Source organism: Salvelinus alpinus, chromosome 5 (genome assembly GCF_045679555.1).
Source record: "Salvelinus alpinus chromosome 5, SLU_Salpinus.1, whole genome shotgun sequence".
Lineage (NCBI taxonomy): Eukaryota > Metazoa > Chordata > Actinopteri > Salmoniformes > Salmonidae > Salvelinus > Salvelinus alpinus.
In genome coordinates, this window is record NC_092090.1 from 29,876,305 (window position 1) to 30,164,662 (window position 288,358).

Below are 288,358 nucleotides of genomic sequence, written 5' to 3' on the forward strand. Positions count from 1 at the left end.
GTCATAGACTGATCTCTCTGCTACCGCACGGCAAGCGGTAACACCTAGGTCCAAGAGGCTTCTAAACAGCTTCTACCCCCAAGCCATTAGACAGCTAATCAAATGGCTACCCAAACTATTTGCATTGCCCCCCCACCCTCTTTTACGCTGCTGCTACTCTCTGTTAAAAAAATATATATATTTTTTTAATTCACCTTTATTTAACCAGGTAAGCTAGTTGAGAACAAGTTCTCATTTACAACTGCGACCTGGCCAAGATAAAGCAAAGCAGTGCGACACAAACAACAACACAGAGTTGCACATGGAATAAACAAGCGTACAGTCAATAACACAATATTTAAAAAGTTAACATCTATATACAGTGTGTTTAAATGGCGTGAGGAGGTAAGGCAATAAATAGGCCATTGTAGCGAAGTAATTACAGTTTAGCAAATTAACACTGGAGTGATAGATGAGCAGATGATGATGTGCAAGTAGAAATACTGGTGTGCAAAAGAGCAGAAAAGTTAATAAAAACAATATGGGGAGGAGGTAGGTAGATTGTGTGGGCTATTTACAGATGGGCTTTGTACAGCTGCAACGATCGGTTAGCTGCTCAGATAGCTGATGTTTAAAGTTAGTGAGGGAAATATAAGTCTCCAGCTTCAGCGATTTTTGCAATTCGTTCCAGTCATTGGCAGCAGAAAACTGGAAGGAAAGACGGCCAAAGCAGGTGTTGGCTTTGGGGATGACCAGTGAGATATACCTGCTGAAGGGCGTGCTACGGGTGGGTGTTGTTATCGTGACCAGTGAGCTGAGATAAGGCGGAGATTTACGTAACATAGACTTATAGATGACCTGGAGCCAGCGTGTCTGGCGACGAATATGTAGCGAGGGCCAGCCGACTAGAGCATACAGGTCGCAGTGGTGGGTGGTATAAGGGGCTTTGGTGACAAAACGGATGGCACTGTGATAGACTGCATCCAGTTTGCTGAGTAGAGTACTGGAAGCTATTTTGTAAATGACATCGCCAAAGTCAAGGATTGGTAGGATAGTCAGTTTTACAAGGGTATGTTTGGCGGCGTGAATGAAGGAGGCTTTGTTGCGAAATAGGAAGCCGATTCTAGATTTAATTTTGGATTGGAGATGTTTAATATGAGTCTGGAAGGAGAGTTTACAGCCTAGCCAGACACCTAGGTCTTTGTAGTTGTCCACATATTCTAAGTCAGAACCGTCCAGAGTAGTGATGCTAGTCGGGCGGGCGGGTGCAGGTAGCGAACGGTTGAAAAGCAGGCATTTAGTTTTACTAGCATTTAAGAGCAGTTGGAGGTCATGGAAGGAGTGTTGTATGGCATTGAAGATCGTTTGGAGGTTAGTTAACACAGTGTCCAAAGAAGGGCCAGATGTATACAGAATGGTGTCGTCAGCGTAGAGGTGGATCAGGGTATCACCCGCAGCAAGAGCGACATCGTTGATATATACAGAGAAAAGACCCGGCCCGAGAATTGAACCCTGTGGCACCCCCATAGAGACTGCCAGAGGTCCGGACAACAGGCCCTCCGATTTGACACACTGAACTCTGTCTAAGTAGTTTGTGAACCAGGCGAGGCAGTCATTTGAGAAACCAATGCTGTTGAGTCTGCCGATAAGAATACGGTGATTGACAGAGTCGAAAGCCTTGGCCAGGTCGATGAAGACGGCTGCACAGTACTGTCTTTTATCGATGGCGGTTCTGATATCGTTTAGTACCTTGAGCGTGGCTGAGGTGCATCCGTGACCAGCTCAGAAACCGGATTGCACAGCGGAGAAGGTACGGTGAGATTCGAAATGGTCAGTGATCTGTTTATTAACTTGGTTTTCGAAGACTTTAGAAAGGCAGGGCAGGATGGATATAGATCTATAACAGTTTGGGTCCAGAGTGTCACCCGCTTTGAAGAGGGGGATGACCGCGGCAGCTTTCCAATCTTTAGGGATCTCGGACAATACGAGAGTGAGGTTGAACAGACTGGTAATAGGGGTTGCAACAATGGCGGTGGATAATTTTAGGTGGGTGAAGGAGAAGCTGGGGAGGCTTGGGCAAATAGCTGCGGGGTGTGCGGAGCTGTTGGCAGGGGTTGGGGTAGCCAGGAGGAAAGCATGGCCAGCCGTAGAAAAATGCTTATTGAAATTCTCGATTATCGTGGATTTATTGGTGGTGACAGTGTTACCTAGCCTCAGTGCAGTGGGCAGCTGGGAGGAGGTGCTCTTATTCTCCATGGACTTTACATGTACATATTACCTCAATTACCTCGACTAACCGGTGCCCCCGCACATTGACTCTGTGCCAGTACCCCCTGTATTTAGCTATTGTTATTTTACTGCTGCTCTTTAATTTTTTGTTATTTTTATTTATTCGTTTTTCTTTCTTCTTAAAATTGCATTGTTGGTTAAGGGCCTGTAAGTAAGCATTTCACTGTAAGGTACAACAATACCTGTTGTATTCGGTGCATGTAACAAATACAATGTGACTTGATTTGATCTGACATGTCTGAAAATAAACATATTACAAAGAGGAATAAAAAATGTCCATTACATTGTCTGGAGAGAGAGTGAATGCTTGGTGTGTGGGGGCATTGGCTCTGTGTGTGACAGAGTGAGTGAGTGAGTGAGTGAGTGAGTGAGTGAGTGAGTGAGTGAGTGAGTGAGTGAGTGAGTGTGGTGAGTGAGTGAGTGAGTGAATGTGGTGAAAGGTACATGTAAGGGTTGCTGGGGCCTCTCTGCCCCAGGGCCCTATGGCCCCACACACACACACAGCTGCAAGGTTTACCAACACACCTCTATGCTCGGCCCCCCTTCCCACATTCATACCCACCCCTCTTCTTTATAATCCTTTAAACATGCTTCATGCAGCTTTCCTGGAAATGTAATTATGTTTACAAGGTGACAAGACTTTCCAAAGTTGTACGATTACCTGGGTTGCACATGCTGCCTACTCAGCCAAACTCACGCAACAGACCAAAGGCTAGGATTGCACCACCGTCCTCTTTGGCTGAGAGAGTCTGGTCTTTCTATCATGACTGCCACTTATCACCACCTTCACATCAAGTACGATTCGGGGCAAAGAACATAGTCTTTAAAGAGACTTTTCATTTCATGACTCAAATACAAAAGCTGTTAATATTTGGGGGGAGTTGAAGGGGGGCGGCTGTTTACCCCCCACCTACACAATGCATCTAAATCCCAAAGAGCACTTGAGGAAAACAGGTCAATACAAGCTCCAACACACATTTTTAGAGAGAGTTGACATGGCTGTAGGTTTAATTTGCGAGGCTCGTCTCCCCTCAAAAGATCTTGGATGCTTACAAACCTCTCACAAACTCATGACGCCAAACTATGTTGACAGGCAGCTTTTCATTTATGTTTTTTTGCCGTCAGTGAAACTTAAAAGCTAATTATAAAGTAATTTCACTTTGAAGCAGATGTGCCTTTCATTTCTAAAAAGACCTGCACACAATATGCATATCTCACTGTTTATATACCCCTAGGTATACAACTAAGAGTCCTCTCATAACACCCCCAGGTATACAACTAAGAGCCCTCTCATAACACCCTCAGAATAGGCATCAGTTACATTGTTGAAAGAGTACAAAGACAGTGAGGAGCCTGTCATTTAGGCACAACCAGAATAAGAGTCAGGCCTAGCCAAACAACACCTACACTTTACAGTTCAAAGTTTATAACACAGTATGTCCAGCAGCTCTCTACAGGCTCAATTTATTCATATTCAGCTATTATTCTGGTGGCAAGTAGCTACAATGAAATCCAAATGAGATCTCGGTAGCACTGACATACTTTTAGCTAGCAGGTACAGGATGCCTCCTGTATGATTAATTAATTGCGGCAGCCTGCCATCTGTGTTTTAACTGATTAAATAGCTCACAAAGTGGGATGCACCTTTTGATGTGAACCTTCGGGGAACAGGCTCACTCTTTGTATTTCTACCTTGATGAACCACAACACTCCTGCACTTCCCGCAGCCCTCCATTTCAAAGTCTCTTTAATTTGGGAGGAAAGGACACAATGGCATTTGGGGTGCTTTATAATCCTGCCCATCTCCAGCAGCAGTCTGGGGGCTCTCACTCTCTCTCCTCTTTTTTCATCAAGTGAATGTTTCACACGGGGCCGAGCACAGCGCAGTGAGCAAGCATCCAGCCTTCGGATAAAAATTGATTCCAGTAAATTCTCACCTGAGATCCATCACGGAGAAAGGCTTTAAAAGGTCACACATGTAATAAGTTCCTATGGTCTCAGTCACTCCAATAATGGTCCTTTAGTCTGCCGTGGAAGACTGGTATATAGAAATAATTGAGTAATCTGTGGACCATTCAATTCAATAGTGGGACTGGGTGACAGTGCAGGGGCTGGTGGGGTGCTGAGAGGTTGAACTGGGGAGTCTCTGTACCGAGAGGGAAACAGTTTGTCCCTGTAAGCCATGTACCTCTATTCCATCTCAGCACCGCCACTGTGGATCACTGACATTTAAAGGCTCTCTCAAACGCCTTAAATGCACTGAATGGTGTCAGTATTTCAGATAAGAATAAATATTACAACTATTCTCAATACCATTTAGCATTTTAATTAGATATAGAAGTGATATATATAAAAATGTGATAAACATAAGGGATGGAGACATAAAACCTACATAAACAGATACAACTACTGTAACTATACAGATATCAATTGTTTAAGGAGCTAACACAAGTAAATGCATATAAACTCCCAAGTGTAATTTGAAATGTAAAATAATAAACAGATGATAATAAAGCAATACAAGTCCCCAGTGAGTTCAGAATCATACAGAATGGCATTTGAATAATAATGTCATAATGCTGCGGCCCAATATGAGCCCATGTGCTCTTAAACTAAGGCCCCTGCGTGAACCATATCACTCAGCACCCCATCTCTACAGCAATTTCTACAGATTACAGTCCTGAGATAGCTAACTGGCTGAGGACAAGCCACAGTCCCCCAGAATTATGGAATTTAATATAGTGTGTGGAAAACATTGGAAATGTATAATTTATGTTTGATGCATTCCACAGGCAGCAGCCTGTATCCTCTCTAGCTTCTATTATTACCATCCTCAGATGAGCCAGACACTCTGTGGCCTTCTGATTCTGGGAACACGAGGGACAAGCCTGCTAATTTGCCAAGCCAATCCAAATGCTTATCATTCAAACGAGCTGGAGCATTCCAACGATTGTTACTGTTTCAAGTAGAGCTAAAAGTAGAAACCTCAGTATTGAATACAGGAATGCTGATTTGTCTGACTGTCCTTATCCTTTTATATCAGTTTGTTCAAATGTTATTCAACGTATTGTAAAAAAAAAAACTGTTCCATTTAAGTAGCCTCTGTCTAGTAGCTGAATACTAACACCACTCAGTTATATAGACAACTGCAATCAGTCCACTGTTTGATGCCTTACTGCTTGTTCATTCCACATCCATTAGCATACCAATATAGAGCATACCACAACATGATGCGACAGCTCATACCACCATTTTGTTTTCAGCCAAACTCTCCTCTACCCCATCAAATAAGTTCTCTCCACACACAAAACATGATGTATTTGGAAATATGACTTAAACCAGAACAGATGGCCTAAAAAGTACAACACAGTAACTCAATCTGGATAATGGAAGGCTAACCACAAACTGCTCCGTTCTCATTTCTCTGACTGAGAAACTCTCAGCTGAATTGCCATTTGGACTTTGATGCTCAACCCCTCCATCATAGTGTGTTTCTATGTTCCTCATGCATATTATAAGATGTTTAAAAGGAAAATAGTGTATATTTACTAGACAGGCCTCATAACCTGCCCATAGAGGAGCCATTAGGGCCCAGACAAAAAAAGGAAATGTATTGTAATTGATTGTTATCAAAGATTTCCCCTTCTCAAGAAAGCATCTAGCCATTTCAGAATCACATTTGATGGCTAAAAGCACTGTGCAAAATAAAGAAGCTCTTTCAGCATCACACATTCATGCTGACATGCAGCTTACAAAACAATTACCGCACTTTGTTGCTTTGTCTCAAAACCTGACTAGCCGAGTTCCTGCTTTGGATCTTTCTTCATAAGTGTGAGCACAGTCGTTTCCCTGCCATGCAAGTCCTGTGGCAATTATATGGCTGAATCGATTGACGCTTCCTTCAAGGGATCTCCCATCAACAGCAGATGCATTGCACGTTCCCTAAAGATATACGACAAACTGTCAAGACGAGAGCAGCTTGCTACATGAAAATGAAGCAATTAAAATAATTCTGCATTATGTTTCTGTCGAAGAGTGGCATCTGTTTGTATGAGATCAGATCTCACCATCATTCACTTAAAACAATGAGCCTAGAAATGATTGAGGTTGAAGTCATTGTTTAATACATCATTTAGATGTGCTATATTCAAAAACTTGATGTGACACTGTACCATGCAGTGACTATACAGCATGCGTTGAGTGAGGCCACTGGAGACATGCTGAACAAGCAAGTCACAGTAAGGTTTTGCAGGAAGCCAAGGAGGTTGAGTGAACCATATACAGTTGAAGTTGGAAGTTTACATACACCTTAGCCAAATACATTTAAACTCAGTTTTTAACAATTCCTGACATTTAATCCAAGTAAAGATTCCCTGTCTTAGGTCAGTTAGGATCACCACTTTATTGTAAGAATGTCAAATGTCAGAATAATAGTAGAGAGAATGATTTATTTCAGCTTTTATTTCTTTCATCACATTCCCAGTGGGTCATAAGTTTACATACACTCAATTAGTGTTTGGTAGCATTGCCATTAAATTGTTTAACTTGGGTCAAACGTTTTGGGTAGCCTTCCACAAACTTCCCACCATAAGTTGGGTGAATTTTGGCCCATTCCTCCTGACAGAGCTGATGTAACTGAGTCAGGTTTGTAGGCCTCCTTGCTCGCACACACATTTTCAGTTCTGCCCACAAATGTTCTATAGGTTTGAGGTCAGGGCTTGTGATGGCCACTCCAATACCTTGACTTTGTTGTCCTTAAGCCATTTTGCCACAACTTTGGAAGTATGCTTGGGGTCATTGTCCATTTGGAAGACCCATTTGCGACCAAGCTTTAACTTCCTGACTGATGTCTTGAGATGTTGCTTCAATATATCCACATAATTTTCCTCCCTCATGATGCCATCTATTTTGTGAAGTGCACCAGTCCCCCCTGCAGCAAAGCACCCCCACAACATGATGCTGCCACCCCCGTGCTTCACGGTTGGGATGGTGTTCTTCGGCTTGCAAGCCTCCCCCTTTTTCCTCCAAACATAACGATGGTCATTATGGCCAAACAGTTATATTTTTGCTTCATCAGACCAGAGGACATTTCTCCAAAAAGTACGATATTTGTCCCCATGTGCAGTTGCAAACCGTAGTCTGGCTTTTTTATGGCGGTTTTGGAGCAGTGGCTTCTTCCTTGCTGAGCGGCCTTTCAGGTTATGTCGATATAGGACTCGTTTTACTGTGGATATAGATACTTTTGTACCTGTTTCCTCCAGCATCTTCACAGGGTCCTTTGCTGTTGTTCTGGGATTGATTTGCACTTTTCGCACCAAAGTACGCTCATTTCTAGGAGACAGAACGCATCTCCTTCCTGAGCGGTATGACGGCTGCGTGGTCCCATGGTGTTTATACTTGTGTACTATTTTTTACAGATGAACTTGGTACCTTCAGGCATTTGGAAATTGCTCCCAAGGATGAACCAGACTTGTAGAGGTCTACAATTCTTTTTCTGAGGTCTTGTCGGATTTCTTTTGATTTTCCCATGATGTCAAGCAAAGAGGCACTGAGTTTGAAGGTAGGCCTTGAAATACATCCACAGGTACACCTCCAATTGACTAAAATGATGTCAATTAGCCTATCAGAAGCTTCTAAAGCCATGACATAATTTTCTGGAATTTTCCAAGCTGTTTAAAGGCAAAGTCAACTTAGTGTATGTAAACTTCTGACCCACTGGAATTTTGATACAGATAAAAGTGAATAATCTGTCTTTAAACATATTACTTGTGTCATGCACAAAGTAGATGTACTAACCGACTTGCCAAAACTATAGTTTGTTAACAAGAAATTTGTGGAGTGGTTGAAAAACGAGTTTTAATGACTCCAACTTAAGTGTTTGTAAACTTTCGACTTCAACTGTACATCTCGTAATGACAGAACATTGCAGGGCCTGTATTGGATTATGTTTCTGTAAATTTATGAAAAGTTATCCAGTAACAGCCAGACTATTCTTTTATGAGGTCTCCCTAATTATCCACCGAATCGGAATATAGTATTCAACTCCATAAACAGAAAGATTCCACAGTCAATAAAGAACCTCCAGCAGACTGAAATAGTTGATTTGAAGGGAAAGGCATCTGTGTCCATTTAAGGATAGTGTGGTAGTGTGTCTAAATAGGCGAAACACAGAATCTTGAAAATCCCCAACTAGCAGAAAATTGGTTTCTCTGTGGCTGCAATATAGCTGAGGCATTAATATTCAGCCCTTTGGAGGAAATATATTAACCTGGTGGGCCACGTGCTGAAACTCTCTAACCTTTTTGTTGACAGGTTTTATGAACCTAATGCACTTTGTGATGTATAGCATAATAACAGTTTATGACTGTAGGGCCTTGCTCTTAATATCGGCTGGCTGGTGTATCAGGCAAAATTATTGTAATGAGACCAAATTTCCATACAACAGCAAAATGAGTTCATTACTCTAAGTTATATTGGTGAAGTAACCAAAAGAAATTGATGCTTTTATTTGGCCGGAATTGGATTTCAGACATAAATAGAATTAGGTAAACTTGCAGATAGCAAAATGTAAGAATTACATTCCAGTTATCGAAAAGGATATCGCAATGCCCCCCCACCACTCTTTAATCACTGCTTTCAAACAGAGGTGCACTTTCTGCACTGGGATAATTCCAATTTCCTTGGCCTAAACATGCTGATTGAAATTCAGTGGCATGTCCAAATTGACAGTTGGACATTACACTGTCTGAAAACACTACAGGAATGCACTGTTTCCAATCATGTTAAACTTGGCCGTTTTCTTACAGGCTTCCTTCTCAGTCAGATAGTCTTGCATATTTACGATTCAAAGACTAAGTTCGCACTGTACATTGACAAGTTCCCCCTCTAAAATGCCTCAGATTACTGCATGGCTGATGAGGAGTAAGTACATTACCAGGAGACTAGTCTAGCATGGCTCTGAACTTGATGTTTGGGAATATTTTGGCTCCTGTCAAGGCTACAGCACAGATATGATGTACACTACAGCAAGTTATCCCAAATACATATTCCTTATGCAATTTATTCATTGCTTGCTTCACTGGCAAGGTGGGAGGCTTGTTCCGAGTGTAAAACTGAGCTACAGTTGGATTGGCAGGCGGTCTCTTAGGGCCCAATAGTTCTTGACTCCGTGCTTTAATACAGTGAGCAGTAAAGGTACACGACAAGGATGTCCCAGCTACCATATATCAAAGTGTGTCTTAACACCATCACCACATTAATATCCCAATGCAATGATCATATACTGTGGAATAAATAGAATACCACTTTAAACTGCAGTACAGTATGTAGAGAGTTGTTGGCACAATTAATGTGAATGTGCTTACTAATGCAATGATAGTCAATAATTATAGGCCTGTGTAGGTATTGTATTATATAACAAGGTGCACTGTAGTTACACTGTGCCTGCCTATATAGCCAAGTGATCATGTAATACAACAACAATTCAGAAACACTTAGCCTAAAGCTGAACTGAAAGCTGCATTCCCTTGTTTATCCTATAGATTTATCAAACCCATTATAAATTGCATTCAGTCCTTTCAAGGTTACCTTAACATCCTCATCTATCACAGTAGCCTAGCTGCACTATTCAGTGGTCTGTCCATTCAGTGTGTATCCTCTTCATCAGCTGATTATACTATCTATCAGCCCCAGCTGTCACTGGCCATTTAAACCTTTGTCAAGTCCTCCATGTAATGCAACCACCTGGAACCCAGTTGATTGCTGTTTTGTAACCAACACCTGCAACATGCCTCACCCTTTCTCCCCCAAAAATATACATGATTTTTAATAAAACCTAAAATCTAAAAATACATGCTGTATAGGAACGCTTTAAAATGAAACATTTGGGTTCAGCTCTGTTGATAAAGGAGGGGGGAAATCATATTAACAAACAAATTGCCATAAAAAAAAACATTGTTTAGTTTTTCTCTGTTTACAAAGTTGAAATGAAAGGAGAAAAAAACATGCCAAATGCTTTTCCTCGTTGCCAAGGCACGCACAGGATGCTGGCAGCTACAAAGATTCAATTATACAAAGTGCAGAAAATAATTAGAAAAAATAATAGCACTTGAAAAAAATTGCCCCTCCAGAAATTGCGTAGAACAATAAATCTGTTAATTAGCTCATTAATATTCAATTGGGGTCAGTGGACTTAATGGAACCTTTTTCATGGGCCAAAGAAATGTTTAACACTCAGTTTTCCCTCTGCCGGTTCTTATTATCAACTATGCACAGCCAGGCCTTATCAGTCCTCCAGATGGCGAGGAACAATGCAGCGCCATTATCGTCTTACAGCAGCGTGTGTGCCTTGTAACCGGTGTGTGTCTGGGACAGTGAAGTATAGATACTGAGGCGTTTAGTGTAATTGATATGTGGTATATATCGTATTGTTTAGGCATGTTTGTTTGCTCTGCTGGTATTCAAGGCGAAAGGAGAGGCGAAGATTGATTTTCACCGCAGTCGTTCCTGCTCTCTCTACAGGTCACAGATAAGTTGTCAACGAAGGGCTAGGTCCGGTGTAAAATGCATCAAGGCTAAACTCTCGGCCATCCCGGAAGAGAGCGGGTTTCATCTCGACAAACAGCAGCACAGTGCCTGCCATTTCCTTCTGCTATGAGTCCAATGTTTTTTTTATTCAACATGTTCAGGGGGCTGAGAAGGGAGCTGTCCAGCCATAGAGAGCAGAACAGTCTTTAGCTTCTTGGTTTTGTTATGCTCCTTTTCAAACAATTCATAGCCAAATGAACAGGACACTTTTCAGCCTGTCACATTCCATTCCAATAGAAGGTTATTATTCTTTATGCTTTATGTAGGGATAAAACTTGAAATCAAATATTCAAACTGAGTCAAACCAGGCATAGGCTACAGCTGCTTAGAACTCATAGATACAGTACACAAACCAATTCAATTCAATTTATAGACTCTGACTCAGTTTGGGCAGCAGTTTGTACACATACTGTGCTGCATTACACCTACTGTACAAAATACCCTTAATGATCTACCATTGTTCTTCTTGTGAAGTCAATAGGTATGCAATTCATCTCATTATCCAGGAAGTAGCCTTGTAGTTTTGTAGGCTTTTTGAATGGTCTTCAGCGCAAAAACTTCTGCATCAAGCAGAAGTAAATTAATCCAAAAACCAAAATCTAATTTTATATATCTGTGTTTTCACTAATGTTATAATATAATCGTCAAGCCCATTCAAAATATTAGGGGACATGATACAGAAGTAAATCCGTTCTGTAGCCTAACAAACACATGTGCTTTACTACATTGGCTCTTTCCCAGGTATGGCATCCTGTTCCTATATATATCCACACAGTGGCGAACTACACATGATGAGTACATGAAAGCCAGCTCCCCCAAAAGTCCCTGCAGTACAGCCGGTGTATATTTCATCAGTGTATCTTATATAACCATTTCTTTTTTGATACTCCTTGCATATTGAGTAAAACGAGGAGAGATCCTCCATGCTGGAGCAAGAAAAAGTAATCTTTATGATCCTATCTCCAACTTCAAAAAAAGGGGCTCAATCATGGAATCTTCAGTCACGCCACCAAAAACTGGAGGCGGGTAACCAATCTTTGATTAAGCTTCTCTTAGTGTCACAGAGGTTCTGTGAACTTGCCAGGACCCTGGCTTTGCTCTCACTTATTAAGCTCCTCAAAGATTCAGATTACTTCAAGCCATTTTCACTGGCATACGGCTTCAGCCAGCGTCTCATCAGAGAGCAGATTGAGACCAAATCACTCATGCATACACACTTGGCTAGGAAATGGTAAGGTCAAAGACTATGGTAAAGCCAAGTATAATTAATGCAGACATATAGATTAAAAGCCAGGTTGTCACTGTGGGGACATTATTAAGGCCATGATATATACAGTACATAGCTTTTGGTAGGATATCTCTCTCACAGAGAGGAAAACAAGCCACTGAGGGTTTTCAGGATCTCACATTTTTAGAGGAATAAAATCAGCTCAAGCAATCTTATTTTACTGACAGTCAAAGGGGAAGTGGTGTTTCTTGCTCAGTATTTCTTTTTTATCAATATTTTCCACAACACTGTGGATTAACATAGCTTGATTCAAAATATGAACCATGACGGTGTCATTTTCCATTAGCTTATTCCATCTCCTGTATTCATCATTACGTCTACAACTGTTAAATGTCAACCTTTGAAAGTCATCCTCTCCAATCCCATGCAGGGTCTTGCCTCACTGAAAAAAAAGGCGCAACATAAAAACGAATGGAATGTGTTTCTTTCTCTGGTTGAGGTAAAGACTTGATGGATTTTTGCTGAGATTAAAGCTGCCACGTTTGTTCTAGACATGTCTGTTTACTGACACCATTCTGAGAGAACAGGGAGATTATCTCAAATCGCATTATCTTTTAGTCGGTGGTAAAAATGTTGCTTTAGCTTCATCAGCACATGAAAGATGTCTGACTGTTGGGCTGGCCATGGGGGACTTACAGGAGATTTCCCTTCACAGTCTTGCCCAGGCAACTTAAAACAGAATGATATGAAACAGTATGAGGAATCAACATTGGCGTTGGAGACCAATGATAGAGCCTCTCAACAGATATCTAACAGTAGAATACAAAGCAATTGCCTTTGAAGCTGTGGAAGTCAACAGACCACAGTACTGAATGTGCAACAGCAGGCCTATGGATCTCAGCAACCAGAGGTTATCCTAGATCATGTGTTTAAAGGTTGAAAGCTTGAGAGCCTAGGTGTCATGGATAATACCTACTCAGATATCTTTAGGAGCCTCTTCTATCTCTCCCCTTCTCTCTGTCCTGGCTTAACTTCACCTCTGTCTGACAGTGGAGCTGCCATGCTATCGATCCTCCCACACCCCCACCTCAGGGCAGACGGCAGGCACAAGGGCAGCCACTAAACCTGTGGGCAAAGAGAAAGAGGACCCCCCTGCTGAATGCAATTGGGATTTGAGAAAGTTAAACACTTCTCAAGCACAAAATTCCAGCCTGGGCAGCAGAGAGGGGATTCTCTCTCCAGGCCCTGTGGATGCTCCCGATCAGGAGGTCAGTTCTATCATCACAGTCCCTCTCACCAGCCTCCCCTCCCCAGCATCCTCACCTCTGTGGAGGGGCTCAGCTCTCTCATTTACCTCAAACGCTGCTGTCAACACTTTTGCTGCTGCCCTTGACTCGATGCGACTCGGGGTTTGTATCCCGAGAACGCCAGTTTGAGTTGAGGAAGGACGAAAGTGCAAAATGGAAGAAGGGGGATATTGGACAAGGTGTTGCAGAGAACACGCTATTGGCTGCACTAGAGGGGGAGGGAGCCTACCTTGAGATCTTGTATTATACCCTGCCGGTGGGGACCTCAATGAAACTGATAAATACAAAGTAGAAAACATTCCATTGATACCAATGACCATGAAACATTACCTTGACAGAACAAAGTTAGTCATGATAGTCATAGCTTCATCTCCTGGTCTTGTCCATCTGTACGTTACAGAATCCATAGAAATGGAGCATACAGAGCTGAAAGCATGGCTTTTGAAAGCATAAATGGACCTCTGCTCTGTGAAAACCTATCAATACACATATTGAATATGGAGGTTAAAGGATACTCTGTTGAAGGTCACCTGGAACTGAGTGTGAAAAGATAGGAAAGCCCTTTATTCATACGTTGACATGAATAGCTTAACTGTCCATACTTTCACAGTCAGTCCCAGCCAAGGTTCTAAGGAGAAGGAGTGGGATGGAGAATGGTGAAAAGACCTGCATGAAATGACCGTCAAATGATAGTGGTTTCATGGATCATCTACTGCTAGCTGTTACAGTTGTCACTCCTGTACATCCTCCCCAGTGGACAGCTTATTGCCATCCTCACTAGTAAACCTACCAAACATGATTATAAACAAAAAATACAAACAGTTGGGACAGCCTGTCAAACCCCTTTCACTCACCATTAAATACCACACTCAACATACCATAGATGTCCTATTCCCTCTCCAGAAGAATGGAGTATGGATCCACAGACACATGACCAGGAAGCTGACTGAACTACACACAGGTCTCAGGGCTTAAAGGGGGACCAAACAAGCTAAATGCATCCATTATGTGGCTTGTCAGAAACATTACTTTACCTTCAGTTTAGCTTTGCCTCACACCATATTCAATGCTAAGATTAACTGAACTTACTCTGCACAGCCTAATATAAAGCTACACTACTGCGCCATCGACCTAGCTACAACCCAGCACCTCCTCTGTTGTTCATGAGAGGTTAAGTGCTTTCCTTTCACATCATAGGTTCAATATATGTCCCAGTTTTAATCACAGATATGAATCAAATGCTGCCTTCTCATCTAAATACCTGACATTAGACTGGTCAAAGCCCTGCTTGGTGGATATATAACCTCTAAACGTCAGAACCATGTTTGTACAGAGAGAGGGCTGAACAACAGAGCAGAACAGAGGAGAGGCTTTGGACTGAGGGAGTGCATCAGACACAGGCCAAGCCCAGAGATAAAAGCCTGGTACATCCATTCAAATGTACTCTCACAGAGTTCAGGTTGTTCAAGAGACAGGTCTTAGTGGTCATTTAGAAAAGCCTCCGTTCATGACGCAACAGGCATAGTGATGGGGCCAGGCAGTTCAACAGCGAGCCCCACAGATATTTACTAATGGAAGACAAGTGGTGTGTTGGGTACTACTACACGGCCATCAACCAGCTGCTAAAGGGCTTCCATTGGACTGCTTTATTGAGTCATCTTGACAAGTATTACCGTTACTTTGCACTGCCCTGTGAGAACTCCTGCATGGCCTTTATCTGTACAGACCTGTGAGTCTCATTAAACAAAAACCTGAAGCAGGGAAGGTGGATGTAGGTTGTATCACCACAACAAAAGAACCGTGTTTACAAGTCCAAGACAAGCATATTACATAGACACAATGCAGCGCTAGGCTCCAGTCCTGCAGTGCTCTCCCCCTCAACACCCCACCCCCTGGGGGTGAGAAGACCTTCCTTCATGTTCAAAGACTATCAGTTAATCCAAAATGTGCAGGAGCATGAGACGACGGGAAAGGGACCAATATAAGAGGGGGGATGGAGGGAGCTTCAGCTTTTTATTTGTTTGTTGGCTTTCATATTAATCCATTGGAACACAACACATTTTTTCCTCTTTTTTGGGCATGTGTAAATGATGTTTTAGAGCCATTAAATAGGAGATGAAATTTTCAATGGATAGCATGCGAAAGTATTAATCGTAAAGGCCATTATTTGGTGTCCATGAGGCTGAATCAGCTTAGCCACTCCATTCCGCCATTTGCATACAAAATGCTTTATTTTGGCAATCAATGAAAGTGTTCCACTGTATGTGTAGCTTATCACATGCTTGCAGGAAATGGATTCCTTAGCCATCTCGTTAAATTCTGTTGATGCAGAACAATTTGAAACATGGCACAGGCTGCAATGACATTTAAAGATGCCTCGGCTTAATTATATTTTGCAAAAATTTAGGGTGTTTGTCCTCAGGGATAAAGTGCCTCCACTACAAAGTTAACTTGTTAAGAATTCAAAAATAATCTCTCTTTTTCGCAGAGCACTAATCATTATCTCCTATTAGTAGTGGTTAAGGGCATTCAAGGTGCCATGCACACACAGGGGAGACATTCTGCTGTTTATCCGCCTAGCGACTACTTTAAATGGAGTATTCAGATGGACCAGAAGTGCGACGAACTGTTTCCTAATTTTCTGTGGTAAAATGCTTGCCATGCAGACAATACAAACCATGTAAACATTTGAACCCCACAGTCAGGGAGAGAGAGAGTGGTTAAAAAATAGGAGGCACCGGAACACTCACCAAAATGCCAGCTTCCATTCTGCAGGTCCTTGTAGTGCATGGTATAAATGTTCTCTATTATCTGATATAAAGAGATAAAAACATCTATTAGGAAACGACAAAACATGCTCTGTAATGTTTGGACCTGTTTGTCATATTTCAACAGTGGTATCTTATCTGAGACTAACACAAACACTCAAAGTGTTTGATTACACATACAATACAGTATATCAATGTACCCAACATACTATTCAGCCGATTTGCCATATTTCCATACTGATAAGACAAAACTAGCATATTGTTGACTGGAAATGAAACATCATGAGTTCTTTAAGCTCCAACAGAAAGATGCTTTCGTAATCCCAATAATAAACATAGCTGAATATACAGTGAATCAGAATACACACAGTATGTGATTCATGTAATTACCAGAGAGAATGTATGTTGTCTCTTATTCTTTGTTTTAGTTTCTATGTTGATGCCAGACAGAAAGTATTTTAATGTAAATGGCATCAACATCGTCTTCTTCATGAATGCGACAGCAAAGAATGCATATCATTTACCAAGTGGCATCACAACAGAAAATGACCAGCAGAGCTACAGTATATTATATGAGCCTACTGTATAACAGAAAGTCTAAGCTTTGAGACACTGTATTCCTTTGAGTCGGCCTATTTCAGCTGGTTGAGACGCTTTAAGGGCCACATATAGTATAACAGTATATAGGTGATAAATGAGAGCAGTCTGTGGTCATCCATAACAAAGACTCTCCTCTCCTCACTATGTCCAGCAGGCTCCTAGCCCAGCAGCTGCACAGCTTCAGCACTCACCATGTCACCAACATGGCAGAGGGAGTCCTGGAATCAGACAGACAGAGAGGATGAGTGAACATATAGACAAAGACTGTATATTACCTGTGCTGCATTAGCCCTGAGGCCTTCCAGTACTGATAGAGGTACCTGCAGGCATGTTTCTCCAGCCAAAGGGTGGGCACACTGAGCTGTGGGCAAAACCCTGATGGAACAGATCCAAGGTGGGTTCAATGATCTGTGTGTTTGTGTTTAGTGTGTGTGTGTGTTTAGTGTGTGTGTGTGTGTGTGTGTGTGTGTGTGTGTGTGTGTGTGTGTGTGTGTGTGTGTGTGTGTGTGTGTGTGTGTGTGTGTGTGTGTGTGTGTGTGTGTGTGTGTGTGTGTGTGTGTGTGTGTGTGTGTGTGTGTGTGTGTGTGTGTGTGTGTGTGTGTGTGTGTGTGTGTGTGTGTGCACTTGCGAGAAAGGGCACACATCCAGCATAGCGCAAATAAACCTGCAATTTCACTGTGTACCTCACACAGCGCAATGCCACGGAGATGCTGAGACACCTTAAATAAAATCATCTCCACCCCCGCTGGTGAAGATCAAAGTTGTATCAGGTGAACTTCAGCGGCGGCTCCACCCTGGTGGCGCGCCCCTCTGGAGCCCAGCACAGGGCTAACACAATCAAAGGGGAAGACACAGATACAGTTCACAGCTGAGTAGCTCTATATGTCAAACAAAGCTAATCAATTGTTCATTCCCTCTGTGAAAAGACGATCAGCCATGGCTTACCTTTAAAACGATAGGCCAAGCGGTTGTAATTATCCTCTCTCTCTCTCTGTGGAACAAACAGAACAGAATAAAACACAGCTTGTTTTAGTTCCCCAGGATTTCAGTCATGGAAATGCAAAAATACTAAATTACTATTTTTGTCACAGCAGATGTTACAATTGCAGCATCCAGATGTAGCCTAACAAAAAATGTTTTTAGAATGTGATATGTGGATTTGTTTTTTGTTTCTGACCTGGTTTCTTTCCCAATAATGAACGTTTATCTGAATGTGTTGATGAATAAGAAGCTAGCCTTCCCTTTGTCTTTAAAGTCTGGGTGGAGATGCTGTATAGTAGACTCTCATCCAGTGAGTTGGGTCTCACCACTTGTACAACTCTGCTGCAGGTCTGATTACGGTGTAAACAACTCTTGAAAGCTAACCAGCAGACACATATGCAAGCTCTGAAACAGCACAAAAGGCCTACTTCATCATCATCATCACCACACTTGCTGTCATAGCTGGCAATGGCCACTAATGCCCATCCATAGATAACAGTTGTTCTATCTCTATGTGTCCACCAATATTTGATGTGTATTGATGTTCTCTTTCACAGGGCTCATCTGTGAAAGAGAACTTCCTGTTAAAATAAAGGTTAAATAAAATAAATGACTTCTGTATGTTTTGGGTGAGGATAATAATAAAGGTAGCACACATTTAAATTTGATCCCATGATCATTTGTTACCAGTGGATTATTCAAAGCATTGTGGCAACTGTCCTTCTTGTGATGCTAATAAATAAAGTCTGACAACAGCAGCACAAGAGCCACTCAAGGACTGTCCTAGCTGTACAGCACAGCATCCTCCTTCGACTCCATTAATCCACCTCATTCACATTTCACAACTGTCTTTGTTCTATGAATATAAAGGCCTGGGATTTGTAACCGTGTGTCCTTCATGACACTCAAAGCCAGGTTCATCCCCATCAATATCAAATAAAAAATTAAACCTTCTCCTTATATAGGAGTGCATTGATTTAATATTTCGCCACCACTGAAAAAACCCTTGCTCCTACACTCAACTTGCAATTTGGAAATAAATTGACTGATTTAGACAGAGGCAGAGAGAGGGGGAGGGAAAAGAACTTGACGTGAACCTGGGCCCGCTATGCGCTACCACTGAGTAAGGTGACATTGCACACCAAATCACTTGCATGAATATAGAGAAAGAAAACAATTTCCATTTCTGAAAGCAATTTTGTTTGGTGAAGGTGTGTTGATTGCCATGTGAATCTATTGCTCACAAGACGTAGAGGAGCATGAACATTTCATAAGAGTCAGTGTTACATTTTGCTGTTAATATAACAATAAGAGAACCCAGGACTTTCATCTAAGGAATATGAAAAACTCATTTTTCCAAGTACATATAGAAGGGCAAGCATGGCAGCCTCCCTCTGTTGTGCTTTGTACTGTACACTGCTGAGAGGGAGCAGCAATTGCCAGATTTTTGCTGCAGCGAGTCTATTGTATTTTAATTGAGCCTAATGAAGAATAATTAAGTAATTAAAGACTTGATAAGAGAGAGGTGCAGTAAACAGATAAAGGCAGAGTGCCTAGTATTACCAATGTGCCACACTGCAGTGTGAATTGGCCATACTCTCACACATACCTCCTGCATGGCATCGTCCAAACTAGAGGCAAATTACCAAAGACACTGTCCAAAATGTACCCACAGACCTTAGTATTTCATTCCTCATGATGGCTTCTCCATGTGTCTGTGAGCATGCATGTGGTCGAATTCAAAATGTAATACTTCCCAGTTGGATTTTGGAAATGAGAGTACACTGTGATATTTTCACCACTCTGACATTAGCAGGTTTTATTTTTTTGAGTAATTGCACAGCGTGATGTGTACTTATGCGTTTCCATGAGAACCATCAAAGTTTTATTTTAACAACACTACAATTATGGGAAATATGGAAATACATTTTGAGCCAATTCACAGTTGAGTTGACTCGAATAATAGGAAAATAAAAGTGAAATGGGGGGAGGGTGACAGTGGTAAAATTAAACTCTCTTTTCTTCAAAATACCCACAATTTAATGCCAAGAATCACAATGAACGAAATCCCTAATACCCAGATATTGTTAAATGCTATGTGCTATAGCACATCCACAGTACTTTGAAGTAAGTGTGTGGTGCCAAAAACTCTCAGCATATCGTTCGCTATCTGCCGTATTAACCATCTGTAATCTCTGTTCAAATCATATGCTGGTTGGCACTGATAATCTACACATAATCCATTCCTCCAAGAGACGGTACACAAATGCATATTTGTTTCCCAGGATTAAAAGATTATGGTGGGTGCATGGCAAATAATGTACACTGGTGGCAGTTTTCACTTAATTTCATTTCAACACGAATATTGGTAAGACCTATAAGATCTATAAAGGTTTGACTTTAACGGCACATTGTAAAATTATAATATCTTGAATAAAGGTAAGCAAAAGATGCTTGTGAGAGCTCCTGTACATTGATTCCATGCTGGCCATGCAGTTCACACTAACGGGGGCTTGATCTGAGTGTTTTATGTTTATAATCTAAGTGTGAAGTTCAAGGATTACTTTGTGTTCCCAAACCACATTGGAGGAGGTATTTTGATGCGGCCTGCCTGAGATCAATGACAGACTGCTGTGAGAGACAGGGTGGCAACCTTCAGAGTGATATTACTGCAACAGCCACATTGTTTTCTTTCTTTGCATGCCTTCTCAAAATGTCACCTTTCAGGGAAAATGTAATTGCTTTAATAAATCTATGTACAGACCTCATGTGGCTAAACTATACATTCACACTCATAAAACAAAGTGAGTGGGCCCTAACCAAGGTATATTGGACACTAGCCTTAGTGGACTAAACTCTGCTAGCTTCACCTACGCAGGCTACAAAACTATCACATAAAATAAATCATCCTGGGAAATTATAATTGCACAATGAACACAATTACTGTAGGCTAACTTTGGTAATGAGATTAGACTAACATTGTCTCAGGGAGACCTTTGTCAATATTCCTGAAGGACTGATACTGTAGGCCTATGTGAAATATCAACCATATGGAACTATATCTGTAAAGTTTAGAGTAGGGTAAGTATTTTGTTGGGTGACTTGTCATAAATGTTTACAATCTGGCCTACTGCTCTGAATTCAAAATATAATAGGACGCTCGACCATCCTCCCTGTACCGCCTAGCCTATGCCATGGTAAATGGAATTTACAGACCTAACAGAAACCGCCATCTTTCTACTCAGGGTAACTGACCTCGCTCTTGATTACAATTGCCAATAGCTGAGACGGTCAGTGCTATCTGGGATCCGTGTGACGTCCTTGCCCTAAACCCTAACCCGGCAGGCCTGGGTAATTCCAGTCCTCGGGGGCCTGATTGGTGTCACACTTTTCCCCCATCTCTAGCAAACAGACCTGATTTAAACTAATTGCATTTTTAACTGAAGATCATGATTAGTTGATTATTGGAATCGGGTGTGTTAGCTGGGGTTGGGGCAAAAGTGTGACACCAATCAGGCCCCCGAGGACTGGAGTTGCCCAGGCCTGGCCGGCCTAACCATTTCAAATGTACATTTCAATGGGGTAGGGACGTCCCAAGGATTCCTTATAGCATGGACCCACCACCACAAGCAAGGGCTGTGGTCAAAACTGCAAAAGTTTCGACATACAGGTTGTTTTATCATACTGAAGTGATTCAAAAAGTATTACACTAAAGGGCAAGGGGCAAAATTGCATTGCCTGATTGAGTCTAAAAACAGCCATTATAATGAGCCTGTCCTCCTATTGCTCATCCCACATTGATCAGCCTACATTATAATTAGATTACAGATCAAGAAAATGAAGGATGCTTTTATACATTTCAAATTGCCTCCTGTGGGTTCATGGACCAATCACGTTTCGAATACAAATCAAAACATCATGTGAATGGTAAATGAGTTGCATAAATCTGACCAATTGTATTTGCTCCTCAATTCGTGACGCATCTTGGATGGAGAGCGAGGTAGCGGCAGCGGTCCTTTCCAATAGCTAAACCTGCACTGCCATCTGATGGATATCTTGAGAATTACACGGTAGGGCCTACTTTGTTGGACCGCGGATGATGACTCGTGGATGAGACTGCAAGCAGGTCTTGCTAGATAGAATCCAGTATTTGTCAAATGAACGTCAAAAGTATATATTATTAGCATTTTAACTAACCCTTTTCCTAATCTTAACCTGCTGCGTAAATTTTCCTAACCTGCTACGAAATGTAAAATCTGACGTTAATTTGACAAAAGATGGATGCCTTCTAGGCATGACTACTGTAAACTGCATTAAAATACACCAATCAAAAAGCCAAAACAAAAACAGGTCACTTCCGTCGAGCTGTAAAATCAGGAAGGATGCAGGAGGTTTGGTGTTTCCACTAGTTACCACAGCCACAGAGTCAAAATGGACTATATCGTAAAAATTCGCTTTTTGGGCTACATTTACGGTGAGGCGTAAGGTTAGCAATGTAGTTAAGGTTAGGTTTAAAATCAGATTTTAAGAAGAACATTTTTAGAAATGGGCGGGGTGTAGCCATAATTATGACTTTGTGGTTGTGGTAACTAGTGACGACCAGAGGCTTAATGTACAGCCAGAGATACTACTTTCTCTAATATCTCTGGGACAGTTGATCTGTGACAAAATGTCGATGACTACTCTGCAGAAGGTTACTCTGATTTCCTGCTCTGTCCTTTGTGTTTCGTTATTCCTTCCCAAAATGCTTTTACCGAGAGGGAAGACGGATGTAGGGCAGCCCGAGGGTAAGGCAGCTTATCACTGATCCGTTCTGATGTTGATGTGCGGCTCGGCTTTGATGCTTGGAAGATAATTCCATATTTTGCGTATCGTTCTAGCCATCTGCAAACCTGCCAGCAAAGCTAGATAATGTATAATACGTAACTGCATGTAACTATCGAATACAGCATTTCATATGTCTATGCTTTTTACCAATAGCCTACAACTGCAAGTTATTATAGCCTACAATTTTGTTATCATCATCAGGGTGTATGCATATATTTAGTCTAGAAGGTTATCCTCTGTGTTCTACTCCTCATTACCCTTGCCAGTTTTATGAACTCCCACACCACTCAAATAAAGTCATTGTAATTTGTCATGTCTTGTTGTTTTTCCTGTTCTTCATTGTGACCATCTCTCCATAATATATTATACTGTATCTTTCACCCCTATTATATCTGTCAGAGGTGTACTGGGTTCAGTGTTGTGTTCAGTAAATTGATTAATCCATCATTCATATCAAACATCTATACTGAGCAATATTCCACTTGCATACCATTGAACGCTGCAGGCTTCTTCCTAGTGTGTTGATCAGTGCTCTCTGCTCTCATTCCTAGTTGGTCCTGGGTATTATCCTCCCATGATACATCGCCTACAGATGCCAGAGGAGGGCCTCGGACAGTGGATGGAGGGGAGTCATGACTCTGGGCCCCACAGCCCTGAGGTCCTGGCTAAAGTCAAAGGCATGGGCACACTTCAGATCCGAGGAGCCACTAAATCCAATCTGATCAGCCAGGCCATTCCCATCTACGGATTTGGAATCCTACTCTACATCCTCTTCATCATATTCAAGGTAAGCTGCACAATGTCCACGCTCAGTCAAATGGATAGACAAACTATTTAGAAGGGGTGTTATCATACATGCAGGCAGGGATGTAGACTGTATTACAGTTTTTAACAGCATCCATGTAATACCTATACTAGCTAGGAGTCCAGTGCATCCAGTACATTACAAGGTGTGCATACCATAAATGCATTGCTGTATTCACAGATGACAACTAGGCCTAAAGGAAAAAGTACTAAACTGGTATGCCGATTTCCTACAATCTCATCTGAAGCTTGGCAGAAGAAGAGGAGTAAGTAGACCGCATCACATCATTAATAGCCATTGTGAATGACACGATGATGTATATGATGTGCCTTTTATCTCATAGTGCAGTTGATAAGAGTCCTGACCTCCCTAACACACACACCATTTAGGTTCTACAGTCTGTGATGATTCACCCTGATGAAAGACTAATGCAGGATATAGCACACCCTGCGAGGAGAAATGTGTCATCTGACAAATGAGCTCCTCTCTAACAGTCACCTCTTTCATGACTTTGAGGGCTTATTTTCAATCAACTTCCTCATTGTTTTGATCGTTCCATTTGTCAGGGCCCCTGCAGAATGTATCAGTAGCTCCAATTTAAGCAACTCTGGGATAAGGTAGATTAGGATCCTGTCCAATTCACAGGGAGCTTTGTTCCCTGCCTTTGTTAGACCTGGATTAGCAATGAGAAGTAATGTTGTTTCAGCCCAGCAGTGTCTAATACCAATTAACTGCATGTATTTTGGATCAGCACTAAGAGGTTTAGCTCCATTCATCAAATGAATGCCAAGGGGGTAGGGGTGGGGGACAATGTGACAGGGACAGCATAGAAATCTATTCATGTCCTTCTATGTGTCAATGCCACTCTCACCTTCCATAATTAAGAAACATTGAGTCACAATGGTTGATTCAAATGAATACTGAGTATTGGATGTGTAGTACCGAACGGGCAGAGTGAATGTTGAATCTCAAGGCTTTCTGCAACATTGGAAAGCAACTCTAGATACGGTGTGTGCGCGTGCATGCATGAGTTTGCTCTTTACATCCCTGACTGCCATGTTTCCCTCCCAGCAGATGATGAACTGACCCAGCTTCAGGAGAAGCTGCTGGAGACAGAGAGGGTGATGGAGAGGATCGTCTCCAGAAGGAGCAGCACTCCTGACAGGTAAACGGCCCATAGTTCCATTTACACACCACTTCTCACAGCCCAGATCTAAGAAAAGCCAAAGAAATTACTCAATTTCAGGGATAAATCAGGGTGGACGCCACATAAAAATGAAAGGGCATATTCTTTGATTAACTCTCCCATATTCAGGTATTCCTTTGCTCATGTGCCATTTCATTTTTTTTGTCCGGATCCAACCGTTAAAACATGACAATCTTTATTGGTTCGCATCCTTACCCACCATGCAAGTGTATATTTTGTACTTCATGAAGATTGTACTTCATTGTAGATTTGATGCAACTTGAAGGAAAGCATGTACATTTAAAAGCCTCCTGTTTAACACAGAGATTGGGGCCACCATCCATGGAAGGTGAATTTTCGATCTCCAATAACAGATAACAATATTCACTCTGATCTTTCTTAATAAAGGGGTATATTAGATCAATAACATGCAATTAGTGTCTCTCTTCATTTTCATCCAATACTGGAGTAGATTTCCAATACTTTGAGACATATCTCCTTTCAGGACAAATCTCAGCTATTAACTTCTCTCTATTACTAATTTCTGCATGCCATTTTTCACCTCTTCACAATAACTTTTTAATATTGCTCATCCTAGAGGCAGTGTTTAGCTATTCCATTAAAATGTGTTTGACATACCATTTGTAATCTGTGAAAGTGTTGCAGGAAGGCATAAAATGTTATCATGAGCAAAGTGGAAATGAATAATCTCCAGGCTATAGATAACGATTGATCAGAATGAAAGCACTGTGGTATGAATGGGAGAAGGACCGCATTGGTATTAATTGAGGCCCCTTTTCTTTCCCCTCTCTGCTGCTCTCTGGTGGCGTGCAGCAGGACTAGCAGCAAGGTTAGAAGAGCATCCAAGCAGGAGGAGAAGTTACTGCGGAAGCTGAGTAAGATCAGCCGGGTGATGCAGGAGGTACGACTGATGGAGGGGGCCACACCTGAGATGGAGGCTGAGATGGTGCCCTACACAGCTGACTGGGAGGGTAGGTTAACAACACAGCAGGTAGGCTACTCTCGGTCACTCACCACACAGAAAATAATATTCACATGAGGCTTTGAGTATTATTTACTGTACTTCTGTAGAACTATGACATAGGTTAAGTGGAAAAGGTAAGTAAGACTGTCTGAGACAGTTGATATTATGATTGTCCCCTCTGGTAGAGTGTCCCTGTCATTCCATGTTTGTCTCTCTCGCCAGGCTACCCTGAGGAGACCTACCCCCAGTATGAGGAGCCCGGTGGCAGACGCAGCGGCAGTTATGACCCCATCAGCATCCTGGAGGAGCCTGCTGCTGACTCAGAGATACCCACTGCTGAGGCCCTGGCTGAGGAGGTGGTGGATGAGGAGGAGGATGACGTAGAAGATGATGCGAAGGAAGAGGAGCTGCAGCTCTGCCTGCCCCCACCTCCTGAAGGTTGGAAGGAAGAAAAGGGTAGTAGTCCCAGCAGAGTAAAAAAGCAAATCAGATTCAGCGACCACAAAGATGTGTTTCACTACCCTAAGCAGGATACGGTCTACGAATATAGGTATGAAGAGGTGAAAGAGGAGAGGGAAGAAGAGGATGAGGAGGAAGAGGAGGAGGAAGTTGAAGAAGAGGAGGAGGAAGTTGAAGAAGAGAAGGAAGAAGAGGAGCAAGTGGATGAGACAGAGGAAGAAGTAGCTGATGAAGAAGACCCACTGATGGAGGCCGAGGCTCTCAGTTTTAGTTGTGACGTCTGTAGCAATCCAGAGGCAGAAGCAGAAGAAGAGATGGAAGAAGAAGAGTACATTCTACTGTCTCAGTCTGAAGAGACAGACAGCTTCACCCCACCAGATATGGCTGGTGAGCTGGGGATTGGGAGTTTTCTCAGGATGAGGAACAGGAGAGAGACATAGTGGTCAGAGTCAATAAGGAAACTAGCTCATCCTAAACTAGCCTCCCTAGCCCTTTGACCTTACTGAATGTTTTGAATATTCCCAAGAATGTACCTCTCCTTATGCAAATCCCCGTTTTCTATCCTGTCTCCTTGCGTCCCAAGACAAGATGCTGCTCACTGGGTGAATTGTGTGATCCTATCTAGACTACCTAATACCCTAATATTCATGCTGCTTTAAAGAAAACCATTTACCTACAATTCACCATGTCCTTTGATGACAGACATCAAACTATCTGACTCCAACCTTATTCCAATATGGCAGTCAAGCATTGTAGAGACCCTGGTATCCTCTGGGATAGATTGTAAACAGAGAGAGCAGGGACCCACATGAATAATCTACCTCTGTTTACTAATTTAAAGTCCAGCTTTTGTATCTCAAATTTATTAAAAGTGGACATTCTATTAAAAGGTAATATAAAAATTCAAACCAGCAACTATTAAGCCCAGAATGTATCCGTAATAAAAAATGAATTGTCCATGAGTTGGATCTGAGTCTCCTGTTTTCCTGTTGAATACACTGTACTACCATACCACTGTCCTCGGACACTGTCCTTCTATGACCATATCATCACTTCATACACATCTCAGGGGTTCAGTCAGAGTGCTGTGGGTGCATGTGACTTGTTTGACTAATGACAGGTTTGACTCATTGGAGTTTTATTTTTTTCATAATCAGAACTGTGTTTACAAACACTGTATATTGAACAATGTACACATTTTACATTACATTGAACCAATACTATACACACTCATAGAATGAAAGGGCCTTGTTTCTTGGACACAAAGAAACTTGATATGAAAAGCACAGTATTTTTGTCTGCAAGGATCTCAGCAGTTTGCCTAATAATTCATAAGAGTTAGAACACATTACTAAGAAACAGGAATATCATGGTTGATTAAAGTAGACCCTTTTTCATAACTTGCATTGAGCTGCCTCATCAGAGATTGTTGTTTGCCTTCATTTTACACTTAATATCCATAAAATATAAAATAGTTTCATATATTTTGTGAAAGCGTTTTGCCTCTCAAGAAATGTAGACAGTGGCCAGGTGGTTATGCCGTAGCCTCAAGCACATTTCTACATTATCAGCATAGGTTTGAATCCAGCCTACTGCCCTTTGACACAACCTCTCTATCTTTCCCCACTGTCATCCTCTCTTTCTATCTGTTCAATAAAGTCAGAGGTTTTATTTTTAAGAAGTGACTAAAGATAATTATTGAATAACTAAAAATATGGAGAATAAAAATCCTCTGGAATGCCAGATTCATAGAGAATGATATCAATATAGGATAACATGAGAGATTAGTATGTGTGATAATACACGTAGGCCTGCTACTATCCTTGCCATATCTGAGGGGTTTGGTTTCTGATAACGTATGAACTGATAACCTTCATCTGATAATGTCAGATGAAGATATGAGTGCATCTGCAAACCAAAATCCCCATGGTCTTGTGCCAATACAAGATTCTGTACATTATATTTCTGAATATAATTTGTTAAGATTCCTGGGGACAAATTAGTAAATTATATTTTATTCAGGGAGTTGAGAATTTACAGTAGGGGCATATAAAAAAACCTGACTTTAGTGACTTCATAATCTGAAAATTACATAATCAGATATAACCAAATAGAAAAGGGACCAAATCCCGTCACCTCAATAAGTGTTTTTCTAGTAGAGGGTGGGAGATGAAGCAGGCAGAACAAAGAAGGCGCAGACAGGTCAGGTGCATTACAAAGTCCCGTCTCAGAGAGAGAAGAACATCTGATAAAGCATAAAATGTGATTTTTTTTCTCCAAAGGCACAATATGTACAGCTATTTCACATACACTGTAAACATCGTTAAAGTGCACCATCCTATACATTCTCATACTTGATCGTGTGATATGATGTTTTACAAGATGCACAGGCTGTGTGTCATGCCCTTGACTTGACCTGGTCTGTTCATGTCCAATTGATTAACTATCTGTTTTTATCCTCTGTGTAGGTATGACAGATATTCCCTTCAATCAAGTTGTGTGCTTCAGGCTCAAAAACAAAGATTCAATGAGTGTAAACTAAGGATATTGACACACTTAAGAACAACATACAGGTAACTGCCAGAATAAAGAAAACACTTGAGTATATTAGGGATACAAAGTATATTGAAATCAGGTGCTTCCACACAGGTTTGGTTCCTCAGTTAATTAAGCAATTAACATACCATCATTCTTAGGGTCATGTATAAAATGCCCAGTTACCCATTATTTTGGCTACCATGGCTAGAAGAAGAGATCTCAGTTTATCTGAAAGAGGGGTCTCAAAGGAGCATAGTGGGTTTAAAAGGGTGTATGTCTCAGTCAACCAGATCTCAACCCAATTGAACACTTATGGGAGATTCTGGAGAACGCGCCTGAGACAGAGAGCGTTTTCTACCACCATAAACAAAACATAAAATTATGGAATGTCTCGTGGAAGAATGGTGTCGCATCCCTCCAATATAGTTCCAGATACTTGTAGAATCTATATCAAGGTGGTTTGAAGCTGTTCTGGCAGCTCGTGGTGATCCAACCCCTTATTAAGACGCTTTATGTTGGTGTTTCCTTTATTTTGGCAGTTACCTGTGTCATGGATATGTATAAATACATAAATAACAATATAAACACATACATGGATGTGAATTATGTTATGTGATGTTCAAATGAGTAATATTAGTGACAGTTATGAAGTTAAAGTGTTATTTGTTAGAAGCTTTATCTTTTGAATTACGTTTTCAATCTTGAATGGGTTCTAATTTGTAACCCAATGGTTTCCAGTCCAATATTGAATAAGTTAAAGGTGGCATGTTAATTACTACGATGAAACTCCTTCAACATGAAGATGAACAGTTGTTCGTTTTTTTGTTGTTGAAATAAATGTTATTCATTGAAAAGTAATTAATGATTAAATAAATGTTAGAATTCCACAACGGATACATAAAGTAACAGGATTCATTGTTACATATTTAATTTAAAACATGATCTATTAAAATGAGCCTTAAGATGCAAGAGTGGATTAGTCTTTGTGCTTGTCCTGTCCACTGATTGACATATCCTTATCCAGAATAGAGACTGGAAAGGTTCCTAAGGAGCACCAGAACACATACACACACTCACAGACACACTTGCAGACAGTTTGTGCCGCCACACCATCCTCGGCTTAAGCAAATTCCAGGGGGGATTCTTGGACAGTGTTGGGTCCCCATGGTGACCCGGGATTAACTGTAGCCCTTGGTGAGGGGACTGATGGACTAATGGAGGCCCATGAGTAGGCCTTCAGTTAGGGGCAGGTAGCTTCTCAGGAGGGAAAGGAGAGAGGATGGCTGCTACTCACAGGCCAGCTTGCTGTCAAAGCTGGAGAGAGCAATGGCGAAGGCTTGGAGGGCACACATAGGGTAGTTATAGTCCATGGTGAATACATCCTCCGCAACCCGCCCAAACTGCATCACAATGTAGTCCGCTAAAGGGGTTAGGAAGAAACAGAAAACAAAGAAGTGAGAACTTGATAAATGTGGGTTTTTAGTTACATAAAACAATATAAACTATCATTACTCAAACAAAAGTTTATTTGATTTATTTGACGTACACAGATTAGCAGATGTTAAAGCAGGTGCAGACCTTAAAACTATCACTTTAAAAGAAGGGAGTGAAAAGATATTTCTTGAATAAGTAAAAATATGGAGAATAAAAACCCTCCGGTATGCCAGATTCAGAGAATGACATAAATATAGGATAACATGAGAGATTAGTATGTGTGTTAATACACACAGGCCTGCTGCTATCCTTGCACTGTGCTCTGTACTTTGTCTGCATACCAAATGGCACCCTATTCCCTATATCAGGGATGGACAACTTCGATGGTGGTGGGGGCCACAAAATAGATCCTTTTTACTCTACACATTGCCATTGACTGTAGAAAAAGACTGATCAGAGGGCCTTCAAAAGGGGGGCCACGCCGCCGGTTGCCCATCCCTGCCCTATATAGTGCACCACTTTTTCATCTGATTAGGGAATAGGATGCACAAAGTATTTGACATGGAGGCAGTAAGAATCTGGAGAGCTCACGGTCATTGTCGTGGATGATCTGGAAATTCTTGACTGAGGCCTGAGTGACTCTGCCGTGGAAGTTGAGAACGTAGGACTGTGTGTCGTCGTTCCACACAGGGGTCTTGTTGTGAAGCTCGATCACGCTTTCTGTGCTCTTGTTCTGCCACCGCGCCAACAAAGACTCATGGTCCTGAGGTGAAAGGATAAGTCACAGACAGGTGAACCATTACTCAAGGCAACCAACTGAAACCACACCACCAGTCCCTAACATAATCTTCCTACATTGAGGAATATTTTTGTTGACTTACATTCCGTGGGCAGATGGCAACTCTCTCATGGTCCATGTTCATTCCAGGAATGATGACACTCATTTTCCGAGGTCCTTTGAACCCTAAAACATTGGTTTCCTGAAAAACAAGTATAATGGACTTATATTATGGTCCAGTCTGTCAACCACAGTATGAGTCCTCGTTGATAATGTATCAGTTCAAAACCGTTGCCATTTAAATGTGAGCACTAGGTGTCCCCATGTTCCAACACTAATGCTCTGTGCCTTTGCCTACTAACCCCATGATATTGTATGAATTCATCCAGGTTTGCCTCTTATCTTTTATTTGCTATTATTTGTGTCTGACACACCGATGTCTCCCCAGATGAAGGCACTGTTATTAAGGGGCTACGGGGGCTGGTCCTAATGCCTGAGAGTAGTGCTCTGTGTGCGGTCTCTGGATGGATTTGACCTTGCTTGCCTCTCCTCTCTTATTTGTGTCTAACACGTCCATGTCTTCCCCAGACTAAGGCAACGTTAATTATCTATGGGCCTGAGAGTAGCTCAATGTTTGCCTGTTTGTATCTGGGTAATAGACAACAGGAGGACTCACATAGCAGACAGCTGCCAGCTCCTGCCGCAGGATAGTAGCCTCTAGGCTGGAGGTTGTCTTCCCAGGGTTCTGTCCACTGTCATACACTGTAAACTTGGTCCCCATGAGGTTGGACCTGTAGAGAAGAGAAAACAAACTGAGGATTACGGAGGGACTGGGAGAGTATGCCATACTAAAGGGACAAGGAGCCATTGAGACAGATGAAGGCAGTGGCCATTATCCCTAATCAGCCACCTCCTGGAGCCTATCCTACCATCAGACTCAATGAGCAGGAAAAAGGCTCTGCTAATCAACCTTAAGAAAACAATACATTTGTATCCAGGCCATGATGCGCAATCAATGTAAATGGTTTACATCATCATCATTGTCTTTAATGACTCAGCCGTTTACCAGTCATTCAAAAGTCACCATCTCATTATTTCAAATTACAATTAGTATTTATCATATCTTACAGTACATGCTATCATGGTATTTATACTATTGCCATTGAATTTATGACTTAAAACAGCATTATTTAGTTATTAGCTGTCAAAATAAATAATTGTATGGCTATAAACAGTTGGAGAGGGTTAGATGAGATGTCTGCACAGCTAGGTTGAATAATGGCTCATATCTCTGTTAATCCCTTTACCTCAATCACAACTGGAGCCCCTAATGGCGGATTGGACGGCTCTTAAAGGTCAATTGAAAAGTCAGGAGCTCATTTGTGCGGCTTGTCCATGACTCTCACAAGTGGCAGGTGAAAGGTCAGCTGCTCATCTCAATCCAGCTCTCCATCAGTCAAGTGTTACTGTGATGATAGAGGCGTGAGGAGCGAGAGGGACAAGAGGCGTGGAGGGGAGCGTAGCCTATCGACCAGCAGAAGCAGCCAGTACACCAGATTAATGAAGAGCGTGGCCAGGCCATGTTTGATTAGACTACCTGGGGGGCTCTCTCTGTGGAGCCACTGTGCTGTGGCAGAGCTGATGCTATCTCTAAGGAGCGCTGATGTCACTGCCTGCCTGGAAATCAAAGCCTGGAGCCCCGGCACTATTCTATACTAACGCAGACAGTGAGCAGGCCCAGACAATATGTGACTGGTTACAGGATCGGGGGCATTTGAGGCTAGTTCCTACTTCACAGCAGGGCCGTTTTAAAACATTTGTTGAGTTTTTGTGTACAAATGCCTTCTTGAACATGTGAACTTTCATGTGCCTTAATCACAAACTTGTACAGGATCCGTAAATATGAATAAAAATGTTTGATTATGGAGAAAGCCCTGAGCTATATTGAATTTGTTCTTAACTGACTTGCCTAGTTAAATAAAGGTTAAATAAAAAAATAAGAATGACAGGATCCGTCCTTGCTAGTCATGATTGGTTGAGATAATGGAGGGTCAACCATGCTGACGGTTGCTGGCCATGAGTTTACATGTGAATTCTGTGAAAAGAGATGGGTGGGGCTAATTCTTAAGAGCGTGTGAACGATCCTGAATGGGCATAAAAAGAGCTCATTAGAAAAAAAATCTGTTAAATTTGACATAAGCCCCCACAGTGAAATCTGGTCACAGAAAGTACGTATTCATACCCCTTTACTTACTCCATATTTTGTTGTGTTTTTTTTTTCTTTCTCACCCATCTACACACAATACCCCATGATGTCAAAGTAAAAATGTTTTCAGATTTCTTTGCAAATGTTTTGAAAATAAAATACAGAAATATCTAATTTACACAAATATTCACACCCCTGAGTCAATACCTGTTAGAAGCACCTGTTAGACTGTTAGAGTGTTCAGAAAAAAATAAGCAATCACGTTTGGTGTTCGCCAAAAGGCATGTGGGAGATTCCCCAAACATATGGAAGTAGGTACTCTGGTCAGATGAGACTAAAATTGAGTCAGATGAGACAAAAATTTTGGCCATCAAGGAAAATGCTGTCTGGTGCAAACCCAACACCTCCCATCACCCCAAGAACACTATCCCCACAGTGAAGCATGGTGGTGGCAGCATCATGCTGGGGGAATGTTTTTCATCGGCAGGGACTGGGAAACTGGTCAGAATTGACGGAATGATGGATGGCGCTAAATACAGGGAAATTCTTGAGGGAAACCTGTTTCAGTCTTCCAGAGATTTGAGACTGGAACGGAGGTTCACCTTCCAGCAGGACAATGACCCTAAGCATACTGCTAAAGCAACACTCGAGTGGTTTAAGGGGAAACATTTAAATGTCTTGGAATGGCCTAGTCAAAGCCCAGACCTCAATCCAATTGAGAATATGTGGTATGACTTAAAGATTGTGGACACCAGCAGGAACCCATCCAACTTGAAGGAGCTGGAGCAGTTTTGCCTTGAAGAATGGGCAAAGAACCCAGTGGCTAGATGTGCCAAGCTTATAGAGACATACCCCAAGAGACTTGGCAGCTGTAATTGCTGCAAAGGTGGCTCTACAAAGTATTCACTTTGGGGGGGTGAATAGTTATGCACGCTCAAGTTTTCTGTTTTTTTGGTCTTATTTCTTGTTTGTCTTACAATAAAACATATTTTGCATCTTCAAAGTGGTAGGCATGTTGTGTAAATCAAATGATACAAACCCTCCCCAAATCCATTTTCATTCCAGGTTGTAAGGCAGCAAAATAGGAAAAGTGCCAAGGGGGGTGAAAACTTTCACAAACCACTGTAGACATACTGTAGTCAGTGCAGACCCACCCACATATCCTTATAGGAAGTGTCTGCCAGGGTGTGTAGGCTGCAGCAGTGCCCCTCTCCCCTCTCCAGTGTGCCCACAGGGTCTCTCTGTCCTTGTTTTAATCGACCCTGGCCCCCTGGCTGCCAACACGCAGGTGTTGCTTCCTCATCCCAACAATGAGCGCTCAAACGGAAGTAATGAATCCAATTACTTTGTCTTCTCCAAGAGAGCAGCCAGGTGTGGGCCTGCATAGCCCCCAATTCATTACAGCATATATCAAACAGCACATTCATTCAGCTACTCCAAAAAGGCAAACGTCCTTCATGCATAATATATTTAAGGTTAGAGAATCCCATGGAATTGACAAATAAGTATGAGCATGCACTCAGTAGCTTGCTCTACTCTACATTGTTGTAATACCTCTGCCCATAGGCCTACAGTCTGAAAGAGAAACAACCATCTTCCACAGTTTCTTGGAAGGTAATCTGGATTTCCCATAACGATGGGCTCTTTATTGTGAAAATGGTAGCTGCAGCCACGTGGTCAGAAGAAACAGCAGCAGACTCACTCACCTCAGCTTCCCGATGAAACTCTCCCCCCCTCGAGACAGATCAGTGGGATCGATGGAGATGAGGTAATTAGATGTTTTGCTCTTCTTTCTCTTCCGTCCAGCTAACAGGAACACCTATGGCAAGAACAAATCCAATTAGCAAAGCAACTTCATCAGAAACAACACCATCATCAATAAGCCCTGGGACATGAGCCTGCAACATCTAAATTAGCCTCATCTAACCAGCTCCACTAAACAATCAAAGCATGGACTCCTTTCACAGCCTGTCACGGATGATTGGTCGTGCTAATTCATAGTGTAGTTTTTGTAGTTTTTGTTCATAGGCAGAGGGCCATGTACTGTCAGGATGGATGGTGGCCCTAAAGCAGTGCTGTTCAATTCTGGTCCTGGAGGGCAGAAACACTTCTGGTTTTTGTTTTGCACTCACCTGGTGTCCTAGGTCTATAATCAGTCCCTTATTAGAAGGAGAGGATGAAAATCAGTCGTTTTTTGGCCATCCAGGACCGACATTGAACAGCCCTGCCCTAAAGGGTCACACTTTGCGTTCTGTCAGTGTGATAAGTATTTATCCTTCTGCTCCACACTCACCTTCTTCCCATCCTCCCTCTCCAGGTGGAGGTAGTAGGTAGGGTACATGCCTCGGTCCATGCCCTTCTTGTCTCTGGTGATCCTGCACTTCACTGTGATCCCCTGAGGGGCTGGTCTCAGGGTGAACTCCTCCAGGTCGTCCACGTCGATGGCAGGCTCACTGACGGGAGGGGTGGACGCTGAGGCTGCCTCCTGATGGACAGAGATAGACGGCCCATCAGCCCACACCCCGTTCAAAACATCAGATTACCGGACCTTCGGCTGTTCTGCTTCCCTTCCATTATAAAACGGTAATGGTTATTATAAAACATCCATTGGGGACTGAAACTACATTAGCACGTTGTGTTTAAAACCATGAGGCTGTGTAGACACCATCTGGGTTTCAACAGGGGGTTAGATCCACATGGAAGGACCAGGCAGCGAGGAGACATGATTAACAACCAAACTTGTAGTAACAGACAGACTGTGTCTCAGCAGCTTGGTGACATGGTCAGGTGCTCAGGGTAGCTTCTAATGTCACTCCTGATGTCAGGTGCCTCTCTAAAGCCCACAGTACACTAAGGAGTCACTTCCCCTCAACCTCCTCGAACCACAGGAGACTACACAGCCCACCGCCTCCTCTGACTAGCTCTACCTCTGAGTCAGATGGCAGGAGAGGAAACAGCAAAGAAAAATAGCATGTTCTCACACCACATTTCCTGCAGGTTTAAAATATTCATACAAATAATAAATCAGCAGTTATTTCGGCATATGACAGATGATGACAAGTCAGAAATACCAGAGCTAACCTAAGACTTAGTGGACTGTCATTTGTCTTTTCAGGGGGGTATATTAAATAGCATTTCAAAACTGCCAGGGGGCCAAAGGGCCAGGGTATGTCATCTGCATGATTGAAAGCCATGCCAACCGGAATATTATATTCAGCTACCAAAGAGTTCAGCAAGGACATGATTCAGAGAGGCAGTTTGATATACAAAAGTTCCAATTTCCCCTCTCAGATGGATTCATGAGACTGCTTAGGTTCTGAGATCCAGGGAAAAAACTCCCATTTCCATTGGGTAAAACTATTCACATCAGAAGATGTCTGGGCTGCTTCCATGTATCAACAAACTACAGTGCAAATGACAATAATAAAGATACACAAGAGGAATAGGTTGATCATAATGTAGCCCAAAACACAAAACTGCTCCATCGTCATTCCCCAAATGGACTAATGGCTGAGCCCCGCTGAGCAGAGGAACAAAGCAAATAGAGGGTGCATTAGTGCACACTGTGTGTAAAGTAAAAGCTCCATCCAAGAGTCAGGAATCAATAGATGACCACAGAGCATCAGATGGTGTACCTTGCAGGACTTCTTGCTGGTAGCAGAGCCTGGCCGTGTGTTACTGTTGAGCTGAGAGGAACTGGAACTGACTTCATCCTCGTCATCCTCCTCTTCGTCAAAGTTCATACTACTAGAAATACCTTCAAACAGAAAATACATAATGTAATGGCATTGTCGTTCTCCTAGTAACGCTGTTTGAATAAGAACTGTAAATGCATGCTGCACCATACACCAAGCACTGTACACAAAGACACAACACACAGGAACATAGACACATACGCCTGTTCTGAAACATCAGTTCATGGAGAGGTTTGGATACACTACTGTCTAAAGGCAGGGTAGTGTTCTGGGTAGAGTCTGAACTGTATGAGGCTCTCTCTCCAACAGGGAAAGAACCATGAAAAGCTGCCAATACACACCTGTAGCGTGCTCACTAAAAGCATTACAACATAAGCCTCAGGTCATAGTATACCTGCTGCTTCCTGAATTGGTTGGTTGCCCATGACAATTTTTAAGAAAAATGTATCTGTCACTGTACAGTATGTTTTCAGCTATCAAAAGGTGGTGGAAACTGGAAACCTATTTACCAGGAGGGACAAAACAAGTGGAGTACTGTTGATGTTTTAAGTAAGGTGTTATTCATGATGTAATAAGCATGATGTTACTGTTTAGTTGGCTTAGATGTTATTGTTCAGTTGGCAAAGATCTCAGGGGAAAGAAGAGCTGTATTTGACAGGTCTTACTGTATAATACATCCAAGGTCCCCACAATCTCATAATCTCAGACCAATCACTGCATGATTGGAGAGGACAAGTGCCAATCACTCTCTGACCTGTGTTTCAGACCAATCGAAGCCACAGAGGGACTGTACATGTACACAGATCAGGCTGGAGGCCAGGGATAGGCCTATATGTATTGATACCTTTCTTAAGCATGGTGACCCTCAGGTCCTGCTTGCCCTGTGGCTGAGCACTGATCACAGCATCTCCCTCACTCCCCTCCTCCACGGCCCAGTGACCCACCGTCATGATCTGGATCTGGCCCTCTTCCTGGAAGGACGCCGGCCCATCGAGTCCTGCCACACCACCACACCCAACCAGCCCCATCAGAGTCAGACCTCCATAGTCATACAGTAACAGTAGTAACACACATGCATTAGATCATGCACAAACATACTGTTATGTGTCAACACTCACACATAACATGCCTACATGCATGCAAACATGACATGGAGAATGAATGGAAATCTGTTGGAAAAAACTCAAACTACAGTATAAGTAAATGGAGTCTAGTAGATGACATTTGCCTGGGTAATACGGGTCATGCAGTAAAATTCAGCTTTGAATGCCTTTGTGGGTTGATGTGGTATATTTTCGGCATGACTCTTAAAACTTCCGCTGCTTCTTTGCCATTCAATTAGCCTGCGTAACAGGGCAGAACATGATGTCCCTGCTGCTACAGTCAGGGGCAAATGTTTGGAGTGTATGCACGGTTTAAACTAACACTATTCAAAGGCCACACTGAATCTGAGAATCATTTGTATATCACTGGTTAGAAGAGAATTTGCTGTAGACAGTCATCTAAATTCTAGAATGTCGGATGGAAGTTGTGAGGATGCCGAAACAGGGAAGGAAACAAATCAATTGCTTTGTTATTTAACTTCAACAAATCACGACCCGCCATAGGATATCAACAGTAACAAGGGTTAGCTGTTATTTGAGTGATAAATCCATGTATTGGTGTGAGGCCAGTGACTTTTATACAGAGAGCATTTAAAATGTTGTCTGCCATTTGAGTTTGAAAATGATAGTAGAATTCGAAGTCTCAAGACCCCCGGTCTTGGGGTAAAAAGGATGTGTAATCTGAGGTAAAAAGGATGTGTAATTACCCTCAATTCGATGTGGTCGAAACGTGATGTTGTTTTAATGTAGTAACAGATACGGTTTTAGTACAGGAAATTAGCACAAATAATCTAAAATTATATCACAATTCCAGTGGGTCAGAAGTTTACATACACTAAGTTGACTGTGCCTTTAAACAGCTTGGAAAATTCCAGAAAATTATGTCATGGCTTTAGAAGCTTCTGATGGGCTAATTGACATAATTTGAGTCAATTGGAGGTGTACCTGTGGATGTATTTCAAGGCCTACCTTCAAACTCAGTGCCTCTTTGCTTGACATAATGGGAAAATCAAAAGAAATCAGCCAAGACCTCAGAAAAAAAACTGTAGACCTCCACAAGTCTGGTCCATCATGGTGAGCAATTTCCAAACGCCTGAAGGTACCACGTTCATCTGCACAAACAATAGTACGCAAGTATAAACACCATGGGACCACGCAGCGGTCATACCGCTCAGGAAGGAGGCGCGTTCTGTCTCCTAGAGATGAACGTACTTTGGTGCGAAAAGTACAAATCAATCCCAGAACAACAGTAAAGGACCCTGTGAAGATGCTGGAGGAAACAGGTACAAAATGATCTATATCCACAGTAAAACAAGTCCTATATCAACATAACCTGAAAGGTCGCTCAGCAAGGAAGAAGCCACTGCTCCAATATATGTGGATATATTGAAGCAACATCTCAAGACATCAGTCAGGAAGTTAAAGCTTGGTCACAAATGGGTCTTCCAAATGGACAATGACCCCAAGCATACTTCCAAAGTTGTGGCAAAATGGCTTAAGGAAAACAAAGTCAAGGTATTGGAGTGGCCATCACAAAGCCCTGACCTCAATCCTATAGAAAGTGTGTGCGAGCAAGGAGGCCTACAAACCTGACTCAGTTACACCATCTCTGTCAGGATGAATGGGCCAAAATACACCCAACTTATTGTGGGAAGCTTGTGGAAGGCTACCCGAAACGTTTGACCCAAATTAAACAATTTAAAGGCAATGCTACCAAATACTAATTGAGGGTATGTAAACTTCTGACCCACTGGGATAGTGATGAAAGAAATAAAAGCTGAAATAAATAATTCCCTCTACTATTATTCGGACATTTCACATTCTTAAAATAAAGTGGAATTTTTACTAGGATTAAATGTCAGGAATTGTGAAAAACTGAGTTTAAATGTATTTGGCTAAGGTGTATGTAAACTTCTGACTTCAACTGTATGTTAAACTGCAATCAAGATTAAAGAATAGTAAACTGAGGAGAGGAACATTTTCTCTCCAGTGTCTCTCCGGAGCACAATGTCCATCTCCTTGCCTACCCACACCAGTGATAAACACACCACCACAATATGGGAGTGGTCCAATCCTATCAGATTTTGGAACCATTCCTATTGGACTCCTATGGGATTCTATCTTATAGGATCCTACAGGATGGAACCCCCCCCAAAAACTATCATATTTTAGAACCCGTCCTATCGGATAAAAACCTCTAGGATAGGACCTGTAGAATAGAATCCTATAGGATAGGTTCCAAAATGATGTTCTATTGGATTATAATAGTTTTTTAAAAATTGGATTTGGGGGATTTTTTGACTAGGATAGCCTTTTCAGAAATGATGGACAGATATTTAGTGTCAAATTTACATAACGGTTATAAATGAGGCCCCCTGGTCATTACTGCTTCAAAGCCACTGATATACTGTTTTTCCTCATTCTCTTCTGTCTCACCACCATAGCAGTGCAACAAGCGATTAAATGAGATGAGCCAGATGAAATCACGGGCGCTAAAACGCACATTTTGAAAGAGTGTTTTATTGCTCCCAACTGAATTAGTGACTGTCTTTTTAACACTGATTACACAAGAATGACTGCTGCTTTCAGAGGGAGATTGCAGCCTTTTGTTAGTGTGGCGTTAGCGACGCAGCCAACCCTCGTTTCAGAGAGCAGCGGAGTGTGTGTATGTGTGTGTGTGCGACGAGGTAAGCCATCATTCCGTAAGAAGAAAGGGGCTATATCGGTGTTGAATGACATTGTGACTCTGGTCTGAATAATCACTAGCCCTAAATGAATCACATTGGAGGACAAAACAATAACATTGAACAGATGAGTAAGGATTACAAAAGCATCCTGAGATGACAAACAGCCATGTTACCTACACTACCATTCAAAAGATTGGGGTCACTTAGAAATGTCCTTGTTTTTGAAAGAAAAGCACATGTGTTCTTTTTTAAATAACGTCAAATTGATCAGAAATACAGTGTAGACATTGTTAATGTTGTAAATGACTATTGTAGCTGGAAACGGCTGATTTTTTATGGAATATCTACATAGGCGTACAGAGGCCCATTATCAGCAACCATCACTCCTGTGTTCCAATGGCACGTTGTGTTAGCTAATCGAAGTTTATCATTTTAAAAAGGCTAATTGATCATTAGAAAACCCTTTTGCAATTATGTTCGCACAGCTGAAAACTGTTGTACTGATTAAAGAAGCAGACTAGTTGTCCATCCAGTCTCAGCTGTCCATCCAGTCTCCCTGTTGCGCTGTCTTAGGCGTCTCACAGTACGGACGTTGCAATGTATTGCCCTGGCCACATCTGCAGTCCTCATGCCTCCTTGCAGCATGCCTAAGGCATGTTCACGCAGATGAGCAGGGACCCTGGGCATCTTTCTTTTGGTGTTTTTCAGAGTCCGTAGAAAGGCCTCTTTAGTGTCCTAAGTTTTCATAACTGTGACCTTAAATTGCCTACCGTCTGTAAGCTGTTATTGTCTTGACGACCATCCACAGGTGCATGTCCATTAATTGTTTATGGTTCATTGAACAAGCATGGGAAACAGTGTTTAAACCCTTTACCATGAAGATCTGTGAAGTTATTTGGATTTTTACGAATTATCTTTGAAAGACAGAGTCCTGAAAAAGGGACATTTCTTTTTTTGCTGAGTTTAGCCCCATTATTGTGTATACTTATTCATCTTGTGTTACTATTTTTTATTTTTTTATAATTTTTTAAAATATGTATTGTTGGGAAGGGCTCGTAAACAAGCATTTCAGACAGCCACTGGCAATTTATGTTATTTTTAAAATAATTTTTTCATTTAACTTGGCAAGTCAGTTAAGAACAAATTCTTATTTACAATGACGGCCTACACCGGTCAAACCCGGACAACGCTGGGCCAATTGTGTGCCAATTGTGCACTGCACTATGTTGTGCGCTGCACAATCACGGACGGTTCTGATACAGCCTGGAATCGAACCAGGGTGTCTGTAGTGACGCCACAAGCACTGAGATGCAGTGTCTTAGACCGCTGCGCCACTCGGGAGCCCCGAAATAAATACAGTATACTAATTTGATTATTGAAACTCAGAAGTTGAGAGAGACATCAAAGTGAGACAGGGAGCACAATTTCACACTTCCATTTCAATTCATACGGCTTACATATGAAGTCTGTATCAAGGCCAAGGAGCGTTTCAGCAGCCACTAAGGTGTTTACTTGGCAGGCAGAGAGGACCGACTTCTCTAACATCATTACTCAGATTAGATTTTGGACAGACTTAGCATCTGAGTGCATGCTTCACTTCTCTGTAAGGGCAGCTTGATTAGCTTTAGAATGCCACTATGTGCCACCAGAGATGGAGACATGAACAGAACTGAGTCCAATCCAGCTTGAGGATGTTTGAAAGGATGAGTGTGTGAATGAGAGAGACGCATACAGCCAGGTACCTGATGGAGCATGGGGAAGAGGCATCTTAACATGGACTTTTTAGAGCTCAACTCATTAAGACAATACAGCAATATAATACAGCTATCAAAGGAGATCAATTGGGAGACAAATACGTAGTCTGGTGGCCATGCAACTAATTTCATGCAATCTATTTTACTCTACATGATACAAAAGTGGTATCTCTTGCTCTGCACAACACTCTCACATGGTGAATTTAATTCTGGCACAAAATATGAAACTTCCTCCTCATTGAAAACCTGAGGATTTCAATTGGATCGTTTCATTTCCATCACGGTAGGAGACAGAGCTGAGCCAGACGGAGACGTGCTGTACAGTTGACCAACAGACAGAGAGAGAGGACCATGCATGCTGCTGTAGCCTGTCTGTCTCTCGGTCTGTCTGGAGGCAGCAGCAGCAAGCCTGACCTTTGTGCTTCCCCTTCCTCTCCTTCTTGCCGCTGGCTGTCTGCGGGGTGGAGCTGGTCGATGCCTTGCCCTTTTTGGCTGAGCGAGGAGCCTGGTTGTCCGCTACCACCTTCACCTCCTCGTGTTCAGCTTCTTGCACTACACACGGCACGGCAGGAACCAGCGGACAGAAGGAATTAGCAGGCAGGTTGGGGGAAATGATGAAGATAAAATGAAGTAAGGGACTAAACAGAAGGGTACTGTCAGTTAAGGTTAGCCTATAGGGAAAGAGAAAGAACAGGTAAAGACAAAGTTAGCAGAGGACACTATACAAGGTTATAGGAAGCAGACACACAGCAGAGGCGTTTTTCTTGCCTGGGAGAGAACACTGTTTATCGCCTCATGTCAAACAGGTCATGGATGTGCTAGCTCTGTGAAAATTGCAAATGCACAGCGCACGCTCCTTCCAGCAACAACATGTTCCAGGATTAGATAATAACAAATGCATACTGTAGCTACAGTCCCTTGAAATTGGCACTTTGATTCTAACATGTTTATCTTAAATCTATCAACTGCTTGGTTGCCTTAGTATTTCCCCTACAACCTCCTCTGTTTTGCAGAGTGTCAGTGAATATCCAGTGGTGTGTCTCTATTCTCGTAAAAATTCGGAGCCTAGACCCGTCACCGCGGAGACATTCACAGTCTCATTGTGGGAACCCATTTCTCTTCGAATTATTCCAAACAGCTTCAAGGGGAATAATAGAGCAAATGCTTCAAAAGCTCCGAGCAGAGAGGGATGGAGAGACCTGTATTCTTGACCTAAAGTTACTGTTAGCATATATGGAAACTAACAACTGGTAGGCCTACATACTCTGTTTCAGATAAGCATGAAGTCAGTTTCTGAACTAGGTTAAATTAAATCAGTTTAGTCCACCTAAAATATTCTGTTAACAATGTCACTCTATATTTGCGGCGGTCAATAATATGCAAATATTTTCCAGGTTTTTCGCTTTATGATTTATCTACTGGATGCTAATCTTATTTATAGCAAAAGAAACATGCTATTTACAGTGGCAAGATAAAGTATGTGAACCATTTGGAATTACCTGGATTTCTGCATAAATTTGTCATAAAATGTTATCTGAGCTTCATCTAAGCCACAACAATAGACAAACACAGCCTTCTTAAACTAATAACACACAAACAATTATACGTTTTCATGTCTTTATTGAACACCCCACGTAAACATCCACAGTGCAGGATGGGAAAAGTATGTGAACCCTTGGATTTAATAACTGGTTGACCCTCCTTTTTGCAGCAATAACCTCAACCAAACATTTTCTGTAGTTGTGGATCAGACCTGCACAACGGTCAGGAGGAATTTTGGACCATTCCTCTTTACAAAACTATATCAGTTCGGCAATATTTTTGGGATGTCTGGTGTGAACCGCTCTCTCGAGGTCATGCCACAGCATCTCAAATCAGTGGTTGAGGTCAGGACTCTGACTGGGCCACTCCAGAAGGCGTATTTTCTTCTGTTGAAGCCATTCTGTTGTTGATTTACTTCTGTGTTTTTTGTCGTTGTCCTGTTGCATCACCCAACTTCGGTTGAGCTTCAATTGGCGGACAGATAGCCTTACATTCTCCTGCAAAATGTCTTGATACAACTTGGGAGTTCATTTTTCTGACGATGATAGCAAGTTGTCCAGGCAGAAAAGCAGCCACAAACCATGATGCTCCCTCCACCATACTTTACAGTGGGGATGAGGTTTTGATGTTGGTGTGCTGTGCTGTGCCTTTCTTTCTCCACACATAGTGTTGTGTGTTCCTTCCAAACAACTAAACTTGAGTTTAATCTGTCCACAGAATATTTTGCCAGTAGCGCTGTGGAACAGCCTTTTGTGAACCCCAGATGTGCAGTAATGTTTTTTTTGGACAGCAGTGGCTTCTTCTGTGGTGTCCTCCCATGAACATCATTCTTGTTTAGTGTTTAACGTATCATAGACACGTCAACAGAGATGTTAGCATGTTCCAGAGATTTCTGCAAGTCTTTAGCTGACACTAGGATTCTTCTTAACCTCATTGAGCATTCTGCGCTGTCATCTTTGCAGGACGGCCACTCCTAGGGAGAGTAGCAACAGTGCTGAACTTTCTCCAGTGGACTGATGAACGTCAAGGTTTTTAGAGATACTTTTGTAACTATTTCCAGCTTTATACAAGTCAACAATTCTTAATCTTAGGTCTATTGAGATCTCTTTAGTTCAAGGCATGGTTCACATCAGGGAATGCTTGTTGTGAATAGCAAACTCAAATGTTGTGTTTTTTATAGGGCAGGGCAGCTCTAACCAACATCTCCAATCTCGTCTCATTGATTGGACTCAAGGTTAGCTGACTCCTGACTCCAATTAGCTTTTGGAGAAGTCATTAGCCTAGGGGTTCACATACTTTTTCCAACCTACACTGTGAAAGTTGAAATGATGTATTCAATATAGACAAGAAAAATACAATAATTTGTGTGTTATTATTTTTTTTATTTAACTAGGCAAGTCAGTTAAAACAAATTTAATTTAATTTTCAATCACGGCCTAGGAACAGTGGGTTAACTGCCTGTTCAGTTGTCAGCTCGGGGATTTGAACTCGCAACCTTTCAGTTACTAGTCCAACGCTCTAACCACTAGGCTACCCTGCCGCCCCAGTTTAAGCACACTGTTTGTCTATGGTTGTGAGATCAGATCAAATTTTATTACCAATTTATCATGACATCCATGTAATTACAAAGGGATCACATACTTTGTCTTGCCACTGTACATGGTATACTTTGAAATGACATACTACAGTACTTCTTTGAAAAATACAGAAAATAACACTTATAATATAAGTGCAATATGATTTTTCAATGAATCCAGATAGGGTACGTAAATAAAAGCTGGAATAAGAACTTATGAAACAGCATTTCCACTTAATACTGAACTTATCCTTTCATGGATATTATCTGAAGGATATACTGTAGATGTGGAAATGCATACAGTTTAAGGTTAATCAGATGGAAATACGAAAGGTACAGAGAACACGTAATCCCTCTTAGTGAGTGCTGAATTGATTCTTAAAATAGAGCCAAGAAAATGTGAGTTCTACAGAGAGAAAAACAGGGGTTAATCTAAGGATGGTGAAAAATAAGGACAGGAGAGAGAGAGGGAGATTCTATTTTTATCAAGACCAAACAGTGTGTATGCTTCCTTCACTAACAGCATAGTGCCATCTGTGTGTTGTTAAGCATAAGGTATGAATCAAGGGACTCTCTCCATATGTTTGCTGCTGTACTAAATGAGCTCCAAGGCATCTTTTTTGACATCTTTGGAAGGATGGGGCTGAGATTGCAACGGGAAATATTCTGAGCAGTTCAAAGCTTCTGTGTCTTCTGTGTATAGCAGGGGCTGTTTGACTAGTGTCGGAGGGGAATATTTTCATCAGGATGTACACTCACTGAAGGAAGATGAAACATATACTTTGTATTGACGTCACTCCACTCATATGCACTGAGCTGTTTCTGAAGCTTTCATATACAGTCATCTCCAAAATGATTGGCACCCTTTATAATCATGCGGAAAAAAGACTGTATGAAATAAATACAAATACTGAGCTTTATTATATGCTAAATAAGTTATTTAATAATAATCCAATTGCTCAGAGAAAAATATTTTGTTTAACCAAGCAATAAAAAAATCTTTAAAAGATAGGGGTCGAAATTATTGGCACCACCTGTTTTCAATACTTTGCGAGGATAATGCCACTGAGCTTTCTTCTTTAATGTTTTATGAGATTGGAGAACACATTGGGAGGGATCTTAGACCATTCCTCCATACAGAATATTTTCAGAACCTTGATATCCTTCAGTCTGTGCTTATGGACTGCCCTTCAATTCAAACCACAGGTTTTCAATGGGGTTCAAGTCACAGCCCCATAACATCAAAGATCCACTACCATATTTACAATAAGTATGAGGTTATTTTCTGCATACCTCTAGTGTGTGTGGCCAAAGAGCTCCATCTTCGTCTCATCTGACCATAGCACCTGGTTCCAATCCAAGTGGCAATGCCTTTAGCAAACTCAAGACATTTACATGTGTTGGTTGCTCTCAATAAAGGCATTTTTATGGCAACCTTTCCAAATGGCCTATTGGCATGGAGGTGGCATCTAATTGTAGATTTGGAGACCCCAATATGCGACCAAGTTCTGTAATTGTCCAACTGTGACCCTTGGACTTTTCTGCCTACCGAACCATCTTCCTCACTGTGCGTGGGGACAAGCTACAAATTTCCTCTACCAGGCAAGTTTACCACAGTTCCAATGGTTTTAAACTTCTTAATTGTTGCCCTAATAGTGGTTAATGGTATATTTGGATTTTCAGTAATTTTTTTGTACCCATTGCCTGATTTATGTTGTGCTGGGCATTGTCTTCCTCTCCAGCAGCCAGCCATCCAGGCTGTGCTGTGTGGATGCAAGGTCTGGAGCCCAGACTCAGTCACTCTGAGTTGGGGATTAAGACTGCAGCTAAAGTCCCTCTGTGGAGATCAGTGGCCCAATCGCCACAGCACTAACACCATCTCTGTTCTATCTGGAAGGACTACTGCAGAGCTCTGACCACTAGAGTTTTATAGTTGAAAAGGCATGTACTGGTAAATCCTGGAGTCTCTCTCTCATACAAAGACACAAAGTTATTTCATGAATAAAGTATTACATGTTTATTTTGCCAACCTTGACATGGTATTGATAGATATCTCAGTATTGCACCTATGCAGAGTAGAAAGTAACACTAAAAAAGTCACTACAGTAGAAAAGTTTTCCTTTGGCCCAGGAGCTAAGAATCAATAGACGAACTTGATCAAACAGTGAGCGGCGCATAAGGACAAGAACATGGATACAGTAATTCAATCAGCCATCTTTCGCAAGCACTCTATGTGAGTAACCTGGATCAATACCATCCTGTCATGGCTGTGAATAGCCCTTGAAAGGGCCCCACGCCAGACCGTTACTGGACATCTCTGTAATTGCCCGGCACCAATGTAGCAGCTTCCTCAGAGATGAGAGGAAGCGGGTTCCTATGGTAAACAGCTGTTGATAGGGTCCTGGGTTTCCAAAATGGCATCCTATTCCCTATATAGTGCACTATTTTTGGACAGAGCATAAATAGTAGTAGTATACAGAGCCTAGCCAAAAGTAGTGCACTATATAGGGAATAGGGTGCCATTTGAGACATATCCCTGGTAATAGGGTCCTGGTGGTGAAAGGATCCTGGCTGTCTCTCTTACCGTGGTAGATGGTGCTCCTGTTGCTGCTGAGGTAAGACTCTACCAGGGGAGCCTGCTCCTCACACTGCTTGGTCCTGCGGGCACGAGACCGCCCGTCCACGTTGGACTGCACCATCAGAGGCTCCTGCCGCTTCTTCTTCTGCTTCTGCTCTAGGAGAGCTCGCTGAAACACACACACCACACAGATTCTTCAATGGTGTTCAATTAGTTTGGTATTATTGACACATGCACACACATATCTTCTAATATTGTGTCATATATAATACATTAACATGGATAGATATTTTCAAATTTTTTACCTTCACACACACACACTTTTTTTCAACTAACCTTGTGGGGACACAAAATTCCATCCCATTCAAAATCAATTTTTCCCTAACCCCTAACCCTAACCTTATCCCTAAGCCTACCCCTAGCTCCTAACCCTAAATCCCCTAGAAATAGATTTTTACCTTGTGGGGAATAACAAAATGTCCCCAGATGGTCAAATCGTTGCTTGTTTACTATTCTTGTGGGGACTTCTGGTCCCTACAAGTGTAGTTAAACTCATCCACACACACACACACACACACACACACACACACACACACACACACACACACACACACACACACACACACACACACACACACACACACACACACACACACACATACACACACACACACACACACACACACACACACATGTACAGTGCACCCTCACTGTAACAAGACACAAGACTGTGTCCTTGAGAGAACAAATATGTCTGTGTGCTCTGGCCCTCCAATCACCTGAGCTACAGTAGATTAAAGATTGATTGCTGGACAAACATGTGCATCTGCCCAGCCTGCAATCATACCACAGTCCAACTTAAATGACATTTCTGCTTGTCTTCATACGATGAGCTACAGAACACCCTATCAAAGACAAGATCATCGGGACATGAGTTTGACCTCTGCCTGACTGTGTCTGCCTCAATTCGTTCACCTGTAGGTGGGTGATTGCCTTCATTTTTTTTGTTTTACCATTTCCCGAAGAGGAACCAGACTAGTTGACAGACGTGTCTTATAACAGTTCTATTTAAACGTTTACATGCTTTGCAAGAATAAATGATTTCCCTAATAATCTTGTTTACCTGATGGGATTTTGATAAACACACAACATCCTTTAATCACATGACTGACCAAAGATAAGCCTGAACCTTCAGCTGCAGAAGTGACCAGTATATGAACTCTAACATCATTCACACACTGACACATACAAACCAAAAATTCATATCACACCTCTTCTTTTCCCACACAAATCCTTTATCCTTATCCGGTAGCTCAGTAGAATCTGTGTCATTGCACAGATTCATTATCCTACTTTCACACAAAATAATTACTTTCCTTTTCCCACATGAGCCAATTCAATTTATGTCATAATCCTAGTTTTGAGCAGTCACAAACTTTTTATCTTCCTGTAAAATTCAGCTCTCCTGAGGGCACAGAGTGTTAGAGCTCCACACCCTCAGTTCAAAAATATAGAAAGCTTGAGCAAGAAGAGTTGCTTCAAACCTCCGCATAGCACCATCTCAGGAACACCTCCTCAGAGCCAGAAAAATGGAATGTCTTCTGCTTCTGTAATTAATGTTTCAGGACCACTGCCCCAATCCGTTTCTCCTCAGCTCTATCCCCCCTCTCTGGCAATGTGGAAATCTACATTAAGTATTACTACAGCTTGGGTATCCCTTCCATCCTGCTGCAGTCAGCAGTCATCTATGATTATGCAAGCTAACGAACAGAGGGAGATCCCAAGGCTGGAAGCTCATCAAATATTGAGAGAATCCCAGATGAAGCAGGAACACCACTAGACTGTACTCTGCTGTACTGTTGTCTGCTGTACCAGTACAGAGTGCCCTTAATCTAAACCCATGGCTGTGTCCCAGTTGTCCACCCCTTTCCCTAAGTGGGCACTTGCACACTTTCTATAATGAATCGAAAAGTATTTGATTGGTGTTATCGTTGGCTAGAGGGAGTTTCCATGATAGGAAGTGTGCAAGTGCACACTTTGGGAAAAGGGTGGAGAATTGGGATTGCGTCATTTAGCCCATCACTTCAGCCATGACCAGAACACAACGTCTCAGCACACTCTAGCAGTGAGTGTGGAGGAGGAGGAAGCCTGAACTAAGTTAACCAGGTGGAGCCATGGAGGAGCTCTATGGCTGTCCAAAACACCACCAGTCAGTGTACAGTGAAATAACCAACTAATAAGTTATCTCCTCTTCCTACTCTGCCTCCTCTCTCTCCACTAACAAGATGTTGTCCTTCTCTCATGCACAATGCCTGACAGTGCATGTACAGCCAGGAGGTTACCATGAAATTCACAATTTGAAAAGCATGTGAGGTGAATAACCAACATCGCATGTGCCACCTTTTGGACCTAAAACAAAATGGTTACAGCATCAGGACTGGTTATGCAACTTGCTACAGTAACTCCTGACATTTCGATGAACAGACTTTTCAGGATTGAAGCTGGATGTGAATGCTGCTTAAGGAACACTGTTGCTTGGGTACCTGTCTCAGTAATGCAGTATGAATATCCATACCCACTTTGATATTCAAATAATGGCTTGTTCAGCAGGGACACCACACTAGGTGAAGAAAAAAAGGGAAAGTGTCTATCTTTCTTTTGCATAGAATATCTTTATGATTTGTTTTTGTATGTTCCTCGGTCTTTTGTGGAAAAACAGTACATTTAATATGTTCTTTAACAAACAATTCCTTTAAAACAGATCTACTCTGAGAATAAAATGCAAAAGTGGTGTGGTTACAGCAGATGGACGGTTGGTTTCCTTCAGTCTTCAGTGTTTGCCTAATTGATGCAATCACAGGCTCCTTAAGTACTATAGCAAGAACACATGATGGAGGTCATACTGTACATGTCATGCTGAACAACCTTACAATGCATTTCCACATAACACATTAGGGCCGATGAAACAACAGAGCCCCATTCATTTTCAATGGAGGGAAGGGAAGTGGACGAGGGGAACGTTGGGCGATGCGAGCATGGGCGAGGGAGCATGAACAGGGCGGGACCAAAGTTGGGGAAAGCTGAACTTTATGCAAATACTCTGTGATATCGCGACACTATGAACCAATCAAAGCTCACTATAGCTTCCAGCCCCTACTGGATTGGCTGTTGATACCTAGCACTACCTAGCCTGCTTGCTAGGACCCACATGAGGGAAAAGCTATAGTGGATATCCAAATTATTGTGTATGTGGAAATCCCCTCTTAGCCTCAGATCCTTCTGTCTTCATATGCAAAGCAGCTGAGCAATAATGGTAATTCTGTCCTCAGCTATTGAGTGACCAAGCCATGGGAGTTTCATGGATAATAGACTCACAGTAAAGACAACCACATAACCAAAACCTCAAACTCAAGGCTCAAACCAATGCAACCAAAATCTATTTGACCAGTATGTCTCATTACTGTAACATGACAAATGGTTTTGTAAGAGGGACCTGGTCAATTCTGCAGAAAATCTACAGAGATACACAGACAAGCAGAACCGTCTGCAGCACACCATACCCCTGGTTCAGACTATAATACTGTCTCCTCTGTCACTAAAATCACACTGTGTGAACCCAACAGGAACTCCCTGAGTGAATACCAGCAGGCCACTGCAGCGCTGCAGTGATCAGGATGGTTCTTACAAAGCTACAAATGCCCGGCCGTCCCGTCTTCAGTCAGCTGTTCATTCCACCCCAAAAAATAGAATACCATTTTTTAAACGTTTTTTTTATTTTCATGATGGTCTTCATCCATAACTGTCAGTCACACAGTTTTACAGTAATTATGCCAGCCCTAAGCACAATACGGTATGAAAGTGATGCGTCGTTTTCCAGGAAGTTGTTTTTGAACGGTGTTCAATGGGTAAAAACGTAGCACAATGGTCTTCAGCGCAAAAACATCATAAAAGGCCTCTTGCAGAAGTGAATTAATCCACAAACAGAAATATAACTTGATATACATTGAGCTCCAAAAGCATTGGTAGTGACAATTTTGTTGTTGTTTGGCTCAGTACTCCATCACTTTGGATTTGAAATGATACATTGACTATGAGGTTAAAGTGCAGACTGTCAGCTTTAATTTGAGGGTATTTGCATCCATACCGTCATCCATACCGTTTAGAAATTACATACATTTTTGTACATAGTCCCCCCATTTTAGGGGACCCAAAGTATTGAGACCTGAATGAATCGTGAATAATGATGAGTGAGAAAGTTAGACGCACAATTTGCGCATCTGTAATTACCTCACTCATCATTATTCACGATTCATTCAGGATTATCCACAATCATGGTAGCATCCACATTAATGTAGAAGTGTTTAGAAACATATTCTATTCTTACTTACAAAAAAGTGACTCCAAAATGACACAATACATTATTTACCATTAATTTCTATTGAGCACAAAATAATCTGCAACAAAACCAAAACAAACAGCAAATGCATCCAACAAATTTGTTACGTCACAAGTTTGATGTAGTCATTGTGGGCTATGAAAATGGGACCAAATACTAAACGTTCTACTACTTTAATACACATAAGTGAATTTGTCCCAATAATGTACAAAAAGTGCTGTAATTTATAAACGGTTCACATGATATGGATGAACATACCCTCAAATGAATGCTGACAGTCTGCAGTTTCACCTCATAGTCATTGTATCATTTCAAATCCAAAGTGCTAGAGTAGAGTACAAAAAATGTGTCATTTTCACTCTATATCTGTTTTCACGAATTTGATGACATAATCATCAAACCCATTCAAGGATTAGAGGATAAGACCCGGAAGAATGACGTAGGATGACATCACTTGCACATCATATAGGTGAGAGAGTTTTGCAATGTTCATTAAAACCACTCCCATGTTTATCAGATCACTTAACAATTAGCATCTCCAACCATTTCCTGACTTTTAATCCTCTGAAAGAATTGGAGATTGATTTGTGTAAGCAGTGTGGAGTAGTGTTATCTTAAATGCTTGAAAGTCTCTCTGCTGATTTGGTTTATGTTAATGTAGTACCGTAAACTCTAATCCTCTGTCTATCCCTTTAATCCACTACGATTAGCCTCAGATCATCATTTGGAAAATAATCTCCTGCAATTTGTTCCTACATTTCAGGAAATGCAATAAATGTAACGTGTAGGGAGCGGTTGCTGATGTAACCCAGGGAGAGGTTGCTGATGTAACCCAGGGAGAGGTTACTGATGTAACCCGGGGAGAGATTACTGATGTAACCCGTGGAGAGGTTACTGATGTAACCCAGGGAGAGGTTACTGATGTAACCCGGGGAGAGGTTACTGATGTAAACCGGGGAGAGGTTGCTGATGTAACCCGGGGAGAGGTTGCTGATGTAACCCAGGGAGAGGTTACTTATGTAACCCAGGGAGAGGTAACTTATGTAACCCAGGGAGAGGTTGCTGATGTAACCCAGGGAGAGGTTGCTGATGTAACCCAGTATCTTGATGGAATTACACAGGGCTGATGAAAATATGTTAATCAATGAGTCTCTTGAGTGTGTCACTGCTGTTTTCTACACTGGTCAGGTCTGAGACATCACTTTGCTAAACATCTTTATCATGCATCATGGACAGCAAAACAGCACAGAAGTGACAAAGGCTGATTGGCATAATACACTTCTGATAGCGCATTATTACACATTATAAACTGGGTGGTTTGAGCCCTGAATGCTGATTGGCTGAAAGCCGTAGTATATCAGACCCTATACCGCGGATATGATTTATTTTATTTTTTTACTGTTCTAATTACGTTGGTAACCAGTTTATAATAGCAATAAGGCACCTCGGGGGTTTGTAGTATATGGCCAATATACCACAGCTAATAGCTGTAAACCACACCTCCTCTGGCCTTATTGCTTAAGTATAACACTGATCTCCTTAAAAAACAATTAGCCAGATTAGCTGGCTTTGATCCCTGCCTAATGTTTAAAAAAATATATTTCACCTTTATTTAACCAGGTAGGCCAGTTGAGAACAAGTTCTCATTTACAACTGCGACCTGGCCAAGATAAAGCAAAGCAGTGCGACAAAAACAACAACACAGAGTTACACATAAACAAACGTACAGTCAATAATACAATAGAAAAATCTATGTACTGTGTGTGCAACTGTAGAAGAGTAGGGAGGTAAGGCAATAAATAGGCCATGGAGGCGAAATAATTACAATTTAGCATTAACACTGGAGTGATAGATGTGCAGATGATGATGTGCAAGTAGAGATACTGGGGTGCAAAAGAGCAAGAGGGTAAGTAACAATATGGGGATGAGGTAGTTGGGTGTGCTATTTACAGATTGGCTGTGTACAGGTACAGTGATCGGTAAGCTGCTCTGACAGCTGATGCTTAAAGTTAGAGAGGGAGATATAAGACTCCAGCTTCAGTGATTTTTGCAATTCGTTCCAGTCATTGGCAGCAGAGAACTGGAAGGAAAGGAATAATCAGAGAGAGATGTAATTATTTTCTACCATGAAAACCAGGTGTGTGAACTTTCTAGTTCACAAAAATTGAGCAATTATTGTGCAACCCTGCTGTAGAGTATATTCTTCCTCTCTTTTCCTCACACTACAGTCTCCTCTACCAGCCAAGGAACAACAGAGGAGGTTCATATCAGTAAATGGCTGAGCTGCTCTGCTACAATACAGGGACATGGGAGACCTACCTGTCTGTCTAGCTTCTGTTGGCGGAGGTTGCTGCCCTCATCGTCCAAGGTACTGCAAAGAGCAAGAGAGAGAAACAAAGAGAGAGAGAGAGATGGTTAAAACAAAAGCTCTTTCCATTTCTTTGACATTCTACAGAACAGACACACACTCCAGATGAGTTTCCTCTCCTGTTTGTTAAACTGCGAGAACCACTTGGAAATTATGGGAAAAGGGGATACATTAATCTCTCTCATGAAGCTTTCCTGTGAAGCAGGTGATCTCTTGAAAATGCAGTGTCTGTCACTGGAGGAGACGCAGTAGTCATTGGGAGTGACATGTCATGTAGCCTAGGGAGCGACACATAACTCTTACGATTACATTACAAAACGTGTAGAATGACATCATACAGAAATCTGTCAAAACAACATGTATATGAAGTACTAGGGAAAATTCAAATCATAATCACAATTGGACGTTGATCTAACATCTTTATCCTGTGTGATCGGACTAAAAGGCAATGGTAACGCTCTGTCTCAGCCAGTTGCCATCGTTCCCATCCCTCCCATCCCTCCCACCCCCAAACACACGCAACCTCTAAATCAGCAATGACACACTCCCTGATTGCCCATTCAATCTGTGCTGCTTGGCATTGCCCAGACCGTTTAGACAAAAGGGTTCTTAATTAAAGACAATAAGAGGCTGAAGGTCAGGGGAAGGGGAACAGTGCTTCGGTAGATGGAGCAGAACCAGGGAGGTTCAACAATATGTGTATTTGTGGTTAGTGTGTGTGTGTGTGTGTGTGTGTGTGTGTGTGTGTGTGTGTGTGTGTGTGTGTGTGTGTGCCACATACACACAGAAAAACACTCACTAGCGACAGTCAGCAATCAAGTGTGTGAATGTGTTTCAGACAGGTAGATAATGACATAAACAGAGCTGCTAAAATGAGGGTCAACTACCGCATTACAATAGAGAAGATATATTAATTGATCTGCATCAGTGGTAAGCTAGAATGTGCATTAGACACCTCCACTCTTCTTGCCCCCACCCACCCTCATTGATGTCAATAACAACGTAGTCTGAACAGTACCCATTGACCCCCCAACAGTCATGCATTAATGCTGTCCCTATTGGGAACACAGCGCTGGTGAAGTTCCTAGTAAGTGTTTTATATGTTTTACCTGCAGTGCAGAGGGATGTCTTAGCAGATATTCTATTTTGATGTTCCCTCCACAGAATAGTTAGAATGTTGTGCTGTCTACCAGCATCACATGAATAATCAATGAGGGTTGTCGTCGTAAAGAAAACAATTAGCTCAAATGCCTTACATTACGTTTTACATAATAAAACAGAGACATATTGTTCACTGATACACTCTTGTCTAATACACTCAATATGATACAGGTTTTCAATTGCATTTCTCTGAAATCATGCCAATTCCACAATTTCTGTTGCCAAGTCCTTGATGCAATTTATGCTTTTAAAAAAAAAGTTTTTTCCTTGGTTTAAATATCGAACATTTTCATAGGAATTGGTGATGTATGATTGTTGTGCAAGCACTTGCACTATATTCAAGAAGCCTGTGTGTGTACAGTATGCGTATACGTCTCTTAGTATGCACAATACAGTACGTGGCCCACATTTAAAGATTGTGTACTTTAAAGTGTTAGGCACTTTTTACAGTAGGTAGATATGTAATTGTTAGCTTCTGTGTACAGTAGGAACAGTATAGGTAGCCTGGCATCCCTCCCTGGCAGTGCTGTGTGTAGTGCTGTGTGTGTTTGGCTGTGACCTGCCGGAGTCAGAGTGAGTCTGATAGTCTGGGCTGGCTCAGAGCTGGCTCACATGGGATTAATGAGAGGCCACAGAGGTGCAGCTGAGTCCCCGGGTCACCTCCCCTCGTCTCGCCCGGCTCGCCACCAGGCCCCATACATACATTTTTCATGGAAGGCACCAGGCAGGCTCCATCTGATGGGAGGAACTGCTTATCGCTCTGAGAAACCATCCATGAAGGGCTGGCCAGGCCTCCAAGTTGAGAGGAACACCCGCTCTCTGCCTGTTCCCCCCTACCCTCTTCTCACCCCTCAGCTCCCCTCCCATATCAACCTCCCACAGGTAAGCAATGTGACTCTGTGGCAGTGCCTGAGCATGTCAGTGTAGTGTGTTGTTTAAGGGCTCTTGTCCCTGAGGACAGTTATTGAAGAGGACACTGCGTCACCTAATACGTCATCCTGTCTATTACCTTTAACACCTAGGCCTACAACATCAATATCACCGTTATTATCTACATTACTAATGTCACTAACTACTGCTATATCACTCTTATCATCGTAATCTCATCTTAATATAGAAAATATATAAGAAACATTTTTTGATGAGTTCTCTTCACAAAGTAATTTGTCATAGAGCACTTAACGATGAACACGCTTAACAAGAAACTATACAGCAAAAAGTTAAAATACAAAAGCTAATTTAATTTAATTTTCAATTATTATTTTCTATGAGGAGATTTGATTTAATGAAAGGAACTTATTAGTTCCCTAGATTGACTGAAATGATAACAGATATTTTGAACTACTGTTCCTGGTAGGCTCATATTGAACCAATCCCTGTGGTTGCTCTTCCTCTCAGATAAATACATCCTCTAATAATTGGGTTTAAGAACCCTAGACCCTGCCAAATACAAATCCAGGACACTCAAGCGTGTGTGTTTAATGTTGGTGTGTGTGTGTGTGTGTCTGTGTGTGCGCGCATTCTTAGAAGCAGCAACATGAGTACGTGTACGTACACACAGATCTATCACTACCTTTATTGCTCCATTATAGGAGGCCAGCTCTCCTGACGCAATCTCTCAATGAGATTCATGTCAAGACAGCTCCGTAACTTATAGCAACGAGGAGCCAATAGGAGCAGAGGAAGCCATGCAACCATGGCAATGGCGCTTCTCTTGGAGGAAACAGCAGCAGCAGTAGCAACAGCAGCAGTAGTAATGCCATCGAGAGCAGACATAAGTCTTTATTTCACCCAAAAAGAAGCTAACTGATAAATAACACTGACATTATTAACAATTCCTATAATCAGCAGAATGCATTACCAATGTATGGGGAGAGACATGCAGGGGTCACACAGAGCAAAACAATGGCTGCTGCTTCCCAAGGTGGTAGTAGTGGAGAAAATACACTTTGGGGGAAATGAGCAGAGCTTTTTATGGATTCTACTACACCAGATTCTGCATGAGAAAATCCCCATGTAATTGGATTACAGTAAAACGGTGCCATATATTCCCCAAATAGACTTTCATATGAGCAGAAGACAGCTAAACTTTACAGTTAAACTTTACGACTCACCAATAATACAGTAACCTACACAACATTGGAATTGGATGTGTACTTCAGTTTAAGGATATAAAAAAAGTGGGTCAATAAGTACACGATAAAGACAGGTCCAAAATATTTTCACATGAATAACCAGTCATAACTACTACAGTTATTATAAAGCACTAAGAGATACAGTGAGGCTGTCATCATTATTGAAAGACAAAACCAAAGAAACATCAATTAGATCCTACCACACACCAATGACCACAACAGACCCTTCGCTAAGCCCTGCCCCCCTTGGTTACTGTTGCAACCTCAGACAACATTTTCCAAGGAAGCCCAATTCCCCCTTCTAACCACTGGTGAAATCCCCTAACAATGATCTCAAACTGTGTTTTTAATACACAATGAAATGAAACACAGACTACTACCCTTTGCTAACCAGGAAACTCTGGTATGTTGTGGTAGATTGTCATTACAATTGCTTCATGGGAACCTGATAAAATTATGTTAATAACGTGGCTAGCCACTGAATGGCTCTGAATTACAGAGATTCTCCAGTACACCAGTATATTTTTAGCCAGTAGTTCACAAGTAGTGGCGGCACCTTCACCCCAAAAAAGATTTTTTTTTATTACTAAACTCAGCTGATCGTCCTTGCAGTGGCAGACCACGTGTAACAACACCTGCACAGGATCAGTACATCCGAACATCACACCTGCGGGACAGGAACAGGATGGCAACAACAACTGCCCGAGTTATGCAAGGAACGCACAATCCCTCCATCAGTGATCAGACTGTCCGCAATAGGCTGAGAGAGGCTGGACTGAGGGCTTGTAGGCCTGATGTAAGGCAGGTCCTCACCAGACATCACCGGCAACAACGTCGCCTATGGGCACAAACCCACCGTCGCTGGAGCAGACAGGACTGGCAAAAAGGGCTCTTCACTGACGAGTCGCGGTTTTGTCTTACCAGGGGTGATGGTCGGATTTGAGTTTATCGTCGATGGAATGAGCGTTACACCGAGGCCTGTACTCTGGAGCGGGATCGATTTGGAGGTGGAGGGTCCGTCATGGTCTATGGCGGTGTGTCACAGCATCATCGGACTGAGCTTGTTGTCATTGCAGGCAATCTCAACGCTGTGCGTTACAGGGAAGACATCCTCCTCCCTCATGTGGTACCCTTCCTGCAGGCTCATCCTGACATTACCCTCCAGCATGACAATGCCACCAGCCATACTGCTCGTTCTGTGCGTGATTTCCTGCAAGACAGGAATGTCAGTGTTTTGCCATGGCAAGCGAAGAGCCCGGATCTCAATCCCATTGAGCACGTCTGGGACCTGTTGGATCGGAGGGTGAGGGCTAAATACAGAATTACTATCTCCACCTAAGATCATTTTGATATCCTGAAATACACCTATAACTTTATTAATCTCTTCAAATTCTTGAAATAATATCCTGTTGTTTTGTTTGTTGTTGGATGCATAAATATTCCCTAATAAAAAACATTTCACTGTTGAAATTCACTGTTAAAATTAACCAATGTCCAGAGTGGTGAGTCTTACTACTGATGCACCTCTTAAAACTGCTACAGCTACAGACTGGTTGTTGCCATATGATAACCAGATATTGTTACCCCATTGATTTTTCCAAAAAGCTAAATCGGAAGAACAAGCATGAGTCTCTTGTAGAAAGAACCGTTTGCAATACAGGAAAATAGCCGTACATTTGAGTAAATTACGAATACCCCTAACATTATTTGAACAAAGAGATAGACAAACTTCAACCAACAACCTTGTTATGCTAATATAAGCTTTTCCTAAGGATATGTAACTCAAAAGGATTTCCATCCCATTATTAACCTCTCCAACAAAAAACAAACAAATACTGGTCAAAGTTACCAAAGTATTCTTACTCCCACAAGGGGGAGACATTGCATAAACTTTACAATAAGCACTTACTCACCCATAGTTAGTCTTTAGTTTACCAGTTCTCAAGTTAGCCTTTTCTCATTCAAGTGTTTGTGTAAATTTTTTATAATAAAAGGCTGCTTTTCACCTGGAAATTAGGCAGTTTTTAGGCCCACCAGTTCTGTCCGAATTAGACTCTGGCTCTCTCTCAAATGTTCTGAAATTACGTTCTCTCTGCCTTTCGAGCTGCAGCCACCATCGGCCACACTTTCTCTCCTGTCACTTTGTCCATTGAGGTCAGATCCTCCGTGAACCTCAATTTTTGCTCGATGAGGAACTCACAATTCTTCGCTCGCCTCCAGAGATCCCGTGTACCGGATGATGGTTGTCCTTGGTCTCTTGTCTTGATCCTTGAGTCTTCCCAAACGATGAACGATGTCCACATTTTCCTGAAGTTTGGCTTTTGATTTGGGAATGACAGCTCCACAGATGTCAACAACTCTGCATTTGATGTCCTCATCCGCCTGCTCTGGAATTCCATGGAGCCTCAAGTTCCACCTGCGCTGGTATCTCTCCGCCTCATTCACCCTTTGCTCGAGTTCAGCCACCTTCTTTTCATTTTCCTGGCAGATAACATTCACTTTCTTCATGTCACTTGAGGGTTTTCACTTCTCCAACGATAAAGTCAGATTTTTTTCTTGGCCTCAATTTTCATCGTATTCTCCCTTTCATCTATCTTTGCTGTCAAAAGCATTAGAATATTGTTTTGCATCTCAAGAAGTGACATACCCTCTTGGCCTCTCATCTTTTTCCACTGGGGCTTGACTGAAGTGCCGGGGTCGTAAGGTAACGTCCTGAGCTGGGGACTGGAAGCAAGTTGTGACCATTGTTGTCTGTGTTCACCAAATGTTCATCACCCATAGCAGTATTTCCCCCCACAGTTACATTCTGAAGGGGAGTACCTGAAACCATACCATCGTTTGCTGTTAATTGTCCATCTGATGATTTCTCCATTTCTTCTGGAAGTTTCCATGTAACGTTAGACAAGCTAGTTTTTGAGCTAGATAGCTGATCTGGGTATCTAGTGTTGTCGCTAACTTAATTGTTTCAGAGGTGAATAACTTGCAGAAAGTAATCAATTACTTTGGTAAACAAACTAAACCATATTCATAAGGGGTTTTATGACCTTAGAAATGACCAAATAGTCATATTTGGGTAAGGAAATCCTATTAATTCCTTCAGCTACCAAATGGATATGCACTGACCGCGCGCGCCCCCCCACACATACATACATACATACAGTTGAAGTCGGAAGTTTACATACACTCAGGTTGGAGTCATTAAAACCCCCCACATTCCACTGAAAAGGCAGCGCGCGAAATTTTATATTTCACTTTCACACATTAACAAGTCCAATACAGCAAATGAAAGATAAACATCTTGTGAATCCAGCCAACATGTCCGATTTTTTAAATGTTTTACAGCGAAAACACCACGTATATTTATGTTAGCTCACCACCAAATACAAAAAAGCACAGACATTTCTTTCACAGCACAGGTAGCTTGCACAAAACCGAACAAATAGAGATAGAATTAGTCACTAACCAAGAAACAACTTCATCAGATGACAGTCTTATAACATGTTATACAATAAATCTATGTTTTGTTCGAAAAATGTGCATATTTCAGGTATAAATCATAGTTTTACATTGCAGCTACAATCACAAATAGCACCCGAAGCAGCTAGAACAATTACAGAGACCAACGTGAAATACCTAAATACTCATCATAAAACATTTATGAAAAATACATGGTGTACAGCAAATGAAAGACAAACATCTTGTGAATCCAGCCAATATTTCAGATTTTTTAAGTGTTTTACAGCAAAAACACAATATAGCATTATATTAGCTTACTACAATAGCCAACCACACAACCGCATTCATTCAACGCAAAGGTAGCGATAGCGAAAAAAACAGCAAAAGATATAAATTTATTCACTAACCTTCACTAACCTTCACTAACCACTAACAATTTTCATCAGATGACAGTACTATAACATCATATTACACAATACATATATGGTTTGTTCGAAAATGTGCATATTTAGAGCTGAAATCCGTGGTTATACATTGTGAAAACGTAGCAACTTTTTCCCAGAATGTCCGGATATATTTCTGACACTCACCTAATCTGACCAAATAACTTATCATAAACTTTACTAAAAAATACATGTTGGACAGCAAATGAAAGATACACTAGTTCTTAATGCAACCGCTGTGTTGGATTCTTAAAAATAACTTTAGTACGACATACAGCTTACGTTATAGCGAGACAGCGCCCAAAATCAGGGCGGAAAATATTACTAAACATTTTCAACAGAAATACGAAATAACATCATAAATGGTTCCTACTTTTGCTGAGCTTCCATCAGAATCTTGTACAAGGGGTCCTTTGTCCAGAACAATCGTTGTTTGGTTTTAGAATGTCCTTGTCTCTTGTCGAATAAGCAACCAAAGCTAGCCAAGTGGCACGAAGCTGTCCATCATCACCAAACGCAGAGAACGGAAAAAGCCAAAACTCCCGATAAACTTTCAATAATCTGATAAAACTATATTGAAAAAACATACTTTACGATGATATTATCACATTTATCAAATAAAATCAAAGCCGGAGATATTAGCCGTCTATAACGAAAGCTTTTCAGAACGCAATCCAGGGTTCCTTCCCGCGCCTTGCTGAACAAAGGAAAAAGTGGTCACGTCATTCCAAGAACTCTTGTTCGGCCTCAGATCAAGCTAGACACCCCATTCCACCTCTCACTGCCTCTTGACATCTAGTGGAAGGCGTATGAAGTGCATGAATATCCATAGATTTCAAGCAAATGAATAGGAAGGCCCTGGAACAGAGCCTCGATTTCAGATTTTTCACTTCCTCACAGGAAGTTTGCTGCAAAATGAGTTCTGTTTTACTCACAGATATAATTCAAACGGGTTTAGAAACTTGAGAGTGTTTTCTATCCAATAGTAATAATAATATGCATATTGTACGAGCAAGAATTGAGTACGAGGCAGTTTAATTTGGGAACGATTTTTTACAAAGTGAAAACAGCGCCCCCCTATCCCAAAGAAGTTTTAACAAATTATAGTTTTAGCAAGTTGGTTAGGACATCTACTTTGTGCATGACACAAGTCATTTTTCCAGCAACTGTTTACAGACAGATTATTTCACTTATAATTCACTGTAATACAATTCCAGTGGGTCAGAAGTTTACATACACTAAGTTGACTGTGCCTTTAAACAACTTGGAAAATTCCAGGAAATTATGTCATGGCTTTAGAAGCCTCTGCTAGGCTAATTGACATAATTTCAGTCAATTGGAGGTGTACCTGTGGATGTATTTCAAGGCCTACCTTCAAACTCAGTGCCTCTTTGCTTGACATCATGGGAAAATCAAAAGAAGTCAGACAAGACCTCAGAAAATAAATTGTCGACCTCCACAAGTCTGGTTCATCCTTGGGAGCAATGTCCAAATGCCCGAAGGTACCACGTTCATCTGTACAAACAATAGTACGCAAGTATAAACACCACGGGACCACGCAGCCGTCATACCGCTCAGGAAGGAGACGCGTTCTGTCTCCTAGAGATGAACGTACTTTGGTGCAAAAAGTTCAAATCAATCCCAGAACAACAGCAAAGGACCTTGTGAAGATGCTGGAGGAAACAGGTACAAAAGTATCTATATCCACAGTAAAAACGAGTCCTATATCGACATAACCTGAAAGGCCGCTCAGCAAGGAAGAAGCCACTGCTCCAAAACTGCCATAAAAAAGCCAGACTACGGTTTGCAACTGCATATGGGGACAAAGATCGTACTTTTTGGAGAAATTTCCTCTGGTCTGATGAAACAAAAATAGAACCGTTTGGCCATAATGACCATCGTTATCTTTGGAGGAAAAAGGGGGAGACTTGCAAGCCGAAGAACACCATCCCAACCGTGAAGCACAGGGGTGGCAGCCTCATGTTGTGGGGATGCTTTGCTGCAGGAGGGACTGGTGCACTTCACAAAGTAGATGGCATCATGAGGATGGAAAATTAGGTGGATATATTGAAGCAACATCTCAAGACATCAGTCAGGAAGTTAAAGCTTGGTCATAAATGGGTCTTCCAAATGGATAATGACCCCAAGCATACTTCCAACGTTGTGGCAAAATGGCTTAAGGACAACAAAGTTAAGGTGTTGGAGTGGCCATCACAAAGCCCTGACCTCAATTCTATAAAACATGTGTGGGCAGAACTGAAAAAGCGTGTGCGTGCAAGGAGGCCTACAAACCTGACTCAGTTACACCAGCTCTGTCAGAGGGAATAGGCCAAAATTCACCCAACTTGTTGTGGGAAGCTTGTGGAAGGCTACCCAAAACGTTTAAATTGTTTGAGGCATTGCTACCAAATACTAATTGAGTGTATGTAAACGTCTGACCCACTGGGAATGCGATGAAAGAAATAAAAGCTGAAATAAATAATTCTCTCTACTATTATACTGACATTTCACATTCTTAAAATAAAGTGGTGATCCTAACTGACCTAAGACAGGGAACCTTTACTAGGATTAAATGGCAGGAATTGTGAAAAACTGAGTTTAAATGTATTTGGCTAAGGTGTATATAAACTTCCGACTTCACCTGTACATACATACGTACATACCAGTGGAGGCTGCTGAGGGAAGGACGGCTCATAATAATGGCAGGAATGGGGTGTAATGTAGTGAATCGAAAACCATTTGTTTAATACCATTCCATGCACTCCATTACGGTAGGAAAGCCATCCCCCCCTCAGCAGCCTCCACTGATTCAAACACACTCTACATTTAGACTCATCATTTGCTGCTGCTAAACTGTTCTTTATTGTACTCTTATTATCTATCCTGATGCCTAGTCACTTTACCCTGCCTTCATGTACATAGTGCCTTGTGAAAGTATTCACGCCTATTGGCATTTTTCCTATTTTGTTGCCTTACTACCTGAAATTAAAATAGATTTTGGGGGGGTTGGTATTATTTGATTTACACAACATGCCTACCACTGCTGGTGTACAGCAATCTTTAAGTCATACCACATATTCTCAATTGGATTGAGGTCTGGGCTTTGACTAGGCCATTCCAAGACAATTAAATGTTTCCCCTTAAACCACTCGAGTGCTGCTTTAGCAGTATGCTTAGGGTCATTGTCCTGCTGGAAGGTGAACCTCCGTCCTAGTCGCAAATCTCTGTAAGACTGAAACAGGTTTCCTTCAAGAATTTCTCTGTATTTAGTGCCATCCATCATTCCTTCAAGTTTGACCAGTTTCCCAGTCCCTGGCAATGAAAAATATCCCCACAGCATGATGCTGCCACCACCATGCTTCACTGTGGGGATAGTGTTCTCGGGGTGATGAGAGGTGTTGGGTTTGTGCCAGACGTAGCGTTTTCCTTGATGGCTAAAAAGTACCTTCTTCCATTTGTTTAGGGAGTCTCCCACATTTTGGCGAACACCAAACGTGTTTCCTTATTTTTTTCTTTAAGTAATGGCTTTTTTTCTGGCCACTCTTCTGTAAAGCCCAGCTCTGTGGAGTGCACGGCTTAAAGTGGTCCTATGGACAGATACTCCAATCTCCGCTGGGGAGCTTTGCAGCTCCTTCAGGGTTATCTTGGTCTCTTTGTTGCCTCTGATTAATGCCCTCCTTGCCTGGTCCGTGAGTTTTGGTGGGCAGCCCTCTCTTGGCAGGTTTGTTGTGGTGCCATATTCTTTCCATTTTTTAACAATGGATTTAGTGGTGCTCCGTGGAAAGTTTCTGATATTTTTTTATAACCCAACCCTGATCTGTACTTCTACACAACTTTGTCCCTGACCTGTTTGGAGAGCTCATTGGTCTTCATGGTGCCGCTTGCTTGGTGGTGCCCCTTGCTTAATGGTGTTGCAGACTCTGGGGCCTTTCAGAATAAGTGTATATATACACTGAGATCATGTGACAGATAATGTGACACTTAGATTGCACACAGGTGGACATTCAATGTTTTTTATTTTTTGTATTTTTTGAAACAAGTAAATTTTTTCATTTCACTTCACCAATTTGGACTATTTTGTGTATGTCCATTACATGAAATCCAAATAAAAATCTATTTAAATTACAAGTTGTAATGCAACAAAATAGGAAAAACGCCAAGGGGGGTGAATACTTTTACAAAGCACTCAAATATCTCATACCGGTGCACCTGGCACCTACTACCATACCCCATTCAAAGGCACTTTCATATTTTGTCTTGCCCATTCACCCTCTGAATGACACACATACACAATCCATGTTTCAATTTTCTAAGGGCTTAAAAATCCTTCTTTAACCTGTCTCCTTCCCTTCATCTACACTGATTGAAGTGGATTTAACAAGTGACATCAATACGGGATCATGGCTTTCCCCTAGATCAGTCTATGTCATGGAAAGAGCAGGTGTTTTTAATGTTTTGTATACTCAGTATAATTTAGGCTTGCCTTAACAAAGTTGCTCCGTTTGCTATTCACATTGGCACATCCAGCCCAAAGCAGTCGGTTTAAAAATACTTAGTAGTTGCCAAAGTTCCAGAGCAAGTCTAACTGTCAGCATGCAGTCAAAGCTACTAGCTAACAACTTTTGGCCGGTATAGGTAGCTACAGCCCAATATGGCGACCAGAGTATAGGCGAGTTGGTGTGTCGAAAGTAGTGGGTGTATGGAAAGCAAATCAGCTAATTGGGCAGATTTGTTGCCACTCAAGACCATTTTGCATGGCTGATTGGACTGTACGACATGTCGATAACCGCCGGCGATAGCTAACGTGGCCATTTTTTTCTCTCACATGATTTTATATCAATTAGGATAGCAGCCTATATTGATAACTATCTAGATACATACATAATGTACATACAGTCTACTACTCAATGGGGAGGGCATGAACGGCAACACCAGGACACAGTGCACTTTGCTCCCGCTTGACAAGCACTACTGTCCGGCAACAGTGTGCGAAGTAGCTAACTAGTAGCCAATATCAGGGTGACAGTCATAGGAAGCACACACATACAACGCATGAAACAACAGTACAACCATCATCAATACATTTAATCAAAAATAAACAATCATCAGTTTTATAACTGAAAATGTATAACTATTTATATAAAACTTACAGTGAAATATGACTCAGGTTAATCCTCTGGCTTAAAAACAAAAGTCCAAACTATCGCGGTACGGTAGCTAAACGTGCGGTTATTGTATGGGGGAAGAAAAAAAAAGAAAAAAACTCACCACCAATCAAAACCGTTGAACCTATAGCAGAGCGCTTTCGACACACCCACTCCTTCCACACGCCCATTACATTCCCTTCGACACACCCACTCGCCCATACTCTGGACCCCATATTGCGATGCAGCTCACTTTTGGAACTAAACTAGCTAGTGCTCTCAAATCGTATCCTGATGTTGACTGCAGTTGGGAGTTGTATTAACAACATGGCTACCTTAGCTAGCTAACATACATTTAGAGAAAACAAGTTATATTAAGTGGCTAGCTAGTTAGCGTTAGCAATATTTTGTAGTCAATGAGACAGATAACTAACCAGCTGAGCAAGCAAACAAATAATTTCAGATTCGAAAAATACTCCAAGAGGCTCTGCATTTCAGGAATCACAGTAGCTAGTACTATCCCTGCTGCACTGTTCAATTATTTAACCATTTAAACAATTTATATCTGAAAGAAAACTGTTTTTCCTGTGAGCTTGACTGAGGTGTCAGACTCAAGGAGAGTTGCTATCCATTGGAGCACTGCGATTGGTTGCCCAAAATTCTGAGGCGGGTCTTAGCGAAGGGTCAATCGATGTCAACAATCTAAACTTCCAAGCACGCACCCAAGTGTTATCCTTTATTCTCTCTATCCTTAATAGTGCTGGAACATGCATAGCTATTCACACTTGTACACACAAACATCAACACACTCCCTTCTCTTGTGGTCTTTGGAGTCTTGAATAGCACCTAGAGGACTGTACTGTACCTGTAGGGGATCCAGTCGGAAGAGTGCTTGGAGCTCATCTCTCTACCACTGACTGCTGATGTCCTCCGAGTGCTGGGCTAAGGGGGGGCCTGCGATAGCAGCCGAGCGAGTCAGAGGCAGCTGAGGGGTCTGGCGACAGCGATCACGGCGACAGAGCCCACGCAGCCAGCACATCCTCTGCACAGCCCTCTCAAAGTCCACCAGCTTCTGTTTGTCTGTCCCTGTGTTCCTCAGTCAGTACAGCCTAATGGAGCACAGAGCCCAGCTCTGGGGCTGGAGATGACTAACGATCCAGGCAGGAAGGCTCCTCAGTCTTGCACACGAGCAGCACACATAAAACAACCCCCTTCTCTCAGTCTCCTCTCCTTCACGTGCGCGTTCTCTCTAGTTCTCGTGCTCTGTCTCGCTCACACCCTGCTCTGCTCTCACTCCCGCTCTCAGTGCTCTCTCACTTCTCTCCTCCACCTCTCTATCGCTCTCTCTATCCCTCGCACTCTGGCTCTCTCACACTATCTCTCCGTGAGCATCAGTTAGAGTGGGATCGAGCACCAAGCCGCAAGGCAGAGGAAACAGGTACCAGAGATTCTCTTTTGTCTTGCTGCTTTAATGTTTCAGCCGTAGTGTTCCAGTCCCCCCCCCCCCCCCCCCCCCCACACACACACACCTAGCTGCTAAAGCATGGACTCAGATGTGTTTTCTGAGACATGATTTATTCATTCTCTGAGAGTGAATGTTATTAACATATGATTGTACAGAGAAGTTGTAATAGTCATTTAACATGCTCCAGACAAAGACACACGGTCTGTCTGTGATAATGACTGCCTCAGTCTCTCTCTCTCTCCAGCTCTCTCACACACACACACATCTGCTGGCCCCTCACCCACCCACCCCTGGTGGGTTCTGATGGTTATTACTAAACATTAAATCAATCAAATATATTTCCCTTAAAACTGCTTATTGATGCAATTCCATGTTGGCTTAAATCAGCAATCTGAAAAATGTATTTAAAAAAAATGCAAATCAGATGTGTTTAATAAACATTTAATTTCAAAATAGAATATATAAACTATTAATCTGATCCACCAGCCTGCTCTTTCTGTCAAACCTATACTGAGTGTAGAACACCTGCCATTTCCATGACAGACTGACCAGGTGAATATCCGGTTTTATATGGTTAAAAAATGCCCTTCCGTATACTGTATTTTCACCACAACATCCCCAGGTTTTAACTATATTTCATCATGGGGATGTTGTGCTCTTTCCTGCTCATCTCTATCACGGTCACATTCAGTCACTTTGATTTAGTGTACATTCAGTGAATCTGGACATTGTTTCTGATATTCAGCACCGCTGACAGACATTTTGCTGAACCACTCAGCACACACACACCATCTTAGGGATGTGCTATGCTGAGGCATGTGTGATGCTTGGGGAAACATGCATATATTTTCCCCAACAAGGTCAGAGCGGTGCAGATGAGACTGTTCTTTTGATACAGATTCCGTGCACATAAATTATGGCATGATATACTGTCATCTGCTTTCTTTTTCACTGTATATTATTCACGATAGCACACAATGCTAGTCAAATAAATGTCACTGGAGTCATGTGACAGATTAACACGTCAGAGGCAGTGCAGGCAGTATTGAGGGCGCTTCAGCATTCTCTCTCAATTATTTACGGTATGCCTCAATGACAGGCATCACTGATCTGCAGGTTACTGTTCATTGGTACACTGGTGTATTGGGAAACACAGAACTGACTGGCAACACATCCAGGCTTCAGCAACAAATATAAAATGGAGGTAAATAACAGTCATGGTAAAATAAATTCAGTGAAATAAGCCGATCCAGAGAAAGCCTGGGCCCTGGGGGAGTTAGGACCAGCATATCGTCAGTGAAATAAGCCGATCCAGAGAAAGCCTGGGCCCTGGGGGAGTTAGGACCAGCATATCGTCAGTGAAATAAGCCGATCCAGAGAAAGCCTGGGCCCTGGGGGAGTTAGGACCAGCATATCGTCAGTGAAATAAGACGATCCAGAGAAAGCCTGGGCCCTGGGGAAGTTAGGACCAGCATATCGTCAGTGAAATGCCTTTCTTGCAGCTCTAACCCCAACAATGCAGTAATCAACAACAGTGTAATACTAAAAATAACAAGGTAGAACAAAAACACGAGATATAAAAATAAGAAGAACACGATAAAGTAAGTAAGCATACTATGCTGTATACAGGGTCAGTTCCAGAACCATATTTATAATGTGCAGGGATACTAAGTAAGTACAACATGTTCTGTCCCTCCTATGCTGTATAGCATGAGATTCACATACTCTGATCTTCTGAGGGCTTGGCTGCTCCATATGACAACTCTCGCTAGGCAACAGCGCTAATAAAAAGGTGCCTCTGACATATTGGCTCGTTGAAAATAAGCTAAATCTTCATCACTACTACCATCACCATCCTCAAAGTGATCATCATTACCATCATCAAGCTCAGCCATAATAGTCTGTCTGCACCACTGGACTGTACTTCAACACTAAACATAGGCTAAGCAATCTGCAGCACAGTGATAAAACACTGTGAACACATTTCTAAATGCATGACAGTAAAGTGGGACTGTCATAGTAAGCCTTGACATTACTAACATCAGTCCATCAGGGTGAGTGCAGTACTTTATAAATGTGTGATGTCTAAGAGCACAGACAGACGAGTTACTCTCCTCTCGTCTTCTCAGAGCAGGTGTAAGCACAGCAGGCTGGTAAATATTTGATGCCAGAGGGGGAGCCCTTTGAAGTTGGGGCTGATCTGGTCAGGTAGATGACAGACAGCAGGGGGCCCCTTTAGTTCCATCATCATCCTCACTATGCCTCCTGTACCAGACTCCCTCCCTGGTCTCTTCCTCCCTCTCTGATTGCCCTCCCTCCCTGATCACTCTCCCTCCCTCGCTGATCGCCCTCCATCCCTGCTAGCCATCACATCATCATCATAATTCTCACTGTGCCCCTGCTACCAGACTCCCTCCCTTCTTGTTTACCCTCACATACACTTTCCAAGGACTGAAATGTAATATACTGCAGTATATGTCAAACAAGCCCTGGACAGAATCAATTCAATGAGAAAAGTTTCAGGCGCTGTCTAATATCATGGTTATATCATTAAAAGACTAACACTATAAACTACCCAGAGAAATTAGATTGTCCCAAAACAGACCTTTGTGAGAGGCTTGTCCAGAGGCATTGTGGAAACTGGAGGATGGCAGGATCAGTGATTGTGATAATGGTCCTGTGCCCTGGACCCTTGCTGATGTGATTCCCTTTGAAAATGGGTAAAACATGCATGGTCTCTTCAAATATCTGGTCCAGTCAGACAGTCAGTGTGATGCACAGCTGCAGAGCTTAGTTCTGGAGCAGAGGAGCCACACTGTTAATAATACATCAGTCTGATCAGGCATGCAGGACATGCCATGCACGCTCTCTGATGAACCACTTTTACCATTGTCAATGTGTCTGTGTCTGTGTGTGTGTGTGCGCACACGTGTGTGTGTGTGTGTGTTTTGTTGTGTAATTGGAAAACAGCATGTGACCAACCTGCTTATCCAACTGATTGAAGACATAAGACATTTCAATATCTAACTAATTAATCTTGCTAAGAGAGACAAGTATTACAGTACTCTGAAGGAATTAGACACAAAACTTGTTGATAATACCTCTTCACACCTGGAAAACACAATAGCATTATGTTTCTGAAGACACAGCCTCTTAAAATCCCACTGATTACATTACATATTTCAACCAGAGCTGTCGACCTGTCACCGTTTGCTTTAAAACAAATCCCTGGATTTCTGTCTCAATCAGGTATCAATTGATTGTTCAGTTCTGCCCAGCACCAACCAGCCAGGACAAGGCCCTTTAATGGGTCATAGAATTAGCCCCCCACTAATATAAATAGATTTAAACACAAACACAGCTAATGGCCACAGAAATGCCCTCAGGCTTGAGAACTTGGTCTTGAATCATTGATTAAGTAAGATATAAGTAGTATGATCATCCTGATATCAGTCTACACACCCCCTGCACAGTTTTCATATTTTTCTGCCATCTAAGAAGGGATTAAATTGGATTCAAAGTGATATAATTTTTGGTTAATTTACAATTTTCTATAACATTTTCCAAACTAATAAAATGGAGATATATTGATTGCATATGTATTCACACCCCAGTTAATACTTGGTGGAAGCACCTTTCGCAGTCATTACAGCTATGAATAACTTTGAATAAGATTCTACCAACATTGCAAAACTTTTAGAGCAAGAAATATCCATTGTTTTTGTCAAAATTGCTCAAGCTCAGTAAATTGGATTGGGAATCATTGATGTACAGCAATATTCAAACCTTGTCTGATTTTCAAGCAGATTTAAGTCATGACTGTGACTGAACCATTCAGGGACACTCAACAACTTTTGGCAAGCCATTCTGGTGTGTCTTTGGCATTAAAATGTCTGTAATTGCACCCCTGAAAAAAATGAACTATCCCAGGGTTAAGTACTCAGAAGACTACAGTATGGCAGGTCTAACTTTTTACTTAGACTTTGCTCTTTTTATATTTATTTTGATCTTGACAAACACTCCAGTCACATAACATGATGCTGCCACCACAATACTTGAAAATACAGGAGGATTTGACAACATTATATTCACGCCACATTACCGGCCTGAATGACAAAATGAAAGGGAGAAAGCATGTGTTACAAAATCCATTCTAAATCATCCATTATGTTTGCAACAAGGCCCTTAATTAATACTGCAAGACAACAAGGCAAAGAAATGTAATTTTTGTCTTAAATTAAAAACTTCCTGTTTTGGTCAAATCCAATACATCACAGATTGCAACCCTCTATTTTCAGGTATTTTGGTGGCAGCATCATGTTATGGGTATGTATTTTTTGTCAACAGCATCATGTTATGGGTATGTATTTTTTGTCAACAGCATCATGTTATGGGTATGTATTTTTTGTCAACAGCATCATGTTATGGGTATGTTTGTTACTGGCAGGGTGTCACGCCCTGACCTTAGAGAGACTTTTTATTTCTCTATTTTGGCTAGGTCGGGGTGTGATTTGGGTGGGCATTCTAGTTGTTCTATTTCTTATTGGCCGGGTATGGTTCCCAATTAGAGGCAGCTGTCTATCGTTGTCTCTGATTGGGGATCATACTTAGGCAGCCTTTTTTCAACCTTTAGTTTGTGGGCACTTGTTTGTGTGTAGTTGCTTTCTGCACTGCATGTAGCTTTACGTTCGTTTTGTTTTTTTGTTTTTTTTCGGTGTCATTTAAATAAAAGAAAGATGTATGCCTAACACGCTGCACCTTGGTTCAATCCATCTCTAAAACGAACGTGACACAGGGGTTGGAACCAAAATTATTGTCCAATCCTTTTGTTCTGAACAGAACCATTTTTTTTGTTCCGCTCCACTGTTCCGACCAACAAAATAAAGCTCTGAACTGGATCGAACCAAATAAAGTACAGATTTATGTCGTTCTTTTTTGTTCCTTTTTAAACCTCAAATCATAATTTCAAAAAAATACATTTAGCTCAACATTAAATTACTTCACCAATGAGTGCGGATAAAGCAGCTTGATATGGAGCGGGTTAGCGATTTTAATCTGTGTAGGAAAGTCATTAACAGCAAAAAGTATTTTTCAGTAACAGCGTGGTTTAACCATAATGAAAGACAAAACACACACAGTGTCAAAGTGTAGAGTGCGAGATGCAAATGACATTTTGAGGGGGAGGAGAGAAGATGTAAAAAACTTGCCTTGAAGCGCTGGGAATCTTGTTATGACATGTATTATCTGAATTTGGCCCACATAATTATACCAACAGAAGAGTGGCTTCTATGAAGGAACTTTGAATGTCTTTGAACTTCCGAGTTGCTTTATGTTGGACCAGAGCAAATGTTGGGTAACTAGCTAGCTAGTGAAAAAGTGTGTGTGATCGGAGTTGAGCATTGCTCATGGAGCTCTGCTTCAGCTCCAGCACTCCACCTCCTTTCCAACCGCTCCACTAAAAACCACTCCGCACTCACAATTTAACATCCATCCATTGTTTTGACTACCTGGACCTACCATTTTGTTTTGAAGTATAGAAACAAAACCATATGATTTGAATGATAAGTATTTTAATAAACATGAATAGGTGAATTTAAAGAAGCACTCATTTCAAATAGGCAAAAGTCAAATTAAAACAGCATATAAACACTAAATAGGTCAGGAGCCATAAAAAGAGAGCCTAAGAAAATTAATTATTTAGGCTATATTATTTCAATTATAGCCTACAAAGTAATACATTGTGAAGCATTTGCGAGTGCGACACACAAGGCTGGTAGGGAGTCAGGGATGTTAAGCGCTCAGCATTTAAACAACATATCGTTGTATTAAGTCATTATAGTCTATAAATTGCGCATATAGGCTGTGAGACTTACAGTACTAAGAAATAAATACAAATGTAACAAAAAATGCCTTATTAGGCTCAGTCTACAGTGCCTTTGAAATAATTTTTTGAAACGAGTTTGGACAAAGTCTGTGGCTTCAGGCTTATGTGATGGTGCCTGGAGAGCAGGCCAGCAATAAAGAATATCCTCTCCATGCTTGCAGAGCTACTGGGCATACTAAACACCATTTGGCCACTCTTGTCAGGGATGCAGAGATTTTTTTTGTTCTACAGGTAGGCCTAAAGAGTGAGGGCTTTGCATAGGCGCTTTGTTGCGATTTTTGTGGGACTGGAAAGAAATGCCCGGAGCATAAATTAACGTTATTAACCGGTTCCCATGCTTTTAAAACAACGGTTCTGTTCCGGAACAGTATAGATCACTTTCGTTTCTGGTTTAGTTTCTGTACCTCATATAATTTAGTTATTTTCCGGTTTTCGATTCTGTTCCCTGAACCGGTTTCATCCCTTGGTCACTGGCAGTTTGTCAGGATCAAAATAAATCTGAAAGTAGCAAAGCAGAGGTAAAAAGTTAGAGGAAAACCTGTTGTAGTCTTCTGAATACCTAACCGAATAGAGTTCTATTTTTCAACCAGACAATTACACATATTTTTATGCCAAAGACACACCAGAATGGCTTTCCAAGCAGTGTTAAGTGTTCCTGAGGGGTCCAGTCACAGTCCTACTTGAAAATTAGAGACACGGTTTGAATATTGCTGTCCATCAATTTCCAACCAAATTTACTGAGCTTGAGCAATTTTGATAAAAACAATGTATATACAGTATGTTGCCCTAAGATTGGTGCAAAGTTGGCAGTATTAGTCAAAAGTATTCACAGTTGTAATCACTGCCAAAGGTGCTTCAACCAAGTACTAATGCAATCAAGACATCATCGTTTCTATTTTTAATTCATTTAGAAAATGTTCTACTATCTTTATTTTATTTTAAAATGTGGAGTAGGGTATGTAGATCAGTAGAAAAAAATCAAATTAAATCCCGTTTTAGATTTAATTTTAAGGCAGCAAAATGTGAAAACTGTGCAATGGGTGTGTAGACTTTCACTAGCCACTGTAGCTAGATGTCATATGCCTCTAATTACCACCAAGTACAGCCGCCAGAGGAGGATTCAGCATGCACTTTCATTACTGCATTTATTGTACATGCAAAAATGATCCAGCAGAAATCGAATCGGCAGTGATGGGGTGGTGGCAGAGACCCAAGAGGCAGTTTCAGAGTGTGCCTGTGAGGGATTTGTACAAACAGAGGATTCCTTATTTCAGGCTGAGCACTACATCTCTCAGCTTTACAACAGTGTGTGTGTGTGTGTGTGTGTGCGCGCATATATGTGTGTGTTCAACAGGAAGTGAATGGGGGCATTGGCTGCATCCCAGTATTGATTGGGTCTAATGTGACTGTGTTCAGTTCGAGGACTGACATTCAAATCTCATTCACACTTTTATGGTGCACTCCTCAAAGGGGGGAGAATAGGGGGGGGGGGGGGGGGGGCACACGCATAAAAAGTCCACAAAGCTTCTACTGTGTGACACAAACGTCTGTGTGCCTTTTACTGAAACTGACTGTTATGTCTTGACTTATACACCTGCAGTCTATTTGCACTCAGTCCTGTACTCCACTTCTCATCTGATAGCATCTACCAAAAGGAACACATTAGGTCAAGGAAACTGTAGTAATGTCTGTCCATCAACACAAGGTGTTTGTCATCACAGCCAAGAGTAGGATTTAGTTTGGGTTTGTGTGGGGCTTCATAGATGAAGACATGTGACAGACTAGTGTCATTCAGCTACATAAGGCATTGCACCAAATCAAATCACATTTTATTGGTCACATACACGTGTTTAGCAGATGTTATTGCGGGTGTAGCGAAATGTTTGTGTTTCTAGCGCCGACAGTGCAGTAATAGCTAACAAGTAATATCTAACAATTTCACAACATATACCCAATACACAAAAATCTAAGTAAAGGAATGGCATTAAGAATATAAATTCAGCAAAAAAAATAAACATCCTCTCACTGTCAACTGCGTTTATTTTCAGCAAACATGTGTAAATATTTGTATGAACATAACAAGATTCAACAACTGAGACAAACTGAAGAAATTGAATAATGTGTCCCTGAACAAATGGCGGGTCAAAATCAAAAGTAACAGTCAGTATCTGGTGTGGCCACCAGCTGCATTAAGTACTGCAGTGCATCTCCTCCTCGTGGACTGCACCAGATTTGCCAGTTCTTGCTGTGAGGTGTTACCCCACTCTTCCACCAAGGCACCTGAAAGTTCCCGGACATTTCTGTGGGGGGGGAGGTCCCAGACGTGGTCCCAGACGTGCTCAATGGGATTGAGATCCGGGCTCTTCGCTGGCCATGGCAGAACACTAACATTCCTGTCTTGCAGGAAATTACGCACAGAACGAGCAGTTTGGCTGGTGGCATTGTCATGCTGGAGGGTAATGTCAGGATGAGCCTGCAGGAAGGGTACCAAATGAGGGAGGAGGATGTTCTCTCTGTAACGCACAGCGTTGAGAATGCCTGCAATGACAAGCTCAGTCCGATGATGCTGTGACACACCACCCTAGACCATGACGGACCCTCCACCTCCAAAATCAACCCTGCTCCAGAGTACAGGCCTCGGTGTAATGCTCATTCCTTCGACGATAAACGCGAATCCGACCATTACCTCTGGTGAGACAAAACCGCGACTCGTCAGTGAAGAGCACTTTTGACCAGTCCTGTCTGGTCTAGCGACGGTGGGTTTGTGCCCATAGGCGACGTTGTTGCCGGTGATGTCTGATGAGGACAATGACTTACATCAGGCCTACGAGCCCTCAGTCCAGCCTCTCTCGGCGTATTGCGGACAGTCTGAGCACCGATGGAGGGATTGTGCGTTCCTGGTTTAACTCAGGCAGTTGTTGTTGCCATCCTGTACCTTTCCTGCAAGTGTGATGTTCAGATGTACCGATCCTGTGCAGGTGTTGTTACACGTGGTCTGCCACTGCGAGGACAATCAGCTGTCCGTCCTGTCTCCCTGTAGCACCGTCTTAGGCGTCTCACAGTACGGACATTGCAATTTATTGCCCTGGCCACATCTGCAGTCCTCATGGCTCCTTGCACCATGCCTAAGGCACGTTCACGCAGATGAGCAGGGACCCTGGGCATCTTTCTTTTGGTATTTTTCAGAGTCAGTAGAAAAGCCTCTTCAGTGTACTAAGTTTTCATAACTGTGACCTTAATTGCCGACCGTCTGTAAGCTGTTAGTGTCTTAACGACCGTTCCACAGGTGCATGTTCATTAATTGTTTATGGTTCATTGAACAAGCACGGGAAACAGTGTTTAAACCCTTTACAATGAAGATCTGTGAAGTTATTTGGATTGTTATGAATTATCTTTGAAAGACAGGGTCCTGAAAAAGGGACGTTTATTTTTTTGCGGAGTTTATAAATATAGGACAAGCAATATCACAGTGGCATAGACTAAAACACAGTAGAAAAGTATAGAATACAGTATATACATATTAAATGAGTAATGCAAAATATGTAAACATTATTCAAGTGACTAGTGTTCCGTTTATTAAAATTGCCAGTGATTTAAAGTCTATGTATATACAGTTAAGGTTATAGGTTAACATACACCTTAGCCAAATACATTTAAACTCAGTTTTTCACAATTCCAGACATTTAATCAGAGTAAAAATTCCCTGTCTTAGGTCAGTTAGGATCACCACTTTATTTTAAGAATGTGAAATGTCAGAATAATAGTAGAGAGAATGATTTATTTCAGCTTTTATTTCTTTCATCACTATCCCAGTGGGTCAGAAGTTTACATACGCTCAATTAGTATTTGGTAGCATTGCCTTTAAATTGTTTAACTTGGGTCAAACGTTTCAGGTAGCCTTCCACGAGCCTCCCACAACAAGTTGGGTGAATTTTGGCCCATTCCTCCTGACAGAACTGGTGTAACTGAGTCAGGTTTGTAGGCCTCCTTGCTCGCACACGCTTTTTCAGTTCTGCCCACACATTTTCTATAGGTTTGAGGGCAGGGCTTTGTGATGGCCACTCCAATACCTTGACTTTGTTGTCCTTAAGCCATTTTGCCACAACTTTGGAAGTATGCTTGGAGTCATTGTCCACTTGGAAGACCCTTTTTCCTCCAAACATAATGATGGTCATTATGGCCAAACAGTTATATTTTTGTTTCACGATCTTTGTCCCCATGTGCAGTTGCAAACCATATTCTGGCTATTTTATGGTAATTGTGGAGCAGTGGCTTCTTCTTTGCTGAGCGGCCTTTCAGGTTATGTCGATATAGGACTCGTTTTACTGTGGATATAGATACTTTTGTACCCGTTTCCTCCAGCATTTTCACAAGGTCCTTTGCTGTTGTTCTGGGATTGATTTGCACTTTTCGCACCAAAGCACATTCATCTCTAGGAGACAGAACGCGCCTCCTTCCTGAGCGGTATGACGGCTGCGTGGTCCCATGGTGTTTATATTTATGTACTATTATTTGTACAGGTGAACGTGGTACCTTCAGGCATTTGGAAATTGCTCCCAAGGATGAACCAGACTTATGGAGGTCTATAATTTCTGAGGTCTTGGCTGATTTCTTTTGATTTTCCCATGATGTCAAGCAAAGTGGAACTGAGTTTGAAGGTAGTCCTTGAAATACATCTACAGGTACACTTCCAAATGACTCAAACGATGTCAATTAGCCTATCAGAAGCTTCTAAAGCCATGACATTTTCTGGAATTTTCCAAGCTGTTTAAAAGGCACAGTCAACTTAGTGTATGTAAACTTTTGACCCATTGGAATTGTGATACAGTGATTTATAGGTGAAATAATCTCTCTGTAAACAATTGTTGGAAAAATGACTTGTGTCATGCACAAAGTAGATGTCCTAACCGACTTGTCAAAACTATAGTTTGTTAACAAGAAATTTGTGGAGTGGTTGAACAAGTTTGAATGACTCCAACATAAGTGTATGTAAACTTTCGACTTCAACTGTAGGTAGCAACCTATACAGTGGGGAGAACAAGTATTTGATACACTGCCGATTTTGCAGGTTTTCCTACTTACAAAGCATGTAGAGGTCTGTAATTTTTATCATAGGTACACTTTAACTGTGAGAGACGGAATCTAAAACAAAAATCCAGAAAATCACATTGTATGATTTTTAAGTAATTAATTTGCATTTTATTGCATGACATAAGTATTTGATCACCTACCAACCAGTAAGAATTCCGGCTCTCACAGACCTGTTAGTTTTTCTTTAAGAAGCCCTCCTGTTCTCCACTCATTACCTGTATTAACTGCAACTGTTTGAACTCGTTACCTGTATAAAAGACACCTGTCCACACACTCAATCAAACAGACTCCAACCTCTCCACAATGGCCAAGACCAGAGAGCTGTGTAAGGACATCAGGGATAAAATTGTAGACCTACACAAGGCTGGGATGGGCTACAGGACAATAGGCAAGCAGCTTGGTGAGAAGGCAACAACTGTTGGTGCAATTATTAGAAAATGGAAGAAGTTCAAGATGACGGTCAATCACCCTCGGTCTGGGGCTCCATGCAAGATCTCTCCTCGTGGGGCATCAATGATCATGAGGAAGGTGAGGGATCAGCCCAGAACTACACGGCAGGACCTGGTCAATGACCGGAAGAGAGCTGGGACCACAGTCTCAAAGAAAACCATTAGTAACACACTACGCCGTCATGGATTAAAATCCTGCAGCGCACGCAAGGTCCCCCTGCTCAAGCCAGCGCATGTCCAGGCCTGTCTGAAGTTTGCCAATGACCATCTGGATGATCCAGAGGAGGAATGGGAGAAGGTCATGTGGTCTGATGAGACAAAAATAGAGCTTTTTGGTCTAAACTCCACTCGCCGTGTTTGGAGGAAGAAGAAGGATGAGTACAACCCCAAGAACACCATCCCAACCGTGAAGCATGGAGGTGGAAACATCATTCTTTGGGGATGCTTTTCTGCAAAGGGGACAGGACGACTCTACCGTATTGAGGGGAGGATGGATGGGGCCATGTATCGCGAGATCTTGGCCAACAACCTCCTTCCCTCAGTAAGAGCATTGAAGATGGGTCGTGGCTGGGTCTTCCAGCATGACAACGACTCGAAACAGACAGCCAGGGCAACTAAGGGGTGGCTCCGTAAGAAGCATCTCAAGGTCCTGGAGTGGCCTAGCCAGTCTCCAGACCTGAACCCAATAGAAAATCTTTGGAGGGAGCTGAAAGTCCGTATTGCCCAGCGACAGCCCCGAAACCTGAAAGATCTGGAGAAGGTCTGTATGGAGGAGTGGGCCAAAATCCCTGCTGCAGTGTGTGCAAACCTGGTCAAGAACTAGAGGAAACGTATGATCTCTGTAATTGCAAACAAAGGTTTCTGTACCAAATATTAAGTTCTGCTTTTCTGATGTATCAAATACTTATGTCATGCAATAAAATGCAAATTAATTACTTAAAAATCATACAATGTGATTTTCTGGATTTTTGTTTTAGATTCCGACTCTCACAGTAGAAGTGTACCTATGATAAAAATGACAGACCTCTACGTGCTTTGTAAGTAGGAAAACCTGCAAAATCGGCAGTGTATCAAATACTTGTTCTCCCCACTGTATGTGCTAGTGATGTCTGTTTAACAGTCTGATGGCCTTGCGATAGAAGCTGTTTTTTCAGTCTCTCTGTCCCAGCTTTGATGCACCTGTACTGACCACACCTTCTGGATGCTAGCTGAGTGAACAAGCAGTGGCGTGGGTGGTTGTTGGGCTTCCTGACACACCTGTAGGTGTCCTGGAGGGCAGGTAGTTTGCCCCCGGTGATGTGTTTCCTGAAGTCCACGATCATCTCCTTTGTTTTGTTGACGTTGAGTGAGAGGTTATTTTCCTGGTACCACACTCCCAGAGCCCTCACCTCCTCCCTGTAGTCTGACTCGTCATTGTTGGTAATCAAGCCCACTACTGTTGTGTCATCTGCAAACTTGATGATTGAGTTGGAGGCATGCTTGGTCACTCAGTCATGGGTGAACAGTGAGTAAAGGAGGGGAATGAGCACACACCCTTGTGGGGCCCCAGTGTTGAGGATAAGCAAAGTGGAGGTGTTGTTTCCTACCTCACCACCTGGGGGCGGGCCATCAGGAAGTCCAGGACCCAGTTGCACAGGGCAGGGTTCAGAACCAGGGCCTCGAGCTTGATGATGAGCTTGGAGGGTACTATGGTGTTGAATGCCGAGCTATAGTCAATGAACAGCATTCTTACATAGGTATTCCTCTTATCCAGATGGGATAGGACAATGTGCAGTGTTATGCAATTGCATCGTCTGTGGATCTATTGGAGCGGTAAGCTAATTGAAGTGGGTCTAGGGTGACAGGTAAGGTAGAGGGTGATATGATCCTTGACTAGTCTCTCAAAGCACTTCATGATGACTGCTTTTTTGCTTCAAGATGGCAACCATTGTTCCTGTACCCAAGAAAGCAAAGGTAACTGAACTAATTGTGAGTGCTACGGGGCGATAGTCAATTAGTTCAGTTACCTTTGCTTTCTTGGGTACAGGAACAATTGTTGCCATCTTGAAGCATGTGGGGACAGCAGACTGGGATAGGTAAGAGAATGAATATGTCTGTAAACACACCAGCAAGCTGGTCTGCGCATGCTCTGAGGACGCGGCTAGGGATGCCGTCTAGGCCGGCAGCCTTACGAGGGTTAACACGCTTAAACGTCTTACTCACGTCGGCCACGGAGAGCCCACAGTCCTTGGTAGCGGGCCGCGTTGGTGTCACTGTTATCCTCAAAGCGGGCGAAGAAGGTGTTCAGCTTATCCGGAAGTAAGACGTCGGTGTCCACAACATGGCTGGTTTTCTTTTTTAGTCCGTGATCGTCTGTAGACCCTGCCACATACGTCTCAGGTCTGAGTCATTGAATTGCGACTCCACCTTGTCTCGATACTGACGAATTTGCCTGTTTGATTGACATGAAGAGGGAATAACTACACTGTTTCTATTCTGCCATATTCCCAGTCACCTTGCAATGGTTAAATGTGGTGGTTCGTGCTTTCAGTTTTGCGCGAATGCTGCCATCTATCCACAGTTTCTGGTTAGGGTAGGTTAATTTTCACAGTGGGTACATCTCCTATACACTTCCTGATAACCTAAAATGGGTGGCAGGTAGCCTAGTGGTTAGACCGTTGGGCCAGTAACCGAAAGGTTAATAGATCGAATCCCCAAGCTGACAATGTAAAAATCTGTCTTTCTGTCCCTAAACAAGGCAGTTAACCCACTGTTCCTAGGCCGCCATTGTAAATTAGAATATGTTCTTAACTGGCTTGCCTAATTAAAAAAACACTCAGTCACCGTGTCAATATATACGTCGATGTTATTCTCTGAAGCTACCCGGAAGATATCCCAGTCCGCGTGATCAAAACCATCTTGAAGCATTGATTCCTATTGGTCAGACCAGCTTTGGATAGTCCTTAGCACGGGTAATTCCTGTTTGAGTTTCTGCCTATAGGAAGGGAGGAGCAAAATGGAGTGGTGGTCAGATTTGCTGAAAGGAGGAGTGCGGGGGAGGGCCTTGTAGGCATCCCGGAGGTTGGACTAGCCGGGGTCGAGTGTTTTAGCAGCTTAAGTTCTACAGTCAATATGTTGATAGAACTTCGTCAGCCTTTTCCTCAAATTTGCTTTGTTAAAATCCCCAGCCACAATAAATGCAGCCTCACGATTTCTGGTTTCCAGTTTGCATAAAGTCCAGTGAAGTTCTTTGAGGGCCGTTGTGGTATCGGCTTGAGGGGGGATATACATGGCCGTGACTATAACCGAAGAAAATTATCTTTGGAGATAATACGGTCTGCATTTGATTGTGAGGTATTCTAGGTCGGGTGAACAAAAGGACTTGAGTTCCTGTATGTTATCACAATTAGACCATGAGTCGTTAATCATGAAACATACACCCCCACCCTCCTTCTTCCCGGAGAGATATTTATACCTGTCTGCGTGATGAACTGAGAACCCAACTGGCTGGACGGACTCAGAAAGTATATCCCGAGAGAGTCATGTTTCTGTGAAACAGAGTATGTTACAATCCCTGATGTCTTGCTGGAAAGAAGCCCTCGCCCTGAGATCGTCAACTTTATTATCCAGAGACTGAACATTTGCGAGTAATATACTCGGAAGCGATGGGTGGTGTGCGCAACCCTAAGTAAGACTAGAGGACTGCTCTTAATACCTCTCCTTTGCCGGCGTTGTTTGGGTCGGCTTCTGGAATCAGTTCAATCGCCCTGGGGGTGTGAACAAAGGATTTGCTTCGGGAAATTCGTATTCCTGGTCATAATGCTGATAGTGCTGGAGAGTTACCGCCGCTCTGATATCTAATAGTATGTAATAACATCAAAAATGTTCTGGGCTAACAATGTAATACATAAAAAAACAAAACTGCAACGTTTCCTAAGAGCGAGAAGCAAGGCAGCCCTCTCTGTCAGTGTGATGTCAAGGCTAGTATTATTGCTTCCTACCACTACACATGGTTACAAACCATACTGCTCTATAATGATATACTGTGGTCTACGCTGCTGTATGTTTACATGGTGGTATTAATAGCATTAATCCATCAGAATCAATGGTGTTTTCAACCACATGGGCTAAATGAGCACACTAGGAAAAGCTACATCTGTTTGTCTGTTTTTTAATGGAGGTGTCATGTAGGAGCTAAGCAACCGCTTCAACAATATAGGATCAGCTTGGTCAGTCAATCCCACCCCATTGTGATGGAGAGCTATTGCTTTTTATAGATAGCTTTTTACTCTACAACACAGAATCAAATGTAATCCCTTTTTAGATTGAATTTTAAGGCAGCAAAATGAAAACTGTGCAAGGGGTGTGTAGACTTTCACTAGGCACTGTAGCTAGATGCCATATGCTTCTAATTACCACTAAGTACAGCAGCCGGAGGAGGATTCAGCTGGATTCTGCATGCGCTTTCATTAAAGCAGCAATTGTACATGCAAATATTATCCAGCAGAAACCTAAATTGGCAGTGATGGGGTGGTGGCGGAAACACAAGAGGCAGTTTCAGAGGATGCCCGTAAGGGATTTGTACAAACAGAGGCTTCCTTATTTCAAGCTGAGTACTACATCTCCCAGCTTTACAACTGTGTGTGTGTGTGTGTGTGTGTGTGTGTGTGTGTGTGTCACTTTCAATACAAATGGGAGTGTTGGCTGCTACCCAGTATTGATTGTGTCTGATGGGGGGAGGTGGGCACAGAGGCACAACCTGGAATTAAAATAGATTTTGGGGGGGGTTTGTATTATTTGATTTACACAACATGCCTACCACTTTGAAGATTCAAAAAGTTTTTTTATGACACAAACAAGAAATAAGACAAAAAAACAGAAAACTTGAGCATGCATAACTCTTCACCCCCCGAAGTCAATACTTTGTAGAAACATCTTTTGCAGCAATTACAGCTGCAAGTCTCTTGGGGTATGTCTCTATAAGCTTTCCCTAAAGAATTTCCCTCTATTTAGCGCCATCTATCATTCCTTCAATTCTGACCAGTTTCCCAGTCCCTGCCGATGGAAAAACATCCACACAGCATGATGCTGCCACAACCATACTTCACTGTGGGGATGGTGTTCTCGGGGTGATGAGAGGTGTTGGGTTTGCGCTAGACATAGCATTTTCCTTGATGGCCAAAAGCTCAATTTTAGTCTCATCTGACCAGAGTACCTTCTTCCATATGATTGGGGAGTCTTCCACATGCCTTTTGGCGAACACCAAACGTGTTTGCTTATTTTTTTCTTTCAGCAATGGCTTTTTTTCTGGCCACTCTTCCGTAAAGGCCAGGTCTGTGGAGTGTACGGATTAGTGGTCCTGTGGACAGATACTCCAATCTCCGCTGTGGAGCTTTGCAGCTCCATCAGGGTTATCGTTGGTCTCTTTGTTGCCTCTCTGATTAATGCCCTCCTTGCCTGGTCCGTGAATTTTGGTGGGCAGCCATCTCTTGGCAGGTTTGTTGTGGTGCCATATTCTTAAACTTTTTTAATAATGGATTTAAATGGTGCTCCGTGGGATATTTTTTCATAACCCAACCCTGATCTGTACTTCTCCACAACTTTGTCCCTGACCTGTTTGGAGAGCTCATTGGTCTTCATGGTGCTGCTTGCTTGGTGGTGCCCCTTGCTTAGTGGTGTTGCAGACTCTGGGGCCTTTCAGAACAGGTGTATATATACTGAGATCTATACTGTGTGCAATCTAACTAATTATGTGACTTCTGAAGGTAATTGGTTGCACCAGATCTTATTTAGGGGCTTCATAGCAAAAGGGGTGAATACATATGCATGCACCACTTTTCAAATTATTTTTTTCATTTCACTTCACCAATTTGGACTGTTTTGTTTATGTCCATTACATGAAATCCAAATTAAAATCCATTTAAATGACAAGTTGTAATGCAACAAAATAGGAAAAACCCAAGGGGGATGAATACTTTTGCAAGGCACTGTATCTTGGTATTAAAATGAGCAAAGATCAGAAAGAAAAGGGGCAACTTAAATTTCTATCATATTGTAAAGAAAATTGGAAAGAGATTTTACTCCTGGTTATTAAGAGATCTTTCTTTATCTGGATGTGTACTTTTGTCAAAATCTGAAGGTCTGTCCAGATTAGTTTATACCTCCCTTGCCTTGGATGTTCCTTTGTCAGTAACTAAAATGGTTGATACTAAATTATTTAACTTCATATGGAGGAATAAACCTTATTATTTAAGAAAAGCGGTAATATGTAGCACCCAAAGTGAGGGAGGGTTGAATGCTCTGTATTTTAAAACCTCTAATATAATCTTTAAGATCAAACGGATACAAAACTATTTAAGAAATAAGGATTGCATTTAGAATATAATCCCTAATTTAATATTCCAACAGATTGGTGGTCTAGAATTCTTACTCAAATGCAACTTTGATGTGGGTAAAATCCCTATTAACTTTGCTGACTTTCATAAACAAGTACTTCTAACTTGGAACCTCATGTACAAACACAATTTTTCCTCACGTAGGTATACAATCTGGAATAATAAAGACATAAAATACATAAACAAGTCTTTGTTTTTCCAGAACTGGTTTGACAAAAACATTATCTGGGTTAAACAATTGTTGAATAATGATGAACAACTATATGATTATCCAGAATTCATGAGAACACACAATGTTACATTCACTCATGAGGAGTATCAAATTGTTGTTATTCTTCTTTTAGGAGAATATAACAATATTCCAAGTGCAATTGTTGAGGATTTTGTAGCCTCAATACAACTAGAAGGAATTGACATTTTAAACTGTAAATGTAATAACATGTATATAAGAAAACTATGTCAAGATGTTACTAAAATGTTACTAAAATGTACTGGAATACAGCCCTAGGACAAGTGAACTGAAACAAAGTCTTGTTGTCTGGCAAATATTGTATATATTGTAAGGTGAAAGAAGTATCATACAAACTCATTCATAGAATCTACCCTTATTATACACAGATTATTATTATACACAGACCTTTATTATACACAGATTTAAAATAGCTATTTACAACAAATGTGTATTTTGTGGTTGTGACCCAGAAACTCTTGACCATTTATTTTGGGACTGTTCTTATGTCAGAAGATTTTGGAGTGAGTTAGAAGATTTTATTTTAAAAGAAATGACTATTAATATGTTAATCTGAGAGACTCTGATATTATGTTTTATTTTGAACCAAATGATATGGAGCCTGATTTAACTTTCATTGTTCATTTGTTTATTTTTCATGGAATATTCTTTATCCATAAAATGAAGTGGGCAGAGAACAAACCCCTCTTCACATTATTTAAAATAGAAGCAAACCGCACCATGAAACTTTTAGACATATTGAAAATGTATTTGATATGTAATATCCCTGTCTGTTAGGTTAATGTACTCTTGTTTGTATATTTCTGTTTTTGTTCATAATAAAATGTATGTATGTGTGTTTGTGTTGTGTGTGCGTATGAAGTGTATGTGACTGTGTGTGGGCTTTGTGTCGGAGTGTCAATATAGTGTGTGTGAGTGAGTGTATGTGTGTACATATAGTCTAGTGAGTGCGCAGGGTCAGTACAAGATGGAGTCAGTGCAGTTCGGGTGCCATTGATTGACTATTTAGCAGTCATGGCTTGCAGGTAGAAGCTCTCTCAGAGCCTGTTGATCCAAGAGCCGATGCTCTGATACCGTTTGCCGGATGGTAGTAGAGTGAACAGTCCATGGCGTGAGTGGCTGCAGTCTTTTTCGGGCATTCCTCTGACATCGCCCGATATAGAAGTCCTGGATGGCAGGGAGCTCGGCCCAAGTGATGCACTGGGCTGTCAGCACCACCTTCTGTAGCGCCTTCCGGTTGAGGGTGGTGCATTTGCCATACCAAGCAGTGATGCAGCCAGTCAATATGCTCTCGATGGTGCAGCTGTAGAACTTTGAGGATCTGAGGGACCATGACAAATCTTTTCAGCCGCCGTGCCCTCTTCACGACTGTGTGGACCATGTTAAGTCCTTATGTGGATGCCAAGGAACTTGAAGCTCTCGACCCGCTCCACATCAGTCCTGTCAATGTGGATAGGGGCGTGCTCTCCCTTCTTTCTCCTATTGTTCACGATCAGTTCCTTGGCCTTACTGACATTGAGGGAGAGGTTGTTGTGCCTTGCACCACACTGCTAAGTCTCTGACCTACTCCCTGTAGGATGACTCGTCGTGTCATCAGCAAACTTGATGATGGTGTTGGAGTCGTGCGTGGCCGCACAGTCATGGATGAACAGGGAGTACTAAGCACACACCCCTGAGGTGAGTGATTTAAGAAGGGACTAAGCACACACCCCTGTGAGGCCCCTGTGTTGAGGGTCAGCGTGGCGGAGGTGTTGTTGCCTACCCTCACCACCTGGGGCCGGCCCATCAGGAAGTCCAGTTCCAGATGGAAGGGTTCAGTCCCAGGGTGCCCAGTTTGGTCATGAGCTTGGAGGGGACTATGGTGTTGAAAGTAGTGATGCACCGATATGACATTTCTGGCCGATACCGATATCCGATATTTTCCTTGCCCCCCCCAAAAAACAGATACCGATAACTGATATTTAAAATTTTAGCTGCATTTTAAGCATTCTAGTACAGTTAAATAGTTAACACACACACATGGACGCAGCAGTCTAATGCACAGTCCCATAGGGCGGCGCACAATTGGCCCAGTGTCGTCTGGGTTTGGTCATTGTAAATAAGAATTTGTTCTTCACTGACTTGCCTAGTTAAATAAAGGTCACACACACACACACACACACACACACACACACACACACACACACACACACACACACACACACACACACACACACACACACACACACACACACACACACACACACACACACACACACACACACACACACACACACACACACACACACACACACACACACACACACACACACACCACCTCTGACCAAAAAGTTATTTTGTTGGTATTTACATATGTCCCCATTACCAGTAAAACATAATCAAAACCTATTTCTTTCACTTGCTGTGCTGTTTCGTTGTTCATTTCTTCAGTCGTTTCATTCTCAACCAGGATTTCTGTGGAACGCCCTTTGCGTGTCAAAAATGATACTATTTGACGTGTCAAATAAGCTTGTTGACCAATCAGGACCTGAATATGACTGCACGTCACATAATCATTTAACGCGTTCATACATTTTTTCGTAGTTATTACACATTGATTACACTATCACTCGTATTTCATATGTCACAACGATTCATCGATACGTATGCTATGATGTAGGTAAAGTTGTCTCACGCACCTACAGTGCTGATCATAAAAAAAGCTAGCTAGCTCATGGATGCAAACAATGTTCTTCCCCAAAAACATAGCAAAACGACAATCTGTTTCAGTATCTATATTTAACTAGCTAACTATATAGCTAGGTGTCATCATCTAAAATAACCCTAATTTATAAGACAGTTCTTATTTGATTAATGGTGGTCGGACCCATCTATGTGAAGCTAGCCACAATAAGGATTAGCCACAATAGTGGACTTTGCGGTTAGCCTTCAAAATATAAGGCATATGGCATAATTCTACTATTTGTATTCATTTGCATCACTGTCAATTACATACTTTTATTTTGAAGGCAAACCGGAAATTCCACTATTGTGCCTAATCCTTATTGTGGCTAGCTTCACAACACATAAACGGTCTAGCCAGATGAAGCTAGCTGGCTGCTTATAACGTTAGCTTTGGGCAACAGTGTTAAGTAGCTGGCTAGCTATTTATTTTCATGAACTGAAATTCAATTTCAATAGGCGAACAACAATACCTACTCACAAGGATTCCTAAATCATTGCTAAGAATAATGAAAATGACTGCTGTTTTTACTGGTCATTGTTTTCAGGCTGGTTGTATTGGTGCTAGCTAGGTACTGTCATGACGTTGCCTGCTTGGGTATAGCAAGCCCCATCCCCCTCTCCCTGCCTCTCCCTGCCCCCTACAACCCATGCTGTGGTCACAGAGAGACGTCGTAAATTCCTGAGAATCTCCTCATGGCCAAACAGTATTAGAGAGAGGGTAAACTTTCAGGACAAAGAGGTTTCTTCCACCTCACAGAGCTTGAGGTACGAACAGATTTCATGTTCCGGAAAAAGTATAAAAGATCGTTGAAGATTCCAGCTATTGACATGCCCGTTTGTCACCACGTGGGAAACTCATGGGAGACTGTGTGGCTACATTACCATACCGCTGTTTATATAATAACCTCAGATATGAGGTTTACATCTGATTGTTGTATAAAATGAATGAGTGAGTATGATACTGTTTGTATAATTGTGTAATATGATTTTGGACTGTTTAATGAAGAAAAATACAAATCCGAACTAAATCCGAGGACCTGCCCCTGAGCCAGTTGGGTCAGACATCCTGGGACAGCCCCTTTCTGCAATTCCGAATAAAACCCAACTTTGAGAAATTATCAGCAGACCATGTTTTTTCTCCATAGGAGGAGAACGAAGGTTAAGTACCATTGCTGAATCTTTAACCATACCACGTGGTTAAACTCTTAGACGAATAAGAACAAGTCTTTGATATTGACTACTAGTCTGCAGCTAGGAATTCGGTATCATTGAACGCGAAGAAAGACAACCGCCGAAACATCCATTCTATAACGAATGTCACTCTGAACTATCCACAATAACCAAGACAGAGACAGACGAATCTCCAACAGAAACTAACTTTCTTCCAGCGATCAAGACGACACACAGCGTAAATATATATATATTGATTGCAGTTGTTCCCGAATGAGTGAGCGTTCATGTGTAAAGGATTAGCATGTCAATTGTTATAATTATGAACTCTGTAGTGACTTCTTAGTCGACCCCAATTTTCCCTTCGTCTAACAAGCCGCCATGCCGGTTCAGCCCACTAGGGCATATTTCTCCCATCATTTCATGTAACCATTTTAAGTTTGTTTGTTTGTTTATGCATTTCTGTGAATTACTTAGTTAGTAATGAATAAATGATTTAAGACAATTGATGTATGGATGACTAATAGTGAAGACTGGGTTCGTGCAGATAACCAACAATTTACGACGTTTGGAATGAGACTAACGTGAGGTAAAGTAAATAATTAATTAATTCGAAGACTAATTGATCAGATAAAATATCTGAAAAGTTATTTTAGGAAATGATAACTTTGTAATCCGAATATTTTTCCTTGGTGCCCCCAAATTCATAGTTAATTAGTTACGTTATTAATCAGTTGATCGCGTAATCCCTAATTACAGGAATCTTTGATATAAACTATAAGTCTTCAATTTAATGATAGCAAAGACACGACAGTACCAAGCTAAAGCTAGCTACCCCAGAAGTTGCAGTCGAACAAATTATGCTTTATTACCAACGCGGTATTGTAAACACATCGTTCGTGGCATTTGCTTGTTTGCTGACATTTTTGTACAGATTTGACAGTGCTACTGTATCTTTTCTGATGCACAAAGACACAAACAGCGTTCCATAGTATGTATGTCGTGAAGCTAATAGCAGTGACGCTATTACTGTGTAACTCCGGTAGGGCAACATCGGAAAAATAGCGCACTTGGTAGTGTTAACCAGTGCTCGACCGGTTGGCGAAAGCCAACATCACCCACGACAGAACAGTTGATTGTCAAGGGCAATGAATTCCATTATCTTGGCTTTAATGATTTTCACTTTTGAGTTGTCTCGTTGAAATTTTGTTACTCTTTCAAATGACTGCTTGACTTGTTGACTGCTCGATCCACACAGAAGACATTGTGGGCTAGTTTAGGAGGGCTGTGTTGCACGTAAGGCTCAACATTTTACGTGGCGTCATTACGTCATGTATCTTCGTTATATAGGTATGCACGTCAGCTTTTACATCAGTTTTGCACATTGGGCGTTAAACTAGACAGACATCGGCCGATACAGATGTTGGCATTTTTAGCTAATATAGTCCGATTCCGATATGTTCACCGATATATTGTGCAACCCTACTATTTACCAAGAGAGTTTTCACCTATATTTTTCGTAGCTGTCTATTTACCACCACATACCAATGCTGGCACTAAGACCGCACTCAACGAGCTGTATAAGGCCATAAGCGAACAAGAAATTGCTCATCCAGAGGCGGCGATCCTAGTGGACGGGGACTTTAACGCAGGGAAACTTAAATCCGTTTGACCTCATTTCTACCAGCATGTTACATGTGCAACCAGAGGAAAAAAAGACCACCTTTACTCCATGCACAGATAGGCGTACAAAGCTCTCCCTTGTGCTCCATTTGGCAAATCTGACCATATTTCTATCCTCCTGATTCCTACTTCCAAGCAAAAACTAAAAACTGTAGCCATGAAGTGCTTTGAAAGGCTGGTCAAGGCTCACATCAACACCATCATCCCAGAAACCCTAGACCCACTCCAATTTGCATACCGCCTCAACAGATCCACAGATGATGCAATCTCTATTGCACTCCACAATGCCCTTTCCCACCTGGACAAAAGGAACACCTATGTGAGAATGCTATTCATTGACTACAGCTCAGCATTCAACACCATAGTACCCTCAAAGATTATCACTAAGCTAAGGACCCTGGGACTAAACGCCTCCCTCTGCAACTGGATCCCGGACTTCCTGACAGGCCGCCCACAGGTGGTAAGTGTAGGCAACGCATCTGCCACGCTGATCCTCAACAAGGGGGCTACTCAGGGGTGCGTGCTTAGTCCCCTCCTGTACTCCCTCTTCACCCATGACTGCGTGGCCAAGCACGACTCCAACACCATCAATAAGTTTGCAGACGACAACGGTTGTAGGCCTGAACACCGACAACGATGAGACAGCCTATAGGGAGGTCAGAGACCTGTCAGTGTGGTACCAGGACAACAACCTCTCTCTCTCTCAACATGTTCAAGACAAAGGAGATGATCGTGGACTACAGGAAAAGGAAGGCTAAGCACACCCCATTCTCATCGACAGGGCTGTAGTGGAGCAGGTTGAGAGGTTCAAGTTCCTTGGGTGTTCACATCACCAACAAACTATCATAGTCCAAACACCAAAACAGTCATAAAGAGGGCACAACGCCTATTCCCATTCAGGAGACTGAAAAGATTTTAGCATGGGTCCTCAGATCCTCAAAAAGTTATACAGCTGCACCATCGAGAGCATCCTGACTGGCTGCATCACCGCCTGGTATGGCAACTGCACGGCCTCCGACCGTAAGGCACTACAGAGGGTTGTGCGTACGGCCCAGTACATCACCGGGGCCAAGTTTCCTGCCATCCAGGACCTCTACACCAGGCGGTGTCAGAGTAAGGCCCTGAAAATTGCCAAAGACTCCAGCCACTCTATTCATAGACTGTGATCTCTGCTACCACAAGCGGTACCGGAGTGCCAAGTCTAGGCCCAAAGGATTCTAAACAGCTTCTACCCCCAAGCCATAAGACTGCTGAACAGTTAATCAAATGGCTACCCTGACAATTTGCATTGACCCCTTTTTATTTGCACCGGCTCTACACACACACACCCTTCTACTCTGTTTATTGCCTAGTCACTTTTACCTCTACCTACCTGTACATATTACCTCAACTACCTCGTACCCCTGCACATTGACTCAGTACCAGTACTCCTTGTATATAGTCTTGTTATTTTACTGTGTTACTATTTCCTATTTTATTTTTTGCAAATGTCTTACTTTTTAATTCTGCATTGTTGGGACAGGGCTCGTAAGTAAGCATTTTACAGTAAAGTCTACACCTGTTGTATTCGGCGCATGTGACAAATAAAATGTGATTTGAAGTCGGTGCACCAAATGTCAAGGCTTGCATTATTGCTTCCCACCACTACACAATGGCCACAAACTATACTGCTTTGTAGTGACGTACTATACTGTGGTCTGTAGTCTGTTTCATGGAGCCATTAATTCATCAGAATCAATGGTGTTTTCACCTACATGGGATAAATGAGCACACTAGGAAAAGCTAAATCTGTTTGTCTATTTTTGAATGGAGTGGTCATGTCAGAGCTAAGCAACCTTTTCAACAATATAGGATCAGCTTGATCAGTCAATCCCACCCAATGGTGATGGATGGCTATTGCTTTTTATATAATTATTTTTACTCTGCAACACAGATCAATGCAATGGTAACACTAATAACATCCTTCCTATCTCCCTCTTCCCTAGATAGAACTAGGCTGGGGCTGTGTGTGTCACAGCTCACATGCACAACCTCCCTTCTATTCATATGCAAAAAATGCTTCAGGATAATGCATCTGAAAATAGCAATGTGTTCCATGGTTGTTACAGCAGGACAACTTCCCCCTATCTCCCTCCCTGGGTGTTCACACTGTGTGCTGCCTGGGATAAACAGACTTGTGTGTTTGGGGTTCCAACCCAGCGGTAGGTTAGAATAGGTTCTGTCCCTGTTTAGGTCCCTTCTCCCAGTCCCCTATGGGGAATACTGCAGGCCAGGGTGAAGGAGGATCAGCCTGCCCAGAGCAGGTGTGTGTGTGTGTGGTATGGCAGGGCTGCTGCTGCATCAGTGGAGTGTAACAGGACACCTGTGAAGGTCACGGAGATCCCCGGTAATGGCAAAGTACTGCCTGCCAGCCTGCCAGCCTGCTGAGGTGTAGGGCAGCCATGTGGTACCAAGCCAGCTGGACCTCTGCATGCCAGGTCCTCCGCAGGAACACACAGCAGGAGAGAGAGAGATATATACAGAGAAAGAGATAAAGTGAGCACTCACACTTCACTCTTCTTTGTTGATAAACCCCCACCCCCTCTCAGCTCCAAACTCCACAGAGCTGGGGCTTTGCAGGAGACCATAACAGATGTACTGTCACAATGTGTGGGTGATACTGTAGATGAACAGAGTCCTACAGCTAAGAATATTCCTCCATCATCAGAGTAATGCCAATAGGACCCCATCACCTGCAGAATGCATGTAGAAAATATATCAATTACTGTAGCCAACCACATCTCCATGTACTAACACTGATCAGCATGTTGCAGCGCGTGGTGTGAGTGTGTCGGCCAAGAAGGCCTCTGTGCTCTCTCAGACCCTAAGCAGCATGGGAGCAGGAAGCCCAACCAGCAGGCTAGGCCTGAACGACAGTGTGTTTAGCAGGCCTGCGTGGGCAGAGTGGAGACATGGAGCGGAGAGATGCTCACTCTTATTAGAGGACGTTTTACCAGTCAGAACCTGGGCCTGCAGACCACACACACACACACTGGACGCCCTATATCAACACAGCCCCCCTACCTCATCTCTCAGTGCCAAACAGAAACATGCATAAAACATGATTTGGATTAGGAAATGTCAGGCTGGATGAAACAGTGTCCCCACATCCCAGTGAGGCTGGAGATGGACTGCCTCTCTACTCCAACGGTCCCCTGAATCATTACAGGGATATTTGTATTTATTATGGATCAAACAGACAGCTCGGTACATTCAACATGTCAATACCTCTCAGAAATACAAGTAGTGATGAAGTCAATCTTTTCTCCACTTTGAGCCCGGAGAGATTGACATGCATATTATTAATATTAGCTCTCTGTGTACATCCAAGGACCAGCCGTGCTGCCCTGTTCTTTTTCCTTCTTTTTCCTAAGTCCTTTTTTGCAGCACCTGACTACACGACTGAACAGTAGTCCAGGTGTGACAAAACTAGGGCCTGTAGGACCTGCCTTGTTGAAAGTGCTGTCAAGAAGGTAGAGCAGTGCCTTATCATAGACATTCTTCTCCCCATTTTAGCTACTGTTGTATCAATATGGTTTGACCATGACAGTTTACAATCCAGGGTAACTCCAAGCAGTTTAGTCACCTCAACTTGCTCAATTTCCACATAATTCATTACAAGATTTAGTTGAGGTTTAGGGTTTAGCGAATGATTTGTCCCAAATAGTTTTAGAAATATTTAGGACTAACTAATTCCTTGCCACCCACTCTGAAACTAACTGCACCTCTTTGTTAAGTGTTGCAGTCATTTCAGTCGCTGTAGTAGCTGACATGTATCATGTTGAGTCATCCGCATACATAGACACTCTGGCTTTCCTCAAAGCCAGTGGCAATTCATTAGTAAAGATTGAAAAAAGTAAATAGGCCTAGACAGCTGCCTTGGGGAATTCCTGATTCTACCTGGATTATGTTGGAGAGGCTTCCATTAAAAGAACACCCTCTGTGTTCTGTTAGACAGGTAACTCTTTATCCAGAGGGTAAAGCCATAACACATAAGTTTTACCAGCAGCAGACTATGATCGATAATGTCAAAGGCCACACTGAAGTCTAACAAAACAGCCCCCCCAATCTTTATATCATCAATTTCTCTCAGCCAATCATCAGTAATTTGTGTACGTGCTGTGCTTGTTGAATGTCCTTTATAAGCATGCTGAAAATTTGTCGTCAATTTGTTTACTGTAAAATAGCATTGTATCTGGTCAAACACTATTCTTAGGTAGCGGAATGACTTTTGCTTCCCTCCAAGCCTGAGGACACACACTTTCTAGTAGACTTAAATTGAATATGTGGCAAATAGGAGTGGCAATATCGTCCGCTATTATCCTCAGTAATTTTCCATCCAAGTTGTCAGACCCCGGTGGCTTGTCATTGTTGATAGACAACAACAACAAAAAATCACCACTTCCACACTAACTTTACGGAATTTAAAATTACAATGCTTGTCTTTCATAATTTGGTCAGATATACTTGGATGTGTAGTGTCAACATTTGTTGCTGGCATGTTATGCCTAAATGTGCTAATCTTGCTACCAATGAAAAAAAATCATAAAAGTAATTAGCAGTATCAGTTGGTTTTGTGATGAATAAGCCATCTGTTTCAATGAATAATGAAGCTGAGTTTGCCTTTTTTACTAGAATTTAATTTAAGGTGCTCCAAAACTTTTTACTATCATTCTACATTTAATTTATCTTGGTTTCATAGTGTAGTTTCTTCTTTTTATTCAGTTTAGTCACATGATTTCTCAATTTGCAATACGTTTGCCAATCGTTTGTGCAGCCAGACTTATTTACCATTCCCTTTGCCTCATCCCTCTCAACCATACAATTTTTTAATTCCTCATCAATCCCCTGGGATTTAACAGTTTTTACAGTAATTTTCTTAATGGGTGCTTGCTTATTAACAACTGGAATAAGCAATTTCATAAATGTGTCAAGTGCAGTGTCTGTTTGCTCCTCATTACACAACACGGGCCAACAGATATTCTTTACATCAATAACATAGGAATCACTTCAAAACTTCTTGTATGACCTCTTATACACTATATTAGTGAAGATATTTACTGCAACAGGATAAATAATAACAGGGATATACAGAGAAAACCAAGGATGTGAGGCAAAGAACAAGCTACAGGTAATGTTGCTACGGCTTGCTAAGGATGGCAGGTGCAAACATTTGATTCCTCAATTTGTTGGGTTCTGCAGCTTAGCTGAAGCAGGTACAAAAGGTGGATTCTCATGGTTCATTTCTGGGTTGTTTTTGACACTAGTTTATGAGTAGATCAAGCAGTCTTTTTTCAGAGACAAGGTGCAGCTAGTTCTCTTATCACCAGCCACCACCTCAGCCACTCAGGGGGTGCATCTCAAGTGCAGACAGACAGACTGCTGCTCCAGATCACACTCACACCTCTCACCCTGCTGACAGACAGATGGGGGGGGGAGGGGTGTAAAAACGAGGGTGCCATCTTGACAACTGGTATACAGTATCTCTGCCCTATGTCTATCTTTAGAGGGCATTACGCGAACGTCTCACACTTTCTCAGCTGATCCAGACAATTTCATTCCCACTGTTTCATCGTCGTGGTTTCCAATTTCCCTCTAATCTTTCTCCAGAACTGAACCAGTCTACAGTCTACATCACATTCTAAATGGCAAATCTACTAAAGTCTGGGGAACCAACAGTGAAGAAACACCACAAATGACATGGATGTCGACTGACCACCATCTTGTTTCTCAGATGGGAGAGAAAAAGGCAAAACTGTGTATATGGCAGAGTATTTTACTTTCCTTATTTTGTAATTATCAATATTGTTTGTTTAAGTCTACAAAAGAGCGAACAGTACATCTTCAACTTGGAGAATAAAATGTTTTTGATACATGTATTTCTGTTGTAACTGTTCATTTGTGTTCTCTCATGTCAACACACCCTTGCTGAACATGTATTCAGATATGTAAACAAAGCGTTCATTGTTTATAAAGTCCTAACTTCCTGTTGGAGAGCATTACGCACAAGATGCTTTTTTCCTAGTTATGTGGCAGCAGTTTCCATGGTAGCAAACAAAGTTGAATGGTTGTTAAGGCAATGTCATTAAATGAGACACCCATAGATAATATGAAGATAAATACTTAATTCTACTCTCTCACAGATTATCAAATCGTCTTGCATTAGGCCAAAGGACACTCTCTATTTAGTAAGACTGAAGGAATAGTGTGAGTACGAGTGAAATGTATGTTGTTAGTCATAATGTTCTTATTTTCATCATTATGAATTCCAGTGCTGTTAGAAATGTAGAAATTATAAAAATGGGAGGCATTTTTCCATTAAGGTAACATCAGTTCAGAAAACCTGCCTGCAGCAAAACCTCTCCACACCTCTAGCACCATCTAGTGAAAAACTACAGTGTCAACTCCAACAGAAAAGGACAGACCCTAGAAGATTCTCAATTTGGTTTCATTAACTCATCTGTCCTCTGTCCTCCTCTGCTCTTTTTGAAAAAGGGCAAAGGTAATCGAGGAGAGGAGCAGAGGAAACGTGGAAACAAATGCGCTTGCAGGAAATTAGACTCCTCCACTCGCACGTAATCATACAAATGACGTTTACAGGGGTGGAATCCAACAATAAATGTGTAAAGTAATTTTAAAAAATGTGCAAGACATTTTATAGATAAAATGATAAGTAGCATAACGATTTTAAATGTTTGCATACTTTTCTCCTTTGAGAAAACAACAGCTGATTCAAAGGGGGTGTGGTGGATTATAAAACACTTCGGCGCTACCTGCCAGGAGGATACTCTTGTGCATCCTCTGTCAAAGTACAGTGGCTTGTGAAAGTTTTCACCCCCATGGCATGTTTCCATTTTGTTGCCTTACAACCTGGAATTAAAATAGATTTTTGGGGGGAGGTTGTATCACTTGATTTATACAACATGCCTACCACTTTGAAGATACAAAATATTTCTTATTGTGAAACAAACAAGAAATAAGACTAAAAAACAGAACACTTGAGCATGCATAACTATTCACACCCCTAAAGTCAACACTTTGTAGAGCCACCTGTTGCAGCAATTACAGCTGCACGTCTCTTGGGGAATGTCTATAAGCTTGGCACATCTAGCAACTGGGATTTTTGCCCATTCTTCAAGGCAAAACTGCTCCAGTTCCTTCAAGTTGGATGGGTTCCGCTGGTGTACAGCAATCTTTAAGTCACACCACAAATTCTCGAGTGTTGCTTTAGCAGTATGCTTAGGGTCATTGTCCTGCTGGAAGGTGAACCTCCGTCCCAGTTTCAAATCTCTGGAAGACTGAAACAGCTTTCCCTCAAGAATTTCCCTGTATTTAGCGTCATCTATCATTCCTTCAATTCTGACCAGTTTCCCAGTCCCTGCCGATGAAAAACATCCCCACAGCATGATGCTGCTACCACCATGCTTCACAGTGGGGATGGTGTTCTCAGGGTGATGAGAGATGTTGGGTTTGCTCCAGACATATCATTTTCCTTGATGGCCAAAAAGCAACATTTTAGTCTCATCTGACCAGAGTACCTTCTTCCATATGTTTGGGGAGTCTCCCACATGCCTTTTGGCGAACACCAAACGTGTTTGCTTATTTTTTTCTTTCAGCAATGGCTTTTTTCTGGCCACTCTTCCATAAAGCCCAGCTCTGTGGGGTGTACGGCTTAAAGTGGTCCTATGGACAGATACTCCAATCTCCGCTGTGGAGCTTTGCAGCTCCATCAGGGTTATCTTTGATCTCTTTGTTGCCTCTCTGATTTAATGCCCTCCTTGCCTGGTCCGTGAGTTTTGGTGAGCGGCCCTCTCTTGGCAGGTTTGTTGTGGTGCCATTGTAACGGATGTGAAATGGCTAGCTAGTTAGCGGTGGTGCGCGCTAATAGCTTTTCAATCGGTGACGTCACTTGCTCTGAGACCTTGAAGTAGTGGTTCCCCTTGCTCTGCAAGAGCCGCGGCTTTTGTGGAGCGATGGGTAACGATACTTCGTGGGTGACTGTTGTTGATGTATGCAGAGGGTCCCTGGTTCGCGCCCGGGTCGGGGCGAGGGGACGGACTAAAGTTATACTGTTACACCATATTCTTTCAATTTTTTAATAATGGATTTAAATGGTGCTCTGTGGGATGTTCAACGTTTCAGATATTTTTTTATAGCCCAACTCTGATCTGTACTTCTCCAAAACTTTGTCCCTGACCTGTTTGGAGATCTCCTTGGTCTTCTTGGTGCCCCTTTCTTAGTGGTACTGCTGACTCCGGGGCCATTCAGAACAGGTGTATATATACTGAGATGATGTGACAGATCATGTGACACTTAAATAAAGTCCACCTGTGTGCAATCTAACTATTTATGTGACTTATGAAGGTAATTGATTGCACCAGATCTTATTTAGGGGCTGAATACATATGCACTCACCACTTTTTCGTTTTTGGATTTATTTTTAAACAAGTAATTTTTTTCATTTCACTTCACCAAATAGGAAAAAACGCCAACGGGGATGAATACTTTTGCAAGGCACTGTAGATAATCAAGGAGGGGCGCAGCCTGCTTAATTCGCCTACTAACAAATTAACACTCTCATCGACCACTTATCGGTTTCCGAGTCACGGAAGGGAGAGGACAAGAGGACGGTATTTCGTCCAAATGTGAATCTCCCCCTGGCTGTGTCTCTGTCCTTCGCTCCATGATCATCACTGATCTGGCAGGACACAACAGGAAGCAAAATAAAGGAAACCAACTATGTGTGTGTGTTTATGCGTGCATGCAATCATCCCATACATAATTTAATTTAAAAGGCAGTAAATTAACGGACGTCTTTTCTCCATGCCTTTAGACAGCGTAGCTGCGCTGGGTTGCTCGTGACCATGGCAACCACAGACTACCCTGACACCTAGTGGTAGTCCACTCAAAACAGATCAAGCAATATGTCAACCTCAATACTGCACACATCACATAACACCATGACCTAAGTGATTGATTACATCTTACTCATGTTATGATGTTTAAGACTGAAATATAATCCAAAGGAGGCTGGTGATGGGAAGAGGTCTCATAGAAATGACTGGAATTAAGTGAATGTAATGGTATCAAACAGAAGGAAACCATGTGTTTGATGTCGACACCATTCCATTCATTCTGTTCCGTCCTCCCCTAATAAGGTGCCACCAGCCGCCTGTGATAGAGACTGACATACAAGCAATATCTTGTAGGCTACTTTGCTACAATTAATGATGAACTGAGGGAAAGATTAGGGTAAGATTATTTATTTTCTTGACTACTAGCAGGTGATCATAAACTAAACTCACTCAGGTTCACACAGTAGAGTCTATGAGGTCTATCATAACGAACATATCTACGGTAAGAATATCCTCCTACCCATGATACTGTAGATAACAGTTTTACTCAGTATTCTACCCTGACACCTAGTGGTAGTCCAGAAACACAACGTTTATGACCACTATACTACCAAATTCAACTTGCACATGTGCTTATTCCCTTCAACCACAGGAGGGAACACAAACACCAGGAAGTTAGAGAATCATGTGATCCACTCCAGACATTGTTCCATCATCACATGGTGGTGCTGTTCAGGATCAGATATGACCAGAGATGTACAGTAGTACTCCCTCAATCATTGAGCTTTTGAACAACCACATGTGGTATCCTTCACCAGAATCTGGGAGACTTTCACCACCATTTCAAGGGATGTTTGTATCAAGCATCTCAGAACAGGAGTGCTGATCTGGGGTGACCACATAACCTTTTTTATTGTGATCTCAAAAGCAAAAGTGATATAAATCAGCACTCGTCACTCTGATACACTTGATACATACGGTCTCTGTCTCTTAGAAGTGTTCTGTACAAAAGTCAATTAGCATGCTCTGACCAGGATGACATAACATATACTGTATGGTGAAGGATGATGACTCTATGCAACATCATGAGTCGATCACTGTACTCTTTAGAATTCCCTCCCTCTACCCTGTAGATCTGTAATCACTGTCTTCGAGTCCATAACACATCAGCTGTCTCAATGATTACACAAATGCATGTTTACATGTGATTATACAAGGCCACAAGACAGTATTCATGGACATGCTTGGACTGATTACATTTGAGTCATTTAGCAGACGTTCATATCCAGAGCAACTTCCAGTCATTGCATTTAACTGAGGTAGTCGGTATGACAAACACATATCACAACCATTTCAAGTAAAACCATCCTCAAAAAACAGAAGCTATCACAACATCTTTCACACAGCCATTTCAGATGAAGAATAAGTGATGTATTTTACTGTCAATGCTGTGAAGTAATGCATCCATAAACTAAACCCATTTGGAACAGGAAAGTCCTCTGTGATAAGTAATCATGGCCGTTATCAAAATAGGGGATTTTAAATATTACTGGTCGTCTCTTCAGATCTTTGGCTCTCTCACACTGCCATATGAATTATTAATAGTAAATGCAGCATGAAATCCTGTTGCTATAGATTCCAGACACAGCATGCAGACAGAGGTATAGAGTATCCATCTCATTATTTTCATGTGATAGAGAGAGAGAGTCAGAAACAGTAAGAGAGAGACCAAGAGAGAGGGGAAGAGAGCGAGAAGGAGAGCGAAGGAGAGAGAAGGAGAGAGAAGGAGGGAGCGAGAAGGAGAGGGGAAGAGAGCGAGAAGGAGAGAGAAGGAGAGAGAAGGAGTGGGCTTAGTTTCCACATTCAGTCTGCTCTCCTCTTGAAAAAGAAGATGGGGAAAGTAATTATGCAGCACATACAATCTGATGTCAGTGGATCCTCCTGTCAGTTCCCCTATTCCACTATCACTGTTCACCATAGCAACAGGCTCCATGGGTACCAGTAGGCTACCCCCCCCAACACACACACAGGTGTGATGATGGAAAGGAGGGTCCAGGAGGAGGTAGAAAGTAGAAGAGGAGGGCAGTAGGAAGAGGATAACAAAGACAGTACAGTATGAAGGCAGACTCTCAGATCACACTTGTAGATGACATCATGGCAACATTGGCTAGTTACGCTCATGCGCAGAAACACGTAATCGGGTCTAACGGCCATGTTGCGCCGAACTGCGCAGGAGCAGGCCATCAAATGAAAAGCACTCCAACATAAAGTTGTTTTTGACAAAAATGAAAGCATGTCAGTTTGTCGCTTTCATGAAGTTGAAAGTAATGACAGGTTCAGCTACTTAAGACATTGGCTTAGAGAGGTCTGCCACCCAGGGCTAGGTTTAGAGAGGTCTGCCACCCAGGGCTAGGTTTAGAGAGGTCTGCCACCCAGGGCTAGGTTTAGAGAGGTCTGCCACCCAGGGCTAGGTTTAGAGAGGTCTGCCACCCAGGGCTAGGTTTAGAGAGGTCTGCCACCCAGGGCTAGGTTTAGAGAGGTCTGCCACCCAGGGCTAGGTTTAGAGAGGTCTACCACCCGGGGTTAGACAGGTCTACCACCCGGGGTAAGGGTTAGAGAGGTCTACCATCGAGGGTTAGAGAGGTCTACCACGCGGGGTTAGGGTTAAAGAGGTCTACCACCCAGGGTTAGGGGACTACCACCCAGGGGTAGGGTTAGAGAGTTCTACAGTTCAGTAACAGGTTCTGAATTGGTATATGTCTGCTCCTGCCCCCCTGAAGTCTCTCATGAGGAATACCTGTTAACTGATTAAGTGTGGTAGGCTGGTAGCACGTAGCAGTGTGTGTGTGTGTGTGTGTGTGTGTGTGTGTGTGTGTGTGTGTGTGTGTGTGTGTGTGTGTGTGTGTGTGTGTGTGTGTGTGTGCACATGGTCTGTGTGTGCATCAGGCAGCGTGTGTCAGCTACAGCAGCCAGTACCACTAACTCACCCTCTCACTCATCTCCAGTCAGATAGGGTAAATAGAGCACATCACATGCTGTGTTGTTGGGAGAATAAGGGAGAGCAACAGATGGCTGCTTTATGATGCTTCAGATGCAGAAGAAGAGAAGCTTGGGTCTCAGCTCAGAGCCTCAGACTACAGGGGGCAGAGAGACGTGTCAACCACACAAATTGACCTTTGAAACACAAGCTCTTCACTTTTATTAGAGAAGGCCATGTATGGAGTGTATTGAGCAGGTGAAAAGGTTTGTCTTTTATACTACCTTGTGAAAGTATGTTTTAGGCTTGAACAAGGAGAACTCTATCCCTCAGCATCTTCAACCCTTACAGTGATTCAATTCCCACTTTTACTGAGGTGAGAGTTCTGTTGTTGTTCTCTGTTCATCTACACTGGCTGCACACCTCTGGAGTTCTCTACTGTTGCACTGTGGAACCAGTGACTGTGTCAAAAGATAGCATGTAGTGTTGTCACAGTGGGGAAAGAACCTTTTATACAAACACAATCTCTCACTCACTCACACTCACATAAATGACAGACAATGCTGAAGAAAAGATACTAAGTCCACTGAGAAATCTGCTTCTTTGCTTCACTCCATTTCCTAAAATTCCTCATGCCAGACTGTGAAGTCTACCACTAACGTTGTTATAGAGGATATGAGGAAACCTTCTATTAAATAAGGAGATACTATTTGATAAGGTTGCACCAACACAGTTAGCGTCATCTTCATTTAAATCCCTCCATGTCTAATGTGTGTCTCAGACCATTTCCCCCCTCGGGGTCATTAAAGTTCCTATTCTAGAAAGGGAAGAAACCAAGACAAAAGGTGAACACAGGAAACCACACACCCCCAGGAAGGGGACCAACAGGCGCTCTCTCTCTCTCTCTCTCTCTGGTGTCAGTCAGAGTCCCTCTGAGACAGAGTGTGATGTAAATCTGTCCTCCTGAAAAGGCCTCATCTCATGTCTGGCAGCCATAGATGTCAGGCGGCTGTAGGACTAAATCTCAGCAGACCCAGGGAGGCAATAATGTAGGCACTTCAGATTTACTGTTATCACGCTAAATAATTACCCACCGCATGAGAAAGGTGAATAACTCAGAAAGACAGAGGTTGTGATAGATTTGGACATCTGCCATTTGTATTACGTTAATGAATGTAAGCAATAGATTTAAAGCTAACATGCTATAACACAAGGGAATGGATGCAACCAGCTGCATCTGATGCATCTACGAGTACTGAACAAAGCATCATGTATTTTCTTTTTTATTCAAATAAAATGGGCATGAAATAGAATAGAATGTTGTAATTTTGAGTATTCTTCCACTACTAACCTTTACTACTGACATGAATGTTCTGTTGGACCAGAGGATAGCACACAGGATCATCAGGGCACAGCTGGGTTGTCATGTATGCACTCTACATCAAAGTCCTCCTACACCTGGTAGTATGGCAGTACACTGTGGGCTATCTGACAGTAATGTATTGTTACGTGGTGGCTAACCTACTACCTCACCTGGTTTAAGACAAGCATATGCAGCTCAGGCTTTCAAATAGGGCCTCTGGGACATCCTCATAGGGGTGGCAGCTAGCCAAATGGTTAGAGCATTGGGCCAGTAACCGAAAGGTTACTGGATCGAATCCCCGAGCTGACGAGGTAAAAATCTGTTGTTCTGCTCCTGAGCAAGGCAGTTAACCCACTGTTCCCTGGGCGCCAAAGACGTGGATGTTGATTAAGGCAGCCCCCTGCACCTCTCTGTTTCAGAGGGGTTGGGTTAAATGTGGAAGACACATATCAGTTGAATGCATTCAGTTGTACAACTGACTGGGTATCCCCCCTTTCCCTCCACAATACAGTGATCCCTCGCCACTTCGCGGTTCACTTATCGCGGATTCGCTATTTCGCGGATTTTCATAATGCATTTTTTATTTTTTTTTGGTGCATTGTGCTCTGCATTCTGATTCGCTAAAAACTCACTCCCGCTTCTTGTATCAAAACATGCTACGAATTGTGCTATCATTTTGTCGTCTCGTGCAGTTATGTGTACGTACATAAAACAGCTTGGCAAATTTACATTAAGTTGGCCAGGAAGGAAGGAAGGACTAACGCTTGGTCGCTTAGCAACCATGGTGCGAATGGCCACTGAACTTAAGCGAGTAGCTGAGGAATGGGACCCTTTGATGAGCCGTTCATTACAGTTCTCCAACGTAATCGATGGTGGCATGTCGGTGTACAAGGATCTTTTTGCAAAGAAGAAAAAAGAGCGACAACAGCTGCCTATCACTATGCTCTTCTCCCGAACAAACACACCTGCACCGCGGGCTTCAGAAGAAGAGAACACTGCAGAGCGCAGTCAGGATGCAGCGGCCCAGTCTGAAGAGCAGTGAAACGGCCTACACGTGAGTCACTGTATTTGTATACATGTAATAGTTGCTAATTGTAAAAAAAAAAGAAGTTTTCTATTTCGCGGATTTCACTTATCGCGGGTCATTTTCGGAACGTAACCCCCGCGATAAACGAGGGATTACTGTACTCCAGTACTCCTCCTTCAGTCCCATTTCTGTCCACTTCTCTCAACTGTTGTGATAATAGCCACGCATTCAATACTTACACCACGATGCGATGACACATTGATTGCAATCTGCTGTTGTCCTGAGTGATTCACTGCTGATTCAAGCGTTGTTACTCAATGCTGGTGTCACTGAGATTATGATTTTTCTCTAAAGTCTTCATTTAACTGTAATTGCCCAAGATAATAAGAAAAATATAAAACACAGTTTAGTAGGACTAAGCACATTGTACCTAGATATAATGTTACCAAACAGGGGGAGGGAGGTGATGCAACCATAACAGTGCAGGGACAGAAAAAATGTAAGAAATAAAACATACTTTTATGTTTTCTTAACATCTAGGAAAAACACTTGCACATCTGAGGTTGCTTGTTGCAGGTGCATGGGAATAATTTGATGATATATTGAAAGGAAAAAGACAACATTTACATTTAAGATAACATTCAACTACAAGTGTGTAGGAGGACAGCCTTAACAATCTGTTTGCTTCATTGAAGAGTCATTTATCATTATCCCTGAGCCAGTGTCACAATGGCCATGCTCACCTTGAGGCATCAGCCAAGTCTGCTGATACATTCCTGAAAAACTCCAGGCTGCCTGCTGCTGGACTGATGATCTATTTACTTTCTTATTACTTTTTCTGCTGAAACTTGTCAGTGAGTGATTCATTACATCCAGGAGCAATGGCTCAGAGAGAGCGAGAGAGAGAGAGAAAAAGAGCATCCAGCTAGATGATCTGTGGTCAATAATGTGATGAGATAATGTGGTATCCATCCCACACAGTAGCCCACTACATGTCAACTAGGAGCCTGCAATCAGCCAGCCAGTTTAATGAATGGTTTCCCATGGCCTCCCCTGTCTGTGGATGTAGAGCTTGTATATAGCTTTATGACTAATCCAGTCCATAGGGCTTTGTTCTCTCCAACCTCTCCCACCTCCAGAGTAGAGGAGTCAGAGTGCCTCGTTGACTCAACACTGCATTCAGCTGTGCAGCGCGAGGAGCAGCAGCACATGTTTTTTAATTGCCGTGAGCATTTCCAAGAATGTCCACATGAAAGAAACATGTCAAAGGCTGAAGTATTTAGACAGTTAATCAGTGTGTGATCAATGTAAGAACCAATGATTTATATATACACTAGATGACTGGCAAGGGGCGCTGTTTTGAAGCAACACGACACCATCTTGGCACTCCCCACCATTGTAAACAATATTTTGGAAGCTATAGAAATTAATTTACTAATGTGAACATTTGTTTTTGCTATGTTTATTCTATTACAGTCACCATAATGCATACTTTTAAATTATATTATGTGAGCTAAACAGAAAAACATATAAAAACATTTTCCTTCAAGTATACTTTTTTGAAAGTATTAATGTTACTGTCCCCACTAAAACAAAATAATACATGTTAATTTGTCCTTAAAACATTTGAATTAAATGCTTTTCTGAGGAGTGCCAATATGCCTGACGGGTGGCTGGAAAGCCTCTCCATGGCCAAAACATAGCATCAGCTGTGCAGGGTTTATATACATCATTGGTAAGGACCTTGGATAGTTCCCCTGTCTATGATGTGGGAGATTGCCACTGACTGCTTACTCTGGCAATTGGCCAGCGTACTGGAACAAAGAGGCCTCGCTCGGTGAAAAGAGTGGGATGGTTGGGGTCTTTCCTTACATATCAGATATGTTCAAAACTCCTCCAGAGACCACACAGTAATTATCAGAGAATTTACTGGTTGTGTTCTGTTGATCTGCTCATTCACAAGCAGAGCGAAGCACGATGACTGATAGAAAATTATGAGACAAAAGAATACTCTGGGTGTTCCCTGCATGGCCAGTCTACAGTACCTGTCCACTGTATACCTCTACAGACACTAAGCACTCCATTTCATGGTTAGAAGGTCAGCAAAAAACATCTATTGAGAGGTACCTCCAACTCCAACATGATTTATAATACCGATACTCTGTAGAATCATACATTAAGTGTACAAGACATTAGGAACAGCTTCTTAATATTGAGCTGCACCCCCTTTTGCCCTCAGAACAGCTTCAATTCTACAAGGTGTCTAAAGTGTTCCACAGGGATGCTGACCCATGTTGACTCCAATGCCTTCCACAGTGTCAAGTTGGCTGGTGGACCATTCTTGATACACATGGGAAACTGTTGAAAGTGAAAAACCCAGTAGTATTGCAGTTCTTGACAGACTCAAACTGGTGCGCCTGGCACCTACTACCATACCCCGTTCAAAGGCACTTAAATATTTTGTCTTGCCTATTCACCCTCTGAATGGCACATACACAATCCATGTCTCAATTGTCTCAAGGCTTAAAAATCATTCTTTAACCTGTCTCCTCCCCTTCATCTACACTGATTAAAGTGGATTTAACAAGTGACATCAATAAGGGATCATGTCGTTCATCTGTATTCAACCTGGTCAGTCTATGTCATGGAAAGAGCAGGTGTTCCTTATGTTTTGTACACAGTGTATAAAGGCCTAACCATAACTACTGGTAATGACCCATTTTCCCTTCAATGCAGAACCATCTATTCATCACAACACAAGGCTTCTTTACACAAACCCCTTCCTACAAAACATAAGCAGTGAAATTGGCTATTTACTTATCCAGCTCTGGTATCCTTTAGAGTCTAGCTATATCATTATATATGTTGCAGTCACTGTGATCGTCAGTCGCAGGCAGGCAGCTACCAGCTATAATTGCTGTCTTTGCAGTTGGCCCAGCACACTTTGGCTTTGACAAGAGGTGCTCCACACTTCCCTTAATGATCTCTACAGCACGGGCAGTGCACGTGCTGCAGTCCTCCACTATTAACTCTGCACTGCAGAGCTCTCCCTGTCCTATGCCGTGCCTTGATTGTATTACTGCTGATGCTATCTGGAAATGTGCATGTACACCCTTGCCCATCTACTGTTGCTAGCCCCAATTCTGACTTGTGCTCTGATTATCTGCTTCACTGATTTTGGCTCTCATAAAAGCCTGGGTTCTCTGCATGTTAACACTAGAAGCTTATTACCTAAAATGGATCAATTGAAAGTGTGGGTTCACAGCTCCAATCCACATATGTTGGTCATTACTGAGACGTGGTTAAGGAAGAGTGTTTTGAATACTGATGTTACCCTTTCTGGTTATAAACTTTTTGGCAAGACAGATTTTCCAAAGGTGGGGGAGTGGCAATCTTTACCATGGATCACCTTCACTGCTCTGTTGCCTCCACCAAGTCTGTCCCCAAACAATTTGATTTGCTGGTTTTAAGCATTAAACTTTCAAATAGCTCTTTGTTGACTGTTGCTGTGTGTTATCGTCCACCATCAGCCTCGGCCTGTACCCTAAATGCCCTAAGATCTCTCCTGGCTCCTTACACTAAGTCTGAATTTGTCCTGCTAGGTGACCTAAACTGGGACATGCTTAAACCACCTGACCAAGTCCTAAAGCAATCCGACTCCCTAAATATTTCTCAGATGATCACCAATCCCACAAAGTATGACTCCAAACACCCAGAAAAGGCTACACTCCTCGATGGTACAGAATCAGCCTGATCCCCTCTGTCGAAAACGATCAGTGGTATTGTTAACAAACACGCCCCCATGAAGAAAATTTGAATTAAAAACAGGTTCAGCCCCTGGTTCGACCGTGATCTTGCAGAGTTACTCCACCTCAAGAATTGCATTTGGCGAAAGGCTCGGCACACGCATACTCAGGCTGACTGGCTATCGTTCAGGCAAATGAGAAATAAGTGCACTCCGGCTATCCGGAAGGCCAAAGTTAGTTACTTTAAGGAGCAGTTCTCTCTCAGTGGGTCTAACCTCAACAAACGGTCAAAGACTTAGAGAATAAACCCTCCTCATCACAGCTGCCCATGTCCCTTAATGTTGATGATGTCGTTGTTACTGACAAGAAGCACATGGCTGAGCTCTTTAATCACCACTTCATTAAATCAGGATTCCTATTTGACTCAGCCATGCCTCCTTGCCCATCCAACATGTCCTCATCTCCCACCTCTTCTAATGCGACTATCCCCGATGCTTCTCCCTTTTTTTCACCTGCCCCGCTACAAAGTCTCTCCTACAAAGTCCGAGGTGCTAAAAGAGTTCCTTAAACTTGACCCCAAAAAACCATCAGGGTCAGATGGTTTACACCCTTTCTTCTTTAAGGTTTCTGCCCCTATCATCGCCAAGCCTGTCTCTCCTTTCTTGGAAAGCAGCCACAGTTTGTCCTTTATTTAAAGGGGCAGATCAAGCTGATCCTAACTGTTATAGGCCTATTTCTATTTTGCCCTGTTTATCAAAAGTGTTGGAAAAACTTGTCAATAATCAACTGACTGGCTTTCTTGATGTCTATAGTATTCTCTCAGGTATGCAATCTGGTTTCCGCTCAGGTTATGGATGTGTCACTGCAACCTTAAAAGGTCCTCAATGATGTCACCATTGCCCTTGATTCTAAGCAATATTGTGCTGCTATTTTTATTGACTTGACCAAAGCTTTTGATACGGTAGACCGCGGTAGACCGCATTCCATTCTTATGGACCGGCTAAAGAGTATTGGTGTCTCTGAGGGGTCTTTGGCCTGGTTTGCTAACTACCTCTCTCAAAGAGTGCGGTGTATAAAGTCAGAAAATCTGCTGTCTCAGCCATTGCTTGTCACCAAGGGAGTACCCTAAGGCTCGATCCTAGGCCCCACACTCTTTTCAATTTACATCAACAACATCGCTCAGGCAGTAGGAAGCTCTCTCATCCATTTACATGCAGATGATACAGTCTTATACTCAACTGGCCCCTCCCTGGATTTTGTGCTAAATTCTCTACAACAAAGCTTTCTTAGTGTCCAAAAAGCTTTCTCTACCCTTAACCTTGTTCTAAACACCTCAAAAACAAAAGGTCATATGGTTTGGTAGGAAGAATGCCCCTCTTCCCAAAGGTGTTATTACTACCTCTGAGGGTTTAGAGCTGACAGTGCACTGTGACACTATCATGACATCACAACATATAGACACTGAGTATAGCAGTGTAGGAAAGTTAGACTCAGTCACTGCCATTCACAGTCAGTGGTCTGCAATACTCCCACACAGTAATACCAACATGTCTCAATGAATAAGACACAGTATAATCATAATTTTTATACAGAATGTCGCCCAATAACTTCTTGTGAATAGGGGGGCGCTGTTTTCACTTTGGAAAAAATCGTGCCCAAATTAAACGGCCTCATACTCTGTTCTAGATCATACAATATGCATATTATTATTACTATTGGATAGAAAACACTCTGAAGTTTCTAAAACTGTTTGAATTATATCTGTGAGTAAAACAGAACTCATTTGGCAGCAAACTTCCATATAGGAAGTGAAAATTCTGAAAATGAGGCTCTGTGTCAGGGCCTGCCTATTCAACTGGCTTTTATTTATGGATCTGTATGCACTTCATACGCCTTCCACTAGATGTCAACAGGCAGTGGAAGGTTGAATGGGGTGTCTAGCTTGATGTGAGGCCGAATAAGAGCTTTTGGAGTGACAGGTCTGCTCTTTTGTCAGTTTTCATCTGCGCGCCGGGGAACCTCACATTGTCTTCTGAAAAGCGTTCGGTATACACTACGAATTGCTCCGGCTCTCATTTTATTGGATACATATGAGAAGAACATCATAAAGTAGGATTTTCAACCGAGTTTGACCAGTTTATTCAACGTTTATTGGGAATTTTGGAATTTTTCGTTCCATGCGCCAAGAGATGATGGACACGTGCGCTCCACAATGCTAGCCAAAGTTGCTAATTCGACAGAAGAAATGGACATTCTAAAACCAAACAACGATTTATTCTGGACCTAGGACTCCTTGCACAACATTCTGATGGAAGATCAGCAAAAGTAAGAAAATATTTATGATGTTATTTCGTATTTCTGTGGAATATGTTGGCTCCAACACGGCGGAGAATATGTGAGCGCTGTCTCACAATAATGCATTGTGTATGTTGTAGTAAAGTTATTTTAAAAAATCTAAACACACACTGGTTCTTAATGCAACCGCTATCTTTCATTTGCCATACAACAAGTATTTTTATGTTAAGTTTATGATGAGTTCTTTGGTTAGTTTAGGTGACTGTCCAAAATATCTCTGGAGATTTTGGTGAATTATTGCTACGTATTCACAATGTATAACCACGATTTGCAGCTCTAAATACGCACATTTTCGAACAAAACATAAATGTATTGTATAACATGATGTTATAAGACTGTCATCTGATGAAGTTGTCCACAGGTTAGTGATTAATTTTATCTCTATTGCTGTTTTTTGTGAAAGCTATGTTGGCGGTGAATAAATAGCTTTGTGTGTTTGGCTATTGTGGTAAGCTAATATAATTCTATATTGTGTTTTCGCTGTAAAACATTTTAAAAATCGGAAATGATGGCTGGATTCACAAGATATTTATCTTTCATTTGCTGTACACCATGTATTTTTCATAAATGTTTTATGATGAGTATTTATGTATTTCACGTTGCTCTCTGTAATTATTCTGGCTGCTTTGGTGCTATTTGTGATGGTGGCTGCAATGTAAAACTACGATTTATACCTCAAATATGCACATTTTCGAACAAAACATAAATGTATTGTATAACATGATGTTATAAGACTGTCATCTGATGAAGTTGTTCAAGGTTAGTGATTAATTTTATCTCTATTTCTGGGTTTTGTGAAAGCTACCTATGCGGTGGAAACATGATGAAAACATGCCGTTGTGTGTTTGGCTATTGTGGTTAGCTAATATAAATACATATTGTGTTTTCGCTGTAAAACATTTTAGAAATCGGAAATGATGGCTGGATTCACAAGATGTTTATCTTTCATTTGCTGTATTGGACTTGTGATTTCATGAAATTATATTATATGATATCCCTGTCCCAATTATTCAAAAGAGAGGTTTAGCATACAGTAAACTGAGAGACCAGTCTATGTCTCTTCATCTGAACGCAGGAAAGAATATGTAGTGCACTACTTTTGACCAGGAACAATAGGGTGTCATTTAGGATGCATTTGGAACGCAAACCCGAGTGTACATTTCTGTCTAAATACAGGCCAGAATAGAGATTGCCTCGTCTTCTTTGTTGATATTGAAACTCCATTTCAGTTACAGAAACATTCCATTTCGAATGACATAAGCAGCCACTTGTATTTTCATGGTATTTCAATTGGAAAGTCTAATGACATTTTCTTTACATACTGCGCAATTATGGTTTGAAAATAAGATTTTTTACCAATTAAATAAGCTCTCCATTGTGACAACTCAATATTCTTCAGCAGTGCAGCTTCTGATCATTAAATAGCAGCCTGTCTGGAAGTGGATGTGAACACGTGGATGTGAACACTGTAATAACAACATCTCCATATACTGTACACCAGCCCAGTCACAGCCAAGGGGTAAGATACAGTACGTCTATGATACATCCTCCATAATCCTAAGAACACACACTCTCAGGTGCTCAAAAGCTGCAGGTGGGCTACCCCACCAGTGTGATGTTTTCACATGGAGAGACTTGGGAACCAGCACAGCGCAGCACAGCATCATAACCTATGGATCGCAAGGAACAAGTGAAAATAAATCCAGATGAGGCTTTCAAATCAAATCAATGTGTATTGGTTGCATACACAGTTTTGCAGGTGTTATCACAGGTGCAGCGAAATGCTTGTGTTTCCAGCTCCAACAGTGCAGTAATATCTAGCAATTCAATAACAATACACATTATCCAAAATATAATAATAAATAAATATCAGAACGAGCAATGTCAGAGTCCGGAATACAAACACAGATATAGATAGATAGATAGATAGATAGATAGATAGATACAGTTGAAGTGGGAAGTTTACATACACTTAGGTTGGAGTCATTAAAACTTGTTTTTCAACCACTCCACAAATGTCTTGTTAACAAACTATAGTTTTGGCAAGTCGGTTAGGACATCTACTTTGTGCATGATTAGTAATTTTTCCAACAATTGTTTACAGACAGATTATTTCACTGTATCACAATTCCAGTGGGTCAGAAGTTTACATACACTACGTTGACTGTGCCTTTGAACAGCTTGGAAAATTCCAGAAAATGATGTCATGGCCTTAGAAGCTTCTGATAGGCTAATTGACATCATTTGAGTGAGACCTGTGGATGTATTTCAAGGCCTACCTTCAAACTCAGTGCCTCTTTGCTTGACATCATGGGAAAATCAAAAGAAATCAGCCAAGACCTCAGAAAAGAAATTGTAGACCTCCACAAGTCTGGTTCATCCTTGGGAGCAATTTCCAAATGCCTGAAGGTACCACGTTCACATGTACAAACAATACTATGCAAGTATAAACACCACGGGACCACACAGCCATCATACCGCTCAGGAAGGAGAGGTGTTCTGTCTCCTAGAGATTAACGTACTTTGGTGCGAAAAGTGCAAATCAATCCCAGAACAACAGCAAAGGACCTTGTGAAGATGCTGGAGGAAACAGGTACAAAAGTATCTATATCCATCCTATATCAACATAACCTGAACGGCCGCACAGCAAAGAAGCAGCCACTGCTCCAAAACCGCCATAAAAAAGCCAGACTACGGTTTGCAACTGCACATGGGGACAAAGATCGTACTTTATGGAGAAATGTCCTCTGGTCTGATGAAACAAAAATATAACTGTTTGGCCATAATGACCATCGTTATCTTTGGAGGAAGAAGGGGGAGGCTTGCAAGCTGAAGAACACCATCCCAACCGTGAAGCACGGGGGTGGCAGCATCATGTTGTGAGGGTGCTTTGCTGCAGGAGGGACTGGTGTACTTCACAAAATAGATGGTATCATGAGGTAGGAAAAATTATGTGGATATTTTGAAGCAACATCTCAAGACATCAGTCAGGAAGTTAAAGGTTGGTCACAAATGGGTCTTCCAAATGGACAATGACCCCAAGCATACTTCCAAAGTTGTGGCAAAATGGCTTAATGACAACAAAGTCAAGGTATTGGAGTGGCCATCAAAAGCCCTGACCTCAATCCTAGAGAAAAATTGTGGGCAGAACTGAAAAAGCGTGTGCGAGAAAGGAGGCCTACAAACCAGACTCAGTTACACTAGCTCTGTCAGGAGGAATGGGCCAAAATTAATCCTTGTGCTTGTGGAAGGCTACCTAAAACGTTTGACCCAAGTTAAACAATTTAAAGGCAATGCTACCAAATACTAATTGAGTGTATGTAAACTTCTGACCCACTGGGATAGTGATGAAAGAAATAAAAGCTGAAATAAATCATTCTCTCACCTCTCTCTCCTAAATGACCTAAGACAGGGCATTTTTACTAGGATTAAATGTCAGAGATTGTGAAAAACTGAGTTCAAATGTATTTGGCAAAGGTGTATGTAAACTTCCGACTTCAACTGTATATAATACACACACACACACCCCCCTTCATCGTCATGTTCAACCTCCTACCATTCAAGCAATCAGTGAACACTGTGCCATACACAACCATTCACAAGTTTGAGGTCACTTAGAAATGTCCTTATTTTTTAAAGAAAATATTTTTTAATTTTATTGGCTAGTCTGAGATATGGCTTTTTCTTTGCAACTCTACCTAGAAGGCCAGCATCCCGGAGTCGCCTCTTCACTGTTGACGTTGAGACTGGTGTTTTGCGGGTACTATTTAATGAAGCTGCCAGTTGAGGACTTGTGAGGCGTCGGTTTCTCAAACTAGACACTCTAATGTACTTGTCCTCTTGCTCAGTTGTGTACCGGGGCCTCCCACTCCTCTTTCTATTCTGGTTAGAGACAGTTTGCACTGTTCTGTGAAGGGAGAGGGACACAGCGTTGTACAAGATCATCAGTTTCTTGGCAATTCTCGCATGGAATAGCCTTCATTTCTCAGAACAAGAATAGACTGATGAATTTCAGAAGAAAGTTCATTGCTTCTGGCCATCTTGAGCCTGTAATTGAACCCACAAATGCTGATGCTCCAGATACTCAACTAGTCTAAAAACCTTGACCCAGAAAATATAAAAAACTATCGGCCTATATCGAATCTTCCATTCCTCTCAAAAATTATAGAAAAAGCTGTTGCGCAGCAACTCACTGCCTTCCTGCCTTCCTGAAGACAAACAATGTATACGAAATGCTTCAGTCTGGTTTTAGACCCCATCATAGCACTGAGACTGCACTTGTGAAGGTGGTAAATGACCTTTTAATGGCGTCAGACCGAGGCTCTGCATCTGTCCTCGTGCTACTAGACCTTAGTGCTGCCTTTGATACCATCGATCACCACATTATTTTGGAGAGACTGGAAACCCAAATTGGTCTACACGGACAAGTTCTGGCCTGGTTTAGATCTTATCTGTCGGAAAGATATCAGTTTGTCTCTGTGAATGGTTTGTCCTCTGACAAATCAACTGTATATTTCGGTGTTCCTCAAGGTTCCGTTTTAGGACCACTATTGTTTTCACTATATATTTTAACTCTTGGGGATGTCATTCGAAAACATAATGTTAACTTTCACTGCTATGCGGATGACACACAGCTGTACATTTCAATGAAACATGGTGAAGCCCCAAAATTGCCCTCGCTAGAAGCCTGTGTTTCAGACATAAGGAAGTGGATGGCTGAAAACGTTCTACTTTTAAACTCGGACAAAACAGAGATGCTTGTTCTAGGTCCCAAGAAACAAAGAGATATTCTGTTAAATCTGACAATTAATCTTGATGGTTGTAAAGTCGTCTCAAATAAAACTGTGAAGGACCTCGGCGTTACTCTGGACCCTGATCTCTCTTTTGACGAACATATCAAGACTGTTTCAAGGACAGCTTTTTTCCATCTACGTAACATTGCAAAAATCAGACATTTTCTGTCCAAAAATGATGCAGAAAAATTCATCCATGCTTTTGTTACTTCTAGGTTAGACTACTGCAATGCTCTACTTTCCAGCTACCCGGATAAAGCACTAAATAAACTTCAGTTAGTGCTAAATACGGCTGCTAGAATCCTGACTAGAACCAAGAAATTTGATCATATTACTCCAGTGCTAGCTTCCCTACACTGGCTTCCTGTTAAGGCAAGGGCTGATTTCAAAGTTTTACTGTTAACCTATAAAGCGTTATATGGGCTTGCTCCTACCTATCTTTCCGAGTTGGTCCTGCCGTACATACTTACACGTACGCTACGGTCACAAGACGCAGGCCCTCATTGTCCCTAGAATTTCTAAGCAAACAGCTGGAGGCAGGGCTTTCTCCTATAGATCTCCATTTTTATGGAATAGTCTGCCTACCCATGTGAGAGACGCAGACTCGGTCTCAACCTTTAAGTCTTTACTGAAGACTTATCTCTTCAGTAGGTCATATGATTGAGTGTAGTCTGGCCCAGGAGTGTGAAGGTGAACGGAAAGGCTCTGGAGCAACGAACCGCCCTTGCTGTCTCTGCCTGGCCGGTTCCCCTCTCTCCACTGGGATTCTCTGCCTCTAACCCTATTACAGGGGCTGAGTCACTGGCTTACTGGTGCCCCTCCGTCCCTAGGAGGGGTGCGTCACTTGAGTGGGTTGAGTTACTGATGTGATCTTCCTGTCTGGGTTGGCGCCCCCCCTTGGTTTGTGCTGTGGTGGAGATCTTTGTGGGCTATACTCGGCCTTGTCTCAGGATGGTAAGTTGGTGGTTGAAGATATCCCTCTAGTGGTGTGGGGGCTGTGCTTTGGCAATGTGGGTGGGGTTATATCCTTCCTGTTTGGCCCTGTCCGGGGGTATCATCGGATGGGGCCACAGTGTCTCCTGACCCCTCCTGTCTCAGCCTCCAGTATTTATGCTGCAGTAGTTTATGTGTCGGGGGCCTAGGGTCAGTTGGTTATATCTGGAGTACTTCTCCTGTCTTATCCGGTGTCCTGTGTGAATTTAAGTATGCTCTCTCTAATTCTCTCCTTCTCTCTTTCTTTCTCTCTCTCTCTCGGAAGACCTGAGCCCTAGGACCATGCCTCAGGACTACCGGGCATGATGACTCCTTGCTGTCCCCAGTCCACCTGGCCTTGCTGCTGTTCCAGTTTCAACTGTTCTGCCTGCGGCTATGGAACCCTGACCTGTCCACCGGACGTGCTACCTGTCCCAGACCTGCTGTTTTCAACTCTCTAGAGACCGCAGGAGCGGTAGAGATACTCTTAATGATCGGCTATGAAAAGCCAACTGACATTTACTCCTGATTATTATTTGACCATGCTGGTCATTTATGAACATTTGAACATCTTGGCCATGTTCTGTTATAATCTCCACCCGGCACAGCCAGAAGAGGACTGGCCACCCCTCATAGCCTGGTTCCTCTCTAGGTTTCTTCCTAGGTTTTGGCCTTTCTAGGGAGTTTTTCCTAGCCGCCATGCTTCTACACCTGCATTGCTTGCTGTTTGGGGTTTTAGGCTGGGTTTCTGTACAGCACTTCGAGATATTAGCTGATGTACGAAGGGCTATATAAAATAAACTTGATTTGATTTGATTTAAATCAGAACAACCGTTTTCAGCTAACATAATTGCAAAAGGATTTTCTAATGATCAATTAGCCTTTTAAAATGATAAACTTGGATTAGCTAACACAACGTACCATTGGAACACAGGAGTAATGGTTGCTGATAATGGGCCTCTGTACGCCTATGTAGATAGTCAGTTTCTGGCTACATTAGTCATTTACAACATTAACAATGTCTACACTGTATTTCTGATCAATTTGATGTTATTTTAATGGACTTTTTATTTAGCTTTTCTTTCAAAAACAACACATAAGTGACCCCAAACTTTTGAATGGTAGTGTATATTGCAGTCAATGCACATCATTCAGACACTTACATTCAGCTGAAAAGTAATAATAAACTATAATCATGTGATGTACAGTAGCCAGATTCTAGGTGATAGCACCTATTGAACACGGTCTGGGGCACTATAAAGGGAATAGGGTTCCATTAGGAACACAACCAGGACATCTCAAGCAAAGGACCAAACAGAACAACGACTTCCTTTCTACCATGCCACCAGATTGATATCAATGTATGTTTTGAGGTTGGGAAAGTGAGGTAGTGTATGAGAGTATCACAATACAGTCAGATGGAGGATGATAGGGAAACATTCAAACCCTGTGGAAAGATCCTAGAAAACACACATACATTCATCTCCTAAAGCACGTCAGCCCTACAGTCATGGTCATAGTCCTGTCACACAGGTAAGATATGAAGGTCTCTCAGACTCTCCTTGTCTCTGCCTGCTTCTCCTGCCGGCAGCATCTTAGAGCTGCTAGGGAAACGGAGTTAAGCATCACTTAAATCCCACTCCTCTTAGAGGCTGACACAGAAAAACGCATACAGCTACCCAGGAATTCTAATATATTCTAATAGTTGCTGGCAAGATGCTGCATTTAAAAAACATGAATCATATGAATGTACTGCCAACCAGACCAGTCTGGAGCTGTGCTCTACAGCCAGCTGGGTGAATGTTTATCTTAGACTGTAAAATTAGGTTGTGAGGATAGAAACATTACTGTAGTTTTGCATGTAAAAGATAAATAGGATATTTCAGCCCTTATTGATAAACCATAGTATAAACTGAAATACAGTGCCGTTTTATAAAGGCCAAAGGCTAAGTCTGTGAACATGGTTGTCTCCAGCTGCTTATTAGATGCACATTTGAATATTTAATTAATCTAATATATGCAGTGTTCCTCCCTAAACAATACATTGGTAAAAAGCATTTCCACTTCCACCACCATCTGATTGGGTGCTATAGTTACTGATGTGTATCGCACTCCTCAGAGTATAGCAGCAGTTCCCAGAACAGTCTCAGTGGTAATGCTTCTTATTCACACTAGCTATCTAGTAGAAAGACAGGTGATAGCAGACAGCTGCTCCCCTCATAGTGGTATCTTGGTCTCATAATTCATTACTTCCGGAACAATAACTTTGCCTGACGACAAGCCCTCTCTCCCCTTCCAATAGATTCATCAGATGGGATCCAATTAGAGGTAATAGAGGGTAGGAGGATAGGCTTCAACTAACTACTGATAGACAATGACCCAAACATTATACAGCTTTATGCTCTGAGGAAATCATATCCAAACCTCATGGATTTTGTGTTTACCCAACTAAACTCAGAAAGCATATGGTTACAGGAGCTTAAAACTATACATTCCTGGGGGGCTGTGTTTTTGAAGCCTTGAAGATTGCAACTGGAAATGATTGATCATCAATGCCATGACCCTTGATGTGAAGCCTCAGGGAACTGGATTAAGACCTATTGAGTGCTCTATATACTGTATACATCAATGATGTCGCTCTTGCTGCTGGTGATTCTCTGATCCACCTCTACGCAGACGACACCATTTTGTATACTTCTGGCCCTTCTTTGGACACTGTTAACAAACCTCCAGACGAGCTTCAATGCCATACAACACTCCTTCCGTGGCCTTTAACTGCTCTTAAATGCAAGTAAAACAGAATGCATGATCTTCAACCGATCGCTGCCTGCACCTGCCCGCCCGTCTAGCATCACTATTCTGGATGGTTCTGACTTAGAATATGTGGACAACTACAAATACCTAGGTGTCTGGTTAGACTGTAAACTCTCCTTCCAGACTCACATTAAGCATCTACAATCCAAAATTAAATCTAGAATCAGATTCCTATTTCGCAACAAAGCATCCTTCACTCATGCTGCCAAACATACCCTCGTAAAACTGACTATCCTACCGATCCTTGACTTCGGCGATGTCGTTTACAAAATAGCCTCCAGTCTATCACAGTGCCATCCGTTTTGTCACCAATGCCCCATATACTACCCACCACTGAAACCTGTATGCTCTCGTTGGCTGGCCCTCGCTTCATATTCGTCGACAAACCCACTGGCTCCAGATCATCTATAAGTCTTTGCTAGGTAAAGCCCAGCCTTATCTCAGCTCACTGGTCACCATAGCAGCACCCACCCGTAGCACACGCTCCAGCAGGTATATTTCACTGGTCACCCCCAAAGCCAACTCCTCCTTTGGCTGCCTTTCCTTCCAGTTATCTGCTGATTGGAATGACTGGAACGAATTGCAAAAATCACTGAAGCTGGAGACTAATATCGCACTCACTAACTTTAAGCATCAGCTGTCAGAGCAGCTTACAGATCATTGCACCTGTACATAGCCCATCTGTAAATAGCCCACCCAACTACCTCATCCCCATATTGTTATTATTTTCTTGTCCTTTGCACCCCAGTATCTCTACGTGCACAATCATCTTCTGCACATCTATCACTCCAGTGTTTAATTGCTAAATTGTCATTATTTCGCCACTATGGCCTATTTATTGCCTTACCTCCCTAATCTTACTTAATTTGCACACACTGTATATAAACGTTTCTATTGTGTTATCGACTGTACATTTGTTTATTCCATGTGTAATTCTGTGTTGTTTGTGTCGCACTGCTTTGCTTTATCTTGGCCAGGTGGCAGTTGTAAATGAGAACTTGTTCTCAAATGGCCTACCTGGTTAAATAAAGGTGAAATAAAAAAATACAATAAAACACACACCAACTTGCGTATGGCACTGACAGAGCAGAATTCAGTCTGGGCCTTGCAGCAGAGCAGAGGGAATATTTTGAAAACAGTCTCTAATATGTAACCCCTATAAATCTGCCCGCTTGTGTCCAAACCCTCTCTGTTCAACCCAGGCCCCCTCTCTCCAACCTAGGCCACCTCTCTCCCTAACCCAGGCCCCCTCAAAATTCAATTCAATTCAAGGGGCTTAATTGGCATGGGAAACATATGTTAACATTGCCAAAGCAAGTGAAGTAGAAAATATACAAAAGTGAAATAAACAAAAATGAACAGTAAACATTACACTCACAGGAGTTCCAAAAGAATGGAAAGACATTACAAATGTGTTGTAACGATGTACAAATGGTTAAAGTACAAAAGGGGAAATAAATAAGCATAAATATGGGTTGTATTTACAATGATGTTTGTTCTTCACTGGTTGACCTTATCTTGTGGCAACAGATCTTGCTGGTGTGATGGCACACTGTGTTATTTCACCCAATAGATATGGGAGTTTATAAAAATTGGATTTGTTTTTGAATTCTTTGTGGATCTGTGTAATCTGAGAGAAATATGTGTCTCTAATGTAGTCATACATTGGGCATGAGGTTAGGAAGTGCAGCTCAGTTTCCACCTCATTTTGTGGGCAGTGTGCACATAGCCTGTCTTCTCTTGAGAGCCAGGCCTGCCTACGGCGGCCTTTCTCAATAGCAAGGCTATGCTCACTGAGTCTGTACAAGGTCAAAGCGTTCACTAAGTTTGGGTCAGTCACAGTGGTCAGGTATTCTGCCACTGTGTAGTCTATGTTTATGGCCAAATAGCATTCTAGTTTGCTGTTTTTTTGTTAATTCTTTCCAATGTGTCAAGTAATTATCTTTTTGTTTTCTCATTATTTGGTTGAGTCTAATTGTGTTGCTGTCCTGGGGCTCTGTGGGGCGTGTTTGTGTTTGTGAACAGAGCCCCAGGACCAGCTTGCTTAGGGGACTCTTCTCCAGGTTCATCTCTCTGTAGGTGATGGCTTTGTTATGGAAGGTTTGGGAATCACTTCCTTTTAGGTGGATGTAGAATTTAACGGCTCTTTTCTGGATTTTGATCATTAGCGGGAATCGGCCTAATTCTGCTCTGCATGCATTATTTGGTGTTCTACATTGTACACGGAGGACATTTTTGCAGAATTCTGCATGCAGAGTCTCAATTTGGTGTTTGTCCCATTTTGTGAAGTCTTGGTTGGTGAGCGGACCCCAGACCTCACAACCATAAAGGGCAATGGGTTCTATAACTGATTAAAGTATTTTTAGCCAGATCCTAATTGGTATGTCGAATTTTATGTTCCTTTTGATGGCATAGAATGCCCTTCTTGCCTTGTCTCTCAGATCGTTCACAGCTTTGTGGAAGTTACCTGTGGCGCTGATGTTTAGGCCAAGATATGTATAGTTTTTGTGTGCTCCAGGGCAACGGTGTCTAGATGGAATTTGTATTTGTGGTCCTGGCGACTGAACCTTTTTTGGAACACCATTACTTTGGTCTTACAGAGATTTACTGTAAGGGCCCAGGTCTGACAGAATCTGTGCAGAAGATCTAGGTGCTGCTATAGGCCCTCCTTGGTTGGTGACAGAAGCACCAGATGATCAGCAAAGAGTATACATTTTACTTCAGATTCTAGTAGAGTGAGGCCGAATGCTGCAGACTTTTCTAGTGCCCTCGTCAATTCGTTGATATATATGTTGAAGAGGGTGGGGCTTAAGCTGCATCCCTGTCTCACCCTAAGGCCCTGTGGGAAGAAATGTTTGTGTTTTTTGCCTATTTTAACCACACACTTGTTGTTTGTGTACATGGATTTTATAATATTGTATGTTTTCCCCCCAACACCACTTTCCATGAATTTGAATAGCAGACCCTCATGCCAAATTGAGTCGAAGGCTTTTTGAAATCAACAAAGCATGAGAAGACTTTGCCTTTGCTTTGGTTTGTTTGTTTGTCAATTAGGGTGTGCAGGGTGAATACATGGTCTGTCGTACGATAATTTGGTAAAAAGCCAATTTGACATTTGCTCAGTACATTGTTTTCACTGAAGAAATGTATGAGTCTGCTGTTAATGATAATGCAGAGGATTTCCCCAAGGTTGCTGATGACGCATATCCCACTGTAGTTATTGGGGTCAAATTTTTCTCCACTTTTGTGGATTGGGGTGATCAGTCCTTGGTTCCAAATATTGGGGAAGATGCCAGAGCTAAGGATGATGTTAGAGTTTTAGTATAGCCAATTGGAATTTGTTGTCTGTATATTTGATTATTTCATTGAGGATACTATCAACACAACAGGCCTTTTTGGGTTGGAGGGTTTTTATTTTGTCCTGTAGTTCATTCAAGGTAATTGGAGAATTCAAGTTAATTGGATTAGTCTGTAATAGTTGATTCTAAGATTTGTATTTGATCATGTATATGTTTTTGCTGTTTGTTCTTAGTTATAGAGCCAAAAAGATTGGAGAAGTGGTTTACCCATACATCTTCATTTTGGATAGATAATTATTTGTGTTGTTGTTTGTTTAGTGTTTTCCAATTTTCCCAGAAGTGGTTAGAGTCTATGGATTCTTCAATTACATTGAGCTGATTTCTGACGTGATGTTCCTTCTTTTTTCCGTAGTGTATTTCTGCATTGTTTTAGTGATTCACCATAGGCCCCCTCTCTCCCCAACCCAGGCCCCCTCTCTCCCCCTCTGCCTCTCACCGACTCATAGTGGAACAGACAGACACTTATTTACTTAAACGCATATAAATTCAGCGATAGGGAGGAGGACGTGGAAGATAAACTGTCGACCTTCGCAGGCAATCCATACTGTCAAAACTCACATCTGATACAGCAGAGGCCTCTAATTACTTGTGGGCAATTCCACTGTAACTACATTCTGTCACTTAAAATGTATGCCAAAACAAACCATTGATTTAAAAGTTTAAACCATACACCTCTATGCACAATGACTACTTTGACCAATTTACACTGAACATTTTACAAAAACTAATTTAGTGGAAGAACTGTGCAGGTACAAAGTTTCAGTAAATTCTCTAAAAGTTTGTCCACGTTGGTTAAATATCTGCTCCAAATGATTCAACATGTCTGCAGATATAATGCTGTCAGCTATGACATCACACATTGACTTTAAAAAAATCTATTTTGGTTATTGAACTACAGTAAGTGAAGTGGATTTACACCTGGTATTGGAATTGCAGTAACAGAATTTCATCATTGGTCCCTGATCTGTACGACACAAAAATGCATAATTATGGATATGAATGTTATTCTCTTCATGGTGATCTATCCTAAATAGGTTCACAAAATGTATAAATATACAATATCCTCCTTTGCATATTTGGGTATTATTCTACACACTGGCTATTATTTTAATGAGCTCTGCCCCCAAACAAGACCAAATTTGGTTGGTCCGGACCAAATCTGAATCAATCCTAGATATCTATGTTTCACAAGTTTGGACATCAAGTATAGCACAGTAGAGCATAGTACATCACAGTAGAGTACAGCACAGCAGAGTAGAGTTCAGTACAGTACAGTTCAGTAAAATAGTGTACTGAACTCTAGTTAATCTACTGTGTACTGTACTAAACTCTACAGTACTTTTATTTTCTGTACTGTCCAAACTAGAGGTCAACCGATTATGATTTTTCAACGCCGATACCGACCAAAAGAAGCCGATACCGATTAAATCGGACGATTTTTATATATTTGTAATAAATGACAATTACAACAATACTGAATTAACAATGAACACTTATTTGAACTTAATATAATACATAAATAAAATAAATTTAGTCTCAAATAAATAATGAAACATATTCAATTTGGTTTAAATAATGCAACAACAAAGTGTTGGATAAGAAAGTAAAAGTGCAATATGTGCCATATAAAAAAAGCTAACGTTTAAGTTCCTTGCTCAGAACATGAGAACATATGTAAGCTGGTGGTTCCTTTTCACATGAGTCTTCCCAGCTATTCCCAGCTAAGAAGTTGTAGGTTGTAGTTATTATAGGACTATTTCTCTCTATACCAATTGTATTTCATATACGTTTGACTATTGGATGTTCTTATAAGCACTTTAGTATTGCCAGCCTAATCTCGGGAGTTGATAGGCTTGAAGTCATAAACAGCGCTGTGCATCCCAGCATTGCTAAGAGCTGCTGTTTGAATGAATGCTTACGAGCCTACCACCACTCAGTCAGACTGCTCTATCAAATCATATCCTTAATTATAATAAACACACAGAAATACGAGCCTTTGGTCATTAATATGGTCAAATCCGTAAACTAACATTTCGAAAACAAAATGTTTATTATTTCAGTGAAATACGGAACCGGTACGTATTTTATCAAACGGGTGGCAACGGTAAGTCTAAATATTACATTGCACAACCTTCAATGTTATGTCATAATTATGTAAAATTCTGGCAAATTAATTACGGTCTTTGTTCGGAATAAATGGCCTTTCAACAGTTTGCAACGAGCCAGGCGGCCCAAACTTCTGCATATACCCCGACTCAGCTTGCACTGAACGCAAGAGAAGTGACACAATATCCCTAGTTAATACTGCCTGCTAACATTAATTTCTTTTAACTACATACAGTGGGGCAAAAAAGTATTTAGTCAGCCATCAATTGTGCAAGTTCTCCCACTTAAAATGATGAGAGGCCTGTAATTTTCAGTGCAAAAAAAATCCAGAAAATCACATTGTAGGATTTTTAAAGATTTTATTTACAAATTATGGTGGAAAATAAGTATTTGGTCAATAACAAAAGTTTATCTCAATACTTTGTTATATACCCTTTGTTGGCAATGACAGAGGTCAAACGTTTTCTGTAAGATCCTCTCATCTTTTTAAGTGGGAGAACTTGCCAAATTGGTGGCTGACTAAATACTTTTTTCGCCCCACTTTATGCAGGTTTTAAAAAATATACTTGTGTATTTGCACCCCTTCTGAGAGTTGCACCCCTTCTGAAAAAACCTACACTCGATCCCTCCGATGTCAACAACTACAGACCAGTATCTCTTCTTTCTTTTCTCTCCAAAACTCTTGAACGTGCCGTCCTTGGCCAGCTCTCCTGCTACCTCTCTCAGAATGACCTTCTTGATCCAAATCAGTCAGGTTTCAAGACTAGTCATTCAACTGAGACTGCTCTTCTCTGTGTCACGGAGGCGCTCCGCACTGCTAAAGCTAACTCTCTCTCCTCTGCTCTCATCCTTCTAGACCTATCGGCTGCCTTTGATACTGTGAACCATCAGATCCTCCTCTCCACCCTCTCCGAGTTGGGCATCTCCGGCGCGGCCCATGCTTGGATTGCGTCCTACCTGACAGGTCGCTCCTACCAGGTGGCGTGGCGAGAATCTGTCTCCGCACCACGTGCTCTCACCACTGGTGTCCCCCAGGGCTCTGTTCTAGGCCCTCTCCTATTCTCGCTATACACCAAGTCACTTGGCTCTGTCATATCCTCACATGGTCTCTCCTATCATTGCTATGCAGACGACACACAATTAATCTTCTCCTTTCCCCCTTCTGATAACCAGGTGGCGAATCGCATCTCTGCATGTCTGGCAGACATATCAGTGTGGATGACGGATCACCACCTCAAGCTGAACCTCGGCAAGACGGAGCTGCTCTTCCTCCCGGGGAAGGACTGCCCGTTCCATGATCTCGCCATCACGGTTGACAACTCCATTGTGTCCTCCTCCCAGAGTGCTAAGAACCTTGGCGTGATCCTGGACAACACCCTGTCGTTCTCAACTAACATCAAGGCGGTGACCCGTTCCTGTAGGTTCATGCTCTACAACATTCGTAGAGTACGACCCTGCCTCACACAGGAAGCGGCGCAGGTCCTAATCCAGGCACTTGTCATCTCCCGTCTGGATTACTGCAACTCGCTGTTGGCTGGGCTCCCTGCCTGTGCCATTAAACCCCTACAACTCATCCAGAACGCCGCAGCCCGTCTGGTGTTCAACCTTCCCAAGTTCTCTCACGTCACCCCGCTCCTCCGCTCTCTCCACTGGCTTCCAGTTGAAGCTCGCATCCGCTACAAGACCATGGTGCTTGCCTACGGAGCTGTGAGGGGAACGGCACCTCCGTACCTTCAGGCTCTGATCAGGCCCTACACCCAAACAAGGGCACTGCGTTCATCCACCTCTGGCCTGCTCGCCTCCCTACCTCTGAGGAAGTACAGTTCCCGCTCAGCCCAGTCAAAACTGTTCGCTGCTCTGGCACCCCAATGGTGGAACAAACTCCCTCACGACGCCAGGTCAGCGGAGTCAATCACCACCTTCCGGAGACACCTGAAACCCCACCTCTTTAAGGAATACCTAGGATAGGATAAAGTAATCCTTCTAACCCCCCCCTTAAAAGAGTTAGATGCACTATTGTAAAGTGGTTGTTCCACTGGATATCATAAGGTGAATGCACCAATTTGTAAGTCGCTCTGGATAAGAGCGTCTGCTAAATGACTTAAATGTAATGTAAATGTATTGATTTTAAGACAGGCATTGATGTTTATGGTTGGGTACATTATTGCAACGATTGTGCTTTATTTCGCGAATGGGCTTTTGTTACATCATCAAGTTGAAGTAGGCTGTGATTCGATTATAAATTAACAGGCACCACATTGATTATATGCAATGCAGAACAAGCTAGTTAACCTAGCAATATCATCAACCATGTGTAGTTAACTATTGATTATGTGAAGATTGATTGATTGTTTTTTTATAAGATAAGTTTAATGGTAGCTAGCAACTTACCTTGGCTCCTTGCATCCACAAGGTCCTTTTGATGCTGCACTCGTGTAACAGGTGGTCAGCCTGCCACGCAGACTCCTCGTGGATTGCAATGTAATCGGCGTCCAAAAAGGCCGATTACCAATTGTTATGAAAACTTGAAATCTGCCCGAATTGAAATCGGCCATCGGTCGACCTCTAGTCCAAACTTGTGAACCCAACTGTGGTTTATGACTACTATGATTTCCCATTGTAGTCAATTCAATCTGATTTGGTAACGAAATTGAGTTTTAATCAATTAATAATTCATAAACAAAATTGATTTCAGTAAAAACACCATCTAATTGATAGGTCTACCTTTACTTGTTACTTCTGAGAACTTTCATTATCATCCCTCCTCATGATGGAAAGAAATTAGAATATATCTTAAAGATACCAAAAAACCCACATGCTGTAACGGAATTTCAAGCCACAATACAAAGTTTCTTAAACTTACAGAAGGCAGAAAAATGTATCCAAAATTAAATATGTGTTGATATTAGTTGGTAAGGTTCTTTGATATATTTGGTAAAACCTTTAAGGACTTTTTCAGGTAGATGTATTCTAAGACCCCTTCTCCATCTGTTTGACCATAAATCAAAGCCTTTGCTTATTCCACATTTTAAGGATGGAAAAAGGGTTGAAAAATGTATATGCCTTAATAAAAAAAAATTGACTCTTAGCTTTCATTTGACATGCTCCTATGAGCTTCACATGTTGGTGCTCATGGGTCCTGTTACATGGAAATAACCCTGTGTTACTGAGACAGAACACTTAATAACAATAAGACAGACAGGTTAGGATGTGGGAATCATTTAATCTTTCTACTCTATTTAGTCATAAGATTCAAGTAAACGGTGCTTCCTGTCTTTAGATCAGTCTCTACATAGCATAGGAACTCGTACCAAAGTTTATATGTTAGTACACACAGTAATATGTATGTGCATGTGTGCGTATATTTAATGTACTATGCACAGTATGTCATTATTGACGTTACAATATATGACTTATGGCTGTTAATATTGTATGTCTGCCTAGCCTAGTGCCTACAGTGTCTCTCTCTGTGTGTGTATCATTCCCCTCCACTACACAGCTTATGGATGTGAGATCTCACACATTGGTACCCTGTGTCATCACCCATTCATCTGTGACGCAGGAGCAGGTGTGCAGCGTGGACCATCCAAACTCCAACAGTGCATTAACCCCCAGAGATGTTCTCAGAAATACAATGGCAGCACACACAGAAAATGGCCCACTCACCAACACTACTCACTAACCCCAAAAACATCAAATGATTACTTAAAGTTTGCCCCTGCAGTAATGCACTTTATTGCAGTCCTGGCTTCATTATTGCATTAAATAATTGATATGTAATAGGTTCCTTCTGTAAAGAAGGAATTGTTAGAGGTCCATAAAGAAGCGCTGTAAAACTGCAATGTGCCATGTGAGGCGATACCAAATCAGAGACTAATGAGATCTCCTGGCATTTATGTCGATTATTTCAACAGACACACAATAATTATTAAAACACAATCTGTGAGAATGTGATCCCCTCCTCTCGTTGAATAGTATCTCTCCATCTCTCTGTGGATGCTGTGTTTACACAGGCCTGTTGAACTAACACAATGTGAGTGCACTGCTCCTACCTTCGCAGGCACAGCCATGAATTATGATGCTTGAACAAACACACACCTGGTCCATGAGCAGAGCATATTCAAACCATAGCAGCACCTTCGAGTCTGCATGTGGCCCAGAAACATTTTCTAATGAATCTGAGACCAGCCGGAGGGCACTCATAAATTGGAATGAAAAATCTAAGCATTTTGAATCGGGACCAAATTCTCTTCTAACAGTGAGAGATGCACTGCATAGAAGCTGGAGCAATCATTACTTACATATAACATACCATACCCATAGTATCGTAGCCAGAATAAATTCACATTCAATCTACTGTACATACAAGAGCGGCTGTTAACTTTGTAAGTGGGTTATTAACTGTGGGTGTTGATTTTTGTTGTTTGTGTCAGCTGCCTTTTTATGACTGTATTGCAAGTGTCAAACTCGTGTGACACATGTCTATATGGAGTGCCATTTCATGTGTACTGCATACAGACATCACTAGTGTGTCAAACATGGATCAAGCACCACAGTAATGAAAGGCTTCTGGCATCTTTCCACACAACAAACCATTACATCTCTCTCAGTCACATTTTAGGAGCAGAGCAACCTGCCTCTATTAATTTGCATGTCATATACAGTACCTACTCATTCAAAAGGTTTTTATTTATTTGTACTATTTTCTACATTGTAGAATAATAGTGAAGACATCAAAACTATGAAATAACACATGGAATCATGTAACCAAAAAAGTATTAAACAAATCAAAATATATTTTAGATTCTTCAAAGTAGCCACCCTTTGCACACTCTTGGCATTCTCTCAACCAGCTTCACCTGGAACACTTTTCCAACAGCCTTGAAGGAGTTCCCACATATGCTGAGCACTTGTTGGCTGCTTTTCCTTCACTCTGCGGTCCAACTCCTCCCAAACCATCTCAATTGGGTTGAGGTCGGGTGATTGTGGAGGCCAGGTCATCTGATGCAGCACTCCAATCACTCTCCTTGGTCAAATAGCCCTTACACAGCCTGGAGGTGTGACTTTGCACATACACTGCTGCCATCTAGTGGCCAAAGTCTAAATTGTGCCTGGGCTGGAATGATACATTATGGCCTTTCTCTTGCATTTCAAAGACGATGGTACAAAAAAAACAGTTTTTTTTGCATCAGATGACCTGGCCTCCACAATCACCCGACCTCAACCCAATTGAGATGGTTTGGGATGAGTTGGACCGCAGAGTGAAGGAAAAACAGCCACACCTGTTAATTGAAATGCATTCCAGGTGACTACCTCATGAAGCTGGTTGAGAGAATGCCAAGAGTGTGCAAAGCTGTCATCATGGAAAACTTTGGCTACTTTGAAGAATCTCAAATATAAAATATAATTTTGATTTGGTTTACACTTTTTGGGTTACCACATGATTCCATGTGTTATTTCATAGTTGTGATGTCTTCATTATTATTCTGCAATGTAGAAAATAGTATAAATAAAGAAAATAAAAAAACCTGGAATGAGTAGGTGTGTCCAAACTTTTGAGTGGTACTGTATATCCTGAACACGAAAACATCAAACATCAAGAATGTGTTACTGCCTAGGAGACGTGCTGAGAGGCTTCAGCTTAATCTCCCCCCCCCAGCACAGCGCTGAGAGAAATTGTATGAAGATGTACGAGACCCAGAAGCTCTCGCTGCAATCTCAGCACAGTTACGGTGTCTAGAATACAAATCACACTGTAAGAGCTTATGAGAACCTGGCCACAAGGATCCCACTGTGCACAGATGTCAATTCAACATCTATTCCATGTTGGTTGAACATCATTTCATTGAAATGTCGTTGGAAACAATGTTGATATAACCAGTGTGTGCCCAGTGGGATGTTGCTTACTGACTGGCTGTCTGTGCTCATGTCTGCTGACCAATAAGGAAAGACCTTATAGTCAGAACATAAAGACTAGCAAGCATTGCTCTGTACTGTAGCTGTTTGATGCAGAAATTAAACGAGAAGCTATTTCCCCACTTACTGTACGAGTGCTGACAAAGCTTACTACAACTCAAATACACTGAAAGCTGTTTCATCTGACCAGAGTTAAAAAAGGAAAATAAAAACCAGAAAATGTAAGTTACAGAATGTACAGCCTTCTAGGATCATTCACACTGTATTTGTTTCAGGAAATCAACATTGACCGGAAGCAATATTGTTGTAGTATCACAGACAAATCACTGCTTCGACACCCCCCCCACACACACACAACTTATTGATTTGACTTAGATTTGTCATGCCAATGTCAAAATGCCTCATGATGACAACTGATTTACAGTGTAGAGTGCATGACAGCCTGATACATATTCTATCAATATCAGGATTGCACCCAATTACAGCGCATGTCAATTTATTTATACATATGTCTAGACTAGGATACTGTATTTAATTGGTTTTGTAGGTTGGTTAATCAATCACAACCAACTTCTGATTAGATATGACAATAGTAGCCTACTAAACAAAGCCAAAGGAGAGGTTCTGCTGGCAAGTTGGTGATATCAGCTCGCATAACAAGGTAAATGTTGACAAATGATAAGCGCTTACCTGTCATAACTCCATCGACTGTATGACATGCTCCTGTTGCTGCTGACTCCTTCCATGACTTCTATGGGGTGTTGCTAAATAGGGTTTATACGTGACACGAAAATAAAAACATGGGTTTAGATGCCACGCCGATATTTCCTACCAGTTCTAGCATTTACTCATCGAACGAATGAGAGTTGAGATGTGGTGCACATCGATTCAGGGACTCACTTTCTATAGGCTATACCATTTGGAATGAGAAGGGAAAAAATCAGTGCGCGCAAATTGACAAGCTTGTCAATAATTTGACGAATGCATGGGTTGCTCCATTGGTTGCGCGCACGCAGCCATGTCGCCATGTATTTCGATTAAATACATCATCGCGTAATTTTCACATCACAACGAGCAAAAAATATGTATAATCTCCATCCTCCGTAACAGTGTCCCCCAGATTGTAACGCCCGTTGGTCTCATCTGGTGATGATGTTGCAAAGGTGTAGCATTGTAATTTGAATTATTAAATCCATTTGTTGGCCTGCCATTTATACCATCATTATTTAATAATTAATGGACAGTATTGAACTCTATCTCCTTGGGCATGATTGATAGCCTACACATGCTTACATATTCATGTTTTTTTCTGGTTGCACTGTGAATGAAATATCATTTTCAGGCATGTACAAGTGTTGTTATTTCTTGGCCTTGTATACCTATGTATTCTGGGGAGACGTGCCTTCTGTAAAACTGTCTTTGCTTCAGAAAATCAACATTGACCAAAAGCAATGCCTTAATAACACAGAGAAATCACTGCTTCTGTACGTACACACACACACACACACACACACACACACACACACACACACACACACACACACACACACACACACACACACACACACACACACACACACACACACACACTGTTCTAGCAAAATCTATATTTATTAACACTGATTGATAACATAAGCCAGTTACAGAAAGCATGGGTTTAATCTTTTTGGGTTGCGTCTGGAGGTGTTTGGCACAACCTGTTGACCCTGAATCCCTTAAACTCTCCTTGACAGCTCAGAGGGGGAGATAGAGAGATGTGATGAATGCCTGACAGCCAATGTCCCTTAGGATTGGCCTTGAAGGTCGCTAAGCAAAGGCATTGAAAAAGCAGATTGACAGTTGAGAATTCGTAGCAGTCATATAGTTCAAACTAGAACATAATTATACTGAACAAAAATATAAATGCAACATGCAACAATTTCAAAGATTTTACTGAGTTACAGTTCATATAAGGAAATCATTCAATTGAAATAAATTCATTAGGCCTTAATCTATGTATTTCACATAACTGGGCAGCCAATCAGAATTAGTAGTTCCCCACAAAAGGGCTTAATTACAGGCAGAAATTCTCCTCAACATTTCTAACAGCACTGCAGGATTGAAAGAGAGTGTGCGGATGAATAAAGGGGTCCCTCATTATCAGGTACATTGAAAGTTCACACAAAAAGCTGTGTCAGTGACAAGAATGAGGTAAACACATATAATGGTCATCAGATTTTCTAAAGCAGCTGGTTTGGATACCTGCCTTCCGGACTGTGACTTTGAGCCAAATGCAAAGCGAGCTCTTTCATTGGGACATTGAGAGGGATTCGCCTAGGAAGTGTGGATGAGTGGGCACCCTCCCTTCCTTTCTCCTGCCAAACCCCAGCGTCAATGGATAGACGCTATGAGCGGGTGGCGGTGGACCTTGGCAGTCTCAATAGGGGTCCCTCAGAGGCATGGTGAATCCGACCCAAGCTCAATAGACAAAGGGGTTGACTCCCTGACAACTGGGACAGGCAGCTCAGATAAACCGTGAGAGTTTGGGGATGTGCAGTAGCCCACTGAGTCATGACTTTAAAAAACACGAGCCAGCTGGGAAATTGTGTCCCAGTGAACAGTTGAGATTATACAATGCCATGTAACAATTATACAATGTCTTGTCAACTTTCCAAATAAATCTCCCACTCCCTCCAGAGAAACTCAGCATGACTGCTGATTGATGGTGCTGGCGAACGAGGAACAGAATTCTCTGATTTAATTAGGTAATTTGCAGTAATAAAGGGTGCAATTGAAATCCTTGTCCTTATTAGTGCCCACATTTTAGGCTTTACAGTATAGTAAGTCAGCAAAACACAGGTGGAGGATATGAAACCAAGTGGTAACCAAGGGGATGCAGAAATCCATTAAGAGAGTCACTCAAACATAAAATACCTACAACAACATGATATTTCTGTATTTTGTTGCCAGTTGATGTGTGGGCTTTCATTACTATTCAATTCTGAGTTTTCTAGTTTGAACCATGTTAAAAGACAAGGAATATCATCCACCATCATCATTGATACATCCAATCAACAGTTTTACGACTTTAAGAGGCACGGCACTTCCCAACATATATCCTATCTCGGCTCCCTCTAGTGTAGACAGTGAGAGAGAACAAATTAAGGAACAGGAGAGAGAGAGGGAGAGAGATGACGTGCAATAAGGTAATAGCGGTAAGTTCATCTCTCTCTAAAAAAGCTCTGAAGAAACCACAAAGCTCATATGTATGAGATGACTACCACCAAGCTTAAACTCTCAGTGAAAAGATGGTCATATCCTGGTATTTTAACAGAGCTGGAATAATGAAAATTCATTCAGTAAAGGAATTGTGCCCTCCCAACACTTACTATTTTCTCTGTATCCCATTCCCTTAATCTGAAATGAGAAACTGTAGTATAGTTATGCTCCGACCCTCTCACCTTTCATTTGTGGTGGAGCCAATAATCACTGCAGCAGATAGTAGCTGGACACCACTGAGCATACACACACAACTGTCGGTGTCACGCCTTCCGATGAGCCTTATGAATGTGTGTGCATAAGCACAGTGTTTGCAGTTGTGTGTCCATGTGGGAGAGATGCAGTATAGGTCACTGTGTGTTCATCTCTACAATGGAACCCCTGAGGGAAAAACAGACTGTAATGTTCTGTGATACTTCGGTGAGAAGAACTGGAGTTATTCACCCAGAATTGCTGCATTGTCAGAGATCTCTACTCCTCTCCTTACTTCAGTATTGCCCCTTCAGAGCCCTGCACATCCTCTTCTCTGAGAACAGTACCTGTGTGCCTCTGACTGGGGTATAAATGTGCTTGAGAGAGAAGCCAGGTGGATGTAGTATACTGTACAGTAGTATGCATCAGGAGGATCCATCTCTCTGTGCATCCATAGCTGCTCTGTATCAAAGTAACAATGATACTGTTGTGCAGTATGGTCTCCCTTCCTTCCCTCTGTGTATTTTGACCAAAAGCCTGCAGTTGAGTGGAGGTCTATAGCCAACTGAGATATATCTCCAGACAGTCTTTCATGCATTATTTATCTGAGAATTAAGGAGGAAATGTCTTGTGAGCCCAACTGCTGCCATGGTGCCTGGTCAAAGCCTTGCTTTAATTTCTGCCAGCAGAAATCTAGTTGATGAGAATAATGTCCTCGTCGTGACTTTTTAGGAGCCATTACAGATCAAACCTAACTCCACAAATATCACCGGAGCTTATATCTGAGAAATTATTTGACAGCTGTGGGGTACAGAGGCCCAGCAGTGACAAATGTGTGCCCCCTGTGTCTTTCTAGGTACAGAAGACCTCGCCTGCAGTGACAAAACTGTCTCTGACTTGTTTAGTGACAGTAGATTGCTACAGCTGTTATGAGTCCAAGCATAATGTGATTGGATTGCCATAGCCATCTGTTCCCCAGTCAATACAATTATTTAGATAATGTAGAACCAGTCAAAGGACTTACAGCTCATCTTGATTTCCAGTAGCCTACACAGTAGACGTTCAGAGGCTATGTATTCAGACTCAAGCACCACATCACGTAAGGATTTCTCCAGTATACAGCCGTAGCAGTCAGAATGATACATTGTATGGCTATTTGGTGACAAAGCCAGGTAGAATGGTAATAGCATTTAAATGACTGTGCTTGACTTGAGTGCACTACACACTGTATTGTTGCCAGCCCAGCAACACCATGCAGATGGCTCAGAGTCAAGGCCACCGAGAACACACAGCCAATAGTAGGAATTTTCTTCAAGGGTTCTTTCAAACCAAATCTCACAGTGATCCTCTGTTGATTTGTGAGACATTTGTGCAGGGTGCTATGGCAACCATGGCCCTGTCCTGCTATCTCCACTCCAGAATTGTGTTCTACAGTCTGGAGACGGCCAATCAGATGTGAAGAACTGAAGTGCTGCCTGGCGTCTTACACCATATTTCTGCTGTGATGATGGAGATGACCGGAATAACATGACCATCAGCCAGAGGTGAGCCACACGGGTACACTTACCCTCCATACAAGAACACATTTCTTTCTGTAAGACAGATTTATGCAGCTGGAAGACAATAAGCTATAGTAGAATGAGTTACATCACTAATAAGACATAGACGTTTTCACACAGACAGTTCAGAGGTGGTGTTAATGTTGGAATGTTATTAGTGAAGACAGTGGTCCATCCTCATTATGACAACAGGTGTTCAGTGGGAATAAAATAATGGAATCTTCTCATCTTATTCCTCTTTGATTGGATACATCCATTTTCTCAAAGCAAAAATCTCAAAGCAATATCTGCCAACACAACTGTTATTGTTCCACCTCACTTCACAATACAAGGTCAACAAAATATGAAGTTCACCAAATACAGGACTTCTCAAAAAAACTAAAACAAAAGGAATATTCTCTATTATAGTTGGCTGAATGACATATTTTATTATAGCACCAGAAGCTATACATGGGGCAAGGGGCATGGACGTGAAAAGAAAAAAATATATATGAATTGAACGTACTGTACATAAGGTTTGCCAAAAGAGAGGTGATACTTTCAGACTCCACCATTGAGCAGAACACATGAATCTGTGACCCAAAACTTGACCTAAAGAACAGTGAAGAGAAGAGTGAACAGCCTACCCACAATCCACCCTGCTAGTAGGTCAGGTGGGCTGATTGGAGGCGTTCAACCAACACATTGGTTGACATTTGCAGTATAGGCATTGGGCAAGGTAGTGGGGAATGGTCAAGGAAAATGTGTCACCAACACCAAGAACTTTTGGAAGATTTGTTCAAATGAGGACTAATCAAATCAAAACTACAAGAGGAGGAAAGGTTCTGGACCACAGGTTGGTCATGAATCAATGTAGGCCTACAGTCTTCTTCAGTTCAAAACCAGCTAAGGGAATTATACATTCCTCTTTACATATACACACAGCTGTGCTGTGAGAGCATAATCACTTACAAACATATAAAAATACTTGTCAACTAGTTTGATAAGAAAATAATGTATAAAAGTATAAAGTAAAAACATTTAATCAAGTCCATCAAATAATCACTTTCATGTTTCTTTTTGTCTTATATTACATGATGATATAACAACACTACAATAGTTAATTGGTTTCTATTAAGCAGAAATACAGATCATATTGAAAAGGATGACAAGACAACAGAATGTGTGAATTGTCTTGATGTTAACTTTAAAGGTGAGAGGTCAGGTGATGTAATGGCAATGCTGTAACCTCCATGTGACTGTGGGAGTCATGGAAACAGCTCCAAACTGGCCCAAAGTCACACCAATAACCTCAGAGAGAACATGAACACATCTCCACGAATAATTGAAGGCGGTGTGTAACAAACAACCATGTCATTGAAATGCAGTTTGTTTATGAGTGAGCTTCAACAGCTCAATACCTCTGTCTACTTTAAGTAATAACTACGTTCCAAAAGAGAGCCAAATAGATGGTAGAAAAATCAATGTTCAAACTGAGAGGGATTGATTTGAAAAGATATATCAGAGAGAAGCATTTCTGAAACTGGTCTGCTATTAACATCATCATTATCAGTGAGGTACATAAATACTACCCATGGTCTCTTCTGCACTGCTTGTCAAAGATTACAAATATAAAAAGTTTAAAATGTTTCATTCTGATTAGGCCAACCTGACTCTGAGATAGTCAACAACAACCGGTAAGAGTCAGAGAAGAGTTGTACAACTAAATAAATAAAACAGGTTTGATATCATGTTATTAGAAGCCTAAAGTCTATGAACCTTACAATGCAAATACAGTAAACATGCCATATTTGGCCAGTGAGATGAGTGCACAATCCATAGACGTAGAAACGGATCCGCTGACGCCGCTGGAAAGTGAAGTTGTCATAATAACTTTAGGGATATCTAGGTTTATACTGTACAGCGTACATACCTGTATACATGTTATGTTCATAGAAGTCAAACCAAAGTCATCAACCTTACACGCTGTACTGTGGCCATTTAATAAGTCATTAGAAATGCGTTTTCAAAATCACAACAAATTTCACTTATGTACAGTAGCGGATTAGCACATGGAAGTAAAAACGGATATGGCATGACATACACAAAGCTTCATAAGATCATCTCTCTATTCTGATGAGAAACTGGTACTAATAAACCTCTCATTGACATTCTGCATATATATATATTTCTCATTCAATCTCGGCAAAAAGTACAAATGTCACTGCAAGGCAAGAAAAAATCCTTCAGAATAAAAAAAATGATATTGTTTAGCTGATTTAAGAGGCAATGTTTAGTGTTAGGACTTTCTCATATGAATTGGATTATTGTTGAAGGTCAAGAGGAGTTTAACATTTGGCGTTGTCAGTTTCTTCTAGAAGTGAAGTCTGGGGCGAAGGGGGGGCAGCAGTTCCTGGTAGCTACCACAGGAACCTCTGTTGAAGTCATGCACGTGGAGAAGGCAGCGCTCAGTCATCCATACAGGATGTCATGTCAGGCAGGAGGTGGGGACTGGTGACAGCAGCTAGGTGACTGACAGTGATAAGGCCCACTCAGACGATCACACAATGGCAGCCACTCTTGTCCTTTTCTTTCCGCGTGGGTTCTGGCGAGGGCGGGCATTCCTGTTCCTGGAATTTCCTGTGAGGAGAAAGTGCATTATTACGTTATGAGTAAGCAGAGATAGAAGTATTCTAACAAAATAATCTGACTCATTCAAGCAACAATTGTTTTGTTCTGGCTTTGAGTGTAGATGAGATCACATCATGTAGTTGTCTTCATAGAAATGGTATTCCTTTACTTCTACAGATATATCATTGACATTAGGGCATTCTCACATATGAAATTCGGTACCCTGGTGCAGTTTTCTGGAGCGTTTGTGAGAATTCCACAGAATACGTTTTGATTTCACAAGACCTGAAAATAACAGTTTCAGGGTGCAATTAGCAAGACGCACATTCTACATCATTGTTATCCAACCCTGGTCCTCCACATTTTTATTGTAACCCTGGACAAGCACACCTGATTTAACTTGTTAACTAATCATCAAGCCCTCAATGAGTTGAATGAGGTGTGTTTGTCCAGGTCTACAATGAAACTGTGTAATGTTGGGGGTACTGGAGGACCAGGGTTGGGAAACACTGGTGTACATGATGTTAGCAAGCTAGCTTGTCCACATAGGCAAAAAAGTTCCACACGTCTCGCACTGCCACGTCAATACTTGGTACTCTAGTCCTAGATCTTGAACCCGCTACTCACGCAGGACCAGGATTTGTTTCAGCTAGGGTTCGTTTATGTTTTAAACATGCTTTTGTCACACCCGGATCTGTTTCACCTGTCCTCGTTATTGTCTCCACCCCCCCAGGTGTCGCTTGTTTTCCCCAGTGTATTTATCCCTGTGTTTCCTGTCTCTCTGGGCCAGTTCGTCTTGTATGTCTTTCAGGTCAACCAGCGTGGTTTCCTGTACTCCTGCTTCGATTCTCTTTCTGCGAATCCTCCTGGTTTTGACCATTGCCTGTTTTTTGACTCCGTACCCACCTGCCTGATGATTCTGCCTGCCCTGACCTCGAGCCTGCCTGCCACTCTGTACCTCCTGGACTCTGAACTGGTTTTGACCTTTTGCCTGTCCATGACCATTCTCTTGCCTACCCCTTTTAGATTGATTAATAAATATCAAAGACTCAAACCGTCAGCATCTGGGTCTCGCCTTGTGCCATTATAGCTCAGATCAGTGTACCAAATGGTCCAGGGTTCAGATCATAAGGGGATATGTGAAAGTGCCCTTAGTGACATTCCATGTGGAAGTATTACATAAAGCACCTTTCAAATGTACTTGAGAAAGACAGACTAGTGCCAGTGAAGGAACAAAAGTTGGAACTACTTTCCCTCAACCCATTGCCACTGTATTCAGGGAGGTATAGTGGAGTTGTGGTGCCACCTACAGTCAGTAATGAATCCACCCACCTGATTACTCTAACCAACTCTACAGTCAGTAATGAATCCACCCACCTGATTACTCTAACTAACTCTACAGTCAGTAATGAATCCACCCACCTGATTACTCTAACCAACTCTACAGTCAGTAATGAATCCACCCACCTGATTACTCTAACCAACTCTACAGTCAGTAATGAATCCACCCACCTGATTACTCTAACCAACTCTATAGTCAGTAATGAATCCACCCACCTGATTACTCTAACCAACTCTATAGTCAGTAATGAATCCACCCACCTGATTACTCTAACCAACTCTACAGTCAGTAATGAATCCACCCACCTGATTACTCTAACCAGCTCGTGGAAAGCCTGGTCTACATTCATACGGATTTTGGCTGAGGCCTCCATATACGTCACCTTGAGCTGTCTGGCCAGCTGCTGGCCCTCCTCCTGGGTCACCTGAAGGGACGAAACGGGTACAGGGATATATCTTAGATAAATAGCAAGTGCTCTTTTGCATCACCCTGTGCCCTAGCTGGGTGAAGATTTAACTTTAGGACCAATTGAACGGTTTCAGATGATCAAACTCTGCCCACCACGCGATGCAAGACAAACGCGCCCATACATTTTATCACACAGTCACAGAGAGAGCGAGAACCACCCTCTAACACATGACCATTGACAAAACACAAGAATCAGGAAACTGGGGACATCTGCTGGTGAGGTTGAGAAACACACGGGTCAGAGGGTTCACATCCAAGAGTGGGTCACTAAGAAACATGTAAACAATACAGCAAATGTATCACATTACATTTTACATTCAAATAGCACCTGATTTCTATGTGCTAAGCTAGAATATTGTTGCTTCTGGTCCATCTTAAACTATTACGACAAGATTAGAGACCAGGCCCGTCTCTGTATAGCGTCTCTGTATAGGAGTGCAGATCTAAGATCAGTTTAGCCTTTTAGTTCATAATAAATAAGATTGTATGGACAGATCCTAGATTAGCACTCCTACTCTGAGACACGTTGTGGATACGGGCCCAGACCTCATTGCAAAATCATTTATTCTACTGTCCTAAAACAGCTGAACCCATTGAGTTGCCAGTAATGGGTAGAATTTAATCATACTCCTCAACCAATTTGTTAAAGCCCACATTTAGACTAATTAATTTGGATGAATCATATTGAGTTATCAATTCTAACAGAGGCTCCACATTATATTCAGCCAATAAAAATAATTATGACAGTAATTGATGTGATAAATGCATTTACATTTGATCAGATGAGAGAATGTGTTTTATTCCAGCAGATGACAGTGTGGAGTCATGTGGGAAAGTGAACTGCAGCTGAAAGCCAATTAAGGCCACGGAATGAGCCCTCTCCTTTTCATACCCTCCCTTCATCCTCTTTTCCTCTGTCCCACAATGTTTTTGTTGCTCATCTTCTCTTTCTCTCACTCCCTCTTTGTCTACCCAAATAGCTCCAGCCACCACCACCACTATCCATTTTCACATTTAAAAATATAAATGAGAAATTACAAATTTTTAAAGCTCGTTGCTTTATATTTATTTTCCCCACATCACATGTATGTGTATTTGAGCTGTAGCCTCTGGGCCATTAGGAGGACTGCTACTCACCTGTCTCTGAAGCTCCAGGTCTGCTTTATTGCCTACAAGGATCATGGGAAATTCATCCCGGTCTTTGACTCTGAGGATCTGTCTTTGAAATTTGTAGATTTCTTCAAAGCTGTGAAACATAAAGCACGCAGCATCACTCGATGCCCCAGTAAAGCTCAGACATAAAGATGAAGCTGGTGCCTCTGTGGACCTCCCAGGAATATTGTCTCACAGCCACAAAGATTAACCCCCTGCCCTCCCTTCCCCCACGGCACCCAGGCAGATGGGATTGGCGTCAAATATTATTTGTCACATACACATGGTTAGCAGATGTTAATGCGAGTGTAGCGAAATGCTTGTGCTTCTAGTTCCGACAGTGCAGTAATATCTAACAAGTAATCTAACTATTCCCCAACAACAACCTAATACACACAAATCTAAAGGGGTGAATGAAAATATGTACATATAAGTATATGGATGAGCGATGGCCCGAGCGGCATAGGCAAGGAGCAATAGATGGTATAAAATACAGTATACACATGTGGTATGAGTAATGTAAGATATATAAACATTATTTAGAGTGGCATTATTGAGAGTGGCATTGTATAAAGTGACTAGTGATCCATTTATTAAAGTGGCCAGTGATTGGGTCTCAAAGTAGGCAGCAGCCTCTCTGATTTAGTGATTGCTGTTTAGCAGTCTGATGGCCTTGAAACAGAAGCTGTTTTTGAGTCTCGATCACAGCTTTGATGCACTGTACTGACCTCAAATTTCTTCAGCCTCCTGAGGTTGAAGAGGCGCTGATGTGCCTTCTTCACCACACTGTATGTGTGGGTGGACCATCTCAGTTTGTCTGTGATGTGTACACCTAGGAACGTAAAAACTTTCCACCTTCTCCACTACTGTCCCATCGATGTGGATAGGGGGCTGCTCCCTCTTCTGTTTGCTGAAGTCCACGATCATCTCCTTTGTTTTGTTGACGTTGACTGAGAGGTTGTTTCCTGACACCACACTCCGAGTGCCCTCACCTTCTCCCTGTAGGCTGTCTTGTCGTTGTTGGTAATCAAGCATACTACCTTTGTGTCGTCTGCAAACTTGATGATTGAGTTGGAGGCGTGCATGGCCACGCAGTCGTGGGTGAACAGGAAGTACAGGAGCACGCACCCTTGTGGGGCCCCAGTGTTGAGGGTTAGAGAAATGGAGATGTTGTTTCCTACCTTCACTGCCTGGGGGCGGCCCGTCAGAAAGTCCAGGACCCAATTGCAGAGGGCAGTGTTGAAACCCAGGGCCTCCAGCTTGATGATGAGCTTGGAGGATATTATGGTGTTGAATGGTGAGCTGTAGTCAATGAACATCATTCTCACATAGGTATTCCTTTTGTCCAGATGGGATAGGGCAGTGTGCAGTGTGATGTCGATTGCGTCATCTGTGGACCTGTTGGGGCGGTATGAAGTGGGTCTAGGGTGTCCGGTAATGTGGAGGTGATATGATCCTTGACAAGTCTCTCAAAGCACTTCATGATGACAGAAGTGAGTGCTACGGGGTGGTAGTCATTTAGTTCAGTTATCTTTGCCTTCTTGGGTACAGGAACAATGATAGCCATCTTGAAGCATGTGGGGACAGCAGACTGGGATAGGGAGTGATTGAATATGTCCTCTGAGGACGAGGCTAGGGATGCCGTCTGGGCCAGCAGCCTTGCGAGGGTTAACACGTTTAAATGTTTTACTCACATCAGCCACGGAGAAGGGGGGCACAGTCCTTGTTAGCGGGCCGCAACAGTGGCACTGTATTATCCCCAAAGCGGGCAAAGAAGGTGTTTAGTTTGTCTGGAAGCGTGACATCGGTGTCCGTGACATGGCTGGTTTTCTTTTTGTAGTCCCTGATTTTCTGTAGACCCTGCCACATACGTCTCGTGTCTGAGCCGTTGAATTGCGACTCCACCTTGTCCCTGTACTGGCATTTTGCTTGTTTGATTGCCTTGCAGAGGGAATAACTACACTGTTTATATTCAGTCATATTCCCAGACCTCTTTCCATGGTTAAATGCGGTGGATCGCATTTTTAGTTTTACGCGAATGCCGCCATCCATCCACGGTTTCTGGTTAGGGTAGGTTTTAATGGTCACAGTGGTTACGACGTCTCCAATGCACTTATTTATAAACACACTCACCGAGTCAGCGTATAGATCAATGTTGTTCTCTGAGGCTGACCGGAACATATTCCAGTCCGTGTGATCAAAACAATCTTGAAGTGTGGCTTCCGATTGGTCGGACCAGCGTTGAATGGTTCTAGTCACTGGTACATCCTGTTTGAGTTTCTGCCTATAGGATGGTAGGAGCAAGATAACATCGTGGTCAGATTTGCCGAAGGGAGGGCGGGGGAGGGCTTTGTATGCATCGCGGAAGTTAGAGTAGCAGTGGTCGAGGGTCTTGCCCATGCGTGTCGTGCAATCAATATGCTGGTGGAATTTAAGTAGCCTTGTTCTTAAATTTGCTTTGTTAAAATCCCCAGCTACAATAAATGCAGCCTCGGGATATATGGTTTCCAGTTTGCATATAGTCCAGTGAAGTTCCTTGATGGCCGTCTTGGTGTCTGCTTGAGGGGGAATGTACACAGCTGTGACTATAACTGACGAGAATTCTCTTAGTAGGTAAAATGGCCTGCAATTGATTGTAAGGAATTCTAGGTCGTGTGAGCAGAATGACTTGAGTTCCTGTATGTTGTTATGATTACACCATGAGACGTTAATCATGAAGCATACACCCCCCAACCTTCCTTTTCCCAGTGAGGGGTTTATCTCTGTCGGTGCGATGCATGGAGAAGCCCAGTGGCTGAACCGATTCCCATAACATATGCAGAGAGAGCCATGTTTCCGTGAAACAGAGAATGTTACAATCTCTGATGTCTCTCTGGAAGGCAACCCTTGCTTGAATTTCGTTTACCTTGTTTTCAAGAGACTGGACATTGGCTAGTAGTATACTCGGGAGCGGTGGGCAATGTGCACATCTACGAAGTCTGACCAGTTGAAAGCTTTGTCTGCCTTTTCTGCGGCGCCGTTGTTTTGGGTCGACTACTGGAATTTGATCCATTGTCCTGGGTGGTGATCGTATTCCTGGTCGTAATGTTGGTAAGTTGACATCGCTCTTATATCCAATAGTTCCTCCCGGCTGTATGTAATAAAACTTAACATTTCCTGGGGTAACAATGTGAGAAATAATACATAAAAAAACAAAATACTGCATAGTTTCCTAAGAACTCTAAGTGAGTCGGCGCCATCATTTGGGAATCAGACAGGGTGGGTGAAGGGTGAAGGGGGGTACTCCAGAGCAGACAGAGAAGTCAATGAACTCCTGTGGTACTGCATGCCTCAATGTTCCAGAAATGTTTGCATGAGCATTGTAGTAAAGCCTCAGTGAACTTGTGAGCAGCCTCAGTACAGGCTTGTCTGCCTTCCATTGATCAGGGAGGGGTAGCCCTAAGCAGGTCTGTCCCTTTAACCAGAGCTTTGCTCCCCGTTGACTTGAAAGGCTTTTAGTGTAATACAAATATCATGCTAACTGTTTGAACCAAACGGCATACGTAGAAATATCCCCCAGAGAGAAAGGGAAACAGAATGTAACCACAAACCCAGGAGTGCATTCTAGTGAATGGCCGCCGGCGAGCACATAGTAAATCTGGAGAGCCTTGACTAAAGTAAACGGAGGAAGGAAAGACTGTTTACAGCATACACACAGGGAGAGAGGGGACTCTGAGGGGTGGGTTGAGACACACCACCATCACATTGCTGTACAGGGACCAGAGGGGTGACAAAGGCCCAAAGACTGCCCACCACAGCACAGGACAGCACATATAGAGGGGATGCATTCATTCTCATGCAGGTGATTTAATGCAGGGTTTTTACACAAAAAACCAAAGCCTTTGTAAAGAGGTGGATGTTGAAAGAGAGGTATATGAGAGAGGAAGAAGAGGAGAACAAACGAGAACGACGACACAGGTTGGCGAGAACGGAAGTGTGGGAGAACAAGAGAGCGTGAGTGAGAGAGATGTATGTGTTTAGCATGAGAGGAGAGAGAGGAGCAGGCAGACAGAGGGAGAAAGAGAGATAGACAGAGAGAGAGAAGCGCAGACGAAGATAGGCGCAGATAGAGAGACGCGCAGAGAGAGAGAAAAGCGCAAACAGAGATTGGTGCAGACAGAGAGAGGCGCACACAGATAGAGAGGCAGCATGGGGGTGACACGTGACTGGGTTGTCACTCACCTTCCTCTGTCAGTGACTGAGAAGACAAGCAGGAAGCCCTCCCCTGTCCTCATGTATTGTTCTCTCATGGCTCCAAACTCTTCCTGTCCGGCCGTGTCCAGGACTAACAAACACAGGGACAGACACGTTAGACACACACACACAGTAGCACCTCTCCTGAAAAAGATGCTGTACAAAACTAAACCCTCCAAGATAAGAACAGTAATCTCCTGTGAAGGCTGGTATTTCTCAATGAACATTAGTGTTGTGGTCAGATTCTCCTGTTTGATTACAGGCTGAGGGTCTATACTTACTGTCAAGCCGGGCCGCCCTCTCGTCAATGACACACTGCTTCGTATACGAGTCTTCAATCGTGGGATCATAGTCAGTGACAAAGTAGGACTGGAGAGAGAAAGAGAGAGAGAGAAAGAGAGAGAGGTACAGTAAGGACTGAGGAGACATACAGCTGAGTAGGCATTGAGATCAACATCCGGCTTTGGCTTGGTCTTCTAGAGAGTAAACACTCCATCCACTTGTGTTGTTGAGTAACTCGTTGACCTCTACACTACTATGCAGCATGCAGGAGGTAAACACATAATCCTGACCCGTGTGTTGTGAAAGCCAGGGTAAATACGGACTCACATAACATAACCACTCCACTGTTTCTGAAGGCCACAGGAAAACGAGGTCATCTGGAGTGTTCATGACCAAAACACTGCTAATGTCACTGGCACTTCTGTCGCCACTATTCCAACAATGACATTAATTAGCCATCTTCCAGAGGCGGGTAATGAAGCAGTGACTGGGACTGCCTGTGTCTCCAATGTGAGCAGGATGCTCGGAGTAGGTAGAGACGGGGCTTGAAGCTGTGCATTTTATTACATTTTCTCTGCATGTTTTGTAGGCCTCTCCTGTGGGACTAGTTAAGTGACAGCTGAGAACGACATACAAAGCATGTCCTATATCAGAGTGGAACACAGTGCACTGGCTCCATGTGGACAGGAGGGGTGGACTCACTGCTGAGCATAACATTATGTCACTACAGGTAAAAATACATTTACATTTGAATCATTTAGCAGACGCTCTAATCTAGAGAAATGTACAGGAGCAATTAGGGTTAAGTGCCTTGCTCAAGGGCACATCGACAGATTTTTCACCTAGTAGGCTCATGACCGACCTTTCGGTTACTGGCCCAACAGTCTTAACCGCTAGGTTACCATTAACAATACAGTTTGTTCCAATGCATGAATCATCTTTCCATTTTAAATAAATGATTGTGACAGGAGTGGATCTAATCTGGTAGTGGATTAAATCAGTGTATGTGTATTGATTCATGGCACATGGCCACCTGTTTGACTGTTAAAATATGCATAGTCTTTTTCAGTTAATCCACCGACGCAGATGGATATATACTGCCTTCTCTCCCTGCCTCTTTCTCTCCCTCAATAAACCCCTCTTTCTTACTACCTACTCCACACACTCTCCAACTCTCTCACACGCATTATTTCATACAAATTCCCTTTTCTCTACATATTTCTCTGTTGCACACATAAACGCGCCCCTTCCCATACTATCTGTCTCTCCCTCACCCGAGCTCGTTCCTTCTCTCTCCCCATGCCTCTCCCTCTCTCCCCATGCCTCTCCCCATGCCTCTCCCCTCTCCCCATGCCTCTCCCTCTCTCCCCATGCCTCTCCCTCTCTCCCCATGCATCTCCCTCTCTCCCCATGCCTCTCCCTCTCTCCCCATGCCTCTCCCATGCCTCTCCCTCTCTCCCATGCCTCTCCCTCTCTCCCCATGCCTCTCCCTCTCTCCCCATGCATCTCCCTCTCTCCCCATGCCTCTCCCTCTCTCCCCATGCCTCTCCCCATGCCTCTCCCCCTCTCCCCATGCCTCTCCCCCTCTCCCCATGCCTCTCCCCCTCTCCCCATGCCTCTCCCTCTCTCCCCATGCCTCTCCCTCTCTCCCCATGCCTCTCCCTCTCTCCCCATGCCTCTCCCTCTCTCCCCATGCCTCTCCCATGCCTCTCCCTCTCTCCCATGCCTCTCCCTCTCTCCCCATGCCTCTCCCTCTCTCCCCATGCATCTCCCTCTCTCCCCATGCCTCTCCCTATGCCTCTCCCCCTCTCCCCATGCCTCTCCCCCTCTCCCCATGCCTCTCCCCCTCTCCCCATGCCTCTCCCTCTCTCCCCATGCCTCTCCCTCTCTCCCCATGCATCTCCCTCTCTCCCCATGCCTCTCCCATGCCTCTCCCTCTCTCCCATGCCTCTCCCTCTCTCCCCATGCCTCTCCCTATGCCTCTCCCCCTCTCCCCATGCCTCTCCCTATATGCGCGGCATGCATGCCGACATCACGTCCACTTGGCACTGTTCAATAATTCATCAGCGGTCCTGCATATGTCTGCAGCCTGCTCTGCACTACTACATGACACTGCTGACCATGTACCTGCAGAGAGAGAAAGAGAGAGAGAGAGAGAGAGAGAGAGAGAGAGAGAGAGAGAGAGAGAGAGAGAGAGAGAGAGAGAGAGAGAGAGAGAGAGAGAGAGAGAGAGAGAGAGAGAGAGAGAGAGCGAGAGCGAGAGAGAGCGAGCGAGAGAGAGCGAGAGAGAGCGAGAGAGAGCGAGAGAGAGCGAGAGAGAGCGAGAGAGAGCGAGAGAGAGCGAGAGAGAGAGAGAGAGAGAGAGAGAGAGCGAGAGAGAGAGAGAGCGAGAGAGAGCGAGAGAGAGCGAGAGAGAGAGAGAGAGAGAGAGAGAGAGAGAGCGAGAGAGAGAGAGAGAGAGAGAGAGAGAGAGAGAGAGAGCGAGAGAGAGCGAGAGAGAGCGAGAGAGAGAGAGAGAGAGAGAGAGAGAGAGAGAGAAAGACAGCTCCAAGAGCTCTACTCCAAGAGCTCTACTCTCAGTGAGCCTGTTAACCAGCAGAGACTGACTGTTGCTCTGCCGCTCTCTCCGTGATGGTTCCCCTGATTGATGAGGCTGCAGTACAGTGAAGAGAGAGAGCGAGAGAGAGAGAGAATGTATATTCAGAAACAGCGCTGTCTGTGTCCAGTAATATATGTTATGGATCCTCATATGGCTCATTGGGTACATCACCATTATCTCCATATTCAACACAGGATGACTCCCACTGTGGGGTGGGTGACTAACTGGGACAACACAACCACAACAGCCTCCCAGGGTAGGAAGGAGCTTAGCTCACTGTTCTTCCCAGCACCATTCAGTCTTCACTGTATGTACAATTGTGTTTGTGCTATCATGCCAACCTCTTGTCACTCCTTGTCATGCTTGGCTTAACAAGGACAGCAATTGAGTTGGCAAGAGCACAAACAGATCTGGGACCAGGCTACTGAACTTCTACTGTGCAGCCTCACACCACCGTCTCCATGACAACACTGGACAGCCATCACTGCACAGACAGCTGATCCTGTCCAGAGTCCAGACTGACTGGTCGGTCGCTCAATCTGCAGGGGGTCTAAAGTCTGGTCTCCTTGAACCCCCCCACAGTGGACTCTCTTTGCACGGTGACGTGGCCTGACCTTCAATCGCACCTTAACACAGATGCCAGTGGGAACTGAAAAAAAACACTCCCTGTTCAAACACTCCTGAAATGCAAATATTCTCTACTCAAGTGAATTAACCAATTGCTGCAATGGTAGCTAAGCCTTTTTCATAGAATTACATTTAATTTGAATTAAAAGCAGCTCTGCAGCAGTAACTTGGAGAGCGGCTGAGGTTAAATCCCTCTTTAACAAAACAGAGTGCTCCTGTAGTCTGACAGAGTTCAGCCAACCCTTCCATAAATTACCTCTATTCCTGTGTGCACCAATTAGACAGCCTTAGATACACATCCATATGAGCACCAGTGTGTGTGTGTGGTGTAGAGCAGAGTATAGAGCATGGTGTAGAGTGGAACAGAGTAGAGTATAGGGTATAGAGTAGAGTATAGAGCAGAGAATAAAGTAGAGTATGGAGTAGTGCAGAGTATAGAGCAGAGTATAGAGTAGTGCAGAGTATACAGCAGAGTATAGGGAGAGTATAGAGTAGAACAGAGTATAGAGTAGAGCATAGTATATAGTAGAGTATAGAGTAGAGCGGTGTATGGAGTAGAACATAGTATATAGTAGAGTATAGAGTATAGAGTAGAGTGGTGAATAGAGTAGAGTAGATCAAAGAGTAGAATATAGAGTAGACAGAGTATAGAGCAGAGTATAGAGTAGAGTATAGAGTAAAGCAGAGTATAGAGCAGAGTATAACATTTGATTTGAGTATATAGTAGAGTTTAGAGTATATACAGTTGAAGTCGGAAGTTTAAACTCAGTTTTTCACAATCCCTGACATTTAATCCTAGTAAAAATGCCCTGTTTTATGTCATTTAGGATCACCACTTTGTCTTAAGAATGTGAAATGTTAGAATAATAGTAGAGAGAATTATTTATTTCAGCTTTTATTTCTTTCATCACATTCCCAGTGGGTCAGAAGTTTACATACACTCAATTAGTATTTCGTAGCATTGCCTTTAAATTGTTTAACTTGGGTCAAACGTTTCGGGTAGCCTTCCACAAGCTTCCCACAATAAGTTGGGTGAATTTTGTCCCATTCCTCTTGACAGAGCTGGTGTAACTGAGTCAGGTTTGTAGGCCTCCTTGCTCACACACGCTTTTCCAGTTCTGCCCACAAATGTTCTATAGGATTGAGGTCAGGGCTTTGAGATGGCCACTCCAATACCTTGACTTTGTTGTCCTTAAGCTGTTTAAAGGCACAGTCAACTTAGTGTGTGTAAACTTCTGACCCACTGGAATTGTGATACAGTGAATTATAAGTGAAATAATCTGTCTCTAAACAACTGTTGGAAAAATGACTTGTGTCATGCACAAAGTAGATGTCCTAACCAACTTGCCAAAACTATAGTTTGTTAACAAGAACATTGTGGAGTGGTTGAAAAACGAGTTTAAATGACTCCAACCTAAGTGTATGTAAACTTCCGACTTCAACTGTAGTAGAGTATAGAGTAGAGCAGTGTATAGAGTAGAGTATATCGTAGAGTGGTGTGTAGAGTAGAGCAGAGTATAGAGCAGAGTATAAAGTAGAGCAGAGTATAGAGTAGAGTATAGAGTAGAGCAGAGTATAGGGTATATAGTAGAGTTTAGAGTATAGAGTAGAGCATAGAGTATACAGTAGAGTATATAGTATAGCAGTGTATAGAGTAGAGTAGCTTATAGAGTAGAGTATAGAGCAGAGAAGAGTATAGAGTAGAGCAGAGTATACGGTAGAGCATAGCAACGCAGAGCAGTGTATAGAGTAGAGTACAGAGTAGAGCGAGGTATAGAGCAGAGCAGAGTATCGTGTAGAGCAGAGTAGTGTAGAGCATAGTATAGAGTAGAGCAGAGTATAGAGTAGAGCAGAGTATAGAGTAGAGCAGAGTATAGAGTAGAGCAGAGTAAAGAGTAGAGTGGAGTATTGAGTAGAGTAGAGTATAGAGTAGAGATGAGTATAGAGTAGAGCAGAGTAAAGAGTAGAGCAGAGCATAAGGTAGAGCAGAGTAAAGAGGAGTATTGAGTAGAGTAGAGCAGAGTATAGAGTAGAGAGGAGTGTAGAGCAGAGTAAAGAGTAGAGCAGAGTATAGAGTAGAGCAGAGTAAAGAGTAGAGTGGAGTATTGAGTAGAGTATAGAGTAGAGAGGAGTATAGAGTAGAGCAGAGTAAAGAGTAGAGCAGAGTATAGAGTAGAGCAGAGTAAAGAGTAGAGTGGAGTATTGAGTAGAGTAGAGTAAAGAGTAGAGTGGAGTATTGAGTAGAGTAGAGTATAGAGTAGAGCAGAGTAAAGAGTAGAGCAAAGCATAGAGCAGAGTAGAGCCGAGTATAGAGTAGAGTAGAGCAGAGTAGAGTAAAGCATAGAGCAGAGTAGAGCCGAGTATAGAGCAGAGTGGAGTATAGAGTAGAGCAGAGTAGAACAGAGCAGAGTAAAGCATAGAGCAGAGTAGAGCCGAGTATAGAGTAGAGTAGAGTGGAGTATATAGTAGAGTGGAGTATAGAGTAGAGCAGAGCCTTCCGCTCTACTCAGCCCCAGCCACTCAGCCAGAAGGAAGGAAACCTACACACCAGGCCAGCAAAGCCCTCTGATGTCACAGAGGAGATATTCCCCAATCCCCACCCACCCACTAACCCACCCATCTACCCACCCACCACCACTCATTTCCACTGCTGCCTTTCAGCTCCACCACCCCACCCACTCCACACCATGACAACATTAGCGGTCTGTTCACCATGAAAAGAGGGTCAGTGGATCCAGTGTCTCTCTCAGCTGCAGCCTCTGTACTGATTTAGTTAGCCTACATTGTGCTGCAGCGCTGAGGAGTCCTCTCCCTAGTCGACAGCTGCTATACTAACCCTGTCTGTCTCTGACTCTCTGATAGACAATCTAACAGATCCTGTATTACAACTGCTGGCTGCCAGCTTCATCTCCACCAACGGGAAAACAAGGATACGTGTAGGCGTGCAATAAACGCCATGCACCCACTTCCTCACCACACAAACAGCTTACCGTGCTATATATAGATACACTCCTTTCTATCTGAGACAGCCATCCCACTCGTTTGGGTAGCAGGAGTCTCACGTAGATTACCGTTATAGCTGAACCAGCATAAGATAAACAGCCAGAGCAGAGCTCAGCTATGGATTCACCAACCAGTTCTGTGGATGGAGGGAGGCTGGAGATTTCTCTCCAAAATACTCTAGGCGATTAATTAACAAAAACACACTTTTTTGAGGAAAATGGTATGCCTGCCTACTGGATCATAATAAGTGTGAACACAGCAGACTAAGAGGAAACGGCAGAGTTAATTACCTTCCATACGTGCCCATAATGCCCTATGAGGATTCAGAGACCTTGACTTCCAAATCAAGAGCTTGAGCTTCTCTAATGAGAAAATGTAGATTAAATGGTAGGAAAACTTAGAAAAATGATGCAAATATCTGCAACTTTATAATATCCCCCAATCCCAATACAGCTCCGCTCTCAGCCAAGCCTGACCAATTCCAGCACCTGGTCGCGCTGACACCGAGTTAGAGAGACACACGCTACAGCTGGGCCCAAGGTAGGGTAGGACCAGGACACTGTGGAGGAGAGGTCCAGTAAGGGGTAGGGTGGACGGGGTAGTATAGGACCAGGACACTGTGGAGGAGAGGTCCAGTAAGGGGTAGGGGAGACGGGGTAGTAGGGGTAGGACCAGGACACTGTGGAGGAGAAGTCCAGTAAGGGGTAGGGGAGACGGGGTAGTAGGGGTAGAACCAGGACACTGTGGAGGAGAGGTCCAGTAAGGGGTAGGGTGGACGGGGTAGTATAGGACCAGGACACTGTGGAGGAGAAGTCCAGTAAGGGGTAGGGGAGACGGGGTAGTAGGGGTAGAACCAGGACACTGTGGAGGAGAGGTCCAGTAAGGGGTAGGGGAGACGGGGTAGTAGGGGTAGGACCAGGACACTGTGGAGGAGAGGTCCAGTAAGGGGTAGGGGGGACGGGGTAGTAGGGGTAGGGTAGGACCAGGACACTGTGGAGGAGAGGTCCAGTAAGGTGTAGGGGAGACGGGGTAGTAGGGGTAGGGTAGGGTAGGACACTGTGGAGGAGAGGTCCAGTAAGGGGTAGGGGAGACGGGGTAGTAGGGGTAGGGTAGGACCAGGACACTGTGGAGGAGAGTTCCAGTAAGGGGTAGGGGAGACGGGGTAGGGTAGGACCAGGACACTGTGGAGGAGAGGTCCAGTAAGGGGTAGGGGGGACGGGGTAGTAGGGGTAGGGTAGGACCAGGACACTGTGGAGGAGAGGTCCAGTAAGGGGTAGGGGAGACGGGGTAGGGTAGGACCAGGACACTGTGGAGGAGAGGTCCAGTAAGGGGTAGGGGGGACGGGGTAGTAGGGGTAGGGTAGGACCAGGACACTGTGGAGGAGAGGTCCAGTAAGGGGTAGGGGAGACGGGGTAGTAGGGGTAGGGTAGGGTAGGACACTGTGGAGGAGAGGTCCAGTAAGGGGTAGGGAGGACGAGGTAGTAGGGGTAGGGTAGGACCAGGACACTGTGGAGGAGAGGTCCAGTAAGGGGTAGGGGAGACGGGGTAGGGTAGGACCAGGACACTGTGGAGGAGAGGTCCAGTAAGGGGTAGGGGAGACGGGGCAGTAGGGGGTAGTAGGGTCCCAGGTCCAAGTGCAGCCATTTCAATTAACAATACCGTTAAACTCAGGCCTGGATGACTGCATACAAATACAGGTGATGAACTGAACTGTCTTTTCATGTGCATTGATTTATGGGAGAGTTGAACCAGTGCCAGATCAAAGCAGATCCCAGTGAGGCCTGCTGCTTTAACTCCAGACCTGCTTAACACCTCTCATTTGTTTCTAGAATGCAGCAACAGAACTCCCCCCTTGAAGTAGAGCTGTTCCGGAGATTTGCATAGTCAGGCTTTCCCTAGATTCTCCTTCATTCCCCAGCTTATCATGGATGTGAATGGGGAACTAGACTGGCCCATTATACTGGCTGTTATAGGGGTAGTCTACACTATCATACTGGCCACTGCTTCCATTAGGGGTGTTAGGTACAGTCATGTTGAGAGTTCACTAGGATGACAGCCACTAGCCACAGTTGGGCATTCAAAAAATGGGCCCCCAAACATCCAGCTTTGTTGTCTCTTCAGGGTCAAAGTCCATTGATAAGGTTGTGTGTGCAAAGCACATGGTGTACTTTTCAGAATATAGTCCATCTGAGTTCATCTTATCTCTGTCCCCAACCAGAGTTTTTACACTGAGCCGTCCTCTAAAACAGCCTCACTTGTGGAACTGCTCAGGGTAAATAGATACCTGTTTCATTTGTGTCAGTTAGGCAGCTGTAGACTTACACCACTCCATTAGCCATCCCCTTCCTGTTCCCCTGCCCTCCCTTGTCCTACAGGGTTAACCTCTGCTGAACCTGGGGGACTGTCCAGGGGTCGCCTGTCCTCCAGCTGCCATCAGTAATCAACCATCACCCAGCACAAATAGCCACCATTAAGGGTTAACATGAAGCAGATGGGAGCGTAGGGGTTCTGCTTGTCCAATACTACTGTCTGCTATACTCCATCCCTCTCCTCACCTTCATGTGTGACTTCATCCCACTGGAGAGTTCCAGCCAAGAACACAATTACAATTTGTTGTGTGTGTGAGTAACTGAGAGAAAGAGAAGGAGAGAGAAAGAGAGCGAGAGTGAGCATGAGAGAGAGAGTGAAAGGCCTCCACTTCCTGGGGAAAAACCCACTTGTCCCATGAGCTCATGCAAACCAGAAAGGTCAAATATTCAATAACTAATACACATGAAGAGGGCGAGCACAGCAGCACACAATGGGTCCACCGCCTTAAAAGGGCGCCAGGGACCTCACCCCTCAGGCTGAAGGAAGCATCTATCACTCTACTGTAAATGTTATTACACTGCTTCAATAAAAAAAAACATAACGTTGAAATCTTTTAGGTGTACTGAAAACGCTTCTACTATTCCTCATAAATAATCATCACATCACATCTGACCACATTTGAGGTGGTGGCTAGGGCTTTAGCATCTGGAATTATTTCATCTGATTGAATTCTTCCTTGGTCTCAGTGAGCAGAAACTAGTGCCAATGTCCAGCATTACCTGCTGTTTTATCATGTCTCAAAACTCATATCTAACCCGACTGAGCAAAGAGAGGAAAGGTCCAGAATGATTCTGAACAAATGAAGCGATGAAATGAAGTGTCCACAACGCCCCCAGCCTGTCATCCTCCCAATGGCCAGATAGGGGCCAGGGGATCTGTTCTGTCTCTGCCAGAGCCTCTCATTCAGCCACCCACACCCAGGCCCCACCCCAGCAGAGGAGCCCTCCACCTCAGATACCAAAATCTATTTAGCTCCCAAATAGATGTTCTCACTGCACTGGAGCCAGGGCTCAGCCACGGGCCATGGTACAAAACATCTCCAGGGGAACGACCATGCTAGCTGGCTCTCCATAGTTAGAGCCTTCTTCACCCCTCTGCTCAGGTCTCATACTGTGTACATATACAGTTACACAGCAGCCCTCTGTCAGTCTACTGAGGCCTCTGCTCTGGTCTCACCCCGCAAACAGCTCTGGACTGGATAATAGCGAGGTTACCATCAATTAGAGAATCATCTTATATTAGCATCATTTAAAGTCTGAGGCTGAATGGCCTCCTCTGTGTCAGTACTAGGTCAGGTTGCCTGGGGGCTCTCTGGAACAGGAGTCATGACTTTTCACCAAACGGAAAAGAACAGACACGCACAAACACACACGCCACAGCAGTAGCAACGTTTCACCTCAAACATGAGACAGAGTAGCTTTATGGCATGAAACTACATGGGTAACAAAATCATATGTTCTGGCCTTGGTCTGAAAGTCCTATTTGGTCCTGGTGCTGTACACCATAAAGAGCATAGCAACAAGGAGAGTGTTCCTGCTGAGTCTAAAGCAGGGAGGGAAATGTTGATCAAGTCCGCTGAGCCAACCAGGCGCTCCTCTGCCCTCAGTGGCATTATAACTTCAATCGGCAGGCTAAATATCACTGTGTGCTGGACTTTCACTGCTTTTGAACCCACTCAAAGGGCGCCATCAAAGAGGAGCCAGTAAAAGGCCTTTCTTCCCCGGCTGGCCACCAGAGCTCAAAGCATCCAGAGCCCGCAGCCAACTTAACATGCTCACTGGGACCTGACCACACCACTACCTCATCTCTTTCTTAACCCCAGTTTCTGGTCATGTCTTCTCATCACACGGCACCATTTTAGATACAGTAGAAAGCAACAGAGTTATTCGAGCAGACAGTGTGCAGTAAAAGAGCTGTGTGTGAACGAGCATAGTTTCTGTTCCAGCAGGTCATGTGATGTTACCAATGTCCCCTTCCCCCCATTACGCTAGCCTTAAGCCTAGCCATTGTGGTGGTGTTGATGTAGCCTTCTCTGTGGTGTTCGGTAGTTTGCTATGAGGGGCAGAAAAAACAAATTGATATTTGTGCGTCTGTAACTTTCTCACTCATCATTATTCACGATTCATTCAGGATTATCCGTAATCATGGTAGCATCCACATTAATGTAGAAGTTTTTAGAAACATATTCTATTCTTATTTACAATGAAACTAACGCCAAAGTGACAATACATTATTTACCATTATTTTCTATTGGGCACAAAATAATCTGAAATTCAACCAAAACAAACAGCAAATGCATCAAACAAGTTTGTAGAGTCATAAGCTTGATGTAATCATTGCGTGCTAGGAATATGAGACCAAATACTCAACTTGACTACTTTAATACATGTAAGTGGATTTGTCCCAATACTTTTACAAAAAGTGCTGTAATTTCTTAGCGGTTAACCTGATATGGATGAAAATACCCTCAAATTAAAGCGGACAGTCTGCACTTTAACCTGTATCATTTCAAATCCCCAGTTCTGGAGTACAGAGCCAAAACAACAACAAATTGTCACTGTCCCAATACTTTTAGAGCTCACTGTATGTGGTGGCTGAAACAAAGCACTAACAGAAGAAAGTGGGGCGATAAACTGGCTCTGAAGTTCCCACAGTAAGAACGACTCAGCGAGAGGTGGCCACGATAGGTTATTGTTGTCTCAATGAACAACCTGTGCCACAGTTCTGACACACATCTGGTATGAGATGAGGACACTAGGGAAAGGAAAGGGGGATACAACTGAATGCCTTCAACTGAAATGTGTCTTCCGCATTTAACCCAACCTCTCTGACTAGGCTTGTTTATTATGAGTGAGATATGGGTACAGAGATTTGAGATGGGTACATAATACTGATAAGCCCTCATAAAGCTGCATCTGATAGGACAGGGGGTTGTTTTCCCACTACAGGAAGTAGGACAGTCTATGAGCTTAAGGGTTGCTGTAGAAGAGATGCACAAAGAGTTAGGGGTCAGTTATGGCCAGTCAGCCATGTCGTGAGTAAAAACCATGACTAGGACCCAGGACAGGGCCTCTCCTGACCACCCCAGATCAAACACACACCGCCCTGTGTCCTCCACCTAGCACCCAACCACCCACGTTGTTCTTATTCCACTTTCATTTACTAGTAGTAATAGCAGGTATGACATGTATCCTACTTGTCAGTACAGCTCCTGTTACAGATTCATCTCCCTCCATCTGCTGTAGTAGCGCTCCATGTATTTGCATTAGTGGTGTTTCTCCAGATGGTAAGCTTTGCAGAGGGTGATATGTCAGAAGGAATAAGGCCTCTCCTTGGCAGCGTGTCAGAAACGCAGCACCATTACCGTTTTAGGCCACCAGTCACACAACACAGACAGTGGAAATGTTATTACCTCAGCAGGCAGCTCCTCATAAATAGAGCTAATGGACGTCACTCTCCTGCTCCCAGCCCCAAGGCCCAGGGCAGACAGACAGGCAGGCCTCCCCCGCATAGACCTAGCCCAGCCGCCCACCGGCCTCACAAGCTCTTACGTAACATGATAAATATAGGTGATATATTTCACTTCCACAATCCATTCCCGGTGAGGGAAGAGGATATGGCTTGAGCTAAATCAAACAAAGAAGTGAGGCCCTCAAGTCCCTTTTAGTCATGTTTAAATCCAGAAACAATTAGCTTGATTGCCATCAGGGCTGTTTGTTGTAGTAAGACAGCTAAGACTCTCAGGTCTTCAACTTGGCCACTTTAAATTGCGTCTGGAGTCAGGTTGAGGGGAGGATAAAGGAACATGTTGCGGTTACACATACCAAGCATTTATGAAACACACTTGTTAGACGGCTGTTAACTTGGTGTGCGCTTGCTTGTGCCAACTAAACATTCTCGTTCATTTGTGTTTGTTGAGACCAACTGGTGCTGAGTACATATTAGGAGCCATAACCAGTGACCCTGTCTCTCTTAGCAGCCACAGAACAGCAGCTGAGCCTCCCACTAGCCCCCACTGCCATTTCTTTCTACCTACCCCTTGAAAACTGATTACAGATCAGCTCTCCATATCCCATCTGGAACCTTAAACATTAACCTAAACCACAAAATAGGCCCAGGCCCAGGACCAGTTGTTACGGGCATAATGAGGCCACACGCCTGCTCACCCACTGTCATCAGCACAGATGGGGAGTCATTCATGCTGCACTCCTCACCTGTTGAGAGGGGTTGTTCCACTCTCCTCTCCTCTCCTCTCCTCTCCTCTCCTCTCCTCTCCTCTCCTCTCCTGACAGCAGGTGCCCAGCAGTAATGAGTCAGTCTCAGCTCAGCCTCAGCTGTCTCCAGACAGCCAGCAGCCTGCCCAGACAGTGCCAACTGTCAGCCAGCCCAGAGCCTGCCTAAGCCTAGCCAAGGCCCCAGGGTAGGGCAGCCAGTGACGGGACGTCCCAGAACCAGGCTCTCAGTGACACACCATTAGTCTGCCTGGCCGTCCCCATCCCCCTATGAACAGACTCAGAGGTTTTAGTGCCAGGAGTGGACAGACACGTTCTAACAGACAAGCCTTTGCTTTGGTCAGCTAGCAGCATTCTGTCTGACACAGATCCTCACTTCTCTAGCTCTACACAGACATTGATTTTCTAACACCCACATGGGAAACAGACTGTAGAGAGGCACGGGGAAATCACTCTCTCTGCAATGTCTAGATGGGAAATAACAGTGACGCAGGAGTGACATGGCACTCTCTCTACAATACCCACAGTGAAAAATAACTTCTATAGAGACATGATAATGAGGGACAAATGGCACATGGATTCTGAGAAACAATACCTAAACAAATTGACTAAAGAGTATCCTCTGTGCCTAGCATAAAAGCCTTTTAGTCAGATTGGCTGCATGGGGTTGAGAGATATGGGGGCATGAGCTTCACAGCATGGCATTTTCCCATAGTCATCTTGTTGTTATATGAATCTCCAATGCGAGGAATGATACGGTCACAGTGAAACAGGCCTCAGCAGTGGAATAAATAGAGAAGGAGATTATCAAAGACAACACGCGCAGCTTCCCAAGTACCCACACTTCTCTTCTCTCTGTCAGTCTCTCTCACCTGGGTGACAGGCAGCCAGCAGGGACAGCCTGATATGATCTGTGATTCAGACAGGAGGTGCATTTGACAAGCCTAACTCGATGTGATAAGCAAACTATTAATAATTCAATTAACAGATCCTCTGACTGCACACGAGTCGGGAAGAGGACTGTCTGGAGTGAGGAGTGATTTGAGTAAACACTTGTTTAGATTTTAGTCAAATTGCAGTGTTGGGCTGGAGGGAGTATGTTTCAGCATGCTCTGCAGTATTGCCTCTGACACGGCAGCATACATTACATTAGTTCTCAACAGCACACATAAAGCAAGCAAACATCAGAGGGAATGCTAGGAATTCCTCCTATTGTGATTAATGAGTATCATGATCAGCCCTGTCTACATTTGTTCGGATAGGGACCGATGCAAATATTGTTTTGACGATTGCTGTGCCTTTTTAATGCCCGTTTGGGATTGTATCTTTCTGTAATGCAAACCGTTACTCATATATTGGGGGACCAAACTGAACAACCCTACATCAAGGCTCTAGCATCTTTTATTTTTTAAACAACAAAGAGAGCTTGCTCCAGTGAATTCCTGAAACAGTCATTACGCCTAATCCACGGTGACATTGTCCCAGAGAGACTGAGTACAGCAGAGGTTGGGGAGAGAAAATGAAATCAAAACAAACAGGGATAATAGAAGCTGTGGGTTCTTCTCCTTTCTCTAACTGCCACTGCTGTTTGTTGTTGGAGCCATCCGTTACACGATGTCTCCAGGCCACTGTTGTCTCAGACACTCAGTAACACAGTCAGTCATGAATAGGGTGCCATTTGGGACCCAGATCAGATCTATCCAAATCAAACAAACAGAACCAGTATAACGTGCTGTGGTGAGATCAGGGACCAGACTGGCTGGAATGCTGTGGTACTGTTGACACAAGGCATTTTAGGCAGATCCGATCATGATTTTGCAAGATGATAGTCAAATGTTATGGCAACAATAGCCTGTGGCTAGTGTGGACAACTATGGCCTGTACGGACAGATTTGAGAAGAAAACAAAAGCCATCTCTAATTTAATGTTTCTCAAAACCAACCCACTCAGGGCATCCCCACTGAGCGCAAATGAAACGTGTCAATATATCATATAACTATGACTAAACGAATGGGCTGCAGTAGCTGCAGTATAGCCTACCAAACAGCCTGGCAGATCTGACACTAAATCTTTGTTGAGAGTAAATAAAAGGGAGAGACATACAGGGAGACAGACATACAAATATTTTATGTTCTAAGAGATCAAGAGAGGGAGGGGGGGGGTGAGACCAATTGCCTCTCTCTGGATCAGGCAGAAGCCATGCGCTCTTAGAGTACCAAGGCCGACTGACAGCCATCCACGTCATACCATAGAGTCTAGACCAGGGATGGGCAACTCCAGTCCTCGGAGGCCTGATTGGTGTCACACTTTTGCCCCTGTCCCAACTAACACACCCAGTTCCAATCATCAACTAATCATCATCTTCAGATTACAACGCAAATAGTTTAAATCATCTTTGTTTGCTAGGGATGGGGGAAAAGTGTGACAACTCCGGCCCCCGGGGCTTGACCATAGACAGCCACTGAAACAGCCCCTCAACAACACACAGACAGATATAGTGATAGGTCTGGGGTCTAACACATGCTCTAGATTATATATATTTTTTCACCTTTATTTAACCAGGTAGGCTAGTTGAGAACAAGTTCTCATTTACAACTGCGACCTGGCCAAGATAAAGCAAAGCAGTTCGACACATACAACACAGAGTTACACATTGAATAAACAAGCATACAGTCAATAATACAATAGAAAAGTTTATATACAGTGTGTGCAAATGAGGTAAGATAAGGGAGGTAAGGCAATAAATAGGCCATGGTGGCGAAGTAATTACAATATACCAATTAAACACTGGAGTGATAGATGTGCAGAAGATGAATGTGCAAGTAGAGATACTGGGGTGTAAAGGAGCAAGATAAATAAATAAATAAATACAGTATGGGGATGAGGTAGTTGGATGGGCTATTTACAGATGGGCTATGTACAGGTGCAGTGATCTGTGAGCTGCTCTGACAGCTGGTGCTTAAATCTAGTGAGGGAGATATGAGTCTTCAGCTTCAGGATTTTTGCAGTTCGTTCCAGTCATTGGCAGCAGAGAACTGGAAGGAAAGGTGGCCGAAGGAGGATCAGTAGATCAGTGGTTCCAAAACTTTTTATAGTCCCATACCCCTTCAAACATTCCTCCAGCTGTGTACCTCCTCTAGCACCAGGGTCAGCGCACTCTCAAATGTTGTTTTTTGACATCATTGTAAGCCTGCCAAACACACACACACACTATACGATACATATATTAAACATAAGAATGAGTGTGAGTTTGTCACAACCCGGCTCGTAGGAAGTAACAAAGAGCTCTTACAGGACCAGGGCACAAATAATAATAATCAATAATTTTTGCTCTTTATTTAACCATCTTACATATAAAACCTTATTTGTTCATCGAAAATTGTGAATAACTCACCACAGGTTAATGAGAAGGGTGTGCTTGAAAGGATACACAGAACTCTGCAATGTTGGGTTGTATTTAAGTCTCAGTCTTAAATCATTTTCCACACACAGTCTGCGCCTGTATTTAGTTTTCATGCTAGTGAGGGCTGAGAATCCACTCTTACATAGGTACGTGGTTGCAAAGGGCATCAGTGTCTTAACGGCGTGATTTGCCAAGGCAGGATACTCTGAGCGCAGCCCAATCCAGAAATCTGGCAGTGGCTTCTGATTAAATAAAATTTTCACAGAACCGCTTGTTGCACTTTCGATGAGGCTCTCTTGTTCAGATATCGGTAAGTGGACTGGAGGCAGGGCATGAAAGGGATAACGAATCCAGTTGTTTGTGTCATCCGTTTCGGGAAAGTACCTGCGTAATTGCGCACCCAATTCACTTAGGTGCTTCACTATATCACATTAGACATTGTTCGTAAGCTTGAGTTCATTTGCACACAAAAAAATCATACAATGATGGAAAGACCTGTGTGTTGTCCTTGTTAATGCAGACAGAGAAGAGCTCCAACTTCTTAATCATTGCCTCAATTTTATCCCGCACATTGAATATAGTTGCGGAGAGTCCCTGTAATCCTAGATTCAGATCATTCAGGCGAGAAAAATATCACCCAGATAGGCCAGTCGTGTGAGAAACCAGTCATCATGCAAGCGTCAGACAAGTGAAAATTATAGTCAGTAAAGAAAACTTTAACCTTGTCTCTCAATTTAAAAAAACGTGTCAATACTTTGCCCCTTGATAACCAGCGCACTTCTGTATGCTGTAAAAGTGTTACATGGTCACTGCCCATATCATTGCATAGTGCAGAAAATACACAAGATTTCAGGGGCCTTGCTTTAACAAAGCTAAGCATTTTCACTGTAGTGTCCAAAACGTCTTTCAAGCTGTCAGGCATTTCCTTGGCAGCAATAGCCTCTCGGTGGATGCTGCAGTGTACCCAAGTGGCGTAGGGAGCTGCTTGCACGCGCGTTACCACTCCACTATGTCTCCCTGTCATGGCTTTTGCGCCATCAGTACAGATACCAGCATGAGCAGCCGCTACGTTGGCTATAAATATAAATGGACCATTTAAAAATGTGAATCACATTTTATTTGGCGTAGCCCCGACACCATTGCGCGTATACCAGTTTGGGAACACCTGCTCTAGATAGCTAATGTCCCAGGAGGGGTTGCTGCTGAGAAATCATTTTAAACCAATGCCTGTCTGGGGAAGTGCTGTGTCACACATGGTCACACACCCACAGCCTCATCGTGTCATATACTGAACAAAAATATAAAAACGAAACATGCAACAGTTACAGTTCATATAAGGAAATCAGTCAATTGAAATCAATTCATTAGGACCTAATCTATGGATTTCACATCACTGGGCAGAGGTGCAGCCATGGGTGGGCCTGGGAGGGCATAGGCCCACCCACTGGGGAGCCAGGCCCAGCCAATCAGAATGAGTTTTTCCCCACTAAAGGACTTTATTACTGACAGAAATACTCCTCAGTTTCATCCAATGTCCGGGTGGCTGGTCTCAGACGATCCAGCAGGTGAAGTAGCCGGATGTGGAGGTCCTGGGCTGAAGTGGTTACACGTGGTCTGTGGTTGTGAGGCCGGTTGGACGTACTGACAAATTCTCTAAAATGACGTTGGAGGCAGCTTATGGTAGAGAAATTAACATTCAATTCTCTGGCATCAGGGTTGGTGGACATTCCTGCAGTCAGCATGCCAATTGCACGCTCCCTCAAAACTTGAGACATCTGTGGCATTGTAGCATCTGTGGCACTGCACATTTTAGAGTAGCCTTTTATTGTCATCAGCACAAGGTGAATCTGTGTAATGATCATGCTGTTTAATCAGCTACTTGATTTACCACACCTGTCAAGTGGATGGATTATCTTGCCAAAAGAGAAATGCTCTCTAACAGGGATGTAAACAAATGTGTGCACCAAAATTGATAGAAATAAGCTTCTGGTGTGTATGGAACATTTCTGGGATCTTTTATTTCAGCTCATGAAACATGGGACCAACAATCTACATGCTGCGCTGATATTTGTATTCAGTATAGATCAGGGGTAGACAACCCTGGTCCTGGAGGAACTTCATGTGTTTGATTTAATTGACCTGAAAAACTAGGTGTGTTGAATTTAGGCACTGAACTGTTTAATTAGCTCAATTGGTCAGGTGTGGTGCCTAGTTGGAACAAAATCCTGCCGTACATGCGGGACTACAGGAACAGGGCTGTCTAACCCTGTCATAGATGATAGAGGTCTGAGAGGAACCCATGCCTCTATATCTTATGTGAACAGTCAACCAAGTCAAAGCTCAATATGTGAGAAAGTTACAGTTACAGACCAAAGTTCACACAAAGCAGATTGTGTTAAAGATGATGTGACACACGTTACTTTTCCTCTTGTCACTCTTTGATATTCCCTGTTTCAATGTAACTCTATGGATCGGGCCAAATGAGGGGAGGCTGGTAAACACAAGCGACAGATCCTCCAGCAGATGTCATTTGTGTGAGCTTGGAGATGGGAGGCATATGTTCCCTGTGTCCGTGCAGACCATGAACATTTACACAGCCCCAGGCCAGGCAGCCGTATTCTAATCTGTTCCTGGTGGGAAGTGATTATCTGAACAGAAACACATGCACTCTCTGGATCCTCTCCCCTGCTGTCCCTGGGAACACAGAGAATCACAGTCACTGTTTGCTAAACCCACAGATGAACTGGAAATAGTTTTTTACTGTGACTGCATAAAAAAGGGGATAGAAATTGAATCTGAATTCTACCCGAAGAAACAAGAAACAAGTGGAAACAACAACTCTTATCCTCTGCAAGGTGAGAGGTAGACTCCATTGTTGTGGGGTTTTTGACTAACTGTCAGCCCAGTCTCATTTTCTTGTGTGTGTGTGTGTGTGTGTGTGTGTGTGTGTGTGTGTGTGTGTGTGTGTGTGTGTGTGTGTGTGTGTGTGTGAGCTCAAGCCTTGCCAGACATGGTTTCTACAAGCAGTTGATTCAGGTAAACAGGATACCTAAAGTAGAGGCAGGGCCTTTGAAAAGCCACAGGAGTAAATACTTGCCCTGATGTGAGACCAACGGGGAGAGAGAGAGAGAGAGAGAGGAGGCCCTGTGGTGAATCGAGGGGGGAGGGGTAAACACATACCCACTGCTTTTCTCTAACCATCACTTGTTTCCCCCCAACACCTGTCTATCATCTCCTCTCCTCTATGAATAGCCATGACCATGTCAGAGCAACAACAAAAACCCTTTGTGGTGGCACTCTAGTATAGTGAAACTCAACAGGGAGGAACATTCCACCTGACCATACATTATCAACATTAATATCCATCGAATATACAGGAATAACAGTAAGCTCTCTGATTGGTGGTAGCACTTCTACATGGGGGGGCAATCAGTGTCACCGACTCCCCCTGTCTCTAGTCTCTGTCTGTCTAAGACTCAGGGTCAATTAGACACTGATAATAGTCGTGATGAGAAGACTTGCCTTCAGTGGAAGCCTTCTGTAATGCAGTTTATTCACTAGGAGCCAATGGAAAGGCCTGCTCTCAGTGAACGTGGACCACACCACCCACTAGAGGCATTCACGGGTCACGGGTCCATCCCAACCTGAATACCGAGACCCTAACCTGAATACCCGAGACCCGACCAGGTCCAAAGTTCTAATTTTTCCCTCGGGTGGGTCCTGTTTGATTGTCAGTGGGTCTCAGGTCTATGTAACTACAGCTGATAGACCAGAGTACACCAGACCACTGCTTTGCATAGGCTATAGCATATTTGTTTTACGCTAATAAAGGTGAATTTATTAACTTTAAACCAAAATTTAAAGACGTATTTGTTAACCAGAAGAGCAATTTGGCAAAAAAAATTGTCACTCGGTTCCAATCGGGTCTGGTCTAGACCCGGACCTGTTAGGGTACGAATTGGGTCTAGGTCTGGTTGTCATCGGGTCCATTCGGGTTTGTGTATGAGTGTCCTCGGGTGTATTCTGGTCCGAACCCGAGAAGATCTCTCCTACCCACTGCATGCAGATGGGCGGGGGTGTCCTGTCCATTCAAATCCCAGTCCCATTATTATTTATCTTTACATTTTTGTCATTTAGCAGACTTACAGACTTAACATTAATGCATTAATCTTAACCCTAAAATCACCAACAGGGGTCAAAAACGTCATCTATTTTGTGTACTAGTGGTGCGTGGCTAAGCTGAAAATGTGGACTCAATAGTAAAATTTGTGATAAAAGCTCCAATTTTGTTACAGGTGTAGATGTATGTACCCTGAAAAGATATACAGTGCATTTGGAAAGCATTTGGAAAGTATTCAGACTCCTTGAATTTTTCCACATTTTGTTACGTTACAGCCTTATTCTAAACTGTATTAAATCCTATTTTCTCTCATCAATCTACACACAATGCACCATAATGACAAAGCAATAAGTTTATTTTTTGCAAATGTATAAAATAAAATAAACTGAAATGTCACATTTACATAAGTATTCAGACCCTTTACTCAGTACTTTGTTGAAGCACCTTGGGCAGTGATTACAGCCTTGAGTCTTGTTGGGTATGACTCTACAAGCTTGGCACACCTGTATTTGGAGAATTTCTCCCATTCTTCTCTGCAGATCCTCTTAAGCTCTGTCAGGTTGGATGGGGAGCGTCGCTGCACAGCTATTTGCAGGTCTCTCCAGAGATGTCCGAACGGGTTCAAGTCCGGATTCTGTCTGGGTCACTCAAGGACATTGAGTTCCAAGACTTGTTCCAAAGCCACTCCTGCATTGTCTTGGCTGTGTGCTTAGGGTCGTTGTCCTGTTTGAAGGTGAACATTTGCCCCTGTCTGAGGTCCCGAGCGCTCTGGAACAGGTTTTCATCAAGGATCTCGCTGTACTTTGCTCTGTTCATCTTTCCTTCGATCCTGTCTAGTCTTCCAGTCCCTGCTGCTGCAAAACATCCCCAAATGATGCTGCCACCACCATGCTTCACCGTAGAGATAGTGCCAGATTTCCTCCAGACGTGACGCTTGGCATTCAGGCCAAAAAGTTCAATCTTCGTTTTTTATCGGACCAAAGAATCTTGTTTCTCATGTTCTGAGAGTCCTTTAGGTGTCTTTTGGCAAACTTCAAGCAGGCTGTCATGTGCCTTTTACTGAGGAGTGGCTTCTGTCTTGCCACTTTACCATAAAGGCCTGATTGGTGGAGTGCTGCAGAGATGGTTGTCCTTCTGGGAGGATCTGCCATCTCCACAGAGGAACTCTGGAGTTCTGTCAGAGTGACCATCGGTTCTTTTGGCCAGGCGGCCAGCTCTAGAAGATTCTTGGTGGTTCCAAACTTCTTCCATTTAAGAATGATGGAGGCCACTGTGTTCTTGGGGACCTTCAGTGCTGCAGAAATCAATGCTGCAGATCTGTGCCGACACAATTTTGTCTCGGAGCTCTACAGACAGTTCGTTCATCCTCATGGCTTGGTTTTTGCTCTTACATGCACTTTCAACTGTGGGACCTTATATAGACAGGTATGTGCTATTCCAAATCATGGCCAATCAATTGGATTTACCACAGGTGGACTCCAATCATGTTGCAGAAACTTCTCAAGGATGATCAACGGAAACAGGATGCACCTGAGTTCAATTTCGAGTCTCATAGCAAAGGGTCTGAATACTTATGTAAATAAGGTATTTCTAAAAAACTGTTTTCGCTTTGTCATTATGGGGTATTGTGTGTAGATTGATGAGGAAAACATTTATTAAATCAATTTTAGGATAAGGCTGTAACGTAACAAAATTTGGAAAAAGTCAAGGGGTCTGAATACTTTCCGAATGCACTGTAGATATGAGGCCACCGCAGATGTGGGCCCTGGGGGGTGTCGCAGCCATTAAAATGATTAAATAAACATTAATTACATTTAGATTCCAGTCACTGTCTCTATACCAAGTTGAGAGTCATCTTTCAGATGCAATTGGAAATGTGTTTATAGCCCACAGCGTTCCAAAGTTAGACCTAAAAGTCTGATGACACCGGTGACCATATCGCCTATAACACCCATCTCGGTGGCTATCTTAGGTCATACCGGTATGTCAGATTACCAGTCACATTCTGTTAAGGTCCCCAAAGCACATACATCCCTGGGTCGCTCGTCTTTTCAGTTCGCTGCAGCTAGCGACTGGAAAGCGCTGCAACAAAGCACTCAAACTGGACAGTTTTATCTTAACATCTTCGTTCAAAGACTCAATCATGGACACTCTTACTGACAGCTGTGGCTGCTTTGTGTGATGTATTGTTGTATCTACCTTCTTCTACCTTCGGGGCGGCAGGTAGCCTAGTGGTTAGAGCGTTGGACTTGTAACTGAAAGGTTGCAAGATTGAATCCCCAAGCTGACAAGGTAAAAATCTATCGTTCTGCCCCTGAACAAGGGAGTTAACCCACTGTTCCAAGGCCGTCGTTGAAAATAAGAATTTGTTCTTAACTGACTTGCCTAGTTAAATAAGTTTTAAAATTCTTGCTGTTGTCTGTTCCCAACAATGTTTCTGAGTATCACACAAACACAACACTTTGAATGGATAACTTGACTAGAAATGTGTGAAAATGTTAAAATATATGCTTATTTTGGGGCATTTAAACCATTTACTTGTGTTGGAAAAGGTTAATAAAATAAAAAGTGTTACTGTTTGACAGAAAGTGTCATTTTGCCATCATTTCCAATTGTGTAAAAAATTACCCCTTTTGGTGCTTTTAGGGGTCGAAATACATTATGTTTACATTTACATTTACATTTAAGTCATTTAGCAGACGCTCTTATCCAGAGCGACTTACAAATTGGATTTTGTGCTTTTAGGGTGAGCTAGACGAGACAACCACATATCACAGTCATGGCAAGTACATTTTCCCTCAAAGTAGTTATCAGCAAAGTCCGTGCTAGTTGACACCCCTGCTCAGGGAGTGAGAATTGTTATTGGTCTGACCCATGGCACTATGCCAGGTTCTGGTCTGTTACCCACGCAACAAGGAAGTGGTCCTCCATAAACTTTTTAAAAGAGCTTAGTCAGAGTTGGTCTCCTGCCTTGTTCTCCTGCCTTGTTCTTTACCACAGGTACCACGGACAGTGAGTTTATCATTGATCTGATCTTATTGAAATGTACTATGTTATGATCAGCACTACTATGTAACCATGTTCTGCCTATTGAGGTACAAATGCTAGATGTTTGGATAGAAAACAAAGATAGTAGAGAAACCTGACTCCACCCAGTCTAATGATACATCAATAATAAACCTGATCTTTGCTCAGAATAACATCACATCAGTCTCTGGGTACACAGACACCAACTGCAAGACCTGCTGAATGGGTTTTATTGTGATTAGATCCCCATAGGGTTTTTATTCAGACCCAATCTAATATCAAGTTACAGACTGGTATTACATCATTCCTTATCCTTTAGGGCAGGGTTCCCAAATAGGCAGACCGCGGGCCAAATTCAGACGATTTTATTTGCCCCCCCTAAGTTCTGAGCAAAGAATAAATACATTACTGTAAAATCACCAGGAAATCAGCTCAAATTGATTTTAAATTATTTATAATGATGTTCCGGCCCCCCAACCCTCCACTCAAGAAAACAATAGGCCCACGGCTGAATCTAATTGGGGACCCCTGCTTTAGGGTAAGAGACCATCACAGACTTGTGTCATTGAAAACCAAAATAACTTCAACGTTATCTCTTAACCCTTGAGTCTAAGCCTTTAAGAACTAAACATGATTACAATGTTGCGCAAACATTGTGCTGCATCAAGCACTCAAAACTATCATACAAATACATTCATAGGAATGTGTATGGTCATTATAACATGTTCATCAAATTATAACATTTAGGTTAGAGGGAAATGTATGAATTTTCTCTCCCTCTGACAACACCCATATGCAATTGGAAAATGACTTCTACAGGACTTTTTTGTAATGTAAGCAGGAGAGTTGTTGTTTTAGTGGGTCAGAATGAAGTGCTGTGAAAACTACTTCCCTGCTATGAGCTCAGAGTGGTTCACTTCACAGGAACGCTCAGTCAATGAGCCAGCTCTGTGAGAAATCAACAGGTGACCCTCCTGGAGAACAACACCAACAATGTTCCCTCATCACCCACCTTTGCAGCACTACCAAACACACACAGCTAAATGTGTGGGGTTACCAACTCCCTCGAAGGAAATGAAAAACCAGCTCAAACCAAATTGGATCAGTGGTATATGGTATGTGACGTATCACCAAGCTAGATAGAATGCTACAACACTGACTATGTCCCAATTTTTTTTTTAAGTGTACTGGTCGTGGTCAGTTTCCACACCGCCTGGTACTCAGCCACCTTGTCCTGGGTGTGTAGGCATGCACACCCCCATCACCTCTGCTGCAAACACTTTACTTAGCGCGCTGCGTCTATTTCAGAGAAATGTGCATGAAACAATCCCCCAACCCCATCACACACACACACACACACACACACACACACACACACACACACACACACACACACACACACACACACACACACACACACACACACACACACACACACACACACACACACACACACACACACACACACACACACACACACACACACACACACACACACACACACACACACACAGCCTGCAAATGCCCAGGAAAGAACGCCCACGTGCTTAATCTGTATTTATTCAATTAGAACCCAGAGTAGCAGCATTTCTCCTAAATGACCTCATCTCAGTAATCAAAACCATGCTCAGAATGAGACAGAGAGAGAGATGAGAGAGAGGGGGTAGAGAGAGCAAAAAAGAGAGCACTTAAGTACTCACTGTTTAGGTGTCTTTAACCTCTGATCATACTGGTCTGTATCTAATCCTTCATGACTCTATCAGGCTGGATAGTGTGCTCTCCCACTGAATCACACAGCAGGGAGTCAACTCCAGCAGAAATGAAAGAGTCAGTGATAAGGACTAATATTAGCAGCTGTGTGTTCATGCAACACCATGCTTTACTACTCTGTCATCCAGTCTGGCGAGAAGATAGCATTTTACTCCCACAGGTGCCATGGTTGCTAATGACAACTTCCACAAAGGAACCATAGCAGAAATGTTGTTCACACCATCGGCCAAGCAAATGAGTGACATTAGATATGGGATCAAATGGCTTGAACCCCACCACCCCACATTGAGTCATGTTTTCCATCTGTTGAATAACACTGTGTCCCAATTTTTTTTAGATGACTCAATGTTATGTCACCTCTCTGCCATTCTACTCACTGGCTTGGCTGTGTCTTCACTTCAACTACTCCCAGTGATGATGACCTGCCTGCCCTGTCACTCTGTTATTGTAAAGGGTGACATCATCCTCCCTGCACTGTAAAAGGAACCTCACTTCAGCCATTGTGTGACTAGTCTAGTATACACTATAACAGTTTCAGTAACTAGGCTTCCATCCAATTGGCGACAGATTTTCATGAGAATATTCTAAAATACAGTGGTGTGTTTCCACCAAATTGACTTGTTTCAGATAAAATCAGTGCGTGATGACGTAGTGCACGCTTAAGTTGTCATGTGCCGAATAGAAATCTAAACTTCAATGTTTCCATCACATTTTCAACTCTACCCATAGTTTTGTCACATAAAACACTTGCATTAAATACAAAATGTGTCTACTCTGGTCTTGACATGTGCGCTCTATCCAACAGCTCACAGATACAATGTGGGTAGACTGTGCAGGGAGGCTAGTCTATATGATGAGATTATTATGGATAAGAGCAAGAATGTTTGTATTTGTCAAAACGGCAGTCAAGCATCGATCACCAGAATAAGACCCTCAAGATTTATTGGAAAGGAGCATCAAGATCATTGTGCACTTTCACCACCCTGTGAAGTTCATAACTTATTTCATCTGTAGCCTAATAAACTGCATATTTGCGCATAAAGGTGTTTTCACCTCCATTTCTCACATTATTAATTTTGCCGACACAAAAAGATCCCACCAAGTCGAACGAACTATTGATCTGTGGACATTTATAAAATTGTACCGAAACTTCCTGTTTCCATCACAGCTGTCATGATTTTCTTATAAGGTATGACTTTACTCGCATAAAACTGTGGATGGAAGCATGGTTACTGAGCCAAGAAAGTTTTTTTGTTGTTCATCCCACTCAAATTGAGCCAAGACAGTATGCTTAATAGGATAGAGGCTTTACATTTCTCTATAGATTCAAATGTATCTCTGTAATCCCTTTACTGTAAAAAGGGCGTCAGGTTTTTTTTCACCAGTAAATCTTATCTAATTCCATCAAGTGCACACTACCACACACAATCACACCCACCAGCCCAGCCAGTTAGGCAGGCTGCGGCTCATGTTGTCCTTTACAAATCTAGGAGGTCCATAGAAAATGAACAGGAGTGGAGGGACTTCCTTTTCCAAAGGTGCTGATTCCGGCTGTTCCATGGTCATTAACCCAACATGACTCAGACAACACTCCGTCCCCCACCCCAACTGACCCTCCACCCCTCCACAGATCTGGATGGGAAAGTCTGAACTCAACAGCCAGCTGTGAGACTTTCCCCCAGGCAGCCGGCTTCTAGAAAACTCTAATAGGATGTAGGCGCTTTCCATGATGTCAACATTCTACACATGACCAAATTCCTTGTTTTTCTTTACATCCACAGACATATACAAAATAAATACGCAAAGGAATGCAGTCAACACACCAACTACAATTTTGACTAGATCTTGTCTACAAGGTGAATAGCAAAGTGACAGCCAAATGGTTGGCATAAAACACTGTAATGGTGCTCAGCCAAGTATAGAACTTCCTTTGCCTTTTTAGGGGCTATGAATCACCCAGTAACAGATGAATGATATTGGTTACTAAGCTCAAGCACTTGTTTGGCCAGCTGCAATAGTGCACAAATAAAACACAAATAAAGAAACCTAAATGCTGCAGGGCCAGGCAGTGTGTCACTGAGTACCCACACACACTGCCCAGGATATTAACCTGCTGTAACATTCTGCTAAAGTATGTGTGTTCTCCCACAGCACTGTCTGAAAGACCCCTGGCCCTCTCTCTCTCAGCTCGGGGCTCTGGCTGGGCCATGGGTGAGTGACATCCCATCCCACCCTCCAAGTTCTGTGGTTTAGATCTTGGATCAGATTGCTTGGGCTGGGTGAGGATCCAGAGCCTATAACCAGGGATCATCAACTAGATTCAGACGTGGGCCGATTTTTACTTGAGCGGATGGTCAGGGGGCCGGAGCATAGTTAGAAACAATTTTTAGAATGCAAATTGACCGCAAGAGGCCAAACAGATATAATATTTGACCCAAAAATATATATATTTCAAGCCTTGCTTACATTTGTATACAATCATATAGATCTCTCTATTATGTGTGAGAATACTTTGGAAAATATTTCCAAAATTAAAAATCACTTGGAGCTGATTTCCTGGTGTTTTTACAGTATTTTATGTCCAACAAGCGGGCCACCAGTTGTGGAACCCTGCTATAAACTATGCATGCAGAGCATATAGGCCATTAATACTACACTCATTTCTCACAGATTTGACATACTGTATATATTGGGAATTCCTTTGCATGTCAAGGGACAAATAAGAGGTTGATGCTCATCTAAAAGATATGGTTGCACATTATTATGTTATACCGCTATTCACAACGAACACAGTTGTGGTATGGTTATTATAAAGAGGAATAAAGAGTGTTGATCAAGACTGGATTGGACATATTCTGAAATGCTAAGTGCATAGAAACAAAGAGTCTTATTTCCCAAATGAATGTTCTTTAGTGAGTGCGGACTGACCTGCAAATTTCAACTAAAGGCTCCAAAGGCATCGTTGCCATGACAAAGTAATCATCCAGAAAATATCTGTGAACTGCTGATCGCTGAGCTGCATACAGTCTTCTCCTACCTACCCTATATTCTACTCATCTTGTTAACAAACAACAATCTTGTTGCTTAAACAAAATGTAATAACCAGTCTATTATTATCTTGGTGTTACTGTCCTATCAGTATTATTAGTTTCATATCACATGGTAATTAATCACATTACTGTCTCATTACACTGTAATAAGGAACTTGTACTGCGGTTTGCTGTTCCCTATCCCTACTGGAACAAGTCAACAGTGCATGTTTCCTTGTTTGGACCAAAACACAAGTATTTGCTAAAAATACTAAAGGACTTTGAAGTGTTTATACAATACTTAGCCTACTGTTCCATTCCAAAGAAGAATAGGGTCAGAATGGCTGAACCGTGGTACAGTAATCTGATCTGACCAATATCCATGGTATACATTTAATGAGCTTTCTGAAACCTTATTAGACCTTCAGATCACAACAAAAGCCTCAAGCAGCACGTGCTGCTGACTGCCCCACTACTGTCTCAGTCACGTTAGACATGCAGCTGCCCACCTCCAGTCTAGTCTCCTGGAATTAGGACCTGGCATTATAGACTCCTGAAGACACAAAGAGGATTCCAAAGCTTGTCCACTCACTCTCAGTTACACTTTCATGAGCAGCTTCACCAAGAAACTAACTGTGAATATGAAGGTTTTGATAGTGAAAGGGGAAAGACAAAGAGTTAAAAGTGTGGGTACCTATGGACAACACACTGTGTTGGAATGCCATTGACATGGCTATAAAGGACAACTGTGGCTGTGCAATGGCTGCTTGGGCCACTGGCTTGAACAACAACTGTCTTTAGCAGCAGCTGTCATTGCTCTGCAACTGTTTGAGCAACACAAGGGATTGATCAAGATTCACACATGATATCAATGTTAGAGAAAGGCTTACATGTAGGGTTATTCTCTGTAATTAATATGCTTACAGTTATGGATGTGTAGTTATTTCTTTATATCATAGTCTGATTCACTTAGATTTTTTGGATCCAAATGAAGGTTAGTTAGTCTGTTGGCTAAACCGTTATTAGGCTATTCAATAGGCATATTCATTGTCCGACAATGAACATTGTCTACATGAATAAAAATGGTAGGCAATAGATTTGTCAATACTGCACCTAATGGGTATGATGGAAAATACGTTCAATGTGAGTTTACATAGGGGTTTTGTTTCAGATTTATGCTTTCAAGTACAGCAGGCCCATAAATGCTGAACGACGTGTTATATTGTAGCCAACAATTATAGACTGATGTAGCGCCGCACCGGGCAGGACGATCCACCCAAATATAGCTACAAAACAAGAGAGATGTTGACAACTCAACTTTGCAAATAAGTATTTTTTAATTTCGGTTGTACAGATTGTACAGGTAGCCGAATGTTATAATACTTAGGTTATACAGTTTTAAATCAGAGTTCAGCCTAAATCACAATTGTGAGACTATTTATTCCACAGTTACTTTCCATAGCCCAGCGAGATTACGTTGCCAATTGGCGTCATTCATTGTACTGACAAATAGGCTTAAAGTAAAAATGGTATCTAACACAATTTCAAGTGTTTTTCCAGAATATGTTGTGTGCTAAACAGGCCTCGGCGAATGTAGCCCACTATTGCGAGAAGAAAATGAACTAAACCACAGCATACACTTGTGGGATCCCCATTCGCAACACCTCAGTCAGCCTCCCTCCAGATTCCCAAACATTCCGTGCAAAGTGGCTGGAGAAACGGCCGACTATTTACTAACCTGGATAAATTGTATAGTTAGGGCTGACTTTCCGACACCACCACCTCCAACCACAACCAGTCGATACTTCTCCTGCACCGAGCCGTCCTTCCACCCTGCCATCGAGGACACACTTCTGCACTCGCCGCTGTCTGAACACCCACTTTTCAGTGAAAGGCCTTCAGTTGAAAAATTGAACGAAGGAAAATCGCGAGCCTAAATAGACTGAAATGATAACTGCGTCTACAATCCGTTCCAGACTAGAGGAATTAACAGTGCTGCTCACTGACCTACGGCCGACCGAGTCCATACGCCCTCAACAGCGTTGCTTACCACTGCGTTTTTAAGATGTGAAACAGAAAGGAGTAATCAGTTAGTCCAATACAAATGTCCGTCGCTAGGGGCACTTTACTTCTCATGAGTAGCATCGACTAAAGGGGTATTTAAATATTACCATTCTAGAATACTCACTTTACGACCTATGTTCCTTTCATGTAGGGCTTACCATTGTTTTCTTTATGTGCTGTGCATATAAAAACATTTATAAGCATGAATTTTGGCCTTGCACAGACTATCCTCAGTAGGCTACAATGAGGTCATGCAGTATTAATGTCCATGTTAATGTAATTAACAGTATCCACCATCCAGCCCACACATGGATGGTGATTGTAATGGATTTCATACTTGCAGCTATCATTAATCTCTGATGGTCTGGATGATCAATAAGCCTATCTTCCAAGTAGCACATCATTGTTAGTGGGAAAGACAAGTTTAGTCTGGCCTGGATGGATGGCTTTTGGCAAAATTCCATTTATTACCTTAAAAAATGGGAAGATATGCTGCAGCTTGACACTGTCTGTTTTCCACAGCTGTGGAGCGCTGTCCTCACAGAAACCTTTGGCCAATACCAAGGCCCCCAGAGTGAGAGCTTTCACACCAAGGCACTTTGTCCATATATTTATATGTTCTTAATTCCATTCCTTTACTTAGATTTGTGCATATTTGGTATATGTTGTGAAATTATTTGATATTACTTGTTAGATATTGCTGCACTGTCGGAACTAGAAACACAAGCATTTCGCTACACTCACAATAACATCTGTTAAACACGTGTATGTGAATAATTAAATGTGACTTGATTTGATTTCAAGTGTGTGTGTGTGTGTGTGTGTTTGTTAGGGCTGTCAGGGCTGACTGAGTTCTGCTATTCTGTAGCAATGGCATGCATGCGTGACCACAGTGATCTTGGTGACGCACACAAGTGGGTCTATCTCTGAGCTTCTGGAAGGACCTAAATGTTATATAGCCCCCAGACAAGGTATAGCAATACTTTATGCAATACTGGTGCATGTGTTTATATATCTACACTAAACAGAAATATAAACGCAACAAGATGTTGATCCCATGTTTCATGAGCTGAAATAAAAGATCCCAGAAATTGTCCATACGCACAAAAAGCTGATTTCTCTCAAATGTTGTGCACAAATTTGTTTACATCCCTGTTAGTGAGCATTTTATAATTTGTCAAAATAATCCATCCAACTGACAGATGTGGCATATCAAGAAGCTGATTAAACAGCATGATCATTACACAGGTGCACCTTGTCCTGGGGAGAATAAAAGGCCACTCTAAAAGGTGCAGTTTTGTCACAACACAATGCCACAGATGTCTCAAGTTTTGAGGGAGCATGCAATTTCCATGCTGACTACAGGAATGGTTCACCTGAGCTTTTGGCAGAGAATGTAATGCTTATTCCTCTACCATAAGACACCTTCAATGCCGTTTTAGAGAATTGTAGAGACCACATGTCACGACGCCAGCCCAGGACCTCCACATCCGTCTTCTTAACCGGAGAGATCGTCAGAGGAGGGGGATGCTGAAGAGTATCTGTAATAATTCTGATTGGCTGGGCTAAGTGGGTGGGCTTATGCCCCCCCAGGCCCACCAATTGCTGCGTCCCTGCCCAGTCATGTGAAATCCATAGATTACGGCCTAATTAATTGATTTCAATTGACTGATTTCCTTATATGAACTGTAACTCAGCAAAATCTTTGAACAGTAGATATGACTTTCCTTCATTTTCCCTCTGTCTCCTCCCAGGAGAGTTATTCAGCAAGATGTTGTATTTTAGACTCCTGAATGAATAAATTCCAATTCCAGACTCCCACTCTGCAATGTAGTGCCAGAGGCATTTGAGGAATTTAAATTAACTGCTGAAATCACAGTCCACACAGCCTGTGGGGTAGCAGAGGAACAACAGGGGCAGTGCACGAGTCCCTACACTCTTCAGGATATATGGCTTGTTAAGTATGTTTCAGTAGGTCACTTAATGGCTCTGTACCTATGTTATATTTACAGCCCTAAAATCCTTATGTCAACTAAGTTAAAATGGTGAGGCTAAAGGGGAGTTCTGGGTTGAAAAAGGGGAGAGATATTTGTAATGGAAGAACTCTTATTGATTTACTGCGTTGTTTGGGTCTCTTTTTTCCATTCAGTCATTGTGATACCACACAAGCAGGGAAGTTTAAGAAAAATATGTGAATCACTGAAAAATGTGAGTCATTCATAATTTCTCTCCGATAACTATTCTGTGTAGTGTTGTATGTCTGCAGATTTTAGGGTGAGATGAGGACTTGAGAGGAAAAGGACTTAATGATCATCATGGGTTTTGCTTGTTACTGTCTGAACTCTTCACTATAGTCCTAAAATCGTGTTTTTCAAACTCTTTTCTTACAAGCAATCATCATCAATATGAGAATTGAATGGAAATTTGGTTATCACATTCAGAAGACGTGCGTGAAGTGCTCACATTCTAAATCTTTCCATACAAGGCAAAACGTGATGTAATTTCCTTTCCAAGAAGCGAGGGAAATTTTGAGTGTCTATTCAACTGGAGAAGTTTTATATAATGGTGAGGTGGGAAAGGCAGTCAAAGCAATGTAAATGTATGTGACTGTGACTGATTAGAAATTGACAAGGGATTTGGATTTGATGCTGATCTTTCACCATTTCAATACATGGCAAAGACTGATCTCACACAGCACGTTGATTGTGTTCACTCCACATTTCTATGACTTGAAATTTGGGACCTGGCACAAACATACATTTTCACTTCATTGATGCAATTACTTGCAATTTACAGAAGCAATAACTTTTCCCCACAAACCTTTAACTAAATTTTACTTTCAAGGAATTTGCATGCATCTGATACAATAACCACTTCGATGAGTCATTATCTGTAGTATAAAGACAATAATGGGACATGAGATCATCTAAGCTGCTTATTCACAGGCAGCCCAATTCAGATAATTTGTTTGGTCAAATGACCAATTAGTGGCACAAACATAAGAATTGGGCTGCCTATGTAAACACAGCCGTAGTGGATGGAATGTGAATTCAAACTGCATCCATATTTCATGATTTAGTCTATGACATTGCATTTCACTTTACTGTCATAACTTTTGGCAATATCGTAGTTAAGGGATTGTGGATCAGAAGTTTTTCCTTTAGTGTGAGTAAAGAACGACTGAACACGCAAACAGCCCATCGTCTGACAAATGTTGGGAGTATGTTTTGTTATGTCATGTTTATTGAAAATGAAAGAAAGGCCAGGGATATCACTTGGAGGACAATAAGAGGGAGTTTCGTCCTGACACAGGAGGTGTAAAACCATTTCTCATACACACATAGAACAATACTTAATCAAAATGGCCATCAAAAAAATATTGTAGCGCTTTATGGCCAGAGACAGACGAGACTAGAGAGGACTAGCAGAAAGCACATTTCTTTGCAGATGAATCTTGGTCCAGTGATGTGGAGTTCTCAGTTGGACTGCTGGTTTTCAGTTGACTTTATACAGATGTTTTTTTCTGGGAAAGGTTGATCTTGTCACCCAGACTCAATGCCATACCCTGTAGAGAGAAGGGAAGTGTCACTTGCAATGTATAAACTTTAATAAACAATTCCTCCCCGATGTTTGCATTATTCTATCATTACTACGTCTGCATCCCAAATGGCAACCTATTTACAAAAAGAGTGCACTATATAGGGAATAGGGTGCATTTTGTGATGTAATTTGAGTGGGGAGTGAGTTTCTCACCTGGCTCTTGGCCCGGATGCGGATGTGTCCGTTGACAGGGGCATCAGGACCCAGGTGAATGGGCTTCTCAATGCTGACATTGGCCAGCGCATCTTCACCGAAGATGGAGCGGGCATACAGGTTGGCAGCCATGAAGCCACAGAAGCCAGAAAGTGCCTGGTTGTAAGGACAGACAAGGTTGTGTGAGTGAGCATCACATGCATTACTATCTATTTGACCCAGTAGTATGAGTATGAAATGTGCTGAGTTTGCTGAAGACAGGGCTATGACAAGAGAGAGTCAAGCTCATCTTAACTGTCTAAATCCATCAGTGGATTGATGAAGAACTTGAAACTAAATAAATAGGTACATATTGCCTGTATCTCGCAGGGTGCCCTTTTATTTTCAAACGGATTGATTCAATAAGATAATTATAAAAGCCATTTCGAAATCAAATCCTAACACTGTAAAAAAGGTAGCAGCAGCAGAAAAGTTAGACGCTCTGACAACTTCCACTCATTAGCCTTCCCATCTGCCAGGTATTCTGTTCTACACATCATCGTCCTATTGATGTAGTTCAAACGGCAATATTCCACGACTACTGTACCTTCTCTGGGGTCAGGCACTTCATGTTGGTGGAGCTGAGGATGTGGTGGAGGTACTCGTTCAGGTCTGCAATGTTGGTGTTCACAGTCACCTAGAATAAACAGTGTTATTACGATCATCCACTGAACACACTAACAAAACAAAACCAAATATGGACAGTTCTCTTATCTAGCGGTAGTACCTTATTCTCCCACTCAAACTCAGCCCACATCTGTCTGAACTCCGCGTCTGTGCACGAGGCTGGCTGGATGTAGTCCATGATGTCAATGTGGATGTCACTAAGGACCACGCAGTTCCTGTCGCTGGCAGCTCCTGATATGTCATACACTGAGACAGACAGACAGACAGAAGAACTGATGTCGTACACATGGAGTGGAGGCTGGCCATCAGATTATTCATGACAAGTACTCTGACAGAAGTTAGAAGTGATCCTCTTACCTATGTTGCCAAATATGATGCCATTCTCTGTGGACGCCACTTTGACGTTAGCCTTGATGTTGGCAAAGTCATGGGGTGCCAGAGTGAGAGGAGAAGGCTTCTCAACCAGCTTGAGGTCACCTGTTGGATTGAAAGGTTGATATCAGCATTAGACATACATCACCTATGGTAAACAAGAGAAATTGCCCTGAAACAACCCTTAGTAAGGTTGTATGACTCTGCATATAGTCATATGAACTACAGACTAGAACCTCACCCAATGTCGCCAGCTCCAGGGTGCAATTCTGAAGGGTGTCGTTGGTTTGGTTGACGACCAGCACGTCCAGCACAATGTCATACTGGTTGACATGGACATAGGCCTCAGCATAGACTGGGTCTGAGAAACCAGTCAGCTGGGTAACCTGCAATACAACATACACTCAGAATGACATGGTCCTCACCAACCTGTTGTTATACAACGGAGCACCTGTCAATAACTACCTCAACAGCACTAATAGCTAAAATGAAAACGTACATTTCTGAATAGGATCCTGAGACAATCCATGCCATAGCCTGAACCTAGAAATGTTGTTATATTCATTCCCTCTTTCATAGTCGTTCCTGTGGAACAGACCTAGAAAAACACTGATTTCTATGTTGCTATGGCTCACTGTCACATTGGAAACACAAAGCCACCTGCTGGCAATTTGAGGTATATCACACACATCTACTATCCAAAAAGGCACATGACCGTGTGATTTCACAAGCACACAATTTTGTAATTCTGTAACAGAACAGTGTGTGTCTCTACTGGGTCCTTGTAGGTGTACCTTGTTGAGTTTGGAGGCCATGGGGTCGTTAGCCTCCTTTTTAAGAGTGGTTCCCATGGCAGCCAGTAAACTGAGCTGGAACTGGTCCTCCTTGGAGGACGTCTCGTTCTTGGCCGTCAGTTGCATAAAGGAAATGGGGTCGTCTGCCTGCACCAGTACGTTCCGCTTCTCTGACTCTTTCTGTGGATAAGAGCACAGAACACCATCAGCACATAGCAGTACAATCCAGCAGTGTCCAAATGGATAGGCAGCCAGGTGAAAGGAGAACTAGAGTATAGCTGACTGAACTGGGAGAAGGCAGTGGTTTAGTGAGAAGAGTGGACTGGAAGCTATGGCCTAGTAATCTAGCAGCCAGCGCTCCTCCTTACCTTCTGAGATAGCTTCTCCTCCTCCAGCCTGACAGTGAGCATGTGAGACAGGGACTTGCGGCACTCCTTGTTAAAGATGTCGTTCATGAGGGGCGAACACTCGGACAGCACCTTGAGACACAGCGAGATGCGGTCCACATCGTCGTCTGTGATGGGTTTCTTGGGCAGAGAGGACTTGCCCAAGTGGAGGATGGTGGCCATGATCAGCATAGACTCAGCCACAAAGGACTGAAGGGGAGACGGTGATAGAGAGCATTAGAATCACTTCATGACTTTCAATGGACAGTGAACATGGACACCTAAATCACAACCGTTTCAGAAGATAAGAGATTCTATACTTACATTCTGTCTCTTTTTGTCTTGAACTATGGTGACATATCGTAGGGCCACTTTGGTCAGGGTTGTGGCTAAAGAGGCCGCCACATAGAAGTCTCCGTCCATCAAGAAGCCCCTGAGAGGAGGCCTACAGGGAAAGGGACGACAGTTTCATTTAGTGACATATCATCCACTTCTGAAAGACAATCACTGCAAGCTAAGAAACGATGTATTTTAGACACAAAAGGTGATTTATTTTACCTGTCCTCTTCCTTCTTTGAGGGTCGGGAGGAGCTGAGGGCGCTCTGTGTGACGTAGGTGCCCATCTCTGTCACCAGTTTGGCTGCTGGCGCTGCGCTCACCTCTTCTTCCGGCTTCCCCTCCCCAGCCTCTTTCTTGATCTCGTTCTCTACTATGGGGATCTGAAAAAGGGACAGACATCAGCCACTGGCATCAAGTATCACTCTGGTATTGAGCGCTGAAAGTGAATGAATAATCCATAAGCACACATACATACCTCTCCAAGTGACCTGCGCACTTCTGTCATCACACTCTGAATGTCCTCTTTAGTGCTGCAGTATTCTCCCAGGATCCAAAGCGCTCCTCTGTAGATCCTAACAGAGTTTAAAAGATTGGATGTCTGCATAAAAAAAACTGTAATTCTCCAAAAGCATCCTGTGATTGTCTATTCATATGCAAGCTTGTCAGTCTTGGTCTTACTTGACAGTCCTGATGGCATGGAAGACTTCCAGCATCTTCTCGATGATGAGGGGCCTCAGGTTGTCGAACCTCTGAATGGCCTCCCTCACAAACTCCAACACATCAGCCGCCGCTGCCTCGTTAGTGTCACTCAGGAACTCCATCAGCTGAGTGACACACGTATGTCATTTAGATTACATCACAGAGGACAGAATGACCCTAGCTGTGTTTGATTTCAGGGTGTGTGTGAGAACAGGGTAGATAGGTAGACTCACCACAGGAATGACATTGGCCGCCATGTCAGGGAAGCGTACACTGCATGAGTGGAGGGTGCGCACCAGCAGCTGCCTGAATTTATCAGTGTCCTCATGCTCCGTCACGTTGTTGGTCTTAATCACCTCCTTCTTCAGAACTATCACCAACTGGAACACAAACACATGAACACCTTAGTTAGAATAATCATCCTTTTACAAAATAGACAGGCGAGGCCACAGAGGCAAGAGAAAATAGTCCTGAGGATGACACCCCCACCTCCTCTACGTTCCGAGATGAGACTAGGTCCAAGGCCAGCTGCAGGGTCTTCTTCCGGACCTCGAGGTCAGGCGTGCTCAAAACACGCAGAATGTCCATCACCAGGTCCTGGGTGGACAGAGAACAGACACGTTAACCAGGTTATTATTACACTTCAAAGACTTACTGGTACCTAACATGGGGTCTGTTCACCAGGAGCAACATTAATGAAAGTGAAGTCGGAGTACCTGGAGAACACGTTCATGAGTGGGATGCTCCTTCAGCTCTATCAGACGATCCAGGACGATCAACTTCACGTTGTTGTCACTCTCCTTGATGATAAGGTCAATGTAGCACTGGGCAGCAGCCTAGAACAAACACACAAATGCCATTGAAAGACACACAATGCCAGACTAAAATCAACAGCAGTTCCGTGATGTAGATAAGTGAGATGGGGTACCTTGATGGCAGTGGGTGCACTGGACAGCGTGACAAGAGTGCCAGCTGCCTCGTACTTGACGGCTGGGCTGGAGGACTGCAACAGGTTGTAGATGCAGCGGATGAAGCGGGCACGCTCCGACGGGTTAGCGTGGCACACCTAAACATTGAGGAAACAAGAGACATGGCAAATAAAAAATGGCAGTACTTACGTGGATATCATTTTCAATTGAAGCTTTGTTTTTTGTTTTTTTACCCCTTTTTCGTGGTATCCAATTGGTAGTTAGTCTTGTTTCATCGCTGCAACTCCCATTACGGACTCGGGAGAGGCGAAGGTCTAGAGTCGTGCGTCCTCCGAAACACAGCCCAACCGCACTGCTTCTTGACACAATGCCTTCTTAACCCGGAAGCCAGCCGCACCAATGTGTCAGAGGAAACACCGTACACCTGGCAACCGTGTCAGCGTGTACTGCGCCCGGCCCGCCACAGGAGTCGCTAGTGCGCGATGAGACAAGGACATCCCTGCCGGCCAAACCCTCCCCTAACCCAAACGACGGGTTGGGCCTATTGTGCGCCGTCCCATGGATTCTTTACATATTTCTCAAGAGAGATATCTGGAGGTTTCTAGTGGGAAAATGTCTGAAGGACTCACCTTGTAAATCAGCTCCACAATGACCAACTGGAGAATATCTCCAAATGTATGCACTTGATCAATGCAGGTGCTGAGGTAATCCAGAGCTCTGTCCTGCACAGTGGAAATTACCAGTGTTAGTCCCAGACACAGAAAAATGTTGGTGAGCGGTCTCTAATAAAAAAAGTGAAGATGCAATTGACCTGGTCTGCGTGAATGAGCATCATGAAAGCATTCCTCTTGCAGCTGGCATCTTTTTCATTCACAAGGAAATCATGGATCAACTCAGGGGCATCTGGGATAAGATTTTCAAAGTTCCTGAGACGGAAATAAAATTGCTCAAGTAAATGCCATGTTCTCCATTAAGGGTCATAAACAGTCATACGGGACTTCCATATTGTATCACGACAGTAAGTGTACCTGTAGATGGTGTAGATGGCCAGTACAGCATTGCGGCGAACGTAGCTGTGGCGGTGCTCCAGGCAGGCGCGGATGGCGGGCATGAGGGGCTCCAGCAGCTCAGACTCCTTCAACTTGCACAGAAAGCGCAGGGTGGATCCACGGATGAACTCGTTGGGGTGCTGCAAGTCCTGAAACAGACAAACATACCCTTGAATAAGAGGCATTAAATGTAATAGTCACACGCCATACTTTCTTGTGCTAATTATATAATGTATCTAACATTCAGACATACAGTGACAGTACACTTGTGTAGTATGCTACCATACCTTTCTGTAGGCGTCACAGACCAGGATCATCTCCTGAAGCAGCTTGCCATCTGGAGTCGTTTTGGGGACAATCTCCCAGAAGACTAGCAGAAGCTTTTTAATGGTGTGGTCTTGAAGTGGGAGGACAAATCGGATGATGGTCATCAGTAGGCCTGGCAGCTTCTCTCCATTCAGTATCATGATGATTACCTTCTTCAGGGCCTCTGTCTTTGCCTTGATCTCTCCTTTTTCTGATATCAGGAAAGAATAACATTGTATTACTCTTAAAGTCACACTAATCACAGATCAGTCACACTGATAGTTTAGGGGCGGTTAGGTGCCTATTGCCAATGCAGATAGGGCCAACAGAGGATACTTACCCAAGTCTGCTTTGAGACTGACTTCCGATGGAGGTTCGGAGTCATTTGGAACATTGATCAAAGTGTAACAAACATTCTCTGCGGCTGTCATTTTGCCGGATGGATCGTCTTTCCTCTTGCAGCACCCCAATCAACAAAACTGTTAAGATGATTCCTATGAAGTACCCATCAAGTAATGTTAATGCATAATCCAACAGATGTAAACATAGCTGCTATTACACATAAGTTATTGAACACGATTCGTGCTTTCTAATACTGCACTGCTGTAGCTAAGAAATATGTGGTAGCTAGTCGACACATCCACGTAGCCAAGTCAGTCAGCTAGCTTGTACTATAGTAGCTAGTTATTTTTTAGTAGCTAGTTAATGTTATTCATTCACACAGGCCGCCCCGGCTGTTAGTTAGCTAGTATGCTAGTTATTGACAAGTCAATGGCCTAACGAATTATGCAGCTCAGTCAGTGACATTCACAAAAAAAACAAATGCAATATGCCAGTATCACTTCACAGAGCCTAGTCAGACGTTTTGATATTGCCAATAGAGCAAGCTCAAACGCTTGTCGTCCATGACAGCTAGCGTTAGCTTGCAAATGGTGGATGGATACCAAAACATATTTGGAATACAATTACCCAAACCAATCCTTCCGCCCTTGGTCACGATAGAGAAATAAGCACTTAGCTACCTTACTGCACGTTTACTATATCTCAAAATAGCCTCCAATGTCGCGTCTGTTATTTACTTGGGCATCTATAAATTGCTCAGAGATCTTCTCGAGCTGTCCGTTCCCCACTTCCCTGTGACGTGGAAGATTAGCTACTTTCTGAGCCACATCACTGATACAGCAAGTGAAAAGGGACAAATAACCCGGATGTCTAGACGCGAAGACGAAATTCTAATTATGAGTGTTGCCCAATGTAACAATATTCTATATTGCCTCCATTTATGTACTGAACTGAGGCTTTACATGTTTTTGGTACAAGTAATTTATACATTTGCTATTTATGAAATATTGAATTGTAGATTTTGTTTATAATTGACCCATCACTTGGTATGGTCCAAGTGAAGGTTGACCAAGCCACATTATATAAGGCTACCATTTCAGTTGGGTTTGTAAGTAGGTTGTCTTACCAGTGATTATGATTCAACAAAGTCCGGGTTAGTCATGATGTTTGAAGATCTATGTTTTTATTTTTTTGTTCAAAGTTCAGTTGGTGTTTAGGCATAAATAAACCCCCACTTTGGTTCCTACCTTTTCTTTGAAAACATCCACCACCGAGTGGCCACATAAGAACATAGAATGGCAATGCAGTAATGACAAAAGATAAACGTGATGTTACATTTCTTTTAACGAACCAGACAAGTTCAGAAAAAGTTTGTCTTTAATGACAAAAAAATATATGCAAACATTGAACCGCTAACAAAAATCATAGATAGTCGACTTGAACATACACAAGTATAATGGTAATTGTTCTCCATGTTGATAGTTACAAGTGAGTGTGGGTGGAATATTGACTGAATGAATCAGGGATAAGAGCTTTGTCATCTTCACACTGTCTGGGACACACTTCAATCTCAGAGCTCCATGGGCTCTTCTGGCTTCTCTGCTGCCGGCTCGTCGTCTGGCTGGGCAACCTGCAGTACAACAAGAGGACAAGGCATGTGCATTGTCAGGTATGGAGATAACTGAATAATGTACGATCAAGAATCTTATTAAGGCAATAACTGTTCCTCTTGACAAGTTTCCTGAGAGAAAATATTTTTATTCAACATTTGCCAAGTTGTTCTTTACCCTTCTCTGTGGTCTCTCCTCAAGGCCTTCAAGGAATGATGCCACATCGCCATCATCGTAGATGGTGAACTCCATGTCCTTGCCAACAATCCCGATGGACACATTCTAAAAGGGCAGACAGTAAGTTGTCAATCTGTGAATTAACTTGTGTTCTGAACCCCTACCCTTCTCTCTGAACCCCTCAAGAATTTAAAAACACTAGATTAGTGTAAGAATGGCTAGAAAATGTTTTCACATAGTAGTTATACCAGTCCATCCCATAAGGGGAAGCGAATGAGAGCCCACTTCAGGGTGAGGAGTAGATAATTGGACAGTAGCCTGATGTAAAAGTCTTAAGGTTACTACAAGCTTCACTCCGTTGATCTACGTGCACGTGGGTGGAGTGGGATTTGTGGAGCAGGGGATACGTTTTGGTAACATGATATCCTTGCCGGTCCCACTCCCATTCAAATAAAATCTAATTTTATTTGTCACATACGCCAAATATAACAGGTGTAGACCTTAGTGAAATGTTTACTTACAAGCCCTTAACCAACAATGCAGTTAAGAAAAATAGGTGTTAAGAAACTATTTACTAAAATAAACTGAAGTTAAATATATATATATTTTTTTTAAATAAAACAAGAATAGAAAAATAACATAATTAAAGAACAATAATAAAATAACAGTAGCAAGGCTATATACAGGGGGTACCGGTACAGAGTCAATATGTGGGGGCACAAGTTAGTCGAGGTAAAGGGGGCGATAGCAAAGTTTTGTAATATTTTTATTAGTAGCTAGCTAGCTGGCAGCCTGGCTAGCTGGCTTTAAACATAGGAAGCTAGCTAGCCTTTTTAACTTCCCACACCTATCTCCTTATGAAAATAATCAGATTTATTATTAAAACATATGCACTGGCAAATATTCGTATACTTGCAGGTTTAACTACTGATGGGGAAACAAAGCTTCCTGAAGCTGAGGTTTAAGACAATTGTGTCAAATAGGTTCATTACTCAAGGCTTTAATCAACACAGTGTACACTAGTTACGTCTGCTGTTCAAAAATAATTTAGTGCAGCCAAATTAGCGTGTGCTCAGCATAGCCTTTTTGTCTTCTACCAAACCAATCAGGTGGTTGTTTGATGAAACGAAGCTTCATGTCATTAATCACATGTTTCTGATATTCGTGATACAGGCATTTGCACACTGCTTCGAAGTACACTTCTTAACGATTTTGACGTATGCCTCAGAGTTCAGGCATCAAACGTAACATCACTAAGTGTAACCCAAAACATTATCCCAGTTTGATATGCTGCTTGTGTATTAATTCCCATATCAGCTAAAAACAGATCATCATCATGTTTTGCTCACAGAGAAAAAAGAACATGGCTAGCTAGTTGGCTATAGCAGGTTATACCATTTCACACTAGCCTGATAGTTATAACTTCTAAACAAAATACCTTTTTGGGTGGATTCTTGTTGTTTGATTATCAATGCAAAATAGGCTACTTTGATGAATAGCCTATAGATCGGATCGATGGAACCAAGTGACAACACTGCCCCCACTGCTGCAGAAAGAATGATACGGGGCGTCTCAATTTTCAGGTAGTAGAAAAGTATGTTGAATGCCGGATGGTATTACAAGAAGCTGCCCCTTTTGTGACAAAAAACGACATTCCAACATTGCGCTACGCTCTGAATCTTGCATCTCCATAGAGCTTGCAGTAAGCTTAAGGTTTACCTTTGTGGTAAGATCTTGTTCTGCAGGTAGAGTTTCTCTCAGTCCCCGGAGGCCATGTTGAACCAGGTCATTCAGTTCACCTACAAGACAGAATGAAAGCTTTATAACGTGCTTACATCAGAAGCAGAGAAGAAAAGGCATAAAATACTCACAGTCGAGAAAAGTGTCCATATGTCTTTCCAGGTAGGTACGTGCAGACTGGGAGCGGGCCCCTATGGACATGGCCTTGCAATCAAAGTAGTTGGCAGAGGGGCAGGTCTGGAAAATGTGTGGCCCCATATCCTAGAAGAGACAAACAATATTAGATATGACATACTATTCCACTAATATTTATAGAGGAACAAACCAACCAATACATATCTTACATCATATCCTGCGATGAGTAATCCCACACCATAAGGCCTTCTTCCATATCTCTGTGTAGGGATCTGGGTTTCTGAGTGCTAGGTCAAGGTGGATTGTCTTAGTTGCAACGGTATAATAACTTTTCATATTATCAATACAGACAATTCATGTTAAGCGTCATAAAAACTACATTTGTGGTAAAAGGATACTGCTTCCAATTAGTGTGACCAAGCGGGACACAGGGAGAGGCCGATCAAACACGAACCTGGAGTCCAGGCACTCCTGACGCATAAAGTTGCTGAAGGAGTATGATGGAAGAGAAGTGTTAACATCAGTCAGAAGAACACTGTCTAATTCTCTTCAAGAATATGAAAAACCATGCACAACAGATCCTCTCTTACCAGAGTAGCCTTGCATCAGCAGTGAGGCCAGCAATGGAGATGCCAACATGGCTGTCGACGTGTAGAATTTTCTTCTGATGGGCAGCCAACTCGGACTGAGCTCTCTGGACAAGAACACAAAATTAGGATTAAAAATAGACTACTTTTACACTGCTTTTCATATAATCATGTTCTTGAATGCAAATGTAAAATCAATGTAAATTGTACCTTCAGAGCCACAAGTACAGCATGACTGCGAGATTTCAGACCCACTGTGGCAGATCCTTGTTTCACTGCTTCCATAGCATATTCAATCTGATGAATACGCCCCTGAAACACAAGACAGTGACCTGTTATGAGAGTCACAAATATTGCAGCTGAAATTGCTAACTGTTACGTTACCTGTATTTGCAGACTCTTACCTGTGGACTCCAAACTGTGACATCATTGTCATACTGGTTGCGGAACTAAGAAAAATACAAAAATGAGTCTTACAATCTAGAAACCTACATGTTGCTGTCGTCATAGTACAATATGTCATCATTGATTCTATAATAGAAATCAAGATCCATTTGCATGTGAAAATGTTATCATGGAATCCATTATTGCTCCATTGTTTATATTGGCTGCCCAAAGCCCACTTTTTAATGGTAACAGTTACTTTAACATGGCAGTGACTCAGCTAAAACAGATCTGATTTAACTAACTAGCTAGCAACACAGCTTGGTATTCACACAGTGAAGTTTGACTTCAAGTTGTGAACAAGTAATATAGGTAGGTAGGTAGCTAGCTAGCTGAATGGATAACATTAGCTAGCTAGGTAACTACCATTGATTAAAATGTTAGCTATGTCCAATAAAATTAAGCAAGAAGTTAGCTACTACTATCATATTCTACCCAAAATATGGGATAGTCACAGGTTAGGGATGCAGCCATAGCATTTGTTGTTAGCCTAGCCAGCTATTATATTTCATTACCTTTTTCTTTACCGGTAAGTTACAGTAGCGTGACTAGTAAGCTTAACTAAATGCTTACTCATTGCTATGGATAGCTAGCTAGGTAGCCTTTCCATCCAACTACAGATAACAGAGATTTCTGGTGCATTTAATTATTACGTTTGCAGTCACTTTTGATATATCGTACATATTATATTATTTCTTCCAAGCTTACCATGATGATAGAGCTTTCAACCAACAAGCGCCTCAGATAACCGATTAGTGCTTGACTACTTTTCCTATTGACGTCTGCGCAAAGGGAAACAAGTAGATTACAGAGAGGGGGATCCGCGTTCTGTATTTTTCTCTCTGCCAGATGTGATGTGAAATTCTTCACCAGACACTGCTGAAGAAATCAGAAACCACCCACAATACACAAAGTAAAAGCGTGCAATTACTCAATACACCTAATGTTAAACATAATCTACAATCTCGTCGAAATCAACTATTTACTCCTGAAAATTTCGATTTTGAAGGTGCGTTCCTTATTCTTACATACATTATTCTTACACTTGCTTTATCCAAATAGAGTTCTCTGATATATGTAGTGCTCTAAAGATGCGATTCCGTGGAGGAACATTGCTTTCATTTACAAAGTCTCATTAGAACACATACAAAATAGCTATTCTAAGATTAATCATATTTTCAAAAATGAAGTGGTAGATTTCGTTAGTTGAACATATTTGGAAATCTTTCAATATCACAGGCCTGCCAGAGTAACTAGGCCTAGATAGTGGTAAAATAGCCTGGCTATGTAATTACATTAGAAAAAATGTGTAATAATAATAGTAATACTACTACTATTATTACTACTACTTCTACTACCACCAATAATAATGGCTAAACCTTCAAATAATGGGCCTTATTTTTGGCCAACATGTACTTTACCAACCCTAAAATCCCAAAGAAACAGATCAAGTTGCATATCTGTTTGAAAGCAAGATCATTTGACGTTTGGATTTTGTCCAAAGTAACGGTAACCAAAATCAGGTAAATTGATAAACGCACTTTCTTTAACCACACTGTCAACATGTTGACGTTGTGTGGTTGTTTTTAGCTGTATAGATGATCTATGTTTGAGGTTTTCAGTGTATTTTGAACGCGTTCAGACAATGCAATTAATTGTGATTTTAAAAATGCGTGCACTAAAATTACAAAAAGTTAACTCGAGCTGATTAACTCTGACAGTCTTAGTTTTTATACAGCAGCACTCTTCTACTGACCGACCATGAGAGTGCACGGTTTGTTTTTAGTGCTGCAGAGCGCGTGCCTGTGTCGATCTGTAGTTTTTGTAGCGGATTGTCACATCTAGGCGGCGACACAGAGTCCCTTTTCTCTAAAAACAACAACATTTCACCTTCTCTTTCTTTTAGTCAAAATGCTTGAGCACGTTTGAGTGACCATGGTGTGCGTTTGCCGTCAGGTAGTTGAGAGTTAATACGGCGAGAATATTGGGAGAAGGAAACTTTTGAAGGAATCCAAGGAGCTACAGTTGAAAACATGGCTGTTCGCGAAGAAGGAGAGGTTTTGCACAGTAAAATCAGGCACCACGATGGGGTTGCCAATGCAAACAGCACAGAGCGCTTCAGGAACGGCTATGTGAAGAGCTGCGTCACCCCTTTAAAACAAGACCATCAAAGGGGATTTTTGTTTAACGTCTGTAGGTTTTGCAATGAAGACATTCAGAATTCAAAAATATTTCGATTTTTTGGCCTATACCTGGGTGCATTCATAATTTTTGCAGTTTCGTTGCTTATTTCCAGGAGCTTGCAAAGTGACTTCAGCTTTTGGGATTTGCGGACTTTTCTGTCGGGCTTCTCTCAGTCCATCAGCCCTCTCTTTAGCATAGGCTGTGCATTTTTCTTTTTGACATTTTATTTAAGGAGGAAAAAGAGGGAAAGTAATAAATGTTGGCTTGTGTCACTGCCAGCATCATGTTACTTAGGGGATTTTTTAGTTTTGCGGTTTTTGCAGTGGGGAGAGGACCAACACCAGATGCAAATGATTGGCAGGTTGTTATTCGTGTTGGGGTGTGTGGGTCTCCTAACACTGATCCCCACTTTGAAACTCAAACACAGTGTTCTGATCCTGGTGTTTGCCAGTGTTGTGTGGTTGGTGTCTTTCACCAGTCTGAGCTGCTTGCCTGCACTCCTGAGACCCGTGTTTGCGTGTTTGGCGGGTGTCTCAGGCACGCTCTTGTCCCTCTGTTTTGACCATTATTACCCGTCGAGGGAAACGCCGAATAGGATCTCCAGCAGCGAGGAGAAAGTCCCTGTGATCAGACCCAGGAGAAGGTCCAGTTGTGTTTCTTTGGGGGAAACGTCGACCAGCTATTATGGCAGCTGTAAAATGCCTCGCAGACCTTCGTTACCGTGCATATCCAGAGAACAGGTAGGTCATGGGCTGGCATAAAGTTCATCATTGCCTTCATTAATTTGTGCAAAAAGTATCACTGACTGCTCAGAGTGAGCACACGTGCGCAAGATTACACAATCTTGAACCTGTGGTCTCCAGCAAGGAGGAAATTCAACTCCATATCCAGAATGCATAGGCCTACAGTAGTTCAGACAGACAATCACCCCTACACTGCTGAACTATTCACCATCCAGGTCATTCACCTCTACTCACACCAAATAATCGTCTCTTGAAATAAACTAGTCTGATAGTCCTGCAATAATTAAACCCATATGACTATAACATGCAGCACACACGCACCAGAAAGTTAATTTACCTAAGTGACATTTATTCAGACATCCTATCCCATTCTTGTTTGTTGAGAGAGTTGTGTTGATGACAGGAAAAACCTGTCAAACAAGTTAAAGCGTGATCACTTATGGTAGAGTAAGCAATGCAATGATCATTATTTAGTAATTCACTCACAGGCATAATTTTCATATAGGCTTAGAAAATAAGTGGTTAGTGCTACATATTCACTCATCTCTAAAGTTCTCTATAAGGTTATTATTTCTGTAGTTAGGATACCCTGGAGTGATGCCACTGCAATGGAAAGTGTGAGTAACATCAAGTGTATTTATTTGGCTTCAACACTCACTGTATTCCAGGCAATCTATTGTGACCATGAAAGATATTCATTCCCCAATAGTTCAAGATCGAAGATATTAATCTAAGACCCCCAGTAGTCAAACATCCTGTTCACACTTACAGTTGATTGTAACAAACAACATCACTGTGGCCCAGCTGAGCAAGGGCCACAGTGTATTTATACAAAATAATTACCCTTGATTTTATGAAGAAGACAACTTGATGAAATGGCCTATTATTACTTTCTTACACAGGCCCAATCATAACATTCTTTGCAGGGATGTGAAATATTGCTAACTTGCTTACATTTTCAACATCTGAGCTCAAGAACCAATCGTGTATCAGAAAGAAGCTGTTTTTGGAAGGACCGGGCCATCCACTCTGACAGTAAATAGACATCAGGCGTTAGCATCAAATGATGTTCCATATTTTAAAACCCTAAAGGAATGTAATTCATTTAAAGATGTATAATAACAGGATATTTGTGTGTAGAAACTTTATGGATTGCAGTCTGCCTTCATTTTATTATCAGTGATGGTAGCTGATTCTAGTTTATTTGTGAAATATTTAAGCGAAATGTCACACATTAATAATAAGAGTTTTCAATTCCAACGAGGGCAATATGTTCAGCTGACATTTTAGTATGTGCTCTGCCCTCTGCCCATATTAGATTAGCCTATCATATTGTTCATTGTCAATTAGATTTATCCAAATTTAGTTTTGCCTCTCTGATTCTGTCTATGAACCTGTGACGTTTTATAAAAGTGACCTGACAAATATTGTTTCAGCAATAGCCTTTGTTGTAAACTGGACTACCTTAAAGATGAAGATTATTATGAGAAGATAAGACGCATAAGCTGCATAAAGGATGTTTTATTACGGTGTTGTAATAGCACACTTCACTCATACAACACAACACTGAATTTGGTGTTTGTTCATTTGACTCATTGTCCTGCAGTGGATGTTGTCAGGAATAGATTGCAGACTCAAGTCTGGATACTACCATACAGGTCTGGTCTAGCGTTAATGTTGTCAGGCAGTGAGGGGCATTGGTGTAGACCAGTATTGATCAGTGAAATAAAGATGTCACTGCCTGTTGTCAAACTGTATTGACTTAACAAGAGAGGATAGGAGTGCCAGCATCACCCAAGACACGCTACTGTCCTAACTGAAGGACCATATTTGAGTATCACAGGCAAGGACTTTACGAGGGTGATGATGTGCACATCAGGTTCAGTGTCCACAGTCAAGTCCTGTATGTGACACTTTGTCATGATGTAGTGTAGACTAATAATAATTAAGCCTAGCTCAAATATGGTCTTAGCAGGCACATTTAGTTGGGAACTGAAAGGACGAACTCAAACGTAATACTCACCATAGATCACACTTGTCATCTACACATGCATAGATTAGTGGACTTGTTTGGTCACGCATTAAATGGCGCCTCATATATCATGACATTACATGATTTGCTGGTCATTGATTCATCAGAAAATATATAGTAAAATAATGTATATTTTTTGGGGTCAGCACATGATGCTTATGACAAATGCTGTGTGGAATGTGGAAAAGACTAACTCATTTGATTGTGTCTTGCAACATTGGCAATGGGGAAAAATACACAATTTATATAATAAGGTTTTCCACAAATTAATATTTCCAAATGAACAACACCACCATATACGATCAGTGGTCAACCACATTTCGGTTTGCATACAAAGTTTAGACACGATCCTTGCTTTTGTCCTGAAGCTCTGTTGATATTGACATGATGGTATGCTTTGTGTCCTGTTCTGCATTACATCCATTTGTTGCCAGACAGTGATGCATTTAGGCCTTGTTTGTTAAATATTTCTAGTTTCCACACAACAAAAGTTCAGTGTTAGCTGCCAGACACGTATCAACACCAACACCTTTTGATATGAGACCATGTGCAGCTGAAATCAAAATAATTTAAAGTCTTTGAAAGACAACTCTGTTTTAATAGGCCTGTCTCTTGCCGGAACTCTCACATGATAGCTATGTAGGCCTTGTTATGGAGCACTATCACATTCTGCTCAGGGCTCTACAGTGACCTTTTTCACAAGGAGCATGTGTGCGCCTAAGTTGAAAAATGTAGGAGCATACAAAGAAATCTAGGAGCACAATGAAAAATATTTGAGGTAACAAGCCAGGTTCTTTGTAGTAATGGTGCACGCATGACGGTCATGAATCTGAGCTCAGTGTATTCTCCACGGCACTTGGGGGGCTGTGGTATAGTGAAGTAATCATTGCAACAATTATCATCTGGGTGATTTAATTTTTTTTGGGGGGGGGGTGGTGGCGCACGGGTGCTCCTAAATTAAAATTCAAGGTTGCACAGCAAAATATTTAGGCGCATATGCAAGTAAAATGGTCGCACTGTAGAGCCCTGCTGCTACATTTCGCTATGCTGGTTTTTAAATGTGGAACACAAAGTTACACCATGCTATTTTTGTATGTAGGCCTACATACTGTGCTTGACACTCCTTTGTACACCTACTAATACAGTTAAAATAGCTATGATATAGATCTACTTCATTATGAATTATATAGGTCAACAAACGCATGACTAAGGAGGACCATAAATGCAGAGAAGAGAAAGTTTTACATCTCATTTGCATGTCTATCACCTCACTTTGTGTCATGTATTCTGAAACCTCTGGTATTAGGTTAGACGTTCTGAGCGTAAGACTTAGTGTCCCAGTGATGAATGATCAGTGATGAATGATCAGTGATGGATGATCAGTGATGAATGATCAGTGATGGATGATCAGTGATGAATGATCAGTGATGAATGATCAGTGATGAATGATCAGTGAGGAATGATTAGTGATGAATGATCAGTGATGAATGATCAGTGATGGGCCATAAGCAGTGATACAGTATTTCTTATTCTGGACTCTGATACCTTACATTTTTAAAGTTTGGTTTACATTGGCACATCAGTCATGTTTTTCTTAAAGATACTGAAGTTTGGATTTCAGCTTCATAGTTCATGCTAAAAAACAATGAATAGTACAGCCAAAACAGTCAGGCAAAAGAAGTCCAGATGTAGGCTAGTTTGGTTGGACACACAGTTGGACAAACGTCTTACATTTCAAATCAGATCAAATCACTACATAATCATCAGTGTGTTATCTTATTTATTGTGTTGTTTTCAAGATTACTTGACATTCTTTGAAATGTATTGCAGTTTGACTTTAAGGGTGACATCTGTCCGCAAAACAATCCTCGCAGAGTGCAAATAGGCCTAGACCATAATACATGCAGTCGCAGTAGCCTTCTTTTTACAATGTCTGTGGCAAGGTAGTGATCATTTATGAAGAGTTCAAGTAAACAGTGTAAAAATGCTTTGCACACGTCATTGCAAGCAGCATTAGGCCTATTCCAAACAATTTAAAATTTATACTTTTCTTGGGCATCTTTGCTTACATTGTATTTCGGACAGACGATGTAGCTCATTATCTTGTAATAGTACCCTACCTCACATAGATAGTACAATTGTCATACTTTCAGGGGATGTTACTGAGGAAAGGTACATTGAATCTGTATTATTTGCTGACTAGCAAATGGCTGTGAATGTGTTGTGTATGGAGAGCGACATTAAGCCAATGAGCGTCTTACTTGGTTGAGATAAAGACGCCACACTGTCCTGTGATCTATTTGACCTAGCTAGTACACCCCAACACCTCAGCCTCTCCTGCACTTCCTGATTCTCTTTGGAAACTTAGTCATCATACATTACGCATGCACTTTTGAAGTGTTTTAGCCATTTGGTAGCCATCAGACCCCATTGTGGTTCCTAAACTGATTGACTGGCCAGCTAAAGTGATAATCAGTGAAAAGTTTTGTGGGAATATCTCATTGATGCGCTGTCTCACGTCATGTCTGGCCTCATGGCTTCTCCACCTGATGAGCCCAGCTAACAGGCCCTCTCCCTGGCCCCTGCCTGTGAGTCACAGCCTTCCTTCCCACAGTCTAATGGCTCTGTGCTCGTCATCAGCGCAGCCTACTACGTCTTTAAACACAACTACTGTGGCATGGACCAGAAGGTGCGTCTAGTGCTGCTTGATATCTGTTTGACGTCTTGTGCATCGTCTGTTTGACATTGAATTATTAGTTTGCATTGCCCAAACTCAAAAGAAAGCAAAACCTAACCTGAAACTGTGAACAAGGGCCTACAGTAAAACAGGTGTAAAATCCTGGCCCAGTGGTGGAACCTTCTCTACCTGAAATGCAATTTTGGTAACAGAAAACAGGAGATTGACAAACACATTTTCAGTGCATGGTCCTTGAACAGTGTGCCTTGACTGCTCCTATAGTTTAATGTGCCAGTATTCCATATTATACTATATGAGCAGTCAATAGAACAATTCAACAATTGAGTTCACATAGTGAGTCAGGTTTTGAACTTGTAATTGTATTAAACGCTTGATTTCTGTAGCAAGATGGATAGCCTACATGATCAGGCAGTATTATACAGGCTAGTATTATTCTTGCACTATTACACAGTTGTTATCATGTTATTTTTTCAGTGATAGAATAATGGTAAAATACTGCACACATGAGAACGGTAGAAAGACCATACAGTGCTTTTACTTGTATAGGTTACATTTCTCACAGAATAAAACAGTCCTACATTTGTAGCAATGTTTTCATGGAAACAGACATGTTGGCCCCACACTTCCTAAAGAGTTCACACAAATGAAAAACAGTCACTTTGTCTAGGCATAGCCCAAAGTTGTTGCATGTCTTTTGGGAAGATACATCCATGATTTGGTAGCAGACCGTTTCTCTTTTTTTGGGTGGTGTTTGGACTATCATGACAAAATCAGATTTTGTTTGTCTATTGTTTGACATGTGTGTCATTCCTGCAAAAGGGGCAGGTTGGACATCCTGTGTAGTGCACTGACATCCTGTGTCACATCACTATACTTTGTGGCATATTGGTAGGCTAGATATGAGGACAAAGATAAAGTTTTTTAAGAGAAAGAGAAAGTGATCCAAGGTTAATGAGTGACTTAAAGCACTTGTGTCCTTCACACACACACACACACACACACACACACACACACACACACACACACACACACACACACACACACACACACACACACACACACACACACACAGCAATGTGTTCCTTTGACTAGGGAAACTGATTTGCTGTCTTTTGGTAACTGAGCTGTATGTTCTGTTTCTCCTGGTGTGAGTCTATGGGCAGTTGTGGCTTTATCGGTTTATCTTGAGCTCATGAGGAAGTTTGTCTGTGGGTTTGGGATTGTGCAGCTGGAGGCAAGCAGGTCGGTGTGGTGGGCGGGCGTTAACGCTTGCTGAGGGCCTGTTATCGCAGGTGTTTGGCTTCTCAGCGCATGACTGCTTTTGCTCTCTGAAAAGGACATGGCTGCATGGGCTCCAACAACGCCCTCAGTCACCTCCCTACTGCTCATTCAGTCCTATTGCCTCTCCAAATTGATTCTTAGATGTTTAAAGCTCTTTATTTGTACTCTCTCTAGCTCTGATTTGAACCATTGATTGGGAATATTATAGCTTTGGAAACCAAAGATATATATATATATTGTCAACATGTACTTTTCTATTCAGGTGGAAAATCTGGTCTTTCTCCATCTCAAACAGGAACTTTTCAGTTCAGCAGTTGTTGAATTGAGATAAATACTGTTAATAATACACATGTTGTCCTATGTAATTTCTGATCCACATTAACACAGCAGGGTGCAGAACAAGTTACAACAACCTGTCAATGAATGGGCAGCATTCCTATGCTGCATTCCATAGTCTGACTTACATGGCTCTGAAAGTGTCAAAATAGCATTTTGTGTTTACTAGAAACTGATCGCAAAGTTTTCAAAACAATAAGCCGTGGCCCTGTGTTCATGTAACCTACCGGTCGGTATGTCCTTTAGTGCAGCTGTATGCTGACGACCTCAGTGTGGCGTAAACACATCTGTCTGTTGTTGGTGAGATCCTTCAATGTGTCAGGCGGTCTGGGAGGGAAAGCCCTACGCAACACGGATGCTGCTGGTGCCATTTTAGAGATCTCACTGTGAACATAATGTATTAATGAAGTGATGGCGAGACTACTGATTCATAATTCATGGAGCAGGATGGGAGGCATTTGTGTTTTTGTTTCAGCGAAGGTGTTCGTATGATTAAAAGTGAAGCCTCAGCGGAGCAAAGTGAAAACATTTGCCCCCAAGAATATGGATAGGCAAAGTCACCAAGTCACAGGATTTCCCACAAATGTCCTCAATGTTTTCCCTTTCCAAAATAATTTACATCAGAAATCCACGGGAACTATTATCCTCACCAATTAAAGTCCTGAAAACAACCCCCTAACCATCTAGCTATAGTAGGGATGTGCTAATATAGACATTCTGTTCTGACCTGATATTAAAAAGTCTTAATTGGTATTGAAGAATTTAGTGCTTATATTGGTATCTGAACCAATCATCCTCCTTTCCACTCTCTGCTAGCTGTCAGTTTTTAAAAGATAGAATTGTAGAAATACACTTTTAAAAATAATCCTGACCTTAATAATTGATAAATTGTCTCATTATTAAAATGTCAGTCGTTGGTATAAGTGTGTAACCCTCAGATGTATTGCAATGCTGTTGCACTCTTTTTCTTCATCCTCATCTGGTCCGTAATAAAAGATGGAGGAATGAGGGTTGGAGTGTTAACGCTGGCCTCTGACTGAGGAAGCCCAGGCCCCTTGCCTGGATGTGACCCGCCTACAGTGTCTGTCTCATATAGAGGTCGACCGATTATGATTTTTCAACACCGATAGCGATTATTGGAGGACCAAAACAAGCCGATACCGATTAAGCGTCTGATTTTTTTATACATATATTTGTAATAATGACAATTACAACAATACTGAATGAACACTTTTATTTTAACTTAATATAATACATCAATAAAATCAATTTAGTCTCAAATAAATAATGAAACATGTTTAAAACCTGTTGAGGATAGAGGGCGCTATTTTCACTTTGGGGGAAAATCGTGCCCAATTTAAACGGCCTCGTACTCTATTCTTGCTCGTACAATATGCATATTATTATTACTATTGGATAGAAAACACTCTCAAGTTTCTAAAACCGTTTGAATTATATCTGTGAGTAAAACAGAACTCATTTTGCAGCAAACTTCCTGTCAGAAAGTGAAAAATCTGAATTCGAGGCTCTGTTCCAGGGCCTGCCTATAAATGTGCTTGATATGTATTAGTATACATGCACTTCATACGCCTTCCACTAGATGTCAATAGGCTGTGAGAGGTGAAATGGGGTTTCTAGGTATTTCTATAGTCAAAAGATAGAGCTTGGAATGACATGACCCTAGAATTCCTTTGTTCAGGAAGCGCATAAAGGTCACCAGTATTGGCTTCTGAAAAGCAATCGTTATAGACGTCTTATATCTCCGGCTTTGATTTTATTTAATAAATGTGAAAATATCATCGTAAAGTATGTTTTTTCAATATAGTTTTATTAGATTATTGAAATTTTTTCGGGAGTTTAGGCGTGTTGCGTTCTTTGCGTTTGGTGACGAAGGAGAGCTTAGCGCCACTTGGCTAGTTTTGCTTGCTCATTCGAGAGGGAAAAATGCCATTCTAAAACCAAACAACGATTGTTCTGGACAGAGGACCCCTTGTACAACATTCTGATGGAAGATCATCAAAAGTAGGACCCATTTATGATGTTATTTCATATATCTGTCGAACATGTTTACTTTTAGTTTGCGCCCAGATTTTGGGCGCTCTCTCGCAATAACGTAAGCTGCATGTCGTAATGAAGTTATTTTTAGAATTCTAACACGGCGATTGCATTAAGAACTAGTGTATCTATCATTTCCTATACAACATGTATTTTTTAGTAAAGATTATGAATAGTTATTTGGTCAGAATAGGTGAGTGTCAGAAAAATATCCGGACATTCTGGGAAAAAGCTGCTAAGTTTTCAGAATGTATAACCACGGATATCAGCTCTAAATATGCACATTTTCGAACAAACCATATATGTATTGTGTAATATGATGTTATAGGACTGTCATCTGATGAATTTTGAGAAGGTTAGTGAAAAAAATAATATATTTTGCTGGTTTATTCGCTATCGCTAACGTGCCTATCGCTATCGCTAATGTGCCTTGAATGAATGAATGCGGTTGTGTGGTAGGCTATTGTAGTAAGCTAATATAATGATATATTGTGTTTTCGCTGTAAAACACTTAAAGAATCGGAAATATTGGCTGGATTCACAAGATGTTTGTCTTTCGTTTGCTGTACACCATGTATTTTTCATAAATGTTTTATGATGAGTATTTAGGTATTTCACATTGGTCTCTATAATTACTCTGGCTGCTTCGGTGCTATTTCTGATGGTAGCTGTGATGGTAGCTGCAATGTAAAACTGATTTATACCTCAAATATGCAAATTTTTTGAACAAAACATAGATTTATTGTGTAACATGTTATAAGACTGTCATCTGATGAAGTTGTTTCTTGGTTAGTTTGGTTGGTTCTTGGTTAGTTTGGTTGGTTTTGTGCATGCTACCTGTGCTGTGAAAAATGTCTGTGCTTTTTTGTATTTGGTGGTGAGCTAACATAAATATACGTGGTGTTTTCACTGTAAAACATTTTAAAAATCGGACATGTTGACTGGATTCACAAGATGTTTATCTTTCATTTGCTGTATTGGACTTGTTAATGTGTGAAAGTAAAATATTTCTCAAAAATATTTTTTGAATTTCGCGCTCTGCCTTTCAGTGGAATGTGGGAGGAGTTCCGCTAGCGGAACCCCGGGGCTAGACAGGTTAATTTGGTTTAAATAATGCAAAAACAAAGTGTTGGAGAAGAAAGTAAAAGTGCCATATTTGCCATGTAAAAAAGCAAACGTTTAAGTTCCTTGCTCAGAACATGAGAACATATTTTTTATTTTTTTATTTCACCTTTATTTAACCAGGTAGGCAAGTTGAGAACAAGTTTTCATTTACAATTGCGACCTGGCCAAGATAAAGCAAATCAGTTCGACACATACAACACCACAGAGTTACACATGGAGTAAAACAAACATACAGTCAATAATACAGTAGAAAAATAAGTATATATACAATGTGAGCAAATGAGGTGAGATAAGGGAGGTAAAGGCAAAAAAAAGCCATGGTGGCGAAGTAAATACAATATAGCAAGTAAAACACTGGAATGGTAGATTTGCAGTGGAAGAATGTGCAAAGTAGAAATAGAAATAATGGGGTGCAAAGGAGCTAAATAAATAAATACAGTAGGGGAAGTGGTAGTTGTTTGGGCTAAATTATAGATGGGCTATGTACAGGTGCAGTAATCTGTGAGCTGCTCTGACAGCTGGTGCTTAAAGCTAGTGAGGGAGATAAGTGTTTCCAGTTTCAGAGATTTTTGTAGTTCGTTCCAGTCATTGGCAGCAGAGAACTCGAAGGAAAGGCGGCCAAAGAAGGAATTGGCTTTGGGGGTGACCAGAGAGATATACCTCCTGGAGCGCGTGCTACGGGTGGGTGTTGCTATGGTGACCAGTGAGCTGAGATAAGGCGGGGCTTTACCTAGCAGAGACTTGTAGATGACCTGGAGCCAGTGGGTTTGGCGACGAGTATAAAGCGAGGGCCAGCCAACGAGCGCGTACAGGTCGCAGTGGTGGGTAGTATATGGGGCTTTGGTGACAAAACGGATGGCACTGTGATAGACTGCATCCAATTTGTTGAGTAGAGTGTTGGAGGCTATTTTGTAAATGACATCACCGAAATCGAGGATCGGTAGGATAGTCAGTTTTACGAGGATATGTTTGGCAGCATGAGTGAAGGATGCTTTGTTGCGAAATAGGAAGCCGACTCTAGATTTAATTTTGGATTGGAGATGCTTAATGTGAGTCTGGAAGGAGAGTTTACAGTCTAACCAGACACCTAGGTATTTGTAGTTGTCCACATATTCTAAGTCAGAACCGCCCAGAGTAGTGATGCTGGACGGGCGGGCAGGTGCGGGCAGCGATCGGTTGAAGAGCATGTATTTTGTTTTACTTGCATTTAAGAGCAGTTGGAGGCCACAGAAGGAGAGTTGTATGGCATTGAAGCTCGTCTGGAGGTTAGTTAACACAGTGTCCAAAGAAGGGCCAGAAGTATACAGAATGGTGTCATCTGCGTAGAGGTGGATCAGAGAATCACCAGCAGCAAGAGCGACATCATTGATGTATACAGAGAAGAGAGTCGGCCCGAGAATTGAACCCTGTGTTACCCCCATAGAGACTGCCAGAGGTCCGGACAACAGGCCCTCCGATTTGACACACTGAACTCTATCAGAGAAGTAGTTGGTGAACCAGGGGAGGCAGTCATTTGAGAAACCAAGGCTGTTGAGTCTGCCCTCAAGAATGTGGTGATTGACAGAGTCGAAAGCCTTGGTCGATGAAGACGGCTGCACAGTATTGTCTCTTATTGATGGCGGTTATGATATTGTTTAGGACCTTGAGCACGGCTGAGGTGCACCCATGACCAGCTCTGAAACCAGATTGCATAGCGGAGAAAGTACGGTGGGATTCGAAATGGTCGGTAATCTGTTTGTTAACTTGGCTTTCGAAGACCTTAGAAAGGCAGGGTAGGATAGATATAGGTCTGTAGCAGTTTGGGTCTAGAGTGTCTCCCCCTTTGAAGAGGGGGATGACCACGGCAGCATTCCAATCTTTGGGAATCTCCAGCTTTCTGGATTTGGATGAAGGAGAAATGGGGAGGCTTGGCCGAGTTGCTGTGGGGGGTGCAGGGCTGTTGACCGGGGTAGGGGTAGCCAGGTGGAAAGCATGGCCAGCCGTAGAAAAATGCTTATTGAAATTGGCAATTATAGTGGATTTATCGGTGGTGACATTGTTTCCTAGCCTCAGCTTGTGCTACAGGATGCAAATTTCTGTTTGAAAAAGATAGCCTTAGCTTTCCTAACTGCCTGTGTATATTGGTTTTTAACTTCCCTGAAAAGTTGCATATCACGGGGGCTATTCAATGCTAATGCAGTACGCAACAGGATGTTTTTGTGCAGTCAGGTCTGAAGTAAACCAAGGGCTATATCTGTTCCTGGTTCTACATTTTTTGAATGGGGCATGCTTATTTAAGATGGTGAGGAAGGCACTTTTAAAGAATAACCAGGCATCCTCTACTGACGGGATGAGGTCAATATCCTTCCAAGATACCCGGACCAGGTCGATTAGAAAGGTCTGCTTGTTGAAGTGTTTTAGGGAGCGTTTGACAGTGATGAGGGGTGGTCGTTTGGTCGCAGACCCATTACGGATGCAGGCAATGAGGCAGTGATCGCTGGGATCTTGGTTGAAGACAGCAGAGGTGTATTTGGAGGGCAATTTGGAGGGCAAGTCTTTATGCTACATGCTATCTTACACGACACCCCTCTCCCCATCAGGCCCTTTGAGTCTGCTTTCTCTCTGCCCCTGTCCCACAATGTCCGCCAGCCACATTTTAAGAATAGAAGTAACTGTATTTAAAGAAATGACAGGCACAATTAATAAAAATAATAACATCTCACCTAAATCATGCTCTATGGCAAGGTTCCTCATCTTTTTTAATGGTTGGACATTAAAGACTGTAGAAACACCAGCAAATTTCTTTGGAAAAGTATTCCCACACAATAGAGATAATAGTGAAGACATCAAAACTATGAAATAACTTTAAGAGATGAAGGTCAGTCAATCTGAAAATATCAAGAACTTTTAAAGTTTCTTCAAGTGCAGTTGCAAAAACCATCACAGCGCTTGGCTGTGATGAAACTGGCTCATATGAGGACCGCCACAGGAAAGGAAGACCCAGAGTTACCTCTGCTGCAGAGGATAAGTTCATTAGAGATACTAGTCTCATAAATCGTCAATTAACTGCACCTCAGATTGCACCTCACAGAGTTCAAGTAACAGACACATCTTAACATCCACTTTTCAGAGGAGACTGTGTGAATCAGGCCTTCATGGTCGAATTGCTGCAAAGAAACCACTACTAAAGGACACCAATAAGAAGAAGATACTTACTTTGGCCAAAAAACACGAGCAATGGACATTAGACAGTTGGAAATCTGTCCTCTGGTCTGATGAGTCCATATTGAGATGTTTGGTTCCAAGCGCCGTGTCTTTGTGAGACGCATAGTAGGTGAACGGATGATCTCTGCATGTGTGGTTCCCACCGTGAAGCATGGAGGAGGAGGTGTGGGGGTGCTTTGTTGGTGACACTGTGATTTATTTTGAATTCAAGGCACACTTAACCAGCATGGCTACCACAGCATTCTGCAGCGATACACCATCCCATCTGGTTTGCGCTTAGTGGGACTAACATTTGTTTTTCAACAGGACAATGACCCAAAACACACCTTCAGGCTGTGTAAGGGCTATTTTACCAAAAAGGAGAGTGATGGAGTGCTGCATCTTATGACCTGGCCTTCACAACCACCCGACCAAAACTCAATTGAGATGGTTTGGGATGAGTTGGACTGCGGAGTGAAGGAAAAGCAGCCAACAAGTGCTCAGCATATGTGGGAACTCCTTCAAGACTGTTGGAAAAGCATTCCAGGCGACTACCTCATGAAGCTGGTTGAGACAATGCAAAGCTGTCATCAAGACAAAGGGTGGTCTACTTTGAAGAATCTCAAATATAAAATATATATTTTTTAAATATATTTTTTGGTTTTCTACTATTATTCTACAATGTATAAAATATTAAAAATAAATAAAAACCATTGAATGAGTAGGTGTGTCCAAACTTTTGACTGGTACTGTATATATGCAAGCAAGGTTTGAAATGATTATGTTTTAGTCAAACATTATTGTATGTCTGTTTGGGCTTCTTGCAGTCAAATGGCAGTCTACAAATTATTATGTAATTATGTTCTGCCCTCCTGACCATTTGCTTGTGGCTGAATCTAGTTGATGATCCCTGCACTATGGCTTTGTTTTGTCTTGTAGTAAGATATTCCAAATATGATCTCTACAATCTCCTGCAATATAACTTCAGTCACAAAAACTGTCAAATTATGATGTTCCGCTTTGTGTCATTACAGAAGCATTTATACTCAGCTCTGATGGACAGACCCGTAATTATGCTGTCGACATTATCCTTCTGTTTTCTACATCCTACTTTGAGTCCAACCCATGTGTTGACCAGGTCCTCTCTGCAATTCAGGGCAAAATTACTGTTGCTATAATAATCGAATTAACCACTGTTATTTAAAAGAGCATAGTAGGAGCATAGTATGTCGTATGAAGGATGGCGTTTCAATGTAACATTCTAAAATATCCTGTAAGAACAGTTGCCATGTTCCTTGTCCATATGGAGAGAGGGAAGGGTTGTTTAAACCTGGTCAGGCGAGGGTGAACCATAGATGGACCCCTGTTTGTGTGGTGTTAGTGCTCCTGGGTGTTTTGGGAGCCAGGCAGGCGTAAATAATGCTCTTAACTAACTCTTAACTATACACATGAGGACAGTGCAGCAGGCTGCATAGAGAGAGAGCGATAGAGAGAGGGGGTGGGAGGGAGGTGGAGCAAGGCGGTGGAAAAGCAGAGCGCCTCTCAGCTGTCACGTTCTCTTGCTGTAAAGCCATGTGGAATGATATAACATTGACGTCACTACCCAGTGACGTACGAGTGTGACTGAAAAAAAAGCGAAGTTTTACTAATCGCCCTGTAGAATTTAGTGACTGCCTCTAGCTTCTGATGAGAAGGGGAGAGAATGCACGGAGGAAAATGCAAATACTATTCAACGTTGTATGTAGGATTGTTTAAATTAGTCAATTAAAATGTATAATTTATCATAATTTTTTACATTATTCTTGAGAAACCAAGGCGATTTCTTTTTTTTCTCACATTGAATTCTGTTTTTGTTGTTTTTTGTAAATATTTTTATGAAGATGAACATTAATTGAATAGAGGTAAAGTGTTGGTAGTTGATGGTCATTATATTTAGCCTAAACTGATTGTAAAATTGCTTGAGTGAATTTAACAAATTAGTGCTTTGATTTGACAGATGATGGATGACGTGTGTAATATCTTAATTACTCTATAATTTGAGACATTTTGAGACAGTTAATGTTTTTCTATATAGTAAGAGAATATGTAATTTGCGTGCATGTTTCTGGAATATGGAACATAGTTATTTTATTAAATATTATAATAAGGCTACAACGTCTTTAGTCATTCTTTTGATAATTTCTAGCAATTCTGTGATTCTTGACTGAGGAAAAAATATATAGACCTACTTGTTGTTGTCTTTGGTCCATCCAACTTATTTAATCTATCTCCTCAACTCATTTATTTCTGCGTAGTCTCAGTACATTAGCTCCTATTGTGCTCAGCTGTAGTGGGCCCAGAGATAAGGGGCTCCTGAATGACTGGAAAACAAGTCCTAGAAAGCACTGATAGGATGAAAAAATACAACAGTCTGTTGGAGCTAGCTACAGTATATTTCTTATGGTGTTGAATTACATTTTCTATAATACCAAATACACCTTTTAACCTTTCACTGTCAATACTATTAAGACATATTGTGAACAGAAATCCACAAAGACAAATATTGTAGCCTAACATTTGCTTGATAACAATGTAACATGGTTCTCTCTTTTTTGGAATAGTAAATGTTATTTTATTTTTTTACTGATGTAAAATGTTGGACTAAGGAAGTGAGTCACTCCTGCCTTGCACAAGTAAACGCATGAACGGTAATCAAATTAGACCTTAAATTAAGGCCACGACACTACTCAGGCCTTTTCACATCACACATGGTCAGGACATTGCTGCTGCACGCAAACACACACGCACTCACATGCAGCAGCCAGGGCCTCTCCAATAAGGGCAGTAAACATACATCGGCCTGCCAGACACAAGTCCTCAAAGCTTCCTATAGTCAATATTGAAATATACATTACTGACTTATGCAAAACATATAAAGCAATACATGGTAAAAGGAACAGATTTTACCCTTTGAAATGTAACATATTTTTGTTGCATGAATCATATTTGTACTAGATAGGTAATACAAGGAGCACATGTCTTCCAGTGGCTATGAGTGAACAGATCTATCCAATATTCACAGTTCTTGACACATACTGTATATCTGTTTAGGGTGACTCTTAACCAGAATATTCAGATCTCGGTGTGTGAGCTTGACAGTTAAATCCAAAACTTAGTTTGCATTGTTACTTCAATTTACTGATACATAAGCAATTGTTGCTGTCTGATTTATTATTTTACTATTAGATTAATAATACTTAAAAATATTCATAAAATACCCCAAAATAATCAGTCATGTTTTTATACAATAATATTTTTATTAGGCCAATATTTTGTTATCTTGTTGTATTTCAGCTCTAATTAAGACAAAACTCCTTATTATATACAGTTGAAGTCGGAAGTTCACACACACCTTAGTCAAATACATTTAAACTCAGTTTTTCACAATTCCTGACATTTAATCCTAGTAAAAATTCTCTGTCTTAGGTCAGTTAGGATCACCAATTTATTTTAAGAATGTGAAATGTCAGAATAATAGTAGAGAGAATGATTTAGTTAAACTTTTATTTCTTTCATCACATTCCCAGTGGGTCAGAACTTTACATACACTCAATTAGTATTTGGTTGCATTGCCTTTAAATTGTTTAACTTGGGTCAAATGTTTTGGGTAGCCCTCCACAAGCTTCCCACAATAAGTTGGGTGAATTTTGGCTCATTCCTCCTGACAGAGCTGGTGTAACTGAGTCAGGTTTGTAGGCCTCCTTGCTCGCACACGCTTTTTCAGTTCTGCCCACAAATTTTCTATAGGATTGAGGTCAGGGCTTTGTGATGGCCACTCCAATACCTTGACTTTGTTGTCCTTAAGCCATTTTGCCACAACTTTGGAAGTATGCTTGGAGTCATTGTCCGTTTGGAAGACCCATTTGTGATCAAGCTTTAACTTCCTGACTGATGTCTTGAGATGTTGCTTCAAAATATCCACATAATTTTTCCTCCCTCATGATCCCATCTATTTTGTGAAGTGCACCAGTCCCTCCTGCAGCAAAGCACCCCCACAACATGATGCTGCCACCACCGTGCTTCACGGTTGGGATGGTGTTCTTCGGCTTGCAAGCCTCCCCCTTTTTCCTCCAAACATAACGATGGTCATTATGGCCAAACAGTTCTATTTTTGTTTCATCAGACCAGAGGACATTTCTCCAAAAAGTACAATCTTTGTCCCCATGTGCAGTTGCAAACCGTAGTCTCGCTTTTTATGGCGGTTTTGGAGCAGTGGCTATAATTTTTTTCTGTGGTCTTGGTTGATTTCTTTTGATTTTCCCATGGTGTCAAGCAAAGAGGCACTGAGTTTGAAGGTAGGACTTGAAATACATCCACAGGTACACCTCCAATTGACTCAAATTATGTCAATTATCCCATCAGAAGCTTCTAAAGCCATGACATAATTTTCTGGAATTTTCCAAGCTGTTTAAAAGCACAGTTAACTTAGTGTATGTAAACTTCTGACCCACTGGAATTGTGATACGTTGAATTATAAGTGAAATAATCTGTCTGTAAACAATTGTTGAAAAAATTACTTGTGTCATGCACAAAGTAGATGTCCTAACCAACTTGCCAAACCTATAGTTTGTTAACAAGAAATTTGTGGAGTGGTTGAAAAATGAGTTTTAATGACTCCAACCTAAGTGTATGTAAACTGCAACTGTAGACAAAATATACACAGGTATCAGGTATTCTAGCAACTATTATTTCTTTGCTAGTTAATTTGTATGCTGTCTTTTTTAAATTATTTTTTATTTATTCAATGTTCTCTGTCAGTGGTTTGGTGTTAATTTTATACTTGGCAGCAGACATCAAGACTTGTTGAATGAAAGGGTTAACAGCAGCAGCGAGGGAGTCAGCCGAGCGAGGTGCTCTGTGTGTTTGGCTGACTTCAGAGTGAAACAGGATGCAGCGACTGCATTGTCAGCCTGCTGGTGTGAGTGCAAACAGATGAGGAAATGCTGGAGCGGGTACTCCAAAACTTGGGTTACCTTGGAAACGGTTTGCGTCATGATCACCAGCAATTAGCTTGCAGCTCTTTAGTTTTCAAGATAGGTCTACCAGGGCTTAGTCCAATGGCTGTTGCTAACAGCGAAAGGAATTGTATTCCAAACAACACTAGGAAATAATTTATGCTTTTTACCTATATTTTGTAATGTAATTTTTTAAATTGTTTTCAAAGATAAACTTTAATTATCTTATTTCATATGTTACATTTTTTCACAGACTGTATATATTTTGAAAGTGACTCGAAGAGTGGTGTTTATTATAAAAGTGAGATGACGAGGCAGAGAAAGTTCCCATAAAATGCTTTTCTAATGAGCCCTGATTGATGATCTTCTCTTATCTGTGTGTGTGTGTGTGTGTGTGTGTGTGTGTGTGTGTGTGTGTGTGTGTGTGTGTGTGTGTGTTGTCGAAGCACATGGAGCGGCACAAAAAAGTTCCTGAGCAGTCGGTCAGTGATGAGTAGTAGTATTTAATGGTTATATTTGAGAGTTAAGAGGCTTCTCTCTCTGGGCCTGTGTTGAGACTGTGGACACACCAACCAACCTCCATTTTTACACCTCCACTGATCACAGGGAGAGAAAGCCTACTCTGCTCAACCCAGGGGCAAATTGTTGGAACTTTATTAGCCATATACTCAGCACCTCTCATTTGTTTCAAGAGGAGCAGGGATTTTCTGCATGGCTCATCTGGAAAGGATTATTGCACAATAAGGTTCCTAATAGTTCAAACATTTAAGGTGGCCTAGTAGCCTTTAAGTCGACAAGGAGGTTGTTGAACCTTGCATGCATCCTGTGAAAAAAAGAAAGAAAAGAAGAAGCTGTTTGTTTAGCCCAGTGGCTGGGTTAGATAGGAGGGAGGGACAGCAGGGGATAACGGGTTGGGAGGAGGGGTGGTTAGGTGAGATCAGAGATCTAGTGACATACGTGAAAGATCTCAGTTGAGTTGGCTCGCTGGGGGTTGGGGAGAATGTTGGAGGAATGGGACTGCGAGGATGGTTAGTTTGTGTTTGCAGTGGTGTAAAAAGTACCCAATTGTCATACTTGAGTAAAAATAAAGATACCTTATTAGAAAATGACTCAAGTAAAAGTGAATGTCACCCAGTAAAATACTACTTGAGTAAAAGCCTAAAAGTATTTAGTTTGAAATATACTTAACTACCGAAAGTAAATGTAAATGCTCAAATATATTTAAATATCAAAAGTAAAAGTATAAATAATTTTTAAAAATCCTTATATTAAGCAAACCAGACGGCACCATTTTCTTGATTTATGGATAGCCAGGGGGTATCTCACCTCTATACAAGCCTTATTGCTGTTTAGGCAATTACAGCTTATTTGCAGTGGTGGAAAAAGTACCCAATTGTAATAAAAGTATAGATACCTTAATAGAAAATGACTCAAATAAAAGTGAAAGTCACCCAGTAAAATACTACTTGAGTAAAGGTCTAAAAGTATTTGGTTCTAAATATAGTTAGGTATCAAAAGTAAATGTAATTGATAATATATACTTAAGTATCAAAAGGAAAAGTATAAATCATTTCAAATTCCTTCTGATAAGCAAAGCAGACGCCACCATTTACTTCTTTCAAAAATGTACAGATAGCCAGGGGCACACTCCAACACTCAGACATAATTTACAAATGATGTATTTGGGTTTGGCGAGTCCGTCAGATCAGAGGCAGTAGGGATGACATTGTGTTCTCTTGATAAGTGCATTAATTGAATAATTTTCCTGTTCTGCTAAGCATTCAAAATGTAACGAGTACTTTTGGGTGTCAGGGAAAATGTATGGAGTAAAAAGTACATTATTTTCTGTTGGAATGTAGTGAAGTAAAAGTTGTCAAAAAAATGTATAGTAAAGTACACATACCACAAAAAAATACTTAAGTAGTACTTTGAAGTATGTTTACTTCAGTACTTTACACCACTGCTTATTTGTGACTGAATAGCACCAATAATCCCGTTTGTCAAATTCAAGATGGGAACTGAACTGTTCACTGTTCTGATGAAAGTTTGCTCTCTCTCTCTCTCTCTCTTCTCTCTTCTCTCTTCTCTCTTCTCTCTTCTCTCTTCTCTCTCTCTCTCAATTGAAAACAGTGTTAGCGCTGCCGCTTTTACACCAAAAGGCTGTTGCTAGGTGACGGCTGACGTCAGTGGCAGCTACAGAGGAGGTCTTGTGTGTTTGGCTGCTGAGGGCAGACCCCACTGAAAAGGGCAAACTATGAAGCACTATTAGTCATTGCAATGAAAACCTAAACTTCAGTGTCCAAGGATAGCCACTCTAAATAATTGTGAGCATTTCATGCAGACACCTTCTGTAAACCTGTGATCAGGAATTACAAGGTAAAAAAAAAAGAAGAAATTCTCCTCTGTCAACCCTGCCAATACCCACCCCCTTTTATCTTTCTCTCTCCCTACTCCATCGCTGTCTCCTTTTCTCTAACCCCCCCACACAGGCTCAAATACCAGTCCAGGAACCCCCTCCGTTTTCAGAGCACATGACGTAAGCAAGATTTTGTAGAGAGGGGGGAAAAATCAAGGTTGCCAAGGTTGCTCTGGAGCCTGCTTGCCATTGTTTAGTGTAACCAATTCCCGGGAACCCGTATCTCTCTCCCTCAATCCCTCTCTCTCTCTGGACTAGAACATCTACCCTATTGGACAGCACAGATCAACACCGCACTGTGCATAGCCTAAACAAATTACACAAAAGTTAGGCTTGGCATGTTTATACATTTTAGTAAAGAAAGTTAACTATTCTGCTGAATGTAAGCAAAATAAATGACTAATTCACACAATATTTCTTTCACTTAGAAATTGTAGAGTAGGTTGTTTAGACCAGTGAAAAATACAATCATTAATGCATTGAAAGTTCTGTCTGTAAGGCAACAATGTGATAAATGGGTTGAATTGGGGGAACCAGGTTACTGAGATTCACCGCCCAAACCCGTTGTCCTTCTGCCCCTGAGCAAGGCAGTTAACACACTGTTCCCCGGGAGCTGAAGACGTGGATGTTAGTTAAGGCAGCCTTCCACACCTCTCTGATTCAGAGAGGTTGGGTTAAATGTGGAAGACACATTTCAGTTGAATACATTCAGTTGAACAACTTTCCCTTTTCCTCTGGATGAATACAGTGCCTTCAGAAAGTATTCAGACTAGACTTGGGCGGTATACCGTGTATAACGGGGTATTTGGAAATAGCCACAAGATGTTTTTTCAATACCGTATAATAAAAAATTTAATAAAAATTCAATACATTTTAATATTTGTAGTTACAGACAATACATTAGTGCAACACATACATTTGCCAGAAAATAGTTTAATTATCATCAGATGACAACAGAAATGCAACAACTATTTGGTTTGCAGCCACACAAGTAAATGTGCTCACAATGAAAAAGCAAGGTCTTTTTTTGCTAAAAACTATGCATGGCCATCATATTTCTAATGTTTTTCATAGAAAGAATGTAACCAGCTACATTTCCTAATGTTTTACATAAAGTTAATCTTGTATTTTACCGGATAAAAGTTCCTTGAGAAAAGTAGCTACACATCAGGGCTCCTGAGTGGCCCAGCGGTCTAAGGCACTGCGTCTCAGTGCCTTAGCATCTGCAGTCCCTGGTTTCGAATCCAGGCTGCATCACACCCGGCCATGATTGGGTGGCCCACAATTGGCCCAGCGTTGCCCTGGTTTGGCCGAGGTAGGCCGTCATTGTAAATAAGAATGTGTTCTTAACTGACTTGCCTAGTTAAATATAGGTTAAATAACAAAACAAAAGTTAGAATGCTGTCGTTTGATAGAATGCCTGTTGGTGAATTCTCATCCAACTGGAGAGGTGCAACTGAAGCACAACATTTGTTTGATGCTGAGCAGAAATTACAATAAGAAGCATTTTAGATCTGCGTTTTCAAAACGCAAGAAGATATTTCTTATGCGATTTAGTAATTATTTCCTGCGTAAAAGAATGAAGAATTCTGCGTTAGGGCGACCCCTAAGTTTAACTTGCTAGTTATCTAAGTAAGTGGCTGAATTAATAAGTTCACAGGGCATCATATTGTGTTAGCTTTCTGCCGTGTTTGAGAAGTCAAAGCCCTTTGGTTGAGTTTTCTGTAAAGCTGCCACTGCAGCTTTATTTCCTTGCGTTTTTTCTCATCTCCGTTCTGGGCCCGTCTGCTCCTCCCCTATCTTCTCAGAGCAGAGCAGACGGGCTCGTTGCCCTTTCGACTCCCGGACTCCACACAGACACGGTGTGTGTATACAGTACTGTTCTTCCTTCAGGCTAGCATGCGTCAAAACTTTGTTCATCTACACAATGTCTCTCCTTCACATTCACTTGTAAATGTCCAAACTCACCAAAAAGGACATTCGGTAACTCCTACCCATAGGAGCACTGTATATATATTATACAGGGCATTCGGAAAGTATTCAGACCGCTTGACTTTTTCCATATTTTGTTATGTTACAGCCTTATTCTAAAATGGATTACATAGTTTTTTCCCCTCATCAATCTACACACAATGCCCCATAATGACAAAGCAAAAACAGGTTTTTAGGAAAAAATATGACATTTGCATAAGTATTCATACCCTTTACTCAGTACTTTGTTGAAGCACCTTTGGTAGCGATTACAGACTCTATTCTTCTTGGGTATGACGCTACAAGCTTGGCACACCTGTATTTGGGGAGTTTCTTCCATTCTTCTCTGCAGATCCTCTCAAGCTCTGTCAGGTTGGATGGAGAGCTTTGCTGCACAGCTATGGGACACTGGGACACTCAAGGACGTTCAGAGAGTTGTCCCGAAGCCACTCCTGCGTTGTCTTGGCTGTGTGCTTAGGGCCGTTGTCCTGTTGGAAGGTGAACATTTGCCCGAATCTGAGGTCCTGAGCGCTCTGGAGCAGGTTTTCATCAAGGATCTCGCTGTACTTTGTTCCGTTCATCTTTCCCTCGATCCTGACTAGTCTCCCAGTCCCTACTGCTGAAAAACTTCCCCACAGCATGATGCTGCCACCACCATGCTTCACCGTAGGGATGGTACCGGGTTTTCTCCAGACGTGATGCTTGGCATTCAGGCCAAAGACTTCAATCTTGGTTTCCTCAGATGAGAGAATCTTGTTTCTCATGGTGTGAGAGTCTTTAGATGCCTTTTGGCAAACTCCAAGCAGGCTGTCATGTACCTTTTACTGAGGAGTGGCTTCCGTCTGGCCTCTCTACCATAAAGGCATGATTTGTGGCGTGCTGCAGAGATTGTCCTTCTGGAAGGTTCTCCCATCTCCACAGAGGAACTCTGGAGCTCTGTCAGAGTGACCATCGGGTTGTTGGTCCCCTCCCTGACCAAGGCCCTTGGTGCACTACGAACAATTTCTTTGACCTCATGGCTTGGTTTTTGTTCTGAAATGCACTGTTAATGGTGGGACCTTATAAAGACAGGTGTGTGTGCCTTTCCAAATCATATCCAATCAATTGAATTTACCACAGGTGGACTCCAATCAACTTGTAGATCCATCTCAAGGATGATCAATGGAAACAGGATGCACCTGAGCTCAATTTCGAGTCTCATAGCAAAGGGTCTGAATACTTCTGTTTTTTATTTTTAATACATTTGCAAAGATTTAAAAAAAACAAAAAACGTTTTTTGAAATGTTCTTTCATTGTGTGGCATTGTGTGTAGATTGATGATATATATATATATATATATATATATATATATATATTTGTAATTCATTTAAGAATAAGGCTGTAACGTAACATAATGTTGTTAAGTGGTCTGAATACTTTCCAAATGCACTGTATGTTTAACTTTATATGCAATTACTTTATTTTCATTTGCGCTCGTTAACATATTTAGCTAGCAGCCTCCATGGAAATGCGCTATTACATGTACTAATTTTGTTAGCATTCTGGTTATAGACACCCAATGGGCTTTTTTGGTGTCCGCTTGTGTAATACTGTAAATCCCAGTGTGAGAGAAGGGCTGTATGAGGATATGACAATCTGGATACCTCCAGACTCTAATACACACCCCTTAACTTTTTCCACATTTTGTTGTGTTACAGCCTGCATTTAAAATTGATTACATTTAGATTTTTGGGTCACTGGCCTACACATCATAATGTCAAAGTGGAATTACTTTTTTAGACAATTTTACAAATTAATAAAAGATGAAAAGATGAAATGTTTTGAGTCAGTGAGCATGGTTACATGCACACAATAATGTGATTATTGTGGATAGTCAGGTTAATATACTACACTGATCAAAAATATAAACACAATATGCAACATTTTAAACAATTTTCCTGAAATACAGTTCATTTTAGGAAATCAGTCAATTGAAATGAATTCATTAGTCCCTAATCAATGGATTTCACATGACTGGGAGTCAGTGGCAGTCAGTGCCATTTAAGATGAGGGAGGATTTGAGGAGGATGTTCCTCCTCTGAGGAGCCTACACTGCTGGAAATACACATTTGCATCTGTTGGTCACAGACACCTTTAAAAAAAGTAAGAGCGAGGATCAGAACACCAGTCAGTATCTGGTGTGACCATAATTTGCCTCATGCAGCGCGACACATCTCCTTCGCATAGAGTTGATCAGGTTGTTGGTTGTGGCCTATGGAATGTTGTCCCACTCTTCAATGGCTGTGCAAAGTTGCTGGATATTGGAGGGAACTTGAACACACTGTCGTACACGTCGATCCAGAGCATTCCAAACATGCTCAATGGATGACATGTCTGGTGAGTATGCAGGCCATGGAAAAACTGGGACATTTTCAGCTTCGAGGAATTGTGTACAGATCCTTGCGATATGGGGCCGTGCATAATCATGCTGAAACATGAGGTGATGGCGGCGGATGAATGGCACGACAACGGGCCTCAGGATCTCTTCATGGTATCTCTGTGCATTCAAATTGCCATCGACAAAATGCAATTGTGTTTGTTGTCCGTAGCTTATGCCTGCCAATAGCATAACCACACCGCCACCATGGGGCACTCTGTTCACAACAGTAAACTGATCACCCACATGACACTATACACGCTGTCTGCCATCTGCCCAGTACGGTTGAAACCGGGATTTATCCGTGAAGAGCACACTTCTCCAGCGTGCCAGTGGTCATCGAAGGTGAGCATTTGCCGACTGAAGTCGGTTAACGACGCCAAATTGCAGTCAGGTCCAGATCCCTAGTGAGGATGACGAGCTTGCAGATGAGCTTCCCTGACAGTTTGTGCAGAAATTCTTCGGTTGTGCAAACCCAGTTTTATCAGCTGTCCGAGTGGCTGGTCTCAGACGATCCCACAGGTGAATAAGCTGGATGTGGAGGTCCTGGGCTGGTGTGCTTACACGTGGTCTGCGGTTGTGAGGCTGGTTGGACATACTTCCATATTCTTTAAAACGACGTTGGAGGCAGCTTATGGTATAGAAATTAACATTCAATTATCTTGCAACAGCTCTGGTGGACATTCCTGCAGTCATCATGCCAATTGAATGCTCCCTCAAAACTTGAGACATCTGTGGCATTCTATTGTGTGACAAAACTGCACATTTTAGAGTGGCCTCTTTATTGTCCCCAGCACAAGGTGCACCTGTATATCATGCTGTTTAATCAGCTTCTTGATATACCACACCTGTCAGGTGGATGGATTATCTTGGCAAAGGATAAATCCTCACTAACAGGGATGTCAACAAATTTGTGCACAAACATTTGAAAGAAATAAGCTTTTTGTGCATATGGAACATTTCTGGGATCTTTAATTTAATCTCATGAAACATGGGACTAACACTTTACATGTTGCATTTATATTTTTGTTCAGTATATATGCTTGATATGCTTAAGAATCACACTTCTGGTTTTGGCGGGAAATAGTGGGTTACGCGGGAGAAAAGGGATTTATTCCCGGGAGGGAACATAAAAAAAAAAATCATTACCGGGAAAATATTCAACCCTAATAAATACTTTTTATAGGCAATGTATATATCTTACCCTCAGCAATACTTTGATGGAACTCCTCTGGTTATTGATGATGTTTTTGCACAATTGCATTGCTTGTATTGTTGTCGCTGTTGTTTTTGTTATTTCTGCTGCTGCTTTGGATGTTGTCCCCAGTTCAAGTTCTCATCAGTTCTCCCCTACCACATTTTGTTGAAGAGTCTCGAGCTCCCGGAAGCCTGGCCACCTGACAGTGAAGAGAACCGCTCCCCTACCTGCATACGGGTATAACCAACCATCCATCCTAGACCCTTCCTCTGTGGTGTCTGGCTGCCTGACTCCCTCCCCTGTGGGTTAACACATCCCAGCCCTGCCTGTCTGTCTCCTTATGTTCCAGCCCTCCAGTGGTAGAATGAACATCTCACCCCTGTCCTGTTACACTGTCTGAGGCGCTGGCAATGAAACAGCCTTTTTAACACCATAGTGTTCCTACTCTACTGAGGGATGTATGTAGTGCTATTCACACGCTAAAGGTAAAAAACATTTGCCTGTGGTTTTGTTTTTGTTCAAACTTTTGCCTATGTTCTCATAGCTCTACATTCTCATAGCTCTACATTCTCATAGCTCTTTTACATGCTTGGAAAGGAACAGAGGGTTTTGTGTTTCTGAGAAAGAAGAGAAACAGCACTGATCATTCAGTAGTCTCTGTTTAATATTGTTCTCTCCCAGGTGTCTGTGTCTATCCTCAGTCACTGGGTTTCTTCACTCTCTGCCTTTCAATCAGATTTACTGTCACACACTAAACTACACAGCGGAGATAGCGATGGGCCTAGATGAAAACTATGTCAACACTTGGAAAGAAAAGAGAAAAAAATAACTTATGAAGACATCAGTAGCAAAACACAAAAGCCACAACTGTAGTTGTGTGTGTGTGTCCACTCTCGCCTAGCTCTACCTGAAGAAATGCGTAAGTTATGTCAGTTGTGAATGACGTGTGCTGTCACTACAGATAAACCAGCCACTGTGTACTATGCCTGCTGTAAGGAGAGGGCAGAGAGATAGGTGGATTGTGTACTGTCCACAGGACACAGTCACGTGGCCTGGTAGGGCTGGGCAATGTATCACATTTATTTGATTCATTAGAATGTATGATTTTGCGCGATATTCCAAATGCCTTTATCGAAAGAATCAAGTTTGTTATGATCGTTTATGTCTGCTTGTTCTCATGCTGTATTTTTGGTCTCATCTCTTTCGCTCCTCTGTGCTGTGTGCACCTTCCCATTTACACCAGAGATCTGTATATAATGAAGAGATGCACATCTCCACCCTAACAATGGGATTCGTTGTCCCAAAGGCGGAAAGGCAGGCGACAGGCTTAGTTCCAAAATAAGCCCATAAAAATGCATTGGCCTTATTGTGAACAGATTTTAGCGAGAGTGAAACCTCTTGCTTCGCTTCTATGGTTTACACACATATCAAGCCCCCCCCGCCTCTCACCCCAACAAAGTTCAGAGATTTCATCTTCCTCTCTGACCAGCGGTTTCAACTCGCTATTTGCATTTGAGATTTGGTCCACCAAAACACATTAAACATTATTTTACTGTAATAGAGGAGAAGTGAACTTTTCTAATGATTCCCATTTTAGGTCACAACTACTCAAATTGTGCGCAGAGCAGACACTACTAAAACGAGAGTATCAATGAACATTGATTCTGTAAAATGAATGCTCAGTTTGTCCTGCGCAGCATTGGGGTACCACGTACCGCTAGCAGCGTTGTAGACAAAGACTGTTATACTAGCTGTCTAGTCTGTTTTATAAATGTGCAGAAAGTATAAAACACAATTATATAAAGAATTGGCAACTCATTCTCATCTGAGAATTTCAACATCAACATTGATTTCAACATCTGAACAAAGTGGAGAGGCTATCATGCTTTTCAAACAGTTGGAGATGGACAGAAGGGTCTGTTCATAATAATTCAACTGTTAGCTAGCAACCGTGTTAGCTAGTGTTAGGATTTATGTTTATGCACTATAGCCTGTTAGCATATGGTTTTGTTACACACACACACAAACAATACAGATGTGTGTAAGGACTGACCAACACAGGCCATAAAAGCTGTGGTCAATCTGGAGAGGGGAGGGGTGCATCTCTCTAGGCCAACCAGGGAGGTTAGATTACTGGACAATACCATATTAGGAACTGTTTCAGTGTAGAATCGACAGACACAAGACGGATCTAATCTACGCAACGACCAGATGCGGACATCTGAAAGAGGGGGACCAGTCTGAGTAACGGTGATAGGCTGAGCAAAGTCTAAACCGCGCTCAGCCTCTACTGTGATAGGCCAACAGACGCGTTGGAACTACGTCATCACGGTATAAGAACAGCTGTTTACGTACTTCCTGCCAGTTCCCTGCTTTACCCTGCGTGGTGATACAGCGAACCCGTATATACGAAAATTGCATTTGCCATTCATTGTTTGCGGTAATTAAACATAATTAAAGAAAGTTAGCAGACCTTGTTTTTATTTATCCTGATACCGGATGTGTTACACGCAGCGTTCACACTAGCAAATTGATTCAAGTTGTCTAAACTTGAAATTTAAAGATTAGCTGGTGTAACGGATGTGAAATGGCTAGCTAGTTAGCGGGTACGCGCTACTAGCGTTTCAATCAGTTACGTCACTTGCTCTGAAACCTAGAAGTAGTGTTGCACCTTGCTCTGCAAGGGCCGCGGCCTTTGTGGAGCGATGGGTAACGATGCTTCGTGGGCGACCGTTGTTGATGTGTGCAGAGGGTCCCTGGTTCGCGCCCGGGTATGGGCGAGGGGACGGTTTAAAGTTATACTGTTACACTGGCTAATCACTAGCACGTGGGCTTGAGAGATTGTTGATGAGACCTGTGTTCATTTTCTATAGCCTGATGGCTGCTACAAGAAGTTAGTCGTTATTAGCGAATGTGCATTCTGCATGGTTCTGGTTACATTTGTAACAAAAAAGGGCATTATCATAGACATACCTTAAAGCCAGATTAGTGATTATTGCAATAAAAAGCAGTTTAAACTGTTTTGATAAAATAATTAAATTATTAGTGGGTATGGTTATGGAAGGCTTATATTGGCCTAGTTATAACTTCACAAGCCCTGAATTCATTAGATTACTGCTGATTGTTTGAAATGCAGTGTATTTTACCTTTAATTGTACAGCAATTCTTATTTCGAGAAAATATTTTTTTAAATCGAGATATATATTGTGAATAAGTTTGAAAAGATCGAGATATGATTTTTATGCCATATCGCCCAGCCCTATGGCCTGGACTCATAGCACAGAGGAGGTGATACTTGGGTGAGTTGTTAACTGAACGTTCCAGCCGTACCCAGTGTGTGCTAGTAGATCAAATCAGAGCTGTGACCCACCCAAACTGTCACAAATATCACACTCCTGCACCCAGAACTCACAGTAAGAGCTGGGCCAGAAATAAGACTGGCTACATGGATCTCTGGGACGTTCATTTATTTTAGGTGCAGGTAGGCTTTTTTTTACACCACCAGCCTGTACCGTTTACACCAGGCAAGAGCAAACCGTTTTCATGAACGGGGTGGTGTACCTAAAAAACTGGCCACTGAGTATATATCACACATTGTCAGCAAAAAATCTAATTGCGATTTTTGTTGTAACTTTGTGATTGCGATTTGATTTGCGATAAAGATCAAAACCCCTGGGTGAACTGTTGAAATCATAGAAATGTAATGATTTATATTAAAGGGGAAGCTTACCTAAAATCCAAAATGTTCCAAGTGATTCCGTACATTGATGTATCATGTGACTTGTGACGTGTTTTTGTGCCCTGCTAGCTCTGCTCCACTGTCAGTCAAAGAGCAGTTGAGAAATCTGTGAATTGTGGACATTCTTTCTTTTATTGAAAGTGCATGGCCGAATTAGTTCATGTTTGGAACAATCTGTTGACTGCATTTGACCTAACAGAACAGCATGCAAACTTCTAGTGAATCAAACAGCAAGGAGGAGGACCTGCACTGCTTGTGTGACAGGGTTGAGGCTTTGTTTGTGTGGGAAGCAGCCGCAAGAGGATAGAGGGAGAGAGATGACGGAGAACTATAAAAACGGACATTACACTGAGTGGTGTTTTCAGAATATTGCGATATGGATATCTCTTGCGATATGGATATCTCTTGCGATATGGATATCTCTTGCGATATGGATATCTCTTGCGATATGGATATCTCTTGCGAAATGGGTATCTCTTGCGATATGGATATCTCTTGCGATATGGGTATCTCTTGCGATATGGATATCTCCTACGATATGGATATCTCTTGCAATATGGTATTGCACATGTCAATATTGAAATTTGATTAATTGTGCAGCCCTACTATGAACCTAGGCAGAGCAGCCTAATACAGATCATTGTAGCAAAGTCCTTGGCTAATAATATTGAAATTGAGAATGATTTATTTCCCACTTCAGAAGTAGATTTTTTTCCTTTCTCTTGATATTGCAATTGGCTCACTGGTTTTGTGCAGTGTGTTGTGTTTCCCTGTGTGTAAAGTGAGATTGTGAGTGCAGTCTGTTGGGGTTGGCTGCTTTTGGCTGTGTGTGGAATGATAGCAACAGCTGGTTTGTGTGTCTTTCTGTGGCCTGGCTCTCCTGTGCTGCTGCTGCTCCAGCAGAGGTTCTGTGGTTATGGGCTCCTGGTCCTATGGGCCTTGGTATTGGGCAGCAGATGTACCAAGCATCGTGTGTCTCTCATATAGACTTCCCTACACTCTGACCAGACGGGGACATGACGTGACTACTATGGTACAGTAGCTAGCTAGGGTTATAAATAGCACAGTGAGAAAAGTCAGTGTTTGTTGACTGTGCCCAAAGTGCTGTGATCTTATGTGCTTTGTTAAAATAACACTGTCCCATTACAGTGACAAAAGGATATGACAAAAGGACACAGTAAACCTGCTTCTACTGACAGAATAAACCTGCTTCTACTGAGAGAGAGAGAGTGAGCAAGAAGTGTTTCAGTGTTTATGTGACGTGCCGCGGTCTCTCTCTGGAGACAAAAGGCAGGCCTCAGTCTGCGCTCATACTTGGATGTTGCTCGGGCCCTCACTGGGTTGTGCTGTGCTCCAGACTCTCTGCTCTGCTCGCAGTCAACCCTGGATATCGATGCTCAGGGATCTTTTACGATGAACTAGTAATGGAATCTCCCTTGCCTTCACATTCCAAAGATGTGACTTTTGTATCTCCACCCAAGGCATTTTCCCTTCATGTAACACTCTCCTTGCTTAACAGAGCAAGGTATGCCCAATGTTTACATCCCCCGGATATGGTATTGTTGAGAATATGAGTGTATTTCATCTAAGGCTGCAAAGGGAGGGTAGATTACTTGAAACCTTCTGAAGTTTACCAGTACACTACAAGAATTTTGGTATCTTTCAAGGATTTTATGTACTCTATCATAAGACATCTAGTGGCCTTTTTGGGTACTTCAGATTACCACAGGTGTCTGTAATTATGTCTAGCCCGCTTTGTAGCCTTATCACATGTAAAATACACTGCTCAAAAAAATAAAGGGAACACTTAAACAACACAATGTAACTCCAAGTCAATCACACTTCTGTGAAATCAAACTGTCCACTTAGGAAGCAACACTGATTGACAATACATTTCACATGCTGTTGTGCAAATGGAATAGACAAAAGGTGGAAATTATAGGCAATTAGCAAGACACCCCCAATAAAGGAGTGATTCTGCAGGTGGTGACCACAGACCATTTCTCAGTTCCTATGCTTCCTGGCTGATGTTTTGGTCACTTTTGAATGCTGGCGGTGCTCTCACTCTAGTGGTAGCATGAGACGGAGTCTACAACCCACACAAGTGGCTCAGGTAGTGCAGCTCATCCAGGATGGCACATCAATGCGAGCTGTGGCAAGAAGGTTTGCTGTGTCTGTCAGCGTAGTGTCCAGAGCATGGAGGCGCTACCAGGAGACAGGCCAGTACATCAGGAGACGTGGAGGAGGCCGTAGGAGGGCAACAACCCAGCAGCAGGACCGCTACCTCCGCCTTTGAGCAGGAGGAGCACTGCCAGAGCCCTGCAAAATGACCTCCAGCAGGCCACAAATGTGCATGTGTCTGCTCAACCGGTCAGAAACAGACTCCATGAGGGTGGTATGAGGGCCCGACGTCCACAGGTGGGGGTTGTGCTTACAGCCCAACACCGTGCAGGACGTTTGGCATTTGCCAGAGAACACCAATATTGGCAAATTCGCCTTTGGCGCCCTGTGCTCTTCACAGATGAGAGCAGGTTCACACTGAGCACATGAGCACATGTAACAGACGTGACAGAGTCTGGAGACGCCGTGGAGAACGTTCTGCTGCCTGCACCATCCTCCAGCATGACCGGTTTGGCGGTGGGTCAGTCATGGTGTGGGGTGGCATTTCTTTGTGGGGCCACACAGCCCTCCATGTGCTCGCCAGAGGTAGCTTGACTGCCATTAGGTACCGAGATGAGATCCTCAGAGCCCTTGTGAGACCATATGCTGACACATGCACATTTGTGGCCTGCTGGAGGTCATTTTGCAGGGCTCTGGTAGTGCTCCTCCTTGCACAAAGGCGGAGGTAGCGGTCCTGCTGCTGGGTTGTTGCCCTCCTACGGCCTCCTCCACGTCTCCTGATGTACTGGCCTGTCTCCTGGTAGCGCCTCCATGCTCTGGACACTACGCTGACAGACACAGCAAACCTTCTTGCCACAGCTCGCATTGATGTGCCATCCTGGATGAGCTGCACTACCTGAGCCACTTGTGTGGGTTGTAGACTCCGTCTCATGCTACCACTAGAGTGAGAGCACCGCCAGCATTCAAAAGTGACCAAAACATCAGCCAGGAAGCATAGGAACTGAGAAGTGGTCTGTGGTCACCACCTGCAGAATCACTCCTTTATTGGGGGTGTCTTGCTAATTGCCTATAATTAACACCTTTTGTCTACTCCATTTGCACAACAGCATGTGAAATGTATTGTCAATCAGTGTTGCTTCCTAAGTGAACAGTTTGATTTCACAGAAGTGTGATTGACTTGGAGTTACATTGTGTTGTTTAAGTGTTCCCTTAATTTTTTTGAGCAGTGTATATCAAATAATTAAATAAGATGATTAAAAATATATATAATGAGAAGGCTGTAAAACTTTATCTTAAATATAAACCATAAATTCTGAATACCATTGGTGTTTAATATGAGGGTTTCAGCATGAAATATCCTTTAGACTTTTTTTTACACACTTTCATTTATTTTACTATGTCAATATGTATTTTTTGTCAATGTTTTGGCATCAAACTGGTGGCAGTTCTGAAAAAAAGTCAATAGTTGGAATCGTTGCAGAGGTAATTGATTAGATACTTTTTTTATTAATTAGGCTATTTTCTCTTGAACCATATGGTTAAACTCATGGACAATATGGACACAGATATAAAACGTTAATACTATATATGAATAATACAAATAAAAAAAATTCAAAGTTACGATAGATTGCCATAGATTTTCTATTAATTACCAAAATTACTGAAGATTCTGATAAATTACATGTAGCTTTACAACTGTAATTACATCATGTTGAACTAGATTAACTTATCTTAGAACGTCCACTAACTCTTAACAATAAAACTAAGTTCACACCATGTCTGTTATCATAAACTGGCAAGACAATAACAAAGTTCCCTCTTCATACAAGATTTATTGCAACAGTCATTGTTTGTATTTTAGTTTTTTTGAAGTGCAATGACTAACACAAAGACATTTCAGGGGCTATTGTTGACCAAATGGATTGAGAGCTGGAAATAAATAGTCAAGCAAACCAGTTAGCCTATCTGTTTTCACATTTTGAAATAGGCCAACTGTCAGTGATGAAAACTACTGAAAAGGCGGAACTATGCTATTGGAGCATCCTGTGCTGAAAGCCACTCAAATATATTTTAGGAACTGGCATTTAATGTTACCACATTATCATATTCTAGACCATTAGAGAGCGTGGGATTGTGGAGTCTCATTCATAACAGGAAATGACGTTGTCTCTTATTATTTTTCCGTCTGACTGAATCTAAAGGATTGTGATTAATACATGCTCATTCCCATAGACCAGGGGTGTCGAACTCATTCCACGGAAGGCCGAGTGTCTGCAGGTCAATTAAGACCTAGACAACCAGGTGAGGGGAGTTCCTTACTAATTAGTGACAATAATGAATCAATCAAGTACAAAGGTGGAGTGAAAAACCCACAGACACTCGACCCTCCATGGAATGAGTTAGACACGTGCCATAGACTGAGCTGTCAGATGATGGTATTTGTGCCATTGTGAGTAAGAGTTAGGCTACCTCAGAGCACTGGTCTCGGATCAGATCAACCTTTCCTTCCTATGTCTGTTCTGATTTATGAAGTGAAATGTACTCTGGCCTTGCTCTAAAGCCCTTCCAGTGAGTGATGCTGTGTTTGGTGATGAGTGTTCTTCTCCCTGTCTGTATGTATCCTTCCCACCCTGTCTGTCTCCCTCCCTCCCTGTCTGTCTGTCAGTCTGGCCTAGCGGCAGGGTCTCCGTGTTCTCCCCTGGTAAGTGTATGGCACAGGGCACATGGCAAGGGACTCTCTTTTTCAGTTCAGTTCATGACATGTGCTGTGCTGCTGAACACCGGGGACTCAACACTCCCTACCAGCCCAAGCCCCATTTTATTATTCTCAAACTTATTACTCTCACACTTGGCTACAAGAAGGCATTTTTTAGGTGTTTCGCAACATAGTTGTAGGATTCAAATTCAAACTGTTTTAAATCACATGGAGCAGGAGCAGCTCTGACTAAAGCTGATCTGCTGTTTCCACCGTATCCTATTGGGTTAGAAGGGAATGCTCCATAGCTTTGTGTTAGAACTTCTCCCAGTGCCTGAAGGCCCAGGTTACAGGGCTGTGAGTTGTGCCCAGAGCCCAGACATCTTGTGTAGCCTACCACTGTGGCATTATGTACTGCTCACACAGCACTGTGGCAGGCAGCAGAGCTGACCTTTATTTCACTGATTCTAGAAGGGCCTTAGTGTTTCCTTATGAAATTCAGGTGAGGGTAACAAGCTATGGGGCCCATTGCTCTCATTGTGTAATGATGTGAAAACAGGAGAAGTGTAAAGTTTGTTTGTTTTAGTGTTGTTTTTGGTCACCTCAGGGCCTGTTGGCACCCAGAATGAGATGCACATAGAGAGAAAGCTGGAGGCAAGTGACCGCTGAGATAATTGTAAAATAAAAACGTTGTGCCTGGGCCAGCGGCCAGCGGTAGGCCCTTGTTTGTAAATAATTTACTTGACAACAGGCAATTTCTCTCACTCACTCTCCCTCCTCTCTCGCTCTCTCCCTCCTCTCTCTCTCTATCTCCCTCCTCTCTCCTCTCTCTCCCTCTCCCTCTCACTCTCTCTTTCTCTCTCTCCGTCTGATAGATGGTGGCTCTGTTCGCATGCTTGTTATTGGCCTGAGTTCCAGGGCTCAGGCGCTAGGCTTTGTTTATGAGAGGAGCCTGCTCTGATTCCATGATAAAGCCAGATGTTCCCTTACAAGGCCTCCAGCCTCCTCGATCTGGCACTCATGTCCATATCAGGTATAGTCTTCCTGTTGTACTCAAGCCTCCCAGGCTCAACACTAGCTGCTGTCTGGCCTTTAATTGGGTGCCTCAATGCTTGGCTCTAACACAGCTGCATACGAAGGACACTAAGGGAAGTGTTTATACTTCAATAAAATAAAACAGAGCCTTTTTATTATACAACGTGTCAATTCTACCCACCATGTATACTGTACAGTGTAAAAAGCCCTGTGTGTGAGTGCAGAGTAATAGGACTAACAGGGTTATTTTCCAAAAGAACTTAAGCAGATACGTGAGGAACCGGAAAAATGGAGCCCCACTTTCATTAATGTGTCTAAGTGCCTAACTAGTGTGTAAATACCTGTGCTGGATGTCCTTGTGAGCGATGTGCCCTACTTTCCCTGATCCATCTCCTAGATCAGCCTTTCTTAAAGTATGGGTCGCAAGCCAAAGTGAGTCCCGGACCTGTTAATGGTGGTTCGCGACGTATCAGAGAAAATATATAATAATTTTATTTATTACTGGAATTGATTTGGCCAATTGCAACTGCGGTCTCTCTTCAGTACGCTCTCTGCTTAGCAGCAGTCTCTGCTCTGTTTGGCAGCTGCGCTAGTGGGAGAGGGAGATGCCTGTGTGTTTCGTGGTTTACCAGGTCTTTTTTCTTGAAGATCACTTCGCAACACAGGCTGCGGCGCTGTCGTTCAGCAGAAGATGATGCACTGTCAGCTACTGACTTGTCCTTCTCACTCGCCATCACTCACTGCTGTCATCAAATGGACTCATGCTAGCAACAAGTTCTGGCTGAGCTCAATCGTCATGAAACGCAAATACACAGATGAGTTTCTCTCTCTTTCATACAAACTTTGAGAAATTACGAGGAGCGCCCACAATGTGTTTTGTGCGGGGAAGTGCTTAGTAATGAGTCAATCAAAACAAACAAATGAATGTAACGACACGTCCTGACCAAACATCCACAGCATGATGGTAAACCCAGGGAGTTCTTTCAGAACAGGGCAGAATGCTTCAGGAAACAGTGCTTCGACAGTGGAAAAGTAAGTCAGCTAGCATGGCGTTGTTGTCATTTTATAACAGGTGATCATAAGCAGAAATTAGGGAGTACTATCTCTCATAGTAGTAGATGTGAGTGTCTCTTTCAAACAATCCCCTGGGTTTGTAACGTTCCACAGCTAATAGCTAACGTTAGCCAAAGCAAGCTAACTATCTACTGATAGTGCAACCCTAAGAAACAGTACTGATGAAGATGAAAAAATATCAGGCCTACTGTACATTTTACTGCAGAAATGATTGTTGAAAACAAGTCGATGTTGGAACCGTTGCTGTTAAAATACAAGTAAGATATGTTTTGAGGCAAACACACTCACACAGTTTTGGGTTGCTTATCTAAGGCAGGAAGCGGTCTCCTGCCTAAATGAGAAAGCAGTAGATGTTCTGATCCAGTTTGGAACCACATACCTATGCGAGTTAGGGTTCTCAACATGCTGACATACTTAAAAAAACAAGTACACATCAAATTGTATTTGTCACATGCACCGAATACAAAAGGTGTAGACCTTACAGTGAAATGCTTACTTACAAGCCCTTATCCAACAATGCAGTTTAAAAAAAAAAAAATATATATATATATATATAACAAGGAGCAACAATAAAATAACAGTAGCAAGGCTTTATACAGGGGGTTCCGGTACAGAGGGTTCTGGTACAGAGTCAATGTGCGGGGGCACCTGTTAGTCGAGGTAATTGAGGTAAAATGTGAACTTGAAACTCTCGGCCCGCTCCACTACAGCCCCGTCAATGTTAATGAGGGCCTGTTTTGCCTGCCTTTTCCTGTAGTCCACGATCATCTCCTTTGTCTTGCTCACATTGAGGGAAAGGTTGTTGCCCTGGTATCACACTGCCAGTTCTCTGACTTCCTCCCTATAGGCTGTCTCATCGTTGTCGGTGATCAGGCCTACCACTGTTGTGTCGTCAGCAAACTTAATGGTGTTGGAGTCGTGTTTGGCCACGCAGTCGTGGGTAAACAGGGAGTACAGGAGGAAACTATGTAGGGCTAGGTGATATGGCCAAAATATTATATCACGGTATTTTAAAAAAATTGGACGGTATGACAATATTTGACGGTATTTTTAGTTTTCAATAATAAAAGTTCTACATTGATCCTAGGGTGGCAACACACACATTCTAAGTGATTTCAATGAGTCTTTCTCCATTCTGATTGTTTTATACTGTTCAATTCAACTTCAATCAAAACAAATTTCAGCACTTTTATCATTTATGCATTGCCTGCACTCAATTGCAGTGGTGGAAAAAGTACCCAATTGTCATACTTGAGTAAAAGTAAAGATACGTTAATAAAAAATTACTCAAGTAAAAGTGAGTCAACCTGTAAAATACTACTTGAGTAGAAGTCTAAAAGTATTTGGTTTTAAATATACTTAAGTATCAAAAGTAAAAGTAATTGATAAAATGTACTTAAGTATCAAAAGTATAAATAATTTCAAATTCCTTATATTAAGCAAACCAGATGGCACCATTTTCTTGTTTTTTAAATTTACGGATAGCCAGGGGCACACTCCAACACTCAGACATAATTTACAAACAAAGCATTTGTGTTTAGTGAGTCCTCCAGATCAGAGGCAGTAGATGACCAGGGATGTTCTCAAGTGCGTGAATTGGACCATTTTCCTGTCCTGCTAAGCATTCAAAATGTAACGAGTACTTTTAGGTGTCAGGGAAAATGTATGGAGTTAAAAGTACAGTTTTTTTCTGTAGGAATGTAGTGAAGTAAAAATTGTCAAAAATAAAAACAGTAAAGTACAGATACCAAAAAAAACAACTTAAGTAGTACTTGAAAGTATTTTTAATTAAGTAGTATTAGTAGTATTTATTACTTAAGTACTTTACACCACTGGTCAATTGAGATAATTTCCACACGGCCACGTAGGGCTGCACGATATGGGCAAATAATCTAGGACTTATTTTTAACCAAAGGTTGCAATTGCGATTTGACTTGCGAATTAGAGCAAAACTTTTGTAATCATGGAAATAGAATGACTATTCTAATTCCATAGTTAGAATATAATAGTGGGTACTTTGAATACAGTGTTTGAGATGACAACGAATATAAAATTCCAGGGAGGAGTTATTGTGACAGGGTATGAACTAAAGTGTTGATAAGTGTTTCCTAGGGGACCCTATAATCTTTGGCGACATGTTTTCTCTTAGCTACTTCATGTAGCTAACATATTCTTGCTTTGCATATTCCTCTTTGATTTAGAAGATACTGTTGCACAAACAACATGCTGATTTAGGTCTACACCATCACTGGTATTATCAGGCTGTATTAGCTAGCTACGTTTGCTCTTACTCAGTACATTTATTAGCTATCTAGCTAGCAATTAGCATTATCAATTAGCGTCTCACAAGATTTAGGGCAACTTGCTAAAAAAATATAAACTAGCTGTTTGCTGATGTTAGAAACCCAACTAATAGTGTCATTATAGAACGCTAGTGGATTTATATTAAGATGCAAAGTGAAAACAGCATCGTTGTCATCAACATTGTTGCATGTGCTGCATTGACCATGCAGATTGAACGTAAATGTCTCGTGGTTGAGGAACATCAAATGCGCTCCTTGAGTGACAGGGGGCATGGTTAAGTCTGTGTGGAAAGCGGCACAGTGAGAAAGAGCAGAGAGAGTTGACTCAAGTCGTGAAGTAAACTATAAAAATTGACATTACACATGGCATATCACATTTAACAAACCAAACATTCAAATACCGGTATAGAAGGTAAAGGTAAAACCCAAACCGGTCCCTGCATCAATACCGGTATATCATAAAATACGGTGTACCGCCCAGCCCTAGGACTAAGTACACACCCCTGAGGGGCCCCAGTGTTGAGGATCAGGGTGGCAGATGTGTTGTTGCCTACCCTTACCACCTGGGGGCGGCCCATCAGGAAGTCCAGGATCCAGTTGCAGAGGGAGGTGTTTAGTCCCAGGGTCCTTATCTTAGTGATGAGCTTCATGGGCACTATGGTGTTGAATGCTGAGCTGTAGTCAATGAACAGCATTCTTACATAGGTGTTCCTATTGTCCAAGTGAGAAAGGTCAGTGTGGAGTGCGATTGAGATTGTGGATCTGTTAGGGCGGTATGCGAATTGGAGTGGGTCTAGGGTATCCGGGAGGAGGTTGTTGATGTGAGCCATGACCAGCCTATCAAAGCACTTCATGGCTACTGACATGAGTGCTATGGGGCGGTAATCATTTAGGCAGGTTACCTTCGCTTACTTGGGCACAGGGACTATGGCGGTCTGCTTGAAACATGTAGGTGTTACAGACTCGGTCAGGGAGAGGTTGAAAATATCAGTGAAGACACTTGCCAGTTGATCCGCGCATGCTTTGAGTACACATCCTGGTAATCCTGGCCCTGCGACTTTGTGATTGTTGACCTATTTGAAGGTCTTGCTCACATTGGCTACCCAGAGCATTATCACACAGTCATCCAGAACAGCTGGTGCTCTCGTGCATGCTTCAGTGTTGCTTGCCTCGAAGCGAGTATAAAAGGCATTTAGCTCGTCTGGTAGGCTCGCGTCTTGGTTTCCCTTTGTAGTCCATAATCGTTTTCAAGCCCTACCACATCTGACGAGCGTCAGAGCCGGTATAGTAGGGTTCAATCTTAATCCTGTATTGACGCTTTGCTTGTTTGATGGTTCATCTGAGGGCATAGCAGGATTTCTTATAAGCGTCCGGATTAGTGTCCCGATCCTTGAAAGTGGCAGCTCTAGCCTTTAGCTCGATGTGGATGTTGCCTGTAATCCATGGCTTCTGGTTGGGATATGTACGTATGGTCACTGTGGGGACGATGCACGTATTGATGAAGCTGATGACTGAGGTGGTATACACCTCAATGCCATTGGATGAATCCCGGAACATATTCCCGTCTGCTAGCAAAACAGACCTGTAGCGTATCATCCGCGTCATCTGATCACTTCCGTATTGAGTGAGTCACTGGTACTTCCTGCTTTAGTTTTTGCTTGTAAGCAGGAATCAGGAGGATAGAGTAATGGTTAGAAGATTTGCCAAGTGGAGGGCAAGGGAGAACTTTGTATGCTTCTCTGTTTGTGGAGTAAAGGTTGTCTAGAGTTTTTTTTTTTCTCCTCTGGTTGCACATGTAACATGCTGGTAGAAATGAGGTAAAACGGAATTAAGTTTCCCCGCATTAAAGTTCCCAGCCACTAGGAGCGCCGCCTCTGGATGAGCATTTTCCTGTTTGCTTATGGCTTTATACAGCTCGTTGAGTGCCATCTTAGTGCCAGCATCATTTTGTAGTGGTAAATAGACAGCTACGAAAAATATAGATGAAAACTCTCTTGGTAAATAGTGTAGTCTACAGCTTATAATGAGATGCTCTATCTCAGGCGAGCAAAACCTTGAGACTTCCTTAATATTACATTTCGTGCTCCAGCTGTTATTTACAAATAGATACAGACCTCCACCCCTTGTCTTACCGGAGGCAGCTGTTCTATCTTGCCGATGGACCGGAAACTCCGCCAGTTGTAAGTTATTCATGTCATTCTTCAGCCACGATTCGGTGAAATAAGATATTACAGTTGTTAATGTCCCGTTGGTAGTGTCATGATGTGGCCCTTTCTGGGTATAGATCGTGGCATCCCTCTCTCTCTCCTACACCCAGGTTCTGTTATCTCAGGATGTAAATTCCTGGAGGAGAGACTCTCTGCTCCTGGCCATGCAGTATAGAGAGAGAGAGTTTCACAGTAGAACAAAGGAACTTCTTCTACATCACAGAACTTGAGAACTGAACAATATCCATGTTTTGGAGAATGTGTAAATGGTCGGTGGAGAAGCCAGCTACGACCCGGTCCGTTTTGTTTCGTGTTTGTGACCTCATGAAAGACAATACAGCCACATTACCATAACTCTGTTTATACAGGTGCCTCTGTTATGAGGTTTGCGTCTAATTATTGTATAAAATGAATGAGTAAAGATTAAACTATTTGTGAAATGATGTAATGTTAAACTGTTAATGTGAGAAAATTGTATTCCCTTTAAAGTTTAACTAAGTCATTGGCCCGCCCCCATGAGCACAGACATAATCTGTCTCATGGGACAGCCCTTTTCTACTGTTACGAATAAAACCCCCTACTGAAGAAATCCTCTTCAGACGATGCATACCTCGGTCAGCTAAGGGGGCAAAGGTTTGAGTAGAGACCACAAAAACCTCAGTTTAAGCTAAGGTTGTAATGGTTGTTGAATTCCTAACCATACCACGTGGAGCATTGGCTACACGGCGGGAAATGGTTAAACTCTGAGACTATCGATCCCGACAGAATAAGAGCAAATCTTAGATACTAATTAGTAGTCTGCAGCTAGAAATTGTCAACCTGGGATGCGAAGACCGACAACAGCCGAAACATCTATTCTATAAGAACATTTCTGAATGGTACTCTGAAGTATCCACTCTAACCACGAAAGACTTGAGGGAAGCAGAGAGACGCTCGGATGAACTTTCCAACAGAAGGACTGACGATTCCAACAGAGATCACGACGACACACTGGGCGTAAATATACAGTGCTGTGAAAAAGTTTTTGCCCCCTTCCTGATATCTTATTTTTTTGTACATTTGTCACACTTAAATGGTTCAGATCAAACACATTTAAATATTACACAAAGATAACCCAAGTAAACACAAAATTCAGTTTAAGTGATGATTTTATTTAATAAGGGACAAAAGCTATCCAAACCTTCAAAACTGAGCCCAGAATAGACATGCTTATTGAAAACTTAAACCAGCCACACACCTCTCAATAGGAGTGTGTGTGTGTGTGTGTGTGTGTGTTTTCTGGTCTACATCCGTATGATGTGATCAATCAGTTTATTTCGGTTCAGAATAAAGATGTATTGTATTTTAACAGCAACAGCTCCAACCTAGACTTTTTTCATCAATAATTTCTACAGTAATATGTACAGTAGGCCTGACATTTTTATCTGTACTGTTACTTAGGGTTGCACTATCAAAAAGCCTGTGTGTGTGTGTTCTGTTATGCATCTTTGTGATGTGATCAATCAGTTTATTCCAGTTCAGAATGAAAATGATGTATTTTAACAATACCAGTTCCAACCGAAACAGAAATGGGTTGTTAATGGGGAAAAAATAAACAGGAATAGATATTGCTATTTCATTGTTATTTGTTTTTGTCTATATTGTAGTTGTTTTAGGCATAAGGGCAATGAAATGTACCGATATTTATCTATAGCTGCATATTTTCCTAAGCTTGGGTCCCAGGAAAACACAGAATTTCTTATTTGGGTCCCAGGCTGAAAAGTTGAAGAACCCCTGTTCTAGATTGTGATGATCATGTAGGTATGTTTTTAAATGGCCTGTCATGGAAATGTCAAAATACACTAGATACACTAGATACACTCTGAGTGTGTAAGGGCCACACCAGGCTGAAGTCAGCCAGCAGTAGGAGTTGTCTCTTGGTTTGTACAGTACGCCAGGTTTCTGGATGTAACCCCTATGAGCTGTGAAGAGTACAAACCTCTAATCCTCTCCCCATCGTTCAGTGTAATTACAGTATAAATGCCTGCCTGTAGGGAGGGACTGTTTACCGTCTGTCCTCTCAAAGTTACTTCCACAGAACACCAGTAGGCCTAGGCTACATTTTGACTTGGACATTTAGTGAGCTAGGGAGGTTGGAATTTCAGGACAAAAAGAGTTAGCGTTGTTGTTTTATAGTTCCTGTGTGTAAACACTTAAAAATGTCGAAAGATGTGCTGAAAATATTGTCAGCGAACAGGTTCTTCCACACAGTTAGATCACCAAGAGAAAGAGGTTCTGTAAACAGAACTTCTGGCTAATGAAGAATCCAGGGTTGATGTTTCTGCTGGACTCATGGGATGTTGAAAGGGGAATGGAAACAGTCGAGCCACTCAGGAGAGGACCTACAAAGTTATTTCACATCCATAAATTATCTGTTCATACATTTCAGGTGATATATAAAAGCTGCCCGGGCTGTCGAACAAATCGTACATTTCGTGCGTCACTGGGTCAACATTCTCTTTCATAATTGCTTGTGTTAAAAGTAGATAAACCTGGGATCTTTTTATAAACACGCAGATCAGCAAATGAAAGTAAAGTAAAAAATAGTTTCTATGATTGAGAAGGACTATTCAAGGTATTTATGCTGCCAGGGCACCCTGCCAATACTCTCCACAGATCATGGATCCCTATTTGCTCTAAAGCCCGCCCGGCTGGTGCATTGCTGAGATCCAGGTCAAGGGGATGTTAAGCAAAGATGAAACTTAACGTGCACGAAACACAGCACACTGCCTACAACTATTTATAGGACGATGATTTACTGAGCGGTCGCCAATAAACTTTGGATCAAACTCCTCTCTCTGAGATTAAATCCCTTTTACTGGGAATATGCATTGTGTTTTTATCTAAGAGATATAAATTGTATTATCAGGCTTATCTTCTCGGAATTGTGGTGTTTTTGTTATTTTCTTGTTCATAACTATATAAATGGAACCTCCACATTTTGCCCCTGGGTTCTGTTTTGGATATTTCATGAAATTGAAAACACATTTTTCCCTGTTGCGTTTTTCTAATTGTTCCACATCATCGCTCATTTTTTTAAATTATTATTATTTTTTCACCTTTATTTAACCAGGTAGGCCAGTTGAGAACAAGTTCTCATTTACAACTGCGACCTGGCCAACAACAACACAGAGTTACACATAAACAAACGTACAGTCAATAACACAATAGAAAAATCTATGTACAATGTGTGCAAATGTAGAAGATTAGGGAGGTAAGGCAATAAATAGCCCATAGAGGCAAAATAATTATAATTTAGCATTAACACTGGAGTGATAGATGTGCAGATGATGATGTGCAAGTAGAGATACTGGGGTGCAAAAGAGCAAGAGGATAAATAACAAAATGGGGATGAGATAGTTGGGTGTGCTATTTACAGATTGGCTGTGTACAGGTACAATGATCGGTAAGCTGCTCTGACAGCTGATGCTTAAAGTTAGAGAGGGAGATAAAGGTCTCCAGCTTCAGTGATTTTTGGAATTCGTTCCAGTCATTGACAGCAGAGAACTGGAAGGAAAGGCAGCCAATGGAGGTGTTGGCTTTGGGGATGACCAGTGAAATATACCTGCTGGAGCGCGTGCTACGGGTGGGTGTTGCTATGGTGACCAGTGTGGTGAGATAAGGCAGCGCTTTACCTAGCAAAGACTTATAGATGGCCTGGAGCCAGTGGGTTTGGCATACAGGTCGCAGTGGTGGGTAGTATATGGGGCTTTGGTGACAAAACGAATGGAAGTGATAGACTACATCCAATTTGCTGAATAGAGTGTTGGAGGCTATTTTGTAAATGACATCGTCGAAGTCGAGGATCGGTAGGATAGTCAGTTTTACCAGGGCATGTTTGGTAGCATGAGTGAAGGATGCTTTGTTGCGAAATAGGAAGCCGATTCTAGATTTAATTTTGGATTGAGATGCTTAATGTGAGTCTGGAAGGAGAGTTTACAGTCTAACCAGACACCTAGGTATTTGTAGTTGTCCACATATTCTAAGTCAGAACCGTCCAGAGTAGTGATGCTAGTCGGGCGGGCAGGTGCATGCAGCAATCGGTTGAAGAGCATGCATTTAGTTTTACTAGCATTTAAAAGCAGTTGGAGGCCACGGAAGGAGTGTTGTATGGCATTGAAGCTCATTTAGAGGTTTTGTTAACACAGTGTCCAAAGAAGGGCCAGATGTATACAGAATGGTGTCGTCTGCATAGAGGTGGATCAGAGAATCACCAGCAGCAAGAGCGACATCATTGATATATACAGAGAAAAGAGCCGGCCCGAGAATTGCACCCTGTGGCACCCTCATAGAGACTGCCAGAGGTCCGGACAACAGGCCCTCCGATTTGACACACTGAACTAGAGGTTGACAGATTTATGATTTTTCAATACCGATACTGATTATTGGAGGACCAAAAAAAGCCGATACCGATTAATCGGCCGATTTATATATATTTTTTGTTTGTAATAATGACAATTACAACAATACTGAATGAACACTTATTTTAACTTAAAATAATACATCAATAAAATCAATTTAGCCTCAAATAAATAATGAAACATGTTCAATTTGGTTTAAATAATGCAAAAACAAAGTGTTGGAGAAGAAAGTAAAAGTGTAATATGTGCCATGTAAGAAAGCTAACGTTTAAGTTCCTTGCTCAGAACATGAGAACATATGAAAGCTCGTGGTTCCTTTTAACATGAGTCTTCAATGTTCCCAGGTAAGAAGTTTTAGGTTGTAGTTATTATAGGAATTATAGGATTATTTCTCTCTATATGTTTTGCATTTCATATATCTTTGACTATTGGATGTTCTTATTGGCACTTTAGTATTGCCAGTGTAACAGTATAGCTTCCGTCCCTCTCCTCGCCGCTACCTGGGCTCGAACCAGGAACACATCGACAACAGCCACCCCCGAAGCAGCGTTACCCATGCAGAGCAAGGGGAACAACTACTCCAAGTCTCAGAGTGAGTGACGTTTGAAACGCTATTAGCGCGCACCCCGCTAACTAGTTAGCCTTTTCACATCGGTTACACCAGCCTAATCTCGGGAGTTGATAGGCTTGAAGCACAGCGACGAGCTGCTGGCAAAACGCACGAAAGTGCTGTTTGAATGAATGCTTACGAGCCTGCTGGTGCCTACCATCGCTCAGTCAGACTGCTCTATCAAATCATAGACTTAATTATAACCTAATAACACACAGAAATACGAGCCTTACGTCATTAATATGGTCGAATCCGGAAACTATCATCTTGAAAACAAAACGTTTATTCTTTCAGTGAAATACGGAACCGTTCCGTATTTTATCTAACGGGTGGCATCCCTAAGTCTAAATATTCCTGTTACATTGCACAACCTTCAATGTTATGCCATAATTACGTAAAATTCTGGCAAAATAGTTCGCAATGAGCCAGGTGGCCCAAAATGTTGCATATACCCTGACTCTGCGTGTAATGAACGCAAGAGAAGTGACACAATTTCACCTGGTTAATATTGCCTGCTAACCTGGATTTCTTTTAGCTAAATATGCAGGTTTAAAAATCTATACTTCTGTGTATTGATTTTTAGAAAGGCATTGATGTTTATGGTTAGGTACAGTCGTGCAACAATTGTGCTTTTTTCGCAAATGCGCTTTTTTTAAATCATCCCCCGTTTGGCGAAGTTGGCTGTCTTTGTTAGGAAGAAATAGTCTTCACACAGTTTGCAATGAGCTAGGCGGCCCAAACTGCTGCATATATCCTGACTCTGTTGCAAGAGAAGTGACACCATTTTTTCTAGTTAAAAGAAATTCATGTTAGCAGGCAATATTAACTAAATATGCAGGTTTAAAAAATATATACTTGTGTATTGATTTTAAGAAAGGCATTGATGTTTATGGTTAGGTACAGGTTGGAGCAACGACTGTCCTTTTTCAAGATTGCCACCGCATCGATTATATGCAACGCAGGACACGCTAGATAAACTAGTAATATCATCAACCATGTGTAGTTAACTAGTGATTATGATTGATTGATTGATTGTTTTTTAGCAACTTACCTTGGCTTCTTACTGCATTCGCGTAACAGACAGGCTCCTCGTGGAGTGCAATGTAATCAGGTGGTTAGAGCGTTGGACTAGTTAACCGTAAGGTTGCAAGATTGAATCCCCGAGCTGACAAGGTAAAAATCTGTCGTTCTGCCCCTGAACAAGGCAGTTAACCCACCGTTCCTAGGCCGTCATTGAAAATAAGAATGTGTTCTGAACTGACTTGCCTAGTTAAATAAAGGTGTAACATTTTTTTTTAAACGGCCAAATCGGTGTCCAAAAATACCGATTTCCGATTGTTATGAAAACTTGAAATCGGCCCTAATTAATCGGCCATTCCGATTAATCGGTCGACCTCTACACTGAACTCTATCTGAGAAGTAGTTGGTGAACCAAGCGAGGCAGTCATTTGAGAAGCCAAGGCTATTGAGTCTGCCGATAAGAATGTGGTGATTGATAGAGTCGAAAGGATTGCCAAGGTCGATGAAGACGGCTGCACAGTACTGTCTTTTAACGATGGTGGTTATGATATCGTTTAGGACCTTGAGCGTGGCTGAGGTGCACCTATGACCAGCTCGGAAACTAGATTGCATAGTGGAGAAGGTACGGTGGGATTCGAAATGGTCGGTGATCTGTTTGTTAACTTGGCTTTCAAAGATTTTAGAAAGGCAGGGCAGGATGGATATAGGTCTATAACAGTTTTGGTCTAGAGTGTCTCCCCCTTTGAAGAGGGAGATGACCCAGCTTTCCAATCTTTGGAGATCTCAGACGATACGAGGGGTTGCAACAATTTCGGCAGATAATTTTAGAGAGTGTCCAGATTGTCTAGCCCAGCTGATTTGTAGGGATCCAGATTTTGCAGCTCTTTCAGAACATCAGCTGTCTGGATTTGGGTGAAGGAGAAGCGGGGTGCTTGGGCAAGTTGCTGCAGGGGGTGCAGAGCTGTTGGCCGGGGTAGGGGTAGCCAGGTGGAAAGCAAGGTCAGCCATAGAAAAATGCTTTTTGAAATGATCGATTATCGTAGATTTATCGGTGGTGACAGTGTTTCCTAGCCTCAGTGCAGTGGGCAGCTGGGAGGAGGTGCTCTTATTCTCCATGGACTTTACAGTGTCCCAAAACTTTTGGGAATTAGTGCTACAGGATGCACATTTCTGTTTGAAAAAGCTAGCCTTAGCTTTCCTAACTGACTGTGTATGTTGGTTCCTGACTTCCCTGAAAAGTTGCATATCGCGGGGGCTATTCGATGCTAACGCATAACGCCACAGGATGTTTTTGTGCTGGTCAAGGGCAGTCAAGTCTGGTGTTTGTCTGTTGATTGTCATTGATTGGCAACTGAAATCAATCAGCCTATAATAAATTATATGTGAATCAAAATATAAACTCACATACCATGTCAGAAAACAAAACCGTTTGTAGATTTAATTTATTTTCCTTTTTAAACAATGCTCAAGGAATGCTTTCATTGAAAAATAGAGAATTGGCTCTCTGAGCGTGTACCATGGTTGTAGCTAATCTATTAATCTATTACGATATAGACCTAAAAAATCCTAAATTGATGAGTGATTTTTCCAATAGAATCCTATAGGATTCACATATAATTTATTATAGGCTGATTTGATATCAGCATTTGTTGATACTCTAGATACATTTAGTAACATGATAACAATATTCCATGAAAATGTGGGGTAGGTGCAACGTAAGACAGGGTTTGAGTGAGAGGAATAACTGGTGTCTCCAAGTGGCCACGCGTCTCCAAGGTGTGCACACTTCCTAAGTCATTACAATGCACTTTTATGACTCAAAGAAGTGTCTTCACCTATAAAGAGTTGACATTTTCAACCCGTATATGGTTACGAGTGTAAAGGGCTACAGTGAAGACTTGGATGCCAGCAGTGTGTTAGTGGTGCGTTTGGGCAGAGCTGTGGCCTTTTGCTTTGGCTTGGTGAGTAAAGGGAATAGCCTATATCTCACTCCTGTCCTGTGTGTGATGGCTGGACACTGCCAGTCACACAACCCCAGAGCTCCTCTGCTTTCCAGGAAAGTCCCATCTGGAATGATCACCTAGTCCCCTGTAAATCGTTTTGTTGTTGTAAAAGGTGGATCTTCCAGGGGAGTTTATCTGACAGATATTCCATCAGGCATTTTATATCCAAAAATATATCAGAAAACATGACAAACTTTCTCTGAAAAGCATGAACTTTCTCTGAAACAGACCATTTCAAACCATAGTTTTAGATCCACAATTCTCAGATTTCCCTTTTAATCAACTTTGTGAACAAATGGTTCAATCAGGTGTTCTTTGTCTAAACTGAGCCGTGGTGGCTGTTCTTCTGTAGAGTTATGGTAGTGAGCACAGCATAACTGTAATGGGCCATTTAAGACTGAAACATGCCATTGTGGGAAAAAGTTCACCATTGACGTAATATGGTTGACCTTACTCAGATTGTGGCATTTTTGTTGTTCCTGCAAAACACGTGTTTGTCATTAGGCAAGCTCCGCTCTGTCTGGCCTGCAGCCAGGAGCAAAACCTCAACTATGAGAAGCAGGGCTGACAGTTGAGCTGAGATTTTCTCATCTAAGTAAGCTCCAAATTCCTGTTTCAACATAATACCCCGTCAGTCACCTCATCAACTCCTTTTAGCCTAAATACTGGAGGGAAGTCTGTCTTACACACGTACATTCATAACATCTGAAGTATATTTATTTTTCTCTTTCTGCTCTGTAAATTGTTTCGCTGTCTTTTTCTGTTATTTTCTAATCCTAAACAAAACTAAACCAGGTTGATGGTCCTTCCCCTCCAAAACAACAGCCCTCTAGTTTTATTGTGGTAGAGACATATGAGAGGGCAGAGAGACTGCAGGTAGTAGAGTGAGGTAGAGACCTGCTAATAGGAGATGGGAAGTAAAACATCACCAGGAGAAGAAGGCTTCAGAGCTGGGGCTTCACAGCAGAACAGAGCAACAGCACAACACTTTCACTTTAGATTTACTGCTTGACTGGATTGAGTTTCTCTCGCCAGGCGCCACAAACACTCGCTGGACGTCCTGTCCCAGAGCCAGACCCTGGAGGAGCAGGCCTCTGGTGACCTGTCTGGGCCCTGGCCCTGCCATGGGGCCGCCCCTGTTCCACAGCTGTCAAACCTCTGGAAGGACAGGGGCTGGAGCGGTGGCCCGGGCAGGGTCTGTCCCTGGGGCCGCCCCTGTTCCACAGCTGTCAAACCTCTGGAAGGACAGGGGCTGGAGCGGTGGCCCGGGCAGGGTCAGTCCCCGGGGGAGCTTAACGTGGGAGTCTCTCTCTGTGGTTCATTAATTGCTGTGGTGTGGGGGTTGGGTAGTGGTTTGGGAGGAGAGGGAGAGGGAGAGGGAGAGGGGGTGGTAGTGGTTAGGCTCCAGCGGGGGTGAGACCTGGCCTTCTACAGGCCTGCGTCATCAGCATCTGTCTGAGCTGCGGGCTGCAGGCAGGTGGCCCCGGGCAGGAGAGATGTAAATCACTGAGCTGCAGCAGCTGGTCACGCTCCTGGACCAGGTACAGACAGGCTTTTTGGTGCCCCAGATGGACACACACACGACTGACTCCAATCAAAACCATGTTGCTGTGTACAGGTATAATTTGGTGGCATTTGTATTATTGTCAGGTTTGTATATTTTTTTGCCTAGTTAAAACCCATTGTGAATTGTTTGTAGTTATGCTCTTGTTCTCGGTGTTTCTATGCTGTGCCAAGAATGTGGAGAGGAGAGGCAGCTAAGGAGCAAGCTATGTGCAGAGGAAGGGCAGCCAAGACTGGGCGTGTCTGCCGTGACCCGAGGACGCCGCATCCACAACAGGTCCTGTCTGGGTCAACCGAGTCTCGAGACGGGACGCCGAGCCCATTGTCTCCCTCCCAGTCGCTCACTATGTCCAAGTCCGACTCCCCGTCCAAGCTCCGTTCCTGTACCCATCCCATCCCCTGTTGCAGTCCCAGTCCCAGTTGCAGTCCACATCCCTCATCACAGTGCTGGGATCAGTTCCTGGCTCTGGCTCAGGACACACTTTTCCATCTACCTTTCAGGAGTTCCATGTTGCATGAGCGTATTTCTTTCCCTTGGTGGTTTGTCTCTGGTCTGGCCTCTGGTGTTTCCCTGTGAGGGGCCACAGCTGGCCATCAGATCCACACACAGAGCCAGGAACCAGTGCAGAACCCCCAACCCTCCCCTCCAAAAGTAAAGTTGCCTTAAGTAGCCTTGTCCAAGCCAGAACAGTCCATAGGGCAGGAGCATGTCCCCTGATTCTGTAGCGTGAGACAGCTTGATGTACAAGGCCTAGACAGGAAGGCAGTCTATTGCAGGGTCAACAGTATGTGTTGCTGGCTGTATTTGGATGCCGTCATTGCGCTGGTGGTGGTGGTGTTTGGTTTGGTGTTCTGGATCTCTCTGTCCTCCATGTCCTGCAGCAGCAGGAGGATTTAGCTGCTAGCTCATCTAGAGATGGTTGAATCCTTGAAACTTTTCAGAGTAATTAGGGTCCTCAACTAGCTTACAGACATAAGCTCTCTCGCGCACACACACACACACACACACACACACACACACACACACACACACACACACACACACACACACACACACACACACACACACACACACACACACACACACACACACACACACACACACACACACACACACACACACACACACACACACACACACACACACCTATTGCCCTGAGATGGACAGTGCATTGTTCAATTTGAGTATAATCTGATGAAAAAGACTTTGCTGGCAGATTTGCCTAAGAATTAGGATTCATTCATGGTAAGTTTGAGCGATCCTGTGACATACAGACATAATCACAAAGAGACCTTGTGATTAAAGGCTTTTGTTGTCCAGCCAAATAAAGTAATCTCAGCACAACAGTGTATTTGAAGGAACTATTTATTATTGGCTGAATTATCTACCATAGGCTATATGCGCATACCCCTCAACATTTTAATGTTTTTTTTAGACATATTTCATATCGTAAGAATCCAGGTTAATATGATAATATCTCCATAGCTGGTGTTGTAGTCAGTGTGTGTGAGAGAGAGAGGAGCCATGGGGGGACTGCCTGCTGGGTCTTGGTCTGGGGTATCACAGTGCAGCCCCAGATCAACACCTGAGAGGAGAAGTGGTAGACGGGTGTGAAAAGTCAAAGATGACGCTGTCCTCCAACCCCATTCCCCATTCCAAGAATGTTCCATGGTCCTGCCAGGTCGCCCTGGCGACACGGCTCAGGCTGACACACCCGGCTGGTCCCCTGCGCCCTCCTCTACACCAGTCAGTCAGTCCCCCTGCCAAGGCTTTGGATTACAATCCAGGCCATCTGTACCAGGGGGGAAGAATAGAGCAGCAGAGACTGACTGCAGGCAGGCTACAGTGATCTACTTAGCTAAGGATATCTCTTTTCACAGCGATGCAGACTAAAGTGTAGAACCACCCTATGGATATATTTGTTATTGTGTCTCCTGCCATTTAGGCTGCTCGGTGTCTCTTTTATTTTTGTATTATGTGTGTGTGTCTGTGTGTATGGTGCGGTGTGTGTGTGCGTCTAAAGAGGGCTGCTGACGAGCTGTGTGTCGCTAGCGGCTGACGTCAGCACTGACCTGCTCCTCTCCATACAAATCCCCAGCTGCCTGTGTCCCCCTTCTCTCAGTCCCCCTTGCACTCATTACCCTGCTTTTATGATTTCTACCCTGTCTGATCTGATCTCACACTCAGTGCTAGTGAAAGGGAAATATAACAAACAGGTCAGTGTAAGACTGGTTTGGACTGATTAGCAGGTCAAATAACTGCTGTGTTTTAGGAGAATATTCAGGACTAAGTTATGATAAAGATTAACCCAGTAAGCAAAATGATATCTTTTAGACATCTCTTCCAGACATCCTTTTCCAGATGTTGACATCAGGTGCATTTTAGGTGCTGAATGAAAGGTGAAAATACTTATTTTCTGGACTTAAAAAATAAGTATTTTCGGCCTACCGGGTGGTGCAACGGTCTAAGTGCTTGAGGCGTCACTACAGATCCGGATTCGATCCCGGGCTGTGTTGCAGTTGGGCCACGACCGGGAGACCCATGAGCGGCGCACACTTGGCTCAAAATCGTCCGGGTTAGGGGAGGGTTTGGCCGGCTGGGATGTCCTTGTCCCATCGCGCTCTAGCGACTCCTATGGTGGGCCAGGCGCATGCACACTGACACGGTCGAAAGGTGTACAGTGTTTCCTCCGACACATTGGTACGGCTGGCTTCCGGATTAAGCGATCAGTGTGTCAAGAAGCAGTGAGGCTTGGCAGGTCGTGTTTTGGAGGACGCATGGCTCTCGACCGTTGCCTCTCCCGAGTCCGTATCGTAGTTGCAGCGATGGGACAAGACTGTAACTCCCAATTGGATGTCACGAAATTGGGGAGAAAAAGGGATAAAAACTAAAAATATTACGAATTTTCCGGACATTGAAAATACATAATTTACAGATGTTGAAAATACATCTTTCAGTCATTGATTCTATGGACACATTTTAACTGCACATACTCAATGACGTAAACATTATATCACAATAATCATTCTTCAAGCCTCTTAATATAAGAAAGTGGAGCCAACTGAAGAGTGCACCAGAATCTTTATTATTGCTCCCATCTGTCACGTGCCTTGATGGTAGCTTTTTCAAAAGCTTTAGAACTCTCAGCAATGATGTTCAAAGTCATCCAACCTACAGAATAAACCAACAGACCACTTCAACGACAATAACATTAAAAATAATATGTAGACTGCAAATTGACCGCAAGAAGCCCAAACAGATATACTATTTGACTTAAACATAATAATTTCAAACCTTGCTTACATTTGTATTCGATCACATACACTACATTACCAAAAGTATGCGATCACATGCTCATCGAACATCTCATTCCAAAATCATTGGCATTAATATGGAGTTTGTCCCCCCTTTGCTGCTATAACAGCCTCCACTCTTCTGGGAAGGCTTTCCACTAGATGGTGGAACATTGCTGCGGGAACTTGCTTCCATTCAGCCACAAGACCATTAGTGAGGTTGGGCACTGATGTTGGGCGATTAGGCCTGGCTTGCAGTCGGCTTTCCAATTCATCCCAAAGGTGTTCGATGGGATTGAGGTCCGGGCTCTGTGCAGGCCAGTCAAGTTCTTCCACACCGATCTCGACAAAACATTTTTGTATAGACATCGCTTTGTGCACGGGGGCATTATCATGCTGAAACAGGAAAGGACTTTCCCCAAACTGTTGCCACAAAGTTGGAAGCACAGAATTGTCTAGAATGTCATTGTATGCTGTAGTGTTAAATGTCCCTTCACTGGAACTAAGGGGCCTAGCCCAAACCATGAAAAACAGCCCCAGACCATTATTCCTCCTCCACCAAACTTTACAGTTGGCACTATGCATTGGGGCGGGTAGCGTTCGCCTGGCATCCACCAAACCCATATTTGTCCGTCGGACTGCCAGATGGTGAAGCGGGATTCATCACTCAAGAGAACGCGTTTCCACTGCTCCAGAGTCTAATGGCAGCGAGCTTTACACCGACACTTGGCATTGCGCATGGTGATCTTAGGCTTGTATGCAGCTGCTCGGCCATGGAAACCTATTTCATGAAGCTCCCCAGGAACAGTTATTGTGCTGACGTTGCTTCCAGAGGCAGGAACTCGGTAGTGTTGCAACAGAAGACAGATGATTTTAACATGCTACGCGCTTCAGCACTGGGCGGTCTCGTTCTGTGAGCTTGTGTGGCCTGCTACTTCCCGGCTGTTTCCACTTCCCAATAACAGCAGTTACAGTTGAGCGGGGCAGCTCTAACATGGCAGAAATTTGACGAACTGACTTGTTGGAAAGGTGGCATCCTATGACTGTGCCATGTTGAAAGTCACTGAGCTCTTCAGTAAGGCCATTCTACTGCCAATTTTTGTCTATGGCAGTGGTTCCCAAACTTTTTATAGCCCCGTACCCCTTCAAACATTCAACCTCAGCTGCGTAACCCCTCTAGCACTAGGGTCCGCGCACTTTCAAATGTTGTTTTTTGCCATCATTGTAAGCCTGCCACACACACTATACGATACATTTATTAATCATAAGAATGAGTGTTAGTTTTTGTCACAACCCGGCTCGTGGGAAGTGACTAAGAGCTCTTATAGGACCAGGGCGCAAATAATAATCAATCATTTTTCTCTTTATTTAGACATCTTACATATAAAACTGTATTTGTTCCTCAAAAATGGTGAATAACTCACCACAGTTTAATGAGAAGGGTGTGCTTGAAAGGATGCACAGAACTCTGCAAAGTTGGGTTGTATTGGAGAGTGTCTCAGTCTTATATAATTTTCCACACACAGTCTGTGCCTGTATTTAGTTTTCATGCTAGTGAGGGCCGAGAATCCACTCTCACATAGGTACATGTTTGCAAAGAGCATCAGTGTCTTAACAGTGCAATTTGCCAAGGAAAGAAACTCTGTGGCTTCTGATTAAATTAAATTTTCACAGAACCGCTTGTTGCAATTTCGATGAGGCTCTCTTGTTTAGATATCGGTAAGTGGACTGGAGGCAGGGCATGATAGGGATAACGAATCCAGTTGTTTGTGTCGTCAGTTTCGGGAAAGTACCTGCGTAATTTCGCACCCAGCTCACTCAGGTGCTTCGCTATATCACATTTGACATTGTCCATAAGCTTGAGTTCATTTGCACACAAAAAAATCATACTATGATGGAAAGACCTGTGTGTTGTCCTTGTTAATGCAGACAGAGAAGAGCACCAACTTTTTAATCATAGCCTCAATTTTGTCCTGCACATTGAATATAGTTGCGGAGAGTCCCTGTAATCCCAGATTCAGATCATTCAGGCGAGAAAAACATCACCCAGATAGGCCAGTCGTGTGAGAAACCAGTCAGCATGCAAGCGGTCAGACAAGTGAAAATGATGGTCAGTAAAGAAAACTTTCAGCTCATCTCTCAATTCAAAAAAACATGTCAATACTTTGATAACCAGAGCATTTCTGTATGTTGTAAATGTGTTACATGGTCGCTGCCCATATCATTTCATAATGCAGAAAATACACAAGAGTTCAGGGGCCTTGCTTTAACAAAGTTAACCATTTTCACTGTAGTGTCCAAAACATCTTTCAAGCTGTCAGGCATTCCTTTGGCAGCAAGAGCCTCTCGGTGGATGCTGCAGTGTACCCAAGTGGCGTAGGGAGCAACTGCTTGCATGCGCGTTACCACTCCACTATGTCTCCCTGTCATGGCTTTGCGCCATCAGTACAGATACCAACACATCTTGACCACCAAAGTCCATTTGATGTCACAAAGCTGTCCAGTACTTAAAAAATATCCTCTCATGTTGTCCTTGTTTCCAGTGGTTTTCAGAAGAGGATGTCTTCCTTAATTGACCCCCTGTAAACGTAACGGCCATATAGCAGCAGCTCTGCCAGGCCCGCCACGTCTGTTGACTCATCCAGCTGTAACGCATAGAATTCACTGGCTTGTATGCGAAACAGTAATTGTTTCAAAAGATCTCCTGCCATGTCACTGATGCGTCGTGAAACAGTGTTGTTTGATGAAGTCATTGTCTCTATAGTTTTTTGGGCCTTTTCCCCCAGCATTGTCCCAGCTAAATCCGCTGCAGCAGGAATCATTAAGTCCTCCACAGTAGTATGGGACTTGCCTGTCCTAGCCACTCGGTAGCTCACCATATAAGAAACTTCTAGCCCCTTCTTATTAATGGTATCTGTTGCTTTTATACATGTCTTACTACTCAAAAGTCATCTTTATTCTCGCTCCAAAAACTCCTGTGGCTTATTTTTCGTATCTAAATGTCTGCGCAAGAGTAACGGTTAATGTGATTTGATGTTAATTATTTGACTAGGCTACCTGTATTTTACATTGTGTTGTTATTTCGCTGAACACTAGATGGTTTAATTTTTTTCCGGCAGTGAACCGAGGCTACTCAGGCGAGAAAGAAACCTCACCCAAATGTATAGCCCCGTTGGAAAATATGAATGTACTGTTTGAAAACGTGAAGTAAAAAAAAAAGATATATACATTGGGGAGAACAAGTATTTGATACACTGACGATTTTGCAGGTTTTCCTACTTACAAAGCATGTAGAGGTCTGTATATATATGTCTAATCGACATACTTTTCTATATATAGTGTATGTAACCCACCACCTGGATTCGGTTCTATTTAGCAAAATATGAAATTGTGTTTTTTATGTTGGATAACATAAAGACTCAGAGCTAGAAAATTGTACATCATACACTGCAGTTGAGGAACAATGGGGAAGTAATTCTGCTTTGAAAGTTGATAAACTTGTAAACACACTTTTGAGAAAATGGTCCTTGAATATTTTTGGTACATCTACTGGAGAGTTCATCTTTGTCTACACCCATTGATCATCGTTCACACCCTCTTAAGCTTTAGCCCCACCCATCTCTTCACATGTGAGGCCATGTGCTAAGCAGAGTGAGTAGTGTTGCAAAAAAACAAAGATTTCAAGACTAAGTAGTAGACTACAATAAGGAAAAACTCCAGTGCAAATACTCTATCTAGTCCTTGGTCTATTTCCTAATCTGATTTTGGTGCAGGTCATGTTGTTCTTCACATTACTGTCTCTGGTAAACACACACTATATCAAACTAAATCTAATTGTATTTGTCACATGCGCAGGATACAGAAGGTGTAAACGATACAGTGAAATGGTTACTTTCATAGTAGCAATATCAAAGACAGAAAGTGTCCAGATAAAACTATTTGATAAATTATGTTTGGGAATAGTTTGGAACATATTTCCGAATATTCAAAAAAATTTGAGTAGACTTTTGTTTTGCTCAAACATGGTTTTATTTGGGGGCCAAATAAAACCACGCGGGCCAGCAGTTGGGGAACTCTGGTCTATGGTGTGGCAAGCCGTCTGTCTGCAGACTGCAGCAGAGTAGTTAGATGTCAGTTTTGGTTGTGGGGTTGTGGCTGACTGTGGTGGTGATATTGACGGTTAAGGCCAGGCAGCCATCAGTCATCAAAGGATATGGCTGGTGTTGCAGCAGGACCAGGGTGTGTTATAGGGTGTTGTTTTGGTGTGGTTCCCTGGCTGGCTGGCCCTGGTTGGCGGGTGGGGTGGGCCCGTTTGAGGGCTGTAGCATGTCAGTGTGGAGTTATTCGGCTCCCTGTCATAACCCAGGGCTAGGGGCAGGCAGGTGAGAAACGCACATGCCGACACTTTCCTCTCTCCCAGCCACTCACAACACACAGCTCCCTCCTCACAAATACCTCACCTCACACCAAGATCAAGAACCAAAACACCTAACAAATTCTGTCTCCTCAATCAATGAACTATTTGAGATTTTTTATTACAATGAAAAAAAATATAATATGAACGCAACATGCAAATTGTTGGTCCCTTGTTTCATGAGCTGAAGTAAAAGATCCCAGAAATGTTTCATACGCAAATTTTGTGCACAAGTTTGTTTACATCCCTGTTAGTGAGCATTTCTCCTTTGGCAAGATAATCCATCTACCTGACAAGTGTGGCATATCAAGAAGCTGATTAAACAGCATGATTATTACAGCGGTGCACCTTGTGCTGGGGACAATAAAAGGTCACTCAAAAATCTGCAGTTTTGTCACACAACACAATGCCACAGATGTCTCAAGTATTGAGGGAGCGTTCAATTGGCATGCTGACTGCAGGAATGTCCACCAGAGCTGTTGCAAGAAAATTGAATGTTCATTTCTATACCATAAGCCGCCTCCAATGTCGTTTTAGAGAATTTGGCAGTAAGTTCAACCAGCCTCACAACAACAGACCACGTGTAAGCACACCAGCCCAGGACCTCCACATCCGGCTTATTCACCTACGGGATCATCTGAGATCAGCCACTCAGACTCGTTTTGCACAACCGAAGAATTTCTGCACAAACTGTCAGAAACCGTCTCAGGGAAGCTCATCTGCATGCTCGTCATCCTCACTAGGGGTCTGGACCTGACTGCAATTTGGCGTCGTTAACCGACTTCAGTGGGCAAATGCTCACCTTCGATGGCAACTGGCACGCTGAAGAAGTGTGCTCTTCACGGCTGAATCCCGGTTTCAACTGTACCGGGAAGATGGCAGACAGCGTGTATGGTGTCATGTGGGTGATCAGTTTGCTGTTGTGAACAGAGTGCCTCATGGTGGCGGTGAGGTTATGGTATGGGCAGGCATTAATATGGACAATGAACACAATTACATTTTATCAATGGCAATTTGAATGCACAGAGATACCATGACGAGATCCTGAGGCCCATTGTTGTGCCATTCATCTGCCGTCATCACCTCATGTTTCAGCATGATCATGCACGGCCCCATGACGCAAGGATTTGTACACAATTCCTGGAAGCTGAAAATGTCACAGTTCTTCCATGGCCTGCATACTCACCAGACATGTCACCCATTGAGCGTGTTTGGGATGCTCTGGATTTGAGGTCGACCGATTAATCGGAATGGCCGATTTAAATTAGGGCCAATTTCAAGTTTTCATAACAATCCCTTTTTTTTTTACACCTTTATTTAACTAGGCAAGTCAGTTAAGAACACATTCTTATTTTCAATGACGGCCTAGGAACGGTGGGTTAACTGCCTTGTTCAGGGGCAGAACGACAGATTTTTACCTTGTCAGCTCAGGTATTCAATCTTGCAACCTTACAGTTAACTAGTCCAACGCTCTAACCACCTGCCTCACGAGGAGCCCGCCTGTTACGCGAATGCAGTAAGAAGCCAAGGTAAATTGCTAGCTAGCATTAAACTTATCTTATAAAAACAATCAATCAATCATAATCACTAGTTATAACTACACATGGTTGATGATATTACTAGTTTATCTAGCGTGTCCTGCGTTGCATATAATCGATGCGGTGCGCATTCGCGAAAAAGGACTGTCGTTGTTCCAACGTGTACCTAACCATAAACATCAATGCCTTTCTTAAAATCAATACACAGAAGTATATATTTTTAAACCTGCATATTTAGCTAAAAGAAATCCAGGTTAGCAGGCAATATTAACCAGGTGAAATTGTGTCACTTCTCTTGCGTTCATTACACGCAGAGTCAGGGTATATGCAACAGTTTGGGCCGCCTGGCTCATTGCGAACTAATTTGCCAGAATTTTACGTAATTATGACATAACATTGAAGGTTGTGCAATGTAACAGGAATATTTAGACTGATGGATGCCACCCGTTAGATAAAATACGGAACGGTTCCGTATTTCACTGAAAGAATAAATGTTTTGTTTTCGAGATGATAGTTTCCGGATTCGACCATATTAATGACCTAAGGCTCATATTTCTGTGTGTTATTATGCTATAATTAAGTCTATGATTTGATAGAGCAGTCTGACTGAGCGATGGTGGGCACCAGCAGGCTCGTAAGCATATATTCAAACAGCACTTTCGTGCGTTTTGCCAGCAGCTCTGCTGTTTATGAATTCAAGCCTATCAACTCCCGAGATTAGGCTGGTGTAACTGATGTGAAATGGCTAGCTAGTTAGAGGGGTACGCGCTAATAGCGTTTCAAACATCACTCGCACTGAGACTTGGAGTAGTTGTTCCCCTTTCTCTGCATGGGTAACGCTGCTTCGAGGGTGGCTGTTGTCGATGTGTTCCTGGTTCGAGCCCAGGTAGCGGCGAGGAGAGGGATGGAAGCTATACTGTTACACTGGCAATACTAAAGTGCCTATAAGAACATCCAATTGTCAAAGGTATATGAAATACAAATCGTATAGAGAGAAATAGTCCTATAATTTCTATAATAACTACAACCTAAAACTTCTTACCTGGGAATATTGAAGACTCGTGTTAAAAGGAACCACCAGCTTTCATATTGTCTCGTGTTCTGAGCAAGGAACTTAAACGTTAGCTTTCTTACATGGCACATATTACACTTTTACTTTCTTCTCCAACACTTTGTTTTTGCATTATTTAAACCAAATTGAACATGTTTCATTATTTATTCGAGGCAACATTTATTTTATTGATTTAAAATAAGTGTTCATTCAGTATTGTTGTAATTGTCATTATTACAAATAAATTAAAAAAATTGGCCGATTTTAATCGGTATCGGCTTTTTTTGGTCTTCCAATAATCGGTATCGGTATCGGCGTTGAAAAATCATAATCGGTCGATCTCTACTCTGGATCGACGTGTTATGACAGTGTGTTCCAGTTCCTGTCAATATCCAGCAACTTTGCACAGACATTGAAGAGGAGTGGGACAACATTCCACAGGCCACAATCAACAGCCTGATCAACTCTATGCGAAGTAGATATGTCACGCTGCACACCAGATACTGACTGGTTTTCTGATCCACGCCCCCTACCTTTTGTTTAGGTATCTGTGACCAAGTCATGAAATCCATAGATTAGGGCCTAAGGAATTTATTTCAATTGACTGATTTCTTAATATGAACTGTAACTCATTCAAATCTTTAAAATTGTTGCATGTTGCTTTTATATTCACCACATTTCACCTAAGCTGTAAACATATGATCAGCCTGGTATATTAGGAATTAGGCCCTATATTGTGACTATAATAGGCCCTATATTGTGACTATTATGTCCTCTATTGTGGCTGTATCAGGCCCTCTATTGTGGCTGTATCAGGCCCTATATTGTTACTATATTAGGCCCGATATTGTGAATATATCAGGCCCTCTATTGTGACTATATCAGGCCCTCTATTGTTACTATATTAGGCCATATATTGTGACTATATCAGGCCCTCTATTGTTACTATATTAGGCCCGATATTGTGAATATATTAGGCTCTATACTGTGACTATACTATACCAGGTCCTAAATTGTGACTATATTAAGCCCGATATTTTGACTGTCAGGCCCTCTATTGTGACTATGTCAGGCCCTCTATTGTGACTATATTAGGCCCTATATTGTGACTATACTTGGCCCTATATTATGACAATATTCGGCCCTATATTGTGACTATGTTAGGCCCGATATTGTGAATATATTAGGCTCTATATTTTGACCACACTACTGGTCAGAAGTTTTAGAACACCTACTCATTCAAGGATGTTTCTTTATTTGTACTATTTTCTACATTGTAGAATACTAGTGAAGACAAAACTATGAAATAACACATATGGAATCATGTAGTAACCAAAAAGGAGTTAAACAAATCAAAATATATTTAATTTTTGAGATTCTTCAAATAGCCACCCTTTGCCTTGATGACAGCTTTGCACACTCTTGGCATTCTCTCTACCAGCTTCACCTGGAATGCTTTTCCAACAGTCTTGAAGGAGTTCCCACATATGCTGAGCACTTTTTGGCTGCTTTTCCTTCACTATGCGGTCCGACTCATCACAAACCATCTCAATTTGGTTGAGTTTGGGGGAGTGAGGTCATCTGTAGCAGGATTCCGTCACTCTCCTTTTTGGTCAATTAGCCCTTACATAGCCTGGAGGTGTGTTGGGTTATTGTCTTGTTGAAAAACAAATGATAGTCCCACAAAGCCCATACCAGATGTGATGGCGTATTGCTGCAGAATGCTGTGGTAGCCATGCTGGTTAAGTGTACCTTGAATTCTAAATAAATCACAGACAGTGTCACCAGCAAAGCACCGTCACACCATAACACCTCCTCCTCCATGCTTCACGGTGGGAAATACACATGCGGAGATCATCCGTTCACCCACACCGCGTCTCACAAAGACACAGTGGTTGGAACTCAAAAATCTCATTAGACATCGGTCTAATGTCCATTGCTCGTGTTTCTTGGCCCAAGCAAGTCTCTTCCTCTTATTGGTGTCCTTTAGTAGTGGTTTATTTGCAGCAATTCGACCATGAAGGCCTGATTCACGTAGTCTCCTCTGAACAGTTGATGTTGAGATATGTCAGTTGCTTGAACTCTATAAAACATTTATTTGGACTGCAATTTCCGAGGCTGGTAACTCTAATGAACTTATCCTCTGCAGCAGAGGTAACTCTGAGAGACAGTTTCATTATAGTGCTTGATGGTTTTTGCGACTGCACTTGAAGAAACTTCCAAAGTTCTTGAAATGTTCCGTATTGACTGACCTTCATGTCTTAAAGTAATGATGGACTGTCGTTTCTCTTTCCTTATTTGAGCTGTTCTTGCCATAATATGGACTTGGTCTTCTACCAAATAGGGCTATCATCTGTATACCCCCCCACCATGTCACAACACAACTGATTGGCTCAAATGCATTAAGAAGGAAAGAAATTCCACAAATGAACTTTTTAAGAAGGCAGACCTGTTAAATGAAATGCATTCCAGGTGACTACCTCATGAAGCTGGTTGAGAGAATGCCAAGAGTGTGCAAAGCTGTCAAGTCAAAGGGTGGCTACTTTGAAGAATCTCAAATATAAAATATATTTTGATTTGTTTAATACTTTTCTGGTTACTACATGATTCCATATGTGTTATTTCATAGTTTTGATGTGTTCACTATTATTCTACAATGTAGAAAATAGTAAAAAATAAAGAAAAACCTTGAATGAGTAGGTGTTCTAAAACGTTTTACCGGTAGTGTGTATTAGGTCCAATATTGTGAATATATTAGGCTCTAAATTGTGACTATATTAGGCCCTATTTTGTGACTATATTAGGCCCTATATTTTGACTATACTGTGACTATATTAGGCCCTATATTCTGACTATTGTGCCTATATCAGGCTCTATATTGTGACTATTGTGACTTTATCAGGCCTCCATTGTGACCGTCTCATACAGATAAGAATGTCCCAGTATGTTTACCTCCATTTTAATTTACAAGTAGAGTTGTGTTAAAATAGGAGAGGATGTAGCATAGCTTGATTACAGTATTGTACCATGTTACATACATGTGTGTGTGTTTAAATGTGTAGCCTACTTGGATGTGTTCATCCTCATGACAATCCTCCTCTTTCTTGTTAAGAATAACACATGATGCTCTCTTTTGACCTAAAAACTGGTGAATCTGTAGTTAGGCAGGTGTGTGTGTGTGTGTGTGCGCGCATAATGTTGTTGTTACACACACAGTGGCTAGCTAACAGGCCTGTGTATTGTGGCCATTGAACTCTGCTGTTGACCCACATTCCCCTGTCTCTGAAACTGTGTTTCATTCACTGTCAAATCATGTGTGAACAGAGCTTGGCATTTTTCGTGTGAGACAACGTGTTGAGGTGAAGAGGAACATGGAGTGTACAGAGAGATATGAACAGGCCGTGTGCGTGCGTGTGCGTGCGTGCGTGCGTGCGTGCGTGCGTGCGTGCGTGCGTGCGTGCTCACAGAGGTGTGAACAAAGCGTCACAGGGACACACGTGTCTGAGGAACACACTCCCTAGCTCCAGTCTGACAGCCAGGCCAGCAGCACGTCTCGACTGCGTCATCCACTACACTCCATGGCAGCCTCTCTCTCTCCCTCACTCTCTTTACCTCTCCCTCTCTGTCACTCCCTCTCTCTCTCCTCACTCTCTCCCTCCCCCCGACCCATCTCTCTCTCTCTCCTCCGCCCCGCTCTCTCTGTAAACAAGCAGATGTCCGACAGATCTTTCCTCCGGCCCTCTCCCGCCATCCCGTCGTCATGGCGTTTGGAGTATTGTTTGCTGGGCTCTGTTGAGTTGCCATGGCAGTGCTTATTTGCTGTACTAAATGTTTGGCTGCGTTGTACAGATTCTGATGACAAACACGGAGCATCCCGGTCTGATCAATGAAACTGCCTCTGATTGGAGAGGAAGGAACGAGGCCTCTCATAAAAGCGCAGCACAGATACATTTGTCATCCAATCTAACCTATTTAATGGCCTCGTATTCTTTGTGTCTGGTGTCTTTTGATGCAGATAAAATATGTTTTGGGAAGACATTCCCTTGACATAAATGCTTTGGTTTCTGTGTTCATTCAGAGGATCTCTGGTCGCAATTCTTGGTCTCTGATACTCAATTATTATTTAGAACAACACTGGTATCACTCACACTCCCAGGGTGCATCACTCCTCACTACACCTGCTCTCACACTCTGTAGCAGTCTACTACTGAACACACAACCTAGACTAAGGGTCCTGTGCAATCACAAAGATATCCTTATTTACTCCGTTAGTTAACGCTAAGAAGCAAATATCTTTGAGGATTACATGTTGGATTAATGTGATTCATGTCAGCGTTTACAATTATGTGAAACAAAGAGCACTGGAGAATAAATGCTTTCTTACATTGCAGAAAGGAGGTTGTTTTCATATCCCTGCACTACGTTCCAGTGCATTGGGAACCAGTGAACTAACACTTCAGCATCAACGATGCACCAATGATTTACAGTGTAATTATAAGATATGCCAATGTTCTAATGTTCTCTCAGACAGTTGAGCTTAGTGCATACGGGTCTACTTCAATATTACATAATGACTGCTTGGGATTGGGCTTTGTGTCTATTTAGATGTGAATTGCTGTGTGTTTTTGTGTTTAAGTCTGAGAGGTGGTCTGTGACTAAAGACTAGAGAGAGCAGAGGCCTTGAAGTGTGTCCATCCATCCACATGCCTCTAGCACACACCCTTGTGGCCAGTAGAAATACTACATGCTCTCTGAGTCTTGAGGGAATGAGTGTTTGCTCTATGGGTTTAACATGGCGACTAACCTGTGATCCTTCCTGCCTGAGAGGGCATGTATAGACCTAATGATCACCCAGTATGATGGCAAACTGCTCCCAAGACACACTTACTTCAGTACAGAAGGTTCTGCTCTGTCTATAGATCATCCACAGATACTGTTGTGTGTTTGTTGCTATTATTTTATTCCCAGAAGTGGTAGTTTGACAATTTAAACACATTTATATGCAATATCCTACTTAAAATGTTTTATTGGAGTGGAAATACTGTCCAAAATGTAGCCGAACTAGTGAATTAAATAATATCAACAAATGGCAAAAATGGTATCGTTCTAGAGGTTGTACTGTAGATCTATCTAAACCAATTCACAGCAATTCAACACCTACTGTAGATCTAGTTGTTGCAGTGTGTCGTAAGTAAACCTACGACCCAGTATGTGACAACGGAAGTTTAACACTCGTGGCATAGTAGCAGTTTGTCTGTGTGAGACTGTGAGCTCCTGTTTGGTGACTTTTCTCTGACAGATCATGTGGAAATGCTGGTCATTGACGTAATAGGGCCTAGATAAGATCTGAGAGGAACATTGTTGACGTTTCATTGCGGTCAGCTGGTCGAGGTGGTTTGCTTTTTGTGTTTTTCCTTTCTACAAAAGGCATAAGTTAGACACAATAGCTCTCTCTGTGTGTGTAGGCCTAAATAACACTCTACGGCAGTTGAAAGTCCACAGTTTGGTAATTCGTCTACGTAAGCTGTTTGACCTGGTTCTATCATACCCTCGTGTGTTTACTTAAGGTTAACTACTAGAGGTGAATAAAGTAACAACACTATCTCATTGACCTATTTAATATGCTACAACAGTTACACTATGTCTAATGTTGTAAAATAGACTGTTTCTCATTGACCTATTTAATATGCTACAACAGTTACACTATGTCTAATGTTGTAAAATAGACTGTTTCTCATTGACCTCTTTAATATGCTACAACAGTTACACTATGTCTAATGTTGTAAAATAGACTGTTTCTCATTGACCTATTTAATATGCTACAACAGTTACACTATGTCTAATGTTGTAAAATAGACTGTTTCTCATTGACCTCTTTAATATGCTACAACAGTTACACTATGTCTAATGTTGTAAAATAGACTGTTTCTCATTGACCTCTTTAATATGCTACAACAGTTACACTATGTCTAATGTTGTAAAATAGACTGTTTCTCATTGACCTATTTAATATGCTACAACAGTTACACTATGTCTAATGTTGTAAAATAGACTGTTTCTCATTGACCTCTTTAATATGCTACAACAGTTACACTATGTCTAATGTTGTAAAATAGACTGTTTCTCATTGACCTCTTTAATATGCTACAACAGTTACACTATGTCTAATGTTGTAAAATAGACTGTTTCTCATTGACCTCTTTAATATGCTACAACAGTTACACTATGTCTAATGTTGTAAAATAGACTGTTTCTCATTGACCTCTTTAATATGCTACAACAGTTACACTATGTCTAATGTTGTAAAATAGACTGTTTCTCATTGACCTCTTTAATATGCTACAACAGTTACACTATGTCTAATGTTGTAAAATAGACTGTTTCTCATTGACCTCTTTAATATGCTACAACAGTTACACTATGTCTAATGTTGTAAAATAGACTGTTTCTCATTGACCTCTTTAATATGCTACAACAGTTACACTATGTCTAATGTTGTAAAATAGACTGTTTCTCATTGACCTATTTAATATGCTACAACAGTTACACTATGTCTAATGTTGTAAAATAGACTGTTTCTCATTGACCTCTTTAATATGCTACAACAGTTACACTATGTCTAATGTTGTAAAATAGACTGTTTCTCATTGACCTCTTTAATATGCTACAACAGTTACACTATGTCTAATGTTGTAAAATAGACTGTTTCTCGTTGACCTCTTTAATATGCTACAACAGTTACACTATGTCTAATGTTGTAAAATAGACTGTTTCTCATTGACCTCTTTAATATGCTACAACAGTTACACTATGTCTAATGTTGTAAAATAGACTGTTTCTCTTTGACCTCTTTAATATGCTACAACAGTTACACTATGTCTAATGTTGTAAAATAGACTGTTTCTCTTTGACCTCTTTAATATGCTACAACAGTTACACTATGTCTAATGTTGTAAAATAGACTGTTTCTCTTTGACCTCTTTAATATGCTACAACAGTTACACTATGTCTAATGTTGTAAAATAGACTGTTTCTCATTGACCTCTTTAATATGCTACAACAGTTACACTATGTCTAATGTTGTAAAATAGACTGTTTCTCATTGACCTATTTAATATGCTACAACAGTTACACTATGTCTAATGTTGTAAAATAGACTGTTTCTCTTTGACCTCTTTAATATGCTACAACAGTTACACTATGTCTAATGTTGTAAAATATACTGTTTCTCATTGACCTCTTTAATATGCTACAACAGTTACACTATGTCTAATGTTGTAAAATAGACTGTTTCTCTTTGACCTCTTTAATATGCTACAACAGTTACACTATGTCTAATGTTGTAAAATAGACTGTTTCTCTTTGACCTCTTTAATATGCTAATTGACCTCTTTAATATGCTACAACAGTTACACTATGTCTAATGTTGTAAAATAGACTGTTTCTCATTGACCTCTTTAATATGCTACAACAGTTACACTATGTCTAATGTTGTAAAATAGACTGTTACAACAGTTACACTATGTCTAATGTTGTAAAATAGACTGTTTACTATGTCTAATGTTGTAAAATAGACTGTTTTCTTACCTCTTTAATATGCTACAACAGTTACACTATGTCTAATGTTGTAAAATAGACTGTTTCTCGTTGACCTCTTTAATATGCTACAACAGTTACACTATGTCTAATGTTGTAAAATAGACTGTTTCTCATTGACCTCTTTAATATGCTACAACAGTTACACTATGTCTAATGTTGTAAAATAGACTGTTTCTCATTGACCTCTTTAATATGCTACAACAGTTACACTATGTCTAATGTTGTAAAATAGACTGTTTCTCATTGACCTCTTTAATATGCTACAACAGTTACACTATGTCTAATGTTGTAAAATAGACTGTTTCTCTTTGACCTCTTTAATATGCTACAACAGTTACACTATGTCTAATGTTGTAAAATAGACTGTTTCTCATTGACCTATTTAATATGCTACAACAGTTACACTATGTCTAATGTTGTAAAATAGACTGTTTCTCATTGACCTATTTAATATGCTACAACAGTTACACTATGTCTAATGTTGTAAAATAGACTGTTTCTCTTTGACCTCTTTAATATGCTACAACAGTTACACTATGTCTAATGTTGTAAAATATACTGTTTCTCATTGACCTCTTTAATATGCTACAACAGTTACACTATGTCTAATGTTGTAAAATAGACTGTTTCTCTTTGACCTCTTTAATATGCTACAACAGTTACACTATGTCTAATGTTGTAAAATAGACTGTTTCTCTTTGACCTCTTTAATATGCTACAACAGTTACACTATGTCTAATGTTGTAAAATAGACTGTTTCTCTTTGACCTCTTTAATATGCTACAACAGTTACACTATGTCTAATGTTGTAAAATAGACTGTTTCTCATTGACCTATTTAATATGCTACAACAGTTACACTATGTCTAATGTTGTAAAATAGACTGTTTCTCTTTGACCTCTTTAATATGCTACAACAGTTACACTATGTCTAATGTTGTAAAATAGACTGTTTCTCATTGACCTCTTTAATATGCTACAACAGTTACACTATGTCTAATGTTGTAAAATAGACTGTTTCTCATTGACCTCTTTAATATGCTACAACAGTTACACTATGTCTAATGTTGTAAAATAGACTGTTTCTCATTGACCTCTTTAATATGCTACAACAGTTACACTATGTCTAATGTTGTGAAATAGACTGTTTCTCATTGACCTCTTTAATATGCTACAACAGTTACACTATGTCTAATGTTGTAAAATAGACTGTTTCTCATTGACCTCTTTAATATGCTACAACAGTTACACTATGTCTAATGTTGTAAAATAGACTGTTTCTCGTTGACCTCTTTAATATGCTACAACAGTTACACTATGTCTAATGTTGTAAAATAGACTGTTTCTCATTGACCTCTTTAATATGCTACAACAGTTACACTATGTCTAATGTTGTAAAATAGACTGTTTCTCATTGACCTATTTAATATGCTACAACAGTTACACTATGTCTAATGTTGTAAAATAGACTGTTTCTCATTGACCTCTTTAATATGCTACAACAGTTACACTATGTCTAATGTTGTAAAATAGACTGTTTCTCGTTGACCTATTTAATATGCTACAACAGTTACACTATGTCTAATGTTGTAAAATAGACTGTTTCTCGTTGACCTCTTTAATATGCTACAACAGTTACACTATGTCTAATGTTGTAAAATAGACTGTTTCTCTTTGACCTCTTTAATATGCTACAACAGTTACACTATGTCTAATGTTGTAAAATAGACTGTTTCTCATTGACCTCTTTAATATGCTACAACAGTTACACTATGTCTAATGTTGTAAAATAGACTGTTTCTCATTGACTTATTTAATATGCTACAACAGTTACACTATGTCTAATGTTGTAAAATAGACTGTTTCTCATTGACCTCTTTAATATGCTACAACAGTTACACTATGTCTAATGTTGTAAAATAGACTGTTTCTCATTGACTTATTTAATATGCTACAACAGTTACACTATGTCTAATGCTGTAAAATAGACTGTTTCTCATTGTGGACCTATTGTATTAGAACTGACACCTGTTGAAGCACTTCACCTCTTATGATAAAACAACAAAAGTTGGACTACCCGGACTATTTGCATTGTGTGCCCCCCCCCCCCCCCCCCCCCCCCACACAACCACTGTTTTATGCTGCTGCTACTCTCTCTTTATCATATATGCATAGTCACTATACACTATGTACATACTACCTCAATTGTGCCGACCAACCACTGCTCCCGCACATTGGCTAACCGGGCTATCTGCACTGTGTCCCGCTACCCACCACCCGCCAACCCCTCTTTTACGCTACTGCTACTCTCTGTTCATCATATATGCATAGTCACTTTAACCATATCTACATGTACATACTACCTCAATCAGCCTGACTAACAGGTGTCTGTATGTAGCCTCACTACTGTATATAGCCTCGCTACTCTTATTTTTCACTTTCTTTTTACTGTTGTTTTATTTCTTTACTTACCTATTGTTCACCTAATACCTTTTTTGCACTATTGGTTAGAGCCTGTAAGTAAGCATTTCACTGTAAGGTCTACTACACCTGCATGAGTATATATCTGTAACACACAAGGCCTAGCAAGGCCTCCTGACTGATGTGTGTGTTTCTCTCGTTCAGATGATCCTATGGGACTGGGACCTGAAGCAGTGGTACAAGCCCCAGTATCAGGTTAGTGTGCACTCTCACTCTCTCACTGACTGACTGACAGAATATACTCATCTGGATACTGGTACAGTATATAATGTACTCATCTGGATACTGGTACAGTATATCATATACTCATCTGGATACTGGGTACAGTATATCATATACTCATCTGGATACTGGGTACAGTATATCACATACTCATCTGGATACTGGGTACAGTATATCATATACTCATCTGGATACTGGGTACAGTATATCATATACTCATCTGGATACTGGCTTCATCTGGATACTGGCTACAGTATATCATATACTCATCTGGATACTGGGTACAATATATCATATACTCATCCGGATACTGGTACAGTATATCACTGTTAGAGCACATGTGCAGTCTGTCAGTCAAATTAGGGTTGGGGATCATTTCCTATTTTACTTTCAATCCATCCATGGAATGAATTGTAATAACATGAATAGAACTATAGATCATCAACCCTCATAGGGTAACAAGAATCCTCACAAGTGAATTAGGTTTCCCAGAGAGCATTGAATTGACAAAATGTAAGTAAATGAGGATACTGAATAAAAATGGTATTAGTGTAGCTCACTGTAATTTAGTCATATTTCAAAGAATTGAGGCTGGAGTTAATAAGTAGAGAGGTGAATTCTTTTAACTAACTCCAACCTTTTAGGAAATCAGATTTATCTCGAAACATTTTGGAGAGCCTCCATATAATCTTTCTAATCTAGTATACTGGCCTTGTGTTCCAATTTATTGTCAAATCGCTGACACACGTTTTATGCTAGGTCTACTTCATGCATCGTAAAATGGAAGCATCTGTGTTTTTTGTAAGCTTGTGTGTGTGTGTGTGTGTGTGTGTGTGTGTGTGTGTGTGTGTGTGTGTGTGTGTGTGTGTGTGTGTGTGTGTGTGTGTGTGTGTGTGTGTGTGTGTGTGTGTGTGTGTGTGTGTGTGTGTGTGTGTAGATGTTTGGACTGTGTGTGTAGGCCTGTGTATGTGTGCGTGTGTATTTTGTGCCTTGTGTGTGTTGTCATCCTGTTGTTATCCACAGTGTTTTGCAGACACGCTGTACAGGTAGATCAACAGGAAGCTGTGCTCCTCTGACTGACGTCTGCCCCACTCATCACTCATCACTCATTGTGGCCACAGAGCCGGGCCTTCAAAAGCAGCCTAGTTCTCCAAACCCTCTAGTATTTTATATGGGGTCTATCAGCACAGCAACAGTCAGTAGGATAGACAGGGTGAAGAGGGGGAGGGGTGCAGGCAGGATCTCCGTCAGCGTCATGACATACACACAGCCTCCTAGCTGTCTTCACTGGGCCAGGGAAGTGCTAGCGCTGCACATTTACTCCACACACACCTGCACCATGCCCAGCCAGCACCATGCCCAGCCAGCACCATGCCCTGCCAGCACCATGCCCTGCCAGTACCATGCCCTGCTAGCACCATGCCCAGCCAGCACCATGCCCTGCCAGCACCATGCCCTGCTAGCACCATGCCCTGCCAGCACCATGCCCTGCCAGCACCATGCCCTGCCAGCACCATGCCCTGCCAGCACCATGCCCTGCCAGCACCATGCCCAGTCAGCACCATGCCCTGCCAGCACCATGCCCTGCCAGCACCATGCCCAGCCAGCACCATGCCCTGTCAGCACCATGCCCAGCCAGCACCATGCCCTGCCAGCACCATGCCCTGCCAGCACCATGCCCAGCCAGCACCATGCCCAGCTAGCACCATGCCCTGTCAGCACCACTCCCCTTTATTACTGACATCACTGGTCCAAACAGCCTTTCAATTACCCAGCATCAATGCCATGAGCTCAGCACCGAGCCTGTCTGCCCTTCACACTACCCTTCACTGCTGTAAAAGGAGGAGTGACAAACTCAGCCCCATCACAATGAGGCCAGCAGTGTCCTGTTACAGCTTTCTGACAGTCTACCTGCATATGTGTGATACCTGTAGATGTCCTGGGCCCAGATTCACTAAACACTTTTTACGCAAAAACTTAAGAAGCTTCTTAAGAAGAAGAAAAAGAAGTTCATTAGTGCAGATCCTCAAAAATGTCTTAAGAATTCATGATTTTTCTCATGAACTTCTCAGATATCTTCTTACGAACTTCTTAACTATCTTAAGATGATTGTCGTTAGGCAACCCAGCCAGCTAGCTGTCTATCTAGCAATGGCAATCATGTTAGCATATTTCTAATTGGGATTACTGGTCTAAAATATGTTCTTGAAACTTTCAGGTGAAGTTTGTGAGTCAATTGAACATGTTCAATAGCTTTCATTAGCATATTCTTTCACTGCCATGTGTTTAAGACAATGGTTTAGCTATCTGGGAATTCCAAGAAGAAATTAAATAACTTTATTTTCAAGCATCTCATTTCTACTTAATTTTTTGCTTAAGGAGAAACATAAGAAGTAACATAAGAACATTTCCAAGAACCTTTTGGAGGAATAGCAACTTCTCTTAACTTTCTTCATAAGTCCATAGTTAAGGAAAAAATGGCAATTAAGAAGGAATTTCTTCTTCAGAAGCTTTTGTGTTTGGTCATTTAAATCCTTTCTGGGTTCATTAGAAACAGTGTAAAGGAATGAGGAAAGGACACCAGGCTCTCTTCTTTAGTACAGTATCTACTGTATGTTTGTGTTGTGCTCTGCTGAATGAGGCATCTCTCTGACATGTGTCCCCTTGTCTCCTCTATGTCTCCAGGGAGCGGTAAGCGGTAACGGAGTGGACCTGTCGGTCATCAACGAGGCCAGGAACATGGTGTCTGACCTGCTGATGGACTCGTCCCTGTCGCCACACACCATCTCGTCCCTGCGCGGCGTCAGCAGCCTCATGGGGACCTTCTCTGGCTCCTGTCGACCCAGGGTTAACCCCTTCACCCCCTTCCCAGGTTTCTACCCCTGTACCGAGGTGGAGGACCCTGCAGAGAGGGGCGACAGGAAGCCCCTGAAGGTGGGCCCTCCAGCAGCCTTCTGAATGTGATACTAGCAGGTCATAACTAACACACAGACAGAAGCCTGCTGAGACTAGCACGCCAACACATTATCCACTAACACATTATCCACTTATACATGGTATCTTATCCTCATAATGAATGTTCTTCTTCTATGTGTTCACCAGTGTTACGTAGACTTAGTTTAGTTGTTTTTAGTTGTACACCTGCTCTACTCTATGTAACCTGGTGGTGCGCTGAATATAGATCTGTCTTTGACTGTGTTATAGCATCATTGACCATAATGTAATGTCTCCCCCCTCCCCTCCACACACCTAGGGTCTTAGCAGCAGGAACAGCCTACCAACCCCCCAACTCCGCCGCGGCTCCACCTCCTCCCCTCTCCTCCCTCTGGAGTCGGCCTCCTCCCGCTGGGAACGCAACAACGGCAAGAGACCGGGACCCCACCCTGACCTCAATATGACCAGGTATGACCACACACACCCTGACCTCAATATGACCAGGTACGACCACACACACACACACCCTAACCTCAATATTACCAGGTACGACCACACACACACACCCTGACCTCAATATGACCAGGTACGACCACACACACCTTGACCTCAATATGACCAGGTACGACCACATACAGGTGGGACTTCAGAGTTCAGACACCAGGTTAAAGGTTAAAGACATGCCCCAGTAATTTGGCGACTAAAGTATTTTTTAAACCTCACGCTTTTGGCTGAATGTGTCAATGTGTAGTTCATACATGCATAATCTATGAGCAGAATTAAAAAAACAAATTCCCTAATTTTACCCTACATGACATTTTCCCTACATTTACCCCTATGTGGGCTAGCCCCCTAGCAATTTGAGTTTTAGCAAATGAGCTTCAGTCCCTCACCATTTGAGTGACAGCTAGCAAGACACTCACACAGTAGAGAGAGAAAGGGAGTAATGACGTGGTGCACATATCTGCACATTTGCGAGGTAGTACGGAGTTTTTGGGGACCACTTTTTGCTCGCGGTCACTACTTTCAGAACTCAGAACTACTGGCTAAAAGGTATATAGAATATCTTTCCAGGTCAAGTCATTTTCAACATGGCACACTCCCCATCTTTACCCTGATATAAACAAGCAGGCCCTCCCTCAGCAACACATTCTTTGTTACCTACCATCTGTCTTTGATTAAACTCCCTGAAGATGTGGTTCCCCTTTATATCCACAGGGGGGCAGTAGTGGTCAAGCTCTGTAAGCTGAAATGCCTAACAGATAATGACCATAACATTCCTTCATTCTCTTTGTTCCAACACTGTTAAGATGACTCACTTGATCTTTTAGGGATCTTTGTCTTCTTCAAGGATCCATTTTCAACATTGATTTTCATTGTCTTACTTTGAGCACCAAATGAGTCATATAATTAGTGTTACTGTATGCTATGTAACATTTCTCTAAGTTCATCTTTATACATAAGAGCGGGTGTGAAAAAGTTCAACTTTATAATGGTGTAGATTGAATATGAAAGCATTTTAACTGATGTTGTCTCATTAGTTCTAGCAGTAAGTGCCATGTTTTGTGTGTGTGTGTGTGTGTGTGTGTGTTCCAGCACGGGGTCTCTGTCCAATGGGCCCAATGCTAACCTGTTGACCATCCCTAAGCAGAGGTCCTCCTCTGTGACCCTGACCTACCATGCCGGGCCCAGGAGAGCAGGTGAGACCATGAGGATTTACTGTACACACAGGTCTGATACACTGTGTGGAAGTGGAATGTGTTTTTAAGTTGTTTGACTAGCTCTCTCTCTCTCTCTCATTTCTCTCATATCTCTCTCGCTCTACAGGTGCGTCCCCCAGTCTGAGTCCTGTCAGCTCCCCGAGCCACAGTCCTCAAGGGGGAGGTCTCTCCTCCCAGGTCACGCGCCCCCCGGTGGAGTTCCCCGACACAGCTGACTTCCTCACCAAGCCCAGTGTCAACCTGCACAAGCCCCTGGGCTACATCCTCAGCTCCCCTGACTTCCAGGGGCCTTACCGCAACCCCGCGGCCATGTGCACCAGGTAGGGCAATTTACTACCCCCTTCCCCTACCCCCTCCATTATCTCCTGGTGTTGTAGAGCCAGTTCAGCTGTAGAGTAGAATTGCATTTCACCATGTGTGTTGATGATAATGGCGGCTGTGTTTGTCCCTCTGCTCACCCTGTAGCTGTGGTCGTCAGATGCTGAAGAACATGCCCAGTATGGAGGCGGGGGAGGGACACCTGCCATTCACTGGTCATGCTGAGGCCCAGCGCAGACGCTCAGGTATGACACCTGCTGGAATGTAGCCTCACTCTGTACAGACATAGGCTGCACAGTGTTTTTGTGCACACACCCCCATGGCTTAGCTTACTGTTTCCACTCTTAAATGACTGAAAACCATTTGGACATGCTGTACCAGAGAGTCAATTCATTAGAATAATGCTTCCCACCGAAATGCGAAACCAGTGGTCAACTCACTGTGATTTGCAATGTGTCTCCTCCACAGCAGGTGAGGGGTCAGAGTTCATGGGAGAGGCACTGATCAGGGAGGAGAGTGTGGAGGCCGAGTCGACGGGGGACAGGAGTCCAGACGCAGGGAGCCGGTGCCAGACAGACAAGGAGGAGCAGAGCCCCACCACAGAACAGCAGACTCAGGAAACAGAGGTACACAGTGCTACATTATGCTAAGGGTGCATTCCCACACAAGCTAACGGAGGAGTATGAGCTATGTACCATTTTGAGAGTGTTTTGGTAGTGCGTTGTTTAGCACAACCTCATGCAACCTGACACGCCTCCCCTCCGCTACTCCAACGCACCTTCCCCATTGAAATACATTGTGTTGGGTCTGTCATTTTACTCTGTGTTGCCCTGTGTGAATGCACCCTACTGCTAGGCTAACATCCCCGCGCTGCAGACTTAAGAAACAAAGGTAGGCTACGCTGTTACATAACAGTAACTTTGAAGGGATAGGTCTCAGTCAATGCTAACACCTTACAGCGTTCGTTAGCCTTCCTGTGTGTAGCATTGCTGCCGCTAAACTATCCCAGCCAGGAGACTCCCTCTGAGTGAGAACACACTCAGGCCAACACATGTAACAGAGTAGCTTGCTATATGATGTGTTCTCTAGTTAGTTCTGGGAACACAGTAAAGGTTTTCCTCAGACTCATTGGGTGCATGTCTTTCAGTCTGTTGTGATGTATCTAACAGCCGTGTAAATCCAGTGTGATGGGGGGTAGTGTTGATCTGGCTCTGTCCTGGAATGCCCCCGCCGTTTACTTGGGCTGTGCTCTCACTTTCTTTATTGGACAAACCAAACCTTGTTAAATCGAGCCAGCTGTTAAGACAACTGTGTAGGGTTCATCTGAGGATTCTGTGGGGTAATTCAAAAGTGAATTATTCAAAAGCAACGCATACATAGTCAGTCTGGAGCCTGCTTTCATCCCCTTAACAGAGGAATGAGATTCATAAGATTTGCGATGTGGTGTTTTGGATAGTCTGGTTGTCTACGGGCCTGTTTGTGTATGTGTTAATGTGCGTGTGTTTTAATGTGTGTTAATGTGTGTGTTAATGGGTGTGTATATCTGTGTGTGTTAATGTAAAAGTGTGTGTAAATGACGCGTGTGTGTGTTTTAATATGTGTGTGTGTGTGTGCGTGTATGTGTGTGTTTATCTAAACGTGTGTGTGTGTGTGTGTGTCTTAAAAATGTGTGTGTTTGTGTGTTTAAAATGTGTCTGTGCTGTTGTCCTCTCCTGCCCGTAGGGTGAGTTCAGACTAGACCCCCTGCTGGAGAACCACGATGACCTCATGGAGAAGATCAACAGCTGGAACTTCCAGATCTTTGACCTGATGGACAGAACAGGAGGGAAGACAGGAAGAATACTCAGCTACGTCAGTACAAGCACATACCAACCATATAGCAACCATCTATCTGTCATTACGCCATGATCTGTTACATCAGGTATTCCCAAACTGGGGGCAATGCCGTCGGGTGTACTCCAAATAAAAATATGATTCACATGTAATTTTTATTGTATTTTTGAATTGTATTTTTTTTATTTTATTATCTTCACATTTTCAAACAGTCCATTTATATTTTCCAACGGGGCTATACATTTGGGTGAGTTTTTCTCTCTCGCCTGAGTAGCCTCGTTTCACTGCCAAAAATAAAATGAAACCATCTATTGTTCAGCAAAATAACAACACAATGTCAAATACAGGTAGCCTAGTCAAATAATTAACATCCAATCACATTAACCGTTACTTTCTCATGGGAATTCCACTAACGGTCCTTATGTAGCCAAATGTAGCTGCTGGTCATGTTGGTATCTGTACTGATGGCGCAAAAGCCATGACAGGGAGACATAGTGGAGTGGTAACGCGCATGCAAGCATTGCTCCCGACACCACTTGGGTACACTGCAGCATCCACCGAGAGGCTCTTTGCTGCCAAGGGAATGCCTGACAGCTTGAAAGACGAGCCGGGTTGTGACAAACTCACACTCATTCTTATGATTAATAAATGTATCGTATAGTGTGTGTGGCAGGCTTACAATGATGGCAAAAAACAACATTTGAGAGTGCACGGCCCATGGTGCTAGAGGTGGTACGCAGCTGAGGTTGAATGTTTGAAGGGGTACGGGAGTATAAAAAGTTTGAGAACCACTGTGTTACATCAATTCATATTTGAATAAGAAACACCTGGGCTGTATCCCAAATGGCACACTATTCCCTATATAGTGCACAAATTTAGACCAGGGCTCATAGGCCTAAGAGTAGTTTTGTGAAGCAGCCGTTGAATGTATTTATTTGTAGAAACTCACTTGAATGATTGGTTTAAATGTTATGATTTGGTATGGTTTAAATGAACGGTATGATCCCCATTACTGATATTTGACTGAATGATGTCCTGAATGCTCGTGGTTGTCTTGGGGATTTCTCTATGTGCTGTTTTGAGTACACTGTGTTCTCCCAGTGTCTCACTGTCTGTGTCTGTGGGGAATGACTTGGTTAATGTCCCCAAAAAATATTTGGATTTTAAATTAACCTAGGTGTTTTATTTGTTGTCTTTCTCCCCAGGTGACCTACACTCTGTTCCAGGACACTTGTCTGTTTGAGATGTTTAAGATCCCTGTGAGGGAGTTCATGTCCTATTTCTGTGCTCTGGAGAACGGCTACAGGGATATTCCCTGTGAGTATAGTGCTGCCTATGCTTTCTTCAGTCCAGGCACAAAGCCCATATTAACACTTGGTTTATTGTCTACTCAGATGTAGAAATGATCAGACCTGGGTGAAAAACATGAAGGTATGGGCCTCCCGGGTGGCGCAGCGGTCTTAGGCACTTCTTTGCAGTGCTTGAGGCATCACTGCAGACCCGGGTTCGATCCCAGGCTGTGTCACAACCGGCCGTGACCGAGAGTCCCATAAGGCGGCGCACAATTGGCCCAGCGGCGTCCGGGTTAGGGGAGGGTTTGGCTGGGGGGCTTTACTTGGCTCATCGTGCTCTAGCAACTCCTTGTGGTGGGCTGGGCGCCTGCAGGCTGACCTCAGTCGTCAGTTGAATGGTGTTTCCTCCGACGCATTGGTGCGGCTGGCTTCTGGGTTAAGCGGGCGGGTGTTAAGGAGCGCGGTTTGGTGGGTCATGTTTTGGAGGACGCATGGCTCGACCTTCGCCTCTCCCCAGCCCGTTGGGGAGTTGCAGCGATGAGACAAGATCGTAATTGGATATGACAAAATTGGAGAGAAAAAAGGAGGGGTAAAAAATATATAAAAAATAACATGAAGGTATTTGGATGGCGTTTAATTTAGCTTAATTACGCCAGTTTAGACTATTCCAGGCAGCTAAATCATGCCCACTTCAAGTATTATTTGAAATGATTTACCCAGGTCTAGAAACTAACCATAGTGTTGTCATGAAGTAGAAATGAGTCCCCATAATAGGCCTACAGTTCACTACATACAGCAGGACACCATACAGACATGCACCATCATATGTAATAGTAGCTTCTACCTCATGTACATGATGTGGTGAAGTATTACTGTGACTGATGTGTAATGTCCTGTGTGAATCTCTGCCTGTACTCAGATCATAACCGGGTCCATGCCACTGACGTCCTCCATGCTGTCTGGTACCTGACTACCCGGCCTGTCCCAGGATTCCAGCAGATCCACAACGAGCATGTGACAGGAAGTGACACAGGTAGCACTATTTCTGTTTCCTTAATTTCATTTTGCCATAATATACCACAATATGCCACATATTTATTAGCATAATTAGTGTGCTTGCTGAAGGCAAGACCACTCTAGATTTCATACATACTTCCTGTTATTAGTGTGGTTGCTGAAGGCAAGACCACTCTAGATTTCATACATACTTCCTATTATTAGTGTGGTTGCTGAAGGCAAGACCACTCTAGATTTCATACATACTTCCTATTATTAGTGTGCTTGCTGAAGGCAAGACCGTTCTAGATTTCTTACATACTTCCTATAATTAGTGTGCTTGCTGAAGGCAAGACCGTTCTAGATTTCTTACATACTTCCTATTATTAGTGTGCTTGCTGAAGGCAAGACCGTTCTAGATTTCTTACATACTTCCTATTATTAGTGTGCTTGCTGAAGGCAAGACCGTTCTAGATTTCTTACATACTTCCTATTATTAGTGTGGTTGCTGAAGGCAAGACCACTCTAGATTTCATACATACTTCCTATTATTAGTGTGCTTGCTGAAGGCAAGACCGTTCCTAGATTTCTTACATACTTCCTATTATTAGTATGCTTGCTGAAGGCAAGACCGTTCTAGATTTCATACATACTTCCTATTATTAGTGTGGTTGCTGAAGGCAAGACCACTCTAGATTTCATACATACTTCCTATTATTAGTGTGGTTGCTGAAGGCAAGACCACTCTAGATTTCATACATACTTCCTATTATTAGTGTGCTTGCTGAAGGCAAGACCACTCTAGATTTCTTACATACTTCCTATAATTAGTGTGCTTGCTGAAGGCAAGACCGTTCTAGATTTCTTACATACTTCCTATTATTAGTGTGCTTGCTGAAGGCAAGACCGTTCTAGATTTCTTACATACTCTTATTATTGGATTTCTTCCGCTCTCTTGAGCTTAAACGATTGAAGCTTTTTAACACGAAACCAACTTCCAAATGTGCAAACTGCCCCAACTTAGATTTCTTGACAACATATTTGTTATATCATTTATAAATTTCTAACTACAACAATATTTAAAATAATCTCCAAATGCATTTCAATGGCAAACATTTGAGACCTATCTCCTCTTTCACCGTTTAAGCTATCAATGCTAAACCAATGTTAAGATGTTCAGACTGACCCTACTTAGATTGAATACAGATTCTTTATAAGATTTATGCTTTTTAAATTATAACAAATGAATCTACAAGACCAACTTTAAAATGTTCAGACTTCTTTAAAACCTTTATAAACTAGAAAACATTTTAATTTGCATAGATTTACAAAACATGGATTCATTGCCAACCATAGTAACACAGTGGTAGACATTTTAAATGCTACTGCTTTTTAACCATTTCAACTACAAACATTAAAACAACTTAAACATTTTCCAAGCGAACTATTTAAATTAGCGACATTAGTATAAAATAACCCACCAACAGCGATGGCTGGTGGGAGGAGCTATAGGAGGACGGGCTCATTGTAATAGCTGGAATGGAATAAATGGAACGGTATCAAACACATCACATATATGGAAACCACATGTTTTTTTTAACCTTTATTTAGCTAGGCATGTCAGTTAAGAACAAATTCTTATTTTCAATGACAGCCTAGGAACAGTGGATTAACTGCCTTGTTCAGAGGCAGAACGACAGATTTTTTTACCTTGTCAGCTCGGGGATTCGATCTTGCAACCTTTCGGTTACTAGTCCAACGCTCTAACCACTGCTGCCCCATGTTTGACTCCGTTCCATGAATTTCATTACAGCCCTTACAATGAGCCCATTCTCCTATAGCTCCTCCTACCGTCCTCCTATAGCCCCTCCTCCTCCAGCTTGTCTCAATCAATCTTTCCATCCATCTATACTTATTCAACTGAATTAATTAACATGGGGTTTGAATGAGAACCATAGAAATACACTGGTAGCAAAATTAAGTTACAAGACCAACTTTAAACCATTCAGGCTATCCTAACTTAAAATTTTCTAACACACCTTCATAAACAATAAACTATTTTAATGTATAAAAATTTGCATAACACTTAATGAATTACATTTCAACCATGATAATACAGTGGTATTCATTTGAAATGCTACTGTTCTTTTTGGAGACGTTATATCTCCCTCACTAACTTTAAGCATCAGCTGTCAGAGCAGCTTACCGATCACTATACCTGTACACAGCCCATCTGTAAATAACACACTCAACTACCTCATCCCCATATTGTTTTTAGTTTTTTTTGCTATTTTGCACCCAAGTATCTCTACTTGCATATAATCATCAGTGTTAATGCTAAATTGTAATTATTTTGCCACTATGGCCTATTTTTTTGCCTTACCTCCCTAACCTTACTACATTTGCACACACTGTTCATAGATTTTTCTATTGTGTTATTGACTGTATGTTTGTTTATTCCATGTGTAACTCTGTGTTGTTGTTTTTGTCGCACTGCTTTGCTTTATCTTGGCCAGGTCACAGTTGTAAATGAGAACTCGTTCTCAACTGGCCTATCTGGTTAAATAAAGGTGAAATAAAAAAATAAATATAAAAATAACTATTACAGCTACATACATTAAAACAACTTCAAAACTTTGTAAACTATAACAATTCAAATTAGCATAAATTGGGATTTAATAACCCACCAACAATAATAGTAACTCTTGAACTGTTCAAGCTAGAGACACCAAACCAGCTTTCACATGTTCAGGGTAGAGACACCAAACCAACTTTCACATGTTCAGGGTAGAGACACCAAACCAACTTTCACATGTTCAGGCTAGAGACACCAAACCAACTTTCACATGTTCAGGGTAGAGACACCAAACCAGATTTCACATGTTCAGGGTAGAGACACCAAACCAGATTTCACATGTTCAGGGTAGAGACACCAAACCAGATTTCACATGTTCAGGGTAGAGACACCAAACCAGATTTCACATGTTCAGGGTAGAGACACCAAACCAACTTTCACATGTTCAGGGTAGAGACACCAAACCAGATTTCACATGTTCAGGGTAGAGACACCAAACCAGATTTCACATGTTCAGGGTAGAGACACCAAACCAGATTTCACATGTTCAGGGTAGAGACACCAAACCAACTTTCACATGTTCAGGGTAGAGACACCAAACCAACTTTCACATGTTCAGGCTAGAGACACCAAACCAACTTTCACATGTTCAGGGTAGAGACACCAAACCAGATTTCACATGTTCAGGGTAGAGACACCAAACCAGATTTCACATGTTCAGGGTAGAGACACCAAACCAGATTTCACATGTTCAGGGTAGAGACACCAAACCAGATTTCACATGTTCAGGGTAGAGACACCAAACCAACTTTCACATGTTCAGGGTAGAGACACCAAACCAGATTTCACATGTTCAGGGTAGAGACACCAAACCAGATTTCACATGTTCAGGGTAGAGACACCAAACCAACTTTCACATGTTCAGGGTAGAGACACCAAACCAGATTTCACATGTTCAGGGTAGAGACACCAAACCAACTTTCACATGTTCAGGGTAGAGACACCAAACCAGATTTCACATGTTCAGGGTAGAGACACCAAACCAGATTTCACATGTTCAGGGTAGAGACACCAAACCAGATTTCACATGTTCAGGGTAGGCTATTCAATCAATCATTCAATTCTCCCATCTAGCTACTTTTTCTACTTTAACCAGTCAGTACCATTATTATTGTATTCACTATAACTACTCTAACTTATTTCACAACCATAAATACTTTAAGACATGCTAGCTAGCACACATTTTCTTTAGGAAAGGGACTTTTCTAGTTCTATGATAGGCTCTTGATGTACCAGTGTAGGCATTCCTGTAGTGTTTGGCCTTTTCTCGGCAGACACCAGATGGTTTAGTTTAAAATGCCAGGATCCCCAGTCCCGTCCCTGCTAATTATATTTTATGTACTGCATCTTTGATCCATCGGAAATGATTTAAGGCTCGCTTGCTGACTGATCCTTCAGTAGCTGCCAGAGGAGCAGCTGCCTTCTGATAAAGAGAGGGGGAGGGAAGGGTGGAGAAACGGAGAGGAAGAGATGGGGGAGATGGGGTGGTGAGCAAGCCTCTGTCGTGATAGAGATCTGTCTGTGCTGAGCTCAGTGTGTTTAGGGCTTATTTTGTCCCTTTTCATTTTTCAAATGGAGTGCAGTAGTCTGAGTCACTGGGCCACCAGCTTAGCCTGCCTGTAGTAATCCTACTCTACATACTTTGTTCTTAATGTGACACTAGTTCCCTGTTTTCACTTTAATACACAGTCAAGTCTTCTCCAGTTATGATGTAGTTCCAGTGTGAGGTCCCAGTATGTCGTTGCTGAAAGCTGCTGTCTGTGTCTTCTCTCTAGATTCAGACAGTGGGATCTCGCCGGGCCGGGTATCATACGCCTCCTCCAAGAGCTCGTCCATCTCTGACGACAACTACGGCTGCCTGGCGTGGAACATCCCTGCTCTGGAACTCATGGCACTATATGTAGCAGCTGCCATGCATGACTATGACCACCCCGGTCGCACAAACGCCTTCCTCGTAGCCACTAACGCAGCTCAGGTAAGTGTTATTATCCCCAAAGCCACTGCTCTACCATCTCAGCTAGCAAACCCACACCTGTTCAACAGTAAAACCTTTATCAGGAAGAGAAAGTTCAACCTATCCCGTCACTTCAGTAAGTGTTCCCATTTGTGTTCCCACACGCTGTTAAGTCCTAGGAAAGGGGAAGTGTTGTGCTTGTGTCACAGACGGCATTAATTTGGTCCCTGTGACTCATAGATGAGATCTTTATTGGCCTTAAAGCTTCTACATAGACAGGATCTAATCAGCCTTGGATCTCATGGTAAAAGCAATGAAGAGAGGGACTGGTATAATATTACACTTAGTTCACATGTCAGTGAAAGGTTCCCACAAATCCTAAGAATTCAGCGAATTCCTTGTCTTGCTTCAACATTATGGCAAAGGTTGGCAAACAAACTATACCACTGTATAAATAGTGTTTTGCACTATCATGACCTATTATAGCACTGTGCATACTGTCTAGGTTGTATTTTCCAACCCTGGTCCTCGAGTACCCCAAACAGTACACATTGTTATTGTAACCCTGGAAAGCACATCTGATTCAACTTGTTAACTAATCATCAAGCCCTCAATGAGTTGAATGAGGTGTGGTTGTCCAGGTCTACAATGAAACTGTGTACTGTTGGGGGTACTGGAGGACCAGGGTTGGGAAACACTGGGCTATGTGATATGTGAAGCAACAGTTCTGGGTAGGATATGTGATATGTGAAGCAACAGTTCTGGGTAGGATATGTGATATGTGAAGCAACAGTTCTGGGTAGGATATGTGATATGTGAAGCAACAGTTCTGGGTAGGATATGTGATATGTGAAGCAACAGTTCTGGGTAGGATATGTTATACTGTATAACAGGATGGCATTGCATTACATTGCTAACCTGACATGTGGGCCATGCCTTCCTCGTAGCCACTAACGCTGCTCAACCCTGACATATTGATTAACAGTATGTTGACAGTCAGTCACCCACCTGTCCACCATGTCTAGACCGGCTGCATTATTTAGTCTGAAGCACACTGACCCCAATTCCTCTCCCCTGCTCACCCCTCCCTCTTTTACCGTTCCCTTCTTCAACCTCTTTCCTATTTTACCCTCTCCTTTCTTCTTGTCCTCTGACCCACCCGCATCCCTCTCCACTCGACCTACCCTTCCTCCTACTCACTCTTTTCTTCCCTCATCCACTTCTCCTCTACCTCCGTCTCATCCCTCTGTTCCCCAGGCGGTGTTGTATAATGACCGTTCGGTCCTGGAGAACCACCACGCTGCTTCGGCCTGGAGCCTCTACCTGTCCCGGCCAGAGTTCAACTTCCTGGCCAACCTGGACCACGTGGAGTTCAAACGTTTTCGCTTCCTGGTCATCGAGGCCATCCTCGCCACAGACCTGAAGAAGCACTTTGACTTCCTCGCCGAGTTCAATTCAAAGGTTTGAGATGATGATGATGAACCTCACATTTTCAGAAAATCTGTTTCCATTCTGTTGATACTTAGTTTTTCCTGTCATTTCGATACTGGCAAAGGCAATAACAATACGTCTTATCTTTATGGCTAATAGAGTTGATACTTAAAGGAACATGCTGGATCTCTGTTAGAAATGAGGAGCCTAGCAGTTATAATCACTGTGTGAATGTTTGTGTTGCTATAAATAGGTGAATGATGTGAACAGTCCAGGAATCGACTGGACAAATGAGAATGACCGGCTGCTGGTGTGCCAAGTCTGCATTAAGCTGGCAGACATCAACGGGCCGGCCAAAGGGCGTGATCTGCACCTCAAGTGGACAGAAGGCATTGTCAATGAGTTTTATGAGCAGGTATAGAACCCCTCCACTCAGCATGGCCCACATGTCAGGTTAGCAATGTAATGCCATGCCATCCTGTTATACAGTATCACATACCCAGAACTGTTGCTTCACATATCACATAGCCCAGTGTTTCCCAACCCTGGTCCTCCAGTACCCCCAACAGTACACAGTTTCATTGTAGACCTGGACAACCACACCTCATTCAACTCATTGAGGGCTTGATGATTAGTTAACAAGTTGAATCAGATGTGTTTTCCAGGGTTACAATAACAATGTGTACTGTTTGGGGTACTCGAGGACCAGGGTTGGAAAACACTGACATAGCCTACCCAGAACTGTTGCTTCATTTTCTGCTGTCTGTTACTGCTAGAATCAACACAATGTCACATTTATCCCTTTACGAAGTGAAGTTAAATTAGATTAATGAATAAAACAATCTTAATTGACAAATTAGTGAAAATGTTTGTCTGCCTGTCTGTCGATCATCTACAGGGGGATGAGGAAGCCACTTTGGGATTACCCATCAGCCCCTTCATGGACCGCTCCTCTCCCCAGCTGGCCAAGCTGCAGGAGTCCTTCATCACACACATCGTGGGGCCGCTCTGCAACTCGTACGACGCCGCTGGCCTGCTCCCTGGCTACTGGATCGACAAGGAGCACTCTGAGGATGAGGAAGAGCAGGTGGAGGACACAGAGACTGATGAAGACGAGCTGGAGGAGGAGCTCGAACCAAGTAAGACGTCATTTTCTACCCATCTGAATTGATATATGATCAAGAGTTGATACTTTTATAATTTTAACATTGAGCATTTAACATTTCCATCAAGAGCAGGAGTTTTTTTTATCCTTGCTATTGCGACTAAAAAGCTATGGAATGTTAAATCCTTTTTTGTATGTTGTCCCATGCAGAAAGGAGAAACGGACGGCGTAGGCTGTTCTGCAACATCATGCAGCACCTGACAGAGAACCACAAGGTGTGGAAGAAGACCATCGAGGAGGAGGAGAAGAGCAAGGAGAAGCAGCAGGCCGACAGCCTGCCTCCCAGCCTGTCCCCTTCGCCCTCCGACGACCAGATCCAGGTCATTCAGGAGGAGGAGGAAGGAGAGGAGCGCCAGTAGCAGGAGGAAGATGAAGAAGAGGAAGAGGAGGGACAGAGCCAGGATGCTCGGGAAGGACGGAACAGTGAAGGAGAAAGTCCTTCAACTCCTCCCTCTTACATGCTCACACACACACACACACACACACACAAAAACATTTATACACAACACATACAGTGGGGAGAACAAGTATTTGATACACTGCCGATTTTGCAGGTTTTCCTACTTACAAAGCATGTAGAGGTCTGTAATTTTTATCATAGGTACACTTCAACTATGAGAGACGGAATCTAAAACAAAAATCCAGAAAATCACATTGTATGATTTTTAAGTAATTAATTTGCATTTTAATGCATGACATAAGTATTTGATACATCAGAAAAGCAGAACTTAATATTTGGTACAGAAACCTTTGTTTGCAATTACAGAGATCATACGTTTCCTGTAGTTCTTGACTAGGTTTGCACACACTGCAGCAGGGATTTTGGCCCACTCCTCCCTACAGATCTTCTCCAGATCCTTCAGGTTTCGGGGCTGTCGCTGGGCAATACGGACTTTCAGCTCCCTCCAAAGATTTTCTATTGGGTTCAGGTCTGGAGACTGGCTAGGCCACTCCAGGACCTTGAGATGCTTCTTACGGAGCCACTCCTTAGTTGCCATGGCTGTGTGCTTCGTGTCGTTGTCATGCTGGAAGACCCAGCCACGACCCATCTTCAATGCTCTTACTGAGGGAAGGAGGTTGTTGGCCAAGATCTCGCGATACATGGCCCCATCCATCCTCCCCTCAATACGGTGCAGTCGTCCTGTCCCCTTTGCAGAAAAGCATCCCCAAAGAATGATGTTTCCACCTCCATGCTTCACGGTTGGGATGGTGTTCTTGGGGTTGTACTCATACTTCTTCTTCCTCCAAACACGGCGAGTGGAGTTAGACCAAAAAGCTCTATTTTTGTCTCATCAGACCACATGACCTTCTCCCATTCCTCCTCTGGATCATCTAGATGGTCATTGGCAAACTTCAGACGGGCCTGGACATGCACTGGCTTAAGCAGGGGGACCTTGCGTGCGCTGCAGGATTTTAATCCATGACGGCGTAGTGTGTTACTAATGGTTTTCTTTGAGACTGTGGTCCCAGCTCTCTTCAGGTCATTGACCAGGTCCTGCCGTGTAGTTCTGGGCTGATCCCTCACCTTCCTCATGATCATTGATGCCCCACAAGGTGAAATCTTGCATGGAGCCCCAGACCGAGGGTGATTGACCGTCATCTTGAACTTCTTCCATTTTCTAATAATTGCGCCAACAGTTGTTTCCTTCTCACCAAGCTGCTTGCCTATTGTCCTGTAGCCCATCCCAGCCTAGTGCAGGTCTACAATTTTATCCCTGATGTCCTTACACAGCTCTCTGGTCTTGGCCATTGTGGAGAGGTTGGAATCTGTTTGATTGTGTGTGGACAGGTGTCTTTTATACAGGTAACGAGTTCAAACAGGTGCAGTTAATACAGGTAATGAGTGGAGAACAGGAGGGCTTCTTAAAGAAAAACTAACAGGTCTGTGAGAGCCGGAATTCTTACTGGTTGGTAGGTGATCAAATACTTATGTCATGCAATAAAATGCAAATTAATTATTTAAAAATCATACAATGTGATTTTCTGGATTTTTGTTTTAGATTCCGTCTCTCACAGTTGAAGGGTACCTATGATAAAAATTACAGACCTCTACATGCTTTGTAAGTAGGAAAACCTGCAAAATCGGCAGTGTATCAAATACTTGTTCTCCCCACTGTACGTACACACACATACTATAGACATATACACAAACACATACACGCACAGGATGACCATGCTGGATCTCCACACGTTGAAATTGTCACTGTGCCGACACGCTAATGCAGTCATGTTGTTTTGAAAAAAGGCCTTACTACTGTGAGGGGATTCTTGCTGCAATGGTGGGAACCCCACTCCTATGCACTTTCACCCCATGGAGAGTAGACCAAGAACAAACACCAGAGCTGAGGACACTGGTGTGGAGAGGGAGAGAGGAAAAGGGTCTGGATGTGCCCTCCATGGTGATCTGGCTGTAATGCTGCCTTGAACGCAGAGCACTTAACTCTCCCTTAGGTACTAAAACAAATCCTATGATTTAAAATAAAGGAAAAGAAAAAACACCTTGACGTGGTTGACATCCGTTACCAAAGCGAACAGTTCAAACATGGAAAGACAAGAGACTGAGACTGTTTCAGGCTCACTGTCAGGAATATTCTAGATCTATATATCAAATGTGCCTGTCTGAACCTTTACTGAGTCCCCTGGTCCAGACCCTAGGTTGGTCTGTGCAGTCCTCTCCCCTTGCTGGCGACACGAAACACTGTATCACTGACTCAGTCACAGAGACATTGTGGAAATGTTGACTGAAAATGAGCATTATACCTGCATCGTTTTTGATGCCTTTTATTCATGTGTACCACCTGCCTTTTATGTTTCCTTCTTTTTGTTGGTTTAATGAAGTTGGTGTGAGCGTGTGTATGTGTGTTTTCTTCAGGAACGCTTGGTCGCCAGTCATTGAAATGTTATCGGAGATGAGATGTTCTCTGTTGTTCCAATGAAGGGATGTTTTTTTTCTCTTTTGATTATATCTATTTTTTCACGGTTACTCAGGATTCTCGTGAAGTTGAATAATTATTTTGAAAGAATTTAAGTAATTGACTTTAAAACAAAATCTCGGTGATTGAAATAGTTTTTAAGCTTTGTATGAACAACTTGAAAAACAAACACATTCAAGCAATTGAAGTGCTCCTCTGTGATAGAGCAAAGTATGTCCTGTGTTTCTGTCCAACTCCGCTGCCCCGCTGGTGGCGCCGTTGGCTTGATCTTCTAAAGACCTCACTGTAGACTTGGGATCCTTGATTGTCAGTTGACTGCAAAAGACCTGTTTGCAGCAAGGCAACATTTTGTACAGTGAAATCCCATGATTATCCATGTATCCAGTATAGGAAAAGGTGTTTTTGAGTGCATTGCTGTTGGCATTGTTTTTACACATACTCTGTCTAGCTAACCTCTTCATTTCATTTGTCATTCTACAGACACTGATGTTTTGACAAAAACTATAGATCTTTGCCAAACCCACAACCAGGCCAGTGCGTAAAGGAGTTAAGTAATCCAGGGTTTCACCTTCACTTTGGTTTTTATATTGTCTTATTCTCTGTACCATAAGACGGTTTAATACTAATAGTTCTATATTTCTGTCTGTAAAACTCTAGGCATTCTACTAGAAAAAGAGTTTAATGAAAGAGATGGCAGACCTGCAAGCCGAACTCACTTATCACGCTATCAAGTCATTTTCTCTGGAGAAGGAAGTGCTCAAGTAGGCAGTGTAATTCAAGCTAGTATATTTAAAGACAAAAAATATATAAATGTCCACATTTTACTACCAAACAAGTGTTTAGCCTCTGCACAAAAAAAGAATATCTGCATATAAATATAGTGTATAAATATATGATATTTTTTAATGAATCAACAGAATGCATCTGTTTTCTACACACAGCTGACATATATTGTACAGTGAGACCCTGTAATTCTCATCCTGTTTCCAGAGTTTTTATCTGATACTACAGATGTGGGGTTTGGTGTTTTTCTTTTGGGTTCAGCATCTCTCTGCTCCTTATCACAACCACTTTCTCTCTCTTGGTAATCTCTATTAACTCTATGTTGTCTACTCAGTTCACCCATCCACCCAACCAGTGCCAAACTGTCCCTGCTCACTGCCCAACCTCTGGGCTCTCATACACTGGGCTTGTTATGGTTGGCCCCAGAGGTCTCTCTGAGCTCCATGTGCCACAGCAGGCTCAAAGTGATGCCGGTGCAGCCCAGCCCAGGTGTTGTGGAGGAGAGCTCACGACTCCTAACCGTGGCCCTTCAGTCCGCTCGGGTTGAGCGACACTGCGTCTCCTAAGTTCTGATGGTGAATTGTGATGCCTCTGCCACCTCTCCCCACATTTTATGGCTCATTATGTTGTAAAAGTTTGTTTGTTAGTTTGTCACTGTGCAGTCTCACGAACCACAGTGTCCTCTAATGTTCTTGTCATAAAAGTGTCTATGAATGGCTGTTACCCTTATGTAGCATTGAGATACGTATGTCTGTTGTAACTGTTCAACCATATCAAAATTGTGGGGGAAATGATTTTTGTTATTTATAGCTGTCATAAAACACCATCCCTAAAATAACTGTTCTCTCAAATGATTTTGATACTTACAATTGAGTAGGTGTGTGTGTGTGTGTGGCATAAAAATCCCCTTGAATGTAACTGTACTATAACTTTGCCCTTGAAGTGTTTAGATCCTCCTGCTGACAACCACAGTTGGAACACTGTTTGCTGAAATGATTGCAATGTCACAGTTTCAATATTTCCAATGCACACAGACAAGGCGCTCATCCAGGCGAATTGGCAGTCTGTCTACCTCAGCATAACTTTCTGAGAAGTGCAGTTAGTAGTTAGAGGTATGCTGGGTGCCAGAAATAGCCAGAGACATTAAATCAGTATGAAATATTACCCAGTAAGTCTGATGTATGCACAGCACAGCATTGCATTGGAGTTTTTTTTCTAGCCCTTTGGTCTGTTGAGTAAAGAGTAGAAGTGAGAGGTCACTTAAGGAAATGGGTGACGCCCCCCCAGGCTCAGCTCCAACCACATGAAGATTATTTATAGTGTCTGTGTATCCCTGGACGACCCAGTCTGGACACATTCTGCCGGGTCACTGCAAAAGTCCATGTCTGACTAGTCCTGTACTGTAGTTTAGATAGGAAACATTTTTGGAGAGAAAACATAGACCTATAACCTATTGAGAGAAATACTGTCAGCATGTTGAAGAAAAAGAACAAGTGGCATAAAACATATGTAACTTGAATTTCTCTTAGGAAAGGCACACCATAAACATTGTAAAAAAAGGTAAGTGGAGCACAAAAATGGCATTGTTCTTATTACAAAGTATGACCATAATAGACAAAAGTAAAATTGACTTAAATCACAAAGGACAGCATCACAAAGACATTTTCAACGGATATTGCAGTAGCTTTCTGAGAGAAGGCTTTTCCATGGAAGAATCCCTAGAGATCAGGTTCATTGTTAGTTCAGACTGCTTGATATGGCGCTGATCCAGACTAAACACCATGTCCAGAGCCTTCTAGGAAAGGCTGGCTGCTAGTCTACTTATTTTCACTGTGCAGTAGAAACAGCTGAAACTACTCACTGGGAACAGACATCAATTCAACGTCTATTCCACGTAGGTTCAATTTCATTGAAATGACGTGGAAACAACAATGATTCAACCAGTGTGTGCCCAGTGGGTAATGTTCCCATTTCTCATTTAGGCAGGCTGAGAGAGAGAAGACAGGGCTGTGAACCATCATAGAGGTCCATCCTGTCAATCATTGACGTAATCCCGCAGGGAAAATGAGACATTTGATTATAAGGACACAGATAAAAAGTCAATTCTAATTCAAGGTTAATTCATAGTATATGTGTGTGTGTATTGTTTAAATATTCACACTTCTCGATTAAACTTACTGAGAAGTTCCACCTGATATTTCAGGATCTCGCCAGTAACATTTCTGGTGATCCTGTGACTTTTCAAATGGTGCTGTGCAAACATGCAATTGCTCAGAAACAACCATCGGCT

The 288,358-nt window shown here is 42.3% G+C and overlaps 7 protein-coding genes across 15 annotated transcripts in view; 2 read left to right on the forward strand and 5 right to left on the reverse strand.

The window, feature by feature from the left end:
* The first annotated feature begins 22,098 nt into the window (after positions 1-22,098).
* On the forward strand, positions 22,099-26,968 carry ric3a (RIC3 acetylcholine receptor chaperone a). Of its 4 annotated transcripts, none has more exons than XM_071401290.1 (6): positions 22,099-22,525; positions 23,117-23,352; positions 23,551-23,635; positions 24,442-24,535; positions 25,391-25,548; positions 25,764-26,968. In XM_071401290.1, exons 1-6 carry the CDS (start codon positions 22,408-22,410, stop codon positions 26,438-26,440), a joined length of 1,368 nt encoding a protein of 455 aa, XP_071257391.1. In that variant the 5' UTR covers positions 22,099-22,407; the 3' UTR covers positions 26,441-26,968. The 4 variants fall into 4 exon arrangements, with proteins under 4 accessions (XP_071257391.1, XP_071257394.1, XP_071257393.1 ...); XM_071401293.1 differs by having other exon boundaries at positions 25,394-25,548; XM_071401292.1 differs by having other exon boundaries at positions 24,445-24,535.
* A 153-nt stretch (positions 26,969-27,121) lies between these two features.
* Positions 27,122-133,373, reverse strand: LOC139575885 (tubby protein homolog). Of its 3 annotated transcripts, none has more exons than XM_071401287.1 (12): positions 133,097-133,373; positions 54,607-54,658; positions 47,898-48,060; positions 42,610-42,747; positions 37,496-37,648; positions 36,592-36,713; positions 35,250-35,441; positions 34,663-34,775; positions 31,427-31,541; positions 30,854-30,952; positions 30,564-30,735; positions 27,122-29,958 (listed from the first exon to the last, which is right to left on the reverse strand). In XM_071401287.1, the coding sequence occupies exons 1-12, from the start codon at positions 133,150-133,152 to the stop codon at positions 29,825-29,827; spliced, it is 1,509 nt and encodes a 502-aa protein (XP_071257388.1). In that variant the 5' UTR covers positions 133,153-133,373; the 3' UTR covers positions 27,122-29,824. The 3 variants fall into 3 exon arrangements, with proteins under 3 accessions (XP_071257388.1, XP_071257389.1, XP_071257390.1); XM_071401288.1 differs by lacking the exon at positions 133,097-133,373 and adding an exon at positions 67,860-68,432; XM_071401289.1 differs by lacking the exons at positions 37,496-37,648; positions 42,610-42,747.
* Positions 133,374-138,421: 5,048 nt separating this feature from the next.
* On the reverse strand, positions 138,422-177,810 carry LOC139575887 (ras-related protein R-Ras2). The gene is made up of 6 exons (XM_071401295.1): positions 177,421-177,810; positions 147,502-147,589; positions 147,209-147,311; positions 142,973-143,081; positions 141,673-141,791; positions 138,422-140,034 (listed from the first exon to the last, which is right to left on the reverse strand). The coding sequence occupies exons 1-6, from the start codon at positions 177,520-177,522 to the stop codon at positions 139,947-139,949; spliced, it is 609 nt and encodes a 202-aa protein (XP_071257396.1). The 5' UTR covers positions 177,523-177,810; the 3' UTR covers positions 138,422-139,946.
* A 3,157-nt stretch (positions 177,811-180,967) lies between these two features.
* LOC139575888 (coatomer subunit beta-like) lies at positions 180,968-188,235 on the reverse strand. Of its 3 annotated transcripts, none has more exons than XM_071401298.1 (22): positions 188,119-188,235; positions 187,380-187,533; positions 187,021-187,250; positions 186,713-186,882; positions 186,496-186,610; positions 186,314-186,406; positions 185,684-185,821; positions 185,472-185,591; positions 185,245-185,352; positions 184,989-185,135; positions 184,735-184,880; positions 184,532-184,628; positions 184,276-184,436; positions 184,042-184,162; positions 183,700-183,927; positions 183,332-183,511; positions 182,779-182,923; positions 182,523-182,642; positions 182,266-182,411; positions 182,086-182,175; positions 181,500-181,655; positions 180,968-181,311 (listed from the first exon to the last, which is right to left on the reverse strand). In XM_071401298.1, exons 2-22 carry the CDS (start codon positions 187,468-187,470, stop codon positions 181,252-181,254), a joined length of 2,862 nt encoding a protein of 953 aa, XP_071257399.1. In that variant the 5' UTR covers positions 187,471-187,533; positions 188,119-188,235; the 3' UTR covers positions 180,968-181,251. The 3 variants fall into 3 exon arrangements, with proteins under 3 accessions (XP_071257399.1, XP_071257398.1, XP_071257397.1); XM_071401297.1 differs by having other exon boundaries at positions 188,062-188,192; XM_071401296.1 differs by having other exon boundaries at positions 188,009-188,190.
* Positions 188,236-188,707: 472 nt separating this feature from the next.
* On the reverse strand, positions 188,708-192,926 carry LOC139575889 (proteasome subunit alpha type-1-like). Its single transcript, XM_071401299.1, has 10 exons — positions 192,783-192,926; positions 192,035-192,079; positions 191,841-191,942; positions 191,634-191,737; positions 191,442-191,530; positions 191,253-191,323; positions 191,040-191,169; positions 190,888-190,967; positions 189,169-189,273; positions 188,708-189,011 (listed from the first exon to the last, which is right to left on the reverse strand). Exons 1-10 carry the CDS (start codon positions 192,783-192,785, stop codon positions 188,952-188,954), a joined length of 789 nt encoding a protein of 262 aa, XP_071257400.1. The 5' UTR covers positions 192,786-192,926; the 3' UTR covers positions 188,708-188,951.
* A 986-nt stretch (positions 192,927-193,912) lies between these two features.
* LOC139575890 (cGMP-inhibited 3',5'-cyclic phosphodiesterase 3B-like) lies at positions 193,913-286,903 on the forward strand. 2 transcript variants are annotated; one of them, XM_071401302.1, is made up of 16 exons: positions 193,913-194,998; positions 265,997-266,047; positions 268,759-269,007; positions 269,327-269,475; positions 270,604-270,707; positions 270,835-271,048; positions 271,194-271,291; positions 271,518-271,672; positions 272,769-272,897; positions 274,085-274,196; positions 275,091-275,204; positions 279,578-279,777; positions 281,014-281,217; positions 281,441-281,602; positions 282,086-282,326; positions 282,503-286,903. In XM_071401302.1, exons 1-16 carry the CDS (start codon positions 194,108-194,110, stop codon positions 282,709-282,711), a joined length of 3,282 nt encoding a protein of 1,093 aa, XP_071257403.1. In that variant the 5' UTR covers positions 193,913-194,107; the 3' UTR covers positions 282,712-286,903. The 2 variants fall into 2 exon arrangements, with proteins under 2 accessions (XP_071257403.1, XP_071257402.1); XM_071401301.1 differs by having other exon boundaries at positions 193,914-194,998; positions 271,515-271,672.
* Positions 286,904-287,638: 735 nt separating this feature from the next.
* Positions 287,639-288,358, reverse strand: part of LOC139575892 (vitamin D 25-hydroxylase-like) — an 18,281-nt gene continuing 17,561 nt past the window's right edge. Inside the window, exon 5 of the mRNA XM_071401303.1 lies at positions 287,639-288,358. This exon is cut by the window's right edge and continues 327 nt beyond it. The gene's annotated coding sequence lies outside the window, so the exon portion shown is untranslated.

Excerpts from the sequence above, each read along its gene's own strand:
- ric3a (XM_071401290.1), top strand. The coding sequence starts at position 22,408 with ATGTCGATGACTACTCTGCAGAAGGTTACTCTGATTTCCTGCTCTGTC. Across the intron at positions 23,636-24,441 it reads AGCTTGGCAGAAGAAGAGGA|CAGATGATGAACTGACCCAG; the intron begins GTAAGTAGACCG and ends TTTCCCTCCCAG. Across the intron at positions 24,536-25,390 it reads AGGAGCAGCACTCCTGACAG|CAGGACTAGCAGCAAGGTTA; the intron begins GTAAACGGCCCA and ends GGTGGCGTGCAG.
- LOC139575885 (XM_071401287.1), bottom strand. The coding sequence starts at position 133,152 with ATGGAAGGAGTCAGCAGCAACAGGAGCATGTCATACAGTCGATGGAGT. Across the intron at positions 34,776-35,249 it reads AGAGGGAGGATGGGAAGAAG|GTGTTCCTGTTAGCTGGACG; the intron begins GTGAGTGTGGAG and ends TTCTTGCCATAG. Across the intron at positions 29,959-30,563 it reads GATCATCCACGACAATGACC|CGGACTACATTGTGATGCAG; the intron begins GTGAGCTCTCCA and ends TAACCCCTTTAG.
- LOC139575887 (XM_071401295.1), bottom strand. The coding sequence starts at position 177,522 with ATGGCAGGGTGGAAGGACGGCTCGGTGCAGGAGAAGTATCGACTGGTT. Across the intron at positions 143,082-147,208 it reads TCAGTCACTGACAGAGGAAG|CTTTGAAGAAATCTACAAAT; the intron begins GTGAGTGACAAC and ends TATGTTTCACAG. Across the intron at positions 141,792-142,972 it reads ACCTGGAGCTTCAGAGACAG|GTGACCCAGGAGGAGGGCCA; the intron begins GTGAGTAGCAGT and ends TCGTCCCTTCAG.
- LOC139575888 (XM_071401298.1), bottom strand. The coding sequence starts at position 187,470 with ATGACAGCCGCAGAGAATGTTTGTTACACTTTGATCAATGTTCCAAAT. Across the intron at positions 186,407-186,495 it reads TGCTCATTCACGCAGACCAG|GACAGAGCTCTGGATTACCT; the intron begins GTCAATTGCATC and ends TCCACTGTGCAG. Across the intron at positions 185,353-185,471 it reads CTCATGAACGTGTTCTCCAG|GACCTGGTGATGGACATTCT; the intron begins GTACTCCGACTT and ends CTGTCCACCCAG.
- LOC139575889 (XM_071401299.1), bottom strand. Across the intron at positions 191,531-191,633 it reads GCTGATGCAAGGCTACTCTG|CAACTTTATGCGTCAGGAGT; the intron begins GTAAGAGAGGAT and ends ATACTCCTTCAG. Across the intron at positions 191,324-191,441 it reads GGTCACACTAATTGGAAGCA|AAACCCAGATCCCTACACAG; the intron begins GTATCCTTTTAC and ends CCTAGCACTCAG.
- LOC139575890 (XM_071401301.1), top strand. The coding sequence starts at position 194,108 with ATGGCTGTTCGCGAAGAAGGAGAGGTTTTGCACAGTAAAATCAGGCAC. Across the intron at positions 271,292-271,514 it reads GGCCCAGCGCAGACGCTCAG|CAGGTGAGGGGTCAGAGTTC; the intron begins GTATGACACCTG and ends TCTCCTCCACAG. Across the intron at positions 281,603-282,085 it reads TCAATGAGTTTTATGAGCAG|GGGGATGAGGAAGCCACTTT; the intron begins GTATAGAACCCC and ends GATCATCTACAG.